This window comes from Triturus cristatus, chromosome 3_2 (assembly GCF_964204655.1).
Source record: "Triturus cristatus chromosome 3_2, aTriCri1.1, whole genome shotgun sequence".
NCBI lineage: Eukaryota > Metazoa > Chordata > Amphibia > Caudata > Salamandridae > Triturus > Triturus cristatus.
In genome coordinates this window covers 1,204,426,631-1,204,714,988 of record NC_140584.1, presented here as the reverse complement: position 1 = coordinate 1,204,714,988, position 288,358 = coordinate 1,204,426,631, and the positions used below count along the sequence as shown (strand labels likewise).

Here is a 288,358-nt window from a genome sequence, read left to right as displayed (position 1 = left end):
CCTATAAAAAGCAGCGCTGATGTCTTTTAGAGCCATTTACACGTGAGCCATTATAACGCTCAGTGGTGACCATGTCTGCCCGCCTACGTCGCAATCTAGCGCTCCTGAAAATGCTTGCTACAGCCAGCCCCCAACACAGAAAGGCCATCCTGGGCGCCGCTTCTGACGATTTAGTGTCTGCCATTTCAGAAATAGCCCTAAACACCCTAAAAGGCAACGTTCCTATATCAAAGCGTCAGTTACAGGTGTTGAAGAAGATGAGGGGTCTTATTAGGAAGCTCAGTAATAAAAGGGCATCGCTCATCACAAAGAAGAAACTGGTGAAACAGTCTGGGGGTTTTATAGGTAACTTGTTGGGCATTGCTATACCTATAATTACAAGCCTCATCACGGGCCGGTGATGGAACATGCCACAAAAATGTATCTGGTGCCTAGGCAGCAAATGGAGCATATGGGGTCTTCCTCGGACAACGCCTGGGATATACGTAGAAATGAGACTCTACGCCTGGATACTGAAATTCAAGACATTTTGAGCAGGACCGATCTAAATCCCTACGACAAGGCTAACCTTTACACCGCCACTCTCAAAAAATTCTTAAATTCATACACCCTGTGGAATACCGAGAAAAACAAGCTGACTCTATATACCCCAGACTCTGAACAACCACCAGCTCCAGCCAACGCCCCGCAACCCATGCAGCCGTCTCCCGATCTTGCAACATCCTCAGATACCTTTGTTGGCGATCTCTTAAAAAATATAAGCCAGAGGCATAGAGGGGCTGCGCAGATGATAATGAGTAAACTCGCAGCTTCTAAAGACCTAACCTCTTGGAATGAGCGAGGTGAATTTCTCTACAAGGGACACCCGGTTGCAGGGTCGCACATGTACGATCTAGTCAAAGGTCTCACGCATCCCAAAATCCTAACGCCTCAAAATGCGCCTTGTGGTTGGGAGCAGTTTCTGCAAGCCGCTGCTGAACTCAATATACCCTCCACGCTCGTTGGGAATAATGAACACCGTCGCCTGTTGGAAAATTTGAAGGACCCCCTACTACCATCGCCTATAAATTCTGAAGGTCGAAGGCTATCCCCGACATGGTCGACCCCTGCACCTAAGGTACCACCGCGCAAAAAGACTATGCCCAAACCCCTCATGTGGATTACGCCTTGATGGTTCCACAGACTTTTTGAATAATTGTGTGTATTATATGTATAAACGTTCCTGGTTTTTTCTACTTCATTGGTTTCTTCAATAAAGTTTGTGAAGCTAATGACCCAACTACCAACCTGTTTGTAATAAACACATGTTATAACTTTTCAATCCGTCTCAGTCATCTTTTAAAACATTTAAGGTGTATGTATATTGAAATACGGAGTCTGAATACATGTTTTTTTAAAATATGATGTCTTTATTTTACATGTTTAACATTAAGCATACGACTGTTATAAACCCTTACAGTTTTGACAAGCTGCATATTCGGTTTTCACAGGTCTGACCGACGACCTTGTGTTTTCTTTTACATATTTCACAACTATACTGTCATTGTTAACAAGATCCCGTGAATATAGATTTAAGAAATTTCTAAACGAAACACCCTCTGACATTTTACTGATAAAATAAATACAGTGTTCCCCGCATGTGATGGCCATGGAATCCTGCACCCTCAGCTTGTTATACTCCACCACCGCTGCAGCTTTTTTCACAAACTTGAATATGGGCCGTGTATAGATACTGTGTTCAGGGAACTCTGCTGTACTGTCAAACACTGTAACCTTGTCCCTAGCTATAAACAAGGCAGCCCAGTGTGTCCCACCCTTGTCGTGAGGGTCTGTGTTAAAGACTAGGGTGCACGGTCTTTCTGGCCCTATGTCGGCTGGTAACCCATCGCTAGGGAAAAACCCTAAAAAGTATTTCCTAGCGTATTTATGCCTGTTTAAGAAGTTCTGTATCTGCACAGTGTCCATTTCACAAATGTTTTAAAGATAGTCGAACAAAATCTGTCTGGCGTGGTTGATCTGTATGATGCTGTCGAATACCGAGAATACGACCATGTTCACATTCGCCCTCAGCGGCTCGGCGAAACGTATTTCAGCTTTTAGATTCCCGTTTTTTACCAGGTTGTAGTGATCACCATCTTCCATGTCGGGTGTCAGGTCGAATGCGAACAGCGTGTATCCGCTCCCATAACCTTCTCGTGACACGGCCACACCACAGTCCCTTTGATGCTTCCCGGTTATCGAAACCAACACTTGATATTCCATGACGTAGTTGGCGGTTGTAAAACTGGGTGTGTAGGGTTTTGCAGGAATCACGTTGCCCTCGTGGACCAGCGCCGCGTAGTTGATACTGTAGTGTTTAAAATTGAAGGGGTTTGAGGCATAGGTGCCGCTAAAAGCTGTATTGTCCACAAAACCTATGATGATGAGTTTGGGTAGCTGTCCCAGAAATAAATTCTGCTGCTGTGTTAAGCGGGTTCCTGCAGGGATACTGAATACCTTCAGAGATACTCTTTCCACAGCATACTTGGCGTTGGATATTTGTAAAGCTTCGGCGTGTGCTAACCTGACGCTCGGTGACACTTTCACTCGCTTTACAAACAGGCTCGCGGCCAGGATGCTCAGCTTGTAGTGTTCCGCATCCCCGCTGATGAGGCAGAATGAGTCCTTGTTGCGAGTGAGCTTGAGCTTAAGATCAATTCCATTGATGAGCAGTTTATCTTGGAAGAAGAGGTCTGAATGTATGCGACCCAGGAGGTCAAAGGTACGACTACTTGCAGCCTGCCCTGCTCTTTTTATAAAACCCTTATTGGCTCCATCCAGAGCTGTGATTTCAAACTGTCCGTATGTATCCCGGTGAAACAGACTCGCTGAAAGTTGTGTGTCAAGGGCGTCGCTACTGTAATTTAGAATGCTCTCGATGTAGGCTCTGTAGGCGTACATGTTATCGTTCTGGGTGATGAGTCGATCACCCAAGGTGATGTCCACTTGGTTAAACAGGGTAGCTAGCGGGTAAGCGATCGTTGCCACTTTAGCATCGTCTTCAATGTCGGTCCCATCGGCTTTGACGATTTTACACATAAGATGTAGCAACGTGGTGTTGAGATCCAAATACATATCCGTGGACCCTGACACAAAAAACTCTATGGGGGCCAGCGGCGTCAATGCTGCTAAAGGTGATACCTCCATGAAGAAGCTGTTTTCGATGCTTGTCTGCGTGGGTTTTAGAGTAAACAAGTCTAACTCTGATTTGGCGCACTCTCCTGATCCACAATGTACGAAGGCCATAGTGCTGTTTACGAGGCTTTAAAAAATATTTACTTTAGAGCTGTTTCGCTTCTTGGCAGCTCTCTTCCTTCTTGGGGCTCTTCTTTTCTGAGTGCGTTTTGAAGAGCTCCTCCTTTTTTTATAGGGGGCCGGAGGGGCCCTGCGTCTGGGCACCCCACGTTTCCTTTTGACACTCACGCGTGGCTTATACAGCAGCCCCGCTCTTTCTTGCGGCTGTTTGTTCATGCGCTCTGCAACCGCCGATGTAACAGACCCTACCATATCCTGGGCAATGCTCGTGGCGGCCGTCTTAACATGAGGTTTTGCAATTTCATAGCCTCTTCTCAGGAAAGGCATAGCTCTTCTAAACAGACTCCTAAAGAATCCCCCTAAGCCAGCCCCGGACATAACTGGTGAACCTTGAAAGTACGGGGGTCCCCCATAACCGGCTTGACTTCTGTAATAGTCCCTGTACATGGACGGGTCCCCGTATGTTTTCATAACCACCATTCCTGCTGCTTAATATCCCCTGTTGTGTCTAGGCCTTAAATGAAGTTTGACAATAACTTTCCCGTATTTAAAGGCCACCGGCTCAGACTGATCATCGTAGATCATAATTGAAATGGTGTCAAAATGTTTTTTAGAAACTGCGACGTAGTCAGGTTTGTTAAATTGGATGTTGACCATCGTATTATTATCACCCTGTACATGAACCCATCTTAACAGCGGCGAGTAACTATCCACGATCCTCTGAGCCTCTACAATATCACCATACACATAGAGCGTGTAGAACCCCCCCTTAATATCGGGGCACGTGTGATCTTGTTCCACAGGACTTTTCACATGTTGTACTGTCCCTAAAACCCTTTTTAATTTACCGGAGCAGTTAAACAGGGTAATGCGATTTATGGATTTGAGAAACACCTTCCTTCTAACGTTATCTAGCACCAGATGAAAATTCGGCAGCGGTTCTATGGCAGCTATGGATTTGTTGATGGCTTCGACAACGCTTGAAACGCTTGGGTAGTAGCCGTGAGGGAAGGATACGTTTATGCCCTTGGGGTCCTGTTCACGCTTGAAGTGGAACTTGGTTTCGGCCGCTGTAAAGGTATTCCATGTTCTAGGGTACTGGATTTCTGTGAGTGCAACCTCCCAGTCCCCTTTCAGGTCCACAGGCTTAGCCAATTTGACGGTGTAATTAGAAATCTGATTGTTGGGGAACATGCCCTTAGAGGCGTTGGATGGTAAGGTTATATAAAAGGGTTTTGTCTCCATCGTATCAGCTGTTTTGAGCTCACACACCCTTCAGGGAACTGGCCAACACCCAACTGTTAAATTTCTCAGGCCATCCCCGCCATTTGACATATGCCTGGCTCTTAGCCACGCTACCTTTCCTTTTCAGAACCTTTTCAACCCTGTACACCCTGTTCGGATCATCTGGCACTTTTTGTAACTCTTCCTTGTAAAAAAACCCAGACACCGTTTCCCCATCGTAGTCCTTTAACCTGTAAATATACAGCCCTTCCTTAAGCTCCACACTTTCCACTATAAATATTTCAACGCTAAAAGTCTGCTGGTAACCCTTCGTGAAGACTCCTTTCAATTTTGAAATCCTTACGTGATCACCTTTTTTAAAAACAGGCTTCTTCACCTTTGTATCGAAATTACGACCATACACATTTCTCCAAACAGTTAACGAATTACTAGGTGTCACATCTTCGGGGGCCCTTTTGATGGTCCTATGATAACTGGCATTATATACAGCTAAGAAAGCCTGCAGGACATCCACGTATCTGTAGGTGTTGTGGGCCGTAAAATACCTCCACATCTTAGACTTTAAGGTTCTGTTAAACCGTTCTACAACAGTTTTACCTCCGTGTGTGTTACAAAATGTTGAACATTATGTTGCTTTAATAATTTCTGAAATGCCTTGTTTAAGAATTCTTTTCCGGCGTCTGTTTGTAGTTTTTGAGGAATACGCCCCTTATCGAAGATGGCTTTAAAAGCGGCTGTGACGCTAGCCACACTTTTATCACGCAGCGCCTCTGCGTAGGCGTACTTGGACAACACATCTATGACGGTTAATATATAACAAGATCCGTTGTTATGTTTTGCTATATCTTGTAGACTTATTATGTCCGCTTGCCATTAATAATCTATTTGCGCATTAACGATTGTTGGGCGTCTCTTAAAATGTCTTCTGGCCGGTTTATGTAGTGAATACGCCTCCCCGCCTGATAACCAAGTCTTCACAGCTTCTCTGCTTACCGACTCCTTTTCATCCACAACCCTTCTATATAGAGCTTCGGCGCTCCCCAAGCTACCAACTCCCCGAGTATCGTAATAAAGTTTTCTTAACACGCCCCCCTGCATGTTATCAGCCGTTACACAATGCAATGAATGACGCTTGTTTTGTGTAAGAACATTTTATTAAAAAATAAAGACTATTAGCAAAATCATAGACATTGGTTTCATATCTTTTCACATTCTGCATAGTAAGTACGACTTAACACAGCGTCACCCTTTTGGGTTTAACATTCTACTAGTTTGTTCTAAATACACGCTATCATGTAACGTTACATAAGAACCTGTTTAAAACAGTCTTCGGGGGGCCAAAGACCCTGCTTGTCTATTTTTTTTATACACATTACACATACGCCTTGTTATGAGTCTTTCTATCATCCTTCTATTGAAAACAGTGTCCATTCCCTGCATAACGGTTAGTTTTGAGCTCGGGTCTAAGGCGTATCGGATCTCATTGAGTGCCCCTATCAAGATCATCAACATATCGGGGTGGACATATTTCTTTTCATTGTACAAACCATACACAACCCTTAGCAGTTTATATACCTTGTAAGGGTCTAGCAAAGTACAAATATAAGGTATTGTTCTTGTTCTGTATGATTCACACAAGCATTCGTGCGCCGCCTGTTGAGGATCTTTGATTTGATGACCTTGACAAAGGCTGTAATAGTCCAGTTTGACACAATTTAGTACCACCGATGCGGCGAAAGCCTTAACTGCCTGTCGGTCGTCGTCGGTCAATCCTGGCTCTTCCTTTTCACACGCGTCAGAGCCACATGCACACTTATCGCAGCCCTCACGGTTTTGACATGTGGAACTTTCAGCTTGTTTTGAACACCACAGACAATTGAAAATTACATTGTTCGCTTTTGCAGGTCACCACCCTGACACATGCCTCCACTCTGCTCTGTAGCAGACCTTTTTGGGGTTTCTCTCTAGGTTCAAAAGACGAGAGAATGACAATACGTTAGTTGAAGAAATAAAATACATCATTTTTGTAACTATCTGCTCATAACATTTTCCTACTAACCTCTGCATTTTCACAGCCCTCTGCGGCGGCTCTGAAATCTTGCGAGTCGCTAATGTCCTGCGAGGCCCCATCATCTTCGACGCTTGTCCCAGGCTCTTGCAGACCTTCCTTCTCTGCAGCCGTATTCTCCTGAAGGTCCATGTCTTCATAGACGGGTGTGTTAGGGGGTTCTACACCCTCTTTACCATAGTGCATTATGAAGTATGTGCATCCAGTGGGTTTTGCTCTCTAGGGGTCAAAAGAAGACAGAATGACAATACGTTAGTTGAAGAAATAAAATACATAATTTTTGTAACTACCTGTTCATAACATTTTCCTACTAACCTCTGCATTATCACAGCCCTCTGCTGCGGCTCTGAAATCTTGCGAGTCGTTAATGTCCTGCGAGGCCCCAACATCTTCGACGCTTGTCCCAGGCTGTTGCAGAGCGCCCTTCTCAGCAGCCGTATTCTCCTGAAGGTCCATGTCTTCACAGGCGGGTGTGTTAGGAGGTGCTACAACTTCTTCAACGTCCTCCATGTCCACTGAACTGAGGCCAGCAAGCACACCGTCACTACACGAGCCCTCATTTTCGCTGCTGTCGCACTTAACCGGGACCATCCGGCATCCGTAATCCTTGAGCCTAAGTTCTTCCATAAGCCTACACAGGCCGGTGCCAAAACCAGTAACGTCGCAGCCCATATCCCTAGGTGTTTCTTGTTGAGCATTCTCGTCCATTACCAGAGGTGTAAAGCTGCGGTAATATCTATTGATAAGGGTCTGGGAGCCATGTACCCTGGCGCTTTTCACGAACGGGCTGTATCTCTTCATTTTGGCTGTGGACCCCTTTTCGTATTCAAACGTCTGCTTGCTGTACACGGTTCTTGCCACAGGCTTATATGTATTCTAAGAAGCCACAACCCCTAAAAGAGGCGTACACCTCTACAACACAACACGGTCACGTGGCCTCAGGACTGCGCCGCAGCTGTTCACCCACCATCTGTCTGCAACCCCCCAGTTTTAAAACATGCCCAGACATTTCCTACATGCACTCACTTTTCTGCGCAATTTTAAACATATACACAACTATCCATGTTTTGCAGCCAGACCTGCCACTTTTAGGACTACCCCTACATGTCACCCCCTTTTAAAACCAGAGTTATTAAGGGCAACAGTTTGCGGCCCGGCCTGTCAAATTTAAGGCCAGGAGTTTGCTGCCAGCCATGTCCATTTTTGCTGTCAGGCCTGTCAAATTTAAGGCCAGAAGTTTAAGACTAGACCTGTCAAATTTAAGACTAGCGTTTGCGACCAGACCTGTCACTTTTGCGGCCAGGGTAGTTTGAAGGGAGCTATACCCTCTTACTACTCCCGGCTCCAGGAATTTATATTTGGGTGAGCCAAGGGTACATTAGGGTGGGCCCTTCCGGGTACGATTTGTCACTTATATGTCTAGCCAGGCCTGCTTCAGGGCCCTTCTTTATCTCTTCTTAGTCTTACAAGGCCCAGTAAAATGCTCTCTTTTCCAAATCTCTTTCTAAATGTTGTCACTCTCAAAAAGTGTTTTTTTCCATGTAATGTCCCTTTGATGGGAAGAGGAGGTTTCTGAGGAGGGAGTATCAGGCAAGTGACACTACTCAGGCTCCCTCTGTGCGAGCCTTCAGGGAGAATCCCTCTTCATTACTACCTCCACCTGACCCCTGAATTTGCAGGCACTCACTTACAGGCTTGATTATCCACTTTTCTACCACCCCTCTCCAGTGCACCTTATCTCATAGCTGACCTTGGGCCTCAGCCCCATGGCAGCCACCATCCATTTCCACTTTAATTGTTTCCGAAAAAAACCATTAGTAAAATCACCTTCAAACTTGAAATATTGAATATAGCAGTAAATGTAATTAGCATGTACTTTGAAGTATGTTCCACAGTTGCCCTAATGACCGGACTGTTACTTAAATAAACCAAACACTGAAAGGCCATGACAGGGTTGGCTTTAGCACTGGTGCGAAAGTCTTTTTTGGCACCCCAACAATGACCTCCTTCTCCGTAGATACCTTTACTACCACCCTCCAACAGTGCCCTTCATCTCTCCATAGCCACTCCCCCTCATGACCTCCTCCTCAGACTCCCTCACTACCACCCTCCACCAGTGTCCCTCATCTCTCCATAGCCCCACCACTACCCCATGACTTCCTCCTTGGATTCCTTCACTGCCACCCACCAATAGTGCCCCTCATCTCTCCGTAGCTCCCCCCACCCCATGACCTCCTCCTCGGATTCCCTCATTGCCACCTTTCACTAGTGCCCCTCATCTCTCCATAGCTCCCCCACTCCATGACCTCCTCCTCGGATTCCCTCACTGCCGTCCTCCACTAGTGCCCCTCATCACTCTGTAGCTCCCCCACCCCATCACCTCCTCCTCGGATTCCCTCACTGCCACACTCCACCAGTTCCCTCGTCTCTCCATAGCCCCTCCCCCTATTGACCTTCTCCACAAATTCAGTCACTGCCACCCTCCACGAGTTACCCTCACCGCTCCATAACCCCTCCCCCTATTGTCCTCCTTCTCAGATTCCCTCAATACTACCCTCCACCGGTGCCCCTCATCCCTCTGTAGCTCCCCCCTTCACCCCATGACCTCCTCCTCAGGACTCCCTCACTTCTACCCTCCACTAGTGCCCCTCATCGCTCCGTAGCACCTACCCAATGACCTCCTCCTCAGATTCCCTCACTGCCATGCTCATCCCTCGGTAGCTCCCCTTCATGAACTCCTCCTCGGATTCCCTCACTGCCACCCTCCAATAGTGCCCCTCATCTCTCCGTAGCCCCTCCTACAATGAGCTCCTCCTCGGATTCCCTTATTGACACCATCCACTAGTGCTCCTCATCTCTCCGTAGCCCCTCTCTCATATGCATTTCATTTGTTGTATAGCGCTACTCATATCAGTGTAGGATGTCACAGTACTTTACACCATGCACACAGAGACAATAAATCAGTCTACAAGGAATGTCACATAAATGAATGAGGATTACAAGGTGTAGGAATCACGTCATCTGTACTGGTGGGCAATATATTTTAAGAGGATTTGGTCTGGAGAAGCACAAACACAGGATTTAAAGAGTTCTCCAGTGGTTGCGGGTTGGCTTTACTGATAAAATGTATATCTGCCCGAACAAACTCCTTTTAGCAACATTATAATAATGAAATACTGGGTCAATTCTAACTATATCATAACACAAAAAAAGCAAAGTTTGTATGCAGCTCTTTGATGACAGTTCAGAGGTCACTGTCCTATTTTAGGATTGTAACTTCTGAACTGCAAGTAACACAAGGATCTCTGTGACAAAGGCAGTAACCCACTGAGCTATCCACATAAAATACAGTTTATCTGCATTTAAAAACTACCAACAGACAAATGACTGCTCTCCAGCAGGATTATAAATCACCAGTTATCTGAACATTTTTTATTGTTGTTGTGCATCGGTGGCAGATTCACTGTGAGGGCCAAGGCTCATGTTTGGGTGGGCCAGGCTCATCTTCCCAAGTCAAAAAGGAAGATCAACCTGGAGTAATTCTGAAGCCATCCGATGACTTCAGCCAGGCTATCCCTGCAATTATCTGGGGAAGTCATCCAAAGCCATCCTGAAGTATGCCTATAGGGTGGAATATTTAAATGAGATGATTCCAGGTCCAGAGTCATTACAGTAACTACTTCAGGATGAGCTCCCGATTACTTCCTTGGAAAACGTGTGATTATCTTTAACTACTGCAGGATCACTCCATGACAACAAAAGGATGAGGGCAGATTACTTCACGATGACTCCATGACAACTAGGGGATGGGAGCAGATTACTTCATGGTGACTCCATGACAACTAGGGGATTGGAGCAGATTACTTCACGATTGTAGGAGAGTAGGGTCTGCTATCCTATGGTCACCCCAAATTTTTGCTTTTTGCTTCACTGGTTTTTGACATATTGAGGCTGTGGGCCTGCCAATCAGACCCCCAGCCTGCTGTTCTCTCTACTAAATTGACACTGTGCACCCTAGGTGCATAACCTATTGGAATTGGATCACCCTGTGAGCCCCTGTACCAGTGTACACTAGGTACCCAGGGCATTGGTGTATCTAAGGCCTACCTGGGGCTGAAGAATGTATTATGCCACCCCTGGCCTGGCCTAACAAATTTGACACAACTGGCTGATCACTCAGCTGGGGTAAGTTGGTGTAACCACCTCTTACTAAGGTGTAGTATACCTATACCTAACCTTAAATGGGACACATGTTAACCTACAAGTCACTCCTATGGCAGGCCTTAACAATCCGGAAGGCAGAGTGCTTGGTTCCATGTGAGATGGTGCTCTGGCATGAGCTGAGCCTGTCTGCAGTGGTCGGAACCACTTCCTTCTACTGTTTCCAGATATCGTCATACCATATACTCTTAAGTGCATTATGAACCTCGCGGTTAAATGCTATCTTTGGTTTGGCTTTATCAAAACATGTCGAGTAAGGTGTCATACGAATTGGAATACTAACCCCTCGCCAATTCTGGCGACGGGGTTAGCATTCCACCCTTCTAGAGGGACACGACATGTACAGTACCTGAAACCCGAGTAAAATCAGACATAGCCTCAGCTCCACAAAATGGATGCTGCCACCACAGACACAAGTCTGCCCTCCTGCTGCTGGGAGTCCTTCCAGCTTGGGAGGTGTGGACAAAGGGTTTCCTGCCAGGGGAGGTGCGTGCACCACCCCAGACAGGATTTTGTGTATTGGTCAGGTAGGGCTTGAAAGAAACCAGACATGCCTGAGGCTCACAAGGAGCCTCGGTGCATATGCCAGTTCAAACCGGTCCTGGGGCACACCAGTCCCGGGCCTGGGGCGAGATGGACAAAGGATTGGGGGTGTAACCACCCCCCTTCCTGGTCCCACCCTTAGGGAGGGACCTAGCAGGTAGTCCGGCCCCTAGAATCCGCTTAAAGGTAGGAGCTGTGTCCTAAGACTTCAGACATCCTGGAATCAACTTGAAACTAAGAAGAAGACGGGAACTTCGACGCTCTGCCGCACAGAGGACTGAAGCCAATCTCCCCTGTGGTCAGGGAGTGACCACCTTGCTAACGCAAGCACCATCCAGTGAATCAACGTCTGCTTTGCCGCCGCCTCCCGCCGGAGCCCGAGCCCAGAGACTGACAAGACCTGGACCTCCAGACCTCTCACCGCCCGATCCACAGTCCCTGAAAAGAAGAGACCCGTGGAGGCACCGAGACACGTGGAGCCAGCCATCTTGGAACGACTACGACAAGCTGACAAGTGCAACAACCGAGGCTCCCTCCAAGTTGTGCTTTGGGATCTTAGAAGCCCAACATCCGAGCAGCATCTGCACCAAAGGTGAGCCCTCCAGCATCTCCACGATCTGCGTGGGGCCCTTCTGCATTTTGCCACTCGACGCGCCTAACCGGTTGCTGGCCCGCTGGCTAGTGGCCATCTTGGCGACGAACTACAAGAAATACACCGCTGGTCTGGTTGCTCCAGACTGGCCCTTGCTCCCCTCCAAAGGAGCAGTCCCTCTGACCTTGCTGGTCAGAACCATCAGCTTATTTCATTTCCTACAACAATTGCTTTTGCCAAGGCTTGTTTGCTTCGATCAAGTCACCGACACCGCCGACAGCGAGAGCCTGCGTGGGACAGCTCGTGAACCGACTCCTGGACGTCGTCGACCTTCAGGGACCACGTGGCTGCAGAGACAAGCTACACCTTTCTTCCTGTTTGCACCCGACATCGCCTGGTACCCACCTGGTGCCACGCTGGTCACTGGCTAGTGACTGTGAACACTGTCCCCTCTGCTTACAGGTCTTCAACATCTCCGATCCACTCTTGGATCCACAGCATCTCTTCCAGACCGACCGCCTGCAGCATCTTTGTCTACAGGCCCCACGGAACAGATAGAAGAAACCCGACGCACTTCGACGCCTATGCACCCGCTTCCTGTGGGTGAGGTAAAGCTGGCACTCCGGTGCCCAAGTGTAGAGAATCATCTCTAGTGTCTGTGTTTCCAATCTTAAGTTCCTAGTCCATCCGGAAGATCCTCTTTGCAGTAACTTTGTACTTTTTACGCACCCATTGAAACCTATGGGAGCTCGCGTGTGACTATTTGCTCTGCACACGCAACCCGTGGACCTCCTGGTCACTAACTGAAGTTAGCTCCGTGTAGGCCCAGCGATTCTAGAGGCCCTAGGCCTTTTCCCTTTCCTGTTCGTGGTACTTATACCACTATTTTAGTATATGGTTCGAGTGGCCACCAGGGCCTATCCATATAAAGTGCAACTTCTGTGTATTCTACTGTAATCTTGTTTGACGATTTGTGCTCCTGTGCTCATAAAGAGACTAGGGGTTACTTTGAGAAATAAATACATATATATTTTGAATATATATCTGTGTGGTGTCCTTTCATTGGTATGAAAGGGGGTTGCATTTGGTAAAACAGCTTGCTTAACACGTTTCACGAGTTTAGCCTCAAAGACTGCTTAGCCTACGCTACCACTAGGACAGCTGGTCCGAAAAGGTTGACTTACAACCACACCATAAGGGTTGCTTGGCATGGTACAAGGTGGTCACTTTAACTAGTGAACATCATATACCAGGCCAATTTCTCACATTGGTGAGCAGCGGTTGGATTTGAGCTTGCTGTGTTTTGCCATTGTAATCTCTTGGTTACCAATTGAAAGATCACATAGGTACCTGTAGGTACATATAAAACAAGATTAGATATACTTAAGTTCTACTGAACTTAGTTGTTGTAGAGCAAAGGGAGTAGCACACCCTGACTACAACTACTAGATAGGTTTAGTAGGTAAACCCAAGTGTAGGTAGATTGCAACACATCCACCCACACTTAAGAGCAATGGCTGGGGCAGAGGGGTCCAAGGTACCCATCTCTGTTGAGAGTGACCCCCAGAGGGCACCATCCATCTTTGCTACCCTAAATCAGAATGAGCTCAGGCATTTGGCAACTCTTAGAGGCCTTAAACAGCCCAAGAACCCTACCTCTGCTGAGCTCAGAGAACTCTTACAGAATGATGAAAATCAGAAAGAGCTCGAGAAAGCTTCCCAGTTAGCCCCCACAGGGACAGGAACAGGAGGCCCCCCTTCTGAAGATGCTACTGAAGTGCCCCTTTCCAATAGTCATCCCTTAGATGAGAATCATACAACAGAGGATGAGAGTGATAGGGATACATATGCTAGTGGGGATGAAGGGAGAACTAGCCCAGTGCCAAGTGTTATACTTGGCCCAGCTAACTTAAGGCTATTGGGGACTGAGAATGGGATCCTCCCATTGGATCTCCCCAGTGGACTTAACCCAGGGCTTGGGAGGCGAAGGAATCGCTCAGGTGACTCCAATGCTTCTCATGGCTCTAGAGGCTCTCAAGGTCACTCCAGAAGGAGACTGACCACCCCTCAGAGGAGGGAACATGAGGCCCGAATGCAGGAAGCCCAGCTGAGGATCAGGAAGCAGGAGCTAGAAGTAGCCCTGATGGAAGAAAAACTGAACAAGGCTAGGCAACCTAGAGAGAGTGGGTCTATACCCACTGGTGGCAGCATTGTCCCTAAGGACAAAGATAGGGTCTTTGACAATAGGAACCTGTCTAAGGTTGTGCCCCCCTACAAAAGTGGGGATGACATCCACAAATGGATGACTGCTCTTGATAGAGCCTGCAACGTGCAGCAGGTTCCTGAAGACCAGTGGGCAGCAATCCTCTGGCTCTCCTTTGAAGGAAGAGGCAGAGACAGACTCCTCACTACTAGAGAAGAGGATGTCAGAAATTACAGAGTCCTGAAGAGTGTCCTAGTTGATGGGTTAGGCTTAACCACTGAACAGTACAGGTTAATGTTCAGAGACACCCAAAAGACACAGACTCAGGACTGGTCTGAATACATTGAATGTGCCACTAAGGCTTTGGAGGGTTGGTTGCTGGGAAGTAAGGTGTCTGATTATACAGGATTGTACAATTTGATGACGAGAGAACAGATTTTAAATAACTGTCAAAACCAGCAACTGCATCAACACTTGGTTGACTCTGATCTGACCTCTCCCCAAGAATTGGGAAAGAAGGCAGACAAATGGGTCAGAACCAGGGCCAAGGGGGTGATCAGAAGAAAACAGACCAAAAGGGTGGAGATCAGAAACCTAAAGACCAGAAGTCTTCAACAGGGCCCCAAACTACTGCTAAGGAGGGTGGGTCCCAACAGTCCAAAAAGAAGAAAGAAGGTCAAAAGAAACCCTGGTGCAATCATTGCAAGAATACAACTCACTGGACTAGTGATTGCAAAAAGGGTGGAGCCCCCAACACTGTTGCCCCTAAGGCACCTGCTCCCAGTACTACTGTTAGCAGTGTTGGTCCCCAGACAAAGGGTGTAGTGGGAATCACTATGGGAACTGAAGGAGATTCTGACTTAGACAGAACCCTGACACAGGCAGTCTTGATCTGTGATGGGGACATTGATTGGTCCCTGACTGTGAGCCCCAGTAACCTGGGCAAGTACAGACAGACTCCTTTAATTAATGACAAAGTGGCTCAAGCCTACAGGGACACATGTGCCAGTGTCACTATGGTGACACCAGGCTTTGTGGATCCTGGACAGTACATACCAGGTGAGAATTACCTGGTGACCAATGCCAGCAATGCCACTACTTCACATAGTGTGGCAGTTGTTAACTTCTCATGGGGAGGGGTAACTGGCCTCAAAAGGGTTGTGGTTAGTGCAGACCTCCCAGTAGAATGTTTGTTGGGCAATGACCTAGAGAGTTCTCTATGGTCTGAAGTGGAGTACAGGACACATGCAGAGATGTTAGGTATATCACCACATGTCCTTGCTGTGACCAGGTCACAGGCCAAAAAGTGCCTTACTGAACCTCAGGTCTTGGATCCTGGAACAATGGACCAAGCACCTACCAAGAAGAAGAACAGGAGGGTCAAGGCTGTGCCTTCCCCCCTGCCTCAGAGTGATGATCAACCTTCCCAGGAAGCTGATCTAGAGGACCCTGAAGGAACTGTCCCTGAAGAGCTTGAACCTGATCAGGTTGAGTTTCTGGGTACAGGGGGACCTTCAAGGGCTGACTTGAGGCAGGCTCAGTTATCCTGTCCCTCTCTTGAACCCCTCAGACAGCTGGCTGCTGCTGAGGCTGCTGGGAATGCTCAAGGTACCCATAAAGTGTATTGGGATGAAGGGCTCCTTTATTCAGAGGCTAGAGACCCCAAGCCTGGTGCCACCAGGAGGTTGGTCATACCTCTGCAATTTAGGGGCTTCCTTCTTACCTTGGCCCATGATATTCCTTTAGCAGGACACTTAGGCCAGAACAAGACTTGGGACAGGCTTGTCCCTCACTTTCACTGGCCTCACATGAATGAAGATACCAAGGAGTTTTGTCGCTCCTGTGTGACCTGCCAAGCCAGTGGCAAATCAGGTGGCACAACAAAGGCCCCCCTAATACCACTACCTGTGGTGGGGGTCCCCTTTGAAAGAGTGGGAATAGATATAGTGGGTCCCATGGATCCTCCCACTGCATCTGGGCACAGATTTATACTGGTGGTAGTGGATCATGCCACCAGGTATCCAGAGGCAATTCCCCTTAGGACCACTACAGCACCTGTTGTGGCCAGGGCCCTGCTGGGAGTATTCTCCAGAGTGGGGTTTCCTAAGGAGGTAGTATCTGACAGGGGTACCAACTTTATGTCAGGATACTTGACAGCTATGTGGAAGGAATGTGGTGTCAACTACAAGTTCACCACCCCTTATCACCCACAATGCAATGGGCTTGTTGAGAGATTCAACAAGGCCCTAAAGGGTATGATCAAAGGATTACCTGAAAAGCTCAGGCGAAGATGGGACATCCTTCTACCCTGCCTTTTGTTTGCTTACAGAGAGGTCCCACAAAAAGGAGTTGGCTACAGCCCCTTTGAATTGTTGTTTGGGCACCCTGTGAGAGGCCCACTGTGTTTAGTGAAGGAAGGATGGGAGTTACCTCTCAAAAAGCCTAAACAAGACATAGTGGACTATGTACTTGGTCTCCGCTCCAGGATGGCTGAGTATATGGAGAAGGCATCCAAAAACCTTGAGGCAAGCCAGGCCTTACAGAAAGCTTGGCATGACCAAAAGGCTGTCTTGGTTGAGATTCAGCCAGGACAGAAGGTATGGGTGTTGGAGCCAGTGGCCCCAGCAGCACTCCAAGACAAATGGTCTGGACCCCATACAATCCTGGAAAAGAAGGGAGAGGTCACCTACTTGGTGGACCTAGGAACTCCCAGGAGTCCCCACAGGGTACTCCATGTTAACAGGTTAAAAGCATATGTTGACATGGCAGACATGGGCTTGCTCATGGCTACAGATAAGGGACAGGAGGAAGAGAGTGACCCTCTCCCAGACCTGTTGTCTCAGAACCCTGAAGATGGCTCAGTTGAAGGAGTGACCCTTGGAGGCAACCTCACTGCCCATCAGCAGACTGAATGTAGACAAGTTCTACAATCATTTCAACATCTGTTTTCCCTAATACCTAGCCAAACTGACTGGTGTACCCATGTGGTGGACACTGGTGACAGTCTGCCTGTAAAGAACAAGCTTTACAGACAACCTGACCACGTCAGGGACTGTATAAAGGCTGAGGTAAACAAAATGCTGGAATTAGGTGTAATTGAACCCTCAGAGAGCCCCTGGGTTAGCCCAGTGGTTCTGGTCCCCAAACCTCACACCAAAGATGGCAAGAGAGAGATGAGGTTCTGTGTGGATTACAGAGGACTCAATGCTGTCACCAGGACAGATGCACACCCTATTCCAAGGGCAGATGAGCTCATAGACAAACTAGCTTCTGCTAAGTTTTTGAGCACATTTGACTTGACAGCTGGCTATTGGCAAATCAGATTAGCTGAGGAGTCTAAGGCCAAAACAGCATTCTCAACCCCAGGTGGGCATTATCAGTTTGTGGTGATGCCCTTTGGTCTGAAGAATGCACCTGCCACCTTCCAAAGGCTGGTGAACCAAGTCCTTACTGGGTTGGATGACTTTTGCGCAGCATATCTTGATGACATTGCTGTCTTTAGCACCACCTGGGAGGATCACCTGATCCACCTGAAGAAGGCTCTTGAGGCTCTGCAAAGGGCAGGCCTCACTATCAAGGCTACTAAGTGCCAGATAGGGCAGAGTAAGGTTGTGTATTTGGGCCACCTTGTAGGTGGAGGCCAAGTTCAACCACTGGAGAGTAAGATACAATCCATCAAGAACTGGTCCCCTCCAACCACCCAGACTCAAGTTCGAGCTTTCTTGGGCTTGACTGGGTACTACAGGAAGTTTGTTAAGAACTATGGGTCCATTGTGACTCCTCTTAATGATCTGACATCCAAGAAGATGCCCAAAAAGGTTCAGTGGACAGTAAGCTGTCAAAAGGCATTTGATGACCTGAAGGAGGCCATGTGCTCTGCACCTATCCTGAAAAGTCCTGACTACTCCAAAGAGTTTATTGTCCAAACAGATGCTTCTGAGTTGGGTGTGGGGGCTGTGCTGTCACAACTTAATGTAGATGGTCAAGACCAACCCATTGCTTTTATTAGCAGAAGGTTGACCCCCAGAGAGAAGAATTGGTCAGCTATTGAGAGGGAGGCCTTTGCTGTGGTGTGGGCCCTGAAGAAGCTGAGGCCATACTTGTTTGGCACTCACTTCAAGATTCAGACCGACCATAAGCCCCTCTTGTGGCTAAATCAGATGAAGGGTGAAAACCCCAAACTGCTTAGGTGGTCCATTTCCCTACAGGGGATGGACTTTACAGTGGAGCACCGGCCAGGTACTGACCATGGGAATGCAGATGGTCTCTCCAGGTACTTCCACTTAGGACATGAAGACGAGACTGGTCAAGGCTAGTGTAATGTCCCAGCGTTTGGGGGGGGGTTGTGTAGGAGAGTAGGGTCTGCTATCCTATGGTCACCCCAAATTTTTGCTTTTTGCTTCACTGGTTTTTGACATATTGAGGCTGTGGGCCTGCCAATCAGACCCCCAGCCTGCTGTTCTCTCTACTAAATTGACACTGTGCACCCTAGGTGCATAACCTATTGGAATTGGATCACCCTGTGAGCCCCTGTACCAGTGTACACTAGGTACCCAGGGCATTGGTGTATCTAAGGCCTACCTGGGCCTGAAGCATGTATTATGCCACCCCTGGCCCGGCCTAACAAATTTGACACAACTGGCTGATCACTCAGCTGGGGTAAGTTGGTGTAACCACCTCTTACTAAGGTGTAGTATACCTATACCTAACCTTAAATGGGACACATGTTAACCTATAAGTCACTCCTATGGCAGGCCTTAACAATCCTGAAGGCAGAGTGCTTGGTTCCATGTGAGATGGTGCTCTGGCATGAGCTGAGCCTGTCCTCAGTGGTCGGAACCACTTCCTTCTACTGTTTCCAGATATCGTCATACCATATACTCTTAAGTGCATTATGAACCTCGCGGTTAAATGCTATCTTTGGTTTGGCTTTATCAAAACATGTCGAGTAAGGTGTCATACGAATTGGAATACTAACCCCTCGCCAATTCTGGCGACGGGGTTAGCATTCCACTCTTCTAGAGGGACACGATATGTACAGTACCTGAAACCCGGGTAAAATCAGACATAGCCTCAGCTCCACAAAATGGATGCTGCCACCACAGACACAAGTCTGCCCTCCTGCTGCTGGGAGTCCTTCCAGCTTGGGAGATGTGGACAAAGGGTTTCCTGCCAGGGGAGGTGCGTGCACCACCCCAGACAGGATTTTGTGTATTGGTCAGGTAGGGCTTGAAAGAAACCAGACATGCCTGAGGCTCACAAGGAGCCTCGGTGCATATGCCAGTTCAAACCGGTCCTGGGGCACACCAGTCCCGGGCCTGGGGCGAGCTGGACAAAGGATTGGGGGTGTAACCACCCCCCTTCCTGGTTCCACCCTTAGGGAGGGACCTAGCAGGTAGTCCGGCCCCTAGAATCCGCTTAAAGGTAGGAGCTGTGTCCTAAGACTTCAGACATTCTGGAATCAACTTGAAACTAAGAAGAAGACGGGAACTTCGACGCTCTGCCGCACAGAGGACTGAAGCCAATCTCCCCTGTGGTCAGGGAGTGACCACCTTGGTAACGCAAGCACCATCCAGCGAATCAACGTCTGCTTTGCCGCCGCCTCCCGCCGGAGCCCGAGCCCAGAGACTGACAAGACCTGGACCTCCAGACCTCTCACCGCCCGATCCACAGTCCCTGAAAAGAGGAGACCCGTGGAGGCACCGAGACACGTGGAGCCAGCCATCTTGGAACGACTACGACAAGCTGACAAGTGCAACAACCGAGGCTCCCTCCAAGTTGTGCTTTGGGATCTGAGAAGCCCAACATCCGAGCAGCATCTGCACCAAAGGTGAGCCCTCCAGCATCTCCACGATCTGCGTGGGGCCCTTCTGCATTTTGCCACTCGACGCGCCTAACCGGTTTCTGGCCCGCTGGCTAGTGGCCATCTTGGCGACGAACTACAAGAAATACACCGCTGGTCTGGTTGCTCCAGACTGGCCCTTGCTCCCCTCCAAAGGAGCAGTCCCTCTGACCTTGCTGGTCAGAACCATCAGCTTATTTCATTTCCTACAACAATTGCTTTTGCCAAGGCTTGTTTGCTTCGATCAAGTCGCCGACACCGCCGACAGCGAGAGCCTGCGTGGGACAGCTCGTGAACCGACTCCTGGACGTCGTCGACCTTCAGGGACCACGTGGCTGCAGAGACAAGCTACACCTTTCTTCCTGTTTGCACCCGACATCGCCTGGTACCCACCTGGTGCCACGCTGGTCACTGGCTAGTGACTGTGAACACTGTCCCCTCTGCTTACAGGTCTTCAACATCTCCGATCCACTCTTGGATCCACCGCATCTCTTCCAGACCGACCGCCTGCAGCATCTTTGTCTACAGGCCCCACGGAACAGATAGAAGAAACCCGACGCACTTCGACGCCTATGCACCCGCTTCCTGTGGGTGAGGTAAAGCTGGCACTCCGGTGCCCAAGTGTAGAGAATCATCTCTAGTGTCTGTGTTTCCAATCTTAAGTTCCTAGTCCATCCAGAAGATCCTCTTTGCAGTAACTTTGTACTTTTTACGCACCCATTGAAACCTATGGGAGCTCGCGTGTGACTATTTGCTCTGCACACGCAACCCGTGGACCTCCTGGTCACTAACTGAAGTTAGCTCCGTGTAGGCCCAGCGATTCTAGAGCCCTAGGCCTTTTCCCTTTCCTGTTCGTGGTACTTAAACCACTATTTTAGTATATGGTTCGAGTGGCCACCAGGGCCTATCCATATAAAGTGCAACTTCTGTGTATTCTACTGTAATCTTGTTTGACGATTTGTGCTCCTGTGCTCATAAAGTGACTAGGGGTTACTTTGAGAAATAAATACATATATATTTTGAATATATATCTGTGTGGTGTCCTTTCATTGGTATGAAAGGGGGTTGCATTTGGTAAAACAGCTTGCTTAATACGTTTCACGAGTTTAGCCTCAAAGACTGCTTAGCCTACGCTACCACTAGGACAGCTGGTCCGAAAAGGTTGACTTACAACCACACCATAAGGGTTGCTTGGCATGGTACAAGGTGGTCACTTTAACTAGTGAACATCATATACCAGGCCAACTTCTCACATTGGTGAGCAGCGGTTGGATTTGAGCTTGCTGTGTTTTGCCATTGTAATCTCTTGGTTACCAATTGAAAGATCACATAGGTACCTGTAGGTACATATAAAACAAGATTAGATATACTTAAGTTCTACTGAACTTAGTTGTTGTAGAGCAAAGGGAGTAGCACACCCTGACTACAACTACTAGATAGGTTTAGTAGGTAAACCCAAGTGTAGGTAGATTGCAACACATCCACCCACACTTAAGAGCAATGGCTGGGGCAGAGGGGTCCAAGGTACCCATCTCTGTTGAGAGTGACCCCCAGAGGGCACCATCCATCTTTGCTACCCTAAATCAGAATGAGCTCAGGCATTTGGCAACTCTAGAGGCCTTAAACAGCCCAAGAACCCTACCTCTGCTGAGCTCAGAGAACTCTTACAGAATGATGCAAATTAGATAGAGCTCGAGAAAGCTTCACAGTTAGCCCCCACAGGGACAGGAACAGGAGGCCCCCCTTCTGAAGATGCTACTGAAGTGCCCCTTTCCAATAGTCATCCCTTAGATGAGAATCATACAACAGAGGATGAAAGTGATAGGGATACAGATGCTAGTGGGGATGAAGGGAGAACTAGCCCAGTGCCAAGTGTTATACTTGGCCCAGCTAACTTAAGGCTATTGGGGACTGAGAATGGGATCCTCCCATTGGATCTCCCCAGTGGACTTAACCCAGGGCTTGGGAGGCGAAGGAATCGCTCAGGTGACTCCAATGCTTCTCATGGCTCTAGAGGTTCTCAAGGTCACTCCAGAAGGAGACTGACCACCCCTCAGAGGAGGGAACATGAGGCCCGAATGCAGGAAGCCCAGCTGAGGATCAGGAAGCAGGAGCTAGAAGTAGCCCTGATGGAAGAAAAACTGAACAAGGCTAGGCAACCTAGAGAGAGTGGGTCTATACCCACTGGTGGCAGCATTGTCCCTAAGGACAAAGATAGGGTATTTGACAATAGGAACCTGTCTAAGGTTGTGCCCCCCTACAAAAGTGGGGATGACATCCACAAATGGATGACTGCTCTTGATAGAGCCTGCAAAGTGCAGCAGGTTCCTGAAGACCAGTGGGCAGCAATCCTCTGGCTCTCCTTTGAAGGAAGAGGCAGAGACAGACTCCTCACTACTAGAGAAGAGGATGTCAGAAATTACAGAGTCCTGAAGAGTGTCCTAGTTGATGGGTTAGGCTTAACCACTGAACAGTACAGGTTAATGTTCAGAGACACCCAAAAGACACAGACTCAGGACTGGTCTGAATACATTGAATGTGCCACTAAGGCTTTGGAGGGTTGGTTGCTGGGAAGTAAGGTGTCTGATTATACAGGATTGTACAATTTGATGATGAGAGAACAGATTTTAAATAACTGTCAAAACCAGCAACTGTATCAACACTTGGTTGACTCTGATCTGACCTCTCCCCAAGAATTGGGAAAGAAGGCAGACAAATGGGTCAGAACCAGGGTTAAGCAAAAGAACCAGAACCAGGGCCAAGGGGGTGATCAGAAGAAAACAGACCAAAAGGGTGGAGATCAGAAACCTAAAGACCAGAAGTCTTCAACAGGGCCCCAAACTACTGCTAAGGAGGGTGGGTCCCAACAGTCCAAAAAGAAGAAAGAAGGTCAAAAGAAACCCTGGTGCAATCATTGCAAGAATACAACTCACTGGACTAGTGATTGCAAAAAGGGTGGAGCCCCCAACACTGTTGCCCCTAAGGCACCTGCTCCCAGTACTACTGTTAGCAGTGTTGGTCCCCAGACAAAGGGTGTAGTGGGAATCACTATGGGAACTGAAGGAGATTCTGACTTAGACAGAACCCTGACACAGGCAGTCTTGATCTGTGATGGGGACATTGATTTGTCCCTGACTGTGAGCCCCAGTAACCTGGGCAAGTACAGACAGACTCCTTTAATTAATGACAAAGTGGCTCAAGCCTACAGGGACACATGTGCCAGTGTCACTATGGTGACACCAGGCTTTGTGGATCCTGGACAGTACATACCAGGTGAGAATTACCTGGTGACCAATGCCAGCAATGCCACTACTTCACATAGTGTGGCAGTTGTTACCTTCTCATGGGGAGGGGTAACTGGCCTCAAAAGGGTTGTGGTTAGTGCAGACCTCCCAGTAGAATGTTTGTTGGGCAATGACCTAGAGAGTTCTCTATGGTCTGAAGTGGAGTACAGGACACATGCAGAGATGTTAGGTATATCACCACATGTCCTTGCTGTGACCAGGTCACAGGCCAAAAAGTGCCTTACTGAACCTCAGGTCTTGGATCCTGGAAAAATGGACCAAGCACCTACCAAGAAGAAGAACAGGAGGGTCAAGGCTGTGCCTTCCCCCCTGCCTCAGAGTGATGATCAACCTTCCCAGGAAGCTGATCTAGAGGACCCTGAAGGAACTGTCCCTGAAGAGCTTGAACCTGATCAGGTTGAGTTTCTGGGGACAGGGGGACCTTCAAGGGCTGACTTGAGGCAGGCTCAGTTATCCTGTCCCTCTCTTGAACCCTTCAGACAGCTGGCTGCTGCTGAGGCTGCTGGGAATGCTCAAGGTACCCATAAAGTGTATTGGGATGAAGGGCTCCTTTATTCAGAGGCTAGAGACCCCAAGCCTGGTGCCACCAGGAGGTTGGTCATACCTCTGCAATTTAGGGGCTTCCTTCTTACCTTGGCCCATGATATTCCTTTAGCAGGACACTTAGGCCAGAACAAGACTTGGGACAGGCTTGTCCCTCACTTTCACTGGCCTCACATGAATGAAGATACCAAGGAGTTTTGTCGCTCCTGTGTGACCTGCCAAGCCAGTGGCAAATCAGGTGGCACAACAAAGGCCCCCCTAATACCACTACCTGTGGTGGGGGTCCCCTTTGAAAGAGTGGGAATAGATATAGTGGGTCCCATGGATCCTCCCACTGCATCTGGGCACAGATTTATACTGGTGGTAGTGGATCATGCCACCAGGTATCCAGAGGCAATTCCCCTTAGGACCACTACAGCACCTGTTGTGGCCAGGGCCCTGCTGGGAGTATTCTCCAGAGTGGGGTTTCCTAAGGAGGTAGTATCTGACAGGGGTACCAACTTTATGTCAGGATACTTGACAGCTATGTGGAAGGAATGTGGTGTCAACTACAAGTTCACCACCCCTTATCACCCACAATGCAATGGGCTTGTTGAGAGATTCAACAAGGCCCTAAAGGGTATGATCAAAGGATTACCTGAAAAGCTCAGGCGAAGATGGGACATCCTTCTACCCTGCCTTCTGTTTGCTTACAGAGAGGTCCCACAAAAAGGAGTTGGCTACAGCCCCTTTGAATTGTTGTTTGGGCACCCTGTGAGAGGCCCACTGTGTTTAGTGAAGGAAGGATGGGAGTTACATCTCAAAAAGCCTAAACAAGACATAGTGGACTATGTACTTGGTCTCCGCTAAAGGATGGCTGAGTATATGGAGAAGGCATCCAAAAACCTTGAGGCAAGCCAGGCCTTACAGAAAGCTTGGCATGACCAAAAGGCTGTCTTGGTTGAGTTTCAGCCAGGACAGAAGGTATGGGTGTTGGAGCCAGTGGCCCCAGCAGCACTCCAAGACAAATGGTCTGGACCCCATACAATCCTGGAAAAGAAGGGAGAGGTCACCTACTTGGTGGACCTAGGAACTCCCAGGAGTCCCCACAGGGTACTCCATGTTAACAGGTTAAAAACATATGTTGACAGGGCAGACATGGGCTTGCTCATGGCTACAGATGAGGGACAGGAGGAAGAGAGTGACCCTCTCCCAGACCTGTTGTCTCAGAACCCTGAAGATGGCTCAGTTGAAGGAGTGACCCTTGGAGGCAACCTCACTGCCCATCAGCAGACTGAATGTAGACAAGTTCTACAATCCTTTCAACATCTGTTTTCCCTAATACCTAGCCAAACTGACTGGTGTACCCATGTGGTGGACACTGGTGACAGTCTGCCTGTAAAGAACAAGCTTTACAGACAACCTGACCACGTCAGGGACTGTATAAAGGCTGAGGTAAACAAAATGCTGGAATTAGGTGTCATTGAACCCTCGGAGAGCCCCTGGGCTAGCCCAGTGGTTCTGGTCCCCAAACCTCACACCAAAGATGGCAAGAGAGAGATGAGGTTCTGTGTGGATTACAGAGGACTCAATGCTGTCACCAGGACAGATGCACACCCTATTCCAAGGGCAGATGAGCTCATAGACAAACTAGCTTCTGCTAAGTTTTTGAGCACATTTGACTTGACAGCTGGCTATTGGCAAATCAGATTAGCTGAGGAGTCTAAGGCCAAAACAGCATTCTCAACCCCAGGTGGGCATTATCAGTTTGTGGTGATGCCCTTTGGTCTGAAGAATGCACCTGCCACCTTCCAAAGGCTGGTGAACCAAGTCCTTACTGGGTTGGATGACTTTTGCGCAGCATATCTTGATGACATTGCTGTCTTTAGCACCACCTGGGAGGATCACCTGATCCACCTGAAGAAGGCTCTTGAGGCTCTGCAAAGGGCAGGCCTCACTATCAAGGCTACTAAGTGCCAGATAGGGCAGAGTAAGGTTGTGTATTTGGGCCACCTTGTAGGTGGAGGCCAAGTTCAACCACTGGAGAGTAAGATACAATCCATCAAGAACTGGTCCCCTCCAACCACCCAGACTCAAGTTCGAGCTTTCTTGGGCTTGACTGGGTACTACAGGAAGTTTGTTAAGAACTATGGGTCCATTGTGACTCCTCTTAATGATCTGACATCCAAGAAGATGCCCAAAAAGGTTCAGTGGACAGTAAGCTGTCAAAAGGCATTTGATGACCTCAAGGAGGCCATGTGCTCTGCACCTATCCTGAAAAGTCCTGACTACTCCAAAGAGTTTATTGTCCAAACAGATGCTTCTGAGTTGGGTGTGGGGGCTGTGCTGTCACAACTTAATGTAGATGGTCAAGACCAACCCATTGCTTTTATTAGCAGAAGGTTGACCCCCAGAGAGAAGAATTGGTCAGCTATTGAGAGGGAGGCCTTTGCTGTGGTGTGGGCCCTGAAGAAGCTGAGGCCATACTTGTTTGGCACTCACTTCAAGATTCAGACCGACCATAAGCCCCTCTTGTGGCTAAATCAGATGAAGGGTGAAAACCCCAAACTGCTTAGGTGGTCCATTTCGCTACAGGGGATGGACTTTACAGTGGAGCACCGGCCAGGTACTGACCATGGGAATGCAGATGGTCTCTCCAGGTACTTCCACTTAGGACATGAAGACGAGACTGGTCAAGGCTAGTTTAATGTCCCAGCGTTTGGGGGGGGGGGTTGTGTAGGAGAGTAGGGTCTGCTATCCTATGGTCACCCCAAATTTTTGCTTTTTGCTTCACTGGTTTTTGACATATTGAGGCTGTGGGCCTGCCAATCAGACCCCCAGCCTGCTGTTCTCTCTACTAAATTGACACTGTGCACCCTAGGTGCATAACCTATTGGAATTGGATCACCCTGTGAGCCCCTGTACCAGTGTACACTAGGTACCCAGGGCATTGGTGTATCTAAGGCCTACCTGGGGCTGAAGCATGTATTATGCCACCCCTGGCCTGGCCTAACAAATTTGACACAACTGGCTGATCACTCAGCTGGGGTAAGTTGGTGTAACCACCTCTTACTAAGGTGTAGTATACCTATACCTAACCTTAAATGGGACACATGTTAACCTATAAGTCACTCCTATGGCAGGCCTTAACAATCCTGAAGGCAGAGTGCTTGGTTCCATGTGAGATGGTGCTCTGGCATGAGCTGAGCCTGTCTGCAGTGGTCGGAACCACTTCCTTCTACTGTTTCCAGATATCGTCATACCATATACTCTTAAGTGCATTATGAACCTCGCGGTTAAATGCTATCTTTGGTTTGGCTTTATCAAAACATGTCGAGTAAGGTGTCATACGAATTGGAATACTAACCCCTCGCCAATTCTGGCGACGGGGTTAGCATTCCACCCTTCTAGAGGGACACGATATGTACAGTACCTGAAACCCGGGTAAAATCAGACATAGCCTCAGCTCCACAAAATGGATGCTGCCACCACAGACACAAGTCTGCCCTCCTGCTGCTGGGAGTCCTTCCAGCTTGGGAGATGTGGACAAAGGGTTTCCTGCCAGGGGAGGTGCGTGCACCACCCCAGACAGGATTTTGTGTATTGGTCAGGTAGGGCTTGAAAGAAACCAGACATGCCTGAGGCTCACAAGGAGCCTCGGTGCATATGCCAGTTCAAACCGGTCCTGGGGCACACCAGTCCCGGGCCTGGGGCGAGCTGGACAAAGGATTGGGGGTGTAACCACCCCCCTTCCTGGTCCCACCCTTAGGGAGGGACCTAGCAGGTAGTCCGGCCCCTAGAATCCGCTTAAAGGTAGGAGCTGTGTCCTAAGACTTCAGACATCCTGGAATCAACTTGAAACTAAGAAGAAGACGGGAACTTCGACGCTCTGCCGCACAGAGGACTGAAGCCAATCTCCCCTGTGGTCAGGGAGTGACCACCTTGGTAACGCAAGCACCATCCAGCGAATCAACGTCTGCTTTGCCGCCGCCTCCCGCCGGAGCCCGAGCCCAGAGACTGACAAGACCTGGACCTCCAGACCTCTCACCGCCCGATCCACAGTCCCTGAAAAGAGGAGACCCGTGGAGGCACCGAGACACGTGGAGCCAGCCATCTTGGAACGACTACGACAAGCTGACAAGTGCAACAACCGAGGCTCCCTCCAAGTTGTGCTTTGGGATCTGAGAAGCCCAACATCCGAGCAGCATCTGCACCAAAGGTGAGCCCTCCAGCATCTCCACGATCTGCGTGGGGCCCTTCTGCATTTTGCCACTCGACGCGCCTAACCGGTTGCTGGCCCGCTGGCTAGTGGCCATCTTGGCGACGAACTACAAGAAATACACCAATGGTCTGGTTGCTCCAGACTGGCCCTTGCTCCCCTCCAAAGGAGCAGTCCCTCTGACCTTGCTGGTCAGAACCATCAGCTTATTTCATTTCCTACAACAATTGCTTTTGCCAAGGCTTGTTTGCTTCGATCAAGTCGCCGACACCGCCGACAGCGAGAGCCTGCGTGGGACAGCTCGTGAACCGACTCCTGGACGCCGTCGACCTTCAGGGACCACGTGGCTGCAGAGACAAGCTACACCTTTCTTCCTGTTTGCACCCGACATCGCCTGGTACCCACCTGGTGCCACGCTGGTCACTGGCTAGTGACTGTGAACACTGTCCCCTCTGCTTACAGGTCTTCAACATCTCCGATCCACTCTTGGATCCACCGCATCTCTTCCAGACCGACCGCCTGCAGCATCTTTGTCTACAGGCCCCACGGAACAGATAGAAGAAACCCGACGCACTTCGACGCCTATGCACCCGCTTCCTGTGGGTGAGGTAAAGCTGGCACTCCGGTGCCCAAGTGTAGAGAATCATCTCTAGTGTCTGTGTTTCCAATCTTAAGTTCCTAGTCCATCCGGAAGATCCTCTTTGCAGTAACTTTGTACTTTTTACGCACCCATTGAAACCTATGGGAGCTCGCGTGTGACTATTTGCTCTGCACACGCAACCCGTGGACCTCCTGGTCACTAACTGAAGTTAGCTCCGTGTAGGCCCAGCGATTCTAGAGGCCCTAGGCCTTTTCCCTTTCCTGTTCGTGGTACTTATACCACTATTTTAGTATATGGTTCGAGTGGCCACCAGGGCCTATCCATATAAAGTGCAACTTCTGTGTATTCTACTGTAATCTTGTTTGACGATTTGTGCTCCTGTGCTCATAAAGAGACTAGGGGTTACTTTGAGAAATATATACATATATATTTTGAATATATATCTGTGTGGTGTCCTTTCATTGGTATGAAAGGGGGTTGCATTTGGTAAAACAGCTTGCTTAACACGTTTCACGAGTTTAGCCTCAAAGACTGCTTAGCCTACGCTACCACTAGGACAGCTGGTCCGAAAAGGTTGACTTACAACCACACCATAAGGGTTGCTTGGCATGGTACAAGGTGGTCACTTTAACTAGTGAACATCATATACCAGGCCAACTTCTCACATTGATGAGCAGCGGTTGGATTTGAGCTTGCTGTGTTTTGCCATTGTAATCTCTTGGTTACCAATTGAAAGATCACATAGGTACCTGTAGGTACATATAAAACAAGATTAGATATACTTAAGTTCTACTGAACTTAGTTGTTGTAGAGCAAAGGGAGTAGCACACCCTGACTACAACTACTAGATAGGTTTAGTAGGTAAACCCAAGTGTAGGTAGATTGCAACACATCCACTCACACTTAAGAGCAATGGCTGGGGCAGAGGGGTCCAAGGTACCCATCTCTGTTGAGAGTGACCCCCAGAGGGCACCATCCATCTTTGCTACCCTAAATCAGAATGAGCTCAGGCATTTGGCAACTCTTAGAGGCCTTAAACAGCCCAAGAACCCTACCTCTGCTGAGCTCAGAGAACTCTTACAGAATGATGAAAATCAGAAAGAGCTCGAGAAAGCTTCCCAGTTAGCCCCCACAGGAACAGGAGGCCCCCCTTCTGAAGATGCTACTGAAGTGCCCCTTTCCAATAGTCATCCCTTAGATGAGAATCATACAACAGAGGATGAAAGTGATAGGGATACAGATGCTAGTGGGGATGAAGGGAGAACTAGCCCAGTGCCAAGTGTTATACTTGGCCCAGCTAACTTAAGGCTATTGGGGACTGAGAATGGGATCCTCCCATTGGATCTCCCCAGTGGACTTAACCCAGGGCTTGGGAGGCGAAGGAATCGCTCAGGTGACTCCAATGCTTCTCATGGCTCTAGAGGCTCTCAAGGTCACTCCAGAAGGAGACTGACCACCCCTCAGAGGAGGGAACATGAGGCCCGAATGCAGGAAGCCCAGCTGAGGATCAGGAAGCAGGAGCTAGAAGTAGCCCTGATGGAAGAAAAACTGAACAAGGCTAGGCAACCTAGAGAGAGTGGGTCTATACCCACTGGTGGCAGCATTGTCCCTAAGGACAAAGATAGGGTCTTTGACAATAGGAACCTGTCTAAGGTTGTGCCCCCCTACAAAAGTGGGGATGACATCCACAAATGGATGACTGCTCTTGATAGAGCCTGCAAAGTGCAGCAGGTTCCTGAAGACCTGTGGGCAGCAATCCTCTGGCTCTCCTTTGAAGGAAGAGGCAGAGACAGACTCCTCACTACTAGAGAAGAGGATGTCAGAAATTACAGAGTCCTGAAGAGTGTCCTAGTTGATGGGTTAGGCTTAACCACTGAACAGTACAGGTTAATGTTCAGAGACACCCAAAAGACACAGACTCAGGACTGGTCTGAATACATTGAATGTGCCACTAAGGCTTTGGAGGGTTGGTTGCTGGGAAGTAAGGTGTCTGATTATACAGGATTGTACAATTTGATGATGAGAGAACAGATTTTAAATAACTGTCAACACCAGCAACTGTATCAACACTTGGTTGACTCTGATCTGACCTCTCCCCAAGAATTGGGAAAGAAGGCAGACAAATGGGTCAGAACCAGGGTTAAGCAAAAGAACCAGAACCAGGGCCAAGGGGGTGATCAGAAGAAAACAGACCAAAAGGGTGGAGATCAGAAACATAAAGACCAGAAGTCTTCAACAGGGCCCCAAACTACTGCTAAGGAGGGTGGGTCCCAACAGCCCAAAAAGAAGAAAGAAGGTCAAAAGAAACCCTGGTGCAATCATTGCAAGAATACAACTCACTGGACTAGTGATTGCAAAAAGGGTGGAGCCCCCAACACGGTTGCCCCTAAGGCACCTGCTCCCAGTACTACTGTTAGCAGTGTTGGTCCCCAGACAAAGGGTGTAGTGGGAATCACTATGGGAACTGAAGGAGATTCTGACTTAGACAGAACCCTGACACAGGCAGTCTTGATCTGTGATGGGGACATTGATTTGTCCCTGACTGTGAGCCCCAGTAACCTGGGCAAGTACAGACAGACTCCTTTAATTAATGACAAAGTGGCTCAAGCCTACAGGGACACATGTGCCAGTGTCACTATGGTGACACCAGGCTTTGTGGATCCTGGACAGTACATACCAGGTGAGAATTACCTGGTGACCAATGCCAGCAATGCCACTACTTCACATAGTGTGGCAGTTGTTAACTTCTCATGGGGAGGGGTAACTGGCCTCAAAAGGGTTGTGGTAGTGCAGACCTCCCAGTAGAATGTTTGTTGGGCAATGACCTAGAGAGTTCTCTATGGTCTGAAGTGGAGTACAGGACACATGCAGAGATGTTAGGTATATCACCACATGTCCTTGCTGTGACCAGGTCACAGGCCAAAAAGTGCCTTACTGAACCTCAGGTCTTGGATCCTGGAACAATGGACCAAGCACCTACCAAGAAGAAGAACAGGAGGGTCAAGGCTGTGCCTTCCCCCCCTGCCTCAGAGTGATGATCAACCTTCCCAGGAAGCTGATCTAGAGGACCCTGAAGGAACTGTCCCTGAAGAGCTTGAACCTGATCAGGTTGAGTTTCTGGGGACAGGGGGACCTTCAAGGGCTGACTTGAGGCAGGCTCAGTTATCCTGTCCCTCTCTTGAACCCCTCAGACAGCTGGCTGCTGGGAATGCTCAAGGTACCCATAAAGTGTATTGGGATGAAGGGCTCCTTTATTCAGAGGCTAGAGACCCCAAGCCTGGTGCCACCAGGAGGTTGGTCATACCTCTGCAATTTAGGGGCTTCCTTCTTACCTTGGCCCATGATATTCCTTTAGCAGGACACTTAGGCCAGAACAAGACTTGGGACAGGCTTGTCCCTCACTTTCACTGGCCTCACATGAATGAAGATACCAAGGAGTTTTGTCGCTCCTGTGTGACCTGCCAAGCCAGTGGCAAATCAGGTGGCACAACAAAGGCCCCCCTAATACCACTACCTGTGGTGGGGGTCCCCTTTGAAAGAGTGGGAATAGATATAGTGGGTCCCATGGATCCTCCCACTGCATCTGGGCACAGATTTATACTGGTGGTAGTGGATCATGCCACCAGGTATCCAGAGGCAATTCCCCTTAGGACCACTACAGCACCTGTTGTGGCCAGGGCCCTGCTGGGAGTATTCTCCAGAGTGGGGTTTCCTAAGGAGGTAGTATCTGACAGGGGTACCAACTTTATGTCAGGATACTTGACAGCTATGTGGAAGGAATGTGGTGTCAACTACAAGTTCACCACCCCTTATCACCCACAATGCAATGGGCTTGTTGAGAGATTCAACAAGGCCCTAAAGGGTATGATCAAAGGATTACCTGAAAAGCTCAGGCGAAGATGGGACATCCTTCTACCCTGCCTTCTGTTTGCTTACAGAGAGGTCCCACAAAAAGGAGTTGCCTACAGCCCCTTTGAATTGTTGTTTGGGCACCCTGTGAGAGGCCCACTGTGTTTAGTGAAGGAAGGATGGGAGTTACCTCTCAAAAAGCCTAAACAAGACATAGTGGACTATGTACTTGGTCTCCGCTAAAGGATGGCTGAGTATATGGAGAAGGCATCCAAAAACCTTGAGGCAAGCCAGGCCTTACAGAAAGCTTGGCATGACCAAAAGGCTATCTTGGTTGAGTTTCAGCCAGGACAGAAGGTATGGGTGTTGGAGCCAGTGGCCCCAGCAGCACTCCAAGACAAATGGTCTGGACCCCATACAATCCTGGAAAAGAAGGGAGAGGTCACCTACTTGGTGGACCTAGGAACTCCCAGGAGTCCCCACAGGGTACTCCATGTTAACAGGTTAAAAGCATATGTTGACAGGGCAGACATGGGCTTGCTCATGGCTACAGATGAGGGACAGGAGGAAGAGAGTGACCCTCTCCCAGACCTGTTGTCTCAGAACCCTGAAGATGGCTCAGTTGAAGGAGTGACCCTTGGAGGCAACCTCACTGCCCATCAGCAGACTGAATGTAGACAAGTTCTACAATCATTTCAACATCTGTTTTCCCTAATACCTAGCCAAACTGACTGGTGTACCCATGTGGTGGACACTGGTGACAGTCTGCCTGTAAAGAACAAGCTTTACAGACAACCTGACCACGTCAGGGACTGTATAAAGGCTGAGGTAAACAAAATGCTGGAATTAGGTGTCATTGAACCCTCGGAGAGCCCCTGGGCTAGCCCAGTGGTTCTGGTCCCCAAACCTCACACCAAAGATGGCAAGAGAGAGATGAGGTTCTGTGTGGATTACAGAGGACTCAATGCTGTCACCAGGACAGATGCACACCCTATTCCAAGGGCAGATGAGCTCATAGACAAACTAGCTTCTGCTAAGTTTTTGAGCACATTTGACTTGACAGCTGGCTATTGGCAAATCAGATTAGCTGAGGAGTCTAAGGCCAAAACAGCATTCTCAACCCCAGGTGGGTATTATCAGTTTGTGGTGATGCCCTTTGGTCTGAAGAATGCACCTGCCACCTTCCAAAGGCTGGTGAACCAAGTCCTTACTGGGTTGGATGACTTTTGCGCAGCATATCTTGATGACATTGCTGTCTTTAGCACCACCTGGGAGGATCACCTGATCCACCTGAAGAAGGCTCTTGAGGCTCTGCAAAGGGCAGGCCTCACTATCAAGGCTACTAAGTGCCAGATAGGGCAGAGTAAGGTTGTGTATTTGGGCCACCTTGTAGGTGGAGGCCAAGTTCAACCACTGGAGAGTAAGATACAATCCATCAAGAACTGGTCCCCTCCAACCACCCAGACTCAAGTTCGAGCTTTCTTGGGCTTGACTGGGTACTACAGGAAGTTTGTTAAGAACTATGGGTCCATTGTGACTCCTCTTAATGATCTGACATCCAAGAAGATGCCCAAAAAGGTTCAGTGGACAGTAAGCTGTCAAAAGGCATTTGATGACCTGAAGGAGGCCATGTGCTCTGCACCTATCCTGAAAAGTCCTGACTACTCCAAAGAGTTTATTGTCCAAACAGATGCTTCTGAGTTGGGTGTGGGGGCTGTGCTGTCACAACTTAATGTAGATGGTCAAGACCAACCCATTGCTTTTATTAGCAGAAGGTTGACCCCCAGAGAGAAGAATTGGTCAGCTATTGAGAGGGAGGCCTTTGCTGTGGTGTGGGCCCTGAAGAAGCTGAGGCCATACTTGTTTGGCACTCACTTCAAGATTCAGACCGACCATAAGCCCCTCTTGTGGCTAAATCAGATGAAGGGTGAAAACCCCAAACTGCTTAGGTGGTCCATTTCCCTACAGGGGATGGACTTTACAGTGGAGCACCAGCCAGGTACTGACCATGGGAATGCAGATGGTCTCTCCAGGTACTTCCACTTAGGACATGAAGACGAGACTGGTCAAGGCTAGTTTAATGTCCCAGCGTTTGGGGGGGGGGGGGGGTGTGTAGGAGAGTAGGGTCTGCTATCCTATGGTCACCCCAAATGTTTGCTTTTTGCTTCACTGGTTTTTGACATATTGAGGCTGTGGGCCTGCCAATCAGACCCCCAGCCTGCTGTTCTCTCTACTAAATTGACACTGTGCACCCTAGGTGCATAACCTATTGGAATTGGATCACCCTGTGAGCCCCTGTACCAGTGTACACTAGGTACCCAGGGCATTGGTGTATCTAAGGCCTACCTGGGGCTGAAGCATGTATTATGCCACCCCTGGCCTGGCCTAACAAATGTGACACAACTGGCTGATCACTCAGCTGGGGTAAGTTGGTGTAACCACCTCTTACTAAGGTGTAGTATACCTATACCTAACCTTAAATGGGACACATGTTAACCTATAAGTCACTCCTATGGCAGGCCTTAACAATCCTGAAGGCAGAGTGCTTGGTTCCATGTGAGATGGTGCTCTGGCATGAGCTGAGCCTGTCTGCAGTGGTCGGAACCACTTCCTTCTACTGTTTCCAGATATCGTCATACCATATACTCTTAAGTGCATTATGAACCTCGCGGTTAAATGCTATCTTTGGTTTGGCTTTATCAAAACATGTCGAGTAAGGTGTCATACGAATTGGAATACTAACCCCTCGCCAATTCTGGCGACGGGGTTAGCATTCCACCCTTCTAGAGGGACACGATATGTACAGTACCTGAAACCCGGGTAAAATCAGACATAGCCTCAGCTCCACAAAATGGATGCTGCCACCACAGACACAAGTCTGCCCTCCTGCTGCTGGGAGTCCTTCCAGCTTGGGAGGTGTGGACAAAGGGTTTCCTGCCAGGGGAGGTGCGTGCACCACCCCAGACAGGATTTTGTGTATTGGTCAGGTAGGGCTTGAAAGAAACCAGACATGCCTGAGGCTCACAAGGAGCCTCGGTGCATATGCCAGTTCAAACCGGTCCTGGGGCACACCAGTCCCGGGCCTGGGGCGAGCTGGACAAAGGATTCGGGGTGTAACCACCCCCCTTCCTGGTCCCACCCTTAGGGAGGGACCTAGCAGGTAGTCCGGCCCCTAGAATCCGCTTAAAGGTAGGAGCTGTGTCCTAAGACTTCAGACATCCTGGAATCAACTTGAAACTAAGAAGAAGACGGGAACTTCGACGCTCTGCCGCACAGAGGACTGAAGCCAATCTCCCCTGTGGTCAGGGAGTGACCACCTTGGTAACGCAAGCACCATCCAGCGAATCAACGTCTGCTTTGCCGCCGCCTCCCGCCGGAGCCCGAGCCCAGAGACTGACAAGACCTGGACCTCCAGACCTCTCACCGCCCGATCCACAGTCCCTGAAAAGAGGAGACCCGTGGAGGCACCGAGACACGTGGAGCCAGCCATCTTGGAACGACTACGACAAGCTGACAAGTGCAACAACCGAGGCTCCCTCCAAGTTGTGCTTTGGGATCTGAGAAGCCCAACATCCGAGCAGCATCTGCACCAAAGGTGAGCCCTCCAGCATCTCCACGATCTGCGTGGGGCCCTTCTGCATTTTGCCACTCGACGCGCCTAACCGGTTGCTGGCCCGCTGGCTAGTGGCCATCTTGGCGACGAACTACAAGAAATACACCAATGGTCTGGTTGCTCCAGACTGGCCCTTGCTCCCCTCCAAAGGAGCAGTCCCTCTGACCTTGCTGGTCAGAACCATCAGCTTATTTCATTTCCTACAACAATTGCTTTTGCCAAGGCTTGTTTGCTTCGATCAAGTCGCCGACACCGCCGACAGCGAGAGCCTGCGTGGGACAGCTCGTGAACCGACTCCTGGACGTCGTCGACCTTCAGGGACCACGTGGCTGCAGAGACAAGCTACACCTTTCTTCCTGTTTGCACCCGACATCGCCTGGTACCCACCTGGTGCCACGCTGGTCACTGGCTAGTGACTGTGAACACTGTCCCCTCTGCTTACAGGTCTCCAACATCTCCGATCCACTCTTGGATCCACCGCATCTCTTCCAGACCGACCGCCTGCAGCATCTTTGTCTACAGGCCCCACGGAACAGATAGAAGAAACCCGACGCACTTCGACGCCTATGCACCCGCTTCCTGTGGGTGAGGTAAAGCTGGCACTCCGGTGCCCAAGTGTAGAGAATCATCTCTAGTGTCTGTGTTTCCAATCTTAAGTTCCTAGTCCATCCGGAAGATCCTCTTTGCAGTAACTTTTTACTTTTTACGCACCCATTGAAACCTATGGGAGCTCGCGTGTGACTATTTGCTCTGCACACGCAACCCGTGGACCTCCTGGTCACTAACTGAAGTTAGCTCCGTGTAGGCCCAGCGATTCTAGAGGCCCTAGGCCTTTTCCCTTTCTTGTTCGTGGTACTTATACCACTATTTTAGTATATGGTTCGAGTGGCCACCAGGGCCTATCCATATAAAGTGCAACTTCTGTGTATTCTACTGTAATCTTGTTTGACGATTTGTGCTCCTGTGCTCATAAAGAGACTAGGGGTTACTTTGAGAAATAAATACATATATATTTTGAATATATATCTGTGTGGTGTCCTTTCATTGGTATAAAAGGGGGTTGCATTTGGTAAAACAGCTTGCTTAACACGTTTCACGAGTTTAGCCTCAAAGACTGCTTAGCCTACGCTACCACTAGGACAGCTGGTCCGAAAAGGTTGACTTACAACCACACCATAAGGGTTGCTTGGCATGGTACAAGGTGGTCACTTTAACTAGTGAACATCATATACCAGGCCAACTTCTCACATTGGTGAGCAGCGGTTGGATTTGAGCTTGCTGTGTTTTGCCATTGTAATCTCTTGGTTACCAATTGAAAGATCACATAGGTACCTGTAGGTACATATAAAACAAGATTAGATATACTTAAGTTCTACTGAACTTAGTTGTTGTAGAGCAAAGGGAGTAGCACACCCTGACTACAACTACTAGATAGGTTTAGTAGGTAAACCCAAGTGTAGGTAGATTGCAACACATCCACCCACACTTAAGAGCAATGGCTGGGGCAGAGGGGTCCAAGGTACCCATCTCTGTTGAGAGTGACCCCCAGAGGGCACCATCCATCTTTGCTACCCTAAATCAGAATGAGCTCAGGCATTTGGCAACTCTTAGAGGCCTTAAACAGCCCAAGAACCCTACCTCTGCTGAGCTCAGAGAACTCTTACAGAATGATGAAAATCAGAAAGAGCTCGAGAAAGCTTCCCAGTTAGCCCCCACAGGGACAGGAACAGGAGGCCCCCCTTCTGAAGATGCTACTGAAGTGCCCCTTTCCAATAGTCATCCCTTAGATGAGAATCATACAACAGAGGATGAAAGTGATAGGGATACAGATGCTAGTGGGGATGAAGGGAGAACTAGCCCAGTGCCAAGTGTTATACTTGGCCCAGCTAACTTAAGGCTATTGGGGACTGAGAATGGGATCCTCCCATTGGATCTCCCCAGTGGACTTAACCCAGGGCTTGGGAGGCGAAGGAATCGCTCAGGTGACTCCAATGCTTCTCATGGCTCTAGAGGCTCTCAAGGTCACTTCAGAAGGAGACTGACCACCCCTCAGAGGAGGGAACATGAGGCCCGAATGCAGGAAGCCCAGCTGAGGATCAGGAAGCAGGAGCTATAAGTAGCCCTGATGGAAGAAAAACTGAACAAGGCTAGGCAACCTAGAGAGAGTGGGTCTATACCCACTGGTGGTAGCATTGTCCCTAAGGACAAAGATAGGGTCTTTGACAATAGGAACCTGTCTAAGGTTGTGCCCCCCTACAAAAGTGGGGATGACATCCACAAATGGATGACTGCTCTTGATAGAGCCTGCAAAGTGCAGCAGGTTCCTGAAGACCAGTGGGCAGCAATCCTCTGGCTCTCCTTTGAAGGAAGAGGCAGAGACAGACTCCTCACTACTAGAGAAGAGGATGTCAGAAATTACAGAGTCCTGAAGAGTGTCCTAGTTGATGGGTTAGGCTTAACCACTGAACAGTACAGGTTAATGTTCAGAGACACCCAAAAGACACAGACTCAGGACTGGTCTGAATACATTGAATGTGCCACTAAGGCTTTGGAGGGTTGGTTGCTGGGAAGTAAGGTGTCTGATTATACAGGATTGTACAATTTGATGATGAGAGAACAGATTTTAAATAACTGTCAAAACCAGCAACTGCATCAACACTTGGTTGACTCTGATCTGACCTCTCCCCAAGAATTGGGAAAGAAGGCAGACAAATGGGTCAGAACCAGGGTTAAGCAAAAGAACCAGAACCAGGGCCAAGGGGGTGATCAGAAGAAAACAGACCAAAAGTGTGGAGATCAGAAACCTAAAGACCAGAAGTCTTCAACAGGGCCCCAAACTACTGCTAAGGAGGGTGGGTCCCAACAGTCCAAAAAGAAGAAAGAAGGTCAAAAGAAACCCTGGTGCAATCATTGCAAGAATACAACTCACTGGACTAGTGATTGCAAAAAGGGTGGAGCCCCCAACACTGTTGCCCCTAAGGCACCTGCTCCCAGTACTACTGTTAGCAGTGTTGGTCCCCAGACAAAGGGTGTAGTGGGAATCACTATGGGAACTGAAGGAGATTCTGACTTAGACAGAACCCTGACACAGGCAGTCTTGATCTGTGATGGGGACATTGATTTGTCCCTGACTGTGAGCCCCAGTAACCTGGGCAAGTACAGACAGACTCCTTTAATTAATGACAAAGTGGCTCAAGCCTACAGGGCCACATGTGCCAGTGTCACTATGGTGACACCAGGCTTTGTGGATCCTGGACAGTACATACCAGGTGAGAATTACCTGGTGACCAATGCCAGCAATGCCACTACTTCACATAGTGTGGCAGTTGTTAACTTCTCATGGGGAGGGGTAACTGGCCTCAAAAGGGTTGTGGTTAGTGCAGACCTCCCAGTAGAATGTTTGTTGGGCAATGACCTAGAGAGTTCTCTATGGTCTGAAGTGGAGTACAGGACACATGCAGAGATGTTAGGTATATCACCACATGTCCTTGCTGTGACCAGGTCACAGGCCAAAAAGTGCCTTACTGAACCTCAGGTCTTGGATCCTGGAACAATGGACCAAGCACCTACCAAGAAGAAGAACAGGAGGGTCAAGGCTGTGCCTTCCCCCCTGCCTCAGAGTGATGATCAACCTTCCCAGGAAGCTGATCTAGAGGACCCTGAAGGAACTGTCCCTGAAGAGCTTGAACCTGATCAGGTTGAGTTTCTGGGGACAGGGGGACCTTCAAGGGCTGACTTGAGGCAGGCTCAGTTATCCTGTCCCTCTCTTGAACCCCTCAGACAGCTGGCTGCTGCTGAGGCTGCTGGGAATGCTCAAGGTACCCATAAAGTGTATTGGGATGAAGGGCTCCTTTATTCAGAGGCTAGAGACCCCAAGCCTGGTGCCACCAGGAGGTTGGTCATACCTCTGCAATTTAGGGGCTTCCTTCTTACCTTGGCCCATGATATTCCTTTAGCAGGACACTTAGGCCAGAACAAGACTTGGGACAGGCTTGTCCCTCACTTTCACTGGCCTCACATGAATGAAGATACCAAGGAGTTTTGTCGCTCCTGTGTGACCTGCCAAGCCAGTGGCAAATCAGGTGGCACAACAAAGGCCCCCCTAATACCACTACCTGTGGTGGGGGTCCCCTTTGAAAGAGTGGGAATAGATATAGTGGGTCCCATGGATCCTCCCACTGCATCTGGGCACAGATTTATACTGGTGGTAGTGGATCATGCCACCAGGTATCCAGAGGCAATTCCCCTTAGGACCACTACAGCACCTGTTGTGGCCAGGGCCCTGCTGGGAGTATTCTCCAGAGTGGGGTTTCCTAAGGAGGTAGTATCTGACAGGGGTACCAACTTTATGTCAGGATACTTGACAGCTATGTGGAAGGAATGTGGTGTCAACTACAAGTTCACCACCCCTTATCACCCACAATGCAATGGGCTTGTTGAGAGATTCAACAAGGCCCTAAAGGGTATGATCAAAGGATTACCTGAAAAGCTCAGGCGAAGATGGGACATCCTTCTACCCTGCCTTCTGTTTGCTTACAGAGAGGTCCCACAAAAAGGAGTTGGCTACAGCCCCTTTGAATTGTTGTTTGGGCACCCTGTGAGAGGCCCACTGTGTTTAGTGAAGGAAGGATGGGAGTTACCTCTCAAAAAGCCTAAACAAGACATAGTGGACTATGTACTTGGTCTCCGCTCCAGGATGGCTGAGTATATGGAGAAGGCATCCAAAAACCTTGAGGCAAGCCAGGCCTTACAGAAAGCTTGGCATGACCAAAAGGCTGTCTTGGTTGAGATTCAGCCAGGACAGAAGGTATGGGTGTTGGAGCCAGTGGCCCCAGCAGCACTCCAAGACAAATGGTCTGGACCCCATACAATCCTGGAAAAGAAGGGAGAGGTCACCTACTTGGTGGACCTAGGAACTTCCAGGAGTCCCCACAGGGTACTCCATGTTAACAGGTTAAAAGCATATGTTGACAGGGCAGACATGGGCTTGCTCATGGCTACAGATAAGGGACAGGAGGAAGAGAGTGACCCTCTCCCAGACCTGTTGTCTCAGAACCCTGAAGATGGCTCAGTTGAAGGAGTGACCCTTGGAGGCAACCTCACTGCCCATCAGCAGACTGAATGTAGACAAGTTCTACAATCATTTCAACATCTGTTTTCCCTAATACCTAGCCAAACTGACTGGTGTACCCATGTGGTGGACACTGGTGACAGTCTGCCTGTAAAGAACAAGCTTTACAAACAACCTGACCACGTCAGGGACTGTATAAAGGCTGAGGTAAACAAAATGCTGGAATTAGGTGTCATTGAACCCTCGGAGAGCCCCTGGGCTAGCCCAGTGGTTCTGGTCCCCAAACCTCACACCAAAGATGGCAAGAGAGAGATGAGGTTCTGTGTGGATTACAGAGGACTCAATGCTGTCACCAGGACAGATGCACACCCTATTCCAAGGGCAGATGAGCTCATAGACAAACTAGCTTCTGCTAAGTTTTTGAGCACATTTGACTTGACAGCTGGCTATTGGCAAATCAGATTAGCTGAGGAGTCTAAGGCCAAAACAGCATTCTCAACCCCAGGTGGGCATTATCAGTTTGTGGTGATGCCCTTTGGTCTGAAGAATGCACCTGCCACCTTCCAAAGGCTGGTGAACCAAGTCCTTACTGGGTTGGATGACTTTTGCGCAGCATATCACATTGCAGTCTTTAGCACCACCTGGGAGGATCACCTGATCCACCTGAAGAAGGCTCTTGAGGCTCTGCATAGGGCAGGCCTCACTATCAAGGCTACTAAGTGCCAGATAGGGCAGAGTAAGGTTGTGTATTTGGGCCACCTTGTAGGTGGAGGCCAAGTTCAACCACTGGAGAGTAAAATACAATCCATCAAGAACTGGTCCCCTCCAACCACCCAGACTCAAGTTCGAGCTTTCTTGGGCTTGACTGGGTACTACAGGAAGTTTGGCAAGAACTATGGGTCCATTGTGACTCCTCTTAATGATCTGACATCCAAGAAGATGCCCAAAAAGGTTCAGTGGACAGTAAGCTGTCAAAAGGCATTGGATGACCTGAAGGAGGCCATGTGCTCTGCACCTATCCTGAAAAGTCCTGACTACTCCAAAGAGTTTATTGTCCAAACAGATGCTTCTGAGTTGGGTGTGGGGGCTGTGCTGTCACAACTTAATGTAGATGGTCAAGACCAACCCATTGCTTTTATTAGCAGAAGGTTGACCCCCAGAGAGAAGAATTGGTCAGCTATTGAGAGGGAGGCCTTTGCTGTGGTGTGGGCCCTGAAGAAGCCGAGGCCATACTTGTTTGGCACTCACTTCAAGATTCAGACCGACCATAAGCCCCTCTTGTGGCTAAATCAGATGAAGGGTGAAAACCCCAAACTGCTTAGGTGGTCCATTTCCCTACAGGGGATGGACTTTACAGTGGAGCACCGGCCAGGTACTGACCATGGGAATGCAGATGGTCTCTCCAGGTACTTCCACTTAGGACATGAAGACGAGACTGGTCAAGGCTAGTTTAATGTCCCAGCGTTTGGGGGGGTTGTGTAGGAGAGTAGGGTCTGCTATCCTATGGTCACCCCAAATTTTTGCTTTTTGCTTCACTGGTTTTTGACATATTGAGGCTGTGGGCCTGCCAATCAGACCCCCAGCCTGCTGTTCTCTCTACTAAATTGACACTGTGCACCCTAGGTGCATAACCTATTGGAATTGGATCACCCTGTGAGCCCCTGTACCAGTGTACACTAGGTACCCAGGGCATTGGTGTATCTAAGGCCTACCTGGGGCTGAAGCATGTATTATGCCACCCCTGGCCTGGCCTAACAAATTTGACACAACTGGCTGATCACTCAGCTGGGGTAAGTTGGTGTAACCACCTCTTACTAAGGTGTAGTATACCTATACCTAACCTTAAATGGGACACATGTTAACCTATAAGTCACTCCTATGGCAGGCCTTAACAATCCTGAAGGCAGAGTGCTTGGTTCCATGTGAGATGGTGCTCTGGCATGAGCTGAGCCTGTCTGCAGTGGTCGGAACCACTTCCTTCTACTGTTTCCAGATATCGTCATACCATATACTCTTAAGTGCATTATGAACCTCGCGGTTAAATGCTATCTTTGGTTTGGCTTTATCAAAACATGTCGAGTAAGGTGTCATACGAATTGGAGTACTAACCCCTCGCCAATTCTGGCGACGGGGTTAGCATTCCACCCTTCTAGAGGGACACGACATGTACAGTACCTGAAACCCGGGTAAAATCAGACATAGCCTCAGCTCCACAAAATGGATGCTGCCACCACAGACACAAGTCTGCCCTCCTGCTGCTGGGAGTCCTTCCAGCTTGGGAGGTGTGGACAAAGGGTTTCCTGCCAGGGGAGGTGCGTGCACCACCCCAGACAGGATTTTGTGTATTGGTCAGGTAGGGCTTGAAAGAAACCAGACATGCCTGAGGCTCACAAGGAGCCTCGGTGCATATGCCAGTTCAAACCGGTCCTGGGGCACACCAGTCCCGGGCCTGGGGCGAGCTGGACAAAGGATTGGGGGTGTAACCACCCCCCTTCCTGGTCCCACCCTTAGGGAGGGACCTAGCAGGTAGTCCGGCCCCTAGAATCCGCTTAAAGGTAGGAGCTGTGTCCTAAGACTTCAGACATCCTGGAATCAACTTGAAACTAAGAAGAAGACGGGAACTTCGACGCTCTGCCGCACAGAGGACTGAAGCCAATCTCCCCTGTGGTCAGGGAGTGACCACCTTGCTAACGCAAGCACCATCCAGCGAATCAACGTCTGCTTTGCCGCCGCCTCCCGCCGGAGACCGAGCCCAGAGACTGACAAGACCTGGACCTCCAGACCTCTCACCGCCCGATCCACAGTCCCTGAAAAGACGAGACCCGTGGAGGCACCGAGACACGTGGAGCCAGCCATCTTGGAACGACTACGACATGCTGACAAGTGCAACAACCGAGGCTCCCTCCAAGTTGTGCTTTGGGATCTGAGAAGCCCAACATCCGAGCAGCATCTGCACCAAAGGTGAGCCCTCCAGCATCTCCACGATCTGCGTGGGGCCCTTCTGCATTTTGCCACTCGACGCGCCTAACCGGTTGCTGGCCCGCTGGCTAGTGGCCATCTTGGTGACGAACTACAAGAAATACACCGCTGGTCTGGTTGCTCCAGACTGGCCCTTGCTCCCCTCCAAAGGAGCAGTCCCTCTGACCTTGCTGGTCAGAACCATCAGCTTATTTCATTTCCTACAACAATTGCTTTTGCCAAGGCTTGTTTGCTTCGATCAAGTCGCCGACACCGCCGACAGCGAGAGCCTGCGTGGGACAGCTCGTGAACCGACTCCTGGACGTCGTCGACCTTCAGGGACCACGTGGCTGCAGAGACAAGCTACACCTTTCTTCCTATTTGCACCCGACATCGCCTGGTACCCAACTGGTGCCACGCTGGTCACTGGCTAGTGACTGTGAACACTGTCCCCTCTGCTTACAGGTCTTCAACATCTCCGATCCACTCTTGGATCCACTGCATCTCTTCCAGACCGACCGCCTGCAGCATCTTTGTCTACAGGCCCCACGGAACAGATAGAAGAAACCCGACGCACTTCGACGCCTATTCACCCGCTTCCTGTGGGTGAGGTAAAGCTGGCACTCCGGTGCCCAAGTGTAGAGAATCATCTCTAGTGTCTGTGTTTCCAATCTTAAGTTCCTAGTCCATCCGGAAGATCCTCTTTGCAGTAACTTTGTACTTTTTACGCACCCATTGAAACCTATGGGAGCTCGCGTGTGACTATTTGCTCTGCACACGCAACCCGTGGACCTCCTGGTCACTAACTGAAGTTAGCTCCGTGTAGGCCCAGCGATTCTAGAGGCCCTAGGCCTTTTCCCTTTCCTGTTCGTGGTACTTATACCACTATTTTAGTATATGGTTCGAGTGGCCACCAGGGCCTATCCATATAAAGTGCAACTTCTGTGTATTCTACTGTAATCTTGTTTGACGATTTGTGCTCCTGTGCTCATAAAGAGACTAGGGGTTACTTTGAGAAATAAATACATATATATTTTGAATATATATCTGTGTGGTGTCCTTTCATTGGTATAAAAGGGGGTTGCATTTGGTAAAACAGCTTGCTTAACACGTTTCACGAGTTTAGCCTCAAAGACTGCTTAGCCTACGCTACCACTAGGGCAGCTGGTCCGAAAAGGTTGACTTACAACCACACCATAAGGGTTGCTTGGCATGGTACAAGGTGGTCACTTTAACTAGTGAACATCATATACCGGGCCAACTTCTCACAACGATGATTGCAGATTACTTCACGGTGACTCCATGACAACTAGGGGATGGGAGCAGATTACTTCATGGTGACTCCATGACAACTAGGGGATTGGAGCAGATTACTTCACGATGATTGCAGATTACTTCACAGTGACTCCATGACAACTAGGGGATGGGAGTAGATTACTTCATGACGACTCCATGGCAACTAGAGGATGGGAGCAGACTATTTCACAATTACATCATTACTACGTCAGGTGTTGTTTGCATTACTTCATGTGTAATTCACGGTGTGGTTTTATTACTTCACTATGATCTCATGAGGACTTCTGGATAATTTTCCCCATTGCAGTAATAATTCAAGAGGATTGCTTTGAGGCGTTCACTTTGGATGATGAGTCTTTCTCCCAGGGGCACTGAAGTACTGGATTATTTAGCAACCCAGCGGTGCCAGGGGTAGCACCCTATGACTTCCAGTTCTTCCTGTCTTGGACCACAGAAACACAGAGTCTTGTGGTGGCGTCAAGGATCGTTTTATTAAATGACTGCAGTCAGTAACAGCAATCCTAGAAGTACACACAGGTATGTTCTCAGGAGACTGCTCCATCTTACAAAAACGGTCTTCTCCTTATATACAAAATATAATGCTTCAGGCACACATTCCTCGTTTTATGATATGGTCATTCATATGTATTCATTACAAACGAAAAGGCAGAGTCATTATGACCATCCCACATTTCAGTTCAGCCAGCCCACAATTATTCACCCAGCGAGGCTCAGATCCCTCATCAGATATCGGCAGACCCCAATAAACACGGACACCTCTTGCTCGTAAAGCGAGCCATAAAGCAGGAAGAGTCAGGTGTGAAAGTGATTAGCCGGAGGCTTGTGCGGGATGCAAAAGGCTTTATGGTGTGTCAAGTCCTGATGCTAAGCACAGGTGGCTGTGGGAAAGGGAGCTCGTGAGACCGGACTGTCCTGGGGCAATGGAGCCAAATGGCACAGGTCACAGAGAAGTCAAAAGAAGGCCCATGTGCTCTGAAGGCCTGTGCGCGTCCTTAATGTGCAGCCTATGTGAGGGCAACCATAAGATGGCTACCGCTCTAAAATGGAACCCACGAAGTCAATGTGTAATATCGTATACAGAGTGAATTTATCGATGAAACGCTGTGCAAAACACTTGTACATACTACATTGGCCATTCGCGGTTCGCTGATACCGAAATAGACAGGGTAGGGCCATGCCTCCTACGCGGTCCCAAATTTTAAAGTACCACAGACCCTCCTTTTGCCCTTACATAGGCAAAAACTATACTCATATTAATCCGAGTCCAGGTCTATGTTCATAAGGTCATGGAGATGTTGCTGTAGCATCATCCTATTGCTTAGTTCGTCCCTCGATACAGTTTTCCTTATACACGATGTAGCACAGAGGCCACATATAGCAGGAGCGCACTGTATACACAGACAAAACAGAAAAAGAATGGCTAAAATCATACCAATGACCATCAGAATTTTCCATCCCCAGGCAGATATCAGTTCCCAGAACCACCCCATCAATGACCAATCTCCTTTATCCACATGTATAGATTCGGATATTTTATGCAGTTTGGAGATGGCTTGATACACTGTTGGAGCGTTATCTGGTATGAAAATGCAACAGCTAGATTGGATGACCTTACATACCCCACCACGGTCTGCAAGTATGACGTCTAGAACCATACGGTTCTGCAAAGTCATGAGGCGATCCGCTTGGAGCTCAGCTGTCAAATTACCAAGGGCACCAGCCGTTACATTAACAGTGGATTCAACCACACGAGTCAGTTGTCTCAGGTTCCTACTATTGACCATCGGCCCCCAAAACGGCAGGTAACCCAGAAAGAAGTCTCCCGCTTCCTGACCGGCAGTATCCTCCTGACTAATCACGCCTCTCACAACTCTGGTCTTGTGATAATCAGAGGCAGCAGTAAATGTTGGCGGTAGCAAGTTTGCAATATAACATGTGCCCGAGAAATCAGGGGGCAACCATGTATATGCTCGGTCATTGCAGACAAAATATGTACCCTTGGCAGCCAAAAACGCAGGGGAAAATTGTGATGAAAAAGTGTACGTTTCAGTACAGTCACTTTTCCCCAGTTGAGCTCTTGGATTCTGACCATTGCTTTGTAAACAGAACTGACCTATGTGGGGTACGACCCAAATTGGGGATGAAATCTTTCGCTGCTTTTCACCTAGACTAATGCTATACCCCGTCGCGTTCCAACCTACATAGGCTCGCAATTCATCCTTTGGAATAGATGAGTATGCGTCGACATCTCTGCTCATATCAGCAATTCCTTTCATTAAGGCCTTATTGTTTGTGCTAGGTCTGATGGAACGCGGTTGTCGCGGGGAGTAGGCATCTAATGCAAAAAGAAACATGGTCTGGAATGCCCATGACGATCCATTATAGCTAAACGGCAGCACTAGATATGGGATACCCTTATTAATGGTATGTGGCATCAAACCACACACCCAGCAATTTGTTGTATTCATACCTAGTTGGTGCTGGTGTAGGAGTTGAATAAATGAGTTGTTTACAAACTCAGATCGTCTAGCTTGTTCGTGTTCAGGCAGAGGGTGGAAAGAGTGTAAGGAGGCAGTAGGAGGAGGTATAGGCTGTACAGTGGGTGCAAACGGCACTTGAGAGGAGAAGAATACATAACCTACAGTAAACGCCATCATACTAAATAATATAAACAGACATAATAATACAAAACGTTTGCTCTTCATAATTTTACACATTTTTATCTTAAAGTTCATTTCTGCAGCGGGTCTCTCCATCTTGAAAAACTCCATCCTCTAATCGTGCTGCTCGCGGCGGGTGAGTGTCTTCTGCTAAGGAGTACGCCTGTCAGTCCAGGGAACGCCCCAGACCAACCAGAACCGTTGACCTAACATCTTCGGCCTGTACCCCGAAGTCTTGGCACCGCGACCCTGCAGCTGAACCCGGATGGTGGTTCGAAAAACAAAAATCAAAAAGTCCTTCAGATGGGAGAGCTAAAATATCAAAAAAAATATCAAAGAAGAAGTATTTTTATTTGTCCTTAGTTCTAGGCCTCAGATTGTAGCGTTCTCGTCCGGGTACTGTTTGATCTTGAAACAAAAGTTCAGGCTCTGTAGTATCCAATCGGATTGATGGTGGCACAGCTTCTTGCAGAATATTGTCACTCTCTTGTGCAGAGCTTGTCCCTTTCACACGCGCATCGCTGAAAGGCAGAAAACGGGGCACGGTTTCAGTTTCAGACTCAGCGACCCCCTCCTGGACCCACCGGTCATATGGCAAAGGCAAAGGGACTATTTTGCAGTGGGTGCCATGGATCCAGTTCTTCTTTCCTTTCACTCGAACCGCCGACCTTGTGGAAAGAAAGAAGAGATGGGGGCCAGTCCAACGGGGCTCATCGTTTTTGGTGCGCTGGAAATTCTTCACCAGCACCCACGCTCCAGGATCGATGGGATGTCCAGGAGCTTCAGAGGCCTGAGGCAGAGTATTGTGCACCTGTTGGTGTAAAACACGCAATTTAGCCGTCAATTCATAAAGATAATCAAGCAGTACTGGATGTTCGATTTCGCTGAATTTTGTAGGTCTTGGCACACCCTATATGTTGGCCGGGCGGCCGAACACAACTTCATAAGGACTAAGTCCCACTCGTGAATGCACAGTCATTCGTGTTGATAGGAGTGCTAAAGGCAGAGCGTCAGGCCATTTAAGACCAGAGCTCGCCTGAATTTTGGCCAATTTCAATTTGAGAGTGCCATTGTAGCACTCTACTAATCCAGCTGATTGGGGGTGATTTGCAGCGTGGAACTTCTGCTTAATTCCTAATCCCTCACACACATTCTTCATCACTCGACCCACAAATTCACTCCCATTATCGCTCCAGACCATTCTTGGCATTCCAAACCTAGGGAAAAATTCTTTGACAAGGGCTTTAGCTGTGGACAAGGCAGTGTTGCCTTTTAAGGGGTATGCTTCTATCCACTTTGAGAAGGCGCAGACAACAACAAGTACATATTTTAGATTGTTGCACCTTTCCATGTGGATGAAATCTAGTTGCAAAACCTCGAACGGATACGTTGGAGGCGCAAAATGACCAGCTGGATTTGGGGTTCCTCTACCAGGATTGTATTTCAGACATACAATGCAATTCTTGACCACATTCTCTGCACACTTGGGAATTCCTGCGTTTTGCCATACTGGGGCCAACAACTTGCAAATCCCTTTTACACTAATATGGGCCATTCCATGAGCCATTGTCACCACTGCAAGCACATACGCATCGGGTAACAACCAACGCTGATGTTCTGACAAATCAACCCAACAACCATTTTCATCCAATTTACCCTTACTTTCTCTCCACATCCTCAATTCTTCCTCTGTGGCTTCAGCTTGAAGGGACTTCACACTCTCTATCGTGTCTTCACACATTCCAACATCACCAACCCATCTTGCAGGGCCTGCAACATACATTCGATTATTTACGTTCTTTGCTGTTTCTTTCGCAACTTCATCAGCAAATGCATTACCACGACCCACATCATCGCTAACTTTCTTGTGCGCACTGCATTTTACAATCGCAACTTGTAGCGGCAAGGTCAGTGACTCAAGGAGATCATTCACCAACTGACCATTCTGAATTTTAGCTCCATGCGTAGTCAGGAACCCACGTTCTTTCCACAAACGCCCAAAACTATGGGCCACGCCAAAGGCATACTGACTATCGGTGTATACGTTCACCTTCATACCTTTTGACAACACACATGCTCTCGTAAGTGCAATTAGCTCTGCTGCTTGAGCCGAGTTATGCGGTATACGTGCGGTCTCAACAACCGTGTGCAAAGTCGTGACAGCATACGCAGCAGTCGTATCACCATTCGGAAGCTTGAAGCACGAACCATCCACCCATAAGGTACCATCACACTCAGTCAAGGCAGTATCTTTAAGATCCACTCTCCCTTTTGTTTCTTCTTCTGTTCTAAACAGACAATCATGCTGTTCAATCTCATCTGTGTCGGCTGTGATTGGCAATAAAGTAGCTGGATTCAATGTGTTGCATCTTTTTATGTGTACATGACTCGCTAATAGTGTCAACTCATAACCTGACAATCGAGCACTAGTTAAGTGCTGTGTCTTGGTCCTGTTCAACAACGTGTCCACTGCGTGCGGAACCATCACAATTAACGTGTTATTCATTACTAACCCAGCAGACTGTCGAATAGAGACAGCTGCTGCCGCTGTGGCTCTTAAACAACTTGGCAAAGCTTTGGCTACCGGATCCAAAGTCGACGAAAAATACGCGCATGGGCGCTGCTTGTCTCCAAAAGACTGTGTCAACACTGACAATGCACAACCTTCTTTCTCGTGAACATACAATGTAAAAGGCTTGCTGTAGTCGGGAGTGCCCAACACAGGAGCTGAACATAATGCATTAAGCAATTCAAAAAAACTTTTCTGACACTCTTCAGACCATGGGACAGGATTCGGTGTGTTTTTACATGTCAATGCTATTAAAGGTTTTGCCAGTAAAGAAAAATTTGGTATCCAGTGCCTACAGTATGAAGTAATGCCCAAGAAAGCACGCACTTCTCTCTGTGTTCTTGGCACGCTCAATTGTGCAATGGCCTGAATTCTTTCTGGGGTCAGTTTCCTTCCCTCCTTCGATAAGAGATGACCTAAGTAGGTCACTTCTTGTCGACAATATTGCAATTTTGAGAGAGACACTTTGTGATGGAAGGCAGACAAATGACGCAACAATGACACCGTAGCTTGTTTACAAATCTCCTCAGTATCCGCGGCGATTAGTAAATCGTCAACATACTGGATAAGGATAGCGCCATTAGGTAAAACAAGTGCATCAAGCTGCGCTTTTAAAGCCTGACTGTATATTGATGGACTTTCACAGTAGCCCTGGGGAGTGCGTTTAAAACGGAAGCTACGACCTCCTAAACTGAAGCCAAAAATGTCCCTGCTTTCCTCTGCAATTGGGATGCTAAAGAAAGCATTCTTTAAATCAATCACTGAGAACCAAGCAGCGGACGCTGGAATCATAGTTTACAAAGCAGTTATATCAGGGACAACTGGAAACTGTGGCACAACAATCTTATTTACCTCTCTAAGATCGATCACAAATCTGTAAACAGGTGGCTGAGAAGGGTCAGTATGTTTTAGAACAGGCAAAACAGGGCTATTGCAAACATTACCTCTTGTCTCTTCAATTACATCCTTTTCAATCAGATCATAGATAATCGCTAGCAGCGCTTTTTCTCCCTCATTAGAGATCTTGTACTCGGGAATGCGTGGCAATTTAACATTGGCTTTCAAAGTTACCACGTACTGCGGTATTTCCAAGAGGCCCACATCATTAAGACCAGAAGCCCAAAGAGCGTCTGGAAGAGATGACAATTCAGCTGGCAGTTTATTCTTTGACAAATACATTGGAGAAATCACTTCCCTACAAAGTGTAAGTTGTACTCCCGAGGGGGCACAATATAGTGTTGCATGTAATCTCTTTAACAAATCTAATCCTAAAAGGTTTTCACCACAACCTGTCATTAGGATAAGGGGTGCTTTCAGCTCACAAGGTCCAACAGAAAGGGGCATAGGGCTAGAGATCGGGTTCCTAACCGGTGCGCCAGAGAAACCTACTGAATCGTTCGTGTCGCCAGACAGAGGTGCGCCAGGGAGTTTTGAATGCATAATTGAACTTCTTGCAGCACCATTATCCAACAGAAAAGGCTCTGACACACCAGCTGTAGTCACCTTTACATATGGGCCACTCTGATCCACTGGCACTGAAACAACTCCCTCTCTCTGTCTATGGCTGTCCTAGTAGTCATTACTTTCCACATTGTCGTCTTCTGCATAATAGTCATTATTATAGTACTGAGCTGTATTACCAGTTGCATTGGTTTGCTGATCAAAGCGGTTCATCGTATTTTGAGGTGGAAGAGGACGCGCGTTCTGGGGAACATTTCCACGCCCCCTGCCTCTAGGAGCTTGCTGACCACCTCTACCTCTTGCGCCATAAGCATTATTAGTACGTTGCAACAGTTTAGGACAACTATACTTAAAATGACCTTCCTCTCTGCAATATGAACATTGGTTAGGGCCTACAGGGACGCGCGGTTGAGAGTACTCGTACCTTTGCACGTTTCTCTGAAACTGTGTCTGTTGCTGGTAATTATTCTGGCCACTACGTGGCGGGTAAGCTTGCTGTAACAGAACCTTCGTTTTTAATTCTTTCGTTTTCTTGTCTGCTCTATCTTTTTCATCCTTGTCTCTATTTTCGTAATACTGTGCAGTAGCCAGTATTTGCGCTGATGAGGAAACAGCCCAAGAACTCTCTGAATCTTTTAACTTCTTACACAACTCGGGAAGCAAATTATGCACAAATTTATCAACAAATAGCCGTTGGCCACCTTCAGTACTCATATCTTGACCACTGTGGTCAATAAATGTTTCTTCAAACCTTGTAAAGAAATCAGACACTGTTTCATCTTTCTTCTGCTTGCATGCGGATAGTTTATCCCAATTCACACGCATGGCGGGCATTAAGGTTTTCATGTAGGTAATAATTCTACCAGGGAGTTCTGCTACTAAAGGCTCAGGTTTCGCACCACCAAGTTGTCTGGGGTCTGCAGCAATGATATTAGCCCATGTACCACCTAATTCGGCATCGTGATCTACATTACGAATTGATCCCCATAGGGGCTGTGGAACAACATTTCCAAACAACATATCTATATCAGCTAAATTCATGATACATGATCCTGCCGTCTGTGACAACTCCTTATAATATCCTGCAGGGTTTTTGCGAGGGTCAGGCAATGTCTGTTTAAGCGCTATTACTTCAGATCGTTTCCAAGGGACATGCACCCAAACACGCTGAAAATGAGCTCGCATAGCAACGATACCGTTAGCGGCATCAGCCGCGACCGCGTCCTTCCATACCGGAGGGACTTCTCTCATCGGGTATTGTCACGCTTTTACCTTTTTCCCCACAGGGAAATCTTGTTCAAACAACGACTGATGACAATCATCATTCCTGAAAGACAATAAGGTCGCAACTGCTTTATTTACATCGGGGCCCACAATCGTACCTTTTCCAAAATCAAATCGCACTCGACACAACTCCTGCGGGCTTGGGTCCCTACCATGATCCTCCAATTCCTCACAGAGGAATTCACACATTTTCTCAAACACAGACCTCTGCTTTGGGGATTCCCATTGGTGAAAAACATTAACAACTGACTCTACATCGTAATGTGAGGAAAAAACAATCCATCTACGTGCCAGATGATTTAATACCTCTTTCTCTTCAGAATCAGGCAGCTGACTACGCAATTGCTTACGTTGTGAACCAGGGGTCATACTAGATGACCCAAAGAGAGGCGACATTAAACTAGTGACTACACTAGCTATTCGCTGTCGTGTAGAAGGAGAAGTTGAGGCAAGAACGGAAGGAAAAACGGAAGGAAGAGAAACGGGTGCAGATACAGGTGCAGTGGTAGTATCAGAAAGAACGCCAAGGGAGGCAGCTGATGTGCTAGGTAAAGTCGCAGGCAGCACAGAAGGTACAGGTAACAAAGTTGGTGGCCCTTGAGAGGGCTGCGCTGCAGGGACAGGAGCCAATTGAGGAGGCGCTGGCGGCTGCAGAAAGGCTTGCGGCAAATTAACTGCAGGCTGCGCGTTTAGAGGTTGCAGAGGTGCTGTAGCATTTTGCGCATACGGAGGTGGCGAACTTAGCAAATGTGACATTAGGGGATCTTTCTCCTTCTCCTCTAACACATTCTGTTGGAGGTGCGGTAAAGCTGGGTAACATTTGTCGATCCCTAGTTTACGCTTTCTATGTAACTGTTCATTCATTTGTTCCTCCTCATTATCCTTAAATTGTATAGCTGCTTGCATAACCGACATACCTCTCTCTCTTTTGTTTTGCTTTGCTAACTTGATTTCCTTTTGTTTGGCTTCCTTTCGCCATAGGCGGAAAGAATCAAACATCGCCGGCCGGGCTTTCTTTTTAAATAATCTAACTTCCAAATTGTCTAAGATATCTGTGTCGAAACTACCATTTTGGGGCCATTTTAAAACACCATCCTTCCTGGTGTATCGGATCCATACTTCATTATATGCAATGGGGCCCACACCATGTTTTACATAAAGCTCATAAGTTGGAGTTCCAATTGGAGGAACCGGACACGAATCCTCCAATCTGGAGTCCCTTCTACAACCCAAACAAAACAAATTACCAAATATACTAGAACCAGGCATCTTTGCACACTAGTCTAGTTTCTAACTTCAAAGGATTATCGAATTAGATAGTTCTTGTGAATACACGAGTCCTCTGGCTTTGGGACTTGCAAGCTCCAAATCAGAATGATCCCGAAGGATACCAAAATACCAAAATCCCGGAGGATACTAAACAAACTGGGAGACGCTCCACTTATACTTAACTGAATATCGATGATCGATGGCGTCACCAGAAGACTCTCTCATTTGTTTCGCTCTACCAGATCGTCAAGGGTCCAAAACAGGGCGATAGTCAGGGCAGCAGTCCTTCGTAGCCGTCAGCAAGCGGGGAACCTTGCAGCAAAGACTTTCGGACCACGTCGACATGCAGGGGTCGATGAAGTGGCGGCCTTCCTCCAGAATTTCCACACGAAGCTCCTCACGAACCTCTGGCTTGGACCAGTACCGCTGAAATCGCCCCACATTGGGCGCCAACTGAAGTACTGGATTATTTAGCAACCCAGCGGTGCCAGGGGTAGCACCCTATGACTTCCAGTTCTTCCTGTCTTGGACCACAGAAACACAGAGTCTTGCGGTGGCGTCAAGGATCGTTTTATTAAATGACTGCAGTCAGTAACAGCAATCCTAGAAGTACACACGGGTATGTTCTCAGGAGACTGCTCCATCTTACAAAAACGGTCTTCTCCTTATATACAAAATATAATGCTTCAGGCACACATTCCTCGTTTTACGATATGGTCATTCATATGTATTCATTACAAACGAAAAGGCAGAGTCATGATGACCATCCCACATTTCAGTTCAGCCAGCCCACAATTATTCACCCAGCGATGCTCAGATCCCTCATCAGATATCGGCAGACCCCAATAAACACGGACACCTATTGCTCGTAAAGCGAGCCATAAAGCAGGAAGAGTCAGGTGTGAAAGTGATTAGCCGGAGGCTTGTGCGGGATGCAAAAGGCTTTATGGTGTGTCAAGTCCTGATGCTAAGCACAGGTGGCCGTGGGAAAGGGAGCTCGTGAGACCGGACTGTCCTGGGGCAGTGGAGCCAAATGGCACAGGTCACAGAGAAGTCAAAAGAAGGCCCATGTGCTCTGAAGGCCTGTGCGCGTCCTTAATGTGCAGCCTATGTGAGGGCAACCATAAGATGGCTACCGCTCTAAAATGGAACCCACGAAGTCAATGTGTAATATCGTATACAGAGTGAATTTATCGATGAAACGCTGTGCAAAACACTTGTACATACTACATTGGCCATTCGCGGTTCGCTGATACCGAAATAGACAGGGTAGGGCCATGCCTCCTACGCGGTCCCAAATTTTAAAGTACCACAGGGTCATTCCACTAGACTTTAACAGCACTGGAATGTACTGTTACATAAAAACATACAGGCTGTGGAAATATGGATTTTTATGATCAGTTATGTCCCCTATCTTGGACCCCAACGGTTTCATGTATAAATCACAAGTACATGTATGTTCCCTCCAGTTCCAGTTATGAAGACGCAAATACATGTGCGTCCACCGTTAACATGTCCTCTTTCAGATCCGCCATGAATGGGCCGGATATTCCATTCCTAAGTACGAAAGGCCACCAGCTTTATATGGTTCACTTATGCTATTTTTCAGTCCAGGCGAGTAGGCCCTGATTCTGTCATCAAGCTTTTCTTGCTTTCTGTCTCTGAAGCTCCAGTCCGAGCCTGCATCTGTGACCATGAACTTTGTCTCATCCTCTGCGCGGCTCACGATGCCCGACATCAGCTTGCTGCCTGCCAAGAACTGTATTTCACCTTCGGAAATTATCTGCTCCGCTTCCTGCCCAATGCATTCCTGTCTAGTAGTTTAAGTAAACATTCTTCCAGCTACCGAGCAAAAGGCCCGGCTTCTCTGTCCTCATGCAAGTAATTCATAGCCCTGTTACCATGGAATATTCCTACCCCCTCGCATTTAGTGTAGACACTTAGACGCTTGTACACGCACTCACAGTCAGTATAGAATAGATTTTGTTCGAGAGACCTTTCTTTTTGGATAACACAGTTCTTTAAACATAGGATATTAGATATGATTTGGGATTAGGTTGACATAACCCCAGACTTTTGTCTCCACATGTAGAGCTAAATGTCAAGTCCCTTTCTCCCTCTAGTTGCACGTCTATCACACGTCATGCGACTGCGCACGCATCTCTGCCAAATATTTCTGCTGACATTGCAGGATTCTCCAGGTATCCACCCACACATGACAAATTACCCATTATCATCAAGTGGACGCCCACATGGACGCCCACCTTCACGCCTACTTACACGCCCACATGCTCTTATCTCATTCTCTCTTGCTCTTTTGCTTACGTACAATTGAGAAATGTATATATACTGTACTCTGTGAATAATGTTTTGAGAATATTGAGAATACTTTTGAGCCCCTTTCCAGATCCAATTTTGGTGATGGAAATATTCTCCCTTTGACTCGAGTTATTGGAATAAATCCCTTTATGAACCTGATACCACAGACTCAGCCTCTTGCTTTATGCATGATCTTATTTATATTTTAAAAGTCTGAGAGCGTAATATTTTATTTACCACAGAATGGCGCCCGAACAGTTTAATCTCTTTCCCCACACGCCGGAGATGAAGGTCCAGTTTTGCCCCCTTCCATAGCCGTGATGGACTTCAAGCGCGCACGTCGCGGGTCTTCCCGCCAACTCCCTCAGGCCAACGAAGGGGACAGACTGCGACCAGGCATCCATACGAGGCGGTGAGGAACGCAGATTGTCCTACCCAGAGCCCACCTGCGAGAGAGCTGTGTCCGAGGTATACAGAGGCCCACCAGATTCCGAAGTTTCCGAGTCGAGTCCAGTCCGGTCCAGTTCAGTTCCGTTCCGAGGCCTTCCGTTCCGAGCTACCCGGTGAGTACCATTACTGGGGAGGCGTTCTGGCGTGCACATAAGTTGTGCCGGTCCAGACGGGTTTGGGTACACAAATCCGGTCTGCACTGTTTTAGCAGTGTATCTGTACTGTTTAGCAGTATATCTAGTATATCAAGTATATAAATTCAGAATAATTTCCGTTAATGTCGAGAATTATGTTTTATGATTAAGTTTTCTTAGATCATCAATAGCATCGCTGTTCATTAAATGTTAAATGTTAAATGTATTGATATGTCCTGCATATTGTGGTATGAATGACTGTTCATTATTGTGTTTTATTGTATTAAGTTTGTTCAAAACCAAGTATCAGATCAGTTCTCAATATGCCGCTCTTTTCGAAACTAAGACAGATCACAACTAGAAAAGGGGTACTCGAAGAAGCTGTTCCCATTCCTCCTAGGGACACTCCAGGGTACTTCATGTATCATAAACATGGCCTAGACGCCATATTATTTCTTGATCTATGGGTAGACTACACTAAGGAATTACCAGAAAGTCAGAGGTGGCCCGCAGCTGGGACCTGGGATGCAGATTGCATCGTGAAAGTAGAGGAAGAATTATGGAAAAGGAAAGCTAGACAATTAACAGAAAGACGCCATTGAATTATGGCGAAAAGAATCGTATAGACGTACGGAAAAAGCACGTAGACAGGAAGAGAAGAGTAAGGAGAATTCAAATAAAGTTCGAGAAAATGTGTTAGTTGAGGAAGGTATCCGAGTAAAAGCAGAACAAGTAGATGGACAACGAAACACTCTTATGAAAGAGAAAATGTAGACCAGCTTGGAAGGATGCCATTGAGTTTTGGCGCAAGGAGTCACATAGTAGGTCAGAGTAAGTGTTTCACGAAGCAGAGAGGAGTAGACTGGAGTCTGGAAAAGCCAAGGAACAGATGTTACAGGAGTAATTGGAGTAGGTAAAATGAGCGCAGGCTGACAGAGAAAGAAATACTGACGTTGCTGGTATTTATCCCGTCCTTTCAGAGGACCTAGCAAGAGTGGCCCCAGTAGAAAGACCAGTTAGAGTGCCACCGCAAGTACCACGATACATATAATAATGATATAGTAGCCCAAAGGTTCTTGAGCCACCCACCAAATGAACAGCGCATAGCTGGTGTTTACATGGTCCAACATTTGACTACGTTGTCAAAAGAAAATTGAGAGGGGTGTAGCTGGAGAAGGAGCAACACCTGTGATTTGATGACACCCCTAATGTACAAAGTGTTAACGAAAAAGTAATTTTTGAAAAGTTTAGCTTGAAAAAAAAAAAAAAAAAAAAAAGAATTGTGGGTATTTCAAATTTGCAAATTGTTCAAGAATACAGGGTTGTGTTCTTGGTGGTCCAGTGAGCCAATGTGCTGGGTCAAGTCGGTGAGATTATGACCCCCTGAGTGCAAATTGTATGTAAAAATAATTTTTCAATTGAGCGAATTATTGCAGTTTTTATGGAATTGAGTAGTCTTTTTGTCTTTGACAGCTTCAGAGTGAGGAGAAGGTGGGGGCTGTGTAGAGCAGTATGTGATACAGAAATCGGAGACAGATTCTGACCTTGTAGCCAGTGTAGGTGGGGGCCGGTGAGAGGAGCAGAACAGAGGCACTGCTTAGAAAGCTTCTCTGACATCGCATCTGTGTAATGCCTGCAGCCGGAACAACAAAAAAATGTTGTCTGGCAGCCCAGGCTCAGGCCGCGCTGAGGGGCTATTTTTAGCTTCTCTGATAAGACAGGGCAGCTGAGAAATGTAAGTCGAGAAAGATTCCCTTGTTCAATTCTGTGCAAAACGAGTGCCCCGAGGAAATGTCTATGGAGAAGATTTGTTTTATTTTTTAGAAAATGCTATATTGCTTCTGGCCAGAAAGTAAAATGTTGCTCTTGCTTGGAATTTTAAGGGCTATGTGCCTATATAAAAACGATTTTCAAATTCAGACATTTTTGAATTGTGGCCACAAGCTGCCACCAGTTGCATTGGATAAATGATCCAGTGGTTAAAAGTCTGTGAGGAGAGATGAGAGGTGCGTCTTCGTCTGGGACATTAGGGTACATTGTGTTGACGAAGATGCATAGCTCATTTTTATAAAAGAAAACAAACAGGTTCGTGTGTTCTTCGTTTTTGATTATTATTGCTGATTCTGTTTTTATAAAAGAAAACAAACAGGTTCGTGTGTTCTTCGTTTTTGATTATTATTGCTGATTCTGTGTGTCAGACTTGACACGGTGATTTCAGATGGGGGTGTATAGGGCAGGTAAATAAGTTATTGATTATAAGCCTGACAAATTAAGCAGGCCAGAGTGTTCGCCTCTGAGCTGTAGGTACTATAATTGCGCATCGCTGCTCATTTATATATGTTAGTGCAATTGTCTATGCTTTCTGTGCTTGGTATACTGATGGCTTGGCATATGTATTTTATATATGTTTTGTTTTTGTGTTGTATTGACCAGTCTGTTTAGCCTTTAATACCAAGTTCTCCTGTGCAAGTACAGAGATAGTCGTGACGACGGCGATCTTTGCACAGCGCTTGGCTGGAACTTGTTCACAATTACTAAATTTCACAGACGTGATATTACCTTTATCATGCTGTCAAAATAGCAGACAACACGTTATCAGTGTATGTCTAATTGGTGTTGGAGATGAATGAAATAAAAGGAAAAATTATGCAAGACTAAAATATTTTTCACATGACTGCCTTTCTCTTATAGACAGGCAGCCTCGGTCATATGTTTCCAGATTGGACATTAAGGAACAATTATGATCTGTGCACTCGCATCTTAACTCTTGAAGGCCTGTTTTAAATAAGGACTGCCACCACAGAGTGACAAATGAGGCTCGGTATTTAGGGTAATGAGAAAATATCTGACAGGATTTCCTTTTTAAAGTTTGCTTTAGTAAGCTCATTCTTGTAAGTGGTGGCCCCAAAAGTTGACTTGTTTTTAAATTAGGCTATTTATTGTATAGGTGGAAATTATTGCAAAATGACTGATTTCTTTAGCAGATAAATTATTAATTATCAACATTAACAACTGTTCTTAAACTTGGTTTTCCGAATATTTAGGTAATTTAGCATTCCTATTAGGGCCTACTAGCATTAATATTGACTTCAGGTTGGTGTAGGTTCATGTAATAGGGACATTTGCATATGAGATGTCATTTGGCTAGCTTATGAGCTAACACAATGAGGTTAGTACATTAATTTGAAGGATTTCTCGCCGTTTCAAATACGCTGTGTATCTCCTATAATTTTGCTTACGCCCAGTAGCTACACACAGGGATTAATAGTGTTGACAAGACACAGGGTTTGATAGTGTTTGACAGCAGTGAAATCTGTTTCAGATTTCCTCCTGTCAAAAAGGGGGGGGAAGGAGGAGAATATTGGCTTTCTGCTGGCCCCTGAGGAGGTTCGCTTCCCGCTAGCCCCTTAAGAAATTAAGCCCCTTAGAAATTAGCCCCCTTAGAAATTAAGTCGAGGAAATAGGTATGGTGCTTTCCCCTTTTTCTCATGTTTTATTGTGATCTTTCAGGGGAATTAGTTGTGGGCACCGGAACGTATTCAATTGATTTCTGGTTTTTCCCAGCCCAAGACACAAAAAGACTAAAGTCCTCAAGAACACACTGTGGTATTTGAAGAATTAAAGAGAGCTTTATGTCAAGCACCAGTTTTAGCAAACCCTGATTACAACAAATCGTTTATGCTTTTTGTGACAGAGCGGGATGGAACAGCACTATCTGTCCTAACACAAGATCATGCAGGAAAACACGAGCCCTGTGCTTATTTTTCTAGTACATTAGACCCAGTAGCACAGGCTTTGCCTGCGTGCCTAAAATCAGTTGCAGCAACGGCCTTAGCCATAAGACAAAGTGACTTGATAGTGCTGGGCCACCCTCTGACAGTACAAGTACCACACGCAGTAGAGGTTCTCTTGAACCGGACACAAACACAACACCTGACTGTAGCTAGACTGACAGGCTATGAGCCAACGTTATTTCAACCACACATAGAGATCAGACGATGCAACATACTGAATCCTGCTACCCTTTTGCCCTCCAGTACAGAAAGCGTTTCACCACACGACTGTGTTGAAGTAATACATACCGTGACTAAACCAAGACAAGACTTGACAGACGTTGCACTCCCAGACCCCGACCTAACACTATAAGTTGACGGCTCATGCATGAGGACAGGGGCGGGAGAATTAGTGGCAGCATATGCAGTGACTACTGATACTGTAATAATAGAGACTAAAAGAATAGACATATTGTCAGCACAAGCAGCAGAGCTCATCGCCCTGACACAAGCGTGCATAAGAGCTAAGCACCTGAGAGTAAACATTTACACCGATTCTCTGGCGAGAAAGAGGTTTCTTGACCTCTCATGGGGCCAAGATACAGCATGGCCCCCATATTCAAGCCCTACTGGAAGCAATACATTTACCAACAGCCATAGCTATCCTAAAATGTAAAGCACATACTAGAGCCACAGATACCATTTCCCAAGGCAATGATCTGGCAGACCGAACAGCTAAACAGACAGCTCAGACCCCACTAGACATGACAAAGTTACAGGTTCAATAAGTGTCCAAAGCCATGACAGTTAGGGATCCTTCCAAGGATGTACAAGACATACAGACACATGCTACTATGGACGAATTAAAGAAATGGTCGGAACAAGGAGGGGTACTGACTGATCAGGGTTTCTTTCTGATTCAATGGTACAAATAATCATAAATACCGCACATAGTCCTGCACACTTAGGAGAGAAAGCAATGATAGATAGCTTACAGAATATATGGTTCAACAAGCACCTGCGTGCAGCAGCGAAACAAAAGGTCAGAACATGTATGATCTGTTGCCAATTCAATGCAGGTAAAGGCATTCCGATGGAACAAGGTGGATTCCATCCACCTGACCACCCTTTTGAAGTGCTCCAAATGGATTATATCCAAATAAACAGATGTAGAGGTTACAAATATGTCCTGGTACTAATGAAGCAGGTGTCCCTTCTGTTAGGGTATACCTGGAAATTCCATTGTGTGCGACATCCTGAAGCAGCAGGCCTTGTAGAAAGACATAATCGGATATTAAAATTTGCGCAGACAAAGGTGTAGATTGGATGGTAGCCCTGCCGGTTGCCCTCTTTTTCATGCGAATGGTAGCTCATTCTAGAACAGGCTTATCTCCCTATGAAGTGGTCTTTGGTAGACCACCAAATATGTGGGGCACTCCAATGCCTAAAAGATTACTGATGTTAATAGTAACATGCTGACAGATTACCTGGCTTCCTTGATGTCTGCACTACTCTCTTGTTGTTCGCAGGTTGCTGCCGCCTTCCCTGACAACACCCAGGTCAAAGAATACTCCATCGCTCCTGGATGAAAGGCGCCAAAGTCAGTGCTCTGGACCACGGGGACGGCCGTTAAAGTCAAAGTGCACCTTCACCACTCTTTTACAAAGGAAAAAGACTTTAAACTTGGATTTTGGATTTTGAACACCATTTTCTAGAGGAGACTCCCCAGAAGTTTCCACAAAGCTAAACTTTGATCTAAGAAGTCAGAACCCGTTTGATCAATTAAGTCCACTAGGTGGTGAAGCGGTTGAACATGTATTCTGGCTTGCATAAGATCTTGGACAATAATATTGATAAGAAAAAGCAAGATGTGCATCACGATAATATGTATCAGCTTAATACTACATGCTATTTTTCCTCCTATTGCCTCACTCTTATACTCCTCCACTAATGATACCATAAAGCACACATTTAGTGATCTGCCATCCTATGAGCTATCATATCGACTTGCCTTACGCAACAATACCTTTATTCAGATGCTGCACCATTCACATCAGACTAGCAATGCTACAGACTGCTGGGTCTGTGGCCGACTCCCCCCCTATCAGAACTATAAGGGAGTTTTGCCCCTCTTTCTCTATCCGTTCACACACAATGGCTCCAGTGGAGCATGGTTTAGTTTGATTAATTCCCTAGATTCGAATTCCGCAGTTTATCAAGACAACTGGGTATGGGGAAACCTGAACTTAGTTTTGCTTAAAGTCTGCTACCCTAACAAGGAGGGACTTCCCAAAAGAACAGGAACTGATCTAAGAAATGAAGTATATGGATTAGGTAATTTTACACTTAACCTCATGATCCTGAACGTTGAATCTGAAGCTACACCAATCTTGCCCGCCATGTCCGTATTCCCAGTAAAAGGGGAATTATGTATAAGAAAGAATGGCTCCATACACATGGGCCATAGTAAATGCACCACTGTAATAAAATTTAGTGATCAAGGCAAGTCTACATTTAGAGCTTCTCGTCATTCCTACTTTATATGTGGCCAGACCGCATATATACGCCTACCTCTAGATTGGGATGGTACCTGTTACATAGCATTCCTCCTACCACCTGTTTTCCTAGCTCCTCCTGATTATCATAGAAATACTCATTTAGTACACAATAGACAGCAGAGAGATCTCCCAATTGTCGATTACACTGAAACAGCATGGGAAAAATACACAGATTTCAATAAAGGTTTCTTTCCCTATATAGGTACAGTTACCAATAGTAAGCTGATACGTAGATTAACCAGAACCCTTGAAGCAGTAGTGAACGAAACTATTTCCGCCTTAGGCAATTTAACAGAAGAGCAGTCTGCTATGCGGATTGTTGTGCTTCAAAATAGTCTTGTCCTTGACGTTATCCTGGCCGATAGGGGCGGAGCTTGTAGGGTCATCGGATCAAGCTATTGCATTTTTCATACCAGAAAATTCGCCATCTGTATATAAAGCCATAACTCGCCTTCATAAGATTGTAAGCCAGATACACCAGAATCCAGGCACCTGGACTTGGTCCGGTTGGTTTTGGAGTGTATTATCTACCTTTGGATGGAGGGTCCTATCCTTCCTAGGTATTGGCTTTCTCATACTATTCAGTTGCTGCTTATGCCTACAATGTGGACCAGCGATTTGTGGTCTGTGTGCCACATCGTGTATTCCACCACCAAGATTTCGTTCGTCCCAGAAGAAAAAAAGAAGAACAAATGATGCTATATGAACAGATCAATGGATTGATGAAGATTGATATCTCTTGACGGGCAAGTAGGGGACAAGGAGGGAATGTGGAAATATGGATTTTTATGATCAGTTATGTCCCCTATCTTGGACCCCAACGGTTTCATGTATAAATCACAAGTACATGTATGTTCCCTCCAGTTCCAGTTATGAAGACGCAAATACATGTGCGTCCACCGTTAACATGTCCTCTTTCAGATCCGCCATGAATGGGCCGGATATTCCATTCCTAAGTACGAAAGGCCACCGGCTTTATATGGTTCACTTATGCTATTTTTCAGTCCAGGCGAGTAGGCCCTGATTCTGTCATCAAGCTTTTCTTGCTTTCTGTCTCTGAAGCTCCAGTCCGAGCCTGCATCTGTGACCATGAACTTTGTCTCATCCTCTGCGCGGCTCACGATGCCCGACATCAGCTTGCTGCCTGCCAAGAACTGTATTTCACCTTCGGAAATTATCTGCTCCGCTCCCTGCCCAATGCATTCCTGTCTAGTAGTTTAAGTAAACATTCTTCCAGCTACCGAGCAAAAGGCCCGGCTTCTCTGTCCTCATGCAAGTAATTCATAGCCCTGTTACCATGGAATATTCCTACCCCCTCGCATTTAGTGTAGACACTTAGACGCTTGTACACGCACTCACAGTCAGTATAGAATAGATTTTGTTCGAGAGACCTTTCTTTTTGGATAACACAGTTCTTTAAACATAGGATATTAGATATGATTTGGGATTAGGTTGACATAACCACAGACTTTTGTCTCCACATGTAGAGCTAAATGTCAAGTCCCTTTCTCCCTCTAGTTGCACGTCTATCACACGTCATGCGACTGCGCACGCATCTCTGCCAAATATTTCTGCTGACATTGCAGGATTCTCCAGGTATCCACCCACACATGACAAATTACCCATTATCATCAAGTGGACGCCCACATGGACGCCCACCTTCACGCCTACTTACACGCCCACATGCTCTTATCTCATTCTCTCTTGCTCTTTTGCTTACGTACAATTGAGAAATGTATATATACTGTACTCTGTGAATAATGTTTTGAGAATACTTTTGAGCCCCTTTCCAGATCCAATTTTGGTGATGGAAATATTCTCCCTTTGACTCGAGTTATTGGAATAAATCCCTTTATGAACCTGATACCACAGACTCAGCCTCTTGCTTTATGCATGATCTTATTTATATTTTAAAAGTCTGAGAGCGTAATATTTTATTTACCACATGTCAGATACCTGCCTGACATATTATTGTGGTAATAGCACAATTTCACCAAGTGTATCAACACAATCTCGAATTGCAACAACCACAAATGTAGATTTCATTGGGGAATAACAGGTGTATACTTCATTTAAAGATGCATAGTGACCATCAGCTTTCAGTGAACTGAAATGGCCTTATTGCATTTTTTAATGAAGCGACAGTGTGTTTCTCTAAATTGAAACAATCGTGTTATGGGTAAGGAATTCTTCTCTCTGTGTACTAGACGTTTTTGTGCACTTAAAACATCTGTTACAGAGGACCAGAGAGAACTACCATTATGTCTACAACTCAGCTTTCTCAATCTTCCTAACCATCGTCCCTTTTCTGACTCGATATATGTCAGCAGTGATAGGTAGATGGTAACAACAGTGGGAGAGGAGCAAATAGAGAGGCAATGAGTGAGAGGGTGTTTGTAAGTATGGTCAGAGGATGTTATAGGAGTTCTGATAAGTGCCAGTGAGTAATATTATTATTGCGAGAGGGTAACAGATGTGAGGGTTATTGTAAATAGCTTTGGGTAAGGAGCAGGTCAATTATGACTTAATGGGTTTGCAAGTTTGTGGTGTTATGCTAGTGAATGGTGTAGTGAAACATGTGAACAACATAGCAAATGGTTTTGTAAGTGGCTAGTGTGCGTAGGGTAAAGAGAATGTAATCAAAGTGGGGATTTTTAGTGGATGAAATTATATGATGTGAAACACTGATGAGTTGTCAGTGGGTGTCTCGACTGTGGATTTTGGAGACTGATACGAATAGGTGTTGGAGACTGGTTAAGAATAATATTCAGAGCAATTGCAATGCGAGTGATGATGTATGGTTGAGAATATGAACTTTAAGCGGCTGAGAAAAATTGACGTGTTGCAATTGGCTGTTTGGGGTGAATGGTGCTATGTGGTTGTAGTGAATGAATGGTGTGAAAAATTAGAACTTTTGGTTGTCTGTGAGCAGAGGGTGTGAGCAAATGGTACTGTAAGTACCTCTTAGCAAGTGGTGGTAAGAGTGGGCTATTAGGTAGTGCTGTGAGTACCAATGCCTTGGGATGAGTGAGTGGCAAGCAAATGTTGTAATTGGCTGTAAGTGAATCCGTATTGTACATGCGTGAGCGTTAGTCTGTTGGATGATGGGTAAGTGGTAAGAGTACTATTAAAGTGGCTGTCGGTGAGTAATGCAGGGAATAGAATTCTAAATGGCAGCATAAATTGTACAATTTTTTTTTGAACTTCTGAATAATCATGGATCGTAAGTGCAAATGATGGTGTCAAGTGTGGATGTTGCCCTAGACAGCGTATAAGATAAGAAGATATGCTTAGAGAGGTTTAGTGGAAGGAGTAGCTATGACTAGGGGTTGTGGAGTGTGGAACAAAAGTGCAAAGAACTGTTGAGTGTGACGTGGGATGTGAAGGCTGAATATGCAGAGCAGACTCAAACTGGTTGTGAATAGTGAGTGGAGCAGTGCAACATGGAATCGAGACTATGGATATAGTGAAGGAAATGTGGTGTGGCGAGCAGATTTGAAGATGGGGGTAAGTGTCTGAAATGTATCAGCGCTCCGTCCATCATTTCCTTGTGGTTCCATTGTTTGCCCTAAGTTGGCAGGGTATGCCCAGACGTGGGTCCCTTGCTCATTTTGGCACTGGATTCAAGCTAGCCGGGCTGATGAGGGCTATTAGCCCGAAACCGGTCCCAGCTTGCGTGTTTCTGGTCCAGGGAAGACATGGCTTGGCAGTTCGGGCTGGAATGTTCCCATGAGGCACAGGGTCAAAACTGATTTGCATATAACTGTGTCTGAACTGGGGTGGTGAAGTGAACTAAAGAACGATGATGGATTCAACTCAGACGTATGATTGGGGGTGAGTGTCTGAAAAGTTTCAGCGCTCCGTCCATCATCTCCTTGTGTTTGAGCAGATTTGAAGAGCACATCAAGCAGCAGTTTCAAGACAAGCATTGAAAATGTAATCAGTCTCGCATTTGTTTGAGTCAGAGCTATTGGCATTGTAATTGGCCATGTCTTTGTCCTATGTGCTATGGAATGTATGTTTTTGGTGTGTAGGGGAATTATGTATGTTGGATTGGGTTAGTTAGTTGTGTAATTGTGTGGCATGGAATTGTGTAGCGTGGACTGGATTTGTTTAGTGGAATTATGAGGCATGGTGTGCTGTGGAATTATATGGATAGTAAATATGTGGTATTGAGTGTACTGGAATTATGTGTAGTGGGATTGTGAGTTATGGAATGTTATGTAGTGGAGTTTAATTATATGGTGTGCTGTTAAATATTGTGGCCCGATGTGGAATTGTATGGTGTGGATTAGATGTATGTGGTTTTTTGTGTAATTGTGTTGAGTTGTATTATGTGGTTTGGTGTCGAATTATGTGGTGTAGATTGCAAAAGTGTGGAGTTGAATTGTGTGGTGGGGAAATGTATTGCTAGCTTTACCCGTTTGGTGATGAAAAAGAAGAAATAGATAGGAGCTAAGCTTCAGAGCGGTGTGTTTGGGTGTTAAAATAAAAAAAATAAAACGGAGTTTGAGCTATTGGCGTTGTGAATGTAAATGTCTCTTACCTATATATTATGGATTGGAGTGGATGTATGTGGCGTGTAGTGCAATTAAGTGGGTTGGATTGGAATGATTCTTTGTGGCATTGTGTAGTATAATTGTGTGGTGTAGAGTGGACTTGTGCAGTGGAATTATGTGGCATGATGTGCAATTGTATTATGTGGATAGCAATTATGTGTTTTTGAGTGTTGCAGTTATGTGGAGTGGGACTGTGTGTAATGGAGTGTAATTATGATTAATGGTATTTTGTGCAGTGGAGTGTTGTGAAGTTTAATTACGTGGTGTGCTGTAGAATTTATGGCATGATGTTGAATTGTGTGTTGTACATTTGATATATGTGGTGTGTAGTGGAATTGTGGGGTGGAATAATCGTAGTTTGTTTAATTATGTGGTGTGGAATGGATTTGTGTGGGGTTTAATAGTGTGGCATGGAACAGTGGTATAGAGTGGAATAATGTGGCATGGTTTGGAGTGTTTTTATGTGGATTGGTATGTGGTATAGAGTGGATTTGTGTGGGGTGTATTTATGTGGTATTGAGTAATGTGCAATTAGGTGGAGTTGAATTATGTGGTATTAAGTGGATTGTAATTATATTGCCTGGTGTGGTTGTATGGATTGGCGTTGTATTGAGTGGTGTTGCATGGAGTAGCGTAGAGTGGTGTGGTGTGGCGTAAAGTGGAGTGCAGTTGTGGAGCAGGGGATTGGAGCGGGCAGAGTGGATCAGAGAAGAGTGGAGCAAAGCAGAGCGGAGCATAGCAAAGCAGAGCGGAGCAAAGCAGAGCATAGTAAAGCAGAGCGGAGCAAAGCAGAGCATAGTAAAGCAGAGCATAGCATAGTAAAGCAGAGCATAGCAGAGTAAAACAGAGCAGAGTAAAACAGAGCAAAGCAGAGCAAAGCTGAGCAGAGCGGAGCAAAGCTGAGCAGAGCGGAGCAAATCTGAGCAGAGCGGAGCAAATCTGAGCAGAGCGGAGCAAAGCTGAGCAGAGTGGAGCAAAGCTGAGCAGAGTGGAGCAAAGCTGAGCAGAGTGGAGCAAAGCTGAGCAGAGCGGAGCAAAGCTGAGCAGAGCGGAGCAAAGCTGAGCAGAGCGGAGCAAAGCTGAGCAGAGCGGAGCAAAGCTGAGCAGCGCAGAGCAAAGCTGAGCAGAGCGGAGCAAAGCTGAGCAGAGCGGAGCAAAGCTGAGCAGAGTGGAGCAAAGCGGAGCAGAGTGGAGCAAAGCGGAGCAAAGCTGAGCAGAGCGGAGCAAAGCTGAGCAGAGCGGAGCAAAGCTGAGCAGAGCTGAGCAGAGCGGAGCAAAGCTGAGCAGAGTGGAGCAAAGCTGAGCAGAGCGGAGCAAAGCTGAGCAGCGCAGAGCAAAGCTGAGCAGAGCGGAGCAAAGCTGAGCAGAGCGGAGCAAAGCTGAGCAGAGTGGAGCAAAGCGGAGCAGAGTGGAGCAAAGCGGAGCAAAGCTGAGCAGAGCGGAGCAAAGCTGAGCAGAGCGGAGCAAAGCTGAGCAGAGCGGAGCAAAGCTGAGCAGAGCGGAGCAAAGCTGAGCAGAGCGGAGCAAAGCTGAGCAGAGTGGAGCAAAGCTGAGCAGAGTGGAGCAAAGCTGAGCAGAGTGGAGCAAAGCTGAGCAGAGCGGAGCAAAGCTGAGCAGAGCGGAGCAAAGCTGAGCAGAGCGGAGCAAAGCTGAGCAGAGCGGAGCAAAGCTGAGCAGAGTGGAGCAAAGCGGAGCAGAGTGGAGCAAAGCGGAGCAAAGCTGAGCAGAGCGGAGCAAAGCTGAGCAGAGCGGAGCAAAGCTGAGCAGAGCTGAGCAGAGCGGAGCAAAGCTGAGCAGAGCGGAGCAAAGCTGAGCAGAGCGGAGCAAAGCTGAGCAGAGCGGAGCGGAGCAAAGCTGAGCAGAGCTGAGCTGAGCAGAGCAAAGCTGAGCAGAGCAGAGCAAAGCTGAGCAGAGCAGAGCAAAGCTGAGCAGAGCAGAGCAAAGCTGAGCAGAGCGGAGCAAAGCTGAGCAGAGCGGAGCAAAGCTGAGCAGAGCAGAGCACAACTGAGCAGAGCGGAGCAAGGCTGAGCAGAGCGGAGCAAGGCTGAGCAGAGCGGAGCAAGGCTGAGCAGAGCGGAGAAAAGCAGAGCGGAGAAAAGCAGAGCAGAGCGGAGTAAAGCAGAGCCGAGTATAGCTGAGCAGAGCGGAGTATAGCTGAGCAGAGCGGAGTAAAGCTAAGCAGAGTGGAGTAAAGCTGAGCAGAGCGGAGTAAAGCTGAGCAGAGCGGAGTAAAGCTGAGCAAAGCGGAGTAAAGCTGAGCAAAGCGGAGTAAAGCTGAGCAGAGCAAAGCTGAGCAGAGTAAAGCTGAGCAGAGTGAAGCTGGGCAGAGTGAAGCTGGGCAGAGTAAAGCTGGGCAGAGTAAAGCTGGGCAGAGTAAAGCTGGGCAGAGTAAAGCTGGGCAGAGTAAAGCTGGGCAGAGTAAAGCTGAGCAGAGTAAAGCTGAGCAGAGTAAAGCTGAGCAGAGTAAAGCTGAGCAGAGTGAAGCTGAGCAGAGTAAAGCTGAGCAGAGTAAAGCTGAGCAGAGCGGATTAAAGCGGAGCGGATTAAAGCGGAGCGGAGTAAAGCGGAGCGGAGTAAAGCGGAGCGGAGTAAAGCGGAGCGGAGTAAAGCGGAGCGGAGTAAAGCGGAGCGGAGTAAAGCGGAGAGGAGTAAAGCGGAGAGGAGCGGAGTAAAGCTGAGCGGAGCGGAGTAAAGCTGAGCGGAGCGGAGTAAAGCAGAGTGGAGCAAAGCGGAGCAGAGCAAAGCAGAGTGGAGTAGAGAGCAGTAAAGCAGAGTGGAGTAAAGCAGAGTGACCTACAGTTGAGTGGAGTAAAGCAGAGTGACCTAGAGTTGAGTGGAGTAAAGAAGAGTTGAGTGGAGTAAAGAAGAGTTGCGTGGAGTCGAGTGGAGTAAATCAGAGTGGATTAAAGCAGAATGGCGCTGAATGGAGTGGTGTTGTGTAAAACTGAGTGGTGTTGCATAGAGCGAGATGGCGTTGCATGGAGTGACTTTGTACTGAGTGGTGTTGCGTGGAATGGCATTGCATAAATTAGAGTGGTGCCTAGGCGAGACCTATACAATAATGGAAAGTGCTTGTAGAGGCTGGAGGTGAGCAGAGATGGGGAGTCCGTGGATGTTCAGCAGATTGGGAGACATGAGGGTGTAGCGTGGATAAAGAGATTCGTTTTAGAGGCCAAAGAGTGCATAAGTAGGGGATATAGGTGGTGGCACACAGATGTAAATATAGAAGGACAATTAATCGTACAAACGAAGGGTGGAAAACAGACATGGATGATTGCTTTTCCACATGAAGGATGATGAGCAAGTGTGGAGATCTAGAGTGGAGGGCAGCTGTGTAAAGGTAGCAGCTAGAGAGCATAGAGCTGATGGTCGCAACAGGGTGGAGGAGTGAATATACAATATGGTGCAGGAAATTGGGAAACATGTGAAAAGTGCAACATGGAGAGAGAATTCGGGCTGTGAGATGTGTGTGGTCAAAAGAGGATGTAGAGCCTGCACACAAGATGTGGTGAATTGGTGTGAAGAGTAGAGGAAAGGTTTCGAGGTTGCACAGTGAATTTACCGAGTGGATAATGCATGTGTACAGTGGCAAGACCATATGGAGGCTGAAGACAGAAGTACTCAGTGGAGAGCAAATGGAGGCTGAGAGATCGCAAAGTGGATGAAAATTGTACCTGAAGAATGGGGAGATTGTCTGGAGGATTGGAGCATATGTACATGGTGGCAAAGTACAGGGAGGGCCCCTCCTCTGGACTCAGTCAAGAGGCCAGTGTTCACTGCTGAGGGGCCCCCCTGGAGCTCAGGGTCCCCCGCACCACGGTGGGGCTATGTTATGCCACTGTACAGGGTAGACAAAAAATGTAGTTAATGGAGAGTGTATATAAAAGGTGGAGCGTATATGTTGCTGTATAGGGTAGAGAACATGTGTAATCTGCAACATCCATCCGTCCACCCTTTCATCCAACCATTCATCTACCCTGTCTTACACTCATTCATCCATTATACTCATTTATCCTTTCACTATTCTATCCATCCATCCACTGATCCATTCATTTACCCTTTAACTCATCGATCCAATCTTTCACTCTCTCATCCATCCAACCTTCCACTCACCCATCTATCCATTCACCCATTGACTCAGCCATCATCCTTCCTCCCTTTCACTCACCCATCATCCTTCCTCCCTTTCACTCACCCATCCTTAAATCTATCCTTTCGCTCATTCAGCCATGCATCAATCCACCTTTTCACTCATCCATCCACCATTTCACTCGCCTATCCATTTACCTGTTCACTTACTCACCCATCCTTTCTTTTATTCATCATTGAACCCAGCCACCCATCTATCTTTCCTTTCACTCACTCATTCAGCCATTCTTTCAATCGGTCATCCATCCAGCTGTTCACTCATTCATCCATCAATGTACCCGTTCACCCCATCTATCCGTTCTCTCATCATCCATCCATCCATCCTTTAACCCATACAGCAATCCATGCATCCATCCTTTCACTCATTCATCAAGGCATCCATCTATTCAACCCTTCACTCACTCACCTTGCAGGCAGAAAGAGCCATCAAAAACCCCGTTCCTACTGTTGGTGCTAAACAGGAAGTTGACAACGCGTCTGCATCCACACTTTCACTCACTCGTCCATTCACCCTTTCGCTCATTCTTCAATCTTTCCACCCTTTCACTTATCTATCCTCCCTTTCATTCATTCATCCATTCTTTCACCTATCCATCCTTACATTCATCCTTTCGACCCGTTCATCCATCCAGCTTTTCACTCCACCCATCCAACATCTATTTACCCTTTCAATCCATCCATCCAATCACTCACTATTTAATTCATCCATGCATCTGTCCATCCCCCCCTTCACTCACCCAACCATCCACCATTTCACACATCCATCTTTTCACTCCCTCACCTCCTCACCCCCTTGCGTTATTTATGAGACTTGGAGGGCTGCCTCACAGACAACAGAAGATGCCCAGCAAAAACCCCACCGCCACTGTAGCTGCTAAAGCGCAGGGGTGCGGGGTTAACTCCACACCCCTGGGAGTATGTATGTGGAAAGTTGAGAGCAGAATGTAGAAAAGGAATTGTGGATGATGAAGGATGTAGCGCGCAGATGTGCGGAGTGGTGAGATGTGTGGATGCAGGGTAGAAATTTGATGCAGTCAAGATCAGATGTATAGTGGATCTACAGGGTGAAAGTGCATGAGGAACTTACAGCAGGGTTTAATGTCTAGATATGAGCGTCAATAGAATAATGCCGTGCTGAAGCGGGATGTAGATTGAAAGAGAAAAATTTACTGATAGGAGAGAAATGAAGCGTAGTAAAAGGCCGATAGTAAGGGGCATTCCTATACCCTCCTATTAAAAAAAAGACCAAATTGGTGTATCTCTCACCAAGGGGGTGGGCAGATTCAGTGCCTGCACTCACCTCGGTCATCTCCTCTTTCCTTGCTATCTCTCCTACACCCTTTTCCCTCTTGGCAGAACGCTGTACTTGGTTTAAAACCCTAAATTTCCTCTTTTGTATCTCTAAAGTGCCAGAGAGACCAGCCGATGCAATTCCTTCGGTTTTAGCTCCATGCTTGCAGCTCCAAACTTCCCTCGTTTTCAGCTCCATGTAGGACAAAGGGAGGCCTGCACGCTGTAGTGTCGTCGTGTAAGAGCATGCTTGTTTGGACACCGCAACTGCCTTCACAGCTTGGCCGAAAGAGCCTAGGGGGCGGGGACAGGTCGGCAAGGTTGGTTGCAGGACTGCCCAAATAACTTTATTGAACACATAAGCGTAACAAGAACAAACTGATTCAGTTCCTAACGGATTGCCTATGTGCCATTTTATTGCCTTATGTGTGACACTTTAAGTGACACTATAGCAAGCTGAAGCAAGAAGTTAACTCTCGCACTGTCTGCAAACAAACCTAACGTGAGCTGTCTGGACGTGCATGTGAGCGCTAGCATTCCTTACATAGGGGTTTAGCTCTGCGCTCAAAGGACTACGCTGTGGTATCAAAGTCCCGTGTCACTGTAAGAGAGAATGGCTTTCATGTCTCCAGTGACACTTTCCGTTCCGGATATCTGCAAAGTACTCAAAGCCGAGTTAGTGTGCCTCCTGGGACTTGCCTCTTCTGATGTAGGGCTCTTTTCCCTGTGAGGTCACTCGGGTCAGATAACGACAGTGTGCTTTCTACTCAGATTTTCGGAGGTTGCTTAGATTTTATAATTGAATGACCGTTATAGTTTATTTATTTATTTATTTATTTATTTAATGCGTTTTTATATAGCGCGGACTTTACCCGAATGTGTCAGAGCGCTTCACAATAGCAGCAGTAATGATACATACGGAGCAAAAATACAAGTGAGCATGTTACAAAATCAAATGGTACGTTACATGAGGCAATAGTGACAATTGTGCAAGTATCAAGGGCAAGCAAAATACAAGAGGTAGCAAACGATACGTTACAAACGGAAAAAGTGCCATGTGCAGGTTACAAGAGCATACAAAGTACACCTACCCATTTCAGAGCAGCAGAAAATCTAAAGAATGCAAAAAACAAAACACAGCAACAAGTGAACTATTAAGAACTACTCAATCTCTATACGATTCTGCTGTCCAAATTGTAATCAAAAAAGGCAAACTAGATGTCATTTATTTTACACATTTTATTAGTTTAGCAACATCCTGCCCATTGGCAGCAGCTGGCAAAATAAACAAATAGGGCTGAATCTCAAAACATATTTGAGCGGCACTAAAACATGTTATTGGCAGTAATTAAAGCACTGTTTGTTAGACATCTTTCGTCAACTTTTATATTATAAAAAAATGGACTTATTTTCCAAGGTCATGTGTAACAATGAGGTTTGTACATATCTGTTGTGTTGCATTTTTTAGGAGTGGTGCACCGGTGCACTAGACGGACCGGGACTAGACTATTTTTAAGGGGGAACAAAGAGGAAGGAAGCACTGCTTGAAAAATAAATACACTTTTCAACGTCATGAAGCTTTGTCACACTCCCGCGCGCTACATACATCAACTTTTCAATACGAGGAGGAAAAGCCTGCACACAAAGGTCTCAATTTAGCGGGGCATTTGGATGCAATTTGACCGCTGTCCAGCGCTGACCGATGAGGAACATCTGGGTTCAGCCAGCCATTTTCAGAAATTTCATTTACGAACCATGTTTTTCAATTAATAAGAAGGCACACATTTCCCACATGAATGCCTTCGTGTAAAAAATGATACTGCGCAAAGGTGCTCGGGGCTGTCCGCACAACAAGCGCTGGATTTATTGGCTTTAAATGCCAGCAATGATAGCCCTTCCAGGTATCTCCTATTGTTTTCATAGGCGCCCTTCCCCGCGGAGGACTCGTGCTTCCACATGGTGGCTTGAGAGTGAAAAGATGTTTATTTATCACCCCTTCCGGAGAGGCTAGCACTGTGTTTGGGTTTCTCTACAGGCACGGAGACCTATAAATACTATTGTGGGTGGGGGCGGGGGGGGGGGCGCAGTGCTTGCAAGATTCCTGGGATTTTCTAAGGCTTATCTATTGCTCCCAGGATCCTGAAGACCTTGCAAACCAGGGTAGGTGCAGCACCCCCGCCTGCAGCACCTTGGGGGCCAGGGTAGGTGCAGCACCCCCACCTGCAGCACCTTGGGTGCCGGGGTAGGTGCAGCAACCCCGCCTCCAGCGCCTTGGGTGCCAGGGTAGGAGCTGCAGAGCAGTGATGGATGGATTGGGGCATACTGGGGGAGGGCCGGTGTCCCTGGGGAGGGAGAGGCTGATTGTATCGCTAGGCACCGGGCCGGAATTGCCTATAGAGACCAGCTCTGGCCCGAGGCCGCACATTCTACCACTGGGTGGTCGGGAAAGTCTAGAAGAGACCAACTCTGCACCTAATCTGTCCCGCTTGTCCTTGAACAGTTAGAACTTTTTTGTGAGGTGGGTAGGGTCTACGTTGGTACGTGCCACCCTCCGCAGATTGTTGCACCAGTTAGTTGTGAGGACACCACATCAAAAAGTCTAACGGACCCATTCGAGTGAGGAATAAACTGCAATGTTTGCTCTCATCATGTATGCATCACCAAGGATAGGTAGGTTGTTTATGGATGTGCGTCGGGGGCGGGCATGTTTGAGCTCTGGCAGCGGGGCATGGTTTCAGCCTCGTGTTCACTGGTAGACTCGAGCAGCCAGTGACCCTGTCGCTATCGAGCCAAGAAGCTCGGCCAGGAAAGGGGGGGTGGCGGAGAGCCCTGTTCAAACACAGGCAAGAGGGGCAATCGGAACGCACGCCAAGACCGCGGCACAGACGGAGGGAGAGGAAAACCAGAAAGAATCACGGCATTGAAACAAATGGGGGAAAAAAATGTATGCCCCACCCCACCCCACGACAAAAATATAGACATACAGACCTGCAGGATTAAAATATAAGTCCGTTAAAGGGGGGGGTCACTTAAAACACACCCCTCCCTCGCACATGATCAACATGGCTGAAGCACACACACCCCCTCGGAAAGCCCAGCAAACGACAGGACTGTCAATACATTTTAAAAGTCCCACGAGATAGGACACTGTCACGCCCCCACCAGCACACTTACATACTCATTCGGCTGCTCACCCCTGTCGTCATTACAATACCCCTCAACTCACCAGCTGCTGGTTCATCTCAGCTGATACGTGATCCGTCAGTTTCACCGCCCCCACTACCAGGAAGAAGACCCCCAGCAGCACCCTGATTACAGTGTAGAGGAGGGCCATGGCGGCCAGCTGCAGGGAGGGAACCGCTGTTGACGGCTGGGGAGGGTGTGGTGTTTCGTTGAATCTAGAATCTGGAACACTGACTGTGTGTCAGATTCTAGAGGAGACGGTTAGACCCAGGTTTACTTGTATGGATGATTTCTTTGAAGCTCTGTACTAATAAAGCTTCCTATAACAACTAAGGCGTGCGTGGAGACATCATTATTACATTGGCGACGATCGGAGAACAAACGGAAAAGAAATGGAAAAGTAAACCTGGAGTCCTGTGAGCTGCAGATCAAGCGACCGTCAATCTTCGAAGTGAGTGAGCCGGTACCGCGTCTGATGCAAGAGAAGCATAGCGGAAGGCGGTTGTCGAAAATCCGGTGTCCACAAGAGCTTCGGTGAGGCACATAGTTATTTTTAACTATTTCGCTCGAGTTCAGGGCTGGAGTGAAGCTCTGCGCAAGCGCTTGTTCTTGCGTGATGAAGTCATAGACTGGCGGCCATACTTTGGGACACATTCACGTAACGTGTCGGCCATTTTAAGGCTACTACGAGTGAAACTGTACATGTACATCGCTGATGTGCACAGCATCTGTATTAGAAACAGGATTTTGGTGAAAATACGAGCGGAACATTACATGTACATCACTGATGTGCAGAGCAATTGGATTTTGAGTTAAAATGTTGCGAAGAAGATAGTTAAGGTGCAAAATTTTAACACCAGTTATATACATAAAAAAGTGATATTCAGTATAAATAAAGCACCAGTGAATTCTTGGCTAAAATATATTTAATTTGGTATAAATGGAGGGTTTTAGTACTCCCACTTCATTTTTGACATCTCCTGGTGAACCAGTGTTGGAATGGAAACGCTGGAAAGAAGGTTTTGAGGCTTATCTTGAAGCCATAGGCGGTGAAGCCTATACTGATAAAAGGAAACTGGCCATATTAAAACATTGTTTGGGTGCTGAGGGAAGATATGTGTTAAGCCATCTCCCACCCTGTTCTAATAGCATTTCATCATCAGAAGAGGATGCTGATGTTTATGAAGAAGCCATTTCGAAATTGGATAAACGTTACATAAATAAAATCAACGAAGTAGTGTCACGTCATAAATTTCTTAGCAGAGGTCAGCTGGTAAATGAATCTATAGACACATTTGTAAATGACTTAAGAATTCTGGCATCCAAATGTAACTATTCTTCATTTCATGATCAAATGCTGCGAGATCAAATGGTGCATAAAGTTGCCAATGTGAAACTTCAAGAAAAATTACTGGCTGCTGAAGATTTGACCTTGGATAAGGCCATGGATATTGCTCATCGTTTCGAAAATATGGAGTTGGGTTTAAAAGAACTTGCTGAGCAAAAAGCATCACAAGTTAATGCGGTCAAGGTTATGAATGCTGCGGATTCGACAGCTAGCAAAGACAAATTTAAAACTCAAGTTACGCAAGAGAAGAAAGAGTATATATGCTTTAAATGTGGTATATCAGGTCACTTGGCTAACGACAAAAGGTGTCCTGCTATAGGTCAAGTGTGTAGATATTGCAAATTAAAAGGGCATTATACTAGGATGTGCAGAAACAAAAATAGGATACGAAATAAAAGTTTTGAACATAAGACGCAGAAGGATGAGCATATAAAAGAAGTTGAGGATGCCATTAATGATGATGAATTCATGTTAGCGGTTTATGAAATTAATAGCAATTTGAAAGATGCCCCATTATGTACGGTGTCCATTGGAGGAAAAGATGTGAGGGTAATGGCTGACTCTGGTGCTAGACACACACTTATAGGAGATGAATGGATTAAAGAATTTCCTGATGTGTGTCTATCACCTCCTGATATCAAATTGGTTGGCTATGGTAAGAAACCCATTGATGTAACTGGTTATTTTACTTCCACTCTTACATTCAAAGGTAAAACCATTACTTCAAAAATCTATGTGGCCAAGGAAGGTTCGTGCCTTTTGGGATGGCCTCAGCAAAGAGATCTGATGATTAGGTTAGACCCTAATCATCCGGATCAGGTTCGGGGTTATTCGGATTTGATTGGGCAGATCGACATTGATCTTGCGTCTGAGTGGGAGAAAAGATTTCCTAGTGTGTTTTCAACAACAAAGTTGGGGCTTTTAAAAAATTTTGTGCATAAAATATTGTTAAAACATGATGCTGTACCTAAGGTCCATAAAGTTAGGAATGTTCCATTACATTTAAGAGAGGCTGTTAAGCTGGAGCTTAAAAGGCTCTGTGATTTGGATATCATAGAAGAGATTGAATCATCTTTGTGGTTAAGTCCAGTGGTAGTCGTGCACAAACCTAATGGCAAAGTTAGATTATGTGTGGACTTGAGGGATCTAAATGACAGTGTATGGGTGGATAGACATCCGTTACCAAATATCGGTGAGATGTTCACCAAATTGAAGGGTGCAACGATATTTTCTACTTTGGATTTGTCTAATGCTTACCACCAGATTGCATTACATGAGGAAAGTAAACATCTAACGTCTTTCATTACATCTGAAGGTGCGTTTAGATACAAGAGGATGCCTTTCGGGCTAATTTCGGCATCCTCTGTATTTCAAAGATTGATGCACAAGTTGTTTAAGGACATGGATAATGTGTTGTATTTCCAAGACGACATTTTAATTTTTGCTGCCAATTCCACTGAACATACGGACATATTACATAAGGTTTTGTGCATTCTCCAAGATAATGGGTTAACTTTGACTAAAGAAAAGTGCAAATTTGGTGTATAGTCAGTTGAGTATTTAGGGCATTCAATTGACAAACGTGGGGTGTCGCCCAAACAAAATTTAATCAGGGCTATTGAACAAGCTCCTGATCCACAGAACAAAGATCAGTTAAGATCTTTTTTAGGGTTAGCTGAGTACTATGCTAAATTTATACCATTGTTTGCTGACAAAACGGAGCACATGAGAAATTTATTTAAAAAAAATGTTTTTTTTGTTTGGGATGACAATTGTAAAAATGAGTTTAAAATGTTAAAAAGGGATATTTCATCTGCACCTGCTTTAGCCACATTCAATACTGCGTTTGATTCAATAATTGTTTCTGATGCTAGCAATGTTGGGTTAGGCGCAGTGTTGATGCAAGATCAGAATGGGCATTTAGTCAACATTGGGTTTGCATCAAGACCATTGAAGGGTGCAGAATGCAAGTATTCTACTTTGGAAAAAGAAACACTTGCTTGTTGGTGGGGGATAGAGTATTTTCGGAAGTATGTCTATGGGACCACATTTAAAGTCAGATCTGATCATCGTCCGTTGGTAGATCTTTTCACAACAAAAGGTTGTGGTAAAGCTACGTCTAGGATTGCCAGATGGCAATATAAATTACAAGATTTTCATTTTCATGTCGAATATATTCCAGGCGTGAGGAATATTTTGGCAGATTGTTTGTCAAGGTTCCCAGTTGTGGATGACAATGTTGTAGGAGAGTATTGCGATCTGGAGAAGGTGGTTTCTATTTGTGAGGTGTCTAATGGTTGTATTCAAGAGAAGGAGTGGAAAGTTGCATGTGGGAAAGATGTTGTTCTTGGGGAAGTGATTAAATACGTCAAATCCAGGTGGCCTAAGAAAGCCGAGGTGTCGGAATGGGTGCGTCCATTTTGGCAAGTTTCTCATGAGTTGTCTCTTAAAGAGGATATTTTAATGAGGGGTCTACAGTTGGTGGTCCCAGTTGAGTTACAGCAAACAGTTTTAGACATGGCCCATGAAGGTCATCCGGGAATGACAAGCATGAAACGTAGAATTAGGAGGGAATTCTGGTGGCCAGCCATGGACAAAGCCATTGAGCGCAAGGTTAGGGATTGTGTAGAATGCAGTGTAAGTGATAAATCACAAAAAGGTTTGACATATGATCATCTACCAGTGTCTAGGCCAACTAGAGTTTGGCAGTGTGTGTCTTTGGATATTGCTGGTCCTATTTGTTTAGGTCACAATCCAGTGTTTGCTATTGTGTTAATTGATCAATTATCACAATGCCAGAAATTACAATTGTGCCTCAGGTGACTTCTAGTGTGGTTATTAAATTTTTGAATGAGGTATTTGAAAGGGAGAGTTTTCCAGAAATTCTGGTGACAGATAATGGGGTACAGTTGATTTCTATGGAAATGAAAAGTTTTCTTGAGAGACATGGGATTAGTCACAAACGTGCTTCTGTTTATTATCCTCAAAGTAATGGGATTGTTGAAAGGTGGATCAAAGTTTTTAAGGAAGGGTTACAATTGGCAATTTCTAATGGAAAAAATTGTAGTCAAGCTATCAGTGAAGTCTTGTGGAGTTACAGGAATACTCCTAGGAGCACGGGTGATGTGTCACCTTTTGAGAAGATGAGGGGGAGGAAGTGCATATCTAATTTGAGTCAAGGCTGGATGAGAGATATAGGTACTTACAAGGATGATAGGGTTGGAATGGATAAAAGTGGTTTGAGTAAAGATGTTATCTCTCCAGTTAGAATCAACGATTGGGTTCGTGTGAAGAAAGGGAGGTTGGTTAAAGCTGGTGAATCGCGTTATTCTCATCCACTAAGAGTACTTCGGGTTGGTCGTCAGGTGGTTGAGTTATCTGATGGAAATGTGTGGAGTCTATCCAAAGTGATTAAGGTACCACAATTCTTGTGGCCTGATAAAGAGGCATCTCGATCAGATGATATTGTATTACCCAAATTGTCTGACAATATCACCAATTGGAGAAGGGGTGTTTCACCAAAAGTCAGTGGTTTGGTAAAAGACCATGTGCACAGGTCAAGACAAATGCCTGTTAGATATAGGGATTATTATGTAAGTAAGAAATAATCATCTTCATGTTATTGTGTTAATTGATGTAGGTTATTTTGGTGCAGTGTAAATATTGATCAAATTGTTTGCATAATGGGTGTGTAATAATATATTAAAATGTTTGTTTTTTATTTTTGTTTTGTATTTCTAAAGGAGGGAAATGTGTGGTGTTTCGTTGAATCTAGAATCTGGAACACTGACTGTGTGTCAGATTCTAGAGGAGACGGTTAGACCCAGGTTTACTTGTATGGATGATTTCTTTGAAGCTCTGTACTAATAAAGCTTCCTATAACAACTAAGGCGTGCGTGGAGACATCATTATTACAGAGGGGCTTCGGCTGCTGCCTGCAGCAGGGAGGTTAGAGCAGCAGCTACTGCCTGGAGCGGCCTCCCCCTAATTAAACCCTCAACAGGAAAGCCTGAAACTGACACACAAAAAAAACCACGCCTGCGAGTGGTACGCGCTCGCGCGCCACAGCGAGCCATATGTTTTCAATTATCACGCCTGTGTCTGGGCACGATAATTGAAACCACATGGGCTTTGGTGCGCGTAACAGACACCAATAGGCCATGGGCGTAGCAATGCACCCGCCTTTGGCCTATTGCGTGCTCTGTTTAAAAAAAAACACGCAATCAAAGCCCAATAGTGGAACCCAAAAAGAAAAGCACACGCACAAGCGTGTGCGATTCCAGGGTCCGTTTTCAAACCCCAGACAAAAGGGCTCTCGCCTGCGTGAGCAGGGCTGCGACCTGAAACGCAGGGCGCAAGCCCTAAAAATGATGTAATATAAAAAAGACTCTAAAATATTTACCTGTGAATGTTATTACATATCTAATGTATGCTAATTTACATTTAAAGAAAACTCATTTAATACCTAAATAGTGTTCACTGAGTGTAATCATCAAATAATTCTAAAATCACACAGCAGGTTGGACCTTTCTGACAAGAAATTAAACCAAAATAGTGGGTGCATTCTTGGGGTAATCAGCAAATCATTCTCAAAACATCAGGATGAATTTCAATATGTTAAAAAGAAATGATGCTTGTTGAGTTTTGGATATTTATTTTCAAATCATCCTCTAATCATCAACAACCATTGGACCTTATGAAGTAATCAGATACTCATTCTTAAATCCTCCTGAAGTCATCGCCAATAGTCACACCTTTTGAAGTCATCAGATACTCATCCTTAAATCTTTCTGAAGTCATCAGGAATAGTCACACCTTGTGAAGTCATCAGCTGCTCATTCTTAAATCCTCCTGAAGTCATCGCGAATAGTCACACCTTGTGAAGTCATCAGATACTCATTTTCAAGTCATCCTGCAATCATCAGGCTTAAGTTTCTAAGCTCTGCTGATGACTTCAAGAGCTTGATGATGTCTGATGACATGAAAACGACTTCTACAGTGGTTGGATGATCATCCAATGACTCTGGGATGGCTTCTAAAGTAATCCTGTTTGACCTGGGTTTGGGTCGGCCTGGCCCACCCGGCCCACCCTCTAGAACCGGGCCTGGTCCAGACTCCTGTCTCTACCTGGGAATGAATCACACAAGTACTTACGAGTGAGGGAAGAGGTACTACAGGGTGACTCTTGCCCACCCCGACAAGTCGTTGGACATCCTACTCTGTCAGTGGAAGTGCACCGAGAACTCAGTCCTTGCTGTTTCTGCCGTGTTCACATGTTTGATGTTTTCAGGCCCTGTCACACAGACATGTAACAGTATGTAAAGGGGCACTAGGGGGGGCTCTTTCACTTGACTCTGAGACCTGTGCCCTTGCGGGTTGGATCTCCAGTCTTCATTTGACAAGCTGATTCCTTCTGGGTGTTGTAGTCTTTACTTCACTTCACTTCAGATGACATTCGCCCCTTGTCTGTTCTGAAACGGGGTGCCGGGGAGGGAGTGTGGGGGGCAGAGGGCCCTAGTTGTTTGTTGGTTGAGGGTTTCTCAGCTCTCGCATAGTGCGTTCAAGGGCAGGTACCTCCAACTCTGTGAGCACCGCCCTCAGCTCACCCTCTGCCTTGCGGATGGCTGTTGCGAGGTCACTCGGGGCCCCCCTGCTGAGCTCCTTGTCGCTGTGTATGAGACTGAGTAGATCAAACACTACGAAGAAAGCACTGAACACGACGGTTGTGCTCCCGGCTATTCTGGCTAGAAGGCGGCCACTGTCCAATACCTGGATGGTTTTCAATAATTTGGAGAAATGGAGGCCGGCCTGGCCGACTCCGAAGCACATGTTCCCAAAATCCGGGTTTACAGCCACTGCCAAATCTCTGATTTCCTCCGCCAGCTGGCTGGCAGCCTTCATGTGTTCATTGATTTTCTCCAGACGTGTTTGACACTCCTTCAAGAGCCCCTCCACTTTGTCTTTGTCTATTTTGCTGTTGATCGCATCCACCACACTAGCCCCTGCAGAGGTGATTCCCCCTGCGGTGGAGAGGCCGAGTCCTACAGCAGCTGCCCCGAGGGATGCCCCCCCTGTGAAAGGTGCAAGGACCAGCCCCCCCAATGCCAGCAGTCCCCCAGAAACACCCGCGAAGCTCCCGACAGCGTTCACTTTTGTTGCATTACGATGAAATCCGTCCAGGTCGTCTGCGATTCTCCGCAGTGTGTCTGCGGTGTCTCTCAGCTTCTTTCCCTCGAAGAACACGTGTTCCAGGTTCATCAACAGACTCTCCGTGTACTCCGCCCTGTTGGAAGAAGGAACAAAAGGCGCGTAGTGAGAGCTCCGTGTTCGTCACCTGTCACCCCTACCATCACCTGCTCCGACTACTCTCACAGTCACGTGACTTAAACAAATACCACATTCAGCCCCCTCAGTGAAGCTGCGGGGGGCAGCCCCATATGACCCCCCCCCTCCTATGGCTGTCGATATAGCAGTGCTGGCTGCTGGATTTATAAGTGGTGGCGTAAGAGCCAGAAACAAATTACAGCGCAAGTGAAGCCAGCACGCCCGATGTTTATGAGGAGGGCTTGGGGGGTGGCTTCTCTTTCCAAGAATTAGTTTTAAAAAATTGGTGTCTTTTGCTGCAATGTTTAGCACTATTTCTGTGATAAATGGAGGAAAATACAGTTCTTCTTCTTATACTGGCTTCAGCCTGCCACCCTCCCTCTACTCAGGTTGTGGTGTTATGTCAACTTTGCAACCGGGGAACCAGCTTCAATTCTTGGCTTTGGCTGAATATTCGGTGATTCTGGGCCAATCGCTTACTCTCTCATCTCCCTATAAAAACATGAATGCGTCCTTCTGTGATGTGACTGCTGCTCATGTAAAGCTCTTAAATACCTTTGGGTTGAGTTTGCGCAATAAAAAAAACTGCAGAAAAAGGTGCAAAACAAAGCTTCTACAACATGAAAGACAAAGAGATACCTACTCAGTGGCTGGTTTGTACAAAGTGAAACCAGAAAATCGGAATAAATCACAACTTCCCCACGCAAATTGTGTGATCGAAGGCAAATACTTAATTTCACCAAAACTCTATCATTTTCATGCATGAAAGCATTTTCTAATTTGCGAGTTCAGAGTACCAGTTGTACATAAACCTATTGTGTTTGACATATTAGACTATCATGTTTTTCTATAATTATCTGGGCCATGTACAGGTTTGCTTTACTTTCGTCCTGCCCCTTAGGTCACTAATGGTTCATGTTTAAAAACCATCCCTGTTAATAAGTGCTTCTCAGCGCAGTGCTATAGTGTGACGCTCTAGTGTCAAAGCTTTACCTGTATAGTCTGATCACTGTGTGACGTCAGATAGATATCATGATATTTTAAGTGGTTTGCTGTATGATTCACACAGCAAACACTTTGAGGGCTGGTCTCGTGCAAGCGCTCTTAACCTGGGCCAGACCCGTGGCCCGGCTCTCGCTGTTAGTTCTTTACCCACCTTTACTTTGAAATGACCCGCTTCCGGGTGTTTATAGCGGGTCACCGTCTACAGTCCAGGCTGCAGGCAGTGCACGTTTTTTACACAGCTTTTCAGTGGGTCAAAAACCTATTTGACTGCCAAGGCTGCCCGGGGGGGGCCGCGCAGTGGCCCCTCAACAGGGCGGCCGCCTTAGTGCCACAAGAAGGCACTGGAGGCGGTCTCCTAGGGCCCGATTCACAGAACTATCTTAAGACAAAATCCTAAACTTACTACCATTTTGGTATTCACAGTAGGCACTTACTCATTTTGGTATTCACAGAAGACACTTACTCACTTCGGTATTCACAGAAGTTAGGAGTCCTAACTTTAGGACTCCTAAATGCCTTCTGTGAATACCGAAAGTCTTAAAATTAGGATTTTTCTCAGTTTAGGAGTGCTAAAGTTAGGACTCCTAACTTTACTACTACTAAACTGGGAAAAATCCTAATTTTAAGGCTTTCGGTATTCACAGAAGGCATTTAGGAGTCCTAAAGTTAGGAGTCCTAACTTTACTACTACTAAATTGAGAAAAAACCTAATTTTAAGACTTTCGCTATTCACAGAAGGCGTTTAGGAGTCCTAAAGTTAGGAGTCCTAACTATACTACTAATAAACTGAGAAAAATCCTAATTTTAAGGCTTTCGGTATTCATAGAAGCCATTTAGGAGTCCTAAAGTTAGGAGTCCTAACTTTACTACTACTAAATTGAGAAAAATCCTAATTTTAAGACTTTCGGTATTCACAGAAGGCATTTAGGAGTCCTAAAGTTAGGAGTCCTAACTATACTACTACTAAACTGAGAAAAATCCTAATTTTAAGACTTTCGATATTCACAGAAGGCATTTAGGAGTCCTAAAGTAAGGACTCCTAACTTCTGTGAATACCGAAATGAGTAAGTGCCTTTGTGAATACCAAAATCGTAGTAAGTTTAGGATTTTGTCTTAAGTTAATTCTGTGAATCGGGCCCCTAGTCTCCCTGGGCCAGGGTCCAGGGAAGACTTCTGGCCGTCCACTTCCGTCAGGGGGAGGAAACAGGGGTACATATACTGTCCCCCGCCCCCTGAGCAGCCTCTTGGGTTCTGCCGTCTCGCCTTGTCGCTTCGCACGCCGCTGGTCGCAATTCGTCGTCTCGTCCTCCTTGAAAATGGTGAGTCCGCTTGCTAACCTTCCCCCGCCCCGGCCCTATCCCTGGGCAGCACCAGGTTGACGGGGCCATGTGGTACGGACTACCACGGGCGGAGGGAGGTGCGAGCATCGAGCGTGCACCCAGGGCCTGCGGCCTGGCGTTCTGGTTAGGCGGCGCGAGGGGGGCCATAGTATGTCTGCGGGCCGCGGAATGGAACGGTGCAGGGAGGCGCAAGCCTCGAGCGTGCCCCAGGCGGCCTTTGTGGCCGGGCGTCCCGATCTATGTGGCGCGAGGGGGGGCTCAGCAAACCTGAGGCCGTCTGCCGCAATCGCCCCCCCCCCGCCCGTGTGAAGCGCAGCGTGTGCCTACAGGCGGCAGGACGTAAGGCAGAGTCCCTTAGCGTTACGGTGGCAGAATGGTTGATATCTGCTTTATGCAGGTGAGGATGTGGTCCGTCGGCTGCGCTGCCGCCTCTGGTGCAGGAAACCAGGGTTCGAGCCTCGAGGTCTCGTTCACATCCTGTGATGCTTGGGCAAATCACTTAATCTCCCAGTGCCTGAATGTGTAATGTAAATACGGTGCTATGAAAAGCGCGCCAATACCTTCGGGTCGAGTTTGCGCTATATAAATGCAACACAAATTTTAATATGTTCCTGTCCAGCTACAAGTCAGCTTGGAGGCAAAGGTTCAAGTCCCAGCAATTCGTCAGAGCGACCCCGTGCGGCGCTGGCGGACTTGGCGCCGGCCAGCTGGGCAGTCCCGCAAGTGTATTGATGCACGGTACCCATTGTTGCCACGCCTGCACAGGCAATTGAATTTTGCTACATGCCCTGGCGCACTTACCCTTCCGGTCGAGATGCACTTTTAACGCACCGCGGCCCTGCAGCGGTCGCACGCCCCCACCCCCCACCCCCACCTGGTCGCCAGGCCTCCTGGGCTGTGGGGGCAGGCCCGACGGGTGGGGGGCGGCGAGCATTACTGCGTCATACGTGGGAAAGTCAGTGTCCCCCCCCCCCCCCGAGCTCCTGGTATGGGCCCTTCAACTCTAGTTGGACAGGCTCGAATCCCACGCTCACCAACGGTCACTTCCGGTGCCACTTAGAATGGCGTTTGGGGGCCCACATGACTACCAGAGGACGTGTTATGCCTAGACAGGGGCATGGGTATATTACTCGCCCACAATAGTCCCCCCCCCGGTCTAGTCTGCACAGCCATAGTTACGGGATATTGCTTTTTAGGGTGTGGTGTCAGGCCTAGGCTGCCTCCGCTGGAACAGAGTATGTAGGTTCGAGACTGACTGGTCCTCAACATCACGACTTGCACAAATAACGCTACAAGCCTGGACAATATTTACGAGAAAACGATCCTTTGCGCACCGAGGCGCAGGCTGCAGTCCCGGCACAGGTCCAAGGTCTGAGCATCGAGGTCGCATCTCACCTCTGTGGCTGGGCAGATCACAGGGTGGGTGCCACACGGATGCCTCCGATGTTCCTAATGTTTCTGTCTCCCCAGCAGGTCACGATCAGTGGTGTCTGGAACATCAATTAGGCAGGCGGTCCTTCTCGGACACTGGTATCTCTCACGCGTCTCGGCCAAGCACGGAGTATAGATTCCACCGATGACCCACAGAGCGCCGGGACCTATCCTGCTAGGAATATAGGTGTGTAAGTTTGCGTGAGCCAGCAGGAAGTGCAGGGACATCAAGAGCACTTGAGCGTGTCTATGGGCAAAAGAATAAGTATTAAGTGAGGGGGGCGTTGCAATATTTGCTTCATTTCACTACAGATTTCTTGGAAACTCTCTGGACCGACATCTTCAGGTGCACTAGCTCAGAGTCAAGCATAGTAAGTAAGGCGCAGGTCTGTGCGTCGCAGAAGGGACATCTGAGGACTTTAAGGTGTGCCTGTTCAAATTGGTTTAGGCTGCTGCTTATGACGGTTTCTCTTTCAGACTGAGGCGACCCGAGCTCGAGGGATGGATAGCCAGGGATCCCCTTCGCTGTTCACGATGACGTCCCAAGTAGAGGAAACCCCACAAGGCACCCCTCAGGACGTACAGCTAGCAGCCATCATTGAACTCGCAAAGTCTAAGGGTTTGGCCTGGGCTGCTGACCTATTGAAGGCCAGCAACCCCGATGATTCAGGGGTCATATCTGGTGGCTCTCCCACTGAGCAGGAGCCTATCGAGGAGGCAGGCCCGTCCCGGTCCAAGCGGATTCGCAGGGCTACAGTGAAAGACTTTCCGGCAGACGCACCGCCACCTAAGCGCCTACTCCCAGAGGCGCACTGTTGCCCGTCCCCCAGCCCGTGACCCAAGGAACAGTCCCCACCACGAGCGGCGGCCTATGGCATGCGAATTTCGCTACCACGGAGGACTTGGGTAAGCTCAATGACACTTTAAAGAGCTTCATGGAGGAGGTCAGATCTGGCTTCTTGAGGGCAGGAGCAACTGGGGGAGCCACACCTGCTAACAGTTTGGGAGGGGATTTGACATCGGCAGCAGATGTATGGGCTCTCCAAGGGAGAGGCACTCAGGCACCAGAGTTGCCCAACCACGGGGGTTCCATCCGCACGCGCACAGGCAAGAGCATAGACGTTGTAGCTACGGGGCCAGCTGAGTCCTCTGGGCCAGTCGCCATGACAGTTGCGGCCCCAGGGTTAGGCCTGGCACTGGTGAGGGGGGAAAGGCAGCAGATTGGTGGGGGGAGATGCCGTCAGCACAACCAACAGCCATCATCACCCAGACGGTACCGGGCCTCCACTAAGTCGATCCTCCCACCACACCTCAGCTAGGGATAACAACTACGGCAGTAGCAGTTCAGTCGCTAACAGGGAAAAAGGCGGTCTCCCATGCACTACTATTATGAGGTCATAGCTCTTTGTCATGGGAAGTGCCTCTGGCGGTGAAAGAATTCATATGGAGGCGTGAATTTTTGGACATCTTTTCTCTGCTCTTGTTGGGCCAACATGGCCAAGACGCCCGGAGGGTTGGGGGGAAAGAGGAAAACAAGAAAATCAGGTTCCAGCAATGGCCGGAGAAGTCCATTGACAACTGGCTATCTGCCTTCTCCATCTTGCAGTCCGTTATCCTGGAAAAATTCCACGAGCAAGGGCAAGCGCTTGTACTTTACCAAAGGTTGATTCATACAGAAGCACAGAAGTGTGGGGGGGGGGGGCAGGGTGGCTCAATAACGACCGAGAATTTAGGAAAAAGATGGCGATATGCCCGGCGATGGAGTGGGATCAAAAAGAGGTCCAGCTGTGGATGGACCACATGGGATCCCGTGGGGCGCAGAGCGCAGTCATCCAGCCGAAGGCTCTAGGGGGGGGCTCACCTCCAGGGCCAAATCAGACCAGCACGAAGCCCCTTAAGCAGTCCTTTCTTGGGGCGCATAGGGGGGCAACAGGGGGGGGGGGGGTTTAAGAGGGTGTCGCCTGGGACGTGTAACCTCTTTAACGCCGGGGCTTGCTCTAGGGGGATCAAGTGCAGGTTCCAGCATGTGAGTAGCAAATGCGGGGGCCGACACGCCGCGACCTTGTGTCAGTCTAAACATGACAAGAAACCATCAGACACATATAAACAGGCCAGTCGAGACAGCTCAGTCAGAAGCAGTAGCTCTTCCCGCCCCCCCCTCAGGAACAACCTCCTTGCAGATCGATCCCACTTGTCAACTCCTACAGAGGTATCTTGCCCTTGGTACCTCCTAGCATGTCAATCCTCCCCGCGTGCAAAGGGCCGTCCCCTGTGAACCTGACCAACATCCTCCCCCTTCTCAGGAAGTATCCCAACAAGGTAGACAGCGCACTATTGCTGGGGGGGGTTCTCAGAAGGTTTCATTATCCTGTTCACAGGTCCGTTGTCTGGCAGGGAGGCGGATAACCTAAAATCAGCTAGAGACCTCCCAGCGGTAGTACAGGCGAAAGTCAGGAAGGAACTAGAACTAGGCAGGGTAGCGGGACCTTTCAGGGAGCCTCCTCTGGAGAACTTTGTGGTTTCCCCGCTGGGGCTGGTACCCAAGAAAGAACCAGGCGCTTTCAGACTTACTCACCACTAATCCTACCCGGAGGGGGAGTCAGTCAGCCATGGACTCCAAGAGGGTGTTTGCTCAGTGTCATATTGTACTCTGTGTGTGGCTCTAGACCTTGTCAGGAGGGCGGGCAAGGGAGCCTGGCTAGCAAAGGCGGACATTGAGTCGGCGTTCCGATTGCTACCAGTGCACCCAAGCAGCCAACGCCTGCTGGGTTTCAAGCTAGATGGCTGGTACTTCTTTGACAAATGCATGCCCATGGGGTGCACTATGTCCTGTGCCTTCTTTGAAGCTTTCAGCTCTTTCCTGCAGTGGGCGTTACAACAATCCTTTGGAGTGTCAGAGGTCTCCCACTACCTAGACGATTTCCTATTTATCAGGCGGGATGGCACTCTGGAATGCAATACGGCGCTATCAAATTTTCAGACTCTCGCGCAGCAGCTCGGGGTCCCCTTAGCTCCTAAAAAGACAGAAGGGCCTGCGCAGGTTCTCACCTTCCTAGGTATAGAACTGGACACAGTTTTAGGCAAAGCCAGGTTGCCATCAGACAAAGTGCGTGACCCGGGCCAGCATATTCGTCTAGCGGTGGGGAAGGATAAGGCCTCTCTGGCTTTCATACAGAGCCTCCTGGGGATCACTCAACTTTGCTGCCAGAGTAATTCCAGCGGGAAGGGTATTTGTGCGCAGGATAGCCAGAGCCACAGCGTCAGTTAGGAAGAAGCATCACATGGTAAAGCTGAGCAGAAGCATGAGAGAAGACCTACTCATGTGGGCGGACTTACTGGACAATTTTAATGGGTCTGTCATCTGGCGCGCTCCCTGGGTTAACAGCACAGAGCTGTCGCTCTTCACAGATGCGGCTCGCAGGGAAGGGTTCGGAGTGAACCATGGACAGGGATTGGTGCGCAGAGAAGTGGCCAAACGCCTGGCACAAGAGAAAGATCACGTCCAAGATCACTGTGTTGGAACTCTTCCCCATAGTCATCGCTTTTCACTTATGGCCGGGGGCGTTGGCAGCGAAAAGGGTCTTGTTCTGGTCCAACAACCTAGCGGTTGTGCAGGCCATCAACACACAGTCAGCTAGTTGCCCCCTGGTGTTATGCTTGCTGAGAGAGCTAGTGAGGGCATGCTTATAGAACAATGTTGAATGCAGGGCTAGGCATATTCAAGGGGTTCTGAACGTGGCCACTGACGCTCTTTCTCGCTTACAGTGGCGCCGCTTCCGGGAGGCCTGGCCAAGAGCGAGAGAAGGAATGACCCCTTTCCCGCAACACTTATGGCTTCTTCTGAAGTGGAACAACGGATGAGGGGTTTGAGGGAGAGGTCCCTGGCACCAAGGACGGCAAAGCGTTACAGGACTTGCGTTGAAAAAGTTTGTGCAATCACAGGGGCTTAGGAGGAGAATTTTTCGTCTTTGGAACTCAGAGTGCAACAATTCATACTGTGGGCGAAGGATGGGGGGAAATCTCACCCGTGGATCTTGGGCCACATGTCTGCCATTAGCCATCATGCTAGGTTACGAGGACAGTTCGACCCCACCAAAGCCTTTGTTATCAAAGCTGCACTGAAAGGGTCGGCAAGGAGTGAAGCGAGATCGCCCGATAATCAATCAATCAATCACGGAATTTGTAAAGCGCACTACTCACCTGTAGGGTCTCAAGGCGCTGGGGGAGGGGGAGGGTCCGCTATTGCTTGAAGAGCCAGGTCTTGAGCTGTTTCCTGAAGGAGAGATGGTTCTGGGTCAGTCGTAGGTGGGTGGGGAGGGAGTTCCATGTCGTGGCCGCCAGGTAGGAGAAGGATCTTCCTCCGGCGGTGGTCTTGCGGATGCGTGGGACGGTGGCGAAGGCGAGGCTGGGGGATCGGAGCTGGTGGGTGGGTGCGTAGAATGTGAGGCGGTTGTTGAGGTATGTGGGACCCACGTCGTGGAGAGCCTTGTGTGCGTGGGTGAGGAGTCTGAACAAGATCCTCTTGCTGATGGGGAGCCAGTGCAGGTCTCTCAGCTGGGGAGAGATGTGGCTGAAGCGGGGGGTGTCCAGGATAAGACGTGCTGTGGCGTTCTGTATGCGCTGGAGTCTTTTCTGTAGTTTGGCTGTGGTCCCGGCATAGAGGGTGTTTCCATAGTCCAGTCGGCTGGTGACGAGGGCCTGGGTGACCGTCTTCCTTGTGTCGGTGAGGATCCATCGGAAAATCTTTCGGAGCATGCGCGGGGTGTTGAAGCAGGATGACGTGACGGTGTTGACTTGCTTGGTCATCGTGAGGGAGGAGTCCAGGATGAAGCCCAGGTTGCGTGCGTGGTCCGTTGGCTTGGGTGCGGAGCCCAGGGCTGGGGGCCACCAGGAGTCGTCCCAGGCGGAGGGGGATGTTCCCAAGATGAGGACTTCCGTCTTCTCAGAGTTCAGTTTCAGCCTGCTGTGCTTCATCCATTCTGCGACGTCTCTCATCCCTTCCTGGAAGTTGGCTCTGGCGGTGGCGGGGTCGTTGGTGAGGGAGTGGATCAGCTGGGTGTCGTCAGCGTAGGAGATGATGTTAAGGTTGTGTTGGCATGCGATGGCTGCGAGGGGGCTCATGTAGACGTTGAAGAGGGAGGGGCTGAGCGAGGATCCTTGCGGGACGCCACAGATGACTTCGGTGGCCGTTGATCAGAACGGGGGGAGGCGGACTCTCTGGGTTCTGCCGGCGAGGAACGAGATGATCCACTCCAAGGCCTTTCCTTGGATTCCAATGTTGCTGAGGCGCTGTATTAGGGTGCGGTGGCATACGGTGTCGAAGGCTGCCGACAGGTCCAGGAGGATGAGGGCCGCTGTTTCCCCGTTGTCGAGCAGGGACCTGATGTCGTTGGTGGCTGCGATGAGGGCGGTCTCGGTGCTGTGGTTTGCTCGGAAGCCGGACTGCGAGGGGTCGAGGGATCCATTGGTCTCGAGGAAGGCGGAGAGTTGTTGGTTGACGGTCTTTTCGATGACTTCGGACGGAAAGGGGAGGAGTGAGATGGGGCGGATGTTCTTGAGGTCCGTTGGGTCCGCGGTGGGCTTCTTCAGGAGGGCGCTGAGCTCGGCGTGTTTCCAGCTCTCAGGAAAGGTGGCGGCTGCGAAGGAGCTGTTAATGATGTCCCGGAGTTGGGGTGCGATGATGGAGTCGGCTTTGTTAAAGATGTGGTGTGGGCAGGGGTCGGTGAGGGAGCCGGAGTGGATGGTGTTCATCGTGCGGGTGGTATCTTCGGTCCCCCATTAGTAACCCCATTCTACAAGGGATGCTGGACAGCATGACTAGGGCCACCCGCTCGGGGTATGAGGCAACTCTATTCTCGGCTTGCTTTGCACTGACTTTCTTTGGGGCTTTTAGTATTGGGGAGCTGGTGGCGCGATCCAAGCAGGATACCTCCGGGGTAGCCTTGAACATCAAAGATATTGACTTTGACTCGGCCTGTCTCAGGATAATAATTAGGCAGTCCAAAACAGACCAATCCGGGCTAGGGAGGTTGGTCCTGCTACAGGGGTTGGGTGATGCCAGATACTGTCCTCTGCTATGGGTCAAGAAGTATTTGGCCCTCCGCCCGGGGGGTGAGGGATACCTCCTTGTGCACAAGGACGGGTTCCCGGTTACGAAGTTCCAAGTAGACTACATCTTGCAGGCCTGCCTACGGTTGTCGGGGCGGTCAGATGGGGCCAAGAAATTCAGAAGCCACTCCTTCAGGATTGGGGCGGCAACCACAGCATTCCTAGCGGGGATGCCACCTGAGAGTATCAAGCAAGTGGGTCGCTGGGAGTCTCAGTGCTACAAATGGTACATCAGGCCTTAGGCGGCAAGGGGGTGTGAGGCAGCTCAGGTTGCACCCCCATCGATCTGTTAGTAAAATTAGAGTCACGAGTGCTAGGCCACTCGGACGGTTGCAGTGTTGTGTTATGATGTAATTTGTGGATTTGCTGTGTAGTTTGTTCCTCAGTACAATAAATGTTTTCAAACCCACCATTTCTTTATTTATCAGGAACCAAAGTGTGGGTAATTGGCCATTCAAGCATCATGAGACTGGCTCGGTGGGTGGAGGTCAGAAATTATTACGTGGCTGGGTTATCCTGGAATGCGTTGGAGTGAACTGGCCAGGAAACTGCAGCAGAGACTCGGGGGAGGGTGGCCTCCACCGCACATGTTGGTAATTCACTTGGGAGGGAATGACCTGACCACACTAGGGAGGAGAACACTGCTCCAAGATATGAGGGACACCTTGTGTCATTTGAGCAATACTCTGGGGTCATGTGAACTTCGGTGGTCAGAAATCACACCACGGGCTGTTTGGAGAGGAGCGCGCTCTGGGGACGCCATTGAGGTATCGCGTAGGAAAGTCAACAGCGCCATGCGTAGTTTCACGGAGCAAAGAGGTTTTGGCTTTGTCAGACATGGTTTACTTCATGCCAAGTCCACGGGATGCTTGGAGGGGGATGGGGTGCATCTCTCAGGACTGGGCATGGACTTATTTTTACTAGACCTAGGGGAGGCCTTGGTAGCAGCGGGGTGTACGTAGGAAGGTATGCCTTGGTGGGGGGGCCCTGGTAGTGACGGTGGCCACTCCCAGAGCTGTGGAGGAGTTACAGGGTGATCCAGAGTCGGCAAGATACCAAGGGGTACTTCATGCAGCAGCACAGCATGGTGCTAAGCCAAGGATACCCAGGGATGTCTTAGCGTTGCCCCTGGAAGAATTACGGCGCCCCGTTAGTCCTACGGGAAGTTGTGGGTCTGAGAAACCGGGGGCTGCCAGGAACGCTCCGCCCACCTCTTTGGGGGGGGGGCGTGAGTAAGGGAGTGGACTGGTGGTCCACCGATGGGAGGGGTGGCCCCTCCCAAGATTTGGTAAGCACCAATTGTCGACAGCCACGGTGTAATTTGGCTCATCAGACGGGCAGGCGGCATACGGGTTGGCCTGCCCTGGGATCGCCCGTAAGATAACCCACCATGTTGGCATATTGGTTATGCAAATAAACCTGCAGCAATTTTCTCATCTAACAAGGTGTCGTGTGGTTTATTGAAGTATTGTGCTGCATGTTAAGTGACTACAGTTGCTGATTTTGGCACTATACATTGTCATCCAGTCCTTGGCCTCTCAGTGCAAATTACGTTAGCTGCAAATATTCAAAATTATGCCAAACTGGGAAGCAACCAAGACGGATGCTTCTCGTGTAGGAGGCGCGTACCTCTGTGTCTAGAAAGCAAGCTACCAAATTAGATTGGAAACTGGCTTTCTAGACATAAAACCTTGGTCTGTCCGAGATAAATGACCTCAGAAAATACCTACATTCAGGGTTGGATTGGGGACACACTCCGGCCCGGTCAGCCAACAAAAGTGGCCCACATTCGTAGATTGCAGCCTTTGATAATACAATGCTTGGTTACCCAAAGAAGCTAAAGGGTGGCAGACATTTGAGGTAATAAAAGTATTTGAAGGCTCATAGGGCCAGTACCTAAATAGAAAATAAACATTACAAGGAAACAAATATACTCTAGAAGCAAAGAATTATCAAAAATGGTAGGCACAATTGTGTTTTTTACCCATACGTCTGCTGTGGGTGTGTTGATTAAATTCACTGGCGCCCCTGCGACCCCCACTCCTTCGCTGGGTCTCCTGAGCTGTGTCAAAGACCCACCGGTTTAGATTCGTAGACTGCATGCACTGCGTCTTCTTTTGAGGGAGGAAGAGGGGCCTTCCATAAAGAGTGGATTAGGGACGTCTCAACCGGTCACTCACAACTGACCACCTTCTGGGAATGAATGCTCCCCACCTCCAGACCCACAGACATCTGGGAGCCATTCCTCACTTGGGCCAGGGAGAGGTAGGGGACAGAGGGGACACCTCGACTGCTACGGGGGCTGTGGGATAGATAGGTCAGGAGGGGCGATGTTGTTGTCTTTCTTTACAGTAGCTCTGCCTGCTAGGCATACTGTTCGAGATGCCACCCTGGACTTCTGGTCATGTTCCTCATGTGTTGGTCTTTTCTTTGATTTTCCTATGTGGTGACCATCTACATATTTTTGTTTCTTACCCGTGGGACGGGTATACACTATGTAACATCTGAACTGTATTGGTTATGCAGCGTTATTCCTGATTATGCATTGATTCTATGCTGGCTGGTTCTTTATTGTGTTTCTATTACTTTGGAAATGCCAATAAAAAGAATTAAAAAAAGAAATATGTTCACTGGGAAACATGATACGCTAGAGACCTAAACTGCCTTTTACACTCACTTTTTTCTGATATTCATTTTATTTTTTGCAATACTTAAGAGAGGCCCTCCAGTGTTCAGAGTCTGGTGAAAGGTGCACATGCGTTTTTTGTTTTACCCGTAGCTAACATAACGTGTAGTTTCTGAGAAAGGGAATGATGCTAGTTTGTAAATGCAAAAATAAACTAAATATAGTGTCACTTTCCTTACATGCAGTTTTATATAGCATAAACTAGGCCCAGAGGCATCAGAGCACTTTATGTGTCCAACACTACAGAGGGTCATATAATTAGGTCTCGCCTAGCGACGCAGCGCATGCGCTGCTAGCTCCTGGTGAGATCTATTGTCGTCGGTTCAGGTTGAGAAGCGAGGGTGGAAGCTCCACCCACGCTTCTTACTGGCGCGCTTGCCAAATCCGTGATTTCTATTGGGAGGGAAGCATGTTTGGTTCCCTCCCTGTCTTCTTTCGGCATGCCTGCTCGGACAAAGCATGTGAACGCGCCTGAACATGACATATGCACGCGCTGCTTTGCTTTCCCCGGGCATTTCCTGTAATAACAGCGCACGCTTTCACTTTCTTTACTCTTTGTGTTCCCACAGTTTCCCATCTCTGCACTCTGCTACCGCAATAAGGTTGGAAAAGCACGTTCAAGTCCCGTGGCCGGTTCACCCTCCTGTGGTTCTGTGCCAATCACTTAATCTTCTCTTGTCTTAAAAAGGGTGCTCGCCTAAAGTAATTTGGTGTCCTTTGGAACAACTTCCTGCTATATAGAACTGCAAACATATATAACAGTAAAAACGTGTTTTATAATGCCGAAACCAAGCACCTCAATTTGCCTGCCTAAATCTCGATGAGCGTGTTCACTAGCTCACTGAGCCGGTCAATGCGTCCAACCCAGGGAATAGTTCTGAATTTATAGAAGAAAAAAAACCTCTGTTGTGTACAGCTCGCTCAACCTGCCCGTTGCCTCACACCCAGGGCAGTTTCCAGTGAGCCTGGAAACCACGCAGCACCTTTCACTGTCTACTGCAGCTCACGGGCTCACCGAGCCTTTTCACCAGGGAAGCCTAGGCAAGCATGTCATAGTGTCCAACCCAGTGGGTAGCCCTCTGTGCAGGAGATCATTGGGCGCTACTTCCCTAAAATAACTGCCTGCTGCTTTTCACTGCCACTGTGCATGACACTGCCTCGTACCAAGTGAATCTTTATTTAGCTGACACAACTGACGCATGTGACTCAGTGAGCCTGCTCACTGCCTAAAACTGAGACTATCCCCTTCACAAACTCCCTGAATCTAGCTGCCGAGTTGAGCTCAGGGTGAAAACCTGCGGGATTCAGATCTTTGAACCTCACTGGGTGTAAGGTGCGGCTTGAATCTGAATCACTACAAATCATCAATGGGGGGGAGGGAAAAAGAAGCGGTGGTCTATTCAGCTTCCAATGGTTAGTACAAAAGAGGGGGGGGAATAGACCACTTGTCCTGTGTACCAGGGTCTTATTTAACGTGGATGGTTGTCGTTAAAAAACCCTCATATACGTACACAAGTCGCAGGCGGTATATGTTGGTTCTCCGCCTTCATGTGTCGTAATAGCATTATCATTGGTTTTTTTTTGTCCAAATGCTCGCCTCCCCATGGAGGAAGACCAACTGGTTCTGCAGTAGTGGTCAGAGAGATAAAAAAGAGGGTGTGCTCGTGCTCAGTGAAAAGGTGATTCTGGAAATAAAAATCCTGCTGTCAAAACTCTTTTTCTTTATTCTTGAGATATTTGACTTGGGAGATTAAAATCGTGAACGTGCATGTGGAGACCTAGTTATTGGTCTGATGCACTGGTTATTGTCTTTAAGAGGTCTGGTCTACATGTTTCAGCCTCGTGCAGAGTCTAGAGGCTTTCGTCAGGACCAAGGGGGATTAGGGGGAGCTATCTTGGGCTCACCTTGTGAATTCTGGGGGCGGTTGTAGTGTACTCACCACCCTTGATGTAAGGAGTCAGATCTTTTAGTACCTGTTCCTGTGAAAAAGAAATAGCGTGTATTATCACATCCTAACAACACATTAATTGCTAGTGTTCTCTCTCATGGGTAATGCTAAAACGGATATTTTGAACAGACAGTCTTAGTGTACTGTAATCATTGCGCTTCACTGGCGCTTTGTCACACACAGATTTGGTGAAAGAAAGATTTACGGTCGAGTTAAAAACAGAGGTTAAGTAAACATCACATCGCTTTTCTTTGCTAGGTTTGGTTGTATAGCATGTTAGCAGCATATGTATTCTCGGTTCATTGCTAATCTAAAAATAATGGGAAAGAAAAGAAATCGGCTTTCGCTGTTTGAACAGGCGCTTTTCTTTGCTTGATTTGATTCTATAGCATGTTGGCAGCATATGTATTCTCGGTTCATTGCTAATCTAAAAATAGTGGGAATGAAAAGAAATCGGCTTTCGCTGTTTGAACAAGCGCGAAGTTTCTAACTGAACTAATGGGAGTAATTCTCGTAAAAGGGGATTACCTTGTTTTGGAATTGTACATCTTGCTTCAGGATATTAGTCAGGTGGTAGAAAACCTGTTGCTGTTGGAGAGGGAGAAAGAGTTAGTTTTTTTACTCACTGTTTGGCGCTAATTTTTTGGAGACGGCTTCCGCGTCGCTTACCGGTTCCTCCGGCAGACCCACTTGTTCTGACTCTGACGTTATCCTGGGACAACGTGCATTCCGGTGGACTCGCGTTAAAAAGGCCGTAATTGCAAAAATCGAGGAAAGACTTCTCGGTTTGGTTGGCATTAAGTTGTTTTTAACTGATTGGCAATTTTGTATACAATAACACGCACAATGTTAGGAAAGATTTTAAAAGGGGGGGAAGTCAAATTCGATTTCAAAGTGTGGTGTTGCATTAAGGTGAATACTTCTGGTTAGCAATGTTATGTATGGGAAAATGGGAGTTGTGCCCATATTATGTTGATGATGTTTATCACTTCTAGATTCATAATGTTTGTCAGAGTGGTCTTCCTTATGTTACGTGTTTACCTCCCTCTTCATGTAAAGTTAAGGAGGTGTTTGTCATCATTTACAGAGAGTGGACCAGGGTATGGAATCGTTCAGCCCCTCTTTATCTGTCTTTAGGCGATGGACCCAGCGTTGTTCCTTCTCGAAAAGTATTTGTTCAGCATTGTGGTTTTTGAACGTTAAGGTCTCCAATATTACCCAATTCAGATCTTCAGGGGTGTGGTTAGTGTCTATATAGTGCTTACTCATTTTTGTTGTTGCCCTTTTGCACGAAATGTTGCTGCGATGTTCGATGATACGTAGTTTGGCTTTTCGGCAGGTCATTCCTATGTATCTCAGGTTGCAAGGACAGACTATCATGTACACCACATGTGTGGTGTTGCAATTTGTGTGATTACGTAATTCCCATTTGAAGTTGGGAAGAAGTTGCAGAGATTTTGTTATTTTAGTTAACTTGCAAACCGAGCAGGAGCCACACGGGTAGTGACCTACTACCGGACTCAAGTTCCAGGCTGTTGTTAAGGTTACTGTTGTGGTCATAGTCCTTGGTCTCGTGTGGACCAGGATGTCTTTAATGTTTTTAGTTCTCTTGTTGGCAAATCTTGGTTTTGGCCATTTCAGTGTGTTCGAGGTCAGTATTCTCCAGTTCTTATTAATGATTTTCTTGACTGTGTTAGATTCAGTGTTATATGTTGTGACACATGTCATTAAATCCTCAGGTTCTTCTCGTTGTATAGTAGATAATAGATTTTCTCTGGGTTGATTGCGTGCTCTCTTTTGACATTTCCTTATCGTTTTAATAGGGTAATCTCTTTTGGTGAGTCGATGTTCCAGATCTTTTGCTTGCTGTCTGTAATCTTCCAAATCACTGCAGTTTCGTTTCAAGCGAAGGAACTGACTGTAGGGTAGATTGTCTCTTAAAGGTCGAGGATGGAAACTCTTATAAGAGAGAATGCTGTTTCTGGCCGTCGGTTTATAGAAAGTTCTGGTGTGTAGTGACTCGTTCATGGAAAAGATGGTTACATCAAGGAAGTCCAGTTGATGTTTATCTGCTGTTAGTGTGAAATTGAGGCAGTCATCCCTCATATTGATCCACGTCAGGAAGTTCTTTAAGGCTTCTTGGCTGTCTTCCCATATCATAAACACGTCGTCTATGTACCGTCGCCAGAACCTGATTTTTTCGTGGAAAGGGTTGTTGGGGGTTTGTATGTGTTCATGTTCGAAGTTGCTCACATACAATCCTGCTACACTCGGAGCAAATGTACTGCCCATTGAAGTTCCGTGGCATTGTCCGAATAAGGTCCCTTCGAATTCAAAATAATTCTCTGTGAGGGCTAATCTGCAACATTCCAACACGAAATGTCTAGGTGTTCTGTAGGTCCAATCACAAGAGAATAGGATGTTTTCTAGAGTGTTCAAAGTCTTCTCTTGAGGTAAACTGGTGTAGAGACTCTCCACATCTAGACCTACTAGGAGCATGGTGTTTTCATTGTAGGTCTGGCCTTCTAGTAGGTTCAGGAGATCACGGGTGTCCTTCAGATATGTCGGGGTCTTTTGTACCAGTGGTTTTAGGAATTGGTCAGCAAATTGGGAGAGTGGTTCTAATACAGACCCAATTCCTGATACTATAGGGCGTCCCGGTGGTGGAGTTTTATTTTTATGAATCTTTGGTAAAGAGTAAAAATAAGGAACTCTCGGTGTTTTGGTTTTTAGAAAATCCGCCTCTAGTTTAGAAATCCATTGGTTGATTTCGGCTTCGTCAACCATTAGCTCGACGGTCCTTTGCAATCTTTTGGTGGGGTCAGTCGTCAGTTTGGTGTAAAATCTTCTGTCAGAAAGAAGGTCAGTGCATTGTTGGTTGTAGCCCTGGTTGGTTAGGAGGACGATGGCTCCTCCTTTATCTGCTGGTTTTATGATCAGGTTGTCTTTTTTGCTTAGTTCATTCAGCGCTCTTTGTTCCTGTCTTGATAGGTTCACGTATGGTTTTCTGCTGTTGGTACTCAAGTTGTCCACTTCTTGCATGATAGCTTGTTCGAAAGCTTGGATTTCAACTGGTACAAGATGTGTTGGTGGATTGAATGTAGATTTGGGCCTCAGATTAGTATCGCTTTCTTTGGGTTGGATTTCTTTGTCTTTAAAGAATGTCTTCAGTTTAATTTTCCTACAAAATTCTGCTAGTTCACATTTCAGCTTGAAGATGTCGAGCGGTGGAGTTGGGACGAAGCCCAGACCCTTGTTGAGGACAATTTCCTGATCGTTGGTAAGGATGGTCTCCGTGAGATTGACTACCAGCGATTCGTCGAACTGGTTCCTGGTTGTTCTTTGGTCATGCTCCGGGTATGTATTTGTCCCTCCTGCTCGTTCCAAGTAACTGTTTTTCTTCTTGCCCTCTGGCGCCCGGGGCCTCTTCCTAAAAAAGGAGAGGGTGATGGTTGTGCATTCATCATTTGGCCCATTTGTGGAGGTCCCTGGAAGTAAGGATTCATCCATCCCTGGTAATTCGGCATGTAGGGTTGGAAAAAAGGGGGTGGTTGTTCGTAGTATCTCGGCATCTGCCAGTTGTTCCCTCTTTGGCGTCGGTTTCTCCTATTTTGGCCCCTGCCTCTTCTTATAATCGTACCTTCATCACCACTCCAGTCAGAATTATTGTTGGAGCTCCCTGCTGAGGAATCGTCATCTTCTTTGTAGTCTGGAGAGACGTAGTCTTCCCTTGAGTAGGGGTGCATCTTTTCCATTGAAAACCTTTTGAGGTCTTTGTTCAATTTCTGGATCTTGTTTTGAGTAATGTACTCCTTTGTCTCGTTCATGTCTTTGTTTATCTCCTCGAGTTTTTTCTTAAAGACGGAGATTTGTACCATAGTTTTTAGTTTGGCTTCGCTGGTTTGTATACTGATTGTCAGTGTTTCAACCAAACGTGTTGCTGTTTTAATTATTAGGACTAAATAGTCTCGGGTACACTTCCATGAAATGGAAGACCAGTCTTTGCGGAAGAGTATATCCTTCAAAAAGATACGGGGGGCATTCTGTACCCATAGGCCTTTGGGTGCTGAGTTGGCACGTAAATATTCCTTCATGATTATGCCATGAATTGCTGTTCTGACTAGTTCTTTTTTTGTCTCCGTGAGTTCATCCCACTCATTCGTTTGTGTTAACGTTTGTGCCAAATCTCTGTCTTGTAATAAAGAAGATTCTGACAATATGGCGTTTACTTCTTCCTCTGTGTAGCTCAATCCTTGCATCTCAGCCATTATCACTTCTGTGGGTGGATTTAATGTCCGTATTTCACTCACTTATTTGGCTGTGAGAGGGGTTTTATTAGGGGAGACCGTGCTCCCTGAATTATATTTCCCACAGCTGTGCGCTGCTTATGACTACAAATCATCAATGGGGGGGAGGGAAAAAGAAGCGGTGGTCTATTCAGCTTCCAATGGTTAGTACAAAAGTGTTATGATTTGTAGTCATAAGCAGCGCACAGCTGTGGGAAATATAATTCAGGGAGCACGGTCTCCCCTAATAAAACCCCTCTCACAGCCAAATAAGTGAGTGAAATACGGACATTAAATCCACCCACAGAAGTGATAATGGCTGAGATGCAAGGATTGAGCTACACAGAGGAAGAAGTAAACGCCATATTGTCAGAATCTTCTTTATTACAAGACAGAGATTTGGCACAAACGTTAACACAAACGAATGAGTGGGATGAACTCACGGAGACAAAAAAAGAACTAGTCAGAACAGCAATTCATGGCATAATCATGAAGGAATATTTACGTGCCAACTCAGCACCCAAAGGCCTATGGGTACAGAATGCCCCCCGTATCTTTTTGAAGGATATACTCTTCCGCAAAGACTGGTCTTCCATTTCATGGAAGTGTACCCGAGACTATTTAGTCCTAATAATTAAAACAGCAACACGTTTGGTTGAAACACTGACAATCAGTATACAAACCAGCGAAGCCAAACTAAAAACTATGGTACAAATCTCCGTCTTTAAGAAAAAACTCGAGGAGATAAACAAAGACATGAACGAGACAAAGGAGTACATTACTCAAAACAAGATCCAGAAATTGAACAAAGACCTCAAAAGGTTTTCAATGGAAAAGATGCACCCCTACTCAAGGGAAGACTACGTCTCTCCAGACTACAAAGAAGATGACGATTCCTCAGCAGGGAGCTCCAACAATAATTCTGACTGGAGTGGTGATGAAGGTACGATTATAAGAAGAGGCAGGGGCCAAAATAGGAGAAACCGACGCCAAAGAGGGAACAACTGGCAGATGCCGAGATACTACGAACAACCACCCCCTTTTTTCCAACCCTACATGCCGAATTACCAGGGATGGATGAATCCTTACTTCCAGGGACCTCCACAAATGGGCCAAATGATGAATGCACAACCATCACCCTCTCCTTTTTTAGGAAGAGGCCCCGGGCGCCAGAGGGCAAGAAGAAAAACAGTTACTTGGAACGAGCAGGAGGGACAAATACATACCCGGAGCATGACCAAAGAACAACCAGGAACCAGTTCGACGAATCGCTGGTAGTCAATCTCACGGAGACCATCCTTACCAACGATCAGGAAATTGTCCTCAACAAGGGTCTGGGCTTCGTCCCAACTCCACCGCTCGACATCTTCAAGCTGAAATGTGAACTAGCAGAATTTTGTAGGAAAATTAAACTGAAGACATTCTTTAAAGACAAAGAAATCCAACCCAAAGAAAGCGATACTAATCTGAGGCCCAAATCTACATTCAATCCACCAACACATCTTGTACCAGTTGAAATCCAAGCTTTCGAACAAGCTATCATGCAAGAAGTGGACAACTTGAGTACCAACAGCAGAAAACCATACGTGAACCTATCAAGACAGGAACAAAGAGCGCTGAATGAACTAAGCAAAAAAGACAACCTGATCATAAAACCAGCAGATAAAGGAGGAGCCATCGTCCTCCTAACCAACCAGGGCTACAACCAACAATGCACTGACCTTCTTTCTGACAGAAGATTTTACACCAAACTGACGACTGACCCCACCAAAAGATTGCAAAGGACCGTCGAGCTAATGGTTGACGAAGCCGAAATCAACCAATGGATTTCTAAACTAGAGGCGGATTTTCTAAAAACCAAAACACCGAGAGTTCCTTATTTTTACTCTTTACCAAAGATTCATAAAAATAAAACTCCACCACCGGGACGCCCTATAGTATCAGGAATTGGGTCTGTATTAGAACCACTCTCCCAATTTGCTGACCAATTCCTAAAACCACTGGTACAAAAGACCCCGACATATCTGAAGGACACCCGTGATCTCCTGAACCTACTAGAAGGCCAGACCTACAATGAAAACACCATGCTCCTAGTAGGTCTAGATGTGGAGAGTCTCTACACCAGTTTACCTCAAGAGAAGACTTTGAACACTCTAGAAAACATCCTATTCTCTTGTGATTGGACCTACAGAACACCTAGACATTTCGTGTTGGAATGTTGCAGATTAGCCCTCACAGAGAATTATTTTGAATTCGAAGGGACCTTATTCGGACAATGCCACGGAACTTCAATGGGCAGTACATTTGCTCCGAGTGTAGCAGGATTGTATGTGAGCAACTTCGAACATGAACACATACAAACCCCCAACAACCCTTTCCACGAAAAAATCAGGTTCTGGCGACGGTACATAGACGACGTGTTTATGATATGGGAAGACAGCCAAGAAGCCTTAAAGAACTTCCTGACGTGGATCAATATGAGGGATGACTGCCTCAATTTCACACTAACAGCAGATAAACATCAACTGGACTTCCTTGATGTAACCATCTTTTCCATGAACGAGTCACTACACACCAGAACTTTCTATAAACCGACGGCCAGAAACAGCATTCTCTCTTATAAGAGTTTCCATCCTCGACCTTTAAGAGACAATCTACCCTACAGTCAGTTCCTTCGCTTGAAACGAAACTGCAGTGATTTGGAAGATTACAGACAGCAAGCAAAAGATCTGGAACATCGACTCACCAAAAGAGATTACCCTATTAAAACGATAAGGAAATGTCAAAAGAGAGCACGCAATCAACCCAGAGAAAATCTATTATCTACTATACAACGAGAAGAACCTGAGGATTTAATGACATGTGTCACAACATATAACACTGAATCTAACACAGTCAAGAAAATCATTAATAAGAACTGGAGAATACTGACCTCGAACACACTGAAATGGCCAAAACCAAGATTTGCCAACAAGAGAACTAAAAACATTAAAGACATCCTGGTCCACACGAGACCAAGGACTATGACCACAACAGTAACCTTAACAACAGCCTGGAACTTGAGTCCGGTAGTAGGTCACTACCCGTGTGGCTCCTGCTCGGTTTGCAAGTTAACTAAAATAACAAAATCTCTGCAACTTCTTCCCAACTTCAAATGGGAATTACGTAATCACACAAATTGCAACACCACACATGTGGTGTACATGATAGTCTGTCCTTGCAACCTGAGATACATAGGAATGACCTGCCGAAAAGCCAAACTACGTATCATCGAACATCGCAGCAACATTTCGTGCAAAAGGGCAACAACAAAAATGAGTAAGCACTATATAGACACTAACCACACCCCTGAAGATCTGAATTGGGTAATATTGGAGACCTTAACGTTCAAAAACCACAATGCTGAACAAATACTTTTCGAGAAGGAACAACGCTGGGTCCATCGCCTAAAGACAGATAAAGAGGGGCTGAACGATTCCATACCCTGGTCCACTCTCTGTAAATGATGACAAACACCTCCTTAACTTTACATGAAGAGGGAGGTAAACACGTAACATAAGGAAGACCACTCTGACAAACATTATGAATCTAGAAGTGATAAACATCATCAACATAATATGGGCACAACTCCCATTTTCCCATACATAACATTGCTAACCAGAAGTATTCACCTTAATGCAACACCACACTTTGAAATCGAATTTGACTTCCCCCCCTTTTAAAATCTTTCCTAACATTGTGCGTGTTATTGTATACAAAATTGCCAATCAGTTAAAAACAACTTAATGCCAACCAAACCGAGAAGTCTTTCCTCGATTTTTGCAATTACGGCCTTTTTAACGCGAGTCCACCGGAATGCACGTTGTCCCAGGATAACGTCAGAGTCAGAACAAGTGGGTCTGCCGGAGGAACCGGTAAGCGACGCGGAAGCCGTCTCCAAAAAATTAGCGCCAAACAGTGAGTAAAAAAACTAACTCTTTCTCCCTCTCCAACAGCAACAGGTTTTCTACCACCTGACTAATATCCTGAAGCAAGATGTACAATTCCAAAACAAGGTAATCCCCTTTTACGAGAATTACTCCCATTAGTTCAGTTAGAAACTTCGCGCTTGTTCAAACAGCGAAAGCCGATTTCTTTTCATTCCCACTATTTTTAGATTAGCAATGAACCGAGAATACATATGCTGCCAACATGCTATAGAATCAAATCAAGCAAAGAAAAGCGCCTGTTCAAACAGCGAAAGCCGATTTCTTTTCTTTCCCATTATTTTTAGATTAGCAATGAACCGAGAATACATATGCTGCTAACATGCTATACAACCAAACCTAGCAAAGAAAAGCGATGTGATGTTTACTTAACCTCTGTTTTTAACTCGACCGTAAATCTTTCTTTCACCAAATCTGTGTGTGACAAAGCGCCAGTGAAGCGCAATGATTACAGTACACTAAGACTGTCTGTTCAAAATATCCGTTTTAGCATTACCCATGAGAGAGAACACTAGCAATTAATGTGTTGTTAGGATGTGATAATACACGCTATTTCTTTTTCACAGGAACAGGTACTAAAAGATCTGACTCCTTACATCAAGGGTGGTGAGTACACTACAACCGCCCCCAGAATTCACAAGGTGAGCCCAAGATAGCTCCCCCTAATCCCCCTTGGTCCTGACGAAAGCCTCTAGACTCTGCACGAGGCTGAAACATGTAGACCAGACCTCTTAAAGACAATAACCAGTGCATCAGACCAATAACTAGGTCTCCACATGCACGTTCACGATTTTAATCTCCCAAGTCAATTATCTCAAGAATAAAGAAAAAGAGTTTTGACAGCAGGATTTTTATTTCCAGAATCACCTTTTCACTGAGCACGAGCACACCCTCTTTTTTATCTCTCTGACCATTACTGCAGAACCAGTTGGTCTTCCTCCATGGGGAGGCGAGCATTTGGACAAAAAAAACCCAATGATAATGCTATTACGACACATGAAGGCGGAGAACCAACATATACCGCCTGCGACTTGTGTACGTATATGAGGGTTTTTTAACGACAACCATCCACGTTAAATAAGACCCTGGTACACAGGACAAGTGGTCTATTCCCCCCCCCTCTTTTGTTGAATCTGAATCAGTCATGTTCACACTGTCAGAATGTCACTTATCAGCCCCAGTGACTCAATGTCACTAAGTCTTCCTTAGTGCCAGGAACTGACTAACTCAATTTCACTGCAATAAACGCAGACACCTATTCCACTGCATGAAACTTGGTATGTCTCCTGGTATCTCACTGAATCTGCCTCACTGGATAAAACTCGCTGAATGGGCTAATTATTTCGCTGAAACTCAATGGGATTATTTGAATCCCCAGAAATCAACACAACTCTTTCATTGATTTGAACCCACTGAATCGGCGCACTGTTCTAAATTCACCGGAAGCCTCTCCCTGACAGTAGCGCCCTAAATGTTTCTGAAGTTGCAGTGATAGTTCTGATGGCTGACATGAACTTTAATTTGGTTACTGCCCAAGGCTGATTAACCTCTTCTCTGTCTGAAACCGGTTTTGCTAAAAATACAGCTGTGTGACAACGTTTCTAAAGGCAGCTGTGACAGCCCCCTCCAGTTATCAGTGTGCACTGCACAAACCTACCTTCACCCATGTACAGGGCTGTGCTGGTAAACCTGGAAAGGGCATATCAACCCTTGGAGCATAGGGGTGGGGGGCATTGTGAGTCGGTGGGGAGTATTGAAAGCGAGGGGGTAAGCAACAGCGCTGAGCAGATAGCGCAATAGGATGAAGTGGGGGGCTAGGTTCATCAGTAAGATTGGTTTTATGGGTTTTCCCTGAGCGTAGGGGAGTAGCTATCTTGTTCACAATACATACATGAGTGGGCATCACAGAAGTTCAGTCGGTACGTCAGATAGGTGCATGGTGGCTTTAGTGGGTACGTGACGTCGCACTCTGCACTGAGGCAAGGTGACACAGGCGGATGCCACATCTATCACGCAGTGTCTCTCCCATCTCTCCTGCCACCCTCGGAGCCCTTCGCATCTCTCTCCACAGTGGCGCAACACAAATTGATGTGCTCCCTCGCAGGATGTTAACAAGCATTTGCAATGCAATAGGTCTCGCAGTTACACGAGTTAAAGCTATTGCCATTGTTATGTTTTTAAAACAAAAACAAAAATAAAAGGCATTGTTATTTGCAATGCCAATAGCTCAAACTCACGTAAATGCGAGACCTATTGCATTGCAAATGCTTGTTTTTTTTAGGTTCATGAGGATTAAGTGATTTGCCCAGAATCACAAGATGTCGAACTGACGCCGGGACCTGAATCTGGTTTCCCAGTTTCAAAGTCAATGGAGGCCACAACCTGTCCCTGTTGACTGCAGTAATTATCTGGCTAATAACGAGAAGAGCAGATACAGATGTATCCCCACTGCTGGCTCGAGTGGAGGAGGACAAAAATTGAGGCGCTTCCTCGCTGGCCCTCTGAACCCCCACCTCTCCATGCTCCAGTCCCCTCCCCTGCTGCAGGCCCCTGAAAAGTAAGTGCTAATGGCTTCCCATCAGCAGCTCCTTGAGGCCTCTGTCACACCGGAGTGAGGAAGGCAACCTCATGCTATGACAGTCAGAGCAGCCTATTGTCATTCTGCCACAGACAGTAGTCCACTGGCCTGACTTCAGCTGCATGGGTTCATGTTTGTCGAGGCTGAGACAGCCTTTCATGCTGTTTACCAGGGGTGGAGTCCAAAAAACCGACCCACCAACTGGCCTCAGCCAGAAGCCCATCGGCCGATGCCCGATTGCCACCTTACCAATCTGAGGCTGCCTACATTGTATGTCTAGTAAACAAGTTGCCTGGTTGCCTCATGTAATCTAATTAGGTAACTTGCTTTGTAGACACAGAATAAGCCTTCCTGGCCTGGAAGAATTTAGAAGGCTTGGCTGCAAGTGCCTCTCTTATGGCCTGTTCCGCCAATTGCTCCCCCTCTCTTTTACTCTAGAGGTATCAGTGCTGCTGCTCCTAGAGAGAAAGAGGGGGTGAGCAAATACAGGGAAAACAAGCATTTGCAATGCAATAGGTCTTGCATTTTTTAGAGTTAGAGCTATTGGCATTGTAAATGACAATGTGTTTACCTATGTGTTTTTGTTTGGAGTATCGTTGATGTACGAAGAGAGATATAGCTGCAGCATTGCATAGAGGACTTAGAATGAGGAATTACCACAGTGACTAGAGAGGTAGCTGCAGCATTGCATAGAGGAATTAGAATGAGGAATTACCACGGTGACTAGAGAGGTAGCTGCAGCATTGCATAGAGGAATTAGAATGAGGAATTACCACGGTGACTAGAGAAGCAGCTGCAGCATTGCATAGAGGACTTAGAATGAGGAATTACCACAGTGACTAGAGAAGTAGCTGCAGCATTGCATAGCGGACTTATAATGAGGAATTACCACAGTGACTAGAGAAGTAGCTGCAGCATTGCGTAGAGGACTTAGAATGAGGAATTACCACGGTGACTAGAGAAGCAGCTGCAGCATTGCGTAGAGGACTTAGAATTAGGAATTACCACGGGGACTAGAGAAGCAGCTGCAACACTGCATAGAGGACTTAGAATTAGGAATTACCAAGGTGACTAGAGAAGCAGCTGCAGCATTGCGTAGAGGATTTAGAATTAGGAATTACCACGGGGACTAGAGAAGCAGCTGCAGCATTGCGTAGAGGATTTAGAATTAGGAATTACCACGGGGACTAGAGAAGCAGCTGCAGCATTGCGTAGAGGACTTAGAATTAGGAATTACCACGGGGACTAGAGAAGCAGCTGCAGCATTGCGTAGATGACTTAGAATTGGGAATTACCACATTGACAAGAAAATTACTATTGGTACCAGAGAAGCAGCTAGCAGCACTGCCTAGAGAAGTAAGAATGAAAAATTACCACTGGCAGACACAGCTGTAGCATTGCTCAGAGGACTTAGAATGAGGAATTACCACTGTGACTAGAGATATAACTGCAGCAATGCAAATACAGGGAAAACAAGCATTTGCAATGCAATAGGTCTTGCATTTTTTAGAGTTAGAGCTATTGGCATTGTAAATGACAATGTGTTTACCTATGTGTTTTTGTTTGGAGTATCGTTGATTTACGAAGAGAGATATAGCTGCAGCATTGCATAGAGGACTTAGAATGAGGAATTACCACAGTGACTAGAGAGGTAGCTGCAGCATTGCATAGAGGAATTAGAATGAGGAATTACCACGGTGACTAGAGAAGCAGCTGCAGCATTGCATAGAGGACTTAGAATGAGGAATTACCACGGTGACTAGAGAAGCAGCTGCAGCATTGCGTAGAGGATTTAGAATTAGGAATTACTAAGGTGACTAGGAAAGTAGCTGCAGCATTGCATAGAGTACTTAGAATGAGGAATTACCACGGTGACTAGAGAAGCAGCTGCAGCATTGCATAGAGGACTTAGAATTAGGAATTACCACGTTGACTAGAGAAGCAGCTGCAACACTGCATAGAGGACTTAGAATTAGGAATTACCAAGGTGACTAGAGAAGCAGCTGCAGCATTGCGTAGAGGACTTTGAATTAGGAATTACCACGTTGACTAGAGAAGCAGCTGCAGCATTGCGTAGAGGATTTAGAATTAGGAATTACCACGGTGACTAGAGAAGCAGCTGCAGCATTGCGTAGAGGACTTAGAATGAGGAATTACCACGGTGACTAGAGAAGCAGCTGCAGCATTGCGTAGAGGACTTAGAATTAGGAATTACCACGTTGACTAGAGAAGCAGCTGCAGCATTGCGTAGAGGATTTAGAATTAGGAATTACCACGGTGACTAGAGAAGCAGCTGCAGCATTGCGTAGAGGATTTAGAATTAGGAATTACCACGGGGACTAGAGAAGCAGCTGCAGCATTGCGTAGAGGACTTAGAATTAGGAATTACCACGGTGACTAGAGAAGCAGCTGCAGCATTGCGTAGAGGATTTAGAATTAGGAATTACCACGGGGACTAGAGAAGCAGCTGCAGCATTGCGTAGAGGATTTAGAATTAGGAATTACCACGGTGACTAGAGAATCAGCTGTAGAATTGCGTAGATTACTTAGAATTAGGAATTACCACATTGACACGAAAATTACTATTGGTACCAGAGAAGCAGCTAGCAGCACTGCCTAGAGAAGTAAGAATGAAAAATTACCACTGGCAGACACAGCTGTAGCATTGCTCAGAGGACTTAGAATGAGGAATTACCACTGTGACTAGAGATATAACTGCAGCAATGCAAATACAGGGAAAACAAGCATTTGCAATGCAATAGGTCTTGCATTTTTTAGAGTTAGAGCTATTGGCATTGTAAATGACAATGTGTTTACCTATGTGTTTTTGTTTGGAGTATCGTTGATGTACGAAGAGAGATATAGCTGCAGCATTGCATAGAGGAATTAGAATGAGGAATTACCACAGTGACTAGAGAAGCAGCTGCAGCATTGCATAGAGGACTTAGAATGAGGAATTACCACGGTGACTAGAGAAGCAGCTGCAGCATTGCGTAGAGGATTTAGAATTAGGAATTACTAAGGTGACTAGAAAAGTAGCTGCAGCATTGCATAGAGTACTTAGAATGAGGAATTACCACGGTGACTAGAGAAGCAGCTGCAGCATTGCATAGAGGATTTAGAATTAGGAATTACCACGTTGACTAGAGAAGCAGCTGCAACACTGCATAGAGGACTTAGAATTAGGAATTACCAAGGTGAATAGAGAAGCAGCTGCAGCATTGCGTAGAGGACTTAGAATTAGGAATTACCACGGTGACTAGAGAAGCAGCTGCAGCATTGCGTAGAGGATTTAGAATTAGGAATTACCACGGTGACTTGAGAAGCAGCTGTAGCATTGCGTAGAGGACTTAGAATTAGGAATTACCACGTTGACTAGAGAAGCAGCTGCAACACTGCATAGAGGACTTAGAATTAGGAATTACCACGCTGACTAGAGAAGCAGCTGCAGCATTGCATAGAGGATTTAGCATGGGGAATTACCCTCGAGGACAGAGAAACTGGTAGTAGCACGGTTTAGCATATTGATGGGATAAAGATGCAGCTGTAGCAGTGTGTAGAGGATTTAGAATGAGGAATTACTGATGAGAGCATAGAAGCAGCTGCAGCAGTGGGTAGATGAGTTAGAATGAGGAATTACTATTGGTACCAGAGAAGCAGCTAGCAGCACTGCCTAGAGAAGTAAGAATGAAAAATTACCACTGGCAGACACAGCTGTAGCATTGCTCAGAGGACTTAGAATGAGGAATTACCACTGTGACTAGAGATATAACTGCAGCAATGCCTAAAGAATTACCAGTAGGATTAGAGAAGCATCTGCAGGATCGTTCAGAGGAGTAAGAATGAGGAATTACTATTGACACTAGTACCTAGTAGCAGTGACTAGAGTACTAAGAATGAGGAATGACCATTGTGAATAGAGCCCCAGTTGCACTATTGATTAAAAGATTAAGAATGGGGAATTAATATTGTTAACAAGTGTCAGGTCTCAACTTTGTTTCCGCAGGAACGTCATGAACATGAAGAAAGATCCACAACTTCCCTAAATTACCTATTGCACTCATCAAGGTCAAAGTGACAATGGTAACCCGGGGAAGAAGGGAAACAAAACAAGGAGGGATAAGGGTCCCACATCGAACCCCAGGCTGCAACAGAACCAGGCAGGGACAAGGCCTAAAAGCTGTAGATAGAGATAAGAACAGAGAACTGGTAAGTATGTAGAAAGAGTCACCTTCTATTCCTATTTCTCTCTAAATATGCTATTTCATACCTTAGAATATCCCTTTTTCTAAAGCATTCAAATGACTGAGGTTAACTGGCATATGTCTGGAGGAAGAAACTACGTAGTTAAAGAGAGACTAACATAAATGGAATTAAACAGTAGAAATACCCATACTAATGAACCCACCTTGTTGCAAGACTTCTGTATGTGTGATGTAATTCCCAAATGAAATGTTTTGTACTCGTCAAACTAAAAGGTGTAACCTTAATTCGGTTGTAAATAATTAACGTCCCTTTGTTCTCCTTTGTAACAGGTAGCTATCCAGACAGAAAGAGCGGAAGACCACAGCGTCAGGAGCACTGGATCAGATAAGTAGGCATAGGGGCACAACATATTAAAGTAAATGTCAGCGCAAAGTGCTGTTTCCGTTTTGTACAATAATGCAGCCTTTCTTTTTATTCTTTTCTTTTGAAGAAAACGGATTCCAACCACGAAGGAAGAACACGGAACAGGATTACCAAGAGGAAGAGGTCCGGGTAGGACAGCAACGCTGCTACGAGGCTGGACGTGGTCGAGGAACCCGACGCCCCGGATGTGATGCGTAGAGCCGGAAGGTAAGTCGCAATCTCCCGCAACTAGAACGGGAAGCGTTACTGCTTGGGGTGGTGGCTGCGCTTTGGCCTGTTTGGTCAGCCGCCACGCATGCGCGCCCCCATGCGGCGGCCATGTTCGTAGTTCGTCGAACCTCCTGAGATCGTCAACGGCAATCGCAACAAGAGCGCAGGTGCATCAGCATGTAGAGGAGTTAGATTGAGGAATTATCGACGGGATCAGAGAAGCAGCTAGTAGCAGTGGTTAAAGGAATTCGAGTGAGGAATTACCAATGGGACTAGAGAAGCAACTATTGGTAGTGTGCAGAGGATTTAAAATGAGGAATTACCGTGTAGTCTAATTATGCTGGGTAGTTTTGAATTGCGTGTTGGTGAATTGTGTGGTGTGGTGTTGTTTGTTATATAGTAAATATGAAGTTATAATGAAGGAAGGATGTGTTTGAAGGAAGGATAAGGGAGAAATGTTGGAAGAGAATAAAAGAAGGTAGTATGTTTAGATGGGTTTGGAGGAAGGCAGTTGGTTGAAAGATAGTGAAAGAGACTACAGGGAAGAAAGAAAATGGAAGGAGAAATGTGGGAGAAAAGACGCAATTAGTGAATGAAAAAGAGGGAGTATGAGAGGAAGAGAGTGAGCTAGAGGTGATGTAAGTAATATGGTGAAAACTACTGTGAAATATAATGCTACTTGTCGGAAAGTGGGTTTCGGTTGCAGTAACCCCCCCACTTTAAGCCAGACTACTGATGCACTTTTTCTTGGTGTGCCCCCGGTCCTTGCCAATCAGGTTCCCAGGGCCTGTGTTCTTTACCCAAAACCAACCCAATTGGAATCTCTGGCCACAGGTCAGCCCCTGGTAAATGGTACCAAAGGTACCCAGGGCACTGTGACCTGGGAAGACCTCTAAGGGCTGCAGCACTTATTGTGCCACCCTTAGAGACCCTGTACCTTTACACACACACACACTGCCTTTGCAGGCTGCGTGTTTTGGTGCAGAACAAAGTGAAGAGTCGACATGGCACACATCCCTGTCTGCCGTGCATACAACCCACTGCCCTGGCCCAGATCACCCACCCCTCTAGCTGGGTGCACTATGCCAGTGATGAGGGTGCAGGTGCATGAGCCCTGTACCCCTACAGTGCCCAAGTCCATTCTTGGGCATTGTAAGTGCAGTGCTGCCATTAAGAGTATATGGTGCTGGGAGTTTGTCATTACGAACTCCACAGCACCATAATGGCTACACTAAAAACTGGGAAATTTGGTATCAGACGTCTCAGCACATTAAACCAGCATTGATGCCTGTGTGGGATTTAATGAAAATTGCACACAGAGGGCATCTCAGAGATGCCCTCTGAAAACGAACCCACCTCTAGTGCCCCGACTGAGTGGCTGCTTAGGCTTCCATTAACAGACATGTTTTTGCACCCCTGGGTCGAGAGCCTGTTGCTCTTGGGGCCTGTAACAATGCACACCCTGGGACGAGGTCCCAAGTCTCATACCTCAGGATGAGCAGGGTTCACGAAGTGGAAGCTTCAAAGGCATGCTGCCTTTGTGAGCCTCCCCAGACCATTTGCTGCTTTCAGCAACTAGTCCCCACTTGTTCTACCCCCCACTTTGGGTGGGAGAGCCGGCGGGAAAAACAAGTGAGGGAGAGAGGTGTGCCCACCTCTGCCAACTCCACCCCTCAGGTGGGGGAGGCGAGGTGAAGCACAACTCCGAGTCCCCGCCATCCTAAGGATGGGGGGACCCAACCAACCAGGGATAGGCTCCTACCCCCCTCCCACTGAAGAGGGGCAGAATAGGGGTGTACTCACCCCAGGGAAGGGACTTATTGGTCCCTGCCCTTTACCTACTTGTAACACCCCTAAATCTAGTATTTAGGGGCAACCCAGAAACTTGCTTCCTCATATCCAGCCTGACAACAAGAAGAAAAGAAGAAGAAGGACCGAACAGCCGTGCAGCCAGGTAACAAGAGGACAACGCCCACTGACTTGGCCCCAGCCCTACAAGCCTGTCTCCCCTCGAACCTGCTCCTGCAAAATCCCGGTGTGTCCTGCAGCCAGCAACCTCGAAAACCCCAGAGGACCTGCCTGCCTTCACTTCCAAAGACTGCTTCTCTCGTTGTTGGAAAACGAGGCAGCATCTGTGAGGCCTGCACAAATAACATGACTAAATTTGTCCTTGACTAGGAACCAAACACCTAATTGTAGCGCCTGACTCTCAGGGGGTAGCGTTGCAGAGCAGTCTGAGGCTTACTGAGGGGAGGTGGTGTGGGCTAGTAATCGCCATTTGCAGGCGAGCAAAAATAACACTCAATAATTGATTGTCCAGTCTGTACTTTGCTTTATAAAAGTAAGAGTACATTTATTAAACACACGCACTACTCAATACTATGCACCAATTTACAAATATACATAAGCTGTTGGAATTAATTCGTGACATTGCATAACATCTCCACTCCTCCCGCAGGGGGATGGGGTCTAGTAACACCACTCCCATGTATGCACATCATCTTGCCACCAATGCAGTTAGTTGAACATAACCTGGAACGAGGGCCCTGCGCACTGGCACCATCCCAGTGGAGACCCACCTCCTCACCTCATCAAGCATTTAAAAATAGGTAACCCATTTCCTACTGACCATGAAGTATGCACCTCTACATCTTAAGAGCTAGCAGTCTGGGGTCTTCACCTAAGCGCAGCAGCAAGGATCCATGTTTAAGCATCACCTTGGAATGACAGTACTCATCACATTTGTGGATCATTAGAATGCATCGCAAATACAGCCCCTAAAGGCATCACAGATTAAATCACAGGATTACGCATATACAGCCAGACACCCTAGCAGGAATATCTGGCAACATAACCCCACTTTGCCTATGACATCACCTTACACAGGTTCTTTACACTACACATGTGACCTACAGTCCCTCTAAAAGAAATAATGTTAGTAAAAGCATTTCTGGTGCAATTACACCTCTTTACCTCCAGGGGATGCCCTTCTCCAGACATCCCCAACTCAGCCCTTAATTCCTTGATGCACTTCTCAATACAACCTTAGCTGTAGAACAAAAGTTCCAGCCCAGAAGGTGTTAAATGCTGGCTGAGCCCTTGAGGGGTTATTCTTTTCAAGTCCCCATGTGACTTAGGGACTCCGGACTCCTCTTCGTGCTGGGGGGAGACTGCGCTTCTCCAGCAGCTCCCCCAGCACCTTTTTCATAAATGAGGGTGACCCCCCTCCTCTGGGGGCCAGCAGGCACCAAAAACGATGATTTCTCCATGCCTTGGAAGGCATTATGGGGCGCTTCAGGGTCTGTTCTATGAATATTGGATGGGCGGCTCTCCCGCTGTGCCGGGGAGAGCCGCGCTTTGGGTGCTGGCGATCCTCCGCCGCGTTCTCGCCTCGGTGGGGGGCCAGGTCCCACCCGGATACCCCAGGTAAGTGTTACGGCTCGGGGAGCCCACCCCCAGCCGCTCTTCGGATTTTCAGGGGCCCAGTCCTACCTGGGCCCCGAGCACCACTCCTCTTCTTGGGGGACCCTGGTCCCACCCGGGGACCACGCCTGGCCTTGGTTGTTGGAGGGTAGCCCGGGGAGTCCACTCCCGGCTGCCCCCGCCGGCTCCCCGATAGGCCAGCACTCTCGCGTGCTGCCACGGTAGCCGTCCTCTCCTGACTGCTCGGCCTGCTCCGGCGGGCAGACACGCCGGTTCCTGCTGTTCGGGCAGGGCCTTGGGGGAGTGTGACGGCACTCTCCCCCTCCATCTTCTTCTTCGGGGCCCGTGGATGGGGTCCCGGACTCCTGGGCCATAGTTCACGGGGAGCGCAATGGCACTCCCCGATTGGCATCTTCGCGATGGGGGGGCGCGACGGCGCTCCCCCGCCTCCATCTTCGGCGGGGGCCAGGGTGGGTTCCTTGACGCCTTGCAGGCCATCCTCACGGGGAGCGCGACGGCGCTCCCCGGCTACCCTTCTGGGGGCAGCCCCCGGGACCTGACCCACCCCGGGGGCACTTCTGGGTCGGCGACGGAGCCCTACGCGCTTCGTCGTCGATCCTCAAGGGTCAAAGGTCGCCTACCTTCTGGGGGGCATATCTCAGCCCCCAGGTGGCCGATTTTCCTCATGTTCGTCTCTTCTTGCTCCCCTTGGCTAGCCCCAGCCACTGGGAATACTTTCCTTTGCCCTCTGGGTCTCTGAGAGGGGGGATTCAGCAGGGAGCTGTCTTTACTGGCTCCCTGCACCAGCATTTCGCCTGCTCTCCTCCTGGGCCTCTCTTCTCCCTGTGCAGAGGCCCCTACTTCTGCGCACTGGTCCTGGACTCTTCTCCTGGCGCTGTTCAGGATCCTGGGGGCAGTCAGGTGGTTCCTCCTTCCAACTGCCCATTGCGCCAGGCTCCAGCACCTTCTGCCTCAGCAGACCACACCCCAGAGAGAGCTTCTCTTCTTGTGCAAGCACTTTTTAAAAGTTGAGTAGGGGGCTGGCTGGAAGTCTCTGTTTGTCCTATCAAACAGCGACACATCACTTCACTGCCCCTGCTCCCTCCTTTCTGCCCAGCCTCTGGGTTTGTTCAAAATGGTGGCCACATGGTCTCTGAAAAGCCCCCTCCCCCCTCGCTGCCTTCCCTCCTTGGTGCAGCCTGGTACCAGGCACCCAGTGATAGCTGCTGATGGATGAGCCTGTAGCCCCACCCATCTTCTCTTCGTGGAGAGGAGGCCTTAGCTTGTAAAAGAAAGGGTATCAATCCATCCTGCTGAGGTCAGCCCTTAGCCAGGCCCTGGTTATGGCTGACTCAGAGAAATGTGACATTTCTGGATGACCCAAAAGCAGTACAAATATGACTTTAGACTCTGCAGAATACTTCTTCTTCACCTGTTACAGTGAACTTTAGTGCGTGTCTGGAATCTGTAGGCCTTAGGAAAGTTAATCTAGCCCATGGGCTCCACATTCTCATAAGGGAGTAATGAAGTGAAAAACACAGTAAAACATACTGACTTTCCCTGGCATGTTTCCTTCCAGTGTATAAAGCCTATTTCATGTCACCACCCCATTCTGCATCAGTCCTTCCACACCAGTCTATCTGCACCTGCTCCTTGGCTGCGCACGCTATGGATCTCCCCTGCGCAGCTCCTACACATGTGCACACTCATGTACACATGTGTCTGCATGTAACCAGCCCGGTGTCCCTTACTCCAGCTGCTGCGCAGTGGTCTGGTCAAGCCAGGGGAACACCAGTAAAATCCCCATGCAGTCTCTTTCATTATGAGTTCACTGTGGCTGAGTCCCAACTTATGAGGCTCCCCCACAGTAAAAGTTCAACAATTAGGTGCTCAGAAAGCAAAAAATTCAGGCGGCCCATAGTGTCAGAACCACCTTCTAACACCCGTAAACACCGGATTTGTTCAAACTGCAGTTTCTGGCTCCTACCGGATACCGCGAACCAAGCTCACTCTGCACCTGCCGTCCAGGGCCCTAGCTCGAGTGGGAAAACACCATGAAGTGATCACCCCGGCAATCCTGAACTGAGATCCAGCGACCCCTGACCTGCCTCAAGCCTCCAGCCGATGCCTGCAGCCTAAATCAAGAAGGCCCTCCCCGACCGCGACCCGGAGCTGGTAAGAAGATCCGACCCCAAATGGCACCCCTGCACCTGACGCCCAGCGGCCTTGTGTGCCCAAACCAATGGTGCCTAACCAATGCCTAACTTCCCAACTTACCACTCGAAGTGGTGGTCGTAGCCAGAAGCACTTCGTCTGCCTGCCTGCAGTGCTTTTGCAAACTGGAGCTTCTCCATTAAAAGCAACAGAGCACCCTGCACCCGGACACTTTAGTGCCGCTGAGGGTGCATCCTTGGTGCTAATTTGTTTCCCCAGTTGCCCTGAGCTAAAGTCCAGGAGATTTGCTCCCACAACCCAGTGGCCTGCTTGCCAGCAGCCACCAACCGGAGACCCCTATCCTCCATAGGATAACGTTGGGCCTCAACACTCTGCACCCGGCCGCCCTAGTGCCGCTGAGGGTGCAACAACGGTGCGTCACTGACCCTGGGGGACCCTTGAGTCTAACCCAGCACCTCAACTCCAGAGACCGATTACTTACCTCCAAACCGATAACCCTATTTTCCTCCATAGGATAATATTGACTGTTTTTCTTGGAAAAGTTTCTGTGTGAAGTTTGAAAACCTAAAGAAGTTCTTTAAAATTGTACCGATTAACAAAAACGATTTTACTTACCTGTATGCAGGAGATGTCCCAGTGTAGTATCTTGGTAGACCACACTGGGTAAGAAAAGTAATCTCAAAAGTAACTTACCTGTAAACACTATTTTCCTCCATAGGATTACATTGACAATTGTTCTGTGAAAAGTTTCTAAGAGTGGAGTTTTGAAACCAAAAAATATTCTTTAAAAACCGCAAGAATTATTTTCTTACCTGTTTGCAGGATCCAGGTATCCAGCATTGAGTTAGAAAAGTAAGGTAAGAAGTAACTTACTTGTAATTTACTGATAAAGCCTATTCATTTCAATGTACTGCATTTGCTAAGTGTTGAAACCCACTACATCCCCTGTAAATCAAACAAAGTACAATTCCTATTGCATTTTTGAACTGTCTTACAATCATCAACCTATTACAGCCACGTATTTAATGCTTACCTGTGCCAGGCTTGCTTGGTTCTAAAATAAAGTAATAGTATATTTGTTTTATATACTATCAGGCACATGCATCAAAAGAAAAACTGGTCGCAAACGGGCAGATTCTCAGAATCTGCCCTTTTGCGACCGGTATTTTTGCATTTCGGATGCATCACCCCAAATGCAAAAATCGCAATTTAAGTAATCTCTAAATTGCGATTACTTAATTTGCGATTGCATTTAAGGAATACCAAATTGAGATTTCTTAAATGCAATGCATTAAAGTAAAAAAATTAGCGATTTCGCTAATAGGGTGCGCAAATTACCATGAAGTTGAACTTCATGGTAATTTGCAAAACCTTTCAAAAAGCACTTTTGTGCATTTTTCAAAGTTTCATGTTGCACACACACAGGGCATGTGTGTGAGCAACATATGTGCACAGGTCAATTCCAGGGGTGCAACAGGGTGTCCTTTTGACACCCTTGCACCCTAAAATTGCATGCGCAATTTGCGAGTATCTATTGGTACTCGCAAATTGTGCTTGCAATTTCCCATTCATCCCTATGGGCCTGTAGGCCCATAGGAATGAATGGGAAGCTATTCCTTATTTGCAACTCGCAATTTGCGAGTCGCAAATAAGGAATGTGTAGGAATCGCTATTATTATAGTGATTCCTACATGCATAGGATTTTGCGAATCCTTAATATTCGCAACTAAGGATCGCAAAATCCTAGCTTGATGCATGTGCCAGCAAAACAATTGGCCTTGAGTTCAGTTATTGAGTGTGTGAATTCATTTGCTGACTGAGTGTGTACATCAAATGCTTAACACTGTCCTCCGATACTGCCTTACTGCTCGACCACACTACCACAAATAAAGAGTAAGGTTCTATCTAACTTTAACCTCTGCCTACCTCTGGGGTCACCTGGACTCTATACACACTATACCTCATTTTGGTGTAGTATGTATAGAGCCAGTTTCCTGCACTACTGCCACATATTTTTTTTTCCAATTACCATGGAAGAGCAGGACAACCAAACAAAAAGAGAATGAAGACATAACCCGGTACATCTGTAATTACAGAACTAAACAAGCATTGGAAGTGCAATAGGTCTCACATTTGCTTGAGTTAGAGCTATTGACGTTGGAAATTACAATGTTTTTTACCCCTGTATTATGGATGTATGTGGTGTGCAGTGGAATGATGTGGGTTGGATTGGAATTGTTAGTTGTGGAATTGTCTGGGGGGGAGTGAATTTGTGTATTGTACCGTTAGAGTGGTACAAGTTAAACAAAAGAGTTAGCACTCAACGCTGTTTGGAAGAATTTGCACTAGTTGCACAACCTTGTTTCTCGTTACATACCACTGTTCATGTTTCTGTAAAGAGAGAGATAATCAAAGACAAAAATGGCAGTAGAATACTCCAGGAATCTTTTTCAACATACAGGGGCATGTAAAATGAAGTTCCAGTTAATATACTTGATGGTACCTTAGGTGAGGCCAGAAGCAAAATGTACAGGCCATAAAACTGAATGGGCTTTATGCTCTCAACTAGCAGCTGTAATCAGTCAAGTTAATGTTTTTTGTTTCATTGATGTTGAAAGGATGAAATGATGAAGCGGTGGTAGCGTGAGTCTACTGTGGCCTGAATGTGTTTGAACAGCACACCAACCCCCTGATGTATCTCACTAGTGAGGAAAAAACAGGCTCTTTGCAACCATCAATGGAGGCATGAATGAGGGAATCAATCAGGGATTCGTAAGCGCGCTACTCACCGGTGAGGGTCTCAAGGCGCTGCGGGGGGGTATGCAGCTCCGTTTCAGCCGAAGAACCAGGTCTTGAGGGTCTTTTTGAAGGTGTTCAGGGAGGGGGCGCGTCTGTCGGTAGCTCGTTCCAGGTTTTAGCTGCAATGTGGGAGAACGATCTTCCGCCTGCTCTGGCTCTGTGGATGCGCAGGGTTTCAGCTAGTGCGAAGTTGGCAGATCGGAGGTTCCTTTTGGGTACGGGGAAGTTTATTCTGTCGTTGAGGTATTTGGGTCCGCTGTTGTGAAGGCATTTGTAGGCGTGGGTGAGGATTTTGAAAGTGACTCCCTTCTCCACGGGGAGCCAGTGGAGTCTCCGCAGGTGTTGGCTTATGTGTTCGTGCCGTGGGATTCCGAGGACGAGTCTGGTCGCGGTGTTCTGTATCGTCTGGAGTTTGCTGAGTAGGGATTTGTTGATGCCGGCGTAGAGAGCGTTATCATAGTCAAGTTTGCTGGTGATGAGTGCGTGGGTGACTGTATTCCTTGACTCGGGTGGGATCCATATGAAGGCCTTTTGAAGGATGCGAAGGGTGTTGAAGCAGCTGGAGGTGACGGCATTGACATGTCGGGTCATGGCGAATGATGAATCGAGTACGCTACCGAGGTTTTTGGTGTGGTCTGAGGGGGCAGGCGGGCTTCTGAGGGCGGTGGGCCACCAGGTGTTGTCCCACGCTGATGGGGTAGTTCCGAGGATGAGGACTTCAGTCTTTTTGGCATTGAGTTTTAGGCAGCTATCGGTCATCCAGACTGCAACGTCTTGCATTGCTCTCTGGAAGTTGAGTTTTGCGGTGACATGGTCCCTGGTGAGGGGAGGATGAGCTGGATGTCGTCGGCGTAGGAAACGATGTTGAGGCTGTGATGTCTGACGATGGCTGCGAGGGGGGTCATGTAGATGTTGAAGAGAGTCGGGCTCAGTGATGACCCCTGTGGGACTCTGCAGGTGATTCCAGTAGGGGCAGAGAGTAAGGATAGCAGTCTGATTCTTTGGCTTCTTCCGGTAAGGAACGATCGGATCCAGTTCAGGGCAGATCCTTGTATGCCGGTGTCGTGTAGCTTGTTGGTTAGTGTGCGGTGCGAGACGGTGTCGAAGGCTGCGGATAGGTCGAGAAGGATGAGGGCTGTGGAGTGGCCTTGATCCAGGAGGGTGCGGATGTTGTCTGAGGCGGCGAGTAGGGCGGTCTTTGTGCCGTGGTTATTTCGGAATCCGGATTGGGACGGGTCAAGGACGGTGCTCTCTTCGATGAAACGTGTCAGTTCCCTGTTTACTGCTTTCTCTGCCACCTTGGCTGCAAAGGGGAGGGAGGAGATGGGCCGGTAGTTCTTGAGGTCGGAGGGGTCGGCCGTGGGCTACTTGAGCAGGGGTCTGACTTCTGCATGCTTCCAGTCGTCAGGGAATGTGCCTGTTGTGAACGTGGTGTTGATGGTCCGTTGTAGTTCCGGTGCCATGGCGTCCGCGGCCCTGTAGTAGATGTACGGGGATCAGGGGTTGGTGGAGGCCCCCGAGTGGATGCTTTTCATGGTCATGGCGGTATCCTCAGTTGTGAATTGTCTCCAGCTGGAGATGGTGGGCTGGCTGGTGTCTCTGGGGGGCGGGAGGGCAGCTGTGGCATCTTGTGGGTTGTCGACAAAGTTGTCGTAGAGTGTCTTTATCTTGAGGTGGAAGAAGGTTCCAAGCTTTTTGCAGAGTTCTTGGGACAGGGTGCTATCTGTGGCTCCGTTGCATGGGTTGTTGAAATCCTGAATGACACTGAAGAGTTCCTTGGAGTTGGCGGAGTTAGCGAAAATATTCTTTTGGCGTAAGTTCCTTTTCGGTTGTTCCGGTTTGGTTGTGGTAGTCCGTGATGGCGTGCTTGTAGGTGGAGTAGTTGTCGGTGGGCTTGGTGTTCCTCCAGTACTTCTCCAACTGTCTGCAGGTGCGCCTGATTTCTTGGAGGTCGGTGGTGTACCAGTCGGCTTTCCTGTGACGCTGTTTGCCGGGGTTGCATAGTGGGGGCGAGCTTCTCCGCGCAGCTGGAGATCCAGGTGTGGAGTCCTGTGGCTGCCAAGTTTGCGTCGGGTGTCCAGGTGGGTGTGTCTAAGGTGAGGGCAGAGTTCAGTTGCTCATCGGTAACCTTGCTCCAGTTCCTTCGTGGTGAGCGGGGGCGTGGTCTGGTGCCTTGGGTTTGTTGACGGTGAAATGGACGCAGTGGTGGTCGGTCCAGCGTGGTTGCGTTGAATGGTTGAAATGAACGCTTCTACCTGCCGCGAAGATGGGGTCAAGGGTGTGTTCTGCTCTGTGTGGGGGTGCGGTAACAAGTTGGTTGAGTCCGATGCTGGTGAGGTTGTCCCGAAGGATGGTGGAGTTGGGTCACTGAGCTTGTCGAGGTGGAAGTTAAGGTCTCCGATGAGTATGTATTTCATTGATGCGATGGCGTGGGGTGCAACGAAGTCTGTGATGGCGGTGGTGAAGGGTGTCTGGGGACCTGGGGGGCCTGTAGACGAGGGTCCTCGGAGTGTGGTGTTAGGGCTGGTCTGGATCTGGAAGTGAAGGTGTTCGGTGGAGGGGAAAGTCTAGCTGGAAGTGATGAGGTGGAGGGTGTTGTGTGCGATGGCGAGACCCCTCCTGGGCGGTTGGGGCGGTTCTTCCTCTGTATTTTGTGTTCTTCCGGGATGGCGGTGTTGATGTCAGGGGCGAAGGCGGCGTTGGTCCATGTCTCCATGCGGAAGGCGATGTCGGGAGATAGAGAGTCGAGTAGGTCCCAGATTTCTATGGCATGTTTGTGTATGGAGCGCACGTTGAGGAGGATGCATCTTAGGGCGTAGTCAGTGCCGGTGTCGGCGGTGCCGGAGGTCGTGGTGGTGAAGGTCTGATAGCAATGGAGGCAGGTGAACTGGCCGTGGGTCGTGGTTGGCGAGGTCTGTTGGCAGTCTCTGTGCCTCCCGAGGTTGTGTGCGAGAAGGGCATCCTTGTCGTAGCAGTGGAAGATTGTGGATCCAGGGTTCCTAGCACTGGTCGGGTCACGGACGGGTGCAGACGGACTTGACTTAGGCCTGCCTTTGGCGCGCATCTGCTGCACGACACGAAGGGGCCATCATTAAGTAGGGGAGGGGGCAGGACTGGTGGTAGGGAGGTGAGAGTGTGGGCTATATCAGGGGGCGGGCCGCAGGGGCAGCAGCGGCGGGAAAGGCTGAAATTAAAATGAAAAAATACCCAAAACAGAATGAATGGCAATCAGGAGGAAACTAAGTGAAAAAGAGAGAGTTAATTAAATACTCAGGCGAAGTACGTGAGCAGGGGACGATGGGGGCACCAGGCGGGCTGGAACTCAAACGCCTCTGGGTTGCATCGGACTGCTGGCGGGGACACTGAGACGGGAGGGCTCTTGTGTTGAGCCGATGTGGCACTGAGAGCGGAGCTGCTGGGGAGAGTGCTGGCCTGGACCGGAGGTCGGAAAGGAAGGTTTGTGTGAATAAGTTTCACGATTAAGAAGCAGGAAGAAGACAGCTTATTGGCTTCAATCCAACAGTGCTGCAAGGCTATGCTGATGGATATGGAGCAGTAGGCAAATCTCTCTTAACATAGATGAAATTAAACTGGAAAGAGGGTTTATCATAATTCAGAACAACTTTCTCTAGTGTGCCCGTTAGTTAGGTTTGATACTGGGAGGCTGCGTGTGACTTCACTAAGATATATATAAATACCATTCAGACCTATTTCATAAATGCTACTCAGCTGATCAATACATTTATATGATGTGTGTGTTAGAGGAAAAACTGTCAGAGAATTAAGCGATTTAAATGAACTGAAGAAACAAAAGGATGGTTAAAGCAATAGACACTGAAAGATTTGTCACTTGAGAGGCTTAGCACTGTTCATACATACCCGATTCTTGTTATAATTCATGTATTTGCCAAGCTTCCCATTCATAAAAATGTTTCTGATGTCATCACTATCATGTAGACTGAAATGTGACTTTTTTGAGACTGCTAACAAATGCATTTAGCCTTTCTTTGTACTTCATAGAAACCAGCTAGTGCAAAGCTGTAGCATACATTTTATTTACAGACTGAACCAATAAAAACATCTACATATTTATCAGTAGTTTGTATACACTACGTGCTAACTGTGCCTTTCAGGACCTTTGCGCTTTTTCATAAATGTATTTTTAATGTAACTCTAGCAGGCAGGTGAGCAATGAATGTTCTACAGAATTCAGTTTGCAAGATAATAGCACTATCAAAAAAATGACATGCCGTGATCATCAATGCTTTTATTATGAGGAAAATAACCGTATACAGGCACAGTTATGTGGACGGTATGTCAAACACAAATCACGGGGCAGGGTGGGGGTAGTAAACTACTGAATACCACAGAAGGGAGGTAAGTACATACATAAATAAACAAAAACAAATTACATTGCACACGCTGCATCGCCATTTGACGTTGCAGCATGCGCAATGTAATTTGTGAAAACACCTACATACACTCGGGTACACTAAGGGTTGGGGTACCCCTGTGGTTGGCATGATCTACCCTATCAGACCCTATTAAATATTAGGGCAGGGGGACTAAAACTACCTAGAAGTCCCTAGACCATAATAGGGAATGGCAGGTTGGAGGCCAGCAGCTTGTCTGCAATTGCATGTGTGCACTGTTGAAGCCTGAGGTCAGTTTTAAAAGTAGCCCTGGGTGGCAGGACTGCTTTTAAAAAGTAAATTGTTCTCAAACCGACTTTGGAGTTTGTGGCACTTAAAAATGAATAAACTACACTGTTGTGGCATATTAGGAACTCCCAGGGTCTCCCCTAGGTGTTCCAGGGGTAGGGGTCAGGTATTCATAAGGTAGACTCTTATAAAACGAGTTTTATATGCCCTGGGTTAAGTGAAATTTCACATTTCACTCCCCACATTGTGCTAAAGTGCTGCCCAAATTCGACTTTGATGCTAGGAGCCCTGTGGAGGGAGGATCTGCAATATTTCTACGGATTCAGAACCCCTAAAGTCTCCCCTAGTAGTCACATGGGGTGGAGGTCTTGTAGATATAAGCAAAGTACTTATAAAATATGTTTTTGTAAGTCCTTGTGCTGGAAAAATGGCCCATGTCATTTTTCCCATTGCAAGTCCTCTGCTACATAGGTTAACATAGTAGGAAGTTATTAACTAATAACTCTTGATAGGAGAGGGCTAGAAGTTCCATTCCAAGACTTCCCAGAATGGTATTAGTAAACTCAAGAATATGGTATTGTTGAATTTCTCCTAAAGTGTAAATACAAGAAGTTATAAGACTTTCTTGTTTGTAAGTCCAAATTCAGCCTTCCAGTGGTCTGTCCTGATTGGTAAGAGTTAAGTGGATTAGCCAGGCTGCCTTGAAGAGGTGATAAAGAGCCCCTGGGGTTACCAGCTCTGCTGGGAGGGCAGTGTGCTGCTACACATGAAAGCCAGAGCAGGGGGAGGAGTCATAAACCATGGTCTTCAAAGGGAAGAGGAGGCCTTAGTGTCATTTACAACTCTAAACTCTTCACCTCTGCCAGAGCCAGGCTTATGGAACGAATGCACAGATGCAAGGGAGAGTGTTTATGGAAAGTATGCCATCCTAGGGATGTGTTTAGCCAGCTCTTACCTCCCTGCTGGAAAATCAGCCATTATACATTTGGAGGATTTGGTGCACTCTGGACAAAATAATGGCACACTCTACACGATGTGGTCATATTTTTGGGGAGTTACAAGTAGGCCTGGGTAAAATATTAATTACACTGTAGTAATCTGAGTAATTTCGAGTCATGTCACACGAAATTAGCAAAAATTACGATATCACTCTTGCGTGTGTAATTTTGAGTAATTTGGGGAACAAATGCCTAATGTAAGAGCATAGTAACAGAGGGTGATTGGCAGCTGGCTGCTAAAGTTCATGTCCCGTAGCATTTAGTGCTATTTTCTTAGTGCAAAATGCATCCTCTTGTCCATTTTGGAAGCAAGGGTGCATTTTGAGGAAAGAAAACAGTACTAGTTGCAGGGTTCTGCTTCTCACATAATTCCATGTAATCTCACATAACTTTGCTGTTATGTCACATAATTATGCTAGGGCATATTACGTGAGTTACACCCACCTCTACTTTTAAGGTGGCTGGTGTAACTCAATCTCAAATCAAGAAAGATGCAGACATTTTAGTGGCTATACTAGCACTCTCAACAAGACAACGTTCCTATGGTTTTCATACCCAGGACTGGGGTAAGCACATACCTAATGAGCAAGCTAGTTTTGACTCAGTCAGAGAAGCTCATGAAAGAATGGCCTCTGCTCACGCTGGCAGAAGTGCTACTGTATCAATGCTGCAATAACGATACTGGTTGCCATATTTACTGAAGATTAGAAACAAATTAGTACAGGAGTGTAACGTTCGTCAACAAATACTGAGCACCCAGTGCCATTACCATGTCTAACAAACCGTTTGGTGTAATTTTCCTCAATCATAACGGGTCAAGTACTGATGTGTCAATTCAACAGAAGTATATATTGGTTGCAGTCGATTCCTGCTTTAAATTCCCTAGGGTTTGATCACAGAAGACTGCCACCAGTGGAGCGATCCTAAAAGACTTGCAGTGCCTGGTAGCAATGACAGCAGTTCATACCTTTCATTCAGACAATGGTCCTGAATTCACTACTATGATGTTTGTGGGTGGTATGTCTACTCAAAGAGTACAACTGCTTTACTTGCACCCATTCTGTCTGAAGTGTTGTAGAGTGAGCCAATGGCACGCTTAAAGAAGCATTGATCACTAGGGAATGGGCAACAGCTACCGTAGTCTGTATAGACTATATTACCTGGCTAGAGGAGTATTAGGTAGCGGCACCACATACAAGTTACTCTTAAGGGGTTCCAATGTTATGTGCTTTTTCTTGATTTCCCTGGAAAGGTGGTGGAGTCAAAAATGTTTTTCCTAACCCTCTTTCAGGAAGGTGTTGATTTATCACTATAAAAAGCATTATATGGCTGATTCCGTTCAGCAAAACCCCATCGAAAACAAGGTGCTTCTGAATTATGCCAATACGTCCCCTTCCTACTTGGAATGACCTACCCCAAGGAATATTTCACCCTGTTCTGGGGATTGATGTGCTCGCCTTCTCTCCAGCTTTAAACCAAGCACTAAATACATCAGGGGATGAAGGAAGTGACGCAGTGCAATTACCAACTTCAACTAGGAAACCTGAATTTATGCTGCTCGACAAAATTATGTTATATGTAAATGACTCTGATTCAGGTTCTGAAATGAGAGAAATAATTATCATTCCAAACTAATCAACCTACTAATCAGCCCGTCAAATAACTTCTTGCTTATTTCTGTGTCTGTGATCGATACCTTTTCTACCATGGTCATACTTCTGGATTGCTAATGGAATCCTGTCCATTCTAGTGTGGATCATATTGCTGAATATTATTTTACTATTGGTGCATGGGAACTACATTCCTGATAAAATAGCACTGTCTCCTGTGGTTATTTATCGAGTGTTTCATGAAGTTCAAACATGACCCAAACGTATCTGAGAGCTGTACAGCATAAGACAAGCATATATAGAGAAAAAACTGATTTACATGTAGGACAGATTGTGCATTCAGCGCCCTGTCTGAGCTTACCTTGGTAGATTTTCAACTAATATTACAGAATCAGCATTGCTATAGTTCACCATCGCTGATATAGTAAGATTTTTCCATGCATTAAGTTTCTTTCGAGAAGTAGATGCTGCACACTATTCTTTAAAGGCAGTGAGAAGGAGTTTTTGTGTATCTCCGATGTTGGACCTGGCCCTTTTTGAAGGGTTATCTCCAAACGTGTTGCCATCCTCCTGTATTTTTCTGATTTTGTTTTTGCTTGTTTTAGGACTCTGGGCAATTTCCCACTGCTGAACGGTACTAAAGTGCAAGTGCTCCCTGTGTAAATTGTGTTGGTGATTAGTTTATCCATGATGGACATATTTGATTTACTAAGTAAGTCCCTAGTAAAGTGCACCAGGTGTGCCCAGGGCCCGTAAATCAAATGCTACTAGTGGGCCTGCTGCACTAATTGTGCCATCCACATGAGTAGCCCTGCAAACATGTTTCAGAGCTGTCACTGCAGTGTCTGTGTAAGCAGTTGTAAACTGCCATTTCGACCTCGCAAGTGCATCCACTTGCTTGGCCCAAACCTGCCTTTTTACTACTTATACGTCACCTCTAAGGTAGGGCCAAGGCAGCCCCATGGGCAGGGTGCAGCGTATTTGAAAGGTAGGAAATGTACTGGTATGTTTTACATGTCCCAATAGGGAAATACTGCTAATTTCATTTTCACTATTGTAAGGACTATCTCTCCGATAGGGTAACATGGGGATTGCCTTGAAATATATTTTAAGTGTAATTTCCCATTGGAAGCAGAAAGAGATTTGGAGTTTGGGGTCTCTGAATTCACAATTTAAAAATACATCTTTTAGTTTTTAAATTATGTGTTTGAAAATTGCACTTTTAGAAAGTGGAAATTTTCTTGCGTAACCATTCTGTACCTCTGCCTGCCTGTAGAATACACGTCTGGGTGAAGATGACAGTTGGGCTCTTGTGAATTCACTCTAGACAGGCCCAGAAAGGGAACTGAGGTGTGCCTTGAATATCCTGATGGGGCATCACCAGGCTGATGGGCCTTCCTGAGATAGAGTGGTGGGAGGAATTGCCACTGACACCTGAATAGGGCTGCGCCTGTCCTCACACAAATCTGTCTCCGCTCCCCGTAGTGTGTCTGGAGCCAGGTCAGGGAAAGGCTGGGTCTTGTGCACTCCATACGTTCCTTTGAAGTATGCCTACTTCAAAGGCAGAAACTTTAGAACACTTCTGGACTGAGGACATTCTGGCAGGAAGAAGAGCTCTGTTGCTGTCAGGAGGGACTACCACTTTGCTGTGTTGTCCTGCTGCTTGCTGCTTCTGTCTTGGGCAGGTGAAGGATTGGACTTTGCTTTCTACATCCTGCTTTCCAAGTTTCTCCAAGGGCTTGAGTTGAGCTTGCTTCCTGTTGGAAGTCTCAGGGATTTCAAAGACTTAATCCACATCTTGTTACCAGCATTGGGTCTCTTCTGCTGTGAGTCCTGCGTTGACAAGGGGTGCCAAAACAAGTCCTGGGCACTTGGATCTGAGTGATTGGTTTGTAACCTCCAGAAAAGGAAACCCAATGCCGTCCCCAATGCCTCTGCCTGCACCAAAGCCGTGGTCACAGCTCGTGAGGAACACAATGCATCGACCGCATCGACATCGCAACCCAGCCTCACCTATGAAATTGTTTCACACCTTCATCAATGCCGCTGCTTGCCCTGAAGCCAACAGCACCACTCGTGAAGAGCACAACGCATCACAGCAATGACATCGCAGCTCCTAGTGTACCGACAACAGTGCCATCTACCTTGTCTCCGACGCCACTGCCTACACTGTGGCTTAGGGTGCTGTTTGTGAAAGTCAAAACGCATCACCCCTTCTCACATCGCAGCCCCAGGTCTACCGACAACCGCCCTCAACACCGAGGCTGCGCCACTGCCTGCATCGAAGCCATTGTCCACGCTCATGAAGAGCATGACACATTGACTGTGGCGACATTGTAGCCCCAGCCCGACCGACGCCAGCACTCCTGACCTCGGCATCGCACGGCTCGATCCCCACGGCCTCAACGACTTCTGCCCAACTTTCGGAAAAGATGCTGGTGACATCACATCTTTGGATTTCATTGCAGTGTTCCCAAAGCCTCTTCACTTCCAAAGGTATTGTTCTGTGGGTCTGTCGGATTGATGCTGTATTACTAAACTGTTGGATTTGTGTTATTAACGCAGTTGCAATAGCCCAAGTTGGTGCTATCAACTTCAAGAAACTGTATTTTTAAGTTAATTCTTTCAAACTTCATATCTTTACTTGTGTATTTTGGATTTTTATAGTTTTGTTCTTGTTTTACTCCGATAAATATTGGCTTTATTTCTAAACTGGTGGGGAGTCTTTTTGTAGTGTTTTCGCTGTGTTACTGTGTGTGTGTGTGTGTGTGTGTGTATACAAATACTTTACACATTGCCTATGAGATAAGCCTGACTGCTCTTGCCAAGCTACTGAGGGGGTGAGCAGGGGTTATCCTAGCTGTGTAACTTACATACCATGACTAGAGTGAGGGTCCCTACTTAGACAGAGTGCATACCAACTGCCAACTACAGACCTCAATGCTAACATCCAGCAGTATTGAATTCCAGATTCTGAGTGTGCTACCAGTGAAGGAGCAAAAGTAGGATCTCTCTTTTTTGAATTTGCGTGGGTCTAGTAGTAGAGTTTGGGCTTCTCAGCGAGCAGCAGCCTCCGTAGAAAGTGAATTTATGAGCCAGGTATTTTGGGATTCCATGCTGAAACTCTTTATGTCTGATACATGCAATCTTGAGGAAGCATCATGCTTTGATAAGAAGCCATGTGAGTGTGATCAAACAGGGTGTGATTTGATCCCAGTGACTCATTCCAATTACTAGTTTAGCAGCCATGTTGTGCGTAGCCCTTAGTGGAGCCAGTTGACATTTTGTTGAACCAGACGCGCCTCAGTCACAGGGGTCTTCTATATCCTTCTGCTTGTCTTCCTATGATTGTCCTTCCTGAGAGAAACGCGTCTCTCTCTGACCCCATACACATCACAGATGATCACTCAGAGTCTGATAATTGTTACTCTGCTAATCCAAATTATACAGATGATGATAATGCAGAGGATCTAATCCGCCACACATCCCAGACAATGTTCCCTCACCACCGTCTTAGGCGCTCCTGTATTCAGTGGGTTCCCCATATTTTCACCCAGATATAATTACTCATCCTAGATCAGGCGAAAAGACCCCTTCTGCTCCTATCTAGGAATTCCTTGCTCACTGGATTCGAAAGCCTATGGAAAAATCAAAACTCAATAACTGCATGTAGAGTGTTCCAGACCCACTCTCCCTCATAAACTAGCACCTGCTCCAGACATTGACCAGCTATGGTAACCTTCCTTTCTACAAAAAGGTAAAGATCCCTAAAAGGAATTGATAAAGTGCTTAGACACTGCCATAATAAATTATTAGTTATCCTGGGTCCTTTGACTCAAATTTTAGAGATATCAGAAGATGCTGCACTTAAAGGCACTCCTGTCAATCTGCCTATTCTCAGAGGTTGGAGCCAATGAGCTATCTGTCTCATGGGCAATGCCAATGCTGCTCTATCAGCAGAGAGGAGGCAACCTATCCTCATGAGAATAGACCATAAGCTGGCAGACATGTCACAGAAGGAACTTGGTTCTGAAGCTGAAGGTAATTTCTTTGGTGATCACTTTGTCAAGGACATATCTTCCCACGTACAAACCTTCATCTTTTTGGAATAGGCACAATAAAATCTCAAAAAAGTCTTTACCCCTTGGAAGGGCTTGCTCCTATGGCAATTCTCAACAGAGCTCATACAGACCATCCTTGAATGAGCCCAGGATTCAGTGATAAACCAGGATATGCTTCATTCTATCCGCAAAAAGGAAACAACTACAAAGGCCATTTCCAATGGGGTAGAGAAAGTTCCCATGCAAATATAGGTCGGTAATGTTTTGTTTAAATCTTTTTTCCCCCAGCAAACTTGCCCTTCTCTTGTGGGTTTGTGGCTCAGACTGCAAACCAGGCAGCTGGTGATCCGTCTGGATCACATTGGATCTACTAGGAGAATTGTCTCCTGTATAGTGAGCCTACGATTGCTGAGCCTGGGGCAGCTCATGTGCTGGTGGTAGTCCAGCGGTTCAGAGCCTTCCTACTGGGGTTGGCTCATGCTGTGCCTTTGGCAGAACATTTGCGGCAGGACAAAACATTTGAAAGGGTTGTCACTCACTTCTGGTGCCCCAAAGGCGTACAAATAATGATACCCATTGTAGGTCTTGCCAGGCAAGTGGCAACAGTGGGAGGAGATGTAAGGCTCTTCTCCAACCTTTCCCTGTTGTCACCACCCCTTTTAAGAGGGTGGGAATTGACTCTCTGTACCCCAAGACGACCTTAGGAAACGGGTTTATCCTGGTCTTGGTGGACCATGACACCTGGTACCTGGAGGCTATGCCTCTGAGAAAAGTGATGGCGCCCATAGTCTGTTGGGTACTGATGGGGATCTTTTCCTGTGTGGGTTTCCCCAAAGAAGTGGTATCTGACAGGGGTACCAACTTCATATCCAAGTATATGAAGTCTCTGTAGAAGGAGTGTGGTGTAACCTACAAGTTCAACACTCCTTGCTACTCCCAAAGTAATAAGTTGGTTGAAAGGTTCAACCGAACCGTGAAGGGCATGACTGGGGGTCTGTCAGACTCCATGAGGCATAAGTGGGACGTCCTCTTGCCATGCCTTTTCTTTACTTTAAAGGACGTACAGCAGAAGTCACTGGGGTTCAGCCACTTTGAGCTTCTGTGTGGGCACCGTGTGAGGGAACCTCTTAGTCTGGTGAAATAAGGCTGGGAGAAGACTCCCAGCAAGCCCCTCCAGGATGCATTTAGTCACATGCTGTATGAAGTAGTAACCTCTTAACCGACCTATATTTCTTTTAGTATCAATAAATGCTAAACAAAAAATCTTAATGTGAATACATGAATAGTTCCCCATAGGCAAAAGACTCATTGTCTACAAGACCACTTTACTTTTTGTTTTTTATTTATCAAAAATATAAAAATACATTATTATTTCATTTCTTTTGTAGTTTACAATAAATCCTAAAACAATTATGTACATACAATCATTGGTGTAAACATAATACTCATAAATATCAAGTCACGGTTATTTAAACATACAAAAAGATCCCAAATAGCATCATGCAGTCTCCATTCTCCCCTCACAGACGTTCTTACATTCTAACAGTCATACCACACAATGAAGAGAGAGAAAAGAAAAGAAAAAGACAAGAAAAACGTAACTATCAAACAGTTTTGTGTATGATAAAGTGGTTCAAATGAGATATGGTTATTTTTGTTTTTTTCAAAATCAAGTATGACCAATAGCAAATCAAAAATATGTATTTCCTCCTTTGTTTTTGTTTTGGTCGATCCTTATCGGGTTTAACGTCCAGTTATGTTGTAGCTGGTCTACGTATGTTTTGGTGAACTGTATTTTGGTATCACCTTCTTCAGGACCAATGAACAAACAGTTTTTTATTTCAGTGTGCTACAAAGGGGATTCTTATTGTAGGTGAAACATCAAGGGTCTTCATGTTCTCATCGCCCTATAGTTTCCAATCAGACTGTTATCATACCGTACCGACATATAACACTGAAGTCTGACCAGGTTCGAATAGCAAACGGCAACTCCACAAATAACGGGATAGCATTACCAAAGAAATAGATGACCTTTTCCTAGCTCTCTTGCGTCTCCCTGGCCACATGAAATTATAACAAACGAAAGAAATCATTATTGTGACCTTTTATAGACACTAAGGATGATACCAATTGTGGACATTTTTACGGTATGATAACATCAAAGAATATTACCTCCCCGTGTGCCTATAGGTCCCTCACCCTCGAAAGACCTATCAAGTCTAGAAGTAGGGAGAGTTCGCAGAGTTGCATAAAAACTCTGTGGAATTCCGGGGCATTCCGCTCCACCCTATTCTTAATGGTCTAAGAACGAATGCCTCAATATGGTGTCTGGAATTGGTCAGGCTGCTCAGTGGCATGTGCAGTATGGCCACAACACATGTGTGCACAACAATGACAGCCTCTCTCGTGGCTATGAGCCGGTGGGACTCTCTAGAGCCTGCAGGGGTGGGTCTCTCTAGGAATGGACGGAGGAGTTTGTTCTTATCGAGTATCACTACCCACTTCATTATGAACTTACGGGCATATTATCAAGAAACGGCGTTAAAATAAAGCGGCAATAATGGGCTTGATAATATGCCACAGAGAATTCCCATAGAAGCCCATGTTGACACCAGAACATGGGCTTCTATTGGAATTCTCCAGGGCATATTACCAAGCCCATTATCGCCGCTTTAGCTGCAGTTTTCTGCTGCTAAAGCGGCGATAATTTTAACACCGTGCTTGATAATATGCCCCTTCGTACCTTCTTTATCCAGCTCCAGAGTTTCCATCCACGGGATCCCGAAATCGACCCAGCACCATTGTTTCCTAATTAACTCTCACATCCGGAAGGAGCAATCGGAGGACAACTCAGCAACAACCACCACCAGCTAAGTGCAAGGTTCCGCCCATCGCACTGATTCATGGTGATGCCCCGCCACAACGGTTCCAACCCTGCCTGTCAAAGTGCACCCTACTGTGTGTCCAGCACCTGCCTGTCTGACTCACAACACACTGTCAACAGACTCCGCCCACAGCCTAAATACACAACGGGAACCGCCAACACCAGAGGAAAGCCAAGTCTTTCTCACACTCCTTCACCAATGGCGGCCATCCGAACAAGTGATAAAAGTACTCCCAGCATGCACCAAGACAGATCTTGCCAGTGGGAAGTACTGGGCGTCGACTATCACTGCATTGGAGGCAGAGTCAAAACAGGGATTTTTGTCACCAATCAAGAGGGCTCAATTTCATGAAAGTTTTAAAGGTCAGTTTGAATAGGCGACTAAGACCATAACTGATAAATATACATTTTCAGACAACATACAGTAAGGCATCTTCCACGAGAACACGCGTTGGTGAGACTCAAACTCACATTTTGCCCACACCTTTCATTAACCTAAAACGTTTTTCTGTGACCCTTCTACATATGCTGTACCCTGTTTGCAAAGGAAAAATAAGGTTTTATCTGCAAGTCTACAAGAAATGCAACTCTTTATAGTTTTGAAAAGTTGCCGCCGTGCCCTCACGTGTGAACTGTAACATCTGATTTACCTGTAATGTTTAAATGCCTCGTCTGAACTGGCTGTAGACTGGCGTGTAAATACTTGTACAGCGCTTTAGAGAGAAACATTACAGTGAGGCAATGCTACTCGCTCTGCCCCTACCGAGGGGCATGTGTGGGGTCTTGGGCTGAGACCCAATAAGCCCCCTCCTCTGCTGAGCTATGCCAGTTCTTGCCACGTGTACACAGACCCACAGAACTACGTCTTTCAGCAGAGTCTGGGAACAGGGGAAGGCGCTGAGCTGGATTAGTACTCCGTGGATGCTCCAGGATGAGGCCGGCCTGGAGACTCTCGCATGGCCCCTGCTCCTCCATGCCCACAAATCTGTGCGGAGTATGCACAGGGTTAGTAGCTCTCCACAGCCCAGCAGCCCGTCCGGCACTTACCGAGCCCCGGTACTTCTCCAAAGACTCAAGTTGGCCCCTGATGTTCACCACCTTAAACATAGGGGTGGGCGGTGGGGGCAAACTCCACCATGCAGCGTAATTAGAGTTTTTTGCCAAACTTCGTGCTCCAAGTGGAGCGCGGCATTGGAAGAACTACTACCTGGAAGTATGAAGGCAAGATTGGATACGGTGTATTGTTGAGTGCATAAAGAAAGCAAGACAGCGCCAGCATTTTAAAAAGTGAAGCCTTTCCTCACAATGGTAACAGTAGCCCGTTCCTGTGTTTGACATCAGCCTGCAGATGTGCAAGTGGCGACTCTGAGCTACACTCAGAAAAGACAGTAGGGTCCCTTGTAACAAAAATTTACAGATAGTGAAATCCCTCCATGACTACCCATGCTGTACATTCCCTAGGGAGACGCAGGTGTGTTCCACTCAGGACATGGACCAATGACTTGTCCCAGTTTATAGTGAACCCAGAATATTTGCAGTACAGCGAAAATATGTGCAATATCCGGTACAGTGAGGTATTGGGGTCTGCAACATATAACAGGATATCATCTGCATGAGAAATATTCTGTCTTCCCAGTCAACAGACCACCTCAACCCCCTTATTAGTGGATCGCCCCTTATCCAGACTGCCAGCGGTTCCAGTAGTAGAGCAAAAATCAAGGGGGTTAGGGGACAACCTTGTTCTGTGCCCCGCCTCAAAGTCACTGATGTGCCCCCATTCACTGTCACTCGAGCTATCGGTTCCAGATATATATAGTCGAACCCCAGCAAGAAAGGGTGGCCCAAATCCCAATTTTTCAGAACTGCATTCATGGGGGGCTACTCCACTGTATCGAAGGCCATTCATGCGTCTAGTGACACCACAACAGCATCTTCACGGATCCTAGTGGCACGGCCTAAACTCCATGTAGGCGTTGCAAATTAAGTGCAGTATTTTGCCCTGTGATAAAGCCTGACTGGTGCAGATGGACCAGTTTCGGAATAATTTGCATCAAGCGGGTAGCCAACAGTTTCTCTAAATCGTCAGCATTCAGTAGTGAGATTGGTCTGTATGAAGCACATTCATCGTGTGGTTTACCTTCCTTACGAATTACTACGATGTTTCTAATCTCTGTTCCTTTGGCAGTTTGCCGGCCTCTCTATTTTTTTGGAACATTGTCAAGAGGTAGGGGCAATTTTAGCAGCCATAAGCAGGTATAGTTAGACAGGTAGACAGTTGGGGCCCCCTGCCTTTTCTGCTTTCAATGCTTGAATGGCTTGTGTGACTTCACTGTCAGTGAAAGCTGTGGCATTTGATAGTCTGATAACGATGCCCATGCCTCCTCAATCATCGATTCTAAGGTCGGGGTATATATCTGTGCATAATAGTTCGAAAATGCCTGAGCTATTCCCTGTCTGTGCCTGATGCGGGTCTCTTTCTCGCTCATTACTTCGAATACCCACCGCGATGCTGCCTCTCTCCTATCCACCCATTTACTTTCCTCACCACCAACTTCATAAAGGTGGTGTTGTGATGCACGGTGTCATGGCCTGGCCACCTCAATTGCAACATCCCTTTACTCTTTTAATTTAAATGCCAGGTGGTGTTGTACCCCGTCACGGCTATTGGATGCCAGTTGGGCTTCTAGATCTGTATCTCCTGATCTAAGGTCTCTAACATGTCCCTCTTTTCCTTCTTGTGGCCAGCTACTATGGAGATACCGTGTCCCCTAATAACTGTTTTATATGCCTCCCATAAAACCTGTGCTGACTCCACCGTTCCATCATTTTTGGCAAAGTAATGGTCAGTGGCCTCTTGAAGGCATGAACGAATACGGGGCACTTTAAGATACCAGGGATTGAGTATTGCTTTGTGCTTTTGACCCCGTCTCGACAGATAGTAGGTTGCACACACCTGGGAGTGATCCAAAAAAAACGTAGCAAGATGGTGAACCTCACTGAAGTGTGGGAGCTGATGGGCCAACGCCAATACATAATCAATCGTATTCATTATGAATTATTGATCATAATAAAATCCTCCACATACGGTGGCCTTGCTTGGAGCGGTCATTATTCCCCATTACCACATTACTACATATTTAGATGTGGCTATTTCCTTTTAAGGTCTTGCATGAAACGCCTTGTCCAATCACTAGTGCATCTAATATGCACTCCATGTCGTTTAGAGAGAACAGAGAGGCTGGGGCCCTGATTAGCAGGGTCCCAGCCAGACTATAGCCAGAAACCAGTGTAAACATCAGAAAAAAAGTGGGGGCAACATAAGTGCAGATCCTACTCTCCTACAGTATTGATGGTTTGAAGGGTTGAGGGCCCTCAATATATCTGTGAGGCCCATTGTGGACAGGAAGTCAGCCAGGTGCCGCCTTGTGGAGTCCCTCATACATAAGGGCCAGCGGTCAATGCTGTGACAGGGAGTCATATTGCAATCGCCTCCTAGTAACAATTCTCCCTGGGGGAGGTGGAGAAGAAGTTCCCCCAGGTCAGAGAATGCCAAAGTTTGCAGCCTCAGGGGTATATAGAGCGAGATTATATTAAATAGTGGGCCGTCCCAGTGACCTGTAATTGCCACATATCTCCCATGAGTATCGTGTGAGGTGTTTTGTACAATAAAAGGAAATGATTTAAGAAGGAGTATACCCGCCCTTTAAACCCTTTGTTTATGCATTCTATGTCTCCTGTAACAGCACGATATCCGAAGAATTTAGTTTTCAAATATTGCAGGACCACCCCCTCTTAGTCATATCCGGCAGTCCATTCACATTACAGGAAAGAAGTTTAAAACTTGGAGTCTGAAGTGTGTCAGTCATCTAGTGTGACTATAGTGTGTATACTGAGAGAGCCCTGACACTCAACCAACAAGTCAGTAACAGCGCTGTGAGGGAACCAGTAAAGCACTGCTTAAGATGTATTAGTGGATTTCCCATATTCAGGGGTGTGGGAAGACAAAAGGGCGTCACATGCCCGCACAGCAGAAGAGACCTAAGTGCAAAAAAAGGTCACATAATAAAAAACTCACACAATAAACATCTCATTTACAGTCTCCGAACCCTGCCTCCCTGCATGACGTACTTGGAACTTACTGCCCCCCAACATTGCAGAGTGCATTTTACCCCAAAACAGTTAACACAGTGGAAGATAATTTGGAGCCATCCTGTGGTCACCCAACCACCCCCCTGAATTACCAAAACACAGATCTGTTACCATCAAGTCTCTGATCTGCTTGCATTAGAGTTTATACTGCTCACTCTTGATGACCTCATTTCAGAGTAGGAGGCGAATCATTTGACTCATTACACAACGTCATTGGGTTGCTCCCTGGTGCTGAGAATAAATTCCACCCTCAAACAGGACAGCCATGTCCAATCCCACCCCAGAGACTTTGAGGGAGGTACAGTCATCTGATCATCACCGTTGTCATTGGTCGCTTGTTCTTGCTGCACCTTCCGGGCTTTGGGGTCTGTTCTCTGTTTAAGTGATGGACAAGATCTTTTATCCTTGACCACTCGCCATCTATCGAGCCAATCCCAGACATCCTCGGGTGTGTCGAAGTACCAGGTTTTCCCATCTGCTACCACTCACAGCTTCGCCGCGTAGAGCATTGCGTACTTCAATTCACGTTCCCACAGAGCTTTCTTGCCCACTAGGAAGGAGCATTGCAATCTTTTTACTTTGAGGGTAAAATCATTGTCTCACTGGAGCGGCGGCTCACTCTGCGCCATCTGCAGAATGACATTGTGGTACCAGTAATCAAAAAATCGTATCACAATAGGGCTTGGAGGAGCCTCCGGTTGTGGTGGCAAACCAGGAACAAGTTGTGTGCGCTCCACCAAGAAGTAATTCAAGAGGCCCCTGGGCTGCAAATGTTTGAGTATGAGGTCCTCTACAAAGAATTCTACTGCCTGGCCCTCTGCTCGCTCCGGGACTCCAATTAGGCAGATAATATTTCGGCAAGACCGTCCTTCAAAGTCTTCCACTTTAGCCTCCATGGCTCCCGTGCTGGCCTGTAAGTCCTTAACCTGGGCCTTTAGGGTTGTGGTCTTGGCCTTAAGGGAAGTTATTGCGTCTTCAGCCTCCTTGACTTGTGAGCCCATTTTCCTTTGGTCTTTCCACATCAAAGGGACCCCGTCGCCGCCGTGTCTATTTTGCCCTCCAAAGCAACACGGATACCCTTTAAAGCCACCATGACGTCCTGCAAGGTGGTGGTTGCCTCAGCCTCTGAGGCTGCATTGGATAAGGGCTGCTGACTCTTTGTTGTCGAAGCAGTCAAAGCATTTCTGGGTTGACGAACTTGCATTTCTGGGTTGAGCGAACTTATCCATTTTGGATTGGTAAGTTGTGGGGGGCCCCTTGCCACCTGTCATCACTGACTCTGGTGTCTGGGATGCCCTCTGTGCTGGTAGACTGCATAGGTGTCTCGAGGAGAGGAAGTGGGTGACGTCAGTAGTCACGCCACCTGCCAGAGAGCCTGTGAAGGAGCCCCTGCAACCTGTTGGGTTTCCTTTCGCCACCCCACAACTTAAAGCTCTCAGCTCCCCATCCAGCATAAGTCCCAACCATCACAGGTCAGCAAGATGAAATATAGTTTCATGTGCACGGCTCTGCAAACGGTAATCACGGTGAGGCTGTCCCTGTCGCAGCACAGGTTGCTCCTAGAGGATCGAGGAGCACCAACTCTTTATAGGTGTCTCTTGTAGATGCATCAAGTGTGGAGCGTTCCTCAGGAGTATGAGCTGCTATTTGAAGTGGAGCAGTCACAAACTGGCTAAATAAATGTGTCGGTAGCAGTCCCAAAGATGATCTGGTTATGTGGCACTAGGCATTGGCTGCTTGCGATGAGTTCTGTCTACTGGAGCACAGGTTGCCATCACATGCACCTCAAATTCTGATGACTGCATATGTGTGTTTCTGATGGAGGGAAAGCACCAGTGCTGGATTACGTGCTGGTGCCTACAAGCGTAACTTTCAGTTCACTACCAGGCGCACTGCCAACTGTGACAGCCCTGCCTTGCAGGCCACCGCTGAGGAGCATAACTTTCACAGTTCAGCTCAAGGGGCATTCATTGGGGGTTGGGTAATGCTCCTCTACCCCCGCCTCAAACCGGACAGCTCACGAGGCCTTTCTGAGCCCCTTGTGGTCCTGAGAACTCAATCCAAGCCACACCTCGACCCAGCTGCGGCTGCTCTCAGTGTATCGCACTCCGTCCATCATTTCCTTTGGTTTTTGCTCAGTGTATCGCAGCCAGCCTGAATAGGTCTGTGATTGCTCACCTGATGCACCTCTCAGCTGGGTTCCTCCTCACACTGCACTCTGCAGTGTCTCGGCATTGCTGCGGCCACTGATCATGTCTGCCCTCTCGCCTCACACGCAGGTGACATCACACAGCTCGGGGCTACGCAAGGCTGGGGTCTCACTCCACTCCATAGGCTCCACCCATCACCCACACATCTAGATGACTATACAGCCAACAAAAGGCATTGTTGGCCCTCTCTCAGTATTGGTAACGCTGTCACAACTGTTCCAATGACAGCAAACTGAGAATTGTTGCGGCTAATAGGGGGATTATGCGGTGGCAACTGAAGCCACTTTAGGAACCTACCATTTTTCTCAGCAGTTAACCCCATCCCCGTATGGCACCTTTGTTGTCCCCTTAACTGAGTAGTCTTCCAGGAAGTTGCCAAGGAAAATGATCTGGCCTGATGCCAGTCAGACCGCTTTGATGCCGCGGAGGCAGCCATGTGCTCAAGGCACCCGACTTCTCCCAAAAATGTATCATGCAAACTGATGCTTCAGAGCATGGTGTACGGGCTGTACTCTCACATCTGAATGAAGAAGGCCTGGATCAACCGGTAGCTTAATTAGCAGGAGGTTACTTCACCGGGAACAGAGGTGGAGTGCAGTTGTGCGAAAAGGTTTTCCTGTGGTCTAGGCATTGAAGAAACTAAGACCCTACTTGTTTGGTACTTCTTTCTGGGTTCAGACAGACCACAGGCTGCTCAGATGGTTGATGCAGATGGAGGGTGAGAACCCAAAACTGTTGAGGTGGTCCATCTCCCTACAGCGTATGAGCTTTGCGGTGGAACATCCCTCTGGGACAGAACTCACCAGTGCGGATGGTTTGTCCAGATTCTTCCGCCTTAGTGACAAGAACTCCCAAGAGGGTGGGTAGTTCTCCCTACTTTCAGCTGGAGGGGATACCTAGGCCTGGCATCCTAGGCCTGCTTGTCCCTGTCTTTTTGCCTCTACCTCCTGTATTTTTGACTGTGCTGGACTTCATTTTTGCTGGTTTAGGGATTCTGGGCACTTTACCACTGCTGATTAGTGCTAAAGTGCAAGTGCTCCCTGTGTAAATTGTGATTCTGATTGGTTATCCATGATTGGCATATTTGATTTACTGGTATGTCCCTACTAAAGTACACTGTGTGTGCCCAGGGCCTGGAAATCAAATGCTACTAGTGGGCCTGCAGCACTGGTTACGCCACCCACATGTGTAGCCCTGTAAACTTGTCTCAGGCCTGCCACTGTAGTGTGTGCAGTGCAGTTCTACACTGCTGTGTTGACCTGGCAAGTGCACCCACTTGCCAGGCCCTGACCTTCCCTTTTTCTACATGTAAGGCACCCCTAAGGTAGGCCTGAGGTATTCCCATGGGCAAGATGCAGTGTATGTGATGGGTAGGACATTTCCTGGTGTGTTTTACATGTCCTGATAGTAAAATACTACCAATTTCGTTTTTCACTACTGCAAGGCCAGTCTCTCCCATAGGCTAGCATGGGAGCTGCCTTGTAACATCTTACAAGTGTAACTTTAAATTGGGAAGAGATAGAGATCTGGAGTTTGGGCTCCCTGAGCCCAAAATAAAATAAAACATCTTTTTGGTTTGTTTTCCAAAAACAATCTCCTACTTTAGGAGTTTTTTCTAAACATAATTGTTTTTCAAAGTTTGCTAGCTGGCCATCATATCTGATTGGACTGTCCTTCAAATGTTTCATGCATAGACAGGGACCGCCATGACAGTAATTTCTGTCAATGTAAAGAGTTGTCCAGAGGGCGAGCAAACAACTCTAAGGGGCATATTTACAAGCACCACAACATCACTTTTCTTAATGATGTGGTGGAGATAGGGGCTCCGCCATATTTACGCCTTGGGCAACACACATAGAAACAGCAAAACGCCAATGATTCTTTATGTGCAGGAAGGTCCCCCAATCATTTGAAAAAAAAGCTGTTTTGCAACTTCAATGTGTGCTGCATTAAGCAGCACATATAGAATTTACATAACCGCTTTTAAAGATTGTTTATGTGCAGGAAGGGGGACCTACCTGCATATAGACAATATTCCCTTCAACTTGGCACTAGGCAGCTTAATTTAGCATCAGTGCAGGGGGAAACGCAGGGCTGCACCATATTCTAGTAAATATGGTGCAGCCCTGAGTTTCTAAAGTGACGAAGCATGTCGTTAACCTTCTTGGCTTAACGACGCGCTTCGCCACTTTCTTGTAACTATGTCCCCAAGTGTGTCTGAGAAAGAGATGTTGTTCCCATGTCGAGTGTGGGATAATCTATTGATGTAACAGACTGCAATTTGAGAACTTGATGAGGACAATGGACCCCTGATGGTGTGATCACCTATGGGTTTTGTATGTTATATTATACTGTTCCTCCCACCAGAGACTTGAGACTTCTTTCTATTTTCCTTCAGAGAGAAAGTCCTTCCTGACTTTTGCTGGACTGCCTTACTGAACCCCTCCTGCAGACTCTATGCAGATCTCTCTGGTGGATTCCTTGCAGACACCTTCAAATATTCCCTGCTGTTTGAATGGTCTTTATAAGGTGTAGACCTCAATGCTTACCTTTGATTGTTGCTTAAGTGTGTCTTAGGTCAATACTAATTCCTGACCCATAGAAGACTCTTGAATGAGCTTCTGAGATGCTACCACTTCCTTGTTTGATATCCTTTTATCTTGTCCTGGGTTTCCTTCATGGAAACTCCCTGATTTGTGAGTTCTCTCAATATCTAATCATCTTTTAGACTGTGAAGTCGTAGATTACTGAGGTATAGGCGAGCGAGTCTTAGATTATTTCCTGAACACCAGATATTGCTGCTACTTGCCAGTAATGCAATCGCAGATGTACTTGTTTGTGTAATACTAATCCACCTCAATTTCTTCAGACCATTGGGACTTCTAGTTGTTTTTCTGTACCTTTAAAGCATGATTTTTAGAATAGTGTATTTGAACTTGATTATTAAGTTGCAATAAAACCTGTTGAACTTGGCTATTGATTTCTGGTCCTCATTGTGTAGCAAAATGGTTTGCACTGTTAATTGAAATTTGATTGACTGTGAATACTAACTCCTATCACCTGTCAGTCAGGGCTAAAATGCACTAGGAGTACCCATGGTAAGCACGAGGGCCCAGAAAAAGCTGTATCAAATCTGGTAGCAGGTTCAATGGTTTTTCCACTGACGTGAGGGAGTTAGGGTGTTTTATCAAGAAAGTGCCCAAACCCAGTTCAAACTTCAAAAGCCCATGGTTCAGTCGAAGGATCGCTGAAGATTGAGTCGTTTGGAAATGACTTGTAGCAGCGGAGGAGTGTGAGTATTAATAGGGTTGCGAGTTGCAGTTGCTTATGCTTAGATTGCCGTGTTTTGCAGTGGCTATGTGGTGTCATGAAGAAATGATTTATTTAAGTTGAGGTGTGAACGTGGCGCTTAATGTAGAGAAGTTGAAGTGGTCTTCGAGTCCGTCGTGGCCTTAATCCCAGTATAAAAAGAAATGAAGTCAAGTTTCAGTGTAGAAGAAACTGGGTGTAGTGGTGAGACGTCATCAACAGCATTAATGAGAAAGGGACCATTGTGTGATTGTGAGATCTGGTTGGTATAGTTTATCTCAGTGCACAGGTAGTACTTGTATCAATCCAAGTGAGATCGTGCTGGTCGAGGTTTCACTGGAAGTGAATGTTAGAATAGCTCGGAAAGTGGTGTTCCAAATTGTCTCTTGTGTGTATGAATATTCTTTGATTTCTTTAGAGGAGCAGACAAGTTAGTTAAAGTTGCTTGCATAGTTTTGCTCAAAATTGCTTAGATAACGTGCTTGAGAGTGAAGCAGGGTCTAGTTTTACCATATGGTGCCCCAGAGCCATTCTGTCCACATCTGAAGCAAGAGAGTCTCAAATGTCCCTGCCAGCCCATAGACAGGGTTGTGCTAAAATTGTCCACACTGCCTTGAGCGTCCACAGAGGGAGTAGGCCTTTTGCCCTCCTGTAACCTCAGATGGATTTCTCCTATGAAGGCCAATATGCTCAGGTCACGGTATTTCTGATAAACAAGTCTCTGAGCCCGTGTCCTCTGCATGTACATCTTTCTGAACATCAAGACAATGTAGCAATAAAAGGATTCATCTGTCATCTAGAAGAACAAGATGGGGTAAGAGTAGGAGTGGGGGCCAACAGGGACTTTCCGCAGCTTCACACCTGATGTTTTGCTAGCTTTGTAAACCAAGACAGTGACATGGCTTAAAATAAACAATAACCTTATAATGAGCTCACGCCTTAAAGCTTCAGAGAAGTGACATAAATTATTTTTGATAAAATGTTCAACTTTTGTTATTTTATGGGGTCAAACACCTGCTAAAATTAGACTTTGTGGTCAATAGATCCTCATTAAAACTGAATAAAAGAACTGCTTACTGTCCAACTCGTTGACCACTCTCACAGTGTATTTCACAACTTGAGGTGGTCCCTGCAAACTGATTTATTTAACATTAGATAAGGCCTTATTGTGCTTTGATGTTCAATTTCTCTCTCTCTTTGATTTGCCAGGATTTTAAACTTGCCAAGACTGCATGTTTTTGCTTTTGATTAGTGTCACTCCTGACCCAATTTCTGCTTCTCAGAAGTGTGTCTTGTTATTTCAGATAGCACATTTCCGTGCCAGTTTCTGGGGGAAAAACCACCCTCTGACAAGAGAAATTGTAAAGAAGGTTGAGCTGCTGCAAGGAGTGAGATTGACATCACAGTGTACTACCTGGCATAGCTTTGTTGCAGTAGAACCACGCTGGTATTGGTTCTTTTTTAATTTGTAATTATATACACCCAGATATTTAAACACCATACAATAGGCCAACAGAATCAAGAACGGTAGAATAAATATAATAGATTACAAACCTCGGGTGAAGAAGATGCAAAATACAAACATTAACATGCCCCAGCCTCAGTTTACACCCCTGTTCCACTACTGCTATTATTTTCTTGGCTTCTCAAACCCTTCCTCCACCTATCAAAGGGTGACTATATCGCCTGCCCAGGTTTTCTTGCCCCCCTCCCCTTGCAAGTCTAGAGCGCAATCTCTTGATTGTAGACTCCCATAAGCCACGCTAGCCACAATGAAACGGTAGGAAGATCCGAGTCTTTCCATCTTGCGGCTATTAATAGCATTAAGACTGCTGTACACTTGAATATAAAGTAATTTTCCGCTGCGTTCAAGCCAGCACAACTGTCATAACCCGTTAACATCAGTGTAGAGGATAGTTTAATACTCTTTCCTAGCAACTCCTCACAAAAATTAGTGACCTCCTTCTTTCCAGGAAGCAATCTATCACAGTCAGAGAGCATGTGAACCATGGTTGCTGGTCCTTGACCGCATCTTGGGCATCTATCATCTTCCCTCATACCTCAACTAAACAGTTTAGCTGAGGTGAAATAGAGGTTAAATAACGTCTTATAGTGCTGAGCCTTGAGACTCTGGTATTGGTTCAGTGCTTAATGTTTTAAATATTATGTCCCGGTGCTCAAATCTTTTTAGGGGACCACACACACTTCCCCTGGCTCCACCCACCAGGATGCCTGAATCCGAATCCCGAACATTGGCATTTATGTAAAACACCTAGATTACCCTACATGGATTGCACATGCTTCATTACTTTCTTTTTAGTATTTTGTCTATGATGCGCTTTCTGGAAAGTACATCAAGTTCTCCAAATATGACAGACAACCTTGCCAATTACAACGCGTATGTGAATGTGTGTGTGCGTAAACACAGAGAAACAGAATTTAATCGTGGTGCAGTAGGGAATGTGACTTATGTATAGTGCTACGAGAACCCAGCTTGCAACTAAAAGCATTGCGTATAATCAAGTCTTTTTAAAATAGGGGCAATATGTTAGTGACCTTCCTTTTAAGGGTTTCCAGCAGTTTCAAGTTCTATTTAGAGCTTCTCATTGCTCAAAGGGGTGTAATATTTGATATTTAACACTTTTCATTTACTTCCTTGCTTGGTTTTACTCGCAAGAAAATGTGACTCTCAGGGGCCAATTCCGATCCAGGTCGGAAGGGCACCGAACGCGATCCGGCTGGAAAAACTACGAGCCGTACACGTGTTTTCCGGCCGACTCGTACAGCTGTACGAGTGAGCAAGTACGATGCGAGCTACATGAAATTCACCGACCGAGTCGTTTCCGGGTCCGAACAGCTCTGTACGTCTCGGTCGTAAGCTAACCGTGGCGTGCAATGGATGCGATTCCCGACCGAGCCAGTATGATGCACGCGTCGTACAGCCTGTGCGAGCTGGAGTGTCCGGCTCGCAAATCGTCCAGGTGGTTGCCTTTGGGGGTCTGTGTCGGACCCCCTGTCACCCGCAGCCCTACGACTCGGACACAGGGGATGACCCATGGGTCTCCCCAACACAGGCATGTACAGTGCGGATGGCACCGATGAGTACCCACTGTAGGGGGCGCACTTGTCTGCAACGTACCCATTCAGTCAATGGGAGCCCATGTACGCGTCGTACGACCGGCTCCCATTGACTTCTATGGGAGTCTGACCGAACCGAGTCCGGCAGCATACGGCTGCATCGTACTCGCTCGGTCGGACTGCAGGACTCCTGCTTGGTCGGAAAACACTCCGGATCCGGCTCGGTCGGAGTGCTTTCCGACCCGGATCGGAATTGGCCCCATAATGTCACACATTTGGCGGTTTAATGTCACTCATAAGTACATTGAAACCACTATTGGAATGTCACACATTGCAATCTGAAAATGTGGCTGCTGTGGTAAAGTTTAACATACTGATGATTGCCACCTTATACCATAAATGCCTTACTTTTAACACAGGAGGGGCCAGATGTATCAATGTTTTTTGCGATCGCAAAAATGTGTTTTGCAATGTATCAACATTTTTGAATTCGCAATATGGGTAATCGCAATTATTTACGATTACCTAAATTGTGAATGCAGTTAGGGAATCACAATTTGCGATTCCCTAAGTGCAATTCTTGTGGCCATAGCAAATTGTGATTTAGCATTAAGGAATCGCAAATTTGGTGGTAATTAGCAAATTCCTAGTGGCGCACATACATGCCCTTAGGGCATGTATGTGTGCCACATGTGCACACATGCATATTTCAGGGGTGCAACAGGGTGTCCTTTTGGCACCCTTGCACCCTTGAAATTGCATGCGCAATTTGCGAGTACCTATTGGGTACTTGCATATTGTACATGAAATTCCCATTCATTTCTATGGGCCTCTAGGCCCATAGAAACGAATGGGAAGCCATTCCTTATTTGCGACTCGTAATTTGCGAGTTGTAATTAAGGAATGCGTAGGAATCGCAAAATATTTACAGAAACCTACATACATTGAACTTTGCGAGTCTATAATAGCGAATCTGTAAAATTCGCAATTATGGACTCGCAAAATCCAATGTTGATACATCTGGCCCGAGATCTTTTACCAGAAGGACATTAACCACACTGTCCTCGTCCCTGCGGGATTTTGAACAGACTGACTATTTTCACCCACACAAGACTTTCAGCTCATTGGGCCGTTCACGTACAGACTTCTTCTCTCACAGAGGCCGTACTTTTACTACAAAGGGGTGTTTTGTACCCACACAGGCCACAAGACACGCCACCTTCCTTCAAGCATCTTCCTGAGGTCAGGTCATCTTTTTTGGGCCCCTTGGCCGATTGGAAAGAGGCGATACTGAAGGAGCCCCTCAAAGAGAGAGAGAGAAAGAGAGCTCTTCCCTACACCGCCCGCCCCAGCTCTGCATCCAGCTCTTCATCTCCTGGCTTCCCCCTTTCACCCTTCCCTTATATTTTATGCCCCTCTGGCATGTTCTCCCTTTTCTCTCTCGGCCTCTTTCTCTGAGCTCCCTCAGCCTCGCCCTCTCTGGTGTCCCTGTGGCGGGAACATGCACAGTTTGGGTGGGTCTGTGAGAGAAGTGAAGTTACCGACTCCCGAGAGACTAGCTGGTACAACAGCCCCCTCCCCGGAGCTATCCTGGCACTACACTGTCTGCTGCAGATCGGCCTGTGTGAGGTATAGAGCCTCAAGGAGCACATAGTGCATTGAGGCTGGTCTTTGAGGAACAATGTGTGCACTGTCACCGCACGGCTACAGTGCCAGGCAGCTCCGAGGCGCAAATAGAGCTTTGATTCCAGTCTTTCGGATGTACAGTAACACTTAAAACACACTTTGACATAGTGGCACCCTACAACACCGTGACAGTAATACTTGTCGTTCACCTTTGACCTGCCGTTTCGGTGTCACTTGCAGGAACGGACCGCTGGTGCTGGCAAATATTCTTGCTACTTGCCTGTATCACAATTACAGACCTGCGTGTTTGTTGAATACCAGTCTGCTTTGATTTCTTCAGATGGCTGGGGCTCCAGTTATTATTCTGTACCTTTACAGGGTAACTAGACAAAATATCGAAGTCAAAATATAAAATGGACATAATATTGAATGGACATAATATAGTGGTTAAAAATATCGAAATGCAGGTATGTAATATCGACTGTCAAAATATCGAAGTACATAATATAGGCATTAAAATATATCGAATTTTTAATAGTATCTAATTTTTTTAAGTGTTTTCTATGTTAGCATATGTTTTAAAAGTGTATATTGTTTTTGTAATGCATGTTTAATTTTTTTAAAGCAATGAATTTTATGTTATTTAATTTTTGCGTAATTTAATTCCGTAATGGGTTGTGGGTTTATCGGGGAATAGGGTGGGAAGTAATTTAATTATAGTAAAATAAATATTATTTTTTAGGAATTATTAATTATTTTTAATTTAATTATGCGTTTTAGTTCTGTAGCGGGTTGTGGTTTTATAGGGGAATAGGGTGGGAAGTATTTTAATTGTAATTAAGTAAATATTTATTTCAATTTATTTGTATTGATAATTCATTTATTGTTAATTATTAATTGGTAATTAATGTTTATCAATTGATAAATTGATAATTATGTTAATTGTATTAATTTATTATTTGGAACGGGTTGTGGGTTTATAGGGGAATGGGGTGGGAAGTAATTTAATTGTAATTAAGTAATTATTGAAATTATTTTTGTGTATTGATAATTTATTGTTAATTAATTATTAATTGGTAATTTTTTATTACTTGTAACATTTTTGGTACTGAAAATTAATTGGTTGTTAATTAATCATTCATAGGTAATTAATTTTTGTTAAATAATATTTATTGGTATTTATAATTTATTAATTATGAAATATTTTATAATTGGTAATTAATTTTAATTGTTTTTGTATTGGTAGTGATAATTAATTTATTTTTATTTAAATATTAAATCATTACTTTCCCTACTGTTGCACTCAGTGGAGTGGGAATAGTAATTTTTACCCCTACGCTATCCAACGCTTTCCCTACTGTTGCACTCTCTGGAGTGGGAATAGTAATTTTTACCCCTACGCTAACCAATGCTTCCCTACTGTTGCACTTACTGGAGTGGGAATAATAATTTTTACCCCTACGCTATCCAACGCTTTCCCTACTGTTGCACTCACTGGAGTGGGAATAGTAATGTTTACCCTCGCTATCCAACGCTTTCCCTACTGTTGCACTCTCTGGAGTTGGAATAGTAATTTTTACCCCTACGATATCCAACGCTTTCCGTACTGTTGCACTAACTGGAGTGGGAATAGTAATTTTTACCCCTACGCTATCCAATGCTTTCCCTACTTTTGCACACACTGGAGTGGGAATAGTAATTTTTACCCTCCCGCTATCCAACGCTTTCCCTACTGTTGCACTCTCTGTAGTGGGAATAGTAATTTTTACCCCTACGCTATCCAACGCTTTCCTTACTGTTGCACTCTCTGTAGTGGTAATAGTAAATTTTACTCTCCCGCTATCCTATGCTAAAAATATTGAATATTTTTTATTAATATTAAGTTAATATATATATATGTATTAAAAAATAAAAATGTATGTTTATTTTTTTGTAACTTACATTTATTCTGTATTAATTTTAAGGTTATGTAAGTATTTTTAAGTATGTTTTAGTTAATGATATTTATTATTTCATTAATTTTACATTACTTTTAAGACATTTAAAAAATTCGATATTTTAACAAACAATATTATTCACAACAATATTTTGGATTCGATATTTTTGTACTTACCTGTTTGTAGATAGGAATTTGATATTTTTGCATTCTATATTTTGTCCACGATAGTTTGGCAGGTCGATATTTTGGCATTCTATATTCTGTCAGTGATCCCTTTACAGCATGGTTTCAAGAGAAGTGTATTTGAACTTGATTATTAATTTGTAATAAAACCTGCTGAATTTGGCTATTGATTTAAGTGATTTGCCCAGGACCACAGGACGATGAGCATCGTTGCCGAGACTCGAACCCGGATCCACAGGTCCGAGGTCGACCGCCGCAGCCGTAAGGCCACATCCACCCATCATTTGCCAGTTCCTGTGTATTCACGCTCTGTATTGTTACATAAAACACTGTCTCGTTACCTCCTTTTCTGGACACTCATCTTCTCAGAGGTGCTCGTTTATGTGATCCAGGTTCTGGTTTCTGAGAAATAAATTGAAAAGAAATTTGTCAGAAAACCTTAGCACCTGAAAGAAGCAAATTTATGTTCAGTCACTTAAAGTAATGTACAAAACAAATGTGTTTGGTGCTCAGTGCCAAGGCTTCTTAGAACTGAGAGGCGGTATTAAGGAGGCGGGTTAGAGGTGCTTCGGGAGCAGATCATGGGGTACGCTGAAGCATGAGCAGAGGTGAGAGTCGGGTTAGAGGTACCTAAGACCAGGATTAGGAGTCTGTATGAGGATCATTGGAGACACCTCTGGGCCAGATTAGAGGAATTTACTGGCATTTATCAGCTGGATTAGAAGCATTTCACAGATGGATGTGGGAGCACGGTTGAAGCTATTCATTAGCAGGAGGCGAGGCATCTACCAGTATGCTTTGAGATGTCCAGGAGTACTTCAACATTATTGTTTTTTTAATATATAAATCTGCATACCATTGTATGTATCTGTATATTTTATTATAAAATATGAATATCATTCCTTATTGATCTGAAGTGTCCTTTAACCACAATTTTGCTTCCTAGATTTCATGGCTCTAGTAGGCCCAGAAGCCATTTTATTGCAGAGTAGTACGCTTGCACATTTCTGCAAAGCGCAACCTCATTTTCAGTGTTGGCAACTAGAAGGGTTTTTTAGGAGAATAACTAACTGAGGGACATATTTACAACTGAAGTGGTGGAATGAGGAGTTAGACGTCCTGGCTTAACGCCTCTCTCCGCCACTTCAGAAACGCAGGGCTGCGCCATATTTACAACAATATGGTGCAGCCTTGCATTTCATCCTGTGCTGGCGCTAAACGTAGCAGCCTAGCGCCAATGCAGGCACCCTTGCACCAGAGTGCAAGGGTGTCTGCATTGAGGGGAAGATTGCTTTGTACAGGAAGATCCCCCATCCTGCACATAAACAATCTTGAAATGCAGTCTTGTAACTTATATGTGTGCTACTTAATGCAGCACACATAGAAGTTGCAAAACGGCATTTTTTAAAAAATGTAAACAATCTTTGGCGTTTTGCTGTTTCCATGTGTGCTGCGTTGTGCAGCACACATGAAAACAGCAAAAACGAGGAGAAATTAAACATTTGTAAATAGGGTGCAGCGTCAACATCAATGGGTGTTATGGTGGAACGCCCACTGCAACACCCATTGCCCTTCCCTTTCACGCTAAGCATAGAGTGAAAGGGGGCCTTATTTACAAGTTAGCGTTAAACCACGTTAAGTGGCTTAACTCTGCCTTGTAAATTAGGGGAAGCCTCTATCGCCACAGGAACATTGTAAAAAGTGACGTTCCCATGGCGATGGGGTCTTGTAAACATGCCCCTGAGTATTGCATTCACAAATGATATCTTCTCCCCAAGGACACCTCGCACTTCCTCCAGAAGAAGATCCTGCAGCTGCTAATTAAATATGAAAGTAACAAGTTTGGTGCCGATTCCGATCGGGTAAAAAATTTCCCGTACAACTCGTATCCGTATTTTTTTACGTACGAATCGTACTTGTCCCGTCCCACCGGTGAAGTACGATTCGTACGTGAAAAATACATACGAATCATATCGGGAAAAGGTCTCCGAGACGTACCCGGACAGTTTTACGTACAAATCGTAAAACTGAAGTCCGACCGCTCAAGTACGATCCGTACCGGCCTACCGAATTCACAAGCATATGGAAAACGTCCCGTACGGACCAAACTCCGTACGACTCGTATCCCGGGTAAACTTGTGCCCGGGATATGAGTCGTACAGCACCCCTCTCCCCCCCATATGTCCGCACATACCCCCTGTATGTCAGCACCGTACCCCCATATGTCAGCACCGTACACCCCCCTGTATGTCGGCACCGTACCCTGAAGTACTGGGTTATTTAAGAACCCAGCGGTGCCAGGGGTAGCACCCTATGACTTCGAGTTCTTCCTGTCTTGGACCACAGAAACACAGAGTCTTGCGGTGGCGTCAAAGATCGTTTTATTAATGACTGCAGCCAGTAACAGCAATCCTAGAAGTACACACGGGTATGTTCTCAGGAGACTGCTCAATCTTACAAAAACGGTCTTCTCCTTATATACAAAATCTCATGCTTCAGGCACACATTCCTCGTTTTACGATATGGTCATTCATATGTATCCATTACAAACGAAAAGGCAAAGTCATGATGACCATCCCACATTTCAGTTCAGCCAGCCCACAATTATTTACCCAGCGAGGCTCAGATCCCTCATCAGATATCGGCAGACCCCAATAAACACGGACACCTCTTGCTCGTAAAACAGCCATAAAGCAGGAAGAGTCAGGTGTGAAAGTGATTAGCCGGAGGCTTGTGTGGGATGCAAGAGGCTTTATGGTGTGTCAAACCCTGATGCTAAGCACAGGTGGCCGTAGGAAGGGGAACTCGTGAGACCGGACTGTCCTCGGGCAGTGAAGCCAAATCGCACAGGTCACAGAGAAGTCAATAGAAGGCCCATGTGTTCTGAAGGCCTGTGCACGTCCTTAATGTGCAGCCTATGTGAGGGCAACCATAAGATGGCTACCGCTCTAAAATGGAACCCACGAAGTCAATGTGTAATATCGTATACAAAGGGAATTTATCGGGGAAACGTTATGCAAAACACTTGTACATACTGCATTGGCCATTCGCGGTCCGCTGATACCAAAATAGGCAGGGTAGAGCCATGCCTCCTACGCGGTCCCAAAATTCAAAGTACCACAACCCCAGCCCCGTACTTGTACGCACCGTACCCCAGCCCCGTACCCCAGCTCCGTACACCAGCCCCGTACCCAAGCCCCGTACTAGTACGCCCCGTACACCAGCCCCGTACCCCAGCCTCGTACTTGGATGCACCGTACCCCAGTCCCGTACTAGTATGCCCCGTACCCCAGCCCCGTACTTGGATGCACCATACCCCAGCCCCGTACTTGTATGCACCGTACCCCAGCCCCGTACTAGTACGCCCCGTACCCCAGCCCCGTACTAGTACGCACCGTACCCCAGCCCCGTACTAGTACGCCCCGTACACTAGCCCCGTACCCCAGCCCCGTACTTGGACGCACCGTACCCCAGCCCCATACTAGTATGCCCCGTACCCCAGCCCCATACTAGTATGCCCCATACCCCAGCCCCGTACTTGGACGCACCGTACCCCAGCCCAGTACTAGTACGCACCGTACACCAGCCCCGTACTAGTACGCCCCATACACCAGCCACGTACCCCAGCCCCTTACTAGTACGCTCCATACCCCAGCACCGTCCCCCAGCATCGCGTATGTACGGACCTTACAACAACCTCGGGTATGCCAGCACGGTACAACAACATCGCGTCTGTATGCACCTTACATACGCGAGGTTGAAACGACTCGCACTGAACCAGTACACTGGAAAACACCACAAGGAGGGTCAATTCGACTAGCACAACACCACAAAACACGTCTACAGTCAACAAAACTACAAAATCACTGAACATGGCCACATCCAAACAGGCAAACAGAGGCCCAAACTCACAACCACCCCTTATAACACACCCACCAACATTTCAAACTCAGGCACACCCAAAAATGGACCAATAAAAAGGGCCCACACACACTAACCATGAGCCTTTGCAACAGACTCACTATAGCAACAGAGCACACCCCAACAACTGCACCCATACACCTTAACATATACACCTTTACACAACCTCCTTCACACATACCCCCTCTTCACATTCACACACACACCTTCACATTCACACACACACACCCACAACCAGCCACACTCTCACCTCACACCATGCCCACAGACAAGAATCCAAAGTTCACAGGGGAGGAGCTGCACATCCTTGTCAACGAAGTCATCAGAGTCGAGCCACAGCTCTTTGGAACATTGGTCAGACAGACCAGCATAGCCTAAAAATCACGCCTGTGGCAGAGGATCGTCGATAGGGTGAATGCTGTTGCACCCATTAGAAGGACCAGGAACGAATGCCAAGCCAAGTGGTACGATTTGCGGAGGGCAGTCAAGAGGAAAATGAACGAAGCCTACGCCCAGAGCAACATCACTGGAGGTGGGCTGCCCCACAGACCGGTACATTACCATCACTGGGAGGAGAAGGTGATGGCCCTGCTCCCGCCGGTGGGAGTACACAAACTTCAAGGACTTCCAGAGCCTGGTGAGTACACAAACAACTTATGTAACATGGGGGGAATGGCATCCACACCCCAACTACACAAACTGCACGCAACTACCCCCAAGCCCTCACCAGACACAACCACTCAACAACGCTCATGCCACTAACATGTGCATGCCACATTCAAAAATCAAGGCCATGCCATGTCCCATGCTACACGAAGCACCAACCCAAGAATGGATGTCTGCTATGCTGGGAGGGGGGCCTCACAAAACTCATTGATCAACTCACAATCACACACCATTGCCCTCATCCCATATGGCCCAGGTACATACCCATGCACCATGCCCAATGCACAGGGACTGGCAAAGTACTGACAAGATAGCTGACACTTGGCCCTGCTGTAGGCAGCACAAGGCCCTCCTCTGACCACTGCAAACTCAAACAACAACACAACAAGCTCAGATATCTAGGACAGGAACTCACACTCACTGTCATGGCAGCATGCTCCATGGGGGGACAGCTACATCACCTGGGAGACACACTGCCAAATCACACTACACCCACCAGCAGGCCCTGTCACACACACCCCTTACACAAGCACACACCCCCGGGACAGCCAATGGATTTACCCACTCTCACAATGGACATGTCACACAACAAGACCAATACATAGCCGAAGAAGCATCCGAGACAAAAACTAACAGGTTAAAGAGTCAGGAGCACATATCAATCTTGCTCCCGCAACATACCCATCCACAAGTGAACATTCAGGAGAATGCTAGGCACATACAACTACCTGGAGGAACTGTGCCAACTTGAATATGTATGAAACATGGATGTCGCATGATATAGCATCAACATTGTCTTTCTCTCACACACAGGGCACCCTGATGGATCTCTCCCCAATGGGGGGGAAGAATCACAGTCCCAGGCTTGGGAGGAACCGGGTCCCATCGGCGGCGACGCCTCTCAACACTCAGCAGATGACCCCGATCCACCTGGCCCCTCTGGTATCCGAGCCCCTGCAGCACCTGCTTCAGGAACATCTGTGCCATCCACCACCCCCATTCCTGCCACATCCCAGGAGACACCCAGGAGCCCTGCCCGCACTGAACAACGGAGCCAGTCTGACCTGGAGGGACAAGGTTCGCCGGGCACCCAGGAGGAGGCAGAAAACCCCGCAACTGCCATCCCTCAGGGGTCCCGGAGACCCGATGTGCCAACAACGGCAGGCCAGGCTCGTGTGGGCAGGGGTGGTGGGAGTGGAGGCAGGCAGAGGCGAGAACCTGACCAGCCAGCTGAAGGGACCGGTATGTCACACGTACGCAACAGCATCGACGCATACCTGCGTGACACCAGGGTCCTCAGCCAGGTAGTGGAGACCCTCACAGAGATCAAGAACCAGCAGGCCGAGCAACACGCCAGTCAACAAGAACACCAAGGACGGATGGAGGCAAGACTGGCTGAGCTCCTGGCGGTGCAAACGGACATAAGCCATTCACTCCGTCGGATCGCCAACAACATGGGCAACCCTCCCTGTGTCACCAGGCGAAGACCAACACCAGCCACAGGGAGGGAGGAGCAGGAGGATTCGTCCGACGGAGCGTCCCAAGCATCGTCAAGGCCTGCATGTGAGGCTCCCGCGAGGAAGGTGGGTCGTCCACGGAAAAGACCGTGAGAGGCAGCGGGCCATCCACATCTCCCAGGTCACCTGGCATGGCACCTGGCCTTCATGTGCAACAGCATTCACCTCATTGACTGACATTCTCTGCCACATGGACTTGCAGGTCACAGTCTGACCAATGATGCCAAAGACTGTGGTCTGGACTCTGAGACTTCAAATGGCAAGGATCCCATCTCCCCCTGTGAACTTTGGATTCTAGGATCCCTGTATAGCACCTATTTTTTTGCACAAATCACACCCCAGACCTAGAATAAAACAAATTATTTTGAATTTGATGTTGCAGTCATTTAGCACAACATACGTGTGGGGAAATGTCAAAGTATGCCTGAGTGTTGAACTAACGCCAGCCATCCATACCCTGGGATCTGAGTCTGATCGAGGACACACATGGGTGCCAATGTATCATCCATTACAGACATGGAGCCCAATAACCACCCGTGATGGCCTCAAGCTGCTGAGGGGGGGCTTGCAATACTGTGCGGACAGACCGATTTTGAAGAGCTTCATGAAGGCGTAGAGGTCATGGGTCATGTGAAGGGGCCCGGGGAGGGAGTCCCAGGTCTGTTTTGCGAGGTGGGAGAACTATCTCCTGCATGCTGTAGTTCTGTGGATGTGAAGAATGGTGGACAGGGCAAGGTTGGCTGCAGGGAGTTGGACAATGGGGTCTTGCATGACAGACGTCCAAGGTTGGTTTGGGGTCTGGGGTTGTGGACTGCCTCCTGAGTGTGGGTGAGGATTCTGAAGGTCATCCTGCAGCAGACAGTGAGCCATTGCAGCTATCTCAGGTGAACGGTGATGTGGCTGGGGCGCGCGATGTTGAAGATGAGCTGTGCAGATGCACGTGGGATATGGACAAGTTATCCTGGAGTTTGGCTGTTCTTCTATCTGTGGATCATGTGCATCATGCGGAGGGTGTTGCAGCATGAGGTACAGATGCTGTTCATTTGCATAGCAATTGTGAGCAACGAGTCCATGATGAGCACCAGCTTGCGTGCGTTGCCACTGGGTGCTGGTGCAGTGCCCCGGTCGGTGGTACACAAGGAGTTGACACAGCTGTAAGGGGACAATCCTCAGATGATTACCCAATTCATGGCCAAGTCCATCCTCAGGTGGCTGATGTTCAGCCATTTGGTAACGCACCTCATGCCTTCTTTAAGTTAGGAACTGGAAATGGCATGGTCTTTTGTGAGTGTGAGGAGCAGCTGGCTGTCAATGGCATACGAGATGATGATGAGGTTGTGTGCGCATGTGATGGAGGAGAGGGGGGTTATGGACACATTGAAGATTGACACGCTGAGAGATGACCCCTGGGGCATGTTCCAGATGACCACAGTGTACTACATGCCTAAGGCTCCAGGCAGACTCCCAAGGCCTTGCTTGTGAGCTAATACTTGATTTCATTATGGTCCAGCCTCTGGATACCAGTGTTGGAGATGTGTGAGCTGACAGTGTGGTAGCACATAGTGTAGAATGCTGTTCAGAGTTCAAGGGGGGTGGCCTCACCATTGTTGAGCGGTGCAAACTTGTTGGTGGTGGTGGCAATGCTGACGGTTGCAGTGGTGTGATTACTGTGGATGATGTTCTTGTGCAGGTTGCCTGGAGGTCTTAGCGTTTGGGTCAGTTTGTCAGTTGCTCGTTGACTGTCTTCTTGTTGACATTTCCTGGTTAGGGAAGCACGGTGATGTTCCTTCAGACCCTGCGGGCCTGCCATCCATTGTCTAATAAGGGCCTGGGTCACTGCATGCCTCCATCTACCATGGAATGTGCCTAACTCAAAGGATACATACATGACGTGCTGGACGGGGGCTACAAGGATGAGGAATGATGTGTTAGAGATGTTGCGTGGGAAGGTGCCTGATGGAGATCCCCAGTGGATGTTGCACATGAGCCGAGTGTTGTATTTCCTGATGATGGAAGTCCAGAACCTGAGGGGGGTTGGTCCTGCGGATAATAGTGCTGTCTGCCTCTGTGTGCCAAGGCTTGCGTGTATGTCCATGAGCCAGCAGTGCTAGAAAGTTGCAAGGGATTGCCTCTGCCTTGCAAGGGTGGGCTGTCTTTTGGATGGAGAGCTAATGTCAGTGCACTCACAATGCTGATGAGCTCGTTGATGTCCTGTGTTTTGGTGCCTCGGCACGATCTGAAGGATCTCAAATTGCCCTTGATGATGATATGGTGATGTCTGTGTGTGCCGTTTTCCAGGCTTGTAAGGCCACTGATGGTTCATTGGGTCGCAAGCTTTGCACAAGAGTCCGGCTACACCTGTATGAGTCCAGTAGGTCTGCCTTGTCCCAGGTGGATTAACTGTTGTTGTGCTTCACAGGAAAGTCCGTCAATGTGGCACCATTGGTGGATCATTTGCTGATCCAGTGTGTGAGGTTGCAGGGTGTGGCGGTGGTGTTGGTTCCAGTGTCCCACACAGCTTGTCTGTGTTGACTTACATCAAGCATCTTTGGGGGATCGGTAGTGGGGTGTGTGTTAATGTGTTGCCTGTCTGAGACGTGGATGCAAATGTTGATGGACCAATGATGGATGGTGGTGTGCTTCTCCTCCAGCCAGAAGTTACTGGCCCCCATCCACATGTAGCCTGTGGAGGTGAGGGCGTGCATGAAGATGGTCGTGTTGATGGCTTTGCGGATTTGTGGATGTAGGCCTGGAGATCTGTAGATGAGTGTTACCCTGAGGGTTGCCAGAGGGTTGGTGCAAACCCAGGTTTGTGACTTTGAGGGTGGACTTGTGAATAAATTGCAATTCATCCTACGTGATTCTTGGTGCCGTCCCTGCGGGTGATCTTGTATCCGTCTGAGATGGCAATGAAGAAGATGTGTGCTGAGGATGCTTTTATCCAGGTCACTGTAATGAAGGTGATGTGTGGCCCTGTTGTGTTGAGGAGGTAACAGACTCAAATGGCGTGCTGTTGGACGGAGCTGCTGTGGAGTAGGAGGGACATGACCTGGTTGGTGTGACAGGGCCTGGAAGGCGGGGTATCGTTGTGTAGGCAGTTGGAGTTGCACACTCTGCATGCAAAGGGTTCGTGTGTGCGCTTAGGGGATGCCTGAGAGCAGGCGGCAGATTTTTGGATGGACATTGCTTCGAGGGTGGCTGCTACATGAGCCTGTTGTGTGATGTGGGTCATGCAAGGACATGAGGGTCGTGCACTGTGCACGTTGCAGGCGCTGACGGTCATGCATTTGGCACGGCGTGGCCGCAACAGTGGCACAGACAAGCTGATGACAGCATGATGAATGTGTGGAGGGAGGAAGGGAGGAGCATCTTGGAGGCGTGTGGCTTTCCGAATCCTGGAATTTGGTTGGCCCCTGCCGCAGGGGCCGGAGCAGCAGGCGGCAGGTTCTGGAAACTAGGCCAAAAGTATCACACAAAGCCAAGGAGGTCATAAAGGACAACTGCAACAGGCGTACATAAATTAAGGAGTGTCAGTTTACTCATGGCTCACTCAGAGAAAATGGATGAACAATCATCAAGGATGACTGACACAGCATCTGTGAACAGAAGGATGAGCAGCGCACAGGAGACACACCCTCAGCATGCGGTGACAGCCCGTTGGAGGGAACAACCTGCACAAATACATACACAACCATGGACTTCATGCACAATAGAGATTATTTCCCATTAAGAACTGCATGCATGTTGCGGAAGTACACATACACTCATATGCACAATCTGCGACAACTATGCCATAGATGACGCCTGCAAAGTGGCAAGAGACGTGCAGTGACAGAGATGAGGCACTTTGGAGGCTGAGGAACACCTTTATTACACAAACTCAGCACCAAGGGAAATGCATCCATATGAACAGACTCACATGTCATTTGACTTAACATGTGGGACATACGCTGGACCCCCCCTTCACAACACAGATGTTGTAAATCCCAATGAACTGGCACACAAGTTAAGGGGATGAGCCAAACGCCTCCTGCTGCACACAGAGCGGCTGCAATTCACCATTGAGCCTGTAATGGGGATGTCCCACACTATGTCCACCCGTAGCATCACGTATGTTTCAGAGGGAAGTGTTACCCACACTGATGCCTTTATCAGAATACAAAATCGTATACAGATGACTGTCACGAAGGGTGACTATCAATTCATGGGAGTGATGATACATGTAATGTGCCACATGGTGAGTACACATGTATGCATGGTAACACAACATGCACAGAAGCAGTCCCCACACATTCCCAACCCGTACCACCACCAAAAAGCCTTGATGCAAACCTTACCCAAACTGACATTTCCACATGTCCGTGCATGGAACGCTGATTCAGCACACGTTGCAATACTCATGAGGAATAGTAGGAGGACAACGATGACACGAGCAGACAACAGGCGCAACAACCTGGGAATGACAGACAGACAATTTCCTCTGCACACATGGTCAGTCACTGAACATGAACAATGTTGTACCCATGCAAATTTCAAATAAAGTCTCTCAGCAAAACTGTGTGGCATGACATCATCACTCGAGTGACACATCAGAACACACATCTAAGTCACTTTGCCATCACTCAGCTGGACACAAACATTGCAACACATGCCACCCAAGGCTACAAGCGTGCACACTCAGACCCAGTGACTCACCATTATGAGAAGAAGTTGCGTATGAGCTGACTCCGGATATCCTCCTCCTCCTCCTCATCACTTGCCTCGTGCCCAAGCCCTTCATCCTCCACGGGTGGATGTTCCTGGTCATCCTGGTCCAGGATGAGTGGCACTGCCTTCTCCACTGCCATGTTGTGCAGCATGCAGCACACAATGAAGATTTTGCAGACCTTCTCCGGTGCATATGGGAGGGACCCGCCTATTTTGTGAAGGCACCGGAATCGGCTCTTCAGGAGGCCAAACGTCCTCTCAATGACTCGCCTGGTCTCCCCGTGTGCATTGTTGTAACGGTGATCTGCAGCTGATCTTGGGTTGCGGAGAGGTGTCATCAGCCATGGCATGTTGGGATATCCAGAGTCCCCTACATGGAAACATCATGTAAATAAGTGGGTCAGGAGATGCCGTAAGAGCCAAAGATGTCGCAACACACAGGACAAACAGAGTATACCCACCAACAAGACATGCTCGTTCGTTGTGCAGCCGCAGCATCATTTGTGGCACCCTGCTATGCCTCATGATGTAGGCATCGAGTGCTGACCCTGGAAAACATGCACAGACATGGGAAATCAGTATGTTAGCAAGACACACCACAAGGGCATTTATAGAGTGGTAATGTTTACGGTTGCGATAGGCTACCTCCTGTGCCTGTGGTGGTACCAAAGCCACATGTGTGCCATCAATGGACCCAATGACATGGGGCATCCCTCCCAGGGCATAGAATTCACCTTTGACATCTCTCAACTGCCCAGGAGTAGGAAATTTGATGAATTCATCAAGGTGCGCCAACATGGCTGCCAAAACATCATGCAGGACACGGCTGAACATTGTCTGTGACATCCCCCCAACATCAGCTATGGTCATTTGAAACGTACCTGTGGCAAACAAATGTAGGGATGCCATCACCTTCATCTTGGGGGTCAGCGCAGTAGGATACCTGTGTTGCGGTTGGAGGTGTGGTGCCAGCTTGTCCGTCAAATCCTCAATCAACTGTTGAGTGAATCTGTAACGCCGGATGCAGTCACGTTCCCTCATGGTAGCCAAGTCTGGCATTGGTCGGGGGACAGGCGGTGCCCTGCAGAAAATTGTATTGAATAACAAAGTTTGAGAGTCTACAAACATCAATGTCAATGTACAGAGCACATGCTAAACTGCCACTAGACATAATATAAATACGGAATATGGTCTGTGCAATACATCCAGGACACATATGCCAGCTTGGTGAGACTCCGACAAAAAGCCAGATACACCTGTTGATTGTCAAGTGTACCTGACATGCCATGAAACGAGCTGGGGGCCAGTCAGAGTGAACAGCCAGAAGCATCACAGGAGTGACATACATCCACCTAGCTGTATTTAAAGCAGGGCATCTCATACAGACAGCTAACGGCAAGCGAGACGCACAGGTCACATGGAATGTCAAATGTACAGATCAAACACATTGTGATGAAGGGGTACACGTGCAAACAGAATACACAGACATTGCGACGCCGACGATATGTCTTCCTGTGAAAATATGATGTCCGATGCACACAGAGCCTGCCTCCGTGGAAGTCCACATGTGGCATGGTGTGCTTAGATGTGTGCCAGGCCCATCTCCTCACAGACACATGTTAAATGCAGCAACTGCAGATGTAGTTGACGGAACACTAACAGCAAGCTCATGGGAATACAGGACACACACAGGACATAGTCACATAGGGGCACGCTGATCGTGACATGTCAGTTGATAGAGTGTCCCTGTCCCTGGTATCAGGGGAGAGGTGCGGGTGGTGGTGACTGTGCCATACCAGTGAGGCTGTGCTTCACACGTTTGTACTACAGGCACATATGTGCAAAGTGAGAAGGTGAAGTGTGCCACATAGTGCCCCATCACACATGACATGTGTACACAGGTCATCACACATCAATTGTGTAAATAAATGAGAAGACGTGCATTATCACAGCCTGACACACCTAGGCCCTGCACAGGTAATTCTGCAATGATAATGACTTGATGTACAGCCTTGTGCGAGTCTGAGACATCCATTCCTGGCGTGTGCGCCTCTATCACCAGTGTAAGCGTATGAAACGCACCGTACACGCGCTCTGAGAGCGTGTGTACGGCCGGTATCACTAGAGTAGTGTTGGCGTAGGAGTATGCCTGGTACGGACCGTACACGCGCTCTGAGAGCGTGTGTACGGCCCGTATCACTAGAGTAGTGTTGGCGTAGGAGTACGCCTCATATGGACCGCACACGCACTCTCAGAGCGTGCGTACGGCCCGTATCACTAGAGTAGTGTTGGCGTAGGAGTACGCCTGGTATGGACCGTACACGCGCTCTCAGAGCATGTGTACGGCCCGTATCACTAGAGTAGTGTTGGCGTAGGAGTACGCCTGGTACGGTCCGTATCACTATTGTAGAGGTGCCGTACGTGTACGTGTACGCGTGAAACGCACCGTACATGTGTGTGTATTTTCAAACATCATATTGTACAAGTATCAGTCCCAAAATGCATGCTGGTTGTCATGGATACAGAGATTTCAGTTGCAATGTGTCCATCAGGTGGGCAGGAAGAGTCAGTTGGCCAAAAATTACAATGTTGCAAAGTGCTGGTTGCCTTGCAATGATGCTCAAAATTTGAATCATGCAAATTCGTGTCATCGGTGTAGGTTTAAAGGGATTGGTGTAAACGTAGGATGCAAATGAGTCTGACCAATCACCATGTACTCCTGCAAGTGAAAGCCCCTGAGCAAGATGGATATAAGGCAGCCAGCACCCCTGAGAGGGCACTTGCCTGCACAACTTTCCTGTCGACCACACTGCTTCTGTCTCGGCTTCCTCTGGCACCATGTCACGGTCTGTGGAGAGGGCCCAGCCATTCACCCTTGAGGAGAATGAGGCATTGCTGGATGTCCTCCTCCCACAGTACCCCAAGCTGTATGGGAGACCAGGGGAGCAGGTGAGTGCTGACTCCACTACCTTTGACTGTGCACCTTTTTTGTGACTGTCACTTCTGGCATTGTGGCCAGGTGTGACAGACATGCAATGTTGATTAGAGTGGGTCCCGGGGGGGGGGGGGGAAGGCTTATGTCCCTCATGCAGAGCATGATGTAGTTCCTGTGTGCACTCCTGCCTTGCATTGTGCTTACTGTGACATTCACTGCATAGTGCATGACACATTCAGCATGGCAACTCCTTTGTAGATTTTTAAAATACAGTCCTGAGGTGATTGGGTGGTCCCCCCGGTGTGACAGGTGACTGTACCTACAGATGTGTCTGAGTTGAGTGGACCTGAGGGGAGAGTGTCCAAGTGATGTGTACGGCCTCCTGGACATTGATGTGTGTGAATGTTCCTTGTCATGTGGGTGAGTGTCTATGTGAAGTGTTGCACCACAGCTGGGGAACAACCTTTACAACGCAACTTTTACAACGCACTACACTTACAACGCATTTTTTACAACGCATGACACTACAACGCATTTTTAAAAACTACCTTTACAACGCATTCCATTACAACGCATACTACCTTTACAACGCATACCATTACAACGCATAATATTACACTACACTATCCAACACTTACCCTACTGTTGCACCCCCTGGAGTTAGAATAGTAATTTTTACCCCTATACTATCCAACACTTACCCTACTGTTGCACCCCCTGGAGTTAGAATAGCAATTTTTAGCCCTATACTATCCAACACTTACCCTACTGTTGCACCCCCTGGAGTTAGAATAGCAATTTTTACCCCTATACTATCCAACACTTACCCTACTGTTGCACCCCCTGGAGTTAGAATAGTAATTTTTACCCCTATACTATCCAACACTTACCCTACTGTTGCACCCCCTGGAGTTAGAATAGTAATTTTTACCCCTATACTATCCAACACTTACCCTACTGTTGCACCCCCTGGAGTTAGAATAGTAATTTTTACCCCTATACTATCCAACACTTACCCTACTGTTGCACCCCCTGGAGTTAGAATAGTAATTTTTACCCCTATACTATCCAACACTTACCCTACTGTTGCACCCCCTGGAGTTAGAAAAGTAATTTTTACCCCTATACTATCTAATACTTACCTTAAATACAATTTAATATTATGTGTTGTAATGGTATGCGTTGTAAAGGTAGTATGCGTTGTAATGGAATGCGTTGTAAAGGTAGTTTTTAAAAATGCGTTGTAGTGTCATGCGTTGTAATGGAATGCGTTGTAATGGATTTTGCGTTGTAAAAAATGCGTTGTAAGTGCATGCGTTGTAAAAGTGTGCATTGTAACGACATACATCCCAGCAAGAGATTTAAAAATAATGCAGCCCAGTTTGAACTTGCACCGCTCAGAAACAGGAAGCCAGTGGAGGGATTTTAAGAGAGGGCGAACGTGTTGGTGTTTGGGCTGATGATGAATGAGCCGTGCGGCCTGGTTCTGGATAAGTTGTAGCCTCTTTAGTTGGTATGCCGGTATGCCAACATAAAGGGAGTTGGCATAGTCTATCCTAGAGATGACTAAGGCCAATAGGACCAGGGTGAGGGCCTCGGTGGTCAAGAAGCGGGCAATCTTTCGAATTTTTCTCAACTGGAAGAAGCTGGAAGAAACTACTGCGTTAATCTGGGGTTTCATCGTGAGGTCATTACTAATAATGACCCCAAGGCTTTTTACTGAACTGACAGGTTTGGGGGGAGGGCCCAGCCTTGTGGGCCAAAAGGTGGATTTCCAGGGGTTGGCTACACCCCCGACAAGCACCAGCTCTGTCTTGTCGGGGTTGAGCTTCAGATGATTCGCCCCCATCCAGTCGCTGATATGACAGAGGGTGGTTTGAAGGTTGTCGATGGATTGGTCCGTAGAGTTGATGTCGAAGACCAGCTGAATGTCATCCGCGTAATTGAACGCGGTGACACAGCTGCCTCGTAGGGACCGAATAAGGGGGGTGAGGTATAAATTAAAAAGAAGAGGGGATAAGGAGGAGCCCTGCGGGACGCATGTTTAAGAACATGATTCCTGCTCATGTATTTTTGGCACCTGTGTGTGTTTCAGCTGCAAGGCAGTTTGGTCTTTGTGTGCTGACATCTGTGTGGACATTCTGGCTTGCCATGAGGGTGTCTCCACAGTATAGCTATGCTTTTTTACTACACATTTGCAGGCCCATTATCTTATGCATTGTCCTGGGTTTGGACATGTGTGCCACTCCACATGACAGGCATTGTGTCTTGTGTGTAGACAACTTGCCCATGTGCCAACTGACATAATTCAAGTTGTTAGTCAAGAATGATTGTCCCTTGCCAATCCCAACACTCGTCAACAGCTCTTCATGTTTAAAATGCTTGACTTTGATGTTTTGTGGTTCTGCACAATAATGTGCCTGCATGACAGATGTCTCCAAAGGAGGTGCACACCAATCCACTTTGACACTTTCATGTAACACGCTGGCACATTTGTAGAGAAGCCACTGTTCTAAATAAACGGTGTTGCAGATTATACATATTCATGTTCCCACAGTGGTATGGATTTTGTGTACGTCCTTTGTTGTTGGTGATACCAAATTACCTGTGTCAAGTCATCCAGACCTCGGTGGGCCCATGTATATGTACTCTCAGCTGCACCATTTATTTCTAACAGTGGCTTCTTTACAAAAGCTGCCAGATCCTTCAATGACTGTGTAAATCTGTTTTTGTGTGCAGCTCCTTGGGAGGCATCTTTCATGCAGGCACATGTGTGTTCTGTTCACAAAATGGCACATTCTAACATTCTAAACATGTCGATTGTGTAAAGTCTTGTGAGTCCCAAGGGATCCAACTGTTTTGGATTTTGTGTTGCACAGTACTTACAGGTCTCAGAGTGTGGGGACACTTTGAGTATTGAGGTGTGTTATTTGGCCTGGGGTGCACCACTACTGTTTCTTTCAGGGTAACCAAGAGGTGGCATGACTTCATTGTATTGCTGTGCACACCGGTTCACAGACACTAGCTTCTCAGTGTATTTCTCATTAAAGAATTGGCCTGGTATGTCCTTTTTAGGTCTCGCCTGACCCAGCGCATGCGCTGGTCTGGCGTTATTGTGAGGGCTCCAGAAAGTGCTACCAGGCCAGCCTAAAGATACAGTGCATGTGCGCGGGCGCGCGCGCCGCGCTTTACCGCGATTACTTTCACTTTCGCTTGTTTGTTAAACCACTCGTAGTTCCAGGTCCTCGAAGTTGAATAAGAGCGCGGTCTACCTTAATCGTCATGTTGATCATCACATTGTCTGCCTCTGTGGTGATAATTGCCGAAACGGAGTATAAAAGACGGCGCTAGATGGCGGAAGGTCTCCACGTATCCCCGATTAAGCAAATGAAACCATCGGTGGCATAGATTTAAAAATAATGATCATAAAAACTCCTAAGACATATCTGAAAGAAATAAACATCAGAGGCATCTAGTCATGTACTAGTAAATGTATTAAATATGCTTCTTTATATTGAGAAGCAAGGCACAACTTCCATGTTTCACTTTGCTTATGTGCGACATTTCCAAGTTTTCGATGAGATTTGACACTTTAATTCCGTATGTGTGACACTCCGAGTACATTTTAGACAGAAGTATTATGTGCATGAAATATATAAATTGTAAACCTGGTTTAGAAATTGACTCTTCGTTCCACTGGTCACGTTGCTCCCACTGCAAAGCAGACAAGACAAGATTGTAATTTACAATAATACTTCGTCTAATAGCCACCCTCGTGGAGGTGAAGGTTCTTCAGTATAGAGGGAGAAACCCCCGGCTTCCCTCAGCTCTCTGACGCAGGTCATGCACTCACTGAGATAGCTGAGGAAGTGACCATCAGCACAATTAACACAACAGACATTACAGTGCAACAAACTCTGGTGCGTCTCCAAGACAGGACTGTCAGTGCAAAGGAAGCCTACAGATGAATGAGGCTGTAACCTTCGCCTGCCTCCTACAAGTACCAAAGCGGGGCCCTCGGGGGTAGCTTTATTAGCTCCAGGTAGTCTCAGCACTGCCAAGGGCCTTGCATTGGCATAAGAGTCAAGCCGTGCAGTGACATTATCTACATGCATTAGTCTAACATGTGATGTATGTCAGGGCTGGTAAGTGTAAGTACATGGACTATGATATACCAACATTGCCTGCTATTGACTTATCTATTGTCTGCTCTTGCAGTCGGAGTACCGCACTGTCTGTCGCCTACCTTGTCCACTTATTGGTCATTGATATTGTATTGTTAACATTTCTTCTTATCACACATCTATCTACCTGCTGTCTCCATCTGCACTTCCTCTCTTTATTTTCTTGTAAAGGGGTAAAAGTGAGTCACCTCTTTCCATCCAAGCTGTCACTCTACTGTCTTTCTTTTTTTCTCACTTGCTCACCTTCTTCGTTCTTGAGTTCTGTGTGCCTTGTGTATCTTATCCTGTTTTGTCCGTTTATACCTGTATGAGAAAACGTATTTTATTGGTCGCCCGGCAATACTTCACTTGTATTATGTTTCTGTTACTGTTCTGCGCGAGTTCTCTTCTCCACGAAGTTCCCCAAGTCTGTGAGTCTCTATAGCTGCTTCTCGCTCACCTCTTCCTACTGCAGCTCTTTGCTGTGTTATTTCTTGTTGCATCGCCTGCCTTTTGAGACCTCCCCTTCCTGCAGCTTTACTCCTCTTGAAGATCAGGTGCACCACGTTACTACTCCACCTGTAAACCATGGGTTCCACGTCTGGCCCCATATTATAGCTCTTTCATCTTTCTGATTGTTATAGAAAATAAATGTTTTTGTGATAATTGACGTGTGAATATTGTACTGTTTGTTATCTTATTTCTATCATACTCATCACTCGAGATCATTATTCAGGTAATACGGAGGGTGAATCCATGTCTTTCTCTTGAGCCAATTATCTGATTCACTCCGTATTCAAATTATCTTTCACAAACGTCATGATCGTTCCTCAAGTACAGAATTAACAAGCATTTGCAAAGCAATAGGTCTCGCATTTACGCGAGTTTAAGCTACTGGCATTGTAAATGGCAATGTCTTTTATTTATATTTTAAAAACCAAAACATAAATAAAAGGCATTGCCATTTACAATGCCGATAGTTGAAACTCACGTTAATGCGAGACCTATTGCATTGCAAATGCTTGTTTTCCTTGTTTCCAAGTGGCATAGTGGGTCTACCAACTGGGGAGTACAGGGCTTAGATATGTATGTGCGGAGTAATGTAGATGTTACTCATGATGCATTGCCTGATATGCAGTGTGGCCTATTGTTTTTGTACTCATGTGTCGGATGTATACAGGTGACTGATGGTTTCTGTTTCTTCTCCTTGCTCACTGCATCATCCACGGGAACCGAGGGAGACACCTGCACGGACCTGGAGGACGGACCCAGCACCAGTGCCACCAGTGCTGAGGAGTCTGCTGGAGCCAGTGGCACGGAGGGCGAGGAGAGTCAGTCGGAGGACCTGTCTGGTGGCGACACCAACTACGACACAGACTGGTCTGAGGCTGACCTCATCGAGGGGGCGGAGGCTGCTACAACAGCTGGCAGCAGCACAACATCTGTCCCTGCCTCCTCCATTCCCATCACCGCCCTCCCAGTTGCTCCGGTCCCTTCTGTCCGTGCAGGGCACCACCATGTCTCCTTCGGGCCAGGCACCGCACCTCCTGCCCCTGTCACCCCTGCTGCCCTCAGTGAAGAGTCTGTGGACTTACTGCGGCAGTTGCAGGTTGGGCAGGCATCGGTACTGAATGTCCTCCATGGGCCCACTAAACTGCTGCCTTGGTGTCGTTCATGGAGGGCATGTCAGCAACGATGTCTGACCAACGCAGGATTCTGCGGTCCATGGACTCTTCCCTGACGGCAGCAGTGACTCTCCTGCAGTGCTCCGTCCCCCCCCCTACCCCGGCCCCATCCACACTTCCCTCTCTCATACCTGTCCTAAGCACACCCAGACATTCCCACACACGCACCCCACCAGACACAGGCAGCACGCCACCAATTAAGGGCAAGCGCACACCTCCTGGCACGCACACTCAGGGGGAGGTAGGCACACCCACAGGGTCGGGGACTAAAAGACATACACGCAGCCACAGTCGGAGTCCACAGGCCTCACAACCCTGTCCCTCCCCAACCACTCCCCTTGGCTCCCCTGCAAAACGGTCACCTCAGCAGCTGTCTCTGGCTGGGCTGGACCTCGCCCCCACTGAGCCACCACCACACAAGCGGGCGAGGAAGTCCCCAGGCAGGGGAGTTGAGTTCCCCACCACCTCAACATCCTCCCCCATGAGCGCTGCGCCCCATCCCACGCCCACCACACCCTCCCTTGACCCTGGGCAATCCTCTGGTGCAGGGGTTACCCTGGACGCACTCGCTCCGGTGTGCAGCGCCGAGCTGACCACCACCTTTGGGGCTGCCAACCCCCCTGTGTTGGAGACATCCACCCCTGCACCCACCACAACTACCCTTCCCCCTCCTGTCCCTGCGGTGCCTGTGCCTTCCCCACATGATGCCCCCCCCTACGGTCGACGAACCTGAGGGTTCCAGTGTGCAGGCAAGCTAGGGGGTGACACTCTCCCATGTGCCCCCCCATGGACTTATGATCTGGACTTGCCATTGGCATTTGTAAATAGTGTGTTTTATTTATTCTTTTGTTTATGCTGAATAAAGCATTCATTTTTCCTTTGGACACTATTGCAGTGCAGGTAATTAATGTTGGTGGTGAGGCTCCAGGATTTGGGGTTGTGGGAATGTGTTATGGTTCTGAGAAATGTTTTAGGCTGATGGTCATGAGGTTGACCATGGTATCTGCGTGCCATCACAATGTCTCAGCAAATAATCATTGGTAGTGTGTGTTAATTTGGATTGGAGACATTGTCCCAAGGAGTGTTCCTTCCTCTGTGGCACCTGACATCTTCCCTGCAAAGAGTTGCACAATTGTTGTGCTGACCTGTGTCTACATTTCCTTTGTTGGTGACGGATCCCTTCAACTATGGCCATGCCTGCTCACCGATGTCTCCGGCTGCATCGTCTGTGCCATCCTTGCTAGTCACTGTACTTGTGTATTGAGTATGTCGAAATGCATTCATTGAGAAATTCTCCCTTTTCAGCACTATGCATGTGTGTAATCCCGGCCTAGCACACAAATGGTACTTGTTATGCAGGGTATTTGGGCACCTGACTCACAATTGTGTGCATTGTATCTGTGGGAATTCCACCCTACTCCATGAGAGACAACATCTTGGTGGCTGGCCCAGCACATGTACATTCCTATCAGTCCTGGGATGTGCATGACAGTGTGTGTTCCCTTTGGCTCTCTTAGTTTTGTGGGCAGTTACATGACTATACAGTCTTGTGGCCTGATCTCAGGGTGTGTATTGTGCAGCATCTACCATGGGTGGGTATGCATGTGTTATTTGTCCTCACACCCACATGTGGTGTGCCATGCATTGGGGGAAAGACATCCATCTTCCTGGGAGTGGGACCCTGCTGTCAGTGATGTGTTGTAACGGCACTATCATCATAGTCCATACTTAGGGATGCGTACATACACCCATGGAGTTGTGGGCATCTGATAATGATGTACACCCCCTTGTCTATAGCCACTGCTGGTAGTGATATGCACCCACCCCCATATCTCTGTCCACTGCTGGTATTCCTCTGCACCCACCCCTCACATGTCTCTGCCCACTGCTGGTAGTGATATGCACCCACCCACATATGTTTGTCCACTGCTGGGAGTCCTCTGCACCCACCCCTCACATGTCTCTGTCCAGTGCTGGTATTCCTCTGCACCCACCCCTCACATGTCTCTGTCCACTGCTGGTATTCCTCTGCACCCACCCCTCACATGTCTCTGTCCACTGCTGGTATTCCTCTGCACCCACCCCCCACATGTCTCTGTCCACTGCTGGGAGTCCTCTGCACCCACCCCTCACATGTCTCTGTCCACTGCTGGTATTCCTCTGCACCCACCCCTCACATGTCTCTGTCCACTGCTGGTATTCCTCTGCACCCACCCCTCACATGCCTCTGCCCACTGCTGGTAGTAATATGCACCCACCCCCATATCTCTGTCCACTGCTGGGGGTCCTCTGCACCCACCCCTCACATGTCTCTGTCCACTGCTGGGAGTCCTCTGCACCCACCCCTCACATGTCTCTGTCCACTGCTGGTATTCCTCTGCACCCACCCCTCACATGTCTCTGTCCACTGCTGGTATTCCTCTGCACCCACCCCTCACATGTCTCTGTCCACTGCTGGTATTCCTCTGCACCCACCCCTCACATGTCTCTGCCCTCTGCTGGTAGTGATAGGCACCCACCCCCATATCTCTGTCCACTGCTGGGAGTCCTCTGCACCCACCCCTCACATGTCTCTGCCCACTGCTGGTAGTGATATGCACCCACCCCCATATCTCTGTCCACTGCTGGGAGTCCTCTGCACCCACCCACATATGTGTGTCCAATGCTTGGAATCCTTTGCAGCCACCCACCCACCCCCTTGGTGCAGTACACTGCTGTCCTGGACCTACACACACCCCAATATGAAGGTAACATGCTGCACCAGGCCGTAAGCCAACATTCGTGGCGTGTGTACGCCTTGTATCCCAAATGTACTGGTGCCGTAGGGGTACGCATGGTATGGACCGTACCCACGCTCTGAGAGCGTGTGTACGGGCCGTACCATGCGTACCCCTACGGCACCAATACAATTGTGATACGGCCCGTACCCACACATACATGGCATGGGTACGGTCCGTATCACTATTGTAGTGGGGATGTAGGTGTACGCGTGGTACAGCCCGTACCCACACTCTGAGAGCATGTGTACGGGCCGTATCACTATTGTAGTGGTGCCGTAGGGGTACGCGTGGTACGGACCGTACCCACGCTCTGAGAGCGTGTGTACGGGCCATACCACGCGTACCCCTACGGCACCACGACTATAGTGATACGGACCGTACACACACTCTGAGAGCGTGTGTACGGGCCGTACCACGCGTACCCCTACGGCCCCACTACATAAGTTATACGGACCGTACCCACGCCATGTATGTGTGGGTACGGGCCGTATGATGATTGTATTGGGGCCGTAGGGGTACGCGTAGTCGTCCACTTCCGTTGTTGGGGGACGCAGAGATTGGTGGACACGCCCCCCCAAAGTGACCAGACCCTGGAGATAATGTATGTCCACAATATTTTAGGTTTACATTTGGGTATGAGGTATGTTTCCTGGCCCTCACCCCCCCTTGGCCCCTGGGTGTTGTTCTCACCTTCTGCGGCGTCTGCGTCGGGCTCGGTGCACCAGGTCGTAGGCTAGGAGGGCCGGGATGACACGTAGGATGGGGTCCATGGCTGTCCGTCGCGTACCGGGGCTCCGTTTTCGCGTTGGACTCTGGGAGTTTTTGGCTGCCGTAAAAAAATAGCTGTGCGGGGAGACGTAGGGACGAATCATACTTGCTGGTCCGTAGAACGCTGCCTGACTCCGTCCGGACGTCGCGTACGCGCTGTCCCGGATCAGACTCGTAGGTATTTTTCGCTGTACGGTCTTTTGTACGATTCGTACGGAAATAGTATTTCTGTACGAATCGTACTTGCTGGATTGTACGGTCAATTTCCCGGGTACGAGTCGTACGGAAAATACGCTCCGTACGACCATTCGTACCCGGGTTTTACAGGATTGGAATCGGCACCTTTGTGTCACATGATTGGGTTCCATAAACTTGTATTGAGAGAAAACATATATAAACTGTAGGAAATTGGGTTCCTGGTTGACGGGGTGTAAACCCTACTCAAGCAATAACCACAATTCTTATTAGAATGTGCTTGTGTGAAACACAAGCAAACCTCAAATTAATGTTTACTTAACCCTGTGGTAGCACGACACAAAAATAGTCAGGCTCAACTTAAAGGCAATGTGTAAGGTATTTATGCAGCACTTCCAACAGTAATAAAGTGAGAACACAACACAAGCGAAATCAAGAGTAAAATGTATTCAATTATTTGAGACGAAAATGACTAAAATTCAATCAGTGGAACCAGGGATATGCAATTTTAAAGATTTCAGGTAAGTAAAGCGCCTAAAAGCACAAAGCGTCACTGGCGGCTATCTGGTTGTGAGATGCCGGGTGTAAGTCGCAAGTTCAGTCCAACCATATTGGAGCGTGGGCCAAATCCAGGGACCATGCTAGTCTCAAATAGTTATCTTCAAAGCCTAGCAGTAAGAGTGGAGTTCAGCAGGGAGGGGGCCACGAGGTGCAGGAGGTTCATCGCGGACAGTCGCTGCTGTAGAGCAAAGATCCAATGTGGACAGTTGTTGCTGGGGATTCATGTTGGCGTGGAGCTGTAAGAAGCAGAGTGGCTTAGAGTGAAGTGGCATGGCCATGTAGGTGGCATCCCCCTTCCGCTCCTTCGCTCCATGACGCATACCTTCTGGCCAGGCTGAAACACCACCAGAGTGGCCTTCTGGTCATATCAGAGTTTCATTACTTCTTTACTGACCTCAAGATTCAATCAATCAATCAGCATTTGTATGGCGCAGCACTGTCACCCTTAGGGGTATCTGGGCGCTGTGGATGTGACGTCTCCGTCGAAGAGTGAGGTCAAAAAAGAGCAGAAAAGGAAAAATAAAGGGCAGCAATGAGCAGCAAGAGGAAAAATAAAGGTCAGTAAGGATCAGAAAGAGGCAAACTAAAGGTCAGAAACAAGCAGAAAGAGGCAAAATAACAGGCAGAATGAGCATGGAGAGGCGAAAATAGAGGGCAGAAAAAATGAGCAGAAAGCGAGCAGAAAATAAGGCAGAAAACGAGCAGAGGAGGCAGGAGAACTGTCACGGGGGAGCTGGCAGAAGGACTTGCTTAATGGGGTCATGCTGTGACCTCCATTAAGTCGGTTCTGGGGGAGGGTGGGGCGCTGGGTGGTGAGTGGAGGGAAACGGCAGGAAGAGAGAAGAAATTAGCAGAAAGAGGAAAAATAATGGTCAGAAACAAGCAAAAAGAGAAAAAGTTAAAGATCAGAAACGAGCAGAAAGGAAAAATTTAGATTTTTCACAGCCTGCTGGGCAGAAAATCTGGATTTTATTAAGGACACGGAGGCTAATATTATCCCTCCACTAATGATGTATTTCCCTCCCTATGTGGATACAAATTATTACGTGGTATTATTCTTTTTTCTTTCAGAATGAAAAAATTGCTTCCTTCGGACCACTCCTTACAAACTTTCTTCAATCATTTTTTCCTGTTTCTTAACGTTGATTGATCTTTCATCGCAACTTTAACAAAGAAGGAAGATGGCTGGTCACGAAGGGACTTTATACTTGTTTAGAATGTTCATTGAAGTTCTGTATTCTTCAATTGTTGCTGCTGAGCTGTGGCAATAAAGGAGGTATTTATTATCTGCTGCCTGGGCCTCAGATTGCTGCCTCAAGCCTTCTAGAGTTGGGGCACCTTTTCTGGATCCTACAGAACTCCTCACTGGAGGGCCCACCCTCAACTTGCCATCCAGCAAGCTCAGGCAGGTTTCCCAGGGCGATAATTTCCTACCCTGTAGACCGTTGGGCCCTGCCAGTTTTTTAATTTTGCCTATGTGTTCCTTTTGCACAGTTCCTTTGTGTTTTTATTTTAATTGTGTGATTTGTTTCCAGTAACTCCATCTGGGAGGGTAGCCTGCTCAGCTCCAGTTTGTTTTAGTTTGGCCCCCCTCATCCTGGGTCGGGCATGCCTTAGCCACGCCCTCTTCTAGGCAGGCTATTTAAATATGATAGCTGTGAGGACACAGCCAATTTCACCTCATAAGTTGTACTGATATGCCTGTATTCTCCTTCTGCAGATCTTGTGTCTAATTTCCTTGTAGTGCACCAGGTTGCCTGGCTCCTGTCCCAATTGGCAGACATCTTAGGTCAGAACCTACCGGTCTTTAAATTTTATGTACGTGTTCCTTTTGGACTGTTCCTTTGAGTTTTTATTTTAATTGAATTGTTTGTTTCCAGTAATTCCATCTGGGAGGGTAGCCTGTCAGGTAGGAGTGGGGCTGCGGGGCTCCAGTTTGTTTTACTTTGGAACCCCTCATTCCAGCGTCACACATCTTAGCCACACCCTCTTCTAGGCGGTCTATTTAAACATGATATCTGCATGGATGCGAATGGGCGCTATGCTGGTGCACCAAAGGCTCGCCTAAAGCAAGCCCTTAATATCCTTGGAGAATGCAGGCACTTGAAGCGTGTTTCCAGGAGTGGAGTCAGCTGTCTACCTTCTCAAATGGCAATTCTGAGGCACTTGAGGGAAAGGGATATGGTATTAACGCTTACAAGGCATGGTGTTATTTTATGAACTGCCGCTCCCTATCCAAACATAGGTTTGAGATTCACTATTTATTGACAGACCACCAGCCTGATGCGCTTTTTAGGTCTCACCTAGCGTTGCAGCGCACATGCGCTGCTCGCTCTGCAAGGCATCTTGTAATCGATGAGATTTCAGAAGTGGAGTTTAAGCCTCGCCCATCATTCTTTTTGGCTGGCGTCATCGTTTATGTTAAACTTTGGCTCGTGGTTGGAAATGAGGCTTTTTTGTTACCGTCCTGTCTCCTTTTTGGACGGCCCATCTGGACTCGATCGTTTACTTGCCGCGTTACATGGTCAGCGTTCTTGTAGTCGGTGAGCACTTTTTTCTTTCATGCGCTTCCCCTTTTGCACCCATGACATCACAGCACTTTTAATGTATTTATTTACTTTAGAGCGCGGTACTATCCAGTAATTTTTGCCAGTTACATCCAAAACGGAACATAGACCGCAATTCCTGCTGTACATTAGTTCTAGGTGACCGTGTTTCCGTTTGTGAGCTTTTATTAGCTGACCCTTTTCAGGAATAAAAATAAACACCAGGAAAGAATTACAGTTTGACAATGACCCACCCCCCAAGTCTCTATAATAATTAATTTTACATTTTTGTTTTGGGGTGGGTCAGCGTTCCATTACAGTATAATGCATGCCTGGAGATGAACACCCCTGTTCATGATGAAAAGGACCATAGTCAGACAGCAAGATAAAGGCGTGGAGAGTTCACTGAAGGCTGCAGTACAATAGCAGAAGAGATTAATTGGATTCGATATTAGTTTGCAGAACTACTAACATTTCTGTAGCAATTGAGAAAAAAATGATTTTACATTTAATTGTTTTTAAGTTGTGACCACTTTTGTTTGGCCGTATAGACCACGGCGGATGGTAGCACATTTCCTCCCTGCACCCATTCTCTTTCTTTGCATTCAGGTGTAGTAGGTCCTTAATGCTGTTTGTACTTAACAGTTAAGTGCTTGTCATCCAGTGTTAGCTCAGTAAAAACAGTTATCTTTCCACTCATCTTTCATGCGAATCGTCCGTCATTGGCATTGAGCAATCCTGTCTTTTGGAAGTGCTTAGCAAACCTCTTACATTTTTTCAAACTGTTTACCCATCCAGGCCCCTAAGTGCATCCTCAGGGCTAGTCAACCCAAAATCCCTTAAGAGGTGTAAACAGGGGAGCACACTGTCTGCATTACCTGACCATGTTGAGCCTCTGTCAATGGTGTAAAATTAATTTATTTGTAGATTTAGAAACTGTGTCTCGTGTTTTATTTTGATAGTTTATAATTTGCAGAAGTTCTAGCGAGGATCACAAAGCTGGTTGTGTGTAAGCATGGATTGTAGAAAATGTAGGTTTTTGGTGCAATCCTTAGTGCACAGAAAGCACTTTGGCAGTTTGTGAAGTTAGAAAGGTAAGTTTAGGTTAATAATTTGTTGACCATGCTTGTTAGACTTGGCCCTTCTTGCAGGGTCATCCCTAAACTTCTTGCCTTCCTCCTAACATTTTTTTTTATCATGGTGTTGGTGGTTTTAGGACTCTAGGCTAACATTGGGAACTCCCCCCTTATGGGATAACTCCTAAATGGAATAAAATAAGTATGTCATGTTTGGTATGTTTGAACTGGAAATAATAAATGCTGCACAATGGTGTGTGCAGATTTACCTTCACTATTTTAGAAATGCCACTTCTAAAAGTTGCCATTTCTGTGTGCTGTGTGCCTGCCTGCTTGTCTGTTTCTAGAAGTGACCGGGGCTTGTGAGGAGTGGGTGGATCCAGGGAGGGCAGTGGGAGTCAGTGTCAGGCTGAGTGGGAGGTCTGCAACTGGAGTAGTGGGCGCAGAAATCCGCTGTCCCTGAATAGGTCTATGCCTGCCCTGTACAATGCTAGCTCCGCCTCCCTACTAACACCCCTCCCAGTGCCAGTTGGGACGGGAACTTCCAGGACCCTTCCAGAAGCTTCTTCCCCCTTTTAGACGCAAGGCAGAAAGGTGTATAAATACAGGGGCTGTGACCCCATGTGTGGTGTTGTGCTTGTGCTGACTTGGAGGGGACACTCTGCCAGAGGGATCCGCCGTGGGACCCTTGGTGCTGGCCCCTGTGCCCAACTTTGCCCTTCTACCTTCTACTGGACTGGGAAGGAGCTGCGCTGGAGCCAGGGCTGCTGAACTTCAGGATTGCCATCCTCTCTGCGTTTGACTGTCCCAAGGGATTGCTACTCTGCTGGGGAAGAGCTGCCCTGTAATCTACTGACCTTTGCCCAACCCTGTCTGCTTCCCTAGTGCCTTGTGAGCGCTATATTTTACCCAGGACAAGAAGGAGCGTGGATCCTGCAGCACTGTGATTACCAACGTGCTGCGAGGGAATCCCGCGCATGGGGCCAAGAACAGCGGAAGCCCAACCCGCGTTTTCTGCGCTCTTATGCCTTTTACAACAGCGGGAGCCCACCCCGCGTGCTACCAGGGAGAGTTGCTTATTTAAAAATACAGCGGGATCCTACCCCGCGTCTTGCCAATTTCGGCAGGTGCCCACCATGCTTATTTTTATCTTGTTTTTATTTATAAGCGGGTGCCCACCCTGCGTTCCACCGCCAGAAATCACTGCCGCAGCCCAAGCCGCCCAAGATCACAGAGAACCTAAGCCAGCGCACGCGCCTGGTTGTGGGTTGGCCCGGAAGGAGCATCGCAGGCAGCCAGGCGGATCAGGGGGAAGGAAGGCGGGGCCCCCGTGTACCGGTGGGTGCCCCGCGTGTCGCCACCAGGAGAGCCCTGCACCTTTTCCTATTTTTAACTGGAGGGGGAGCCCACCCCGCCGGTCCATGTCCCCGCAGACGAGGGAAGCCGCCAGAGAGGTGCTGCTGATGGCAAGGCTCCTGTGAGCTGAGGGGAGGCCCGCATACTGCGCCTGCTGCAGAGAGGTCGCTGGGGACGGAAGGAGCCCTGGAGCAGTGCGAGAGGACTGCCGGTGAGTGGGGCTGACCAGGGGAGCGAGAGTGAGGCACAATGCCGGTGCCTGTTCACCTGAGCGGCCCCGCAGGACGGCGGGCCGCTCCGACATTGGGGGCAGTACTTGGATGTAGGAGCCCGGAGTGGGGGCTGCCCTTAGAGCACAGAGAGTGCTCTGACCTGGTGGACTATACAGCGGCACCGCAGTTGCGGGCCGCTGCAACGCTATTGGCAAACATTTTTTCTTTTAGAGTCCCCGAGGGGGGGGGCGCTCCAGCGTGGGCAGTGACAGGTTCCCTTTGACTACCCAGCGGCGCTGCAGTTGCGGGCCGCTGCAACGTTTCTTCTTCTGGGCAGTCTAGCAAAAGGGGGGACTCCAACGTGTCAGACTCTTTTGGGCCACATAGCGGCACCGCAGTTGACCAGACCAGGGGCACTAGGACCCTGGGGCAAAGGGCAGAGGCCAGAGGACACTGGACACCAGGTCCGGTGAGGGGAGGGGACAAGGGGGACAGGGGTCAGTCGAGGGCAGGACCTCAGGGCGAGAGGTCAGGGACAAGGAACGGAACACGCCAATGTGAAATAAAGAGTACCTGAACGATCCTGTGCCTCTCGTGTCTTCTGTGGGATCGGGAACACGACAACTGGCGACGAAGGTGCGTGATCGTGTGCCCAGCAGAGGAAAGAAGAGCGGCGGTCCGTCGCGTTGAAGGACACCGTCATCGAGACCAGGAGCCCACCCTGGCTCGTGTGTGCGGCCACACAAGGAGACACGACACGGGAGCCCACTCCAACCGTCATTGAGCGAAAGAAGACTGTCCTGCACCACCCGGTAAGGAGACAGGGGAAGCCGAGTGAACGTGCGCTGTGAGAGGTTGAAGCGCGAAATATCGCGAGAAGAGAGCCGGCCATCTTGGAGTCAGGCAGAAAGAGGGACAATAAGCGTTAGAAACAGCGAGCGGCCATTTTTAAGTCAGGCAGCGCCCCCGATTGGAGGAAAAAGTATCGCGAGACCACCGGCGGCCATTTTGAGGTCAGGCAAACAGACCAATAAGAAGACAGAACAGCGCGACGGCCATTTTGAGGTCAGGCAAAGGAAAAAGTGCCAAATAGAACACCGAAAGGAGAAAACAAGCACTGACAAAGACAAACTAAAGGGCCAGAAGTGACAAAACAAGCATTGGCAAAGACAAACTAAAATAAATAAATAAATAAAGAGGGCCAGAAGTGACAAAACAAGCATTGGCAAATACAAATAAAAGGGCCCGAAGTGAAAAAAACAAGCATTGGCAAAGACAAAATAAAAAATAAAAATAAAGAAACACCAGAAGTAGAAAACAAGCTTTGGCAAAGGCAAATAAAGAGGCAGCAATAAAAGAAAACGATGGCAGAAAGACAAAGTGCGCAATATCGTAGACCATTACCATTTAACCTATCAGAGCCACAAGCAGGAATACGGTGGGAGAAATGGATCAGGCGTTTTGAAAGGTACACGGAAGCAACCGATGTGACAGCAGAGAAGCAACTAGACCTATTCCTAAACCTAATAGGGGATGAGGTTGAAGACCTACTAGTGACACTGCCAAAAGAAGAGACTACAACCTACGACAAACTAAAGGCGTGCCTGACAAATAAATTTGACCCGCAAAGAAATGTCGATTTTGAGCGATACACCTTCACGATTGCTTTCCAACAACAAGATGAAACGCTGGATGATTTCGCAACGAGACTGCGAAAGCTCGTAACACACTGTGAGTTTGACAAATTCGATAACGAACAAGCCATCAGACGGCGCATCATTGAGGGCTGCCGTGACACGGAATTTCGCGCAAGAATTCTAAAGGAACCAACGTCGTTAGAAAACATCCTATCACTAGCAAGAGCAAAAGCAAGAGCGACAGCACAAGCAAAGGAAATGGAATGAGGAAAGGAACGATCAGTGGACCAAGTGCACCGAATGACAAACAATAACCGCACAAGTGGATGGAAAAAAGACAGAAATGAACAGACAGTGAAGAAACGACCAGAAGGAACGTGCTACAGGTGCGGACTTGAATTTCCACATCGAGGTCCGTGCCCGGCGTTTGGTCAGACATGTCGGAAATGCAATGGGAGAAATCACTATGCCAGTGTGTGTCAAGGAATGCAATTCAGGAACGATAGAGGAAGAACAGGAAGACCACGAGCATCAGCAAGCAGACATGTCCGACACGTTGAAACAGGAATAAGGAGCTCCTCAATTGAATCTGAAGAAGAAGAAGAAAAAGAAGAGGCACCGACGGGACGACTATATCTCATGTCGGATGTCACTATCGAACATGCTGAGGAGGGTGAAAGCGGAGAAAGCATATGTCTGGTAGACAAAAGCAAGATAAAAAGGACAGAATCGGTGACAATAGGTGTAGGGTCACACAAAGCAAAGTTTGTCCTAGACAGTGGCGCAACATGTAACATCATGTGTGTGTCGGAATACGAAAAAATGAAAATAAAGCAAAGCTTGAGGCCGTCCCGAGTTGAAGTATTCACCTGGGGGTCCCGGACGCCAGTAACAAACATGGGGAAGTTTACAGAAGAACTGACATACAAAGACCAAAAGACGATGGAAGAAATTCATGAGTTAAAGGGCGACATCCCAGCACCATGCCTATTGAGCAACATCACGGCTCAGATGATGGGTCTTTTTGAAATGACCTACAATGTATCAGATAAAGGAAGCATCCTGAATGAATACCCCAAACTACTGCAAGGACTAGGGAAGCTAAAGGGGCAGCAAATAACACTGCACATTGATGAAACAGTAAGACCGGTAGCGCAACATCATCGGAGGGTACCAATACACCTGCTGCCGCAGGTAGAAGAGGAATTAGATGCATTACTAAAGCAAGACATCATAGAACCAGCAGAAGGACCAACGCCGAGGGTGTCACTGATCGTGGCCGTACCAAAGAAAGATACGTCAAAAATAAGAATCTGTGTTGACATGAGGATACCAAACAAAGCAATCGAACGCGAGAGACATCCCGGACCGCACCTTGATGATATGATCAGCTGTCTAACAGGCATGAGGCGGTTCTCTAAACTAGACCTGCGCAAGGGATACCACCAGCTAGAACTAGATCCTCAGTCTCGATACATCACGACATTTTCCACACACTTAGGCCTGTTCAGATAAAAACGTTTGAGCTTTGGTGTATCGTCGGCTGTGGAAATATTTCAAGAGACAATACGACAAGTAATAAGGCCGGTAAAAAACAGCCTGAATTACAGCGATGACATCCTGGTGTTTGGAAAGTCAAACGAGGAGCACGACAAAGCGCTAAGAGAGGTATGCTCTCACTTAGAGCAGGCGGGTCTGACACTAAATAAGCAGAAATGTGAGCTGGAGCGAGACGAACTAGTATTCTTTGGCCACATCTTCTCCAAGAAAGGAATGCGGCCGGATCACAACAAGGTAAAAACGCTGGAAAGAGCACAACAACCAAGCAATGTGGCAGAAGTGAGGTCATTTCTTGGCCTGGCCAGCTACTGTGCAAGGTACATTCAAGACTTCGCTACTGTAAGTGCACCGCTGAGGGAATTAACAAAACAAGGACAAAGTTTCGCATGGACTGAAAAATGCAGCAAAGCATTTGAGGAGATCAGAAACGCCGTAACGGCAGTAGATCACCTAGCATACTTTGATCCGAGGCTGTCCACTGAACTGACAGTAGATGCTAGCCCAGTGGGGCTAGGGGCAATACTGGCGCAACATCAACCAGGAAAAGACTCCCCAAGACATGTAGTAGCCTATGGAAGCAAAAGCCTATCGGATGTCGAAAAAGGATACTCCCAGCCAGAAAAAGAGAGCTTGGCGGTGTATGGGCATGTGAACCCTACCACATGTTCATTTACGGAAAACCTTTCACAATAATAACAGATCACCAAGCACTGATAACAATATACGGAAATCCAAATGCAAAAATACCAGCCAGGATAGAGAGGTGGGGGATACGGCTAATGGACTACAACTTCAAAATAATACACAAACCAGGGAAGGAACACAATCCGACTGATTATGTGTCAAGGCACCCCCTGCCACAAGCATCTCAAGTAACAACCATGGCGGAGGAATACCTAAACTTCGCACTCAAACACAACACACCAGCAACGATATCAATGGAAGAACTGGAACAGGAGACAAGGAAAGACCTCACCATGCAAGCAATAATGAAAGTGACGAAACAGCAAAGGTGGAGGCACGTCAACAACAACAGCTGGGAAGAAGGAGTGAGAAAAGAAAAGAACTGCTCGCATTCAAAAAGATCAGCGAAGAACTCTCCGAAAGCGAAAATGGAATAATGATGAGAGGCACCCGAATTGTAATACCCCGAACTCTGAGGAGAAAGACAGTAGAAATAGCACATGAGTCACATCGAGGGATTGTGGCAACATAAAAAAATTCTACGAGAAAAAGTGTGGTTCCCGGGACTGGACTACATGGTGGAAGACACCGTGATGCACTGCCACATCTGCCAAGTAACAGGTCCCCCTTCAAAGCCGGAGCCACTGCAAATGTCCAAACTACCAAAGGCAGTGTGGACAGAACTGGCGGCTGACTTCTATGGACCTCTGGAGACAGGAAACTACTTGCTGGTAATAATAGACAAATTCTCCAGATTCCCAATAGTGAGGCAGGTAGCGTCAACGTCAGCAAATGCAACACTGCCAGTCCTGGATGACGTATTCGCAGCATGGGGCTCACCACGGACACTGAAGACGGACAATGGGCCCCCATTTTCAGGCGAGGAATTCAAAAGGTTCATGGAATACCTCGGGATCAATCATCGACGAATAACTCCCCTATGGCCACAAGCAAATGGGATGGCAGAACGGTTCATGGGGACAATCAAAAAGGCAATACAAAGAGCAAAGTTGACGCAGATCTCAATAGGACAAGCTCTGTGCCAGGTCCTAAGGGACTATCGAAACACCCCTCACAGCTCCACAGGAAGGTGCCCCGCAGAACTGGTGTTGGGGCGATCGAGCAGGACGAGGTTGCCACAACTGAAAGAAGAGGAAAGCATAGAGCGACAAGACATAGCAACGAGAGACACCGAAGCGAAAGAAAAGATGAAGGCATATGCTGATCGGAGAAGACACGCGGCAAGCTCAAAGATAGAAGAAGGGGACACCGTGGTAGTACGACAGAAACAAGTGCGAAAATCAGACAGTGTTTTCTCAAGGGACCCATTGACAGTGACAGGAGTGAAAGGGCCAATGATAACGGCTTCAGCAGGGCCATACCACATTACTCGCAACAGCTCGCACTTCAGAGAATTGAAATCAAAAGAAGAGGAACTGCCAATACATGGGCTGAAGGAAGAGACACACGAGGAGACAGCTCCTGCAGATATCAGAACGCAATGACCAAGAAGAGAATGCAGGAAAACAAAAAGACTAATTGAAGAAATGTGAGGAGACAGAAGTCTGTAGAAACTATCTCTCTCTCTCTCTCTCTCTCTAACTACAAAAAAAAATAAAAAATTTGCAACAAGGGGGGAGATGTCATGACCAGACCAGGGGCACTAGGACCCTGGGGCAAAGGGCAGAGGCCAGAGGACACTAGACACCAGGTCCGGTGAGGGGAGGGGACAAGGGGGACAGGGGTCAGTCGAGGGCAGGACCTCAGGGCGAGAGGTCACGGACAAGGAACGGAACACGCCAATGTGAAATAAAGAGTACCTGAACGATCCTGTGCCTCTCGTGTCTTCTGTGGGATCGGGAACACGACACGGGCCGCTGCAACGTCGGGTAGGATATTGTTTTTAAAATTCCAGTGGGGGCATCTTTGATTACCGAGTCCCAGAGGGGGGCTCCAACTTGTCCAGTAGTGATTTAATCTCCACAGCTGCGCCTCAGGAGCGGGCAGCTGCAACGTGGGCATTCCTTCTTAGAGAGTCCCAGAGTGGGGCTCCCCAGGCACAGTGGCGGCAAAGGCTAATCTGCAATGTTGGTGGCATTTGTAATGTGCACAGCTTTTTCGTAATGTTTCCACTGCTGATTGGGGCATGATGTACATGATGTTGCCATGATGGATGCATAATGTGTTTTTATGCTTAATGATGATGCCTAATATCATGCTGTGATGTTCTAGGTTCATGCCTGATTATGTTTTTATGCCTCATGCTAATGTGTCCCATGCCTAAGGTCATGTTATGAAGTGCTAAGGTTATGCCTGCGCTAGCGTGTTCGTTCTAATGGGATTTATGCTAAGGTGATGATGCTAAGTGTGTTTCTTTTACCAGTAGCTACTGGGTGTTATTACTGGTTGTTTTTCATTTATTCCATGTACTGTTGTGCTTTGTGATGGTGCTGGCAGCGACCCAATTGCCGCTGCCTTGTACATAATCCCCTGTAAATTGCTACCGGGTGCCGGTTGGCACAGTGTATATATGTATGTGATTGTATTCTAATGTGTTTTTATAATACAAAGGCTATTTTTATATAACCTTGTGTGGAGCCTCTTTTGTAGTGTGCCTAGTGTGTCACTGCGGTGTGTGTGTATTGCACAAACGCTTTACACATTGCCTCTGGGATAAGCCTGACTGCCCGTGCCAAGCTCCCAAGGGGTTGAGCAGAGGTTATCCTCAGGGTGTAACTCCCTCGCCCTGACTAGAACAGGGGTTTCTGTCTGGCTTTGGCGCTTGCCCTAGCCTACTGGGAAACCCCGTTTCTAACAATGCTGCTGCCAATCGAAAAAAAACGTTGGCTCTCCACATTGACTGCACTGTCATTGAGTCTATGGTTTATACTGAGGGAATGTTTCAGGACAGAGTCCAGTAGGGATTTCAATGACTCTCTACATGTTCAACTTGTATGATTTAGATTACGTACAACAAAAAAATAGGTAGTAGTGTTCCTTTCAAAGGAAAAACGGCACACCAAAGTATAGTACAAAATTGTTAAATAAAGCACATTTAGTCAAGGCGTATATTTTCAACAGTACAAAGTTAAATCGGGGTGCTCAAGGCAAATAATGACGTCTACTACCTGGAGACATCACCAGCATGCCCAGAACATGCATAAATTGACAATCAAGAAAAAGCCTGAAAAGCACACCCTAAGATTGTACATTTTCAGTTCCACATTAGTGTAGATTGATCACTGTATCCAAGTCACATATGCTTGTTAAAGGAGAGTGGGAAAAAATCAGTTCCATCAATCAACGGTCTTCATTGACAACAAATCCAAACCCGTTCAATTTCAGTTGTTTGTCATCTTTATTATTTTAAAATAGAAATCCCAGCACACGAACCCGCCGAAAAGTGTTTCGTCTCACAAAGACTTTTTCAAGGCTGGAAAAATAAATGTATCCACTAAATACATCTTACTAAAAACACACAAATAGACAACAATATATATATTTTAATTATAAGAACTTAGTGCGCACCCACACTTGTGGTAATGAAAAAACGATGTGTTGATAGAAACCAAATCACCAGTGTTCACAATTGACATTAAAATCCATATTAAATATTCCTATAACCAATTACGAAAGAGGATGAAATCCTTTGATGGCTCAGATAAGCCCACCACTGTGACAAACTGTACTATTCTGTGTCCAATAGTTAGAATATGAATAACGAGACAAAAGAGAGAAAGCTTAATGCACAGCTCAAAGTTACAGGCCTATAAGGCAGGACCAGCCAGAGGTAAAGATGAATAGAGACCCACCGATTACTGTATATTGGTCATCTCCGTTGGAGTAAGTAGAAAATCATAAACAAAACGTCCAGTAAGTCCAAAGTCCCATTCAATCGAGAACGATCATCAATCTAATACTAAGGGAGATCAATATCTGGTATAAACCGAAATTGTGCTATCCTCACAATGTGTCACATAGAATTGAAATGAGATTAAAAATATTTATATATTTTGTAATAAAAATGAGTAGTGAGAAATTATCAGATACTCCATAATTAGAAATCTCCCTAAGAAAACGTCTAATGACATATAGCCCAATTGATATATATTCAAAAAGGCCCTCTCAATATAGTATATCATGGCCTTATCATATTGTCATGCCACACTTGTGAAAATGGCCACAAAAGGTCAGTAAAACATGTTCTAATCCTAATGGATAATTATCCTAGTTTCCTCTGTAATGAATGTCCCAAATGGACCCCAGCAGTCTCTCATCAATGAACAGTGCGACTCCGTTTTACACAGACCCAACTAAATCTGAATACAGCTAGGGAGAATCTCAAGGGTGTCAGAAATGCAGTGTCTCGTACCCCCATTTCAATAACAAACATACCTTAAAGTGAAAAAGTAGTGTCAAGTAAGGTATAACGAAGAAATGAGCTTCAGTCCTGCTCTAACGATGTAGCGTGCAACTCCTTGATACGAGTGTACGCACTGCCTGTATGTCAACGAACCCAAAGGAGACAAAAGAGAACAAAATCCCCATAAGTATATATTAAGGTAGATCCGGTGTGTCAAAAATCACTACCCACTCACACACTCACCTGTCCCAGAGCGGAAATGTTTATATCCGCACTCGACAATGTCCCACATACAAATAAGAGGCGCAAGAGGGGCTGCCGTGTCAAAAATATGTGATCTCGAACACCTCAATCACGTGATACCTAATTACGATCACGTGATCATGGCGTGGTGGAGGCTACAACGAAAGTATCGGAAAGCGGGCCGCCATATTGGAGAAGGTTACCACATTACATCCAATGCAAGAATAGTCCCATATGAGGAAACCTCAGAATATTAATAGAATAGCACTTCAACAAACCGCCATCAATCAAGAACACTAAAAGTAATATGCGAAGAACTTTTATATCCCCATCTGTCAAGTCGGTATAAAAATCAACATTAGACTTTTCCTACGCAAGTCGGACAAAGAGCCAGTTTGTATTATCACAACTGGCTATTATACCACAAAGTTTTACCCATATTAGACATTTTCTAACCATGTTGTAACATATTAGAATATGTATCGTGACATCGTCCAATACTGGCGCAACACCTCAGCTTGAACGATGTGTATACAATTCAACTCGTCCACTACCAGTAAGCAGCATGTACAGTCGCAGTCCCTATTAATAAATGGTTCCATGAATCAACCCCCAGAAAAATGTACCTCTACTTTACGCAGTTACCCATGTAACTAGCGAAATGCAAAATTATCTGGCTATTAATGCCGCTCACGTATCTATTGAAAATATAAAGAGAAAAAGAAAAAGTGACAAGACAAGATATTAGAATAAAAGAACAGTAAGTTTGAAGAATGTTAGTATTTTGATTTGTTTTCATGTCAAATGAGTCAAATACTCGTGAGGCATGCAGCACAGTAAAAAATAGAAAATAAGATTACAAATCAGTCGATGTTGGACCCGGCCTCGTGGCGTGGTCTTAACCCCCTTGGATTGTGCCCATTCCCCGCACCAGCCTACCCGGGCCACCCTTTCGGGCCGCCAGGGACCCCTCCTCTCTTCGAGGTCCCCCCTTGGATTGTACCTGTTTCCCTACACCAGCCTAAGCGGCCCCCTTTCCAGGCCGCACAGGGACCCCTCACCCTTCCGGGTGATGAATACAGGCCCCAGCTAGGCCCGCAGGACACAAGGGTTCGCTCTCCTGCAATGGAATCTATAAGGAAGTTGGCACGGAAACTGCAAAGTACAAAGACAAGATTTATTAACCCTTAAGGGTGGTCCTACAATCCATACAACACTCTTCAGTATTGCATAGAGTAGCACAAAGAACTTGCATACATGGTCCCCTTTTATACACAATAGAGGGGCTCATAAGTGGGTGGATACAACATGAGGGAGAGAATATTACCATTTATGGTCATTTTCGATACTGAATCAATATATGGGCGGAGCTGACATACTCCTTGAGCCCGCGAAAACATGGTCAAGCAAGGCTAACTGATAACAGATGTGGTCAAGTCTGGGCATGCGCCAGATGGACAAAGGAGCTATTTATAGACTGTTACTAGGCAGATTACAGGAGCAACTAACACAAAGGTCGGACTCTTCGCGTGTTGAGCATGTGGAGACATGATAATACAAAATGGAGTCCGAACTTCAGTCAACATAACAGAAGACACATACTCTAAAGTAAGGGAATTCATGTCTTTAGTAAATGCTTAATCACATCGTTGTTTCAATTTACAACAGACGACCCTTTCAGCATTTACTGAAGACATCCGGTTTGTTAGGGTAATCATCATATATGTCAATTGTCATCATTTCTTCGACTTCTTTAGCTAAACGTTTCTGTTGAGCGACATCGGCAATAGCTTTCTTATCGGGAATACAGAATGATACACATAAGGAACAGAGCAAGGGACCACATTGAACACAGATACAACAAGAAAACAGAACTGCTACAATGATACAGAGACCAGTTAAGACCTTCCACCCCCAGGCAGTGATCAATGCCCAAAACCATCCAGAAAAGGACCAAGTGCCGTTTTCTGTATGGATTTCAGCTGCAATTTTATGCAATTTATTGATGGCATTATAAACTGATGGCGTGTGGTCGGGGATAAACACACAGCAACTACTTCCAATAATTTTACAAGCTCCACCTCGATCGGCTAACATAACATCTAGCACCATACGATTCTGTAATGCAACAATTCTAGTAATTTGCAATTCTTCCGTAAGATTCCCAAGAGCAGCAGCAGTTTGATTCGTCACAGCCTCTACGACTCTTGTTAATCTTCGAACCTTCCTACTATTTAAGGCAGCTCCAACCAAGAAAAACAGTCCTAAATTAAAATCAATATACTGTTGCAGACTGGTATCAGTCTGATCTACATCATCAATTGATAGAGTGCGTTTATACCTATTTACAGTCACATTATTCAATAATTTCAAGTCTTTATGATAGGATGCTGGTGCTAAGAATACAGGAGGTAATAGGAATGCCACATAGCATACCCCAGACCAACAAGCCGGCAAACGGTAATAACCTTTATTTCCACACACAAAGTATGTATTATGGGACGCTAGAAAGGTACTATTGTTCAACCCATCAATGTTCAGAACGGTAATACAATCACTAACGCCAACAGGAATAAAGCCCACACTCTGGACACACAGGTCCGCTTGAGCTTGTGCCACTTGAATCACAAATTTGTCCTTTCCCACAGTGTCTCTAGTGTTCGTGAAGATATAGGGAATGGATTCATTGTCCGGTCGGTACTCTTCCCATTCCCAGATCGTCCCATTCGCTTGCGGATACCCATTTTTATCCTGGTGACATTCTTTATTGAGTCTGAAGAGTAATCGTCCCACTGTCGGTTTCCGAGTAGCAAAAAGCAAAGTGTACCATGCTCTACAAGAGCCATTGTGAGAGAAAGGAAGTGGTATGAATGGCGTTCCCCCTTTCTTCTGATGGGCTGGCATCATCCCACATATCCAACAGTTCGTAGCGTTCGTAGCAACGTGTGTATGATGCAGCATCTGGATGAAAGTGTTATTCAAATAGGACTGTCGATGCTTCAATTCTTGATACGGTAGTGTATAAAAGTAGTGCTCCTCAGGCACCGGAGTTGTCAACACAAGTAGTTTTCGAGCGGGAGTCACATCCTCCACAAACCATGTGGTTATCCCAACAATAACTACTGTCAGCATGAACCCTGATGCACAAAGAATTTTCTTCCTCTCCATGATAGAATGAAAGAGAACCCAATATCTTCCTGAAACTAAAAATCTGTCAGAACTCTTCCCCTTGGGCGGCGGTCGATTTCTTCACCAGCGGGCCAAGAAGGGTGTGGCTACACTAATGCAGGGCTGATCCCCCCCCCCTTGCCTCATTGGCTCTCCGTTTCACTAACCCAAGGGCCGTTCTGACAATATGTCCCGGTACTGAAGAACTCACTTCCTTGGTCTAAGATGATATCGCCTTCCTCCAGGAGTCGCGTGGTCCGGAAAGAGCTCCTCAGTAGCGTTTGGCTCCGCAGCACGGCCTGTCTCTGCAGCCAGGATTTCTCGTTGATCGGTCAGCACAGCAGGTTCCACCAATCCGGGCGGCACCTTCCGACAGTGCAGGGAATGGATCCAATTATTTCTGTTGGAAACTCGCACAGCCGTCCTCGTTGCAAGGAGGACCTGCTCAGGACCCACCCATCTCGGTTCCAAGCTGTTTGTCCTGTCGAAGATTTTTACCATCACATGGTCACCAGGTCGGAGACCATGTCCTTCACCGGTAGACCGATCAGGGAGCGCCTCTCGGACCTGTTGATGAATAGAAACCAAGTTATCCGTTAACTGTGCCAGATAATCGCTCATCATGACACAAGGTACATCGTGCACAGCCTTAGGTTTTGGTGGACCCCAAATATTCATTGGCCGTCCAAAGACAATCTCATACGGTGTAAGACCGGTTCGAGAGTGTGGTACCGACCTAATTGACAATAACGCCAGCGGTAAAGCATCTGGCCAAGTCAAAGACGTCGAAGCTTGAATTTTAGCGATCTTGAGCTTCAGTGTACCATTATACTTCTCAACTAGTCCTGCAGACTGAGGGTGAAATACTGCGTGGAACTTCTGGGTGATGCCCAGGCCCTTCAAGACGTACTTTATAACATTCGCTACAAAGTGGGGCCCATTATCACTCCACAGAAGTCTACAAACGCCATATCGAGGGAAGAACTCCTTCAACAGCAGCTTCGCAGTAGTCATTGCAGTATTGTCTTTCGTAGGGTACGCTTCAACCCACTTACTGAAGGCGCAAACCACTACTAGAACATACTTCAAATTGTTACAGCGCTCAAGCTGGATGTAATCCATCTGCAAAACCTCGAAGGGTGCAGTAGGTGTCACAAATCCTCCTGCCGGAGTTCGGGTACCTTTCCCTGGGTTATACCTCAGGCAGATCATACAGGTCTGCACCACCCTCTTTGCCGTGCTAGCAATCTCTGGATGCTCCCAAACTTGAGTAAGCAATTTCACAATTGCGGAAGCTCCAACATGTGCTAGCCCATATGCCATCTGAACCATAGGTTGTACAAAAGCCGTGGGTAATTTCCATCTATCCATCTGCTTATTTCTCCAGCAGCCTTCATCATCCAATTCTCCCTCGCTAGCCCATTGCTCCCGCTCTTTATCAGAAGCGGTCCTTTGCATTTCTCGCACTTCCTCCTTCGCATCATGCCATCTTTCCACCTGTGACTTCACTACATATATGGCAGTAGCACCGGGCTGCATCGCAGTCTCCCGTGCCACTCGGTCCGCTAACGCATTCCCTTCTCCAACTTTATCAACTACTTTCCTATGGGCGCTACATTTAACGATGGCAATTTTCTTCGGATATGTCAATGCAGTTAAAAGGTTATGAACTAACTCTCCATGCATTATCTGTACTCCATGTGACGTTAAGAACCCTCTCTCCTTCCAGAGCAGGCCAAAGTCATGCGCTACTCCGAAGGCATAGCGGCTATCTGTATAAACATTCACACACAATCCTGTACTGAGCTCACATGCTCGTGTTAATGCTATCAGTTCCGCTGCTTGAGCTGATTTCTGTGGTATGCGTGCTGTCTCCACTATCGTTTGCAATGTGGTAATTGCATACGCCGCTGAAGTCGTACCATCTGGTAGCTTCAGGCATGATCCGTCCACCCACAGTTCTCCATCTACATCTGGAAAGGGCGTATCCTGGAGATCAATACGACCCTTTGTTTGTTCCTCAGTTACAAGAATACAATCATGTGCTTTCCGTGCTTCAGACTGAGTCTCGGGGTATGGCAACAATGTGGCCGGGTTTAACGTTACGCACCTCTTTAACGTAATATGAGGAGCCAAAAGCGTCAACTCATATCCCGTTAACCGGGCACTGGTCAAATGCTGCGTCTTTGTTTGGTTAAGCAGGGCATCAACAGCGTGAGGGACTAATACCAACAACTTATGGGATAACACAATTCCCTCGCTCTGGCGTATTGACACAGCTGTCGCCGCAACCGAGCGAAAACACCCTGGTAATGCTCGAGCGACAGGATCAAGTACAGCCGAAAAATATGCACAAGGGCGCTGCTTATCGCCGTGCATCTGCACTAAAACTGACAACGCACATCCATCTTTCTCATGCACATACAACGAAAAGGGTTTTGCATAATCAGGGGTCCCTAACACTGGTGCTGAACAGAGGGCCTGTCGTAGTTGCTGAAAAGCAGCGTCACACTCATCTGACCAAGGGATCGGGATAGGCGTGTCTTTTGTCAAAAGGGCTAATAATGGCTTAGCTATATGTGAAAACCCCAATATCCACTGCCTACAGAAAGAAACAAGACCCAAAAATGCACGCACATCCTTCTGCGTGGACGGTGTCGGTGTGTCCAAAATTACTTGGATACGATCCGGTGTGAGTGCACGCCCCTCCTTAGACAAAAGGTGACCCAGATAAGTCACCTTTGGTCTACAGAACTGCAATTTCTTCCTAGATACCTTATGATTGTGGGATGCCAAAAAGGAAAGTAAGGATAACGTACTCTTTTCACACAACTCCAAGGTGTCAGCCGCCAGCAAGATGTCATCGACATATTGAATGAGGGCGACCCCCTCGAGCAGAACAAAGGAATCCAATTGTCTTTTCAAAGCTTGACGGTAAATGCTAGGGCTTTCTGTGTAGCCCTGAGGGATCCTACAAAAACGGTAAGATCTATTATTTAAAGTGAACCCAAAAAGATATCGGCTATCGGGGTGAATGGGAATGGAAAAGAAGGCATTTTTCAAATCGATAACTGAGAACATGGTCGCCGTAGGCGGGACCAAAGTAAGCAACGTCGTGATATCAGAAACCACTGGGTACTGAGGTATCACGATCTTGTTTACTTCTCTCAAATCAATTATAAACCGATAAACTCTGGCATCCGTATCCTTTTTCAAAATGGGGAGAATCGGGCTATTACAGATGTTGTAGGGAACTTCCTCCACTACCCCCACTTTAATCAAATCCTGCACAATCTGTATGAGAGCCTCCTCCCCCTCCTGGGAAATACGATACTGTGGGAGGCGCGGTAACACCGCCCCCTCCTGGACACTAATGTGGACCGGCGGAATCACCATTTGTCCTACGTCAGTATCCGAAGTGGCCCACAAAGCACGAGGGAGGGTAGCTAACAGAGCATCCTCTGTGACCACACACATCCGTTCAGACCGGGGGTAATTGTCATTTAATATTACCCGCACACCAGCAGGGGAACAGCGGATAGTGGCCCTGAAATGCTTCAACATATCAAGGCCCATAATGTTATCCGGCGTGTACGGGGCAAGCAGAAACGGGCAGGGTGCAGAAAAAGAATCGACCTGAAATGTGAGGGGTTGCGAAAGAGGGCTTCGGGAGAGTGTACCGTCAAACCCTACCGATGTAACCATTAAGCCAGATGGGGGAGCCCTCGGAACCAATTGTTTAGACAGCGCACTACGTGTCGCTCCGGTATCCACCAGGAACTGATCAGTAGAGCCCAAAACCTCAGCCGATACATAAGGACCCTTCTGATCAACCGGCACCTCAACTGATTCTAACCCCCATCCAACGCATTCCTATGCATGCTGAGAATCATGGTACCCTGAACGATCAATCCCCGCCACTTGATACTGGTTCTGGCGATCGAAAACATTTGATCTATCCCGTTGCAGCCCAGTAGGGTCAAACCGAGCGTGGTCGTTAGAATTCCCTCTAAAGTTCGAGAAACCCCCTCTACCTCTCGGGCCACCCTGACTATGCCCCTGACGCGAAGCATGCAACGCCGGGCAATCTCTAGCCCAATGTCCCGATTGCTTACAATACGCACATTGATTCCTATTCAAATCAGATCGGCCCGAGGGAGGACCATAAAATCCTCCCCTACCTCTATTAACACCCCGTCGAGGTGGGCCATATACTTGTGCCAACATCACCTTTGTTTTTAGATCTTTCGATTTCTTTTCCTCCTGGCCCTTCGCTTCTTGCTCCTGACGCTCATAATACTGAGCTATAGTCAGGAGTGCCGTCGGGGTCGCGGAGGACCAAGAACTCTCACTCGCTTTTAGACGGGCCGCAACTGCCGGCAGCAGATTAGCCACATATTTATCCGCAAAAAGGTGGCGACCCGTATCATCCGTAAGCGACTGGCCACTAAAGTCATGAAACATCTCCTCAAATCGCGTAAAGAAGTCTGCAACTGACTCGTCAACTTTCTGCTTACATGAAGCTAACATATTCCAGTCAATCTTTATAGGGGGGATGATTGTTTTCAGCTTAGTCAGAATAGCAGCGGGGAGATCTAAGATAATCTGGGGTGGTTTCTGCGCGGGCTTCCGTTCCCTATCCTCATCCTCAAGGTCAGACCACCGAGCCTTAAAAGCAGCTATATCATCCACCATTCGGACAGATCGCCACATATCCGGTGGTAGAATAAGACCAAAGAACAGGTCTATATCCGCTAAGGTGATAACGCAAGAATTCAAGGCCCCCTCGACTTCTTCGTAAAAGGCCGCTGGATTCTTGCGGGGATCAGGCAATGCATTCTTCAATGCCATAACATCAGCTCTATGCCAAGGAGTATAAACCCAATTATAAACAAAATATCCCTTAGCATCAGCGGAGGTGATGTCCGGGCTAGTCCCCGCTCCTTTAGGAGGGACATACAAAGGCGCCGCCTCTCGCATTGGTTTAGCATGCACTATGTCATTCTTATCTGACTGGGAGGTGGATGAGTGGCCCTCTGCTGTACACGAATCCGACTGCTTCTCCTCCCCCGCTTGTTGGCGCGCTTTTTCTTTAAGGCTCAGCACCGCGTCCCGTAATGCGAACAGCCGCCGAGCCGTATCAGGAGCCTTAGAGGAAGAGAAAACACCGTTACGCAATGCTTTGGCATCCAACACCACATCGTCAGGCTCAAAGACACTGGAATATTTCCGGAAAGCAGCAATCACTTCATCAGCAAAATGGCCCAAAAAATACAATTTCTCTCTATCCTGCCACAGCCCCCAAGAAGAGAACAGTTCATCCAGGGACACCTTGCCCTTGAGTGCACGGAAAGAAACTTGCCGAAGCTCAGCCATTCGCTCAGCCGGTAGCATGGACCGCGTATCTACCTTACCCGGAACCGGGTCAGAATCTTGTGGCCTCGGGGCAGATGCGCCAACATAAGGGGGCGGAGAGCGATCTAGTAAATAAAAATCATCATCAAGATTATTAAGGACAGGATAAAGTGGCTGCCGAACAGCATATTGACCCGAGACTTGCAGCCTACGCTCTTTCTCTTGTCTCTCCGTCTGTTCTCTGTCCTCCCGACGCCTCGCTTCCTGTGCTCACACATGATCATTCTTCCGTTGTTCTTTATCAAACAGCGCTTTCTCACGCTTCTCTCGCTCACGCACTTCCTTCACCCACAACCGCACACACTCAAACATATCCTGACGAGCACGCCGTTTACACATACACTGTTCCACATACTCAATCTTACGTATATCAAACGATCCATACAAAGGCCATCGTAACTCAGGATCCTTCTTAGTATATTTCCTCCATACTGTGCTGTACATTATGGAAGAAAGACCATGCTTCACATACATATCCCTATTAGGAGTCCCCTCTGGGGGTGCCGGAGCAGATTCCTCGAGGTTCAACCGGTTTCCAAAGCAGCAGCACCACTTACGGAGTGCGCTAAAAGCAGGCATGCTCAAAAATAATGCAAAATATGCAATATTATAAAGAAAATGGCACTTAATCGTTGCGCCGTTCAAAGTTACACCACTCCGGAGAAATCTCTCCACATTACCTGCCTATATGTGTTGCAACGCATATATTTTCACAATAACCAATACAAAATATGACCAGTCATCACAAATCAAACTCAAATAGCCAAACCAGGCTTCAAAAAAAACTCGGAGCAAGTACCGTACAACGGTTCTTACCAATCAAGAGTCCAGATTCCAACTGCCAAGCTCCAAAATCGCCCAAACGGCTTTCACGGCAGGACCGACAGAAGAGGTCTCAGTCGAGGACCGGCGCCACCCAGACGGTCAGCTCGGAAGGGAAGGAAGAAAAACCTCGGGATGCCAGGGCTAAAACGCCGCTGGCAGTGATCACATCCCCGGCCAAATTCCTCACCTTCGTCGCGACCAGTCCTTCGAGCACCCGAGTCGCCGATGAGCCCCACGTGACGGGCGCCAATTGATGAATACAGGCCCCAGCTAGGCCCGCAGGACACAAGGGTTCGCTCTCCTGCAATGGAATCTATAAGGAAGTTGGCATGGAAACTGCAAAGTACAAAGACAAGATTTATTAACCCTTAAGGGTGGTCCTACAATCCATACAACACTCTTCAGTATTGCATAGAGTAGCACAAAGAACTTGCATACATGGTCCCCTTTTATACACAATAGAGGGGCTCATAAGTGGGTGGATACAACATGAGGGAGAGAATATTACCATTTATGGTCATTTTCGATACTGAATCAATATATGGGCGGAGCTGACATACTCCTTGAGCCCGCGAAAACATGGTCAAGCAAGGCTAACTGATAACAGATGTGGTCAAGTCTGGGCATGCGCCAGATGGACAAAGGAGCTATTTATAGACTGTTACTAGGCAGATTACAAGAGCAACTAACACAAAGGTCGGACTCTTCGCGTGTTGAGCACGTGGAGACATGATAATACAAAATGGAGTCCGAACTTCAGTCAACATAACAGAAGACACATACTCTAAAGTAAGGGAATTCATGTCTTTAGTAAATGCTTAATCACATCGTTGTTTCAATTTACAACACGGGGTCCCCCCCCCCTTTTGGATCATGCTTGCTCCACGCACCAGCCCACACGGCCCGGCTCCCGCCGGCCTCGGCCAGCGAAGCCCCGACATCGAGGCACCAAGATCTGGCCAGGGGGCATCACCGGACCACTTCACCACCCCCGGAGGAGGGGAGTTTCGATGGGACCCCCACCGTCCCCCAACACCTAGGTGCGATCATCCTCCGGCCTCCCTGGGCCTTGCGCCGCTCCTGCTGGGCGTCTGGCCTCTCCCAGCCCGGCCTCTCCGCCCCCCCAGGCGCAAGGGTCCGGACATCAAAGGGCCCCAGACCTATATCTGGGGCAGCCCCGCAATGAGACGGCAGTTGTATCCCGGAGTCGAGAGCCCTGCTGATTGAATCGCGGCCGACCCTACGGAGAAGAACTCTTGCTTGAGACTCTACCACGAGCCCTGCTGACTGCGTCGCGGCTCCACCTTATTGAGACCAAGGAACCTCACGGAACATCGGGGCCCTGCTGACGCTGTCGCGGCCCAACCTCGCTGAAACCTCCCTCGGAGCCCTGCTGACGTCGTCGCGGCTCGAGCTGAACTAAGACACCGTAAGAGCCCTGCTGACCTGGTCGCGGCTCGAACTCCACGAACTGATCGCCAGAGCCCTGCTGACGCCGTCGCGGCTCGACCACTCCGAGATCCAGAGGCCCTCCAGCTTGAGGATAACAACTGGGCCCCAGGTACCCTCGTACCAAGCTGCTGCTAAAGACTGTCCCGCTACCCCGTCCCTACCAAAGACTTTGAGACTCTTGTGGATCCCTCGATCCCCCTTGTAAATATCGATAACCGTAACTTCGTAAATGCTGATAAAGAACTGCTCATCTTGCTAAAACCTCCTCGAGTCCTGTGTGGTGGTGTTATTGTGCTAGTACGTTGTAGGAGAAGAACCTCTCCAGGAGGCTTCTCAGCAGCGCTCGGCTACTTCGTGAAGTGTGGAGGCCCCTCTGGGTGGTCTCTCCGACCCCCCCGAGGTCCGCCTTCCAACATTTGGTGGCCAGCGACGGGATCCGAGCCGAACGCAGTTCATACAAGCAAGTAACCCACTCGCTACCCATCCAGGCGAACAGAAACCATGAGCAACCAGGAAACCACCGCGACCATGGAGTTCCAACCAGAACTGTTGGAAGATGATACTCACAAAGAGTTAAAACAGTTCTGCAAGGACAAGGGCATTGCAACCACCGGCCTAGGTACCAAGGAGGAGATGCAGAAAGCCCTGAGAACCTGGATAGAGTCCGAGGCGGGCCCCTCCCAGAACGAAGGTCCCCTGCCCCTAAATGCAGCCACACCACCCGCACCGACCCCGGCGAACGGAGGGAGAAACAGCCTGGAAACCGGCCTCTCCGCGGAGGAAATACGAGAGCGGGAGAAGGTCCGGACACACAAACTAGAGCTCGCATGACTTCGGCTGGACGGTGAACTCCGGCTGGCCAAAAAGAAAATGGCCATAGAACAGCTACGGCTGCAGGAAGAGATAGAGGAGAAAAAGCGGCATCGATAGTTGGAGGAAAAAAGGCTGACCCTCTAACACGAGCGGGGCCTCAAAGAACTCGAACCCCCAGTAATAGAGACGCTCTACCACCCACCGAAGCCAAGGTACATATTCCCAAAGATGTCGTCAAAGAGTACTATAAAAACGACGACATCCAGCAGTGGTTCAAGGCGTACGAGGTGACCATGACCTCCCATCGGGTGCCCCGGAAGGATTGGGGTGCCGGCCTGTGGGGTCGGTTCCTTAGCGAAGGCCGAAACACCCTGCTCCAGCTACCAGAAGATGTGATGACCTCCTACGACCATATGAAGGAGGCCCTGCTCACCCGCTACGGACTAACCGCGGAAATGTACCGCCAGCCTTTCAGAGACTGCAAAAAAATCCCCGGTACCACGTGGGTAGAATATGTGGACTTATTCAGCAGGGCCCTAGAAGGTTGGATCAAGGGTAGCAAGGTCACCACCTACGGGCAGCTGGTCGACCTCATTATTTGGAAACACCTCTCCAACAACTGCTTTGTGGAGCTAAGACAACACCTCCTGGACAGCAAGCTGACCGAGCCGCCGAGGCTGATCGATGGGTCAACACCTGAGTCCCCCCGGAACTCGATGGGGGAGTACCAGAGAAACCCCACCGGGCCTCCCCGCCAGCGCGAGGATCGAACCGGAATCGGGACATCCCCGCCGGGCCACCCCGGAGTCCGCCTCAAGGGCCGCCTCAGCAACACCTCTCCCCGAGCCTCGCCCGAAGAGGGACGGCACCAGCCAGAACCGGACCCCGGCCCCCGATCACCTGCTACGGCTGCCAACAAACCGGACACTATGCCAGCGACCCGGCCTGCCCCATGAACCGAAGAAGTGGGGCCGGCGGGCCCCCGCCCCGACAGCTGGCGGCTGCCGCCCTGGGGGAAGGGGAGGAAGAGGAAGAACCCCTCGACAGAGGAACCACTGAGTGGGATCCGGCGGCCATGTCCCTGGTCTGCCTGGGCAGCCGAGAAATGGTGCCCCAAACACCCATTCCGAGCAACACCCAGAAGTACCAACAGTGGGTCACTATCAATGGACGACGGGCCGAAGCCCTCCGTGACACCGGAGCCAGTGTCACCGCTGTCCGCTGCCACCTGGTGACCCCCGAACAGATCCTGCCAAATGTACTATGCCCCGTCCGGACAGCCGACAACAGCGAGAGCATGTGCCAGATGGCCCAGGTCCCCTTCGAATGGGGAGGAGTGACGGGCATACTGAAGGTAACTGTCCGCGACGACGCCCCGGTGGACTGCCTCCTGGGGAACGACCTAGAGAGTTCTCCCTGGGCTCAAGTGGAGCGGCGAGAGCACCTCCGAATGTTGGGACTACCCGAATGGGCCTGCGCCACCACCCGGTCCATGGCCGCACAGGCCCCCCGCTCGTCCATGGCATCCGACCCCATCGAGCCCGAGGGGCCCGCGCCACCACCCGCCTCCAGCGAGGGAGAAGCGGACACCGATGCCAGACCCACCGAACCCTCCCCAGACGAAATCGCCTCTCTCGACGCACTCCCAGAGCTTGCCCAATGGCGCCACGACGGGGGCCCCACCCGAGAACAGTTCCAGCAGGAACAGAAGACCTGCCCCTCCCTCGAAGGGGTCCGACAGCAGGCGTCCTCGCAGGCCAACGGTGACCAGACCGGAACGCACAGGGTCTATTGGGCCGAGGGCCTACTGTACAGCGAACAGAAGATTGCGGAACTGGGGGCCAGTCGAGTGCTGGTGGTCCCCCTCCAATTCCGGGAGTTCCTCCTTAACCTGGCACATGATGTGCCCCTGGCCGGGCACCTGGGGCAGGACAAAACCTACAGCCGCCTGGTGACCCACTTCTACTGGCCCCGGATGCGGAGAGACGTGGACAACCACTGCCGGTCCTGCCAGACCTGCCAAGCCAGCGGGAAGGCGGGGGGACGGGTCAAAGCCCCCCTCCAGCCCTTCCCAGCAGTCAACACCCCGTTCGAACGGGTCGGGATAGACATTGTAGGGACCCTGGACCCCCGGACCGCCCTGGGTCACCGCTTCATCCTGGTCCTCGTGGACCACGCAACCAGGTACCCTGAGGCTATCCCGCTTCGAACCGTGACGGCCCCCGTGGTGGGCCGGGCCTTAATGGGGATCTTCTCGAGAGTGGGATTCCCCCGAGAAGTGGTGAGCGACCGGGGTACGAACTTCATCTCTAAATACATGTGGTCCCTGTGGCAGCAGTGCGGGGTCACGTACAAATTCACCACCCCATACCACCCTCAGGGGAACGGACTGGTCGAGCGGTTCAACAGAACCTTAAAAGGAATGATCCAGGGCCTGGAAGAGCCCCTAAGGCGGAGATGGGATGTCCTGCTGCCGTGCCTCCTGTTTGCCTATCGGGAGGTCCCGCAGAAGTCCCTGGGGTTCAGCCCTTTCGAACTGTTGTATGGGCATCCGGTCCGCGGACCCCTCAGCCTGGTCAAGGAGGGCTGGGAGGCGAAGCCCCAAGATGCCCCTCCCGACGTCTACCAATACCTCCTGACCCTACGAAACCAGACACGCAGGTTCCGAGCCCTGGCCGAAGCCAACCTCGAGGCTAGCCAGGAGGACATGAAGCGATGGTATGATCGGAACGCCTCTACCATTGAGTTTGAGCCAGGCCAGCCAGTCTGGGTCATGGCACCGGTTGACCCCTGCGCCCTCCAGGACAAATGGACCGGGCCCTTCAAGGTGGTGGAGAAGAAGAGCCCCGTCACCTACCTAATCGACATGGAGTCCCCCCGGAACCCCCTCCGGGTTCTACATGCTAACCGGCTCAAACCCCACTTTGCCCGGACCGAACTGAGCCTGCTACTGGCAACCGACGATGGGGGCGAAGACGACTCCGAGCCCCTACCCGACCTCCTGCGGATCAGCGTCCACGACGGGTCCATCGAAGGCGTCCAACTCGCCTCCTCCCTGACCCCGGAACAGCGCCACGACTGTCAGCAACTGTTGCAGCCCTTTGCGGCACTCTTCTCACTCACTCCGGGGGTGACCCCATGGTGTGTCCACGACGTCGACACTGGGGACAGTCCCCCCGTGCGACACCGAGCCTACAGAGTACCCGACCGGGTGCGGGCCTGCATCCAGGCCGAGGTGGCAAAGATGCTGGCCCTCGGGGTCATCGAGCCCTCCGACAGCCCGTGGGCCAGTCCCGTCGTCCTGGTGCCGAAGGCCGCCGCCCCAGGCAATCCCCCGGAGCTACGATTTTGTGTGGACTACCGGGGTCTGAATGCTGTTACCAAGACCGATGCCCATCCTCTTCCCCGGGCCGACGAGCTCATCGACCGTTTAGGAGCAGCCTGCTACCTGAGTACTTTTGACCTCACCGCCGGGTACTGGCAGATCCAGCTCACCCCCGGCGCCCAAGAGAGATCCGCTTTCTCCACCCCTGATGGGCACTACCACTTTCGGGTGATGCCCTTCGGCATGAAGAACGCCCCGGCCACCTTCCAGAGACTGGTGAACAAGGTTCTGGCCGGGCTAGAGGCCTTCAGCGCGGCTTATTTGGACGACATTGCCGTGTACAGCAACCACTGGGCTGAGCACCTGGGGCACCTCAAGGCAGTCCTGGCCGCCCTCCAAAGGGCCGGGCTCACGATCAAGGCCAGCAAGTGCCAGATAGGCCAAGGATCGGTGACCTATCTGGGCCATCAGGTGGGGAGCGGTCAGGTGGCTCCCCTCCAACCAAAAGTTGATGCCATCCAGGCCTGGGAACCCCCCACCACCCAGACAGCTGTCCGGGCCTTCCTGGTCCTCACCGGGTACTACCGGCGATTCATCAAAGACTATGGGAGCATTGTTGGCCCCCTCACAGAGCTCACGTCAAAGAAGCAGCCCAAGAAGGTGCACTGGACACCCCGCTGCCAGTCGGCCTTCGAGACTCTCAAGACGGCGATGTGCACTGCCCCCGTGCTTCAGGCCCCTGACTACAGCAGGGAGTTTGTTGTGCAGACGGACGCCTCCGAATATGGAATTGGGGCCGTCCTGTCCCAGGAAGATTCGGAGGGACTCGACAGACCCGTGGCCTTCATCAGCCGACGGCTGTTGCCCCGGGAGCAGCGGTGGAGCACCATCGAGCGAGAGGCCTTCGCTGTAGTGTGGGCCCTCAAGAAGCTCCGGCCCTATCTCTTCGGCACCCACTTCCGGGTTCAAACCGACCACCGGCCCTTGCGGTGGTTAATGCAAATGAGAGGCGAGAACCCCAAGCTGCTGCGGTGGTCCATCTCGCTGCAAGGGATGGACTTTTCCGTTGAACACCGGCCCGGCAATGACCACGCCAACGCCGACGGCCTATCCCCCTTCTTCCGCCTCGACGAGGAGAACCCCCAAGGAGATGGGTGACTCTCCCTGCCTTCGGCTGGGGGGGACGCCTGTTGGACCCGGCCTCGTGGCGTGGTCTTAACCCCCTTGGATTGTGCCCATTCTCCGCACCAGCCTACCCGGGCCACCTTTTCGGGCCGCCAGGGACCCCTCCTCTCTTCGAGGTCCCCCCTTGGATTGTACCTGTTTCCCTACACCAGCCTAAGCGGCCCCCTTTCCAGGCCGCACAGGGACCCCTCACCCTTCCGGGGTCCCCCCCCTTTTGGATCATGCTTGCTCCACGCACCAGCCCACGCGGCCCGGCTCCCGCCGGCCTCGGCCAGCGAAGCCCCGACATCGAGGCACCAAGATCTGGCCAGGGGACATCACCGGACCACTTCACCACTCCCGGAGGAGGGGAGTTTCGATGGGACCCCCACCGTCCCCCAACACCTAGGTGCGATCATCCTCCGGCCTCCCTGGGCCTGGCGCCGCTTCCGCCTCTCCCAGCCCGACCTCTCCGCCCCCCCAGGCGCAAGGGTCCGGACATCAAAGGGCCCCAGACCTATATCTGGGGCAGCCCCGCAATGAGACGGCAGTTGTATCCCGGAGTCGAGAGCCCTGCTGATTGAATCGCGGCCGACCCTACGGAGAAGAACTCTTGCTTAAGACTCTACCACGAGCCCTGCTGACTGCGTCGCGGCTCCACCTTATTGAGACCAGGGAACCTCACGGAACATCGGGGCCCTGCTGACGCTGTCACGGCCCAACCTCGCTGAAACCTCCCTCGGAGCCCTGCTGACGTCGTCGCGGCTCGAGCTGAACTAAGACACCGTAAGAGCCCTGCTGACCTGGTCGCGGCTCGAACTCCACGAACTGATCGCCAGAGCCCTGCTGACGCCGTCGCGGCTCGACCACTCCGAGATCCAGAGGCCCTCCAGCTTGAGGATAACAACTGGGCCCCAGGTACCCTCGTACCAAGCTGCTGCTAAAGACTGTCCCGCTACCCCGTCCCTACCAAAGACTTTGAGACTCTTGTGGATCCCTCGATCCCCCTTGTAAATATCGATAACCGTAATTTCGTAAATGCTGATAAAGAACTGCTCATCTTGCTAAAACCTCCTCGAGTCCTGTGTGGTGGTGTTACTGTGCTAGTACGTTGTAGGAGAAGAACCTCTCCAGGAGGCTTCTCAGCAGCGCTCGGCTACTTCGTGAAGTGTGGAGGCCCCTCTGGGTGGTCTCTCCGACTCCCCCGAGGTCCGCCTTCCAACAGTCGACATATAATAAATGGTGTCACACACATCATGACAATTCCTCTCCACATTATCCAATACGCATAATTAAGCATCTCTTCCCCACAATGCAAAACACAATATTTAGATGGCATATTAATAAATACAAAAATGTCATAATGGGATAAATCAGGTTGCCACAGCGAACACATGGCCCACCAGGAAAAACCAGGACATAATGAACTCAAGTACACATATGTCTGATTGTCTCAAATTCAGAGACAAGTCGGTCAAGAAACATCTCACAGATGAACATCATTTAGACAAAGTTATCCAAAATCAGTCTTTCAAAAATACATGAAGCTCTCTATCAATGTTCAAACCCAAATCAACCGTCCTTAATTTGATCAACCACTTTGATTCATGTCTCCTCAGAGCCAATGTTTTAACTCCTCCTCGTGGATCGTCCGTTATTATCGCGATCCCATGGAATCTAATTCCTAGAACTTCTGAATGCTTATGTGTAGTATTGTAGTGTACCGCTAGGGGGTAGTCCATGTTATTATTACGAATCGCTCTGAAGTGCTCTTGTATTCGCTCTTTGAGCGGTCTAATGGTACTACCCACATAAATTAGGTTACACTGACAGATGATGCAATAAACTATGTATTTCGTATTGCAATTCATAAAATGATGTATTTGATGTGTCTGCCTGGTATTGTAACAAAAACTTTTCAGTTTGTTCTCAGCAAATTGGCACACACTACACATAGTATGTTTGAAAAAACCTTTTGGTTTTCCTGGTAGCCAAGTATGTTTGTGTTCAGCATTTGTGTTCCCCACAATAGATGGACTTAACAGATTACGTAGGGCTCTACCTCTCTTGTATGTAATTCGTGGTTTGTCGGAAATATAAGGATCCAATTCGGAGTCCAACTTGAGTATATGCCAATGCTTGTGGATTGTCTTGAATATCATGTTACTGTGTGAATTATACTCAGTTATAAGTGCAATTCGTTGTAATCCTTTCTCTTTTTTCTATTATTTCAGTTTGGGCTGAGTTTTTAGAAGTTTCTTGCGTTCAGTACGATTAATCCTAGTGTGTGCTTTGTCCAATACATTCTGATCATAACCCCTATTAAGAAATCGATGTTTAAGATTGATGACCTCTGCTTGAAATGTATTGTCTCTGCTACAATTAAGTCTGAGACGGGTCATCTCGCCAAAATGTATAGCACAAATTTGAGAAGCAGGGTGAGCACTACTGGCATGGAGGACAGAATTGCATGCTGTGTTCTTGCGAAATAGTTTGCTCTCCAATTTACCTCCTTCAATATACAGTGTAATATCCAAGAAATCTATCTGCTTAGCATTGATTTCATGTGTAAAACTCAGATTGTAATCATTATTATTAAGGTGTTGAATAAAACGTTCCAATGATACTCTGTCTCCACTCCATATCATTATGACATCATCAATAAATCTACCCCAGCACACAATGGAATTTGTTAGTTCAGGGGACATGATTTCCAAATATGGTGTTCCTCATAAAAACCCATATAAATGTTGGCAAATGATGGGGAAAATTTCTCACCCATAGCAACACCAGAATGTTGTTTATACCAAGTGTTGTTGTGCATAAAGTAGTAGTTATTCTCCAGTGTGAGATGTGTAAGTTCTAAAAGCATAACATTGAGTTCATAAAGGGTCGCGTCATGTTTTGATAAAAAGTAGGTCAGTGCATCCATGCCCTTTACAAACGGGATACTTGTGTAAAGGGCACTGACGTCTAAAGTGACAAAAGTGAGATCATTGGTCCAAACTACATCTTCCAACTTATTTACAAGGTCCTTAGTATCTTCAATTAAGGCAGGTAAATTCCTAACTATTGGTTGCAAATAGATATCAATAGACTCTGAGATACGTTCTGTTGGTCCACCTATCCCTGATATGATGGGCCTACCAGGGGGAGGATTAGGATCCTTGTGGATTTTAGGTAACGTGTACATGTATGCTACTCTTGGTGTTTGATTGAACATGTACTTGACCTCAGTATCTGATAGTATGCCCGAGCTCTGCCAGTATCTGAGTGTTTTCTCAACCAACCTATTGACCTCCTGCATTAAACATTTAGGTATTTTTGTATAGGAATCCTTATCAGCGAATTGATTGTTGATTTCCCCAATATAGTAATCCATGGTCATTAGAACAATATTGCCCCCCTTGTCGATTTCCTTTATAACAAGATTTGGGCAATCAGACAATTCACGTAATGCTTGCCTTTCATCCTTACTTAGATTGTCTTTGGACCTATTGGGCATACTGAATATTCTGTCTTCCAACTCATACAAATCTCGAGTAACAGCTTTGTAAAAACGATCAATCATATTGTTTGGTGTCAGAGTTGGTATAAACATTGATTTTGGCCTCAATCCACTGTTGATTCCTGTATTGGGTTCAATGTTCAAATCCTGCAATATTTCATCCATACTTGGTAAAGACTCTACACTATCATCCAATGATAATAACATTCTTATGTTTTCAACGTCCCTGATCGTCTGTCCACTTGGACCAGCTGTGTATATGGGAACAGGACACAGTTTATCATTGCTGTCAAAGAAATTTTTAATTTCAACTTTCGTGCAAACTGAAACAAATCTACATGGATTTGTTTAAAATTTGGTCTGGACATGGGACAGAAACTTAAACCCTTTTTAAGGACATCAATTTCTGCAACACTAAGTACTTTGTTTGATAAATTGATAATAGATAAATCATTCTGTTGATCGACATCTGTTGTAGACAAATCATTGGCTACAAAAGTTATACCTGTAGGACCCTTTAATTCTTCTGTATGCGTGTCACCGACCTTGTGACTCTTTTGTTTGGCCCTGTTTCTGTTCTTTCTGCCCCTCCCTCCTTCTTCTCTTTCTCCTAGGTTCTTTCTGTTGTACCCCAGTCTCGTACCTTTTCTGTACCCTTCCAATTCCGATAAAAAAGATGAACCTGCGTTGTTCTTCTCTGTTGGCCCTGCATTGGACACAGTTTCACTTCTAGCCTCACTTCTCTCACTAGTCAGACTAGACAAGTCTGATTCACTGGCGGATACCTCAGTCTCCGGTCTCCTATTCAATGCATTAACACCCCCTCTAGGTTTGATTTCGTCAAACTTTTTAGCAAAAGTAAAGATTCTACCACTCGTATAGTCATTGTCGTCTCTCTTTACCACACAACCCCACACACACAACCACACACAGAACCACATACACAACCACAACTACACACAAAACCACATGCACAACCACACAACCCCACCCACAACCACACACAACCACACAGACAACCACACCCATAACCACAACCACACACACAACACACACGCACAACCACAACCACACACAACCACAACCACACAACCACACACACAACCACATGCACCCAACCACATACACACAACCACACACACAACCACACACACAACCACACACACAAACACACACAAGCACACACACAACCACACACACACAACCACACACACACACATCCACACACACAACCACACACACACAAAACCACACACACACAACCACACACACACACAACCACACACACACAACCACACACACAACCACATCCAACCACACACATAACCACACCCACACACACAGTCACACCCACACAACCACACACCCACAACCACACACACAAACACACACACCCAACCACACCCACACACAACCACACACACCCAACCACACACACAAACACACACAAGCACACATAACCACACACACAACCACACACACACAACCACACAAACAACCACACACACACAACCACACCCACACACAACCACAAACACACCCACAACCACACACATAACCACACACACACACAACAACACACACAACCACACACAACCACACACAACCACACACAACCACACAACCACAACCAAACACACAACCACACACACAACCACACATACAACCACACACAACCACACACACAACCACACAACCACACCCACAACCACACACACACACAATCACAACCACAACCACACACACATAACCACACACACAACCACACACACACAGCCACACACACAACCACACACACACAACCACACACACAACCACACACAACCACACATCAATCAATCAATCAATCAAAGCATTTGTATAGCGCACTACTCACCCGGAGGGTCTCAAGGCGCTAGGGGAGGGGGTCCGCTACTGCTCGAACAGCCAGGTCTTGAGCTGTTTCCTGAAGGTGAGGTGGTCCTGGGTAAGGCGGAGGTGGGTCGGGAGGGAGTTCCAGGTCTTGGCGGCGAGGTAGGAGAAGGACCTTCCTCCTGTGGTGGCTCTTCGGATGTGGGGGACGGCGGCGAGGGCGTGGCTGGTCGATCGAAGCTGGCGTTTGGGAGCGTAGAAGTTGAGGCGGCTGTTGAGGTATCCTGGGCCTTGGTTGTGTAGGGCTTTGTGTGCGTGGGTGAGGAGACGGAAGGTGATTCTCTTGTTGACAGGGAGCCAGTGCAGGTCTCTCAGGTGTCCGGAGATGAGGTTGCGGCGGGGGATGTCCAGGATGAGACGTGCTGAGGCGTTCTGGATCCGCTGGAGTCTTTTCTGGAGTTTGGCGGTGGTTCCGGCGTAGAGGGAGTTGCCGTAGTCCAGACGGCTGGTGACGAGGGCCTGGGTGACCGTTTTCCTGGTCTCGGTGGGGATTCACCGGAAGATCTTACGTAGCATGCGCAGGATGTTGAAGCACGCCGAGGAGACGGCGTTGACTTGTCTGGTCATGGAGAGGGAGGAGTCCAGGATGAAGCCCAGGTTGCGAGCATGGTCTGTTGGTTTGGGTGCGTTGCCTAGGGCAGGGGGCCACCAGGAGTCGTCCCAGGCGGAGGGTGAGGAACCCAGGATGAGGACTTCCGTCTTGTCCGAGTTCAGTTTCAGGCGGCTGTTCTTCATCCATTCGGCTACCTCTTTCATCCCTTCGTGTAGGTTGGCTCTGGCGTTGTTGGGGTCGTTGGTGAGGGAGAGGATCAGCTGGGTCTCGTCGGCATAGGAGATGATGTTGAGGTTGTGCTGGCGTGCGATGGCTGCGAGGGGGCTCATGTAGACGTTGAAGAGGGTTGGGCTAAGCGAGGAGCCTTGAGGAACGCCGCAGATGACTTCGGTGGCTTCTGATCTGAACGGTGGGAGGCGGACTCTGTGTCCTTCCGGTGAGGAGGGAGATGATCCACTCCAGTGCCTTCTCCTGGATTCCGACGTTGTTGAGGCGCTGCACTAGGGTACGGTGGCAGACCGTGTCGAAGGCTGCGGAGAGGTCTAGGAGGATGAGGGCCGCTGTTTCTCCGTTGTCGAGCAGGGTTCGGATGTCATCGGTGGCTGCGATCAGGGCGGTCTCGGTGCTGTAGTTGGCTCGGAAGCCAGACTGCGAGAGGTCGAGGGATCCATTCGTCTCGAGGAAGGCGGACAGCTGCTTGTTGACGGTCTTCTCGATGACTTTTGCTGGAAACGGGAGCAGCGAGATGGGGCGGTAGTTCTTGAGGTCGGTGGGGTCGGCTGATGGCTTCTTTAGTAGAGCGCTGAGTTCGGCGTGCTTCCAGCTCTCCGGGAAGGTAGCGGTGTCGAAGGAGGTGTTGATGATGTCTCGCAGGTGGGGTGCGATGACAGCGTCGGCCTTGTTGAAGACATGGTGGGGGCAGGGGTCGGTCGGAGACCCGGAGTGAATGGAGTTCATCGTGCGGACGGTGTCTTCGGAGCTGATCGGGGTCCAGGCGCGGAGGTTGGTGGTGGGGGGCGGTGGTTCGGCCGTGGCGTGCGACGGTAGAGTGCTGAAGCTGTTGTGTATGTCCGCGATCTTGTTGTGGAAGTAGGATGCGAGGGAGTTGCAGAGGTCTTGCGAAGGGGTGATGTCGTTGTTTCTGGCGTTGGGGTTGGAGAGCTCTTTAACGATGTTGAAGAGTTCCTTGCTGTTGTGTGCGTTGTTGTCCAGTCGTTCCTTGAATGCTGTCTTCTTGGTGGCGTGGATCAGTTGGTGGTGTTTTCGGGTGGCGAGCTTCAGGGCCGTCATGTTGTCAGGTGTTGGGTCTCTGCGCCAGTCTCTCTCGAGGGCTCGGCAGTTCTTCTTGGAGCTCTTGAGTTCGTCGGTGAACCATGGGGCTTTCTTGCTGCCGGGTCTGCTAGGCGGGGTCCTCAGAGGGGTGAGGTCGTCTGCGCAGTCGCTGATCCACTTTGTGAGGTTGGTGGACGCTTGGCTGGGGTTTGTTGCGCTGGTGGGTGGGTTCTTGCTCAGGGAGGTTGCGAGCTGGTCGGCTGTGATCTTGTTCCAGCTTCGGCGTGTAACCTGTTGCTGGTGGTGGTGGATCGTGGTCCTTCTGAAGCTGAAGTGGACGCAGCTGTGGTCCGTCCAGTGGAGTCCGGTGGCGTGGCTGAAGGAGATGTCCTTGCTGGATGAGAAGATGGCGTCGAGTGTGTGTCCCGCATAGTGGGTGGGGGTGGTCACCAGTTACTTGAGTCCGAGGTTTGCGAGATTGTCCAGCAGGGTGGTGGTGTTGCGGTTGTTGTTGTTCTCCAGGTGGAAGATGAGGTCCCCGAGGAGGAGGTAGTCAGCGGAGGCGAGGGCGTCCGGGCTGATGAACTCGGCGATGTCTTCGCTGAATTGTGTGCGTGGTCCTGGGGGTCTGTAGATGAGGGTGCCTCTGAGGGTGGTCTTGGGGTTGATGTGGATCTGGAAGTGCAGGTGCTCGGTGGGTGTGAGGGTGTCGTCGGTGTTGGTCGTGATACGGATGGTGTTCCTGTGGATGATGGCGATGCCTCCTCCTATCTGGTTGACGCGGTCCCTTCGGATGATCTTGTAGCCGTCTGGGATGGCGATGGCGATGTCGGGCGCTGAGGAGGCGTTCATCCACACACACACACAGCCACACACACAACCACAGCCACACACACAACCACAACCACACACACAACTGCACCCACACACAACCACAACCACACACACAACCGCAACCACACACACAACCATACACACAACCTCACACAACCGCACACACACAACCACACACACAACCACACAAACAACCACACAACCACAACCACACACACACAACCACACACACACACACTCACACAACACACAAAACCACACACACAACCACACACACAACCCCTCACAACCACACTCACACAACCACACACACAATCACAACGACACACACAACCACACACACACAACCACAATCACACACACAACCACAATCACACACACACAACCACATCCAACCACACACACAACCACACACAACCACACACACACAACCACACAAACCACACAAACAACCACACCCACACACAACCACACACAACCACAACTACACACAACCACACACACACACAACCACACACACAACCACAACCACACACAACCACACATCCACACACACACCCACCCCACCTGCACCGACAGCCGCACCCACACACAACCACACACACAACCACACACACACACACACACAACCACACCCAACCACAGACACACGACCACACACACAAACACACCCACACACAACCACAACCACACACACAACCATACACACAACCACACACACACAACCTCACCCAACCGCACACACACAACCACACACACAAGCACACAACCACACACAACCACACCCAACCACACACACAACCACATACACAACCACACACACAATCACACACAACCACACACACACAACCACACACAACTACAACCATACACACAACCACAACCATACACACAACCACACACAACTCCACACCCACAACCACACACACACACAACCACACACACACAACCACACACACACACACAACCACACACAACCACAACCACACGCACACACACACACAACTACACACAACCACACCAAGCATTGGCATAGCCAATAGGTCTCACCTTTGGGACCTTATAAGTGGTTAGCCACGCAACAGTTGATGTGGTTGCACCAAGGATATTGTGCTGCATAACTAAATACTTAGAAGGTCCCAAAAGCGAGACCTATTGGCTATGCCAATGCTTGTTTTCTTTCGTGAACGTACCACCCCAAAATGTGCAATGATCCACTGAAAGACCTATGAACTTGCTGCAAATGGCTGCCCAAACTAATAAAACAGCTTGACGATAACAGCGTGGTCTATAAGGATGTTAAAACGTGGAATTAATGTCGACACATCCCATACTTCCCAGCAGCCCAACTGTGAAAAGTTGAGTTTTCTATTGAAAACCCCTGGAAACTATGTGAAAATAAATGTCCTTGTCCTGTTTGAACAAGTGGAATTGTAAAAAGCGCAGCGCTGCTGCGTGCATTAGGAAGCTCGCCCCCTGCCACTAGGAAGTTACTGCGGTTCTGAGCCCAAATGTGTCCTTAGCCTAAACCCTAAACGTGGCGCAGAGCTAAATAGGATGGGGCAGATTTACAAGCCCCTTGCGCCACTTTTTCATCACTTTTTCCATGTTAAAAGTGACGCAAAAGTGGCGCAAGGGCATGTAAATCTGCCCGATAGCTACTATGTCACACTTCAGGCACGAGTAGTTTGCAGATACCTTAGTGTACAGCCGGGAGATGTGTCTCGCGGCATCTTGTGAATCAGCCCCGCAGGATGCCTCCTAGTCACGCAGCACTGTCTGTCTGTCTGTCTGTCTGTGTACCAGGGCAAAGTTCCAGGAACGTATGGAACAAAGGTGGGAACAAATGGTATAGCTGTTTTCTTCCAAGAACAGCAAACGCAGCACACTTGTATAGCGTTTGGGTTCCTGGCAGCAGGTGGACTTTTGAGTAGGTGTGCCTTTGTGTTTGTGAGGTTGCACCAAGGTGACAGCTGCACTGTGGTATTTCTCACCTTTTCAGTAAAACGTAACTATTTTTAGAACTTCGTTGAGTCAAAAAATCCCGATTTGCTGCCATGATCGGAGCAAAAGGAGAATTTCAGGCATCCGTCACGAAGCAATCTGTGGTTTGTGTGGTATTGCCAGGGGAGAGGAGGGCACGGGGACAGTCTAGGGAAATTTCGATTCACCTTCTACAAATTGCCCGTGGTCCGGGGGCCACAGATTCTGAGAAACACCGACAATCCCAGGGCACCCAGGAAAGGGGGCAGAGTGGCGTGCTGGCACGGGCACTAGTGCAGACTGCACACCACCCAGCCCGGGGGCTGGCACACACTGCCCGGGGAAGCAGCAGGCGCATTAACCCACTTAGCATCTTTATTACTATCTGGAGATTACCCTGCGAGTTATATAAATATCTCTGTAGCAGGCACATCATTCGTTAACTACTTCTCAAACAAGTGATCTGTAGAAAGAGAGAGCCCACAGCAGTGGGCACGGTGACACCACGTACTATTTTACAGAATGTGCGAGGCACAGGTCATCTCTGAAGGAGGCGCTTGAACCCACCACGCTGGCCTTCAAGGACGTGAAGACATAACTCTGCAGGTTACAAAGAGATCTCAGCACCAGGGGCATAAACCGCTGAGCTATATCACTAGCACTCGAGTGACCTGCAGAGAGTGAGAGATCAGAGCAGCAGGTGCGTTAACACCACGAACTATCTCTAGGCCTTTAGCATGTGGCATAGAGCAGACGCGCAACACCCATTGGACTCACAGGGCTTCAGCCCCCCCCCCCCCCCTCCGTCGTGTGTGGCAGCCCGGGATGAGAGACAGCTTCCCGGCGAACACACAGCCGCACCCGAGCACTTCACAGGTCTTTAAAAGACCATTTGCATGTTAATGAGGCCTCGCTGGTGTTTCACACCTTCTAAGAGCCCCTGCAGCTCCACTCTGCCTATGGCTTAAAAGATTCAGCCCCCCCCCCCCCCCCCGAATTTTTTTTTTCTTAGCCCTCCCCACCCCCCCCCCCCCGAAATTTGGCTCTAGTTGCGCCTCTGGCATAGAGCTCTCTGCAGGATGAGCATGGACCGACTCAGCTAGGTTACAGGGTCCTCGGCACACTATTGCAGCATGCGTTCTACCCATTGAACGCCCTCTGCCGTAGGTGCATTAACCAACCGAGTCAGCTTACTGGGGACTACACACACAGGTCTCTGGTACAGGTGCAGTAACCGAGTGAGCTGTCTTATTCCGATCTGTTATGTGCCCCGTATGATACACGTCTCTACAGTTACACCCATCTCCCAGCAGGCTGCTCTGCCCAACCAGCTCTCTTGCTCCAAGGTACACTCCGATCTCTGCCACAGGCGGTTTGAGCCGATGAGCTGTCTCACTACTGGCGGAGCCTGTGACCAAGCGCCTCTTACACACAGATCTGTAGCAGGCGATACATCCACCGAGGCAGTCTAGTTAGATCTCTGCCACAAGTGCTTTGAGCCGATGCGCTGTCTCACTACTGGCGGAGCCTGTGACCAAGCGCCTCTTACACACAGATCTGTAGCAGGCGCTACATCCACCGAGGCAGTCTAGTCCAATCTCTGCCACAGGCGCTTTGAGCGGATGCGCTGTCTCACTACTGGCGGAGCCTGTGACCAAGCGCCTCTTACACACAGATCTGTAGTAGGCGCTACATCCACCGAGGCAGTCTAGTCCAATCTCTGCCACAGGCGCTTTGAGCGGATGAGCTGTCCCACTACTGGTGAAAGCCTGTGACCAAGCGCCTCTTACACCCCCTGGTCAGGGACCTGCTCTCTCCCCCGCCGCTCCGCTGGTGCGCCCTTACTGCCGTCGTGACGCTGCCCTGAATAGTAGGTTTTGAGTCCGTCGTCCGCCGACCCAATTTAGGTATTGTGCCCCTATTTAGTGAACCTGTAGTGTGCCTCTATTTTGTGACTTGTGCCTTGTTTTTTTGGTAGGCACATGTGATTAAGTGATTTGCTCAGAAACACAGGATGTTGAGCGGTCGCTGAGACTCAAACCTGCTTCCTCAGCTCCAAAGTTGGCAGCTCGCCATTACTCCACAACCTGTCGCGCAAGAACTAAAGCATTTTCAATATTATATGCAGCGACGCCATCGCTGTATGTATGCATGTAGTATGTTTATCTTATCCAACTAATAGCCTTTGACAAAGCCAATAGTTCTGGCTTGTTGTAGGTGTAATGTCACTTGTATTATATATGGGGAGGCAATAAAAAGCAGCTAAATACTCGTTTATTTGTTGTTGCAAATATAGCGTGAACTTGACCCTAATCGAATGGGGTATCAGAGCGCTTTCCATAGCATCAGTTACGTTACATGAGGACACACATTCATTTTGGTTAGGCAGGGGGAGATTAGGTGATTTGCCCAGAATCACACGATGTTAAGCGTCCTTGCTGAGACTCGAACCCAGTTCCCCAGATTCGAGGTCGACTGCCCTAGCCTAGGCCATTATGCTGAGCACATATTTTCAGCATAAATGTTTTAAGCCACACCATTAATTATATCGGCCACCCCCCTTTGAGATACCACCCAGTTTTTTTATCCCATTAAAGCCCTGGACACACTCCATTTTCCAGCAGAAAAATACATTCTTATCGTTGTGCCGCTTAAAACGTTGTGATTGCACTGTTAGTTGATGAGAGAAGACTAGCTTCTCCTGATTTGATTTCTAAATCTCCATTGAATGCCTACTGAAATGTTTGCATAGAGTATGAATACAGAACCCCTTGTCATTGCCTACATGGGATTGCATACGACGTTTCAGCAGCACCCTGTTGCAGGCATAAACAAACCTCTGCTTGCCAATCAATAAATCAAAATTGAAACTTTTATTGTGAAAATGAAATCTACAGCATTTAAGATGCAGTAAAGAACATTAAAGATACGCCAAAGTTATACCTCTAATGTTACCAATAATGTGAGGTGGTAAATTCCAGGGGTGCAACTAGACCCAAACTTTGGGGGTGGGTGCGTCTGCTTCTAAAACCTCAGCCTGTTTTGAGCTGCCTGTGCCCCCCCCTCCTCGCGTGTGCGCATGTGTAGGAGAGTAGGATGTGCACTTATGTTGCCCCCATTTTTAGGTCGAGGACTATCCGCTCTGCCGAAGGCAGAACCGGAAGTCGGAGATTTAATGTTTCTGAGAGTGGCTCCTTAGCCCGCCTCTCTTTTTGCCTCTCCTCCATTGGCTGGCTTCCTAAACGGAGGCCAGGCATTGGAGGAGAGAGCCATCCCTCCAAATAGGCTCCGTCTTTTCCAGATTCGGGGGCGTGTTCCTTGCTGTTCTTTCCACTTTCTAGCCACGCCCTTTCTCAGGCGTGTTTTTCTCTCCTCCAGCCAATGGCAAGAGGAGAGAAAAAGAAACACGCCCCCGAATCTGAAAACGCTACTGCGTTTCTCTGAGGCATTTCTGCTTCGCCTCGTAGAAAGGATGTGGTGTGCTTGTCCTCTCCCCCTGCCCCTCGGTTTGAAGGTGCTAATGAAGCCGTGCGGTGTTGTCACGCAATGAGCTTGTCACTCCTACGAGAATGTTTTCGAAGTGCTCTCAAACGTGTGGCGTCTGGTCGGAAGTGCATCACGTCATGATGATTTCCATTGAACTTTGCCCTTCCTCCTCTTCGCTTCTCTCGGCTCAGGCAGCCAGACTCTCTCTGCAAAGAAGGTGTGCGCAGTGTTTACCTAACTTTGAATCAATATTGTGGTTCATTTGGAGCAGCGAGAGGAGGCGGCGAGGGAAGGGATTCGCCTTCTCCCGGACCGGCGCACCCTGCGGTCTCCACCCACGTGCCGGGCTCCGGACCAGGGACCCTTTCATACGATAACCCGACGACCCCCACATCAGCTACCCCCTCACTGTGTGAGCGGGGCGGCATTGGGTCTATGGGTGCGTTTCTCTCCTTCTGCATCTAAATGTTTCCCTGTGTGTGCCTACATGAGGATCTTTGTGCTTTTCTCTTTCTGTACCTGATTATTGTGAGCGTGTGCGTTTGTTTTCGTGAGACTTCGTTTCTCTCTCTCTGAATGTGTTTGTATGACTGCGTGCATTGTTCTCTCTCTGAGTCTGAATGTTTGCGTGTTTGTTCGTTTCCATGCGTGCCTGCGTTTTTCTCTCTCTATCTGAATGTTTGTTAGTTTACGTGTGAATGTGTTTGTTTTTCTCTCTCTCTGTTTCAATGTTTGTTAGTTTACACATGTGACAGTGTGCCTTCCCCTCCCTCTGTATTTTAATGTTTCTGTGTGTGTCTGTTTACATGTGTATTTCTCCCGCTTGGTATCTGAATGTTTCTTTGTGTATTCAAGTTTGTATGTCTGTCTATGTGTGTCTTACTGAAACCCTGTAGGTAAACGAAATTAACAGTAGGCGCCAGTACAGCGCGCGCGCACAGGTTCACTTGAACGCGCGAAGCGCCAAAAGATCCGATACTGATTTCTGAGGCCACACAAGGCTCTGGGAGGGGGGGAAGGAGGTGGTGGTGGGGGGGGGCTTATTTACAAGCCCTTTCCGACGCCGGGGCGTCACTTTTTCGAAATGTTTTAATCCGTTTTCGCCGCTAAATTAATGAAATGTGGAAAATCTGAATACATACAAACGGGAATGTAAAACTAATTTTAAATGTCATTCTTTCTTTATCCGAGGTAGATGAGGCGAGCGGGGTTACACAGAGGAGCAGTGATATGAGAAACAGGCACGGTGGACAGAATGACGGGCCTCATGGCGCATCTTGCAGGGGTCACAACTCATCCAGCTCAATGCATTGTGGGACTTGTTGTCCTATCGGGAGTACTGGCCAGTAACACCTGGCAATAGGCCTCTCAAAAGAATTCTATGACCTGCAGTCCTACACTTACGCTCTGAGGCTGAAACGTGTAGTTCCCAGAGCACAAGTATCAAGGGCCGGTTTTGCTGGACTTACAGCCACTCAAAATATCTGTATTTTCCGAAGTTCTTCCTTCAATTTCACTCCCTGCACCAGGACATGGCGCACTCAATCGTACAACCCGTTAGCCCCGAGGTCGTTGGGTGCCCGCTTCCTCGCAGGGAGGGATGCCTGCACACAAGGTCACAGGCAGGTACCTCTGCCCGCCCAGCGCCTTTTCCTCATTTCAACAGCTTCGAGCACCAGGTATGGGGCAGGAGGTGATATGTTTTCTAAAACCGGCTCCCACACTTGACTATACCGTGTGATCGTGAGCGATTAGTAGGGGGGAATGCGGGAGGCCTCGTCGATGCTGTTGGGATTAGAGAGACCCGTATGACAGGCTCGACGCCAGCATACAGCTGTAGCGAAGTCATGGCTACCGGGGGCTGTCACTGTTTGATCTTAGGCAGAGCACTTTGTACCACCAAGATCAGGTAGCCGGTTGACTCAGAGTTCCACTGTTTAGCCCCAAGGGCACACGTCTCAGTCCTAGTGGGAACACGCAGACGTTTATCCCCAGGAGGTCACTAAAATGAGTAAAAATAAACATCTGTTATTTGGTGCCCAGATGTCCAGAGATGGCCACGCTTTCATGTAGCTACGCACTCAGGTCCCGATATATAACATTGAATAAAGCTTCAGAGACAAGTTTATGTGTGTACTCTGATCATACATTACGTCATTCCATGGATTACGACACCGCTGCTCGAGAGGCCCTGCCCGCTGTTGCTTAGTAACGAGTGAGCATGGCAGGCGATAGCAGAGGAGCACGCGCCGTACTCATGGACAGCGCGTGGCCCCTCTGCAATAGACTGAAGGGAGAGGAAGGTACGCAAATGCAGTCATGTTTATTTTCGTGGGTTTCAGTGTTTTGCCAGGCGAAGAGGTGGTGTTAATTTAAGCTCGTAGCCCAACAGGTAAACACCGTTCGTGCTTAAAGGTGGCAACTTGCGAGATAATAAGTAGGTTACTTTTCGCGCATGCGGCTATTAATTTTTTATTTAACTAATTATATGGTTGTTAAAAATGTGTAATCTTTTTTTCCCGCTTGTTAACCCAAGAACCTACTCTTTAGCCAAATTCTGGAAACGGACCATTCTATGTGCATTAATGCATGTACAGCGCAGTGAGACTGGGATCCTGTCAGATATCTTCCGAATCCGACATAGTTAGTATTGTTCGGGTCAGTGGTTCACACAACACTTAGTTTTTTCGGAAAATTGTACCCCTCCCCTCCTTCCCGATGATATTCATCTCTGCTTTCATCTACCTTTTGCAAAGTGTTCTAGACACCCATCTGGGTGTGCTTCATGCAACCCCTGACGTAGCAAAGCGATAACGAATATTTTGTAGTACCAGAAAACTTGTGACGGAGAGCTATGAGTGAGATGTAAAATTGAACCCATTATTATAAACCATCACACGTGCAGGAATATTGCCTCTCTAGTTATAGTTACATGCATAGAGCATTTAAAACGTTTTTTTTTATTTCCTAATAACTTTGACCACTGTTGGCAAATTTTAACCAGACTTTTCACAAAAATGTATCTGACTGAATGATTTTTTATGTCTTCTCTTTCTTTCCTTTTGTTCCCCCCCACACACCTTCCTTCCCTTTTAACTATCTCCCGCCCTCCCTTTCTTGCATTTTATCCCCTGGCTGCCGTCCCTTTCTTACCGTTTATCCCTTGACCGCCCTCCCTTCCTTCCGTAATTGAGTGTACCCAGACCTACCAGCCTTTTATGGATAGCAATACATATTTTATTGAAGTGTGTGTATTTTTGGTCCAAATGCGGTCGCTTTCACTTTCGCGTGCTGTGCTCGTTTACATTTCTGTTGCTTTGCTCCCACCCCCACCCACTGTCTGTGTTCACAAGGCTCCCCCCCCACCCTCCTGTTGGATGGAAGCTGCAGGCTAGTTGGGGGCTAAATGAGTGATTGGTGCACACGCGGGGGCAGGGGATCGTCTGCCGAGCTTGGAGCAGAAAGGCTGAGGCATTTGTAAAAGGCATTTCAATGTGATACATGTGCTTCGGTAAGGTAGATGGTTTAAGAGTGTGGTTATGGCGTCGGGGGTGGGGCGAGTTGCACTCGAGTTCATTAAAGTATATTGTATTGGAATCGATGAGCCACACACTCTCTCTCTATCTCACTAACTCACTTTCACTCTCTCTTTCACCACCTCTCTCTCTATCTCACTACATCACAACATCACTCTATGCTTATATATCACTACCTCACAACATCCCTCTCCCTCACTACCTCACTCTTTCACTACCTCACTCTCTCTATCTCACTACCTCACTCTCTATCTACCTCACTCTATCTCACTACCTCACTCTCTATATACCTCACTCTCTCTCACTACCTCACTCTCTATTTCAATACCTCACTCTCTCTCTCTCTCTATCTCACTACCTCACTCTCTCTCTGCTAATGCAATAGGTATCACATATGCAACAAAAAAGCTAATGCCAATAGAAATGACAATGCCATTTATTCAGGGATACAAAAATAATAAAAAAATAATGAGCAATACCAATAGCTCTACCTATAATATTGCCGAGACCATTGCATTGTAAATGCTTGTTTTTCTGATGTTAACACTGGTTTCTGGCTATAGTCTGGCTGGGACCCTGCTAATCAGGGCCCCAGCCTCTCTGTTCTCTCTAAACAACTTGGAGTGCATATTAGATGCACTAGTGATTGGATACTGTGGTACCTTATGAGCCCCTAGTATATGGTACCTTAGCTACCAAGGGCATAGGTACTTGACAGGCCTACCAGGGGTTGAAGCATGTATTATGCCACCCCTGGGAAGCAGACTAAATCTGACACCACAGGCCTGCTACTGCAGCCTGGGTGAGGTAGTGTTAGCACTCCTCACTGAGGTATAGGTTCCCTATATCTCTCCTTAAACACACATATACACCTATCAGTCACCCCTCTTGCAGGCCCTATCAATCCTGAGGGCAGGGTGCTTGGTTTCCATGTGAGGGGGTGCCTCTGCATGAGCAGGACCCCTCTGCAGCTGGCAGAGTCTATTCTCTGCTGCTGTTTGTGGATGCGGTTAAACCATATACTCTTAAGTGCATTATAACCTCGCGGTAAATGCTAACTTTGGAATGGCTACATCAAAACATGTCGTGTTTGGTGTCAAACGCTTTGGAATCATACCCCCACACCAGTAACTGGTGTGGGAGTATGATCCCACCCTTCTAGAGGGATAGACATGTACCCACTGTGGAAACACGGTAGAATCCTGAAGAGCCCTGGCATCACAAAATGGATGCCACCAGCACAGACACTGGGCTGCCCTCCTGCTGCTGACCGAAACTCGCAGTGGAGGAGGCCCAACAATAGGCATCCTGTCACAGGGAGGTGTGGTCACCTCCCAGACAGGATTTAGTGTATTGGGGCTGGGTGGGTGCACTCCTAGAGTGCCTTGAAGTCCTGCACTGGGGGAGCAGTAGGCTCCTCTGTGCATATGCCAGCTCAAACCGGTTCAGGGGCTACCTGCCCCTGCTCTGGCGTGAAACTGGACAAAGGGAAGTGGGTGTAGCCACCCACTCCCCTGACCCTCCCATAGGAGGGGTCATAGAGCTAGTCCCTCCCTTCCTTGTAGTATAAGTTAGGGAACCCTTGCCATTGCAAACTATATATTCCTGGACGACGCTCTGAAGAAGAATCCTGGACCTTCGATGTTCCACTACCTCTGGAAGACTGAAGAATCTCCCTTGGAGCCAAGGAGTGACTCTCCTGCTTGGCAGGCACCAAAACTTTGAATCAACGGTCGCAAACTTTCCTGCTCCTGCTGGAGTCCAAAGTCCCTGCAGCCCCAGAAGTGAATTTCCTGACTTCTCAATGGCCACCGTGAGTCCCCAGCGATGCTGAGGCAAGTGGACCCCACGAGTGACGAAGAACAGCAATACCAGGGTACCGTGCACTATTTTCAAGTGCAATCCCTTCACGACATTCTACGAATGTGTGCATTGGACCACGTGTGGTCCAAGCCTCCAGCAGGATTTCCACCGAAGATCAGAGGCCTACCTCATCCCGAGTGACCGTGGACTCCTGTTGAGTGAATCCTTCCGAGGCATCTTCGCGATCCCTTGCCGGTTGGCTTGTGGGTCCCCAGAAGACTTTTCTACAAATCCAAAGGGCTCGCCTGGTTGCTCCAGGCCTGCCCTGGCTTACCCTTGCTGGGTGAGTCCCTCAGACCTTGCTGGTCTGCACCGCTGACTTTTTCCACTTTCCACAAGACTTGCTGTTACCAAGGCTTGTTGACTCCAATCTGGTTACAGACACCGCAGTAAGCTGCAGACTTTGTGGGACACACTGAATCCAGCTCCTGGTTGTCGGTGACACCTCCTGGACCTCGTGGCTGAAGAGTCAAGACACCCGTGTTCACCTGAAATCACCCGACGACTGTGGGCATCCAGCTTCCTGGCCCCGGGTCACTGGCAAGTGACTTTGAACACTGTCTCCTTTGCTTTCAGGTCTTCCTTCTTCTGAATCCAGCCTTGGATTCCACCGGACACTTCTCCTGTCTTCACAAGCAGCAAGTCTTCTTTGGCTCCAATTGGAAACGACGCCGCTGCCCGACACCAAAAGACCCCTATGCACCCGGCTTCCCTGGGTGAGGTAACTCCAGCACTACGGTGCTCCTGTGGGTGTTGGCTCTAGAACTACTTACCCTGTAAGTGACTTGCTTGTAGACTCTCTCGAAGTATCCTAAGAATTTAAAATTCCAACCGCAACTTGCTCCATTGAAGTCTATTGGGATCCGCGGCTGTGTTCTCACACTGCATGCGTCTCCCGTGGGTCCTTTACTTACCTGCCTTGGGTGGATTAGTGAGGCCCCAGCGCTTCTGAAGGCCCTAGGCCTTGTCCCTTCTCAAGTCGATATTCCTAAACCTCTTTTTTAGTATATGGTCTGGTACGCCCCTAGGGCCCCAGCCATATTTGTGCTTAATTTGTTGTGAAACATTGATTTGTGCATATGTTCCTGACTTCTAATCTCATAAAGAGATTAGCAGAGAGTTGTTAGTAATAAATACATATATATTTTATATATATACCTGTGTGGTGTCCTTTCATTTAGTGATTTAAGAGATTATAAGGTAAAACAAGCTGCTTTACATTCCTCTGAGACTTAGCCTGAAGGCTGCTCTCCACAGCTACCACTAGGATAGCTTTCTTTAAAAGGTTATCTTAAATCTACTACCATAAGAGTCGAATTGTACTGGTGCAAGGTGTCCACTTTAACTAGTGTACAGCATGTACCAGGCCAACCTCTCACAGCAAGCGTTTTATGTATTATACTCCCTCTCTTTCTTTTCTTCTAAAATGAATGGTTTTATTCTTACACCGTGCCGCCCGCAACCCCTTGCGTGTTCAGTAATTATAATGCATGCACTGATTGACAATTTGAATTGACTTTGCAAGGATGAAAGACCAAGTCAGCCCTATTTGTCTTCCTTAACCTCCATTTTAGTAGATTAGTCTTGTGGAGCTGGTGATGTGTTGGTGAGCAATCTTGGAAGGATGAAAGACCGAGTCAGTCCTGTCTGTCATCTTTTCCTCCCTCACAGGTTGTTCTATGGTCACTGGCATTGTATTTGTTTGTCATGCACCCAATTGTTTTCAATATACACTGTCATCAGTATTATCATATTGTATAATTTCATGCTTGTGTTTCATTTGGTGAATATTTTCCCCTTTTTACATTTAAATCAAAGTACATATCCAGTCAGTGCGGAAACTTTCCATGATATCTTTAGTGGACACTTTGGGCAACAGTTTGCATTCAAGACACATCAGAACAAGGGATTACGCATTCTGAAACACATTTTTAGAATTCAATTCCATAACCTCCTTTTAAAATCAGGCCTCTTTAAAAATATCTCTTGCCAGGATATTTAGCTTATCAAGTTTAATTAGTGTGTATCACTTTCCACATAATTGCCATCACATTCATCCACTTCACTCAAAAACACATACGTTAAAAACGTTTAAATTACAATGCCAATAGCTCTAAGTCTAAAAAACAAAATGCGAGACCTATTGCATTGCAAATTCTTGTTTCTTCAACCTACACTATATGATTTATTCTGCTAAAACAAGCTGTTTTACACTCCTTCTGGACGAAGCCTGGAGGCTGCTCCCCACAGCTGTCACTTAGCAGTGGCGGATCGTGCCATTTGAAAGTGGTGAGGCGTAAAATGCTGGTCATACTGTACCCGAGCGAGCTCGAACATCCTAAGGGGGTTTTGGGGGGGGGGGGGGGGGCAGGGGGGGGAGGCGTTCACCCCCGAGAAAATTTTGAAAAAAGAGTGGAAAAATGGTGCATTTTCAAGCAATGATCTATAGTGAGACCCTGCTTTTGTCAGAGATCCTTTTGTTCCTTGCAGCAGGCACATTAACCTTCTCCGCTACCTTTCCATGAGTCAACAGTTCCACTAGAGAAAACTCCTTCCACATGTAACAGAAGTATGAGTTCTATCCAGCCAGGACAGAGGTAATATCTCAGGTATAATAAAAAGAAAAAAGCCATTTCAGGCCCCAGTCCTGATCAAAGTTCTTCGGGCCTTTACTCCTTTGCGTAAACAACATGGTCATTACAGTGTGAGGTGCACGGCGAAGTGCATACTTAGCAATGCTTCCTACAGCCCACTGAATCGCAAACAATACGCCTTGCAGCACAGCATGAGACTTCAAAGTATTGCTGACCTTTGTAAATAAATTCAGGCATGCACTATGATTCGGAAAGTTGTGAACTTTGAAATTGCTTGGCAAACAAGCGTCTTTCACTAAAAGATATTAAAACAGATCAAAGAGCTGGATTACAATAGAGATAGGAACCACAAGTTCACTTGCATGCTGACATTGCATGTTCATTTCATACCACATTCGCTACCTGTGGGGTTGCCCGTTTCATGCTAAGCTGAGTATTAGAGTCACCTCCGTTGCTAATGTTAGGTGCCCCGCTGGGAGAGCAGAAATGAAAGGAAAACAAACATTCGTTGTTTTAATGACAGGCCCCCTTCTTACATGGCCTAAGCGTGACTGCAGTGTGTGCAGTGCAGTCAGTCACGTGACTGCAGTGTGTGCAGTGCAGTCAGTCAGTCTTCGCTCGTGGACATTTGAAAAGTGCGCAATTGTTGTCTCTCTCTGGCAACAGAAGCTGATTAGACAGTTCTGGACTTAGTACCGATTTTTTTAAACAAACCGCCTTAATTCAAAGCTGATACTTCATAAAATGGCGCGTGACTCAAACCTCCCTTGTCTAACAAACAGCAAGCATATTTTGTGGGTGGGTGGCGGGTGCTGGAAGGTCACAAACGTTTCTTGAACAGGATAGCCTATATCAAGTGGCTGCAGGAAACCTATGAGAAAAGTGGTACAGAATATTTGGCTTTGGGCGGCCTCCAAATTCAAAATGAAACCAGCGATATAATGCAAAAGATGCACAAGCACCCTTGTTTTTTGTAGTTTGTCCTGTAGCCCCTTCTCATTTTCCTCTACAGTTCGGCACCAGTTGCGGCTCACAATACGGGGAGGGTCTCACGCGGGGGATTGAAAATAAAGTAAACTTACATGACTGGGTCCGCCGCCTCTGCTGTCTGCTTCTGGGCCGGGGTCCGCGTTTGGCGCCTTCACCGTGTAGTCATCTGGGTGCTACTGGCTGGCAAGCCCTCTCAGGCTCTCCGCCAATCCAGACGCTGCTCCAGAGTCCAGCAGCACCAGGATTGGTCAGGAGCAGGGTCACTCCCTGCCCTTTAGGAGACCGGGGGCTGCAAAAGAAGCAACCCACGCTCTCCTAAGGGGAAGGCTTAGTGAGCATGTTCAAGCTCGTCTTATAAACGACCAGCCCAAAAATGAACATGCGCACTATTGCGCTGTCACTCACCCTGAGTGATGCCGCAGCCCGCCCCCACCCCCTCCAGCGTCCCTCCTAGTTCTAATTCTAACGCTAATTCCATTGCAATCAGGAGTCCTGATTGCTGGAATTAGCGTCAGAAGTAGAACAATCGATTTCTCATTGGTGGGCGATTTTTCATAGGTGGGGCAACGCCCGAACGCCCTAAATGGACGCACCGCCACTGTCACTTAGAGACCTTTCTAAGGTTGTCTAAGACCGCTTGAGTCACCACAAGGGTTGTCTGGATTAGTGCAGGGTGCTACACTTACACATAAGTGAGCCCCGTATACGAAGCCAGCCTCCTACAGCAAAAGATCCCATAAAGTGTGATTCAAGGTGTGGCTGAAAGAAGCATGTTATTGTGAAGGGTGGAGTCATTAAAGGCAGAGTCTGACCATCAACTTGTGTTAGGTTTAGGTCTCACCTACAGATTGCTGTCACTTCCCCGTAGGCAAAAGCTTCTTGTGCACCATTCTAGAAATGTGGTGGCCTTAGAAGCGCAGCCGTTGCTTGTCGTTTGTAGGATTTATGGTGAATCTCTCTCGCTTGCTCATTCAATGGCTTGCATTTCTCTGCTTGTTTTTGCCCCTGTCCTAGAGCATAGCATCTTTACAAATCATTTTTGTGGCTCACTTGTTTCCTTCTACTGGTTTCATTAAGGGAATTCTTTTTAAGCACTCCATGAGTGTGTGGTCCTTATTCGTTCTCGTGTGATGCTTACCGCCACTCACAGCGCCACTCAAATAACTCCCCCACCACCTCCTTCAAATATAATAATTTCACTTTCCAACACTGTTTTAATTTTTCTTTGCTGCTGCCATACTTTTTTTTTTTTTTTTTACTTTTCATTTTTGGAGTGTCTGATAGCTGCCATTTGCTACTGTGCACTCCATTACACAAAAAGCACTTTTGCCGAATGAAAATTCCATATGTACATTTTTTAATTGATTAGAGTGACGCCTGCCTCCTTAGATTGGTAACTTAAATTTAAAAAATATGGCACCTGCCTCCTTCAACAGCACCCATCGCACTGAGCCCCTCTATCAGCACAAAAGCATCGCTAATAGGTCTTCAAGGCAAGACCTGTTGGCTTTGGCAGTGCTTTGCTTGTTTAGAAGCTCAGCTGTAAAGGGATTGGCAATGATGACCAATGTGACAGTAGATCCGTTCTCGCTTACTTCGTTGGTCACCAACAGGCGGAAGTTTAGCTCCTGCTTCAGAGATCTTAGGGGCATATGTACAAGCCCCTATCGACCACAACGTCACTTTTATCGATGTTGAGGTGGCGATAGGGGCTTAGCCTTATTTACAAGGCAGCGTTAAGCCGCTTAACGCTGCCTTGTACATAAGGCCCTCTTTCACGCTATGGTTAGTATCAAAGGGGTGGGCAGTGGGTGCTGCGGTGGGCGTTCCACTGCAACACCCATTGATTTTGACGCTGTCCCTATGTACAAGGGCAGCACACATAGGAGGCAGCGCCAAAATTAGGAAAAGGGAATACCTGGTCTTAAGTTGGAGAAACGAGGAGAAATGCATTATTTCTCCTCACTTATGTTTTTTCCATGTGTGCTGCCTTGTGTAGCAAAATGCCATGGATTGTTTATATACAGGAAGGTGTCCCTTCCTGTACATAAACAATCCTTAAAAAAATGCCATTTTGTGACTTTCACGTGTGCTGCACGAAGCAGCACACGTGAAAGTGACTAAATGGCACTTTAGCATTGTTAATGTGCAGGAAGGGGCACCTTCCTACACATAAACAATCCCTCCCTGCACGCAGACACCCTTGCACCAGGTGCCTGCGTTGGCGCTACACTGCTAAGTGTAGCGCCAGCGCAGGGGAAACGCAAGGCTGCACCATATACTTGTAAATATGGTGCAGCTTTGCTTCTCTGGATTGGAGGAGAGAGGCGTTAAGCCAGGACGGCTAACGACACGCTCCGCCACATCATTGTACATATGGCCCTTTGTGTCCAGCAATGCTGAGGGGATAATAACCTTAATCTTGTCGACCTCTGAGGCGGAAGCCGGAGGATTGTTTGTATTTCTGTGTTTTTTAAAAAAAAGCTTATCACTTTCACTGTTTTTAAAACTCACTCACCTGCACCTATAGCGCTCGCTACTAGCGCCTAGCAGGCTTCTTGAAATCCCCCTGACACAGCCGATTGACCGCTGAGACAGGGAAACTCCCCTCCACCCGCCATCGCGGCTCGAAGGGTAGACACGCCCACTTCGAGGCCACGCCCACTCACTGTAGTATATAACCGCTGATTACTAGCGCTGCTACAATCTTGTCGACCTCTGAGGCGGAAGCCGGAGGATTGTTTGTATTTCTGTGTTTTTTAAAAAAAAGCTTATCACTTTTACTGTTTTTAAAACTCACTCACCTGCACCTATAGCGCTCGCTACTAGCGCCTAGCAGGCTTCTTGAAATCCCCCTGACACAGCCGATTGACCGCTGAGACAGGGAAACTCCCCTCCACCCGCCATCGCGGCTCGAAGGGTAGACACGCCCACTTCGAGGCCACGCCCACTCACTGTAGTATATAACCGCTGATTACTAGCGCTGCTACAATCTTGTCGACCTCTGAGGCGGAAGCCGGAGGATTGTTTGTATTTCTCTGTTTTTTAAAAAAAAGCTTATCACTTTCACTGTTTTTAAAACTCACTCACCTGCACCTATAGCGCTCGCTACTAGCGCCTAGCAGGCTTCTTGAAATCCCCCTGACACAGCCGATTGACCGCTTAGACAGGGAAACTCCCCTCCACCCGCCATCGCGGCTCGAAGGGTAGACACGCCCACTTCGAGGCCACGCCCACTCACTGTAGTATATAACCGCTGATTACTAGCGCTGATACAATCTTGTCGACCTCTGAGGCGGAAGCCGGAGGATTGTTTGTATTTCTGTGTTTTTTGAAAAAAAGCTTATCACTTTCACTGTTTTTAAAACTCACTCACCTGCACCTATAGCGCTCGCTACTAGCGCCTAGCAGGCTTCTTGAAATCCCCCTGACACAGCCGATTGACCGCTGAGACAGGGAAACTCCCCTCCACCCGCCATCGCGGCTCGAAGGGTAGACACGCCCACTTCGAGGCCACGCCCACTCACTGTAGTATATAACCGCTGATTACTAGCGCTGCTACAATCTTGTCGACCTCTGAGGCGGAAGCCGGAGGATTGTTTGTATTTCTGTGTTTTTTAAAAAAAAAGCTTATCACTTTCACTGTTTTTAAAACTCACTCACCTGCACCTATAGCGCTCGCTACTAGCGCCTAGCAGGCTTCTTGAAATCCCCCTGACACAGCCGATTGACCGCTGAGACAGGGAAACTCCCCTCCACCCGCCATCGCGGCTCGAAGGGTAGACACGCCCACTTCGAGGCCACGCCCACTCACTGTAGTATATAACCGCTGATTACTAGCGCTGCTACAATCTTGTCGACCTCTGAGGCGGAAGCCGGAGGATTGTTTGTATTTCTGTGTTTTTTAAAAAAAAGCTTATCACTTTCACTGTTTTTAAAACTCACTCACCTGCACCTATAGCGCTCGCTACTAGCGCCTAGCAGGCTTCTTGAAATCCCCCTGACACAGCCGATTGACCGCTGAGATAGGGAAACTCCCCTCCACCCGCCATCGCGGCTCGAAGGGTAGACACGCCCACTTCGAGGCCACGCCCATCCCCCTCCTCCTCAAATGTGTCGGCCATACCAGCGCAGCGGACGAGCGCAGCGGGAGCGCCAAAGGCGCGCCAAAGGCGCGCCTAAGGCAAGCCCGTCTGCGCCCGTCCGCGCACGACCGGGCCAAGGGCCAGACTCTATGCCGGACCCTACCGCCACAAGGGTAAGCTACTCTCGTCGAGATCTTCTTAGTCTCAGACCCACTAAAAACAGCACATGTCACGTAATGCACGATCCCAATGGTCATTTTACTAGCTGTAATATCTGTAAACCAGAAAAGCTACTCCTTCACAAACTTTCTGCCCCACCCCCAGGCCTTAAAATATCGACACTTAATTGCAGATCGCTTCCCAAGCACGCCCTGCTCATTAGTCATCTTATTGTCGACCTTGATCTGGACATACTTTTCCTTACCGAAACGTGGATCACTGGGCATTCTAACTCGGACATAGTTTTGGCTTTACCCCCGGGCTTCCTTATTATGTCCCAACCCCGCCCCTTAGGCAGAGGAGGTGGATTAGCCATCATCTATCGGGACCACTTTGCCTGTCGAACCAGTGAGATTCAGAGCCAGGAGTCAGAAAGCTGCCTCTTCACGATCCAGCTATCCCCGACTAGCTCCCTGTCAGGCCTCCTAGTGTATCGGCCCCCCGGGCATTTCGGCCCCTTTTCTGCCGCCCTTCTGGAAGCCGTCTCATCCTCGGCCCATCTGACACCCAACTTCTTAATAACAGGAGACCTAAACATACACTTCGATGACCCACTAGACACAGGGGCATCCGACCTAATCTGCGACCTGGCGGCCCATGGCCTCCTCCTTGCCAATACCGGAGCAACGCATACGAAAGGGCACCTGCTTGATCCGGTGTTTTCCAACATTCCTTCTCTTCAATTCATAAATGCCCTACCACTCCCGTGGACGGACCATTTCCTGGTCACGACCCACCTACCAGGGGCATTTAGGAAACCCCAAAAGCCTACTACTTACACTAGGGACAGATCGTGGGCCAGACTCTCGGCGGAGGACTGGTCCAAAGCCCTGGACTCCACGACCCCCACTCTCACGGATGATCCTTCCACCGCTGATATTCAGTTTAGAGATTGGATCTCTTCTTCCCTTGATAGTATTATTCCCATAAAACAACGTGAGAACAAAAATAGGATAAGGGGCCATGCCCCTTGGTACAATACTGAACTCAGAGCTCTCCGCAAAGAGTGTAAAAAGGCTGAGAGACTGTGGAGAAAAGACTGGCTCCATAGTAAGAAGGACATGTACCACAGCTCGGTAAGACGCTACAAATCTGCCCTTAAGCTAGCTAAAGCCGTATTCTATGACAATAGAATAAAAAATGCCACTAATTCGTCAAAAGAATCATACCTTATAGTTAAAGAACTACTCAATATCCCAATGGCACCCTCTTCTCACTCCCCCCCTCCGGATAGAAGTAAGGACCTGGCCACCTATTTCGACTCCAAAATCTCACGGATACTGGACTCCCTTCCAACTACCAGCCCACATAACCACACGGATATAGAGGCAAGCACTAACAGCCCACTGCTGTCCACTTTTAGAGCAGTTTCCCTTACCGATGTAATTTCCACTTTGGCCAAAATGAAAAGCGGATCCCCCCTTGACCCGGCCCCGGTTAGAGTCTTAAAAACCGTGTCTCCCAGCATAGCCCCCACCATCAGGGATCTCATCAATACCTCTCTCTCCCAAGGCACGGTGCCTCCCAACTGGAAGAATGCTGTTGTCAAGGCTCTGCTGAAAAAGCCCCAACTGAACCCGGACAACATGGCCAACTACAGACCCATCTCGCTTCTTCCATGTATCAGCAAGATGGCTGAGAAATTAGTGAATGCGCAATTATCCCAATTCCTTGAGGCGAACAAACTTCTACGTCCATCCCAAACAGGATTCCGTCCCGGCCATGGCACGGACACTGCCCTCCTCTCCGTCATCGAGGAGGCAAGGTGTATCCTGGATTCAGGAGGATCAGTGGCAGTGATCCTCCTGGACCTCAGTGCCGCCTTCGATACGGTGAACCACCGTGTCCTTCTACATCGCCTGGCCAGGGCAGGAATTGTGGGAACTGCACGCGCATGGTTCGACTCCTTCTTATCCGGCCGTTCATTTCAGGTGTGGGACGGCAACTCACGTTCGGACCCGTTACCACTCACGAGTGGTGTTCCCCAGGGGTCATCGCTTAGTCCCACCCTGTTTAATGTTTACATGGCCCCCCTTGAAGATGTTGTGACCCCGTACGGGATAAAAATAGTAAATTATGCAGACGACACTCAACTCGTTGTCTCTCTTTCCCACCTGGATAACCACCCAGACAGCCTATTGAACTGTCTCCAGGATATTCACACCTGGATGTGCGAATCCTCCCTGAAGCTGAATGGTGCAAAAACCGAAATCATGCTCTTGGGCAATAAATGGACCTCGATCCCATCATCAGTCTGGCCGGACGCTTTTGGTGAAATCCCTACACCAAAAAAAGAAATTAAAACACTAGGAGTATGGCTGGAACCTGACCTCACTATGAAGACTCAGGCAGCCAAAACAGCTGGAACATGCTTTGGCCTCCTGCGATCTATTCGCAAGATCCTCCCACTCCTTGTGGAAATGTGGATTTTCCTGGTCAGTTATGTCCCCTATCTTGGACCCCAACGGTTCTATGTGCATGTCACAAGTACATGTATGTTTCCCTCCAGTTCCAGTTATGAAGACGCAAATACATGTGCGTCCACCGTCAACATGTCCTCTGTCAGATCCGCCATGAATGGGCTGGATATTCGATTCCTAAGTATGAAAGGCCACCGACTTTTTATGGCTAAGTTACTCCATTTTTGCAGTTCAGGCAGAGTAGGCCCGATTCTGTCCTCAAAGCCTTTCCCTGCTCTCTGCCTCTGACAGCATCAGTTTGAGCCCGCATCTGTATCCATGAACTTTGTCCTACTCCCTGTGCGGCTAACGGTGCCTGCCTCGGCCAGTTTTGCCTGCCTGCCAAGAAACCGTATTTCACCTTCGAATTATCTACTTTGCTCCTCAGCCGATGCATTCCTGTCTAGTAGTTTAAGTAAACATTCTTCCAGCTACCGAGCAAAAGGGCCCGGCCTCGCTGTCTTCATGCAAGTAATTCATAGCCCTGTTACCATGGAAAGTTTCTGCCCCTTGCATCTCATATAGACACTTAGACGCTTGTACACGCACTCACAGTCAGTATAGAATAGATTTTGTCCGAGAGCCCTTCCCTTGTGGATAACACAGTTCTTTAAACATAGGATATTAGATATGATTTGGGATTAGGTTGACATAACCCCAGACTTTTGTCTCCACATGTAGAGCTAAATGTCAAGTCCCTTTCTCCCTCTAGTTGCACGTCTATCACACGTCATGCTGCTGCGCGCGCATCTCTGCCAAGTATTTCTGCTGACATTGCGAAATCATCTCCAGGTATCCACCCACACATGACAAATTACCCATTATCATCAAGTGGACGCCCACATGGACGCCCACCTTCACGCCTACTTACACGCCCACATGCTCTTATCTCATTCTCTCTTGCTCTCTTGCTTACGTACAATTGAGAAATGTATATATACTGTACTCTGTGAATAATGTTTTGAGAATATTGAGAATACTTTTCAGCCCCGTCCAGATCCTTTTTTGGTGATGGAGATATTCTCCCTTTGACTCGAGTTATTGGAATAAAGCCCTTTATGAATCTGATACCACAGACTCATCCTCTTGCTTTATGCATGATCTTATTGATAATATAAAAGTCTGAGAGCGTAATATTTTATTTACCACAGAATGGCGCCCGAACAGTTTAATCTCTTTCCCCACACGCCGGAGATGAAGGTCCAGTTTTGCCCCCTTCCATAGCCGTGATGGACTTCAAGCGCGCACGTCGCGGGTTTTCCCGCCAACTCCCTCAGGCCAATGAAGGGGACAGACTGCGACCAGGCATCCATACGAGGCGGTGAGGAACGCAGATTGTCTACCCAGAGCCCACCTGCGAGAGAGCTGTGTCCGAGGTATACAGAGGCCCACCAGGTTTTCGAAGTCCCGATGTCCAGAGGGTCCGATGTCCGCAGTCGTCGAGTCCAGTCCATTCTCCGAGGCCTTCCGTTTCAAGGAGCTACCCGGTGAGTACCATCGCCGGGGAGGCGTGTTGACGCGCACATAGGTTGTGCCGGTCAAGACGGATTTGGGTACACAAATCCGGTCTGCACTGTTTAGCAGTGTATATGTACTGTTTAGCAGTATATCAAGTATTCCGAGGTATCTAGTTATGGTCAAGAATTATGCTTGGTGATTTAGTCATGCAGACGATCATCACTGTTGGTCATTTTAGGACACAAAATGTTTAATGTTTAATGTCTAATGTGTTAAAAAAAAACGTCCTGCATGTTGTGGTATGAATGACTGTTCATTATTGTGCCTTTTGTACCAAGTGTGTTCAAGACAAAGTGTTCAAGATTAAGTGTCAGATCAGTTGTCAATATGCCGCTCTTTTCGAAATTAAGACAGATCACTACTAGAAAAGGGGTACTTGAAGAAGCAGTCCCTATTCCTCCTAGGGACACTCCAGGGCACTTCATGTATCACAAACATGGCTTAGATGCCATACTATTTCTTGATTTATGGGTGGACTACACCAAAGAATTACCAGAAAGTCAGAGGTGGCCCGTAGCTGGGACCTGGGATGCAGAATGCATTATGAAAGTAGAAGAAGAATTATGGCATAAAGAATTGCATAGACGCACAGAGAAAGCGCTCAGAAAAATAGAGAAAAAGTAGGGAGGATTCAGACAAAGCCCGAGAAAGCGTATTAGTTGAGGAAGGTATCTGAGTAAAAGCAGAACAAGTAGACAGACAACGAAACACTCTTATGAAAGAGAAAATGTAGACCAGCTTGGAAGGATGCCATTGAGTTTTTGGCGCAAGGCGTGACATAGAAGGACAGAGTAAGTGTTTCACGAAGCAGAGAGAAGTGGACTGGTGTCTGGAAAAGCCAAGGATGAGATGTTACAGGAGGAATTAGAGCTGGTAAAATGAGCGTAGGCTGACAGAAAAAGAAATACTGACGTTGCTGGTATTTATCCCGTCCTTTCAGAGGACCTAGCAAGAGTGGCCCCAGTAGAAAGACCAGTTAGAGTGTAACAGCAAGTACAGCGATACAAATAATAATGATATAGTAGCCCAAAGGTTCTTGAGCCACCCACCAAATGAACAGCGCATAGCTGGTGTTTACATGGTCCAACATTTGACTACGTTGGCAATAGGAAATTGAGAGGGGTGCAGCTAGAGAAGGAGCAACTCCTGTGACACCCCTAATGAACAAAGTGTTAACGAAAAATAATTAGTGAAAAGTTTAGCTTGGAAAAAGATTTGTGGGTATTTCGAATTTGCAAATTTTTCATGAATACAGGTTTGTGTTCTTGATGGTCCAGTGAGCCAATGTGCTGGGTCAAGTCGGTAAGATTATGACCCCCTGAGAGCAAATTGTATATAAAAATAATTTTTCAATTCGGCGAATTATTGCAGTTTTTATGGAATTGAGTAGTCTTTTTGTCTTTGACAGCTTCAGAGTGAGGAGAAGGTGGGGGCTGTGTAGAGCAGAATGTGATACAGAAATCGGAGACAGATTCTGACCTTGTAGCCAGTGTAGGTGGGGGCCGATGAGAGGAGCAGAACAGGGCACTGCTTAGAAGGCTTCTCTGACATCGCATCTGTGTAATGCCTGCAGCTGGAGAGCCTTGGGGCCAGGAGTAGGAAAAACAAAAAAAAAGATGGCTGGCAGCCCAGGCTCAGGCCGCGCTGAGGGGCTATTTTTAGCTTCTCTGATAAGACAGGGCAGCTGAGAAATGTAAGTTGAGAAAGATTCCCTTGTTCTATTCTGTGCAAAACAAGTGTCCCGAGGAAATGTCTATGGAGAAGATTTGTTTTATTTTTTAGCAATTGTTATATTGCTTCTGGCCAGAAAGTAAAATGTTGCTCTTGTTTGGAATTTTAAGGGCTATGTGCCTATATAAAAACGATTTTCAAATTCAGACATTTTTGAATTGTGGCCACAAGCTGCCACCAGTTGCATTGGATAAATGATCCAGTGGTTACGGGTCTGTGAGGAAAGATGTGAGATGCATCTTCGACTAGGACATGAGGGTACATTGTGTACAAAGATGCATAGCTCATTTTTATAAAAAAAAAAAAAAAAAAAAAAAAAAAAAGAGACAGGTTCGTGTGTTCGTCATTTTTTGATTATTGTTGCTGATCCTGTGTGTCAGACTTGACGCGGTCATCATTGGGATGACCCACTGCCAGATGGGGTTGTATAGGGCAGGTAAATAAGTTATTGATTATAAGCCTGACAAATTAAGCAGGCCAGAATGTTCGCATCTGAGCTGTAGGTACTGTAATTGCGCATCGCTGCTCATTTATATATGTTAGTGTAATTGTCTATGCTTTCTGTGCTTGGTATACTGATGGCTTGGCATATGTATTTTATATATGTTTTGTTTTTGTGTTGTATTGACCAGTCTGTTTAGCGTTTAATACCAAGTTCTCCTGTGCAAGTACAGAGATAGTCGTGACGACGGCGATCTTTGCACAGCGCTTGGCTGGAACTTGTTCACAATTACTAAATTTAACTGACGTGATATTACCTTTATCATGCTGTCAAAATAGCAGACAACACGTTATCAGTGTATGTCTAATTGGTGTTGGAGATGAATGAAATAAAAGGAAAAATTATGCAAGACTAAAATATTTTTCACATGACTGCCTTTCTCTTATAGACAGGCAGCCTCGGTCATATGTTTCCAGATTGGACATTAAGGAACAATTATGATCTGTGCACTCGCATCTTAACTCTTGAAGGCCTGTTTTAAATAAGGACTGCCACCACAGAGTGACATATGAGGCCCGGTATTTAGGGTAATGAGAAAATATCTGACAGGATTTCCTTTTTAAAGTTTGCTTTAGTAAGCTCATTCTTGTAAGTGGTGGCCCTAAAAGTTGACTTGTTTTTGAATTAGGCTATTTATTGTATAGGTGGAAATTATTGCACAATGACTGATTTCTTTAGCAGATAAATTATTAATTATCAACATTAACAACTGTTCTTAAACTTGGTTTTCCGAATATTTAGGTAATTTAGCATTCCTATTAGGGCCTCCTAGCATTAATATTGACTTCAGGTTGGTGTAGGTTCATGTAATAGGGACATTTGCATATGAGATGTCATTTGGCCAGCTTATGAGCTAACACAATGAGGTTTGTACATTAATTTGAAGGATTTCTCGCCGTTTCACATACGCTGTGTATCTCCTATAATTTTGCTTACGCCCAGTAGCTACACACAGGGATTAATAGTGTTGACAAGACACAGGGTTTGATAGTGTTTGACAGCAGTGAAATCTGTTTCAGATTTCCTCCTGTCAAAAAGGGGGGGAAGGAGGAGAATATTGGCTTTCTGCTGGCCCCTGAGGAGGTTCGCTTCCCGCTAGCCCCTTAAGAAATTAAGCCCCTTAGAAATTAGCCCCCTTAGAAATTAAGCCAAGGAAATAGGTATGGTGTTTTCCCCTTTTTCTCATGTTTTATTGTGATCTTTCAGGGGAATTAGTCCAAGCCCCTAATACAGCTTCTACTAAAGTCCTCCCTTGGACACAAGAACACACTGTGGCATTTGAAGAATTAAAGAGAGCTTTATGTCAAGCACCAGTTTTAGCAAACCCTGATTACAACAAATCGTTTATGCTTTTTGTGACAGAGCGGGATGGAACAGCACTATCTGTCCTAACACAAGATCATGCAGGAAGACACGAGCCCTGTGCTTATCTTTCTAGTACATTAGACCCAGTAGCACAGGCTTTGCCTGCGTGCCTAAATCAGTTGCAGTAACGGCCTTAGCCATAAGACAAAGTGACTCGATAGTGCTGGGCCACCCTCTGACAGTACAAGTACCACACGCAGTAGAGGTTCTCTTGAACCGGACACAAACACAACACCTGACTGTAGCTAGACTGACGGATTATGAGCTGACGTTATTTCAACCACACATAGAGATCAGACGATGCAACATACTGAATCCCGCTACCCTTTTGCCCTCCAGTACAGAAAGCGTTTCACCACACAACTGTGTTGAAGTAATACATACCGTGACTAAACCAAGACAAGACTTGACAGATGTTGCACTCCCAGACCCCGACCTAACACTATATGTTGACGGCTCATGCATGAGGACAGGGGCGGGAGAATTAGTGGCAGCATATGCAGTGACTGCTGATACTGTAATAATAGAGACTAAAAGAATAGACATATTGTCAGCACAAGCAGCAGAGCTCATCGCCCTGACACAAGCGTGCATAAGAGCTAAGCACCTGAGAGTAAACATTTACACCGATTTTCTGGCGAGAAAGAGGTTTCTTGACCTCTCATGGGGCCAAGATACAGCATGGCCCCCATATTCAAGCCCTTCTGGAAGCGATACATTTACTAACAGCCATAGCTATCCTAAAATGTAAAGCACATACTAGAGCCACAGATCCCATTTCCCAAGGCAATGATCTGGCAGACCGAACTGCTAAACAGACAGCTCAGACCCCACTAGACATGACAAAGTTACAGGTTCAATAAGTGTCCAAAGCCATGACAGTTAGGGATCCTTCCAAGGATGTACAAGACATACAGACACATGCTACTGTAGACGAATTAAAGAAATGATCGGAACAAGGAGGGGTACTGACTGATCAAGGTTGGATGAATAAGGGCAAATCCACATGGTTTCTTCCTGATACCATGGTACAAGTGATTATAAATACCGCACATAGTCCTGCACACTTAGGAGAGAAAGCAATGATAGATAGCTTACAGAATATATGGTTCAACAAGCACCTGCGTGCAGCAGCGAAACAAAAGGTCAGAACATGTATGATCTGTTGCCAATTCAATGCAGGTAAAGGCATTCCGATGGAACAAGGTGGATTCCACCCACCTGACCACCCTTTTGAAGTGCTCCAAATGGATTATATCCAAATAAACAGATGTAGAGGTTACAAATATGTCCTGGTACTAATGAAGCAGGTGTCCCTTCTGTTAGGGTATACCTGGAAATTCCATTGTGTGCGACATCCTGAAGCAGCAGGCCTTGTAGAAAGACATAATCAGACATTAAAATTTTGCGCAGACAAAGGTATAGACTGGATGGTAGCCCTGCCGGTTGCCCTCTTTTACATGCGAATGGTAGCTCATTCTAGAACAGGCTTATCTCCCTATGAAGTGGTCTTTGGTAGACCACCAAAATATGTGGGCACTACAATGCCTAAAAGATTACTTATGTTGACAGTAACATGCTGACAGATTACCTGGCTTCCTTGATGTCTGCACTACTCTCTTGTTGTTCGCAGGTTGCTGCCGCCTTGCCTGACAACACCCAGGTCAAAGAATACTCCATCGCTCCTGGATGGAAGGCGCCAAAGTCAGTGCTCTGGACCACGGGGACGGCCGTTAAAGTCAAAAGGCGGAAAGGATGATTGCACCTTCACCACTCTTTTACAAAGGAAAAAAAAACTTTGAACTTGGATTTTGGATTTTGAACAACATTTTCTAGAGGAGAATGCCCAGAAGTTTCCACAAAGCTAAACCTTGATTCAAAAAGTCAGAACCCGTTTGATCAATTAAGTCCACTAGGTGGTGAAGCGGTTGAACATGTATTCTGGCTCGCATAAGATCTTGGACAATAACATAAAGCAAAAATAAGAGCGCTAGATAAGAAGCAAATAGATGTATAGTGACTGTAATTTTTCAATCTCTTCTGTACATCACGATAATATGTATCAGCTTAATACTACATGCTATTTTTCCTCCTATTGCCTCACTCTTATACTCCTCCACTAATGATACCATAAAGCACACATTTAGTGATCTGCCATCCTATGAGCTATCATATCGACTTGCCTTACGCAACAATACCTTTATTCAGATGCTGCACCATTCATATCAGACTAGCAATGCTACAGACTGCTGGGTCTGTGGCCGACTCCCCCCCTATCAGAACTATAAGGGAGTTTTGCCCCTTTTTCTCTATCCGTTCACACACAATGGCTCCTGTGGAGCATGGTTTAGTTTGATTAATTCCCTAGATTCGAATTCCGCAGTTTATCAAGACAACTGGGTATGGGGAAACCTGAACTTAGTTTTGCTTAAAGTCTGCTACCCTAACAAGGAGGGACTTCCCAAAAGAACAGGAACTGATCTAAGAAATTAAGTATATGGATTAGGTAATTTTACACTTAACCTCATGATCCTGAACGTTGAATCTGAAGCTACACCAATCTTGCCCGCCATGTCCGTATTCCCAGTAAAAGGGGAATTATGTATAAAAAAGAATGGCTCCATACACATGGGCCATAGTAAATGCACCACTGTAATAAAATACAGTGATCAAGGCAAGTCTACATTTAGAGCTTCTCGTCATTCCTACTTTATATATGGCCAGACCGCATATATACGCCTACCTCTAGATTGGGATGGTACCTGTTACATAGCATTCCCCCTACCACCTGTTTTCCTAGCTCCTCCTGATTATCATAGAAATACTCATTTAGTACACAATAGACAGCAGAGAGATCTCCCAATTGTCGATTACACTGAAACAGCATGGGAAAAATACACAGATTTCAATAAAGGTTTCTTTCCCTATATAGGTACAGTTACCAATAGTAAGCTGATACGTAGATTAACCAGAACCCTTGAAGCAGTAGTGAACGAAACTATTTCCGCCTTAGGCAATTTAACAGAAGAGCAGTCTGCTATGCGGATTGTTGTGCTTCAAAATAGTCTTGTCCTTGACGTTATCCTGGCCGATAGGGGCGGAGCTTGTAGGGTCATCGGATCAAGCTATTGCATTTTTCATACCAGAAAATTCGCCATCTGTATATAAAGCCATAACTCGCCTTCATAAGATTGTAAGCCAGATACACCAGAATCCAGGCACCTGGACTTGGTCCGGTTGGTTTTGGAGTGTATTATCTACCTTTGGATGGAGGGTCCTATCCTTCCTAGGTATTGGCCTTCTCATACTATTCAGTTGCTGTCTATGTCTACAATGTGGACCAGCGATCTGTGGTCTGTGTGCCACATCGTGTATTCCACCACCAAGATTTCATTCAAGATCACGGAAGAAGAAAGAAGAACAAATGATGCTATATGAACAGATCAATGGATTGATGAAGATTGATATCTCTTGAAGGGCAAGTAGGGGACAAGGAGGGAATGTGGAAATGTGGATTTTCCTGGTCAGTTATGTCCCCTATCTTGGACCCCAACGGTTCTATGTGCATGTCACAAGTACATGTATGTTTCCCTCCAGTTCCAGTTATGAAGACGCAAATACATGTGCGTCCACCGTCAACATGTCCTCTGTCAGATCCGCCATGAATGGGCTGGATATTCGATTCCTAAGTATGAAAGGCCACCGACTTTTTATGGCTAAGTTACTCCATTTTTGCAGTTCAGGCAGAGTAGGCCCGATTCTGTCCTCAAAGCCTTTCCCTGCTCTCTGCCTCTGACAGCATCAGTTTGAGCCCGCATCTGTATCCATGAACTTTGTCCTACTCCCTGTGCGGCTAACGGTGCCTGCCTCGGCCAGTTTTGCCTGCCTGCCAAGAAACCGTATTTCACCTTCGAATTATCTACTTTGCTCCTCAGCCGATGCATTCCTGTCTAGTAGTTTAAGTAAACATTCTTCCAGCTACCGAGCAAAAGGGCCCGGCCTCGCTGTCTTCATGCAAGTAATTCATAGCCCTGTTACCATGGAAAGTTTCTGCCCCTTGCATCTCATATAGACACTTAGACGCTTGTACACGCACTCACAGTCAGTATAGAATAGATTTTGTCCGAGAGCCCTTCCCTTGTGGATAACACAGTTCTTTAAACATAGGATATTAGATATGATTTGGGATTAGGTTGACATAACCCCAGACTTTTGTCTCCACAGGTAGAGCTAAATGTCAAGTCCCTTTCTCCCTCTAGTTGCACGTCTATCACACGTCATGCTGCTGCGCGCGCATCTCTGCCAAGTATTTCTGCTGACATTGCGAAATCATCTCCAGGTATCCACCCACACATGACAAATTACCCATTATCATCAAGTGGACGCCCACATGGACGCCCACCTTCACGCCTACTTACACGCCCACATGCTCTTATCTCATTCTCTCTTGCTCTCTTGCTTACGTACAATTGAGAAATGTATATATACTGTACTCTGTGAATAATGTTTTGAGAATATTGAGAATACTTTTCAGCCCCGTCCAGATCCTTTTTTGGTGATGGAGATATTCTCCCTTTGACTCGAGTTATTGGAATAAAGCCCTTTATGAATCTGATACCACAGACTCAGCCTCTTGCTTTATGCATGATCTTATTGATAATATAAAAGTCTGAGAGCGTAATATTTTATTTACCACATCCTCCCCCCCCCTATCCAGGAAACTACTGGTTCAGGGGCTCATCTTAGCCCGGCTCGACTATTGCAACGCCGTCTACCTCGGCGCACCTGAATTCACCTTGGCAAAACTCCAACGCACCCAAAATGCGGCGGCGAGGCTCATTATGAACCTTCCACCCAGAGCCTCAGCCAGGCCTGCTCTTAAGGCTCTGCACTGGCTTCCTGTTCGCCAGAGAGTAGAGTTTAAGGCCCTGTGCACCTCCCATAAACTCGTCAACGGTGTTGGCCCAGCCGCCCTGAAAGACATGGTCATCCCCTACAAAGCCCCCAGACCCCTTCGCTCTGACGGCGAACATCTGGCCACGGTCCCTAAGTTCAGGAAGGTTCGCACCGGTGGTCGACGCTTCTCGGTCAAAGCTTCCGCAGGATGGAACTCACTTCCACGCAGCTTGCGTATGGAACCCTGTCACGCCCTCTTTCGAAAAAAACTAAAAACCTTCCTTTTCCCCAAATAGTTTTCCCCCTCTCCCCCTCTCTCGGTCTCCACAGATTTACAGCGCGGGGATGCCTACGGGTCACCAGACGCTTTACAAATCGCAAAAAAAAAAAAAAAAAATATATATAACTCTGGACATTTATCAACTTACTGGAGGGATCTGTATTTTGATCTGGTCAGTTTTGACTCCTCATAAAGCACCATAGAAAGTTTGTGTGTCTGTTGCAAAGCACAACATGTAACATGCAGATCAGGTGTGTATTTTATCTAGTGTTATTGCTTTTATCAGAGATCCTGACTGCGTTCAAACTGCAATGCACAGGTTCTTATTTCCCCCTCAATCTTTTGTTATTCTAAGTTTCTAAAGACTGTTGCTGTGGGTAGTTATAAAGTTTTATTAGTTCAGACCGCCCCAGCCACTGCTTTACGTTTTAAATCCAGACTTTGCTTTCCCAGGGCAAGCATTCTGATCTGTGCGATGATAGGGCTCCTGAAGCTTGTAACTCGTAGCATTCCTTGTACTTTGAGTTACGCATATGATTCATTAGAACATTGGAACGGTGGGAGCTCCATTGAAAACAACGGAGTGCTCCGGGCTTCTAATGGCCGGTGTAAGGCCGGAGCTCCAACATTCCTGTGTTGTTGTTCACAACTGTGGCTGTGAACAAAGGCTTCTGGCAGCCTGAGGGGATTTGAATCCCCTTGCGCTCCCTGAAGCCTTTGTTTAATTTGTTAGAACATTCTGCCTCTAGTAGCAGAATGTTCTAATAGCCTTATAGCCCTTCGTAGCAGGGCTATACCGCCTTTTAAAGTCCCTCTGCTTTGTTAAAGTCCCTCGCCTTCGGCTCAGGCCTTTAACGCTGCAGCGGGCCTTTAATAGCCGGTATAGCCCGCTACGGCGGGCTATAAGGCTATATTGTAAAACGCTGTGACACCCTACATAGGGATGAGTAGCGATATAAAAGAAATTAAATTAAGAGTAAAAGTCCTTATTAATGTAATTACTCAACAGACAGATACAAATGCTATTCTTATTATGCATGGATATCTCTTACATACAGGGATTCAACAAAGTCTAAAAACTGCTTCCAGATCAAAGTTTCTCTTAAATACTTGTAAAGTTTCCCTCCATCGCTTTGGCATTTAGGTGTTAGTCTCCAGATACCTCCCAGCCAAGGTGAGACTCCTGAAGGAGGGCTGATGGCCCTGAAAGTGAGGCCTTTGTTCTCGGCCCAGCTGGAAGTTAAAATTATAAATCCCTTTCAGCTGACATGTGGGTGCTTCTGGGTGTGTCTTGGAGTCAGCAAATTTCTCTGAAAATAATTCAGCATATTTCACTGGGACTATCCTTCGTCAGTTCAGTAATAGCGGCCGGATCTCGAATCCAGCTGCCCCCCCCCCCCTTCCTCCTTTCATGGATTGCATCAGATCTCAAGGCTGTTGTGGATGGCAGTCCATTTTTTCACACTATGCCACATATCTTGGTGTCCTTACTATAAAGGAATATGAATAAAGATATTGAATCAGACTTTTAGAAGCAGCAGATGGTAGTTGGCACTTGGTGTTCCACAACTGCAGATACATTGCACAAACCCCTTTCATAACCAGCGGACTTAGAGTACACTTTACGAAGGTGAATTTCTTCCACTTGTATGTTAAAGTACGTTTGCAGAATCCCGTTCAGTGGCCGACTATCCCTTCTCTTTTTCGGTTTCACCTTCATTGCGCTTGGGCTGTGCTTGTGAAATCTATTGTATTAAATATTTCTTAAAAGGGGCTCTCTTATCAGTTCCCAAGGCCTAATCCGCTCTAGTGGGTATAACTTTGTTGGAAAACGAGGCAGCATCTGTGAGGCCTGCACAAATAACATGACTACATTTGTCCTTCACTGGGAACCAAACACCCAATTGAGGCGCCTGACTCTCAGAGGGTAGCGTTGCAGAGCAGTCTGAGGCTTACTCAAGGGAGGTGGTGTGGGCTAGTATTCGCCATGTGCAGGCGCGCAGAAATAACACTCAATAATTGATTGTCCGGTCTGTACTTTGCTTTATAAAAGTAGGAGTACATTTATTAAACACACACACTACTCGATACTATGCACCAATTTACAAATATACATAAGTTGTTGGAGTTACTTTGTGACATTGCATAACATCTCCACCCCTCTCGTGGGGGGTTGGGGTCTAGTACCACCACTCCCATGTATGCACATCAACTTGCCCCCAATGCAGTTAGTTGAACATAACCTGGAGCGAGGGCCCTGCGCACTGGCACCATCCCAGTGGCGACCCACCCCATTACCTCAACAAGCATTAAAAAGGGGTAAACCTGCCTTGGTGACACATGACCCTGACTGAGCATCTCCTACTGACCATAAAGTATGCACCTCTATATCTTAAGGGCTAGCAGTCTGGGGTCTTCACCTAAGCGCAGCAGCAAGGATCCATGTTTACGCACACTTTAGAATGACATTACTCATCACCTTGGTTGATCATTTGAATGCATTGCAATTACAGCCCCTAAGGGCATCACAGATGAAATCACAGGATTGCGCATATACAGCCAGACACCCTAGCAGGACTGTCTGGCAACATAGCCCCACTTGGCTTATGACATCACCTTACACCAGCACATCACATTAAACACATGAACTTCAGTCCCTCTGAAAGAAATATCCATTAGTTAATGCATTTACTCCTCTTTACCTTCAGGGGATGCCCTTCTCCAACTTCCCCAACTCAGTCCTTCACTCAGTGGGGCACTTCTCAACACACCCGCAGCTGCAGAACAGAAGTTTCAGCATCAAAGGGGTAGAAAAGTTGACCACGCCCTTGAGGGGTTATTCTTTTTGAGTCCCCATGTGACTTAGGGAGGGCTTTCTCTTCATGCTGGGGGGGAAGCTGCGCTTCTCCAGCAGCTCAACCAGCACCTTGGCACATGTGTGGTGGTCACCCCGTCCTCCTGGGGCCACCAAAAGCAGAGAAAAAGCAGTTTTTTCCTTGCAGGCCGGTTCAGGCCTGCAAGGCATTATGGGGCGATTCCTCTTTTGCAGTGAATATTACAGCAGCGGCTCTCCCGCTGCGTTGGGGAGAGCCGCAAGTGTGCCTTCGGCCGCTTTTGACTTTCGTTGGAGAGTCCAGTCCCCCACGGACCCCCAGGTGAGTAGGACGCCTCGGGGAGCCCACTCCGGCCGCTTTTGCAGGTTTCGGGGCCCGGTCCCACCCGGGCCCTGGACACCGTTTCTCCTTCCTCTTTGCGGGGGCCCAGTCCCACCCGGGCCCTCCGCAGCTTTGGCAGCTTTGGCAGATTTGACTCAGCTTGAGGTGGGGGCAGCCCGGGGAGCCCACCCCCGGCTGCTCCGGCTGGCTCCCGGCCCGGCCCGCACTCTTGTGGGCGGGCGCGGGAGCCAGCGCTGCTCTTCTGGTCTGCCCGCTCCGGTGGGCAGACGCGGCCGCTGCAGGAGGGGTCGCCGAGTCTTTGGGGGAGTGCGACGGCACTCCCCCCTGCCTTCCTGCACGTCTGGGCCCAGAGATGGGGTCCCGGGCCCCCTTTGGCATATCTTCACGGGTGCACATTGGCGCACCCCGTCTTCGGCGGGGCCACAACTTCATGGGGGTGCAACGGCATCCCCCGCCTTCCGCTCGCTCATCGGGGCCCCGAGATGGGGTCCCAGGACCCTGGTCAGTATTCACGGGGGCTGCGACGGCGCCCCCCCAACTTCCACTGCATGCACGGGGCCCGGAGTTGGGATCCTGGGCCCTTCCCCCTTCTTCTCAGGGAGCGCGATGGTGCTCCTCGGCTTCGGATTCGGCGGGGGCCAGGGTGGGCTCCTGGCACCCCGCGGGGGCACCTTCACGGGGTGCGCGACGGCGCACCTCGGCTTTATTTGTCTTGGGGGCAGCCCCCGGGACCTGACCCACCCCGGGGGCATCTCTGAGACCGGCGGCGGAGCCCCACGCACTTCGTCGTCGGTCTTCTTAGGGGTCAAAGGTCACCTACCTTCCGGGGGCCATATTTCAGCCCCTGGGGGTCCGATCTGCCCCATTTTTGCGTCTTCTTGCTCCTGGTGGCGTTCCCCAGCCACTGGGAGCACTCTCCTTCGCCCTCCTGGTCTCCAAGAGGGTGCCTTCTGCAGGGAACGGTCTTCACCGGCTCCCTGCGCCAGCCTTTTGCCTCGCTCCCCTTCTGGGCCTCTCTTCTCCCTGCGCAGAGGCCACTGCTCCTGCGCTCCGGTCCTGGGCTCTTCTTCTGGTGCTGTTAGGGTCCTGGGGGCAGTCAGGGGGTCTCTCCTTCCAACTGCCCATTGCGCCAGGCTCCAGCACCTTCAGCCTCAGCAGTCCACACCCCAGAGAGAGCTTCTCTTCCTGTGCAAGCACTTTTTAAAAGTTGAGTAGGGGGCTGGCAGGAACTCCCTGTTGATCCTATCAAACAGCGACACATCACTTTCCTGCCCCTGCTCCCTCCTTCTTGTCCAGCCTTTGGGTTTGTTCAAAATGGCGTTGTCCAGTGTCTCTGGCCACATGGCCTCTGAAACCCAACTCCTTCCCTCCTTGGTGCAGCCTGGTGCCTGGCACCTAGTGATGGATGAGCCTGTAGCCCCACCCATCATCTCTTCATGGAGAAGAGGCCCTTGCTTGTGGAAGAAATGTTATCAATCCATCCAGCTGAGGTCAGCCCTCAGCCTGGGTCTGGTCATGGCTGGCTCAGAGAAATAGGACAGTTCTGGATGACCCAAAAGCATAAGAAATATGACTTGGGACTCTGCAGAATACTTATTTTCACATTCGCTACATTGGACTTAAGTGCGTGTCTGGAATCTGTAGGCCTAATGGAAGTTAATCTAGCCATGGGCCCCACATTCCCATAGGGGAATAATGAAGTGCAAACACAGTAAAACACGCTGACTTTCCCTGGCATGTTTCTTACCAGTGTATAAAGCCTATACCATGTTATCACCCAATACTGCATACGTTCTGCCACCCCATTCACTTTGTAGCTGCTCCTGGACTGCGCATGCTAGGAATGTCCCCTGCGCAGCCCGTACACGTATGCACACACATGTACACATGTGTCTGCATGTAACCAGCCCGGTGTCTCTTACTCCAGCTGCTGTACAGTGGCCTGGTAAAGCCAGGGGAACACCAGTAAAATCCCCATGCAGTCTCTTACATCCTGAGTTCACTGTCGGTGAGTCCTAATTTATGAGGCTCCCCCACAGTAAAAGCTCCACAATTAGGTGCTCAAAAAGCGAAAAATCCAGTCGGCCCATAGTGTCAGAACCACCTTCTAACAAACTTTTTTTCTTATAATAAGGCTGCACACCATTTACTGTTTAAGGATACTCCTCATCCCCTGGCTGCATGCATGTACAATACTTATCTTCCACTAAAGCTGTTCACACTGTTTAAGCCCCATTCACTGTCAAATCTTCAGGCACTGTTAAACTATAAGATAAGATCTATTCCCACGGAAAACGCCAACAGCTTCTAACAGTATGCTGCAATGCTTGCTTTTATTACTTCGTTGTGTAAAGCAGATGCTTTAGCCTAGGAATGTTTGTGGCATTTCCTATTCAAGCATCAGTACCTTTCTTTGCACTTTGTAGGCATTATCGGATCAATTTGACTACTATTCAGGCAGTCACAATTCCAGTTAAAAGGGTCTTGATTTAAAGGGTGCAGCAGGTGCAGTGGAACATGGGCCTAAAGTTATCATAACTCCACTTAACACCTAATATTGCTATATTTTACTACTAAACAGGCAGTCATAAGTGCAGTTATCTAGCAGACACTAGGGCTATGATTTCAATAGTGCAGCAGGTGCAGTGGCACGAGGCCCAAAAGTTGTCAGAACTCCTCTAAACACCTAATATTGGTATATTTTACCACTATACAGGCAGTCACAAGTGCCGTAATCTTGCAGTTAAAAAGGGCTTGATTTGAATGGTACAGCAGGTGCAGTGGTACTGGGGCTAAAAGCTCTGGGGACACCTCTAAATGCAGAATATTGCTAAATGTTACTGCTGCTGTTATCTAACACGTACTAGGGTCATGATTTAATAGTGCTGCAGGTGCAGTGGCACATGGGTCAAACGTTGTCAGAACTGCTCTGGACACCAAATATTGCTTTATTTTACTGCTAAACAAGCAGTCACAAATGCAGTTCTCTTGCAGGCACTAAAGACATGATGTCAATGGTGCGACAGGTACAGTGACAAAATGGCCCAAAGCTCTAGGATTCCCTCAACACCAAATATTGAAATATTTAACTACTAAACAGGCAGTCAAAAGTGCAGTTACCTTAAAAACAATAGGGTCATGATTTGAATGGTGCAGTGGCACCTAGGACAAAAGTTTTCATACCTCCTCTAAACACCAAATATTGCTATATTTTACTACTAAACAGGCAGTCACAAATGCAATTATCTTGCAGGCACTAGGGGCATGATTTGAATGGTGCAGCAGGTGCAGTGGTACCGGTTCCCAAAAGTTGTCGGGACTCCTCTAAGCACAAAATATTGCTATTACATGAATTAATTCTATTATTTACCTCTTTCATTTCATTTTTAAAAATGTTGCTTTTACTTGCCCATGCTATACGAGTAACAGCTCGATATATTTCCTTTTTGTACATAAACAGTTATAACACTTTAACAGACTCTCTGTAACTTATGTTGTACAACTACTCAGCAAGCTACAACGTACAACAAAAACAGCTTATTGATAATCACATAGGAGAAACCGAATGAATTTACCAATGCTTGTTTAAGTTTGCATGGAATGGTGGATTGCATTTTATGGAATGCTGTCACGGTAAAACGAATGTCTCATTTCTTCCTAGACCTCTTCCTTTACCTCCTACATACATTTACATGCAGTGAGGTCATTTGGTATGCAAATCAGGTGCTACTTCTCATTCCAGGACCTATGGACTGCAGAGCCGCCCATCATGCTTTCTCATACAAAGGTGAAAAGAAATCTCTTGTGTCAAGGTGGGGCTGCCTGTGTGCGGCGCGAGGGCTTTATTCACTAGCAGCGCTGAGACAAGGGCAGGGAATTCCAGAAGTGCAGTGAATGCGGCGGACAAAGTGCTTATTCCCCCACCCCCCGAGGTCAGCGCCAGGTGCCGCTGCACCTGTCGCACCACCCTTAAGCCGGTCCTGACTATTGTGCCCTTCGCTAAGGCACCCACTCTCTCAGCAGCTCCCCGAACGCGCCTCTGCAGTGGGGGGCCTTCCCAGATCCACGACAAAGGGAACCTAGATAGAAAATGATTGGCGCTATACAAACTAAACATACCGCGGACGTGTAAACGACAGAAAGCAGGGGGCCCCCACCGGGGGGACGAAGCAGCAAGCAGTGGTCAGAGTTGGGGACGGGAGGGACATGTGAGCGCTATCCACACAGGTCACCTCTCGGCGCTACTCACCTACTGCAGCGGGGTAGGGTGTCCTAGAGCCTGGAAGCCGTGAGTGCAGCGCTGGGCGACGAGTGTCTGCTTGTGAGCTCCAGGAAAGGAAAGCTCCTCACAGAGATGAAAGTGAAAGAGAAGTTCAGGACAAAGGGCGTTTATTGCGGGCTCTCTGCACTGGTAACTTATTATCAGCCTCTGACAGGGAACCTACCCTGTGCAAACACCATCGGGAGATTGTAGACGAGCATAAACAGGGTGGGGGACACTGTAACGAGCCCCGACCACGACAGCTTCTGGAGAAGGAAGGTACTGTCTTTTTAAACAATAAAGTATAAAAAAATGTTATAAAGGGAGATCTTGAATTGATCTCAGCCACTGGTAATTATTCGGGCCTCATCCCGATCCGTTGTTGTTTTGTGCACCTCTTCACCTCCGTTCGGACCCAGCCGGGGTCTCGGGCTCCCTGGTTGAAGAGCCCTAACTAGGGTGAAACGGGCCCGCGGTTGCTTGTGTTCCGGTTCAGGGAGGGCCTGGCCTGGCAGTTTGGGCGGGAGTGTCCCATGAGGAGCGGTGTGGAGATATTCAAGGAGCACACCATCTTCAACACAGCATCAACCAGTACCGCCTCCTCCTGAGAGAAACAAAAAAGAACGCCCGAGCAGAACGCAGAGAACCCGGCACAAATCACAGCAAGGAGCTCTTCGCCCTTGTGAAGGAGTTTTCCAACCCCCCAGCCACTGAGAACCACATCATCCCCTCCCAAGATCCGTCTGACACCCCGGCGGAATTCTTTCATGACATGATCTCAGCCATCTAAAAAAACGTTGAACCCCCAACCCCCCCCCCCCCCCGCCACTGACAGCATTAGCCTGCTCACTTCCACGGACACAAACGCAGAACACCTGCTCACCTGATGGGGCTGTATCACAACTAAAGCCACAATCTCCATCATGAACTCCGTACACTCAGGAGCATCCACGGACTTCTGTCCCCACCGCATCTTCAACAATGGGATCAAAAAAGTCCTGTATGCCTCCAACACCTCGGCCGCCTTCCCTGAGGACTGGAGACCCGCTGAAGAAACCATCCGCTGACCCAGCAGAACTGAAGAACTACCGGCCCATCTCCCTACTCCCCTTTCCAGCAATGGTCCTTGAAAAAGCCATCAACCAGCAACCCCAGGTAAGAGGTGTGGCGCCGCGGCCAGGGCGACGGACTCCGGAATCTGGGGATCAGGGTTAGATCCCCGGCGGCAGATTAGCCCAGCACCATGTGACTCTGGGCATTAGCTTGCTTAATCTTCCCGAAGGCCCCCAGTGCCTAGAGACCCTTACGGGTGATTGTTCGCGCTTTACAAATGTGGATTATTATTATTACTAACACCGGGAACACAACAAACTCCTGGACCCCTCTCGATCCTGATTCGGAGCAAAACACAGCACTGAGACGGCCCTAATTGCAGCTACAGATGACACAAGGGCCCTCCTAGACCACAGCAAAGCAGCAGCCCAACCCTCCTGGGTCTGTCAGCCGCTTTCGACATCGTCTTCCATCACATCCTAATCAACAAACTACACTACATCGGAAGCCAAGGAGACGCCCTCAAGTGGATTACCACACACCTCACCAGAAGGACCTAAAGGATCTGCCTCCCACCGTTCACCTAGGAACCCAAGAAGATCATCTGTGGTGTCCCCCAAGGATTGTCACTCAGCCCCACCCTTTCCAACACATAAATTACCTTCCTGTCAGATCGCATGGACTTAACATCATCTCCTACGCCGACGACACCCAGCCAGAGGCGTAGCTAGAGCTTGTGGCGCCCGAAATAGGTACCCAGTGCGGTCACACCGTTCGCACCGCCCTAACCTGCTCAAAGTTCATGTGACCTCAGTGACAGAGTCACAGTGACTGGATCACTGTTGCTCTAGGGCGTGCTGCTTCGTAGGCCTACCCGCAAGACTAGAGATGAACTTCAGTAAGGATTGTGGTGGACAGGCCTTCAAGGTTAACCCACAATTGACACCACTAGGGTCCACCTGCTTGTGCTAAGACATCAAGCCTTCTAAGGTCTAGTGGGGCCTTGTAAGGTCTAGCATGGGAATATGCTCCCTCAGTAGAGTGGTCTGGTGGACTGGTCATGAAGGCTGAACCCAGTTCCCCAGTTCCAAATTCGACAGCTCTGGCCATAGTGCCACATCCTCTCTCCCACTGAACACCATACTGCCCCACTGAGAGAAACTCGCACTGCCTTCAGCTACAACCTAATTGTGCCGCTATAAACACTTGAATGTGGAAGGGAACCGTTTCAATGCCCATTGCTTATATCCTTAATACACGTAAGCAGTATGGTTTAAAAACACCACATCCATAAACACAGAGCCATGGTACGCATTTTGTTTTCCAATCCACCCATCAACCAGGTATTGCAGTACCTCCAGGAATGGTGCACTTCCCCACCTGGGGACAACAATGCTGTTCAAAGAAAGACGAGAAAACAAAAGTAGTGCTTCACTGGCAAACTCTGTAAAGCGATGGTGATGTATTTGGATGTGAATAAAACCAATCTGGCCACTTTGCAGCCACTCTGTCTTGCTTTATTTAGTTATATATATATTTTTTAAATATTTAAAACCTTCTATTTCTCTCCATCCCGCTGCACTTTGGAATAGAAAAATGTCAGAAAAAGGGCATTTCCCGCAAGAGTGTTTTTCTTTTTTGGATCCATTTCACAGGGAAGCAACTAAATGAAAGAAGGAAAGAGAGGTTGTGAACTGTTTCTTCAAGTTACGGTTTTCAGTAAGTGAGGAGCAAGACCGAAAGAGAGGGAATAATAGGAAGAGAGGGGGGGACAGCTGCCAGCACAAAAAAGAAGAGGACATTGCCCGAGTCCTATTCCTTCTCTGCCCGTCCCTGAACGTCCACGAAAGCAAGCCGAGCCTTATCTGAATGCCTTTGTCCGCCCCCAAAATAGTGCCGCCTGGGGCGGACCGTCCCCACCGCCCCCCCACTAGCTACGTCACTGCACCCAGCTCATCCTCTCTTTGTCAGAAACTCCTCCACCACCAGAGCCAACTTCCTGGATACATGATGGACGTCGCCAAATGGATGAAGGACAACTGTCTGAAGCTCAACATGGACAAAATGGAAGTCATCATCTTTGGGAACAATACCTCGCAATGGAGCGACGCATGTTGGCCTACTGAACTTGACCTCGATTCGCAAATATGTGGTCAAGCAGGCCTTTAGACGAAGGCCTGGGATTGCTGATTGATAGGTCACAAGTGGGAGGGTGCGTAGCTGGCAGGTGAGCACTCAGGTAGGGAACTCTTGATCAATCCCATAAAGGGTCATGGGAGATTGCCCCAAAAGAGCACACATGGCTGGAGGCCATAAAAGTCACAAACTATATAAGTTAGGAACACATAGCCAATCAGGAACTGGCACACGTAGTGATCACATGCTCAACCATGCCGGACATCTGGACACGTTCACCACTAGCCACATTGTGTCCACATGAGGTCGAGCCCCACTGTGGTAAACATTAGACAATTAATCTATGACTCCAAATTGGCAACCAACATTCCTCACCATGTATTGTACACCACAAACCTTTTACAACCCAACATGTTTGAGGGAGAGGTGTGGTGCAGAGGCCAGGGTGGCTGACTCTGGAGCACGTGGTTCACAGTCTGATCCCCGGAATTGGCGGCAGCTCAGACCATCACCTTGTGACTCTGGGCAATAGCTCGCTTAATTTCCCCGATGGCCCCCAGCGTCTTGAGACCCTTAGGGAGGATTAGTTTGTGCTTTACACATACCGGGGTATTTATATAAAAAGGATACCTATAGATGTTTAATTGAGACAGTCCCCAGACCCTGTACCTGTAACTGTTCTACAGCCATAATGTTTATTTAAACAAGCTGTTCCTGTTTTGCTCAACACCTCTTGTCTTCTGTTTTTTAAGGGATTTTGAACTATAGCAAATTTTTGGAGAGCCAGCATAGGAGCTGACTGGGTCCTTAAACCTGACTGCAGCCAAAGTGCTAACAGGTTTATTAACACCTTTAGTAGTTGGAAGGAGTGTAGCAGGTGCATCTAGCTTGGACTCTGGGCATTTAACAGGGTGGAATTAGGATGTAGATAAAACCTTGGACCCAGGAAACTGAGCGTAACTTGTGTGTGGATCAAAAAAGAGGGAGAGACCCTACTATCAAAGGATAGGGACGGGGTAATATAGCAAAAAAAGAGTAAAGTCCCTAACCCAGGCTACGGATCAAGTGTTGATTACAAGCATATAATGTGACTGTAGGAGAGTAGGATCTGCTTCACATGGGTACCCCCACTTTTTGCTGGTGTTTCACTGTTTTTCGACCTTAGTCTGGCTGTGGCCCTGCTAACCAGGACCACAGCCTAGCTGCTTCCTCTCTAAAATGGTTTGCATGGACATTAGGTACATATCCAATTGGATTCTGGAGTGCCTTATAAGTCCCTAGTATATGGTATACTATGTACCTAGGGCATAGGTACCTCAGAGGCCTACCAGGGGCTGAAGCATGTATTGTGCCACCCCTGGGAAGCACTCCAAAATGGCACCACAGGTCTGCTACTGCAGCCTGCGTAAGGGTGTGCTTGCACCCCTTACTGTGGTATAGGCTACCTATATCACTATCATTGCACACACATATGAAACCTATAAGTCCCTCCTATGGCAGGCTTTAACAATCCTGAAGGCAGAGAGCTTGGTTTTTATGTGAGAGGGCGCCCCTGCATGAGCAGAGCCCCTCTGCAGCATTCGGAGTATCTCCTCTGATGCTGTTTGTGGTGCAACCTGACCATATACTCTTAAGTGCATTATAACCTCACGGTAAATGCTAACTTTGGGATGGCTGCACAGAAACATGTCGTTTTTAGTGTCAAACGCTTTGGAATACTACCCCCCCCCCCCCCCACCAGTTCTGGTGGAGGGGGTAGCATTCTACCCTTCAAGAGGGAGAGACATGTTAACACTGGTTTAACCCGGTAGGACTTTCCTGAGCCCTGGCATCACAAAATGGATGACTGCCACAGACACGGGTCTGGCCTCCTGCTGCTGACCGAAACTCCGGCAGGGGAGGCTTGGACAATAGATTTCCTGTCCCAGGGAGGTGTAACCACCTCCCCAGACAGGCAGATGTGTATTGGGGCTGGGCGGGAGCACTCTCTGGTGCTTTGAAGTCCTGCACTGGGGGCACACTTGGTGTCCCTGTGCATAGTCCAGTTCAAACCGGTTGCAGGGGCCACCTGCCCCTGCTCTGGCGTGAAATTGGACAAATGAAATGGGTGTAACCACCCCTCTTTCCAAACCCTCCCATTGGTGGGTCCATAGAGTATGCCCAACCCCAAAACTTACTAGAAGTATGGGAACCCAGTCTTTACGACTTTAGATTACCCTGGACGAAACTCTGCAACATATATCCTGGACCTTCGATGTTCTACTTTGATTAGAAGACTGAAGAAATCTCCCTTGGGGTCAAGGAGTGACTCCCCTGCTTGGCAGGGACCAAAAAAGCAACTGACCGGTCTGCATCGCTGAAGCTCCCGCCGGACGCCGAAGTCTTTGCATCCCCAGAGGTGGATTTCTAGACTTTCACCGAGGCTACCCTGAGTCCACAGCAAAGCTGAGGCCTGTGGCTTTCGTGGGTGACGTGAAACCGTGACCCCTGGACACCGTGAACTTTTGCAGCAACACTATCTTCCTGGTCTTCCTTGAAGTTGTGCTGTGCTCCGAGTAGCCCCAGCCTTGAGCACCTCCTGCACATAAGATTGCTGGCCTCCACTCCACGAGTGACCCGTGGACCAGTTTCAAGTGCGACCGCTCGAGGCTCCTTCGCGATCGCTAGCCCGTTGGCTAGTAGGTCCCCACGAAGGCAACTCCTCTTCTACTTGGGCTTTCCTGGTTGCTCCAGACGTGCCCTGATTTACTCTCACTGGGTGAGTCCCGCAGACCTTGCTGGTCTGCACCGCAGTCCTTTCTCTGATTTCCCATGACTTGCCGTTGCCAAGGCTTGTTGGGTCCATTCTGGTCACCGATACTGCAGCACTCGACAAACTTCGTGGGACAGCTCGAATACGGCTCATAGACTTCGTCGACACCTCCTGGACCTCGTGGCTGAAGAGTCAAGACACCTGTCAACTCACCTGAAGCACCCGACATCTGTGGGCATTGGTCCATCCTGCCCTCAGTCACTGGCTAGTGACCCAGACTCTGTCCCCTCTGCTTTCACGTTCCTTCCATCCTAGATCCAGGCTTGGATCTCTTCGGACACTTCTCCTCTTCACGGCAGCAGCAGTTCTTTGGCAGCTTCCATTGTAATTGACAACGCGACCAGAAACCAAAAGACACCTATGCACCCGGCTTCCCTGGGTGAGGTAACTCGAGTACTCCGGTGCTCTCATGGGTGCTAGCCCTAGAACTTCTTAAGTCCAAAAGGGTTTGGTCCTGACTCGATTCTAAGTGTCCCTAATCTTTAAATTTCCAACTGTGACATCGCCCATAGAAACTAACGGGAACCCGCGGTTGTGTTTACACACTGCACACGGCCCCCATGGGTCCCCTGTGTCTCTACCTTGGGTGGTTCCTTGGGGTCCCAGCGATTCTACAGGCTCTAGGCCTTGTGTCTAGTTTAGTCGTGGTTCTTATACCACTTTATTGGTATATGGTTTGGTACGCCCCTAGGGCCCAAACGTGTATTTGTGCTATTACTGTTGATTTCTAACTGTAAATTAAGTACTTCGAACTCCAGCCCATAAAGAGACTAGAGGGGTGTGTTTTATCCTAAATACATATATTTTGAATATATACCTGGTGTGGCTGTCCTTTCATTTGATCATTCAAGAGATTATAGACTGGTAAAACAAGCTGCTTAACATTCCTTCAAGACTTAGCCTGAAGGCTGCTCTCCATAGCTACCACTACGATAGCTTCCAATAAAGGTTGTCTTTAACCAGTTCACCATAAGGGTTTGTTTGGACTGATACAAGGGGCCCACTTGAACTAGTGGAATGCATATACCAGGCCACCTTCTCACAGTAACAATATGATGTTTCTGAACACCCAATTCAAACAAACACTAAAGAATTTTTTTATTTTTTATAAAGAGACAATAATGCAAGAACAGCAGCTGTAGTTTTCTGGTCGATAGATTGCTTTCTATTTGACACTACGGGCCCGATTCCGATTCCGGCCGCAAAACGTACCGACCGACACGGACCCGGAACGGAGACCGACCGACACGGACCGACGCCGTACGACCCGTGCAGTACAATGCAACACGTGTGAATTACAACCGACACATACGGAATACAAGCCGTACGACCGAGCCGTAGGGAAAACAGTGATTCGCCCGGAAAACGACGCGAGTTGCACTGACCGACACTTACCCGGAATGAACCTGACCGACACGTACCAGCAATGTCCGATCCACGCAGTACGATGCAATGCGTGTAAACCTAGACCGACTCGCACGGAGCCCAAGCCGCATGACACGCACAGAAAACAGGGAGCTCAAGCAATAGAGATCTCCACGCCCGTCGCCTATGAAACACAGAAGAAAGTCAGCGTGAACGAGCTTGAGAAGCGCGCACGAGCCAACATCAGCGTCCGTCTCGGTCAGAAGAACGTCTTCTTCATGCCTAGAAAACCCAAAGGAAAAAATACAAAAAAAGGACCAAATAAGCAATGACAAAGCCAATAAATATAAAAAAAAAACCTGGAACAAAGACACACCCACAACTCCACCTATATAAAGGACATCAATCACTACCATGATCCTTTGCAAATAGGAGACAACAGCCAGCAGAAAACACCATCACACATCAACCACAGACACACTCACAACTCACCCATCACACAACTTTCACACCATTAGCACCTCACCAAAAGCACACACATATACAGCTAGCAAAACCAACACTAACCCACCCTCACTTGCACCCTCACACACACATCACTCACCACCACCACCCATCACCATGCCCCCAAAGAAGAATCCAAAGTTCAAGGATGATGAGTTAGAAGTGCTGGTAGACGAGATCATCAGAGTAGAGCCACATTTGTTTGGTACATTGGTTCAAAGGACCCCCATGTGACAGAAAACCAAGATGTGGGCGAGGATTGTGAACAAGGTGAACGCACAAGCTCCAACGTTGTGCACAAAGGACAATATCCAGAACAGGTGGTATGACATGCGCAGGAGGGTCAAGAAACTCATCGAGAAAGATCATGCCTTGAGTCAGCGCACTGGCGGTGGCCCTCCTGCCAAACCAGTATACTTCAGGACCTGGGAGGAGAAGGTGCGGGACATCCTACCACCGGAGAGCGTCCAAGGTCTAGCAGACATACCAGAGCCTGGTGAGTACACAAACAACATACTCAATATTGTGTGGCAAGGGGACAGTGAAACCATGCACCGTTAGCAAAGCCACAGTAACCAATAGATAATCATCCCAAGATGTGTATGCTAGTCAGAAAAACACAATACCTGCCATCTCATAGTGACTTGAAACTGTGTCATGACATGTACAAACCTACCAACAAATAGAGAAAGGCAGTGGCACAAAGCCAAATAAACACTCTCAGACAGTTTGCCACCACAAACACACTACCTCACAGTGCAGCTGACTGACAGGAAGGAATAGTGGGTATGCAGGTGAAGTGAGTGTATCCAAAAGCATGATGGGGTTTGTAGTCACAGACAATGCTCCCCCTCAAAATTGGCCCATCAAGACCTCTCTGAACCATGCCCACATCACAGGTAGTGGAAAATGACTGACAAGATGGCTGACACTGGCTACTGCTGTGGGTAGCACAAGGCCCTGGTAGGGCTTGTGCGCCAATCAGAAGCAGGACTCCACTGACTGCCATCCTGAAAGACAACTTGCACGCCCTCCAATGGAAGCACGTTTCATGGTGGGATATCTGGCCGGGTGGGAAGGAGGACCGACAGCTCTGACCATATTTACCAGCATGTGGAGACACACACAGCCCTCAACACAAACTAAACACAACTCACCGGGTAGAATGCATTGACTCACACCGTAGTGAAATATCAGCCAAGGATACACCGTACTGGGTGCTGCTGTGTGAAGCACAGGGGCTCCCTTTGGACTTGTAGCTAAGCAAACACAAGGACTTCACAGTCAGCCATCTTGCCATTGCTGTCACACCCCCTCACAGGGAAGCAGAGTCAAGAGGAAGGAAGTATGGACATGCTGAGAAGGGGGGTGTAGCCAAGAGCCTGATGGGAGTTGCAGTCACAGACAATCCCCACCTACCCACATGGCCCATCCAGCTCACACTGAACCATGCTCGCCTCACAGGGAGTGGGAATGGACTGACAGGATGTCTGACACTGGGCTCTGTTGTGGGGAGCACGAGGCCATGCTGGGAACTGAGCACCAACAAACACCAGGACTGCACAGTCCGCCATCTTGCCATTGCTGTCACACCCCCTCACAGGGAAGCAGAGTCAAGAGGAAGGAAGTATGGGCATGCTGGGAAGGTGGGTGTAGCCAAGAGCCTGATGGGAGTTGCAGTCACAGACAATCCCCACCCACCCACATGGCCCATCAAGCTCACACTGAACCATGCTCGCCGCACAGGAAGTGGGAATGGACTGACAGGATGTCTGACACTGTGCTCTTTTGTGGGGAGCACAAGGCCATGCTGGGAGCCGGGCACCAACAAACAACAGGACTGCACAGTCAGCCATTTTGCCATTGCTGTCACACCCCCTCACAGGGAAGCAGAGGCAAGAGGAAGGAAGTATGGGCATGTTGGGAAGGGGGGTGTAGCCAAGAGCATGATGGGAGTTGCAGTCACAGACTATCCCCACCCACCCACATGGCCCATCAAGCTCACACTGAACCATGCTCGCCTCACAGGGAGTGGGAATGGACTGACAGGATGTCTGACACTGGGCTCTGTTGTGGGGAGCCCAAGGCCATGCTGGAAACTGGGCACTAACAAACACCAGGACTGCACAGTCCGCCATCTTACCATTGCTGTCACACCCCCTCACAGGGAAGCAGAGTTAAGAGGAAGGAAGTATGGGCAGGCTGAGAAGGGGGGTGTAGCCATGAGCCTGATGGGAGTTGCAGTCACAGACAATCCCCAGCCACCCACATGGCCCATCAAGCTCACACTGAACCATGCCCGCCTCACAGGGCAGAGTGGGAATGGACTGACAAGATATCTGACACTGGGCCAGAGAAATGATGTGGCTGACTCACACATATGCACTGGCCCAACAAAACCCGGTCGCACACACAGCCATTGCAATCATATGTTCAAAATCCTTGTCTGGGGATGCAGTGTCCAGGGGTGCGCCCTGGAAGGGCTGGGAAGGTGTGTCTTGCAGATGACAAGTGTGGAGAGCCATATATGGTACGTTTCACAAAACACACAGGAACTCACATATACATCATTGACAGGGGACATCTGACAGTGAATGGAATGGACACATCAATATAGCTGACATCATAGCATGGTCTCATTCACACTCGGTGCTGTTGTGAGCGGAATTCCACTCCTACATCGTGCTGAAACTTATGCATCTTTCCCACAACACACCACTCACTGACAGACACTGTAGACACAAGGTCTAACCTGGGCTGCATTGAAGGAGACATGCTACACACAGCAGCCAAACTGCAACACACACACCACTGGCACTCACTGTCATGAGCATTGAAAAGCCAGAGTGCTACCTTGCCCAATCCATGTCGCCATGGAGAACATTGACAAGTCAAATCACATATGCACGTACAAAACTCAGCACCAGACTCATTAACGATGGCGACATCATCACTAATATATGAAATGAGATGGGAACTAGGAACACTGTAAACAAACACTTCCTCCAGAAGAGATCACAGGCATACCGGACTGTGACCAGGTCATACCAATACACCAATGTGGCACATAAAGACTAACAAAATCTGCTACCACGCATGCCCCAATAGTACAACATATCCTTAGTGGAATAGCATGTATGTCCTTGTTAAAGCTCACATGTGTACAGGGATGACACACCTGTGTCAGCAATGTGAAGGCCCTTGAGTAGTAATGGTCATGTACAGACAAATCAATACATGAGCTGGGCATGCACACACTTCGACATGCACATTGAAATGTTTCAGTTTTGCTGGGCAATGTGCAACAACAATAGCAATCTCAGTCCGCGTCAACCCGGAACAAAGCAGTGTACAGGCATACATCCGGACGTACAGTAGAAAATGTCATGTTTGTGAACCATTGATGCCTGTAGAAACCTAACTTACATTGTGTGTCTCTTCCAAACACAGGTGGTACTGGGGACACAGCACCAAATGAAGAGGAGTCCCTGTCCCAGACTCTGGTGGACCCTCAGCTCTCTGGTTTGAATCTGTCTCTACACTCTTCGGGTGACGACGAACAACCTGGCACCTCCGGTGTGAGTCATCATGCAGCACCAGCGGCACCAACATCTGCACTCCCTGTATCCATGCCGCCAGCATCTGGAAACAGACAGGGCACCCCCGCCAACATGGACAGACCAAGGCCACAGAACACCAACAGCATAGGGACACAGGACCGCCAGGAAGCTACAGACAACACCACCAGCAACACCACCCAAGGGGTCCCAGTGTGACCTGTGCGTGCCGCTGCTGGTCCTGCCCGTGTGGATAGGGGTGCTCGGAGGGGTGGGAGGCAGAGGGCACGCCTTGCAGAGGGGTCTGGACTATATGATGACCCCCAACTGGCACGCATCATAGATGCGTACCTGGATAGCACCGGAGGATTTGACCAGGTAGTGGGGATCCTCAAGGACATACAACAGGAGCAGGCTGCCCACCATGCCTGCATGGAGGCAAAGTGGGATGCACTTACTGCTGTGCATCGGGACAATCTCCAATGCCTCCGCCAGATCAGCACAAACATGTCCACACCTCCCGTTGTGGCCACAACATCTGTTGCCACACCATCTGCCAGTGCCACAGGGTGGGAGGATGACTCTGGCGGAGAGTCCCCTGCACCGCAGAGGCCTGCACCTGAGGATCCCCCCCCAAGAAGAAGAGGGGTCGTCTGAAGAAGGACATGTGAGACGCAGATGTCCCTGCACATACCCCAGGGCCTCCAAACCTGTTCTGGACAATGTTTTTTGTGCACAACCCGTTCACCTTGCCGTATCTGATACAACTCGCCTACATGACATGGAGGGTACATGTTGGTCCAATGTAGCAGATGACTGTGGACTTTACTCTGGACATTTCATCTACCAACACTTCCAACTCTACTGGGAACTTTGGATTCAAAACCCAATGTACAGCACCCACCATCCTGTGCACTATTCTCACACATGTTTGTAAATAAACTCACCAGTACACCATACTTGCCTCTGTTGTGATTCCAACTTGTCATGTGTCATGGAGATGTTGATCTGCTAAACATCACAGTGCATGCCAAATACTACAACAATGTGACCACCGTTATGTGAGTCAGGGTGATGTGACACATGAGGGAGACACGCCACTATGACACCACAACACATACTCACCATTGTCCATGTAACTCATCGCACACAATGATGTTGACCTGAAACACATTGGTATGCACAAACACAACACCTATCCACAGTCAGTGGTAACAAGTCCACAGGTGAGGTAAGCAAATGTCACTCAGATGTGGGAAGACAGACAACAAACCTAACAAAGCATAGCACAGGTTCATTACACATCAGCAACATGTTTATTCCAAAATAGTTGCAAGGTAACTGTACATTACAGTGGACACACGGTCACTTCGGGCCATATGTAGGTAGCATACAAGTTACCACTTCTTAAATACCGAACTTTACCGATTCGGTATTTAAGAAGTGGTAACTCGTATGTAGGTAATCATTCGGTAAATATTACCGATTCGGAGAAATTCGGTAATTACCGAATCGGTATTTACCGATTCGGTAATGAGGCATACCTTCCCATTGATTCCTATGGGCCTGGAGGCCCATAGGAATCAATGGGAAGGTATGCCTCATTACCGAATCGGTAAATACCGATTCAGTAATGGGGGGAGCACATTCAAGGGTGGCAGGGTGTCACATTGACACCCTATTGCACCCCTGATTCCTGCATGTGTGCACATGTGGCGCACATACATGCCCTAAGGGCATGTATGTCTGCCACATGGCACTGTTAGTCCAGCAAAATATTGCTTTTTGCAATGAATTCGGTATTTAGCACCAACATATATTTGGTGCTAAATACCGAATTATTTTCCCTACACATCACTCATTTGAGTGTCACCTACATCTCATTTCAGGATTCGGTATTTACCGAATCGGTAAAATTACCGATTCGGTAATTTTACCGAATCGGTAAATTACCGAATCCTGAAATGTTCCCCCTACATAGCAAAAGCCTAAATACCGGTCGGTAACGTGATATTTACCGAAAATCGTCCGTTACCGACCGGTATTAGGCTACCTACATATGGCCCAAAGTGTCTGAGAATTGAAGTCCAGGGGTGTGTGGCACATCACTTGATGGGAATTGACAACTCCCACACTGATGTTGGATTCTGGGTGTTGGGGGTCAGTGTTGACCAAACAACAGGCAAAGTACCCTGGGAAGGACAGACACAAGACACAGTCAAAAGCACAGCAGAACAGGAGAGAAATGGAATACACATGCACAAAACATGTCACAGAAACCTACACAGAAACAAGTTAGCAGTTCGACACTATTGTGGAGTACAGACCACCTGAATGGACACGATTCGATTCATAAACTTTATTCGATTCAGAGAGAAAGAATCATAAAAGTATACAGAACACCACTAGAAAATCATTCTACAATTTGTACATTAAAAGAATAAAAAGAAAAAATGTGTATAATTTTACATCATTTGTCAGAAAGCAATGGGAACCATGAAAGGTTTTTAGACCAAACTAGCTATACCGTTTCCTGATCTGGAGTGACAATCTTATAAAACTTAACATAGCACAACATACTCCAGGAGACGATAATGATAACAAGTAGTCATAGCCTTCTTTATAATTACATGGTTGCTGTTCTTTTAGAATAGGCTTAATAAACCTACTCCTTGGTTTCTTATATAAAGAACAAAAAAGAACAATATGGATAGTACTTTGACTAACTTTGTTAATACAAGGACAAGGGGGCAGCCTCTCACACCAACCCCCTTGTTTTGGAAAGGCAAAAAGAAAATGAAGTGTGTTTAGTCTAAACCTTGTCAGGTAAAAACGCCATTGCACATGAGTGATAAATGTTAGGTAAAATTGGTGCTGTAGTTTACCCAAGCAGTTTATTGACTGGTCTAGACATGACATGCTTAAACTTTTACGATAACTTGTTTTAATTAGAGTTTTTATGTCTCCCTGTATTTTTTCGGGGTTGTCATAAAAGTGGCCCAGACCTATTCTGTGCAAAGTATCGCTGACGTATGAAAGCCATGGGATCTGCATTGCATGGTCAAGATTTTTGCAGTCTTGGAGGATATCTTTAGAGAGCTGAAGGTCTTCTGATAGCCATATTTTACCCCATAATAATAAGGGCGAAATGCGAATGATGTCAGTCACATATTCCATTCCCATCTCAGTGTGACAGAAACTGTTAGATGAACCTGATGGGATTGACAACAAACGCTTCATAAATTTGTTTTCCATGACCTGGATCATGGCTGGGCTTTCTGTACCCCAGACCCCTGCCCCATAAGTGGCCACAGATAAGCATTTTGCTCTATACAAGCTTTTTAATTGTGCGACCGGTTTTTGCCCTAGTTTACTACAAAAGCGAAAAAGACCCTCTATGGATCGACTAGCGCTTTGTACTCGCGCCTTCATCAAGGGAACCCAACTCAATTTGCTGTTAAAAAGATTTCCCAAGTAATTAAAATTATCTACTTTTTCAATGGTGTTGTTGGTTATCATAAACTTACGGGTTTTTGTCCCATTTGGACCACAGACCATTGCAAAAGATTTTGCGAAGTTTACCTTTAGATCCAGGTCCAACATGAAGTTATTAAATGCATCCAGACAAGTCTGCATGCTATTTGCTGTGAGGGTCATTAGTACCGTATCATCGGCATAAGATAGCATAGGTATCTTCTTGCCGTTTACCTTTGGGAAATCAGAGCAATGATCCAACAAGTACTTTTCCAAGCCATTTGTATAAACTAGGAATAAAAAAGGCGCTAAAATGCAACCTTGTCGCACACCCTCAGTTGAGGGGATAGATTTTGTTTTTTCCCCCCCTGGCCCAAACCTTATTGCCACGGTTGTAGCTGCATGTAATCTGCGGAGCAGGGTAACCAAGGGTTCCTCAAAAGCCATATCCTCCATCATTCGCCATAATTTGTTTCTGCAGACAGTGTCAAAAGCACTGGATAAGTCCATGAAGGCCAGATGAACAGAAGAATTCCTGGCCTTCATGTACTTACTCATAATCAGTGCCAAGTTTAGACACTGTTCGATTGTTCCCTTTCCTCTTTTGAATCCATATTGGGAATCTACAATTAGGCCCACAGAGTCTGCCCACGTCTCCAATCTAGCAAAGATTATCCTTCCCAGTAATTTACATGATGCGTCAATTAATGATATTGGGCGATAACAACGAGGGTCGCTCTTATCACCCTTCTTGAAAATCGGCACCACCACTGCCTCCTTCCAGGATAGGGGAATACGGCCAACAATAACCGCTTTAAAAACATTTAGCAGCAATGGGGCCCATACAACAATGTTATGTTTAAAAAAGTCCAATGGCACTGCATCTGGGCCAGGGGCTTTTAGTGGAACACCTTTCCTCAAGGCCTCTTCAACTTCCTGCAATGTAAGCGAAGAACTAAGCAAAGAAGCTGTCAACGAGAACTCCATATCCTTTGTTTCATCCTGCAGTCCTAAGAGCGATACTGAATTGGGATTAAAAATTGCCCCAAAATGGGCCTCCCATGTCTCACCTGTTATCTGCATCACCATATTATCCTTATCATTGCTAGAAAATAGGGGGCGATTTACCACTTCCCAAAAAAGCTTGCTGTCTTTTAATTCCGAGGCCTTCTCTAAATCATCCCAAGCGAGGTTTTTTAAGTCCAACTTCCGTTTTCTAATTGCCTCTTTGTAGGCGCCTCTAGCCGTTTTTACCAGCTCCTTGATCCTTGGTTTTTGTTGCAAGGCCATTTTTAATGATTTTAGAGAGGCAGAACATACAGCATCAAACCATTTAAAACCCTTGATCTGGTCATTACCAATTGGGTTTTTAAGATACTCTGCCACATTTCCACATAGGATTTCAAAGTTCGTAATAACAATTTCAGGGTCAGTTGTTGGTAATAAACAGGACTCAATTTCGGAGCTATTGGCACTTAAAACCTCCGCCTCTAACCCAATTGCGTCTACTTTCCCCCACTTCAAGATAACACCTTGGTTCCTATTATATTTTATAGGTTGGTCCCAGATTGGGTGCCTTGTGCTAACAGGGGGGCATAATGTTAGAATCAGAGGGTTGTGATCGCTTGCCGAATTTGCAAGCGTCTCAAGTTTATCAATGTATTGAGAATAACCACTGGACACAATGGCAAAGTCAATAACACTCAACGAGCCTCTAGTTCCCTGGAAAGTTGGTATTAGGAGTGAATTTGGGGCAACCCATGGTTCCATTATGCATAAATCATTAATTACAATAATGTTATTTAACGCATCACCATGGGGTGTGTGTTTAAAGTGTTGCACAGGTTGTTCATTTAGATCTTCCAAGCCACATACATTTGACCCCCTAAATTTACACAATGAACAGTTGAAATCACCAACCCAAATGATGAAAAGTAGGGGTAAATCGCTACGCACCTTGGATATAGCTTCCTGCAAGCTCACAATTACAGATATTTCATTTTTATCAAAGACATTGTGATACCAATTAATCAACAATAAGGGCACAGGAAACAGAGATTGTAGCAAAAGTAATTGGTACCAGGGAGTGTCCACTATTTTAGATGTCGTTAAATTATTCAATTTTAGGGAAAGTGCAGTCAGTATCCCACCCTGTGCCCTGCCTGCCTGTGATGGCACAGCTAGTACACTAAAGGACTGAAAACCGTCAATATCCTGATCAGTTCTACTCCATGTCTCCTGGAGACACAAGATATCATGGCTACCCGCATAATCCAGCCATGCTTCATCTTGTAGTCTCCCAGAAAGGCCTGCAATATTCCACGAAATCAGGCAGAGCCTTGTTTCCCCTGACGGATTACCTGGATGTTCAATACGGGTGGCCACATCCAACCTAGGGGCAGGCAAAGTCAGCTCACAGTCTACAATATCACAAACCTCTGATTCCAAGAGATTATCCCGTTGTACATTACAAGTTAATACCACCTCATTAGTATTGTCCCTCAATCCATCATAACTATGTTCCACTAAGGAACTAGCCTTTTCACTGAATAATTCAATGGACTTTTGACTGGTTGGTAGTCAGTCTATCCCCTCCATCCCCATGAGTGGGTCAAAACGATTACTTAAGGGAATATTATTTGGCATCCACCCAAGGTATTCCTCACCCTGAAATCTCATTCCGTAATGATTTCGCGGTGGTTGTAGAGGAATATTACTTGGTGTCCACCCGAAATATTTCTCACCCTGGGGTCTCATTCTAGGATAATTTTGGGATTGTTGAAAAGCAACATGCTTTAGATTGGGGTAAAAGTATTCTAAGCCTATACATTGTATATCCCCCAATCTACCAAACCTTGGTTTACAACAAATAAGATCTTTAACCCAAATATCCCTAAAGTTTATGAGAATACAATCCCCCTCCAAATCTTTCTCACTTGGCCCCACCCAAGGAACCCTACGGACACTTAATATTTCTGTTCTAGAGGCAGGGGGAAGCGCCCTATTTTTATTGAGCCAAAAGGTTACTTTATTTCTAAGATCCCTGTTTGATTCCAATTGGTTTGGCCTGACTCCAGGGACTCCTGTCAAAATTGCGATAAAAGGAGCGCAGTCAGGGGGTAGATCTACACAAACCGGCTTCTTTAGTGGAGCTTATGATTTATAAGTCCCTGTTGTGGTATTACCCTAGGCCCAGAAGTGACTGCCTGCTTGGGTGCGGATAACTTTGATGTGGATGCAGCGGTCACTGCGGGCTTTTGCTGACAACCCATAGCAACCACCAAAGTAGAGTTATTTGAGGCAGTTTGTAAGGGTACTTTAGCAAGAGTAGCAGTTGCGGTCATTTGCGACACTGTAACGTGATTTATTGGTCCCACTTTCTTTATAGCATTGGGGTTACCCCCCATGGTTTCAATAGGTTTACTGTTCGTAGCCAATTTCTCAAGACAACGAGTATTGACCGATATAAGATGTTCTAATTGGTCCAGTTTCAAATTTACTATTTGTGTTCTTTCTACAAGAGGCGTCAGAAGCCCTTTAACCAGCTTTTCAATATTAAGCAATAATTCATCATTATTTGGGCAGGAATGATTTGTATGTACATAATCCCCAGATGAAATTCCCCTTTGTTTTGCTGATTTCGATGTTACTCTTAAAGTATTTATTTTTACTGTTTTGGCTCTACTACCCTTATTGTGACCCCCTCCTCTTTTCCGTTTACTAGTTTTTATAATTTCAATTCCTACTGGCTCGGGTTCTAAGACCTGGGGTTGTGTTAATGTGGGCACTATAAGGCTCAAATTACAGTTTTGGATGCTATCCCCACTAGCAGTGCTTGATGATATACAGTCTTCATTTGGGCAGTCCACCAGGTCAATCGAAGAAATTAAATGAGAATTAGAATTCATTACAGGAATTGGGCTATCTACCAGATCATTTACTGAACTTTTTTCAGGGGTAATTATAGAACCAATACGTCCTAGTGAAGAGCGTTTCCCTGTTACCAGATCTAGGGCCTCATGTAGGTAAATACATTTTACCGTTTCTTAAATACCGAGCCGTACCGAATCGGTAAATTAGAATCGGTAAGTTATATGTAGGTAAAAATTCGGTAACAGTTACCGATTCGGTAACATTCGGTAATCACGAATCGGAATTCACCGAATCGGTAAATACCGAGGTGGTATTTACCGAATCGGAAAATACCGAGGATACTACCACCTTCCCTTTACTAAGAAGCTAATATTATTATTATGCTAATAGAAGGTCTCTTAGGCTTGAATAGGGGACCCCATACCTCAAAGATCAGCTTAGTGAAATCACATCACAGGAGCATCAGGAGTCTTCTCGCAGGAAGGCTCGTCTTCGGTCTGAATCATAAACATGATGTCTGTGATATTAAAAGCACCAACTTTCAGGTATTTGCAGCTGCGCGTGTGTTATGGCTAAACAGTGGGTCGATCAACCTAGAGTGGAAAACATGCATTGTGTAATATTCCAGACTGTTTGTCACACCATGTACAGACCAAGGTCGCTGCGCAGAGCTTGGGATGGTAACAACAGATTGCTCTCGTGTGAAGCAAGTCTCGAGTCAGCAGTTAATTTAAGAAATAACATGTAAACGCAGTGTCGTGTGCAAAGACAAAAAGATGGCTTTCTAACATTTAACGTGGTTACGCTAACTTAACAATGTATGTACGTATTCAGGGAGAACTCACTACACGCCCCCTTGATCGAAGCACTATTCAATAGGCAAGAAAAGAGAGAACGCAGAGTTCAGTTTCGTCAGAGCAGAACAAGGCGTAACCAATGCTGCGCCAAAGTCCGAAACTACAAAAAATAGCAGCATAGAATTCTTAAAAAAAAATGCAAGTATATAAAAAAACTCAAAACGACCATCAGGAAGAGAAAAAAGAGAAATAAAAGAAATAAATGTTGCGCCAGGGTGCTGTCCAGTAGCACAGGCGCAATGGACGACAGTCCAGTTAATCCATGAATGTATAGGCAGCATATGTGGCCACTGCTTCCAACAAAAAATCGTTTGCAGGGCCACTAAAAGTCTCAGCCATCCAATTTAGTAAAGAAAAGGAACATACGTGTTCTCCAACCATCGGAGCCTCTAGCACAATCAGAGGGCACCCGGAATGTTCCTCCAAATAGCTCATAGCCAAGAAGTCGTAGGCGGCCGCTGAGATGTCCCAATTACCCAGGATACCATGCGCCGCACCACAGGCCATAATCCGGACACCAGAACAGGCCAACTCGTGAGACACTAAGGGCCTCATCAGTCGATCGAAATCCGGCACCGGAGACACCATGTTGGTCAAGCACAAATCCAGAGGCCATTCAAAGGGACAATCCAGGCAGTGAAATACAGGTTGTACGCAGGTGAAGTAGGAATACCTGAAGGATAATCCATAAGCCAGGCTCAAAGTCGCCAATGGCAAAGTACCATAAAAGTCAAGCATCCTATCACGAAGAAGATGCAGACGGGACAGGTGCTCGTGTGGCACAGAAGGAGCAGCCATTCCGGAGTATAAAAAGGAAAAGCAGCACACCTGCCACTAGCGCCAGAAGCAGCGGGACACCTCCAAAGATGCTCGAGAAAAGTGAATGAAGAAATGCCGGAATCACACCAAAAATAGTTTGGAAACAGGTCACGAGACCCGAGCCCACAAGTTTAAAAAAATGAGCCAGGCCGGTCGTGGACGAGACATTGAAAATAGTATGGATCAAAGAGCCGAAATGCAGGGGGAGGTCAGTATTCAGAAGCGCCTGTACCTCAGTGCGCGTATTAGCAACGTGAAGGACAAATGTTTCATGAGAGGAAGTCAAAGGCACCTCTTTTTGGGACAATAGCGCTCTTATTCTGCACAACTTGTTGCACTCTGCTTTCAAGGTTGGAATCGAAGGCCAGATGGAAACATCCAGCCGCCCATGCGGGGGTGGAAAAAGAACATTATTGCAGCAGACAACTTTCTGTCTGTAGATGCGTTCCTCCCGTCGCCAAACCCTCAGTCCTGCTGCCTGTAGACGTAGGCGCCTTGCAATGACATACATAGCGGCCATGTTGTCCACGCTGTTGCATTTTGGGATTGCTTATATGCACTGTTGATGGTTACCACCTGCTCTCAATCCGTGTTAATTACCGACTCTTATTTACCGATTTTCTTGGATTTCTTAATTACCGAGTGCTCCTACATGTCATTTTAATTTTTACCACTTCATATTTACCACTTCATATTTACCGATTCGTTAAGTATGTATTCGGTAAATCTGATTCGGTATTTTAGGATTCGGTAATTATGATTCGGTATTTACCGCCTCATATTTACCGAAAAGTCGTTTTTGGACTCCTACATCTCACTTGTCTGAATACCGGTCGGTAACGGCATATTTACCGAAAATCGGCCGTTACCGACCGGTATTTGGCTACCTACATGAGGCCCCTAGTGAGAGACGCTTTTCTGTAAGAGCGATTTCTTTTTCCAGTATCCCTGTTGCCCGAATTATAAAATCATCCAAAGTTCCAGTTGCTTTAACACTACTCGATTTCAATGTAACCTGCCTACCCTTTCCGGAATGTAAGGCCATCATGGGGAAATTCTTTTAAAAGGAGTAATACAGGACAAGATCCCAACTGAAGAAAACAACCTATAAATCAGGCCATTAAAAGAAAATAATGACACTTACAAGTATAAAACAAATACTTCGGGTCTGTGATGAAAGAGGATAAGCCCGGCCCGTCCTTATTCGTCCTTGGACGGCCTTAGACGGCCCGCCCTTTGCCCGGGCTTAGCCCCGGGCGCTCCCGCGTGGCGGGCACGCGTCCTTCTGAAATAGCAAAATGAAGGAGTGATGGCCGGGGGGGGGCGGGGCCAGCAGGGAGAGCAGCCCAGGTGAAGCAGATTGGGCTCGCAGGGACTTCTGGGTGATGGAGTCCCTGCTAACGTGCTCGCAGCCCTGCCAGCAACAACACGCCCCAAGTCCTAGGACAGGAGACCGCCCCTCGACAGCAGCTCCCGCTGATGTCACATGCGCTGCGGGACCCGCGGAGCGGGTCCGGCGAGCTGCTGTGAGTGTTCCAAAAGGCTGAGGGCGAAGAAAGAAACAGCAACAGTCCGGTGGCAGGTCCAAACAAAGGGCAGGACACATCACTGCACGCATCCAGTCAAGTGGCACACAGACACACTCAAACAGCAACAGAACAGCCACAATACATTTCAGGCTCACTCCATACATTGACATAACAACCTTGTAAACTCACATTCAGGTGAAGAAGTTGTTGATGAGCTGTGTGCGGACGTCACCCTAATCATCATCATCACTGGCATCGTGTCCCAGGCCTGGATCCTCCACAGGTGGCGGAGGTCGGTCATCGTCATCGTCATCCTGGATGAGAGGCAACTTCTTCCGCACTGCCATTTTGTGTAGCATGCAGCATACAAGGATAATTTTGCACACCTATGCCTGGTCATATGGGAGGGCTCCTCCGGTCTTGTCCAGTCAGCAGAAGCGGCTTTTCAGGAGACAAAATGTCCGCTCAATCACTCTCCTGCTCCCACCATGTGCCTCATTGTAGCGCATCTCGGCTGGTGTCACAGGGTTCCTGAGGGGTGTCAGCAACCACGGCATGTTGGGGTATCCGGAGTCACCTACACACAAACAATTGAACAATTAGCAGACTTTTGAAGGAGGGCGGAATACAACATTGCCAAACACACACAATGGTAAACAGTCAGTACACACCGACAAGCCAGGCACGCTGGTCTGGCATCTGTGACATCAGCATTGCAATGCGACTACTCCTCATGATGTAGGCATCGTGCGCAGAACTGGGGAAACGTGCACACACGTGTGATACACATGTTTGCAAGACATACCACCAGAGCATTGATGCAGTGGAAATGTTACCTGTTCCGGTATGCCTGCTCATGTGCCTGTGGTGGTATCAGGGCCACATGTGTACCATCAATAGATCCGATGACGTTCGGCATCCTCCCCAGTGTATAAAAGGCATCCTGTATTTCAGGGAGTTGACCTGGGCTAGGGAACTTGATGTACAGGTCTAGGAAATGCAACATCCCCTCCAAGACATCGCGTAGCACACGACTAAACATAGTTTGCGACATACCACCAGCAGTAGCCACAGTGTACTGGAAGGTACCAGTAGCAAAGAAGTGCAGGGCTGCCATCACCTTCACCTCTGGGGTCAGTGCTGTAGGGTATGTCCAGCCAGGTAGCAGATGTGGCACGAACTGCTCTGCCAACTGCTCCGCCAACTCCTCAATCAGTGGCCTGGTGAAGCGGTACCGTCGGATACAGTCTCGTTCCTGCATGGTTTCAAGGTCTGGGAACGGTCTATGGACAGCTCGTGCCCTGCAGAACAGAGATGCACAAAGGACGATTGTCGGTTCATCCACCCATGTGGCTATGACCAAGCAAAATATCACATGATACATCATGCCAATACACAAGGTACTGAGGTGTGTGCTGTTTGGCATGGACACATATGTCACCTACATGGCCATCACCTCACATCTCAAGTCCACATGTCCACATAATTTCCAAGTAGTGCAATAGACAATCATTTGGCTGTGTCACCCTACCTATGTACTGCTGTGACGTTACAAACACACACCACAGTGACAAGTGAGGCCTGATGTCTCCCAGGCATCACAGATCTTTTCCATGCAGATACCAAGGGTCCCTGTATTGCCACATCGACACTGGCATGACATGGTGTATCATGTACACGCCACAAGGCAACCGTGAGTCCCACAGGTAGTGGCCACTGTTGGCTCTGCAAGCACTACATGTACGTCTCTTAGACACACACACAACATCAATGTTGATGCACAAACCACATGGATGTGGAGACTGTCTCCCATTGGGCACATTTGATCAGCCACATCTGAGACACAACATGCACATAGACTGTGGGTGTACTTCAGAATTGTGGCTACAGGTCTCACTGTGACGTACATGCCATCACCCCCAGGACTCAGGGTGTATGTGACATGTCCTAAACATATCCAACCTGCAACTGTGTCCATGACTCAGGCCCATAACCGTACAGTTGCACATCACAGTGGTAGTGTGCACAACACACAAAGGATTCTGTCCCCATGAACACGTGCACAGTCTGGGAGTGGCTGCACAAAAGTGCCACACAACAAGCCAAATGTTGCCCCCCCCCCCAACACACAGGAAATTCAGCCTTCCATGCCATGGGACACTGTATGGCCAATACTGCAGTGTGGTGGGTGTGCACCTGAGTCCACTGGCAAGTAATTGTGTATTGAAGCCGTCAAATAGTCACACCAATGAGGTCCGACGCGGGTGACAATGTATACGCATTGCACAGTTCAGGACCGAGCCGTGCGTACGCTTTGCCATTGACCGCAATGAGGCTGACGCGGGTGACAATGCGTACGCATTGCACACTTCAGGACCGAGCCGTGCGTACGCTTTGCCATTGACTGCAATGAGGCCCGACGTGGGTGAATATGCGTACGCATTGCACAGTTCAGGACCGAGCCGTGCGTACGCTTTGCCATTGACTGCAATGAGGCCCGATGCGGATGACAATGCATAGGCATTGCACAGTTCAGGACCGAGCCGTGTGTACGCTTTGCCATTGACTGCAATGAGGCCCGACGCGGGTGACAATGCGTACGCATTGCACAGTTCAGGACCGAGCCGTGCATACGCTTTGCCATTGGCTGCAATGAGGCCCGACACGGGTGACAATGCGTACGCATTGCACAGTTCATGACCGAGCAGTGCGTACGCTTTGCCATTGACTGCAATGAGGCCCGACGCGGGTGACAATGCGTATGCATTGCACAGTTCATGACTGAGCCGTGCGTACGCTTAGCCATTGACTGCAATGAGGCCCGACGCGGGTGACTATCATGCATACGCGTCGGGCAGGCATGGTCCGAGACCGGCGTACGCCTTGGTCATTGAATCGTATGAAGACCGGTGCATGTGTATTTTCAAACTACGCGTTGTACAGTCAGTTGACCGAGCCGGGCGCACCCATTGGCTCTGGACTGTCATGGAGACGGATGCAGATTCAAAACTTGTACGAGTTGTGTGCTGGAAATTCAGTTGGATGCCTACAACAATGTTGCAATTCCTAGGGTTTTATGAAGGTGAAGATTTGAACGATGTGGAAGACGTGTACGAGTCGTACATTTCCATGGATTGGCCAGATTCATAGAATGCAACCGTGTTGGACCTATCACTTGGGACACATTGCACAGAGTCTGCCTCTGCAGCACAGATATAAGGCTGGCTGGCCCCCAGGGTGCTCACTTGCCTGCACTACATGGTACTGGACCACATCCCTGCTACCACTGCTGCTGTCTCTGCATACTCTTGCTACTGCTATGGCACATACTCTGGAGATGGCCCCAACCTTCACTGAGGAGGGGAACCAGGCCCTGCTGGACGGGCTCCTTCCACAGTACAGCAAGCTGTATGGGAAACCAGGGGAGCAGGTGAGTGTGCAGTCCACTGCCTTCCTAATTGTGCATGTTGTCTGACTAGCAGTACTAACAGTGTGTACACTAGTGGCAAGCATACTCACTGAGTACTTTCATTTCCCAAAGTGTGTAGGTACATGTAATGAACAGGTGTTCTGCAGCTAAAGTGCATTTGTGCAAGCTTAAACTTCCCAGGAATTGTTAACATGTCAGAGATGCAGGGCATTTGTCCTTTTCCATGGGTGCACTACCTGTGTAACTAATTTTCCTTTGTGATGATGACATGTATATCTAACTGTGTGCAGCACAAATATGGGGCATGTGTGTTAATGGACTTTTAACTTTCGCATCCTCATAGGTTGATGCCCACCAGAAGCAGGAGATATGGCTGACCATCGCCCGGGCAGTTCGATCGGTGGGGGTCTACAAGCGCCGGATCCGCAACTGCCAGAAGAGGTGGCAGGACCTTCGTTGTTGGACCCGGAGGATCGCAAGGGTCCAGCTGAAGCTGTCTCTTCCTCGCAGGAGGGGCGGACACGGGACCCTGACCCTCCACATGCTCCGGATACTGATGGTGGTCTTCCCGGACCTGGAACAGCAGCAAGGACGGGGTAAGTCCATACCTAATCTGTGTACTATGTCTGACATGCTAATTGCAGTCTTTTGGCCTGATCACACTTCAACATTACGTAGGTCTTGTAGTCCAATACTCAAGTCCCTCAATTGTGTGATGCACCCTCCTCATCTGATCCACAGTCTGTTGCTTGTGTCACTAGGGCACTGTGTCCCTGCATTCAGCTATGTTTCAGCTTCCGAACAGCATCTGTTACCGTGACTCTGTTGTGTGTTTCATGGGTGGGTCAATTGTTTACACAATGCCTGGGTTCTGACATGTGATCTGTGTGTGCCCTTGATGTGTGTTAAATTGCTAGTCTGACTCGCCACATGTGGCTGGGGTATTTCAAAGAAACCCATGCAGCAGGGGACTCCAATTGGTGTGCCTCAGGAGTATGTAGCTCAAGTGTGTCACACTTGCTTAGCCACCTGACACTGTTTCACGAAGACCTGGGCAGTCATGCCTACTCAAGGGCATTTAGTAACACTATGTAATCCCACTCCTGTGTATCAACTGCCTCTGTGTCATTGTGGTGTGGCTTCCTTTTACGTACAATTGTGGTGTTCCTGAGTTTGAGGGTCAGCAGGATATCTGAGATGTGACTATGAGACACAAGACCTTTGTGACATATAGGTGTGTGATCACTTGACAGTGCACAATGGTGTATGGAAAGATGCACTTCAGGCAGCTGGGTTACATGCACAGCAGACTGTGATGGGCTAATGTACAAGGAGTTGTGTTCGCAGAGATTCATATGTCTGATTTGTATGATGTGGGGTCTACTGGGTCCGGGATATGTTGTTTGCAGGGGATGGGCAAGTGCACTTGTCAGCTGCAGAGTTTGCTTTACCGCTGAGCTGTGATTGTGACACAGTGCATACTGATGTTGTCTGGATGCCCTGCCCCTGTGACAGGAGACAGTGTTGACTGACTTTCCAGGCATGCCAATGCCATGGCATTTAACTTGCTATGAGTGATCCTGCATTGTGCTCACGTGTGCTCCATGCACCCCATTGTGGCACTGACTATCAGGACATGAGTGCATCATAGTGTGTGTTGCTGGCATGCATCACAAGCATGTGAAATGAGACTCTGCCCATCCTTTCATCCGGACACCTGTACTGAGTCAGTGGCAAGATATGTGCTGTGTGTATAGTGACATACTCCTGCATGTTCACTTGCATGTTCAACAAATGTGTAGGTGGTGCATGTCGGCACATTGGGGTATTAGCATCCAACATGCAACAGACATATGGGTGCAAGTCCAGGAGGGATATGAGTACCATGGTTGATGGTGAGACTGACAATTGACTTATTCTAAACAGTGTGAGCACTTTGAGCAGTGTTCAGCTGATGATACCAGGGCTTGCCCTGTGATGTGCTGTACTCACTGTGGTGTGTGCAGTCAGTGCAGGTGACTGATGTTGTTCTCTTTTTTCCTAATTCTATCCAGATACATTCACAACCACAGGAGGGGACAGCTCCACGGACCAGGAGGAACCACAGAGCCTGACTGGGACAGAAGGCGAGGAGTCGGAGGGACCCAGTGGCACGGAGGGTGAGTGGAGCCACACCGAGGAGTCCTCAGCACCATCCACCCCAGCTGAGGGCCACAGCAGCTCGGAGGCTGACTCCCTTGTGGAGGCGGGCGTCAGCAGCCACCAAACCCCAGTTAGTGAAGCTGTCCCCGCCACCGCCCCCACCACCACCATCACCACCCTCCAATCGGCTCCCATCCCAGAGGTCCATGGAGGCTCCCGTGTTCGGGAGCATGTCTCCTTTGTGCCAGGCACCTCACCCCCTGCCCCTGTGTCCCCTGCTGCCCTGAGTGAGGCGTCTGTGGACTTGCTTCAACAGATCCATGTAGGGCAGACATCAATGCTGAGTGTCCTCCATGCACACACCAGTCTGCTGACACAACTGGTGTCGTTCATAGAGGGCATTTCATCGGGCATGTCTGCCCTACAGAGGACCAATCAGTCCGTGGCCTCCTCCCTGACGGCAGCAGTGTCACTCCTCCAACAGTCCCGCACCCCTCCTACCCCTGCACCACCCACGATTCCTAGCACCCTACCTGTCCCAAGCATACACACACCTGCACATTCACACAAACCCACAGACACGGGCAGCACCCAAACACCCAAACCAAGGTCTAGACTTGCACACAATCAAGCGCAGGGGACTGATACCACACTCACAGCGGATGGTTTGCAGACACACACACTGTCATCCACAACCACTCCGCAGTCCTCCGATACCTCTCCCTCCCAGCCCCCTTCCCTTGCCTCACATGCAACCCCATCTCCACAGAAGCTCTTCCTCTGTGACCTTGGCCTCTTCCCCACCGACCCAGCAGATCCATCATACAAGGGGAAGAGGAAGTCCCCACACACAGAGAGGAGTGCCCCTCACACCCTCCCCCAGGCGCAGTCAGACTGAGGCCCCCACCCGCAAGTCCCCCCGGAGCTGGAAGAGCAAGACCCCACCCCTGCCCCGCAGCTCCACGACAAAGTCTCCGTCCTCCATCCCCCAGGCCACCACTCCACAGGTTCCCCCGCCACACCCTGCCCCAGGTACCCCCACCCACAGATACACCATCCCCAAAATGCTGAGGCCCTCCCCCCTAACACTTGCTCTTCCACCCGCGGTCAGACAGTTTGTGCCACTGAGGTGGGGACCTTGTCGCCTCCCTCTGTCCTGCCGACCTCACCTGAACCCCATTCTGTTCCCATAGAGTTAGGCACTGCAGTGGAGTCCACGACCACCCCGTCTGACTTGGGCACTGCAGTGGGGACCCAGTCCACTCCATCTGACCTGCCCACTGCAGTTGTGCCGGCACCCACCCCATCTGACTTGTGCCCCACAGTTGTGACTGCACCCACTACTTTAGTCAGCTCCACTGCAGTTGCCAGTGACTCTCCTGCATCCACCACCCCTTCACTGCCTCCTTCTGCTGCGCCCTGATCCTGATCCTGTCCCTGTGGTGCCTGGCCCGCCGCCATGTATGCCCCTCCGAGGGATGTCCCCTGTCCTTACCAGTGCAGGCAAGCAACGTGTGACAGTTGTCACTCAAGTTAACTTCTTGTCATTTGGATATTGACTGGCCATTGGCCTTTGTTTTGAAAGGACTTTGCATTTTTCATGTGCTGAATAAAGCTTTTTTCTTTATCCTTGTGAATTTGATTTAGCTGTACATTATGTTGATGATGTTTATCATGCCCTTGCACCTGTAGTGCTGGATTTCAAATGTTGAATACTGAGGTGTTGATGCGAGGTACTCCATGTGGTCCATGAAATATGTTTCCTATTCTGATCGTTATCCATATCATCCTTTGCAGCTAACTGGGAGTGTCATGATTAACAATTTGTGGACACTCTGTAAACATTTCAGTAGCATGGTCACATCTGTGGCTTTCACACATGCACATATGAATTGCTTCTCATTGTCCAATGTGTCTATTTCCCTGACTGTGGGCGCATCTCCACTGGACCTGCAGGTGTGGGCATCATTGGTGTAGGAGCAACTGGGTCCTCTGTGCAACTTGCTGGACATATGTATTGAGTATGTGCAGATGACTTAAGGGACACTGCTGTACCCAGGCTGTTGTGACCAGAGCCTTCATTGTGTGGTAACTGATGGCTGACTGACCAAGTGTTCTGCTGACATGACTGAGACCTGCTGGGGCTATGTTTGGCACAGCTGAGCTTCCACAGGACTTGAGTCCCCTCAAGTTAGCGTGTTATTCCGTGACATTGCCTGGGCCCATGTTGTGTGTTGTGTGGGCATGTGTGTGTGTGTCCACATCCCTTTTCATACACAGGCAGTGTTCCCTTGATATGTTCCTGTTGTTGATGCTTGCTGAGTGGTACTGTGTTCATCCCACAACGTTGCCATGGGCTACCAGATGTGTGGGTGAATGACACACTACTGCTAATTGGTGTTTCATCATTGGGATTTGTCTGTTCTGAGTGATGATGATGTTGTCAGGAGCAGATGGGACACAGTCAGGGGTCCCCGAAGGCACTTGTTTGTTCGCAATATCATGTCGTTGTCCCGAGGTGGTACCTTTCAGTGATTGAGACATGTGTATGTATGTGTGTGTGACTGCTCCCACTTGTCCGGTTCAGGGCTGCAATGTTTGCAGGTGTCAGCATGTGTGCCTTGTGGTTCTCCTTGGCTTCTGCATTGTCCTGGGACTGTGGCAGGTATTCGGAAGGTTACGTGATCTTTGACGTCATGGCCATGTACCGCATACTGTGCATTATGTCTGTCATTCACCAGGGTTGTAAACTGTCTTTGTGTGATGAGTCTGTGCACCTTAGTTCCTCCCAACATTACTGTGTTTGTCAGGGGTGCATGTGCAATTTCACCTGTCCATGTGGGCTTCACAGATTCACATTGGTGCAGTTCAGGGTGTGTGGTGTTGAGAGTGGACTGATCTAAATGTTTGCATGGATGGGCCCCAAGCTCCCATTTGTCCATGGGGGACGGGCCATGCTGAGTGATTTGTGTTTGTGTATGTGTGATGTACGTTTGTGGCACAGGACACATGTTTCACAGTTTGTACGACATCTACCTTTGTCAGCACAGTGGACGTGTCATGCATGCTTGTGTCACCCCAATGCCTGGTCCCTGGGGGTAGTGCTGTTGTGTGTCAGTCTCTTGCTGTGTTAGTTGCTGTTCATTCCAGATTATGTCACATGTGTCTGTTGTGCTCCCTCTCATCTCACAATGCCTGATTGCCCACTAAGGGGGAACCACTGATGGTTTACTTTTGTATGGCACTGTGTCCACATCTGTCTCACTGTGGTTCAGCCCCCCTCATGTGTTTTGTAGTTGTCTGTGGATACTGAGACACACACACACACACACATGTTGTGTCAGATGTGCAGTGTGAGGTTGCCTGTTTGTGCATCTGCACCAGTGCATTGGTATTGCTGTTGTGGGCCATTGTCTGGATGTTGTTTTTGTGATTTTCCCTGCTGTCCCTGTGAGTCATATCATATCATTCTGCACATTCATCCTGGTTGTTAGGTGCCATTGCTGGCATGGAATGGGAGTTTGTGACCTCACACCTACAGTCTACACAGGTTGTTTTGATTGGTGTGTCTATTTTCGAGATGTGTGTATGCTTTGTGATGGTCACTTCTGCTTTTGTGTCATTGTACACTGTATGCATTGTCAGCCCCCATGGGTGGTGCTTGTCTGCACATGGCCAGGAGTATGTTAGGGTTTCACAGCACTGTTAGCCTCACCACATCTCTGTGGGTATGGGACACAAGCACACAACCACTAGTTTGCCCCAAAAGTGTTTCATGTGTTGGGAGCAGGAATCATACATGCTCACTGTGATGAGGGGGGTTTTCGACCCCATCACCACAATGCTCAACATTTGCTGCATTTTTGAACCACACACCTAACTTTTGTTCTACACAGTGAGGGGGTGTTATTTCTACATTGCCACAGTGCTATAGTGATGCTTGCCTCGTGTAGGCCAAACTCAGTTTTTGGTCACACATGTGACCGTAGTTACATTGTATGTTCGAAGTCATAATCACTGTTGTGGGCATTTGTCACAGACTACACACTGTTGTCATGATGTTAGGGGGAATGTATTTTGCCGACATTCCTAATGTTGGTGTATGATGGATGTGTGGCGCATCACCCATCCTATGAGTGGGGGTGGCATTAGTGATGCGCAACATGAGCCCTATGGGTGGGGGTGGCAGTTGTGATGGGCAACTGGTCCCGTATGGGTGGGGGGTGGCAGGGGTGATGGGCAACATAAGTCGTATGAGTGGGGGTGGCAGTAGTGATGGGCAACAGGTCCCCTATGGGTGGGGGTGGCAGGGGTGATGGGCAACATAAGTCGTATGAGTGGGGGTGGCAGTAGTGATGGGCAACAGGTCCCCTATGGGTGGGGGTGGCAGTAGTGATGGGCAACATAGGCCCTATGGGTGGGGGTGGCAGTTGTGATTGGCAAAAGGTCCCCGATGTGTGGGGGTGGCATTAGTGATGGGCAACATAGGCCCTATGGGTGGGGGTGGCAGTTGTGATGGGTAACAGGTCCCCTAGGGTGGGGGTGGCAGTAGTGATGGGCAACATAAGCCCTATGCGTGGGGGTGGCAGTAGTGATGGGCAACATGAGCCCTATGGGTGGGGGTGGCAGGAGTGATGGGCAACAGGTCCCCTATGGGTAGGGGTGGCCGTAGTGATGGGCAACATAAGCCCTATGGGTGGAGTGGCAGGAGTGCTGGGCAACATATGCCCTATGGGTGGGAGTGGCAGGAGTGCTGGGCAACATAAGCCCTATGGGTGGGGGTGGCAGGAGTGATGGGCAACAGGTCCCCTATGGGTGGGGGTGGCAGGAGTGATGGGCAACAGGTCCCCTATGGGTGGGGTTGGCAAGAGTGATGGGCAACAGGTCCCCTATGGGTGGGGGTGCCAGTAGTGATGGGCAACATGAGCCCTATGGGTGGGGGTGGCAGGAGTGATGGGCAACAGGTCCCCTACGGGTGGGGGTGGCAGTAGTGCTGGGCAACAGGTCCCCTATGGGGGGGGTGCCAGTAGTGATGGGCAACATGAGCTCCATGGCTGGGGGTGGCAGGAGTGCTGGGCAACAAGTCCCCTATGGGTGGGGGTGGCAGTAGTGATGGGCAACAGGTCCCCTATGGGTGGGGGTGGCAGTAGTGATGGGCAACATAAGCCCTATGGGTGGGGGTGGCAGGAGTGCTGGGCAACATAAGCCCTATAGGTGGGGGTGGCAGGAGTTATGGGCAACATAAGCCCTATGGGTGGGGGTGGCAGGAGTGCTGGGCAACAGGTCCCCTATGGGTGGGGGTGGCAGTAGTGATGGGCAACAGGTCCCCTATGGATGGGGGTGCCAGTAGTGATGGGCAACATAAGCCCTATGGGTGAGGGTGGTAGTGGTGCTGGCCATGCAACCCCTATGGTGGCCTGTTGCTAGTGGCCAGGATGTGGATCCCCTGGGTGGGTGTGACATTTTGCGGGTACGTGTCGTTTGTTTGTGTGGTGGGTGTCTGACTTACCGTCTGCGCCATCTACGTCTGTTCCTGATCCGGTCATAGATGTACAGTACTGGTATGACCTGCGCGATGGGATTCATGATGTGTTCGTCTCGTACACGCTGCTTGTTGCTCCGTCTTGTACCCGTTGCTAGATGGTCCGTCTCTTAGCCGTGGATTGAGTTCTGGCGTGTATCGTACCTGATATGCTTCTTTTCTGGATGCTGTGATGTGCTGTATGTGGAGACCCGTCCGGCGCGTAGGAAGTACGCATCCTACTTGTCCGGCCGGAAACTGCTATGGATACTGCTTCCGGGCAACTCGGTTCGGCGTTCGGAGTTACGGCTCGGACGGAGAATGAAGCTTGAATCACAGCCTACATGTCGGTCGGATTTTTGACAGTTATGCGCATCGTACTTGGACGGACCGGGTCGGTCGCAAGGTAAGGCTACGAACA

At 47.9% G+C, this 288,358-nt stretch overlaps 1 protein-coding gene across 1 annotated transcript; it reads right to left on the bottom strand.

The window, feature by feature from the left end:
- Positions 1 to 82,993: 82,993 nt before the first annotated feature.
- Positions 82,994 to 254,942, bottom strand: LOC146859451 (apolipoprotein L3-like). Its single transcript, XM_085646986.1, has 3 exons — positions 254,854 to 254,942; positions 154,448 to 154,508; positions 82,994 to 84,752 (listed from the first exon to the last, which is right to left on the bottom strand). The coding sequence occupies exons 2-3, from the start codon at positions 154,465 to 154,467 to the stop codon at positions 83,984 to 83,986; spliced, it is 789 nt and encodes a 262-aa protein (XP_085503112.1). The 5' UTR covers positions 154,468 to 154,508; positions 254,854 to 254,942; the 3' UTR covers positions 82,994 to 83,983.
- Positions 254,943 to 288,358: the final 33,416 nt, after the last annotated feature.

What these genes read in the sequence shown, in the direction of transcription:
- LOC146859451 (XM_085646986.1), bottom strand. Translation starts at nt 154,467, where the DNA reads ATGAGTGTCCAGAAAAGGAG. An exon ending in ATGAGTGTCCAGAAAAGGAG is followed by an intron (nt 84,753 to 154,447) that starts GTAACGAGACAG and finishes TTCTTCCAACAG; the next exon opens with GGCGGAGTACACGGAGAGTC.